Here is a 270,474-nt window from a genome sequence, read left to right as displayed (position 1 = left end):
AAATGCATGCAGAGGGTGAGCAGTTTCAAGTTTTTGGGTGTTTCGTCCTGTACATTTCCCGGTCCATGTTTCCTCTTTATCCTGTGTTGCAGTTCCCTGGGACACCTGCAACTACCCTTCCTTTGCCAGCACCTGCTGGGGACTGCTTAAAAACAAGGTCACTCCCACTCCCATTCTGCAGCCAGCACTACCACAGCACACATCACCCTTTTCCCCTTCGCCTTAAATGTAATTTAATAAATATCTTTTGTTTGTAATTCCTGTTGTGGCCTGACTCCTTTGAGTTACCTCCTGAGAGCCGAGGTTGTAACATAATGGGGGCTTGTCCGGGGTGCTGATGTTTACCAGCCTGACATATTGTGTTTGGCTCCTGATTATTGCCTTGCTGGTCAATCAGGCACTAGGAAAGCTCTAGACCGTGTGCTTAGGCATTTCTTCCGGCCTGGTGTGAAGCCCTGATGTAGCACAATCCTGTAGGTCAGTGTGCTACGTCAGTGTGTCAGGTTGTTGGTAAACCTAATCAAAAGATCCCTGTTCTGTTGCTCCTCTACATCCCATCCCTGCCATTGGAGAACTTTTTGAATGAATCTTAGTTGATTGTGTTGGTCCTCTTCCCCATGCCAAGTCTGGTAACCAGTATTTACTGACCATTATGTGTGCAGCTACTCGATTTCCTGAGGCTGTCCTGTTGCGTAAAATTGCAACCTCCACCATTTGCAAAGCTCTAACTAAACTCTTCACAGTATTTGGCTTACCGAAGGTTGTCCAGTCTGACCAGGGGCCAAATTTTAGGTCTCACCTCTTCTTCCATCCTGCATTGTACCTCACCTGCTTAACATCCAGAGTCTCAGGGGGTGCCTGAAAGATTTCATCAAACCCTCACATCAATGCTGTGAGCCTCATGCAAGGAGATTGAGAAGGATTGTGAAGATGGCATTCCCCTTCTCCTCTTTGCAGTAAGGGAGCTGACTTCGGAATCCCTAAACTTCAGTCCAGCTGAGCTCGTGTTTTACCACACTGTGAGAGGGCCTTTGAAACTATTGAAAGAGAGATGGCTGGCTGATGAACGTTCTCCTACTAACCTGTTAGATTATGTGTCTAACTTCCGCTTTAGGCTTAGTAGGGCACGTGAGCTGGCTAGGGAAAGCTTGAAGGAAGCTCAGGAAAAGATGAAAATTCGGTATGATAGGAAGACTAAACACAGTGTTTTCTCCAGGGGTCCAAGTACTTGTCCTGCTGCCCCGGCCTGTCTCTGCCTGGCAGGCTCAGTACAGTGGGCCGTATGTGATTGATCGCAGAGTGTTTCAGGGTGACTACTTGGCAAAGACTCCAGATCGTAAGCATAAGACGCAACTGTGCCATGTTAACCTTTCGCAAACTTACAATGACCGGAAACACACTCTGTCAAGCTGTGACTGGGCTGAGGCCCAACTGCAAGTGGTGAGGGAAATGTTGGTGTTGTTTCTAAAGAGATTCCTCAGGGTAGGTTGCCAAATTCCAAAATCCTGGCAGATTTGGACACTCACCTATCGTATCGAAACCTTCCTGAGTGCCCTGGCATCATTCAGGTAATCAATTGGAATTCGGCCCTCTTCTCTGGTATTCCATCCTGTGCTAACGTACTTCAGCATGATATTGATGTGGGTAATGTGGCCCCTATTAAGCAACATTCATACAGGGCAAACCCTGTTAAGGACCAGCTTCTGTGGAAGGAAGTAAGGCACATGTTGGAAAGTGGCATGGCTGAACCCAGCTAGTCCCTGGAGTTCCCCTTGTCTTTTGGTTGCAAAATCAGATAGTTCACTATGTCTTTGCACAGACTTAGGCAAGGTAAACTCTATAACTAAGCCTGGCTCCATCCTCTTCCTCGTCTAGACAATTATATTGACCAGATTGGCTCTGCATTCTTTGTAACTAAGTTGGATCTCTTAAAGGGCTATTGGCAAGTGCCACTAACCCAGCAAGCCCGTGAGATTTCTGGTCTTGTGACCCCTGATGCTTCTTGCCAGTATAGGGTCATGGCTTTTGGAATGAGGATTGCCCCAGCAACTTTTCGGTGTCTAGTCCATAAGGGAGTTGTAGTTGTGGGGTTTACATTGATGATTTGGTCATTTACAGCTTGACCTGGTCTCAACATAAAGCACAGCTAGGGGAGGTGTTCAAGAAGTTAGTGGCTGCAAATTTGATCCTGAACCTTTCCAAGTGTGAACTTGGGCAAGCTACGGTTACCTACCTGGGTAAAGTTGTAGGCCATGGTCAAGTCTGCCCTTTTGGAGCTAAAGTCGAGGCCATTGCAAACTTTGCTGTACCAATGTCCCAGAGAGAGCTGAAACAGCTCCTCAGAATGGCAGGTTACTATAGAGGTTTTTGCAAAAATGTTTTCACCATTTCTGCACTGTTAACTGACCTGCTTAGTCCCAAGGTTCTTTATGTTTGGACAGAGACATGTTAGCGTGCCTTTGAGATTTTGAAGGCATTGCTGAGTGGTGCTCCTGTCCTAACAGCTCCTGATTTCAGCAAGCCCTTTAAGCTAGCTGTTGATGCCAGCGATGTTGGTGTTGGGGCTGTGCTTCTCCAAGATGATTCTCTGGGCATGGGGCATCCTGTGTGTTATTTCTCTAAGAAATTTGAGGTCCATCAGAAGCACTACTCCACAATAGAGAAGGGGGATTTCACCCTGATTCTTGCCCCGAATCATTTTGATGGATGTTTCTTCCAATTCTCTGCTCGTTGAGTATACAGACCATAACCCTCTGGTCTTTCTCCACATCATGAGGAAGTCTAACCAGTGCTTAATGTGATGGAGTTTATTCCTGCAGGGATGTGACCTGAAGCTTTGCCACATCTGCGGAAGGGAAAACAAGGCCATTCTCTCTTGCCTATTCTGCAGCTGACACTACCACATCCCACATCACCCTTTTTCCATTTACCCTAACTTTAATTTAGTAAATACCTTTTGTTTGTAATTCCTATTGTGGCCTGACTCCTTTGTGTTACTTCCTGAGAGCCGAGGTTGTAACACTAAGTGTCAAAATCTCCAAAGATCTACCTTTGGTCCAACATATTGATGCAATTACTAAGAAGGCACGGCAGCAGCTCTATTTCATCAGGAGTTTGAGGAGACTTGGTATGTCATCAAAGACCCCAGCAAATTTCTACAGATGTACCTTGGAGAGCTTTCTAACTGGTTGCATCACTGTCTGGTATGGAGGGGGCACTGCACAGGAATGGAAAAAGCTGCAGAAAGTTGCAAACTCAGCCATCTCCATCATTGGCACTAACCTCCCTCGCTCCGAGGATACCTTCCTTGGTGATGTCTCAAAAAGGCAGCATCCATCTTTAAGGACCCATATTACCTAGGACAAGCCCTGTTCTCATAGCTACCATTAAGGAAGGGGTACAGGAGCCCAAAGACATATGCTCAATGTTATAGGGGCAGCTTCATCCCCCCCCCACCCCCACCATCACATTGCATCAGATATACAGTTTTGTGTGTGTGTGTGTGTGTGTGTGTGTGTCTACATATATATACACAATGTTTCATAATTTAGTTTTTTATTATGTATAGTACTGTACTGCCCACTCTGTACAGCCCCAATGTCCTGCCTTCTCCCCGTATCCCTTCATGTCCTGACTAATCAAGAATCTATCAACCTCCACCTTAAATACACCCAATGACTTAGCCTCCACTGCTGTCTATGGCAATGAATTCTGTAGATCCACCACTCTCTGGCTAAAGAAATTCCTCCTTATCTTCATTCCCAATGGATGTCCCTCTATTCTGAGGCTATGTCTTCTAGTCATATTGGCTGCAAACGTGGCCACGAAGCTAATAATTTCATTTTCTGAATCACTGACATAATGTAAAAAGAATCGGTCCCAACACAGACCCCTGTGGAACGCCACTCATCACCGGTTGCCAACCAGAGAAGACTCCCTTTATTCCCACTGTTAGCTCCTGCCAATCAGCGAATGCTTTATCCATGCTAGTATCTTTCCTGTAGCACCATGGGCTTCTAACTTGTTAAGGAGCCTTGTGTGGCATCTTGTCAAGGCCATTCTAAAAATTCAAGCACACAACATCCACTGATTCTTCTTTGTCTATCCTGCTTGTTATTTCTTCACAGAATTCCAACAGATTTGTCAGGCAAGATTTTCCCTTAAGGAAACCAAGCTGACTAGCCTATTTTATCTTGTCCCTCCAAATACCCTGAAACCACATCCTTAACAATTGACTCAAACGATCCCATCAACTGAGGTCTTCTGACCTATAATTCCCTTACTCCTACCTCTCTCACTTCTTGAAGGGTGAAGTAACTTTTTCAATTTTCCTGAACCCTGAAACCACGCCAGAATCAATTGCTTCTTGAAAGATCAGTACTAATGCCTCCACAATCCCTTTACCCACCTCTTTCAGAACTTTGGGACTCAGTCAAACAACCAGCATACAGCTAGTGTCTTCCACAGTGAAGACATGCAAAATACTTGTTCAATTCGCTGTCTACTTCCTTGTTCCTGATGACCTCTCCAGCATTATTTTCCAGTGATCCAATATTTACTCTTGCCTTTCTCTTACTCTTTATATATCTGAAGAAACTTTTGGTATCCTCTTTAATATTATTGGCTGGCTTACCTTCATATTCCATCTTTTCCCTCTTTATGACTTCTTGAGTCGCCTTCTGTTGGTTTTCACAGCTTCCCAATGTTCTAACTAGTCACTACTTTTTATACTATTATATGCCCTCTCTTTGGCTTTTATGTTGGCTTTGATTTTCCTCATCATCCTACCTTTAGAATACTTCTTCCTCTTTGGGATGCAGCTATTCTGTGCCTTCTGAATTGCTCCCAGAATCCAGCTATTGCTGCTCTGCCGTCATCCCTGCTGATGTCCTCTTCCAGTCAACTTTGTCCAGCTCCTCTCCCCGCCTCTGTAATTCCCTTCACTCCGCTGTAATACTGATACATCCGACTTTAGCTTCTCCTTCTCAAATTGCAAGGTGAACTCTGTCATATTATGATCACGTGTCCATAAAGATTATTTTACCTTAAGCTCTCTAATCAATTTTGGTTCATTGCAGAACACCAGATGCAGAACAGCTGATCGATCCCCTAGTGAGTTCAACCCTGAGCTGCTCTAAAAAGCCATCTGGTAAGCATAATAAAAACTCCCCCTCTTGGAATCCAGCACCAACCTGATTTTCCCAATCTACCTGCTTATTGAAATCCCCCATGACTATCGTAACATTGCTCTTCTGACATGCCTTTTGTATTTCCTGTAGTAAGTTTGTAGACCACATCTTTGCTGCTGTTTGGGGGTCTGTATACAACTCCCACCAGGGTCTTTTTACTCTTGCTGTTTCTTAGCTCTGCCCACAACAATTCTACGCCTTCCAATCCTACGTCATCTCTTTCTAAGGATTTAATTTCATTTTTTGCCAACAGAGCCATTCCGCCACTCTGCCTACCTGCCTGTCCTTTCAATGCAATATGTATCCTTGGATGTTAAGCTCCCAGCTATAATCTTCTTTCAGCTACAACGCTAAGATGCCCACGGTGTCGTACATATCAATCTGTAACTATGTTACAGGTTCATCTACCTCATCATTGATATCATCACAACACTAGCCCTATCACAGATGTGCCCATTGCCCCACCTCACTGCAACTTGAAACTGACCAGTTTTTCTCCCTTCCCCACTTTTCAGAAATGATCATTGCCCTGAAACATTTACTCTGTTCCTCTTTCCACATATGCCGCCTGACCTGTTGTGTACTTCCAGTGTTTTCTGCTTTTGGTTGGATTTGCAACATACGCAGTTTTTTTTATATCCAACTCTTACTTACCTAGAGTTTGTCAGGAAGCATCATGGGCATCTACACTTGCAGAGATACCTCTGGTCAGAGTCCAAACAGCGTCAAATGACAAAAGGACAAAATTGAAAGTTCTTCATGTGAATGCAAAAGTCACAACAAAACATCATTGGCCCACGCTGTAATACGTGACCACAATCAAATTGCCATTACAGAGAGCTAAGCGATCAAGATTGGGAATTAAGTATCCAGGCATTCTCTTCTCTGAGGAGAGAGCAAATTGGGAAAGGGGAAGAGGGGGCTGGACATTAAACCATGAGCTGCTGCCTCAAGGAGTCAGGTTCAATTCTGACCAGTGCTGTCAGTGTGGAGTTTGCATGTTCTCCCTTTGACCAAGTGGGTTTTTCATAAATGCCTTGGTTTCATCCCACAGCCCAAAGTCGGCCGGTTAATTGCCCGCTGTACGTTGTCTCCAATGTGCAGATGAGGTGTAGAGTCTAGGGTGAGTTGGTGGGAATGTGGGGAGATTAAAATGAATGTAAATGGCTAGTTGGTGGTCAGGAAGGATTCGATGGGCTGAAAGGACAGTTTCTGTACTTTGAGACACTACGAAAGACACAGCTGGAGCTTACAACTGGCAGTGGGAGTTGTACAAAGGCCCCAAACTGCTGTGGTCATGTCAGTCATGTAACAGAGGAGCCCATAACCAAGGTATTGCTAATATCACAGGAAGGGATTTATAGTCGTGACAAATCAAATCTGCAGTAGCAGTGCATTAGAGGAGTTTTCTATATCATTCAGAGGAGATCAGGAAGGAATAGGGTACATAACATATAGCATTGTGCAACGAGGAAGAGTTAATTATAAGGGGCCTGTGGGAAAGGGTGATCATAATATGACAGAAATCCATGTGAAGCTTGAAGATGATTTAGTGATGGAATCATACCGCACAGAAAAAGATCCTTCAGTCACCCTACTTGTGTCATCTCCCTCCTGTTCTAGAAGGCCCGGGTTAAAGGGAGTAGATGGATATGCTGGAACTTTATTTCCTGGATTACAGGAGAATAAGGGGTTACCTCATAAAAGTGTATAAAATCATGAAGGAAATGGATAAGGGGGATAGTCATAGTCTTTTCCCAGGGATTGAAGAGTCTAAAACTAGAGGGCACAGATACAAGGGGGTGGGGGGGGGGGAGAGATTTAAGAGACCTGAGAGGTAACTTCCTTACACTGAGAGTACCTGGAATAAAGATCAATGGAAGAGGTCACTGTGGCTACAATTTCAACATTTGGATAAGCAGAGAGAGGGAGGGGCTTGGGCATTTATGGACTGATCACAGGGAACTGAAATGAGCTGGGAGGATGCTGTGGTCAGCACAGGCCTGTGCAAAGTTTCAAAGGGCATTTTTCTGAGAAGTACTCTATCCACTTATGCTAATTACATTACCAGCACTTGGCCTATGCTCTATTGCTCGATTCAAGGCATAGTTTGAGCTAATAATTAGATTATGCCTTGCCGATCCAGGTGTTCAAATACTGTGTCTACTTGCTAATTGTTGCCAGACTGCCTGTGCCCATGTGTATTCCAATTTCACCCACCCTCTGGCTGAAATATTCATTTCTATAAATATTCCTTCCTTTTCATATCTGACAATCTTAACATGTTCCCAATTACAAAAATGGGAAAGTACACTACAAGTTATATTAACAACAAACCAAGCAATAATAGTTAAGTAATAAAATCACAGTTAACAAGAGGAGACAATATGTGACCAAAGGTAAAGGCTGTTAAATTATCCAAAGTGTAGTAAACGAAGGATGTGGTGAGGAAATAGAAAGATGAATATCAGAACATAAAAACATAGAGTAAAACATTTATAAATGCATCAAAAGGAAAAAGTTGGTGGTGGTGTTGACAGTCTAAGAATGATATTGATTAGCTGACAAGTTGGGGAGGGCAACTAAAATGGAATTAATCCTGTTACGTTTGCAGTGATTGACTTTGGGGAGATCTAACAAGGGTAGGATATACACCACGAATGATAGGACCTCAGGGAAGATTGAAGAAGAGAGCAACCATGGTGTACAAGGATCCCTGAAGATGGTTGCACAGGTAGAGAAGGTAGTGAAGAAGACTTACAAGAAGCTGGAATGTTTCTTTGCCATATGACACTATGAACTCATTAATGAGTGTCTCTGAAAGACCAAGTCTGGAAAATTTACAGTACATTTGAGAAGAAAGAAGCAGCAGTGTAAGTAAACAAGTGTGTGTGCACATGCGTGTTTATAGAACACAGAAAACATCCCAAACGTTGTGAAGGACAACAGGCATGTTGTGATTGAGAAATTGAAGTAAATTTGCATCAGTTCTAGAATAGTCCTGAAGAAAAAGAATCAAAAGGCAATAAATCCCCAGGAGCTGATGATCTGTATTCCAAGTTCTTGAAAGAGGTGACTATGGAGATCATGTATCCACCAAACCTCACGGATGTCAAGCATTTCCCAGTCTTCACCAGCTAATAGGATTTGCCTGCCATTTGTTCCAATTCGCAGCCTATTTAACCCCAGTTCCCATCCACATTCCTTGTAAACTCATTGAACCAGCTGCCACTCCCTGCTAAAGTGCTGGTTGTGTTAATATCTGCTTTCCCTTGCTTTGTGGCCCCTTGTGGTTTGTTATTTTGTGGACTATTACTAAAAGTTATCATTCACTGCTAAATCATCTCTGCTGCTCTGCTTTTATGTCAAGCCTTCTCTACACTTCCTGGCAGGATGAGTGAACCATTGGTTGACCCAGCAGAATATGCCCACCTAAAGGAAATTGTCCACTGACACAAGCACATGATCCAGAAGCAGCAGGAACCCACTGACCATCAGCCACCACTCTCATCCGATTCTCCGTCTTGGTGCAGCAACGCCATACCAGTCAACCTCCTCCCTCTGAATCCCGGATTCACATATCCAAAATCTATGGCGGATCTTCAACCCAATCGCGTAACTTCCTATCCCAGTACATCTTACACTTCAAGCTCCAGCCAAAACACTACAATACTACTTCATTTGCCCATCCCAGTCGCCAGCCAGTGCAAGGTTCTTTGTCAAAAAGAAAAATGAGGGTCTTCATCACTGCATTGACTACCATGGACTACTTGGTGATGCCTTTCAGACCTTGCAATAGTCCCACTGTTTTCCAAACCTGCGTTAATGAGGTCCTTTGAGACATGCTACACAGATATGTGTTCATCTACCTCAATGACATCCACATCCCAATACCATGTCTGTCATGTCCAGTCCGTACGGATGCCAGACATGGACACTCACCAAGACTAAGCAAAAGTCTCTAGATGGTTGCTATACACGAATGCTCCGGATGGCTCTTGACATGAGTTGACAACAGCACACGACGAACGTTGAGCTCTATGACGACCTCCTGATGCTCACCACTAAAATCGAGCCGAGAAGACTGCAACTAGCGGGGCACTGTCTATGCCACCCTGAGCTATCTGCCAGCCTAGTCATCATATGGGAGCCCAAGCATGGGAGGATGAACGCTGGGCGCCCTCCCAAGACTATGGTCAACACACTCCTAAAAGACAGTGGCGTGGTGAATGTAGATGAACTGAACACACTGATGAGGGAGAGGGAGAAGTGGAGAGTCCGTCATCGTGCCCGATGCTGGCCCCCTAGGCCTGAGTCGATGTAGTAGTAGCATGTCCAATAAGTTCTTCAGCATCTTCTTGAAAACCAACTCCCTGTATACCCATCAAAGTTGCTGGTGAACGCAGCAGGCCAGGCAGCATCTCTAGGAAGAGGTGCAGTCGCCGTTTCAGGCTGAGACCCTTCGTCAGGACTAACTGAAGGAAGAGTGGTGTGTTGCTTGAATTTCCAGCATCTGCAGAATTCCTGCTGTTTCCCTGTATACCCATGACTGTGTCGCTACCCACAGCTCTAATCTGCTAATTAAATTTGCCGACAACACTACATTAATTGACCTTATCTCAAACAATAACGAGGTGGCCTACAGGGAAGAAGTCACCTCTCTGACGCAGTGATGACAAGAAAGCAACCTCTCCCTCAATGTCGCAAAAACAAAGGAGTTAGTTGTGGAAAGGAATGGAGACAGGCTATACCCTATTGACATCAATGGATCTAGGGATGAGAGAGTAAACAGCTTTAAGTTCCTCAGCATCCACGTGGCCTGCACACACCAGCTGTGTGGTGAAAAAGGCACAACAGTGCCTCTTTCACCTCAGACAGTTGAGCAAGTTTGGCATGAGTCCCCAAATCCTAAGAACTTTCTATAGGGGCACAATTGAGAGCATCCTGACTAGCTGCATCACTGACTGGTATGGGAACTGCACCTCCCTTAATTGCAGGACTCTGCAGAGAGTGGTGCAGACAGCCCAGCGCATCTGTAGTTGTGAACTTCCCAGGATTCAGGACATTTACAAAGACAGATGTGTAAAAAGGGCCCGATGGATCACTGGGGTCCCGATTCACCCCAACCACAAACTGTCCCAGCTGCTACCATCCAGGAAACAGTACCACAGCATAAAAGCCAGGACCAACAGGCTCCGGGACAGCTTCTTCCACCAGGCCATCAGAATGATGAACTCACACTGTTTGAGTGTATTCTATGTTACATTGACTGCTCTATTTATTATAAATTACTATGAATGCACATTGCACATTTAGACAGAGGTATAACCTAAAAGATTTTTACTCAAGTATGTGAAGGATGTAAGAAATAAAGTCAATTCAATTCAAAATGTGGGCACTGGAGCCATCCTCTCCCAGCCAGGACTGGATGGGAAGACACAACCTTGTGTTTTCACCTTACACAAGTTCAACCCTACACAGCGCCATTATGGAGTAGGAGATAGGGAGCCTTTGAAGAATGGATTCATTGGCTGATGAGGATCACCAAGCCCTTCCTGATCTGGACTGACGACCAAAACCTCAGATCCACACAACAGACCCACCAGTCAATCCAGGTCAGGCTCGCTGGGCCCTCTTCTTTGAACAATCCAACTTCATCATCTCTTGCCAACCTGGTTCCAAGAACACTAAGGTGTACGCCTTGTCATGACAGTTTGAGCCAGCTGAAATGGAGACTAACCCTCAGCCCATCGTCCCATCCTCTCAGATCCTTGCCCTGATCATCTGGGTTATTGGTAACCCGATCTGCCAAGGCCCTTCAGCACGAGCCTGCTCTGGACAACACACCTGACAACTGTGTGTACGTGCTGGCGGCCATGCATTCTGACACACTCCAGTGAGACCGCTCTTCACCTCCCTATGGCCATCCAGGTGCACAATGAACTCTGGATTTTTGTGCTGCCGGTTCCGGTGGCCCACCTTGATCACAGATGTGCATCAGTTTGTTGTTGCCCGCCCTCAACCAGCCTCCAGCCAGCAGGCCCTCCGGGCTCCTACGGCCCCTAATACTCCCTCAACGCCTGTGGTCCCGCATCGCCATGGATTTCAACCTTCCCATGGGACCATGCTGATCATGACAGTGGTTGACTGGTTCTCCAAGGTGGCCACTTCATTGCCCTCCCTAAACTTCCATCAGCTGCTGAGATGGTGAAACATATAGTTCGTCTCCACGGCAATGCTGCAAGAACTTGAGTTGGACCCAGAGCCCACAAACCATCTCCTGCTTCTAACAAGCCTTCTGCTCCCTCTCCCACACTGGAAGTCCCATCTGCACGGGTCCTGCTTCGTTGCTGCCGGAATGCTTGGAGAAGGGCACAGGGGGCCATCCTATCCGCCAGCTGCACCTACTGCCACCAGGCCAATCGCCTGCAGCCCCCAGCCGGATTATCTCGGCCTGGGGACTGTGTCTGGCTGTCCACTCGAGATCTGCCCCTGCGCACCAACTCCTGCGAGCTCCCGCCCCAGTTCATCGGTCCCTTCAAGATCACCCATCGCATGAATCCAGTCACTTACCATCCCTCAGGATTACACTTACCTTCCACATGTCCTGACTCAAGCCCATTGTGCATGGCCCACTCAATCCACTTAAGCCTGCACCTCTGGAAACGAGGGTGGTCCAGTGTACACAGTTCACCAGTTGCTGAATTCACATGACCATGAATAGGGTGCACAATACCTGGTCAACTGGGAAGCGTACAGCCTGGAGGAGTGATCTTTGGTGTCATCCGGTTATATCTTGGATCCCTTGCTTTCAAGGAGTTCCACCGGACCCAGTTGGATTGTTCTAGGCTGTCGGGGGCCGGCCAAAAGTGGGAAGGCGTGGTACTGTCAGGCCTCCACATTACCTTCACTGCTCTGCTTTTGGATCAAGCCTCCACTACATTTCCTGACAACGGATACTTGACTGGGTTGCACCAGTTGGGAAATAGCAAATGGAATTCCATTGTTTCAGAAAGTGAAGACTTATTGAAAAAGTGGCAAATGACGATTGTAGGAACATCTACAAATGTGCTGCAGTAAGGCCATGCCCAAAGTCTCCTCAGTAGGATCCCTCAAGTCAGTAGCCTGCACCCACTGGACGATGGCTGTGAATATAACCATCACCCTACGTTCCTTCAGTATCACTGGAGCAAAGTCCTGGAGTCTGGCAGGCTATTTCACCACAAGGTGTTCAATTGTTCAAAGGGAGATAAGAATTAAGGTTAGATTATGAGGACACGCAGTCCTCTTTTATTGTCATTTAGTAATGCATGCATTAAGAAATGATACAATGTTTCTCCAGAATGATATCACAGAAACATATAACAAACCGACTGAAAAACTGACAAAAACCACGTAGTTACAACAGTGCAAAGCAATATCGTAATTTGATAAGAACAGACCATGGCACAGTAAAAATCTCAAAGCCTCTCGAAAGTCCCATCATCTCACGCAGACGGAAAGCCTCCAGCGCTGCCAACTTGCCGACGCAGCATCCTGGAAGCATCTGACCACAGTCCGACTCCGAGTCCATCCGAAAACTCCGAGCCTCCGACCAGCTCTCCGACACCGAGCACTGAGCACCATCTCTGCCGAGCGCTTTGACCCCGGCCCCGGCAACAGGCAATAGGCAAAGCCGAGGATTTGGGGTCTTCCCCTCCGGAGATTCTCGATCGCATAGTAGCAGCAGCAGCGAAGCAGGCATTTCAGAAGTTTCTCCAGATGTTCCTCCGTGCTTCTCACAGCTGTCTCAATCAAATCTGGACACATACATACGATATCATTCCGAACGGCTGGGCGCGCTGCGTCACGCCGCCATCTTCTCCTCCCTCCTCCATAAAGATTACTTTATTTGTCACATATACATCAAAACATACAGTTAAGTGTGCCATCTGTATCAACAACCAATACAGTATGAGGATGTGCTGAAAACAGACATGTTTCTGGCTCCAACTTTGCATGCCCACAACTTACTAACCCCAACCCTAACCCAAATGTGTTTGGAAAGTGGGAAGAAACTGGAGCACCCAGAGGAATCCTACACAAAGATGGAGACAACATACAAATCCCTTAGTCTACAGCAGTGGGAATTGAACACAGATCGCTGGCACTGTAAAGAGTTACGCTAGCCACTTTACCACTGTGCCACACCCTACAGCTAACATGTGCTTGGTCAATAAACACTGGTTTTGACATTCCCCTTGACACTGAATAAAGTTGCAATAGAAGATGGGGAGATAATTTTAGATCGATTTCAGGACCAGTAAGGCCAGAATTTACGTATTTCCCATTTCTCACCCCCTAATTGCCCTCTGGGATGGTAATTGTGAGCCACCACACTTCTGAAGATGCCTCTCTCAGTGTTGTGGATGTGGGTTCATGATTTAATCTCAGCAATGATAAAGGAACAGCACTACTCATTGGGGAAGTTTAGGAAAAAATCTTGCACGAGGCAGCAATCAATTGTATCTACCAAAAAAAATATCATGTTGTGGAGCTCAAGAAGGCAGTGTAAATTGTGTGATTAGAAGTTGTGATGAAACGTAATAAAAGTAATTAAATCATTGTCAAGATGGTATGACTAGATAAAAGAACGTAACAAGGGAACCTCTCACAGTGAGAAACTGCAAATTGTACATAGACAGCACTGGGGATCAGGTTTGAGCGGGTCACTGGAGCTGTGAGACAGCAGCACTACCTGCCCGACCACACTAGGATGAAACAGTCCCACCTTCGCAGACATTGAACCCATGGCATTTTCTCCCCATACTGTGCACTGTCCATTATCTGTTAGTGATCTTGTGTGACTTCCAGCCAGGCACACCTGACTGTGGCTCTGGGTGGCTCAAGAATTCTGGGAAGGTCAGATGGAATTTCATGTTCATGACTTTAAGTTCATGCAGTTTGGAGGATTTAATAAGATTAGGACAGGCACTATGAATGGTTGACCAACAGGGATAGCTGAAGAAGAAACGCAGTTTGATATACCGCCACAGGTACCCGAAGGTAGATAAACTGATTGAGAAAGTGCATGGAGGACTTGCCTTCAAAAACCAGGGCACAAAACATAATTACAGGGAGCCTTTGATACAATTACAAAAAGCTTTGGTCCAGTCACAGTGTAATTTAGGCATCCACATTACTGGAAAGACGAGATGGTTTTGGAGAGGAGATTCTCCAGGATGTTGCCTGGGATGGAGCTTCTCAGTTATGAAGAGAGACTGGACGGGCTGGGTTTATGTTCCCTGGAGAAGGGGAGGCTGCGGGGGGGGGGGCCTGAGAGGGTATAGGGAGGGTAGATAATAAGAAATGTTTTCCCATCATACAGCTGTTCAAGGTCAAGGTCTGGTATGGATTTAAGCTAGAGTAAGAGGTTCAGATGAGATGTCTCAGCCAGAGGGTGATTGGAACCTGGAATACACTGCCTGAGAAGACGGTGGAGGCAGAGACTTTTTATAACATCTGAATGATCCCCTGTATGGTCAAGGCATAGTTAGAGCTACATCAAGTAAGGGCTGATGGGATTAGTATAAATAGGTACTGGACCTTATGGAGGTGTATAAAATCTTGTAGGATGCAAATAGGGTGAATGCACACGGTTTTTTTTCCAAGGCAAGATGATCTAAAATCTTGAGGGCACAGGTTAAAGTGTGAATAGGAAAATTTAAAAGGGATCTGAAGGGTGACTTCTCCACACAGAGGATGGTTGAGACTGGTACAATAATAACATTTAAAAGACACATGGGTAGGTACATGGATAGGAAAGGTTTAGAGGGATATGGGTCAAACTTAGGCAAATGGACTAGCTTGGTGGGTTCCATGATTGGCATAGATGAGTTGGGCCAAAGGGCCTGTTTTCATACGCTATGACTCTATTTCCATCCTGACAAGACAAAGAACAAGTTACCAGTAATTAAACATAGCCTTTAATTTACAAACATTTGTAAAAAAAACCCAAGATCTAAATTCAGCAAACGTATCTTACTTTTCCCAATCTGAAACCTAAGTTCATTAAAGATGGTCATTCTTGTGCGCTGAACAATAGGCCTTTGTTTTTAAGTGAAGAGATGATCAATTGAGGACCTTGTTTGAAACTGCAGGTAGATGGGAGTCTCTTTACTGCATGATCATAGCGGCAGTGTTGACCCTGCAGACACTCTTGCACTCTGGTCATGCTTGGTTTGGATTAGCACTGCAGGATGTCCCCCATCAGCCCACCATCTCCAGCGGAAGGCCCATCTTTCTGCTCATGTTCCTTTCCACTAAAGAGCTCGACCCTCTATCGCTGATTTTGTCTCTCCCATTTACCACCACATTTCCTGTAAAAACACCCATGATCAGACCTCCCAGAAATGGGTGAGATGGCTCCAGCACCTCATTTACAAAACAACTTAGTCTCAATTTCCAACACTGCAATGCAATTTACCAAGGAAAATGACATAAGACCATAAGACATAGGAGCAGAATTAGGCCATTCACCCCATTGAGTTTGCTCTGCTGTTCCATCATGACTGATCCCAGATTCCACTCAATCCCATACACCTGCCTTCTCGCCATATCCTTTGATACCCTGGCCAATCAGGAAACTATCAACTTCCGCTTTAAATATACAGATGGATTTGGCCTCCACAACAGTCTGTGGCAGAGATTTCCACTGACTGACTACTCTCTGGTTAAACAAATTCCTCCTTACTTCTGTTCTCAATTTTGAGGCTGGCTCTCTAGTTCTGGATACCCCCACCATAGGAAATATCCTCTCCATATCCACCCTATCTAGCCCTTTCAACATTTGGTAGGTTTCAATGAGATCCCTCTGCATTCTTCTAAATTCCAGTGTGAATAGTCCCAAAGCAGCCAAACGCTCCTCATATATTAATTCCTTCATTCCCGGAATCATCCTTGTGAACCTTCTCAGACTCTCTCCAATGGCAACACATCCATTCTGAGATATAGGCCCAAAACTGTTCATTTGCAAACTTTGCCACAGAACCATCAATTCCATTATCTAAAATTCTAAATCATTGACAAACAATGTGAAAAGTAGTGGTTCCAATACTGACCCCTGAAGAACACCACTCATCACTAGCAGTCATCTCTTTATTCCTACTCACTGCCTCCTGGCTGGCAGCCATTCCTCTATTCAAGCCAGTATCTTTCTTGTAACGCCATAGGACTTTATCTTGTTAAACTGCCTCATGTGTGGCACCTTATCAAATACCTTCTGAATATCCAAGTAAGTGACATCCACTACCTCTCCTTTGTCCACCCTGCTTGTTACTTCCTTGAAGAACTCTAACAGATCTGGCAGGCAAAATTTCCCTTGACAGAAACCATGCTGACTTTGACTTATTTTATCATTAGTCTCCAAGTGCCCTGAAACCTCATCCTTAATAATAGACTCCAACACTTTCCAAACCACTGAGGTTAGGCTAATTGGCCTATAATTTCCTTTCTTTTGCTTTCCTCCCTTCTTAAAGAGTGGAGTGACATATGCAATCTTACAGTCCTCCAGGACCATGCCAGAATCAAGTGATTCTTGAAAGATCATGACCAATGCATTTGCATAGGGAGATCAGTGAGGAGTCTGCAAATTTGCACGGGCATTTTGAGAAAAAGAAGGAAGTAGTGTTGTGTGTCTTCAAGAACTTTAAGATGGTTAAGTTCCAGGGCCTGATGAAATGTAAGACCATAAGACAACACAGTGGAATTAAGCCATTTGGCCCATTAAATCTGCTCCAGTTTCATGTCTGATCTATTTTCCCTCTCAGCCTCAATCACCTGCCTTCTCTCCATATCCCTTCATGCTCTGACCAGTCAAGAATCTGTCAAATTCTGCTTTAAATATTCATAAAGACTGAGCCTCCACAGATATATCACTCACTGGATAAAGATATTCCTCCTCATCTCCATTCTAAAAGGACACCACTCTAATCTGAGACTATGTCCTCTGGTCCTGGACTCTCCCACCATTGGAGACATCCTCTCCACATCCACTCTATCAAGACTTTTCACCATTTGGTAGGTTTCAATTTGGTCATCCCTCATTCTTCTGAATTCTAGTGAATACAAGCCCAGAGCATCAAATGCTCTTCATATGACAAGCCACTCAATCCTCAAATAATTTTCATGAACCTCCTTTGAAACCTCTCCAGTATCAGCACATGCTTTCGAAGATAAGGAGCCCAAACCTGCTCACAATACTCCAATTGAGGCCTCACCAAAGCTCTATAATGTCTCAACATTATATCCTTGATTTCACATTCTAGTCCTCTTGAAATAAATGCTAATATCACATTTGCCTTCCTCACCACAGACTCAACCTGCAAATTAACCTTTAGCAAATCCTGCACAAGGCTTTCCAAATCCTTTTGCACCTCAGATTTTTGATTTTTCTCTTCATTTATAAAAGAGTCTACCCTTTTATTTCTTCTACCAAAGTGTATGACCAACACTTCCCGACATTGTATTCCATCTGCCACTTCTAATCTGTTTCCTTATCCGTCTATGTACTTCTGCAGCTGCTCTGCTTTCTCAAAATTACTTGCACCTCCACATATCTTCCTATCACCCACAAACTTTGCAACAAAGCCATCAATTCCACCATCCAAGTCATTGACATATAACGTAAAAAAAGTGGTTCCGACATAGATCCCTGTGGAACACCACTAGTCACTAGCAGCCAACCAGAAAAGGTTCCCTTTCTTCCCATTCTTTGCCTCCTGCCAATCAGCCACTGCTTTATCCATGCTAATATCTTTCCTGTAATACCATGGGCTCTTAACTTATTAAGCAGCCTCATACGTGGCACCTTGTCAAAGGCTTCTGAAAATCCAAGTACAGAACATCTACCATTTCTCCTTTGTCTGTCCTGCTGTTATTTCTTCAAAGAATTCCAACAAATTTGTCAGGCAAGATTTTCCCTTGAGGAAACCATGCAATTTTATCATGTGCCTCAAAGTACCCCAAAACCACATCCTTAACAATTGACTCCAACATCTTCCCATCTACTGAGGTCAGACTAACTGGCCTACAGTTTCCTGCCTCTCTCTCTTCTTGGAGTGACATTTGCAATTTTCCATTCCACTGGAACCATTCCAGAATCTAATGATTTTTGGAAGATCATTACTAATGTCTTCACAATCTCTCCAGTCACCTCTTTCAGAACCCTGGGGTGTAGACATCTGGTCCAGGTGTCTTATCTACCTTCAGACCTTTCAGTTTCCCAAGTACTTCCTCCTTAGTAACGGCAACTTCGCTCACATCTGGTCACTGACACTCTCGAATGTCCGTCATACTGCCAGTGTCTCGCACAGTGAAGACTGATGCAAAATATTTATTCAGTTCAGCCACCATTTCTTTGTCCCCATTACTACGTCTTCAGCGTCACTTTCCAGTGGTCTGATATCCACTTTTGCCACTCTTTTACACTTTAACCAGAATTCCCCCTCTTGGGATTCACCACCAACCTGATTTTCCCAATGTACCTCCATATTGAAACACCCCATGACTATTGGAACATTGCCCTTTTGGCATGCATTTTCAATCTCCCATTGTAATTTCTAGACCCCATCTTTGCTACTGTTTGGAGATCTGCATACAACTCCCATCAGGATCTTTTTACCCTTGCAATTATATAGCTCTGTCCACAACAATTCAACACCTTCTGACCCTATGTCACTTCTTTCTAATGATTTGATTTCATTTCTTACCAACAGAGCCGTGCATCTCCTTCTGCCTTCCTGCATGTCCTTTCAATACAATGTGTATCCTCAGATATTAAATTCCCAGCCATAATCTTCTTTCAGCAGTGATCCAGTGATGCCTACAACATCATACATGCCAATCTGTAATTGTGCTACAAGTGTATCTAGCTTATTCACTATACAGCACACATTCAAATATACCACCTTCAATCCTGTATTCACCCATTTTGATTGTGTCTGCCTTTTACATTGCAACTCATCCTGTTGAATGTAATCGTGACCTGTCATCAGCCTCTCCTTGCTAGGAGTCTCATTATAGATTGTCTTTTTTTTGTAATCCAACTACCTTATCCTCAGCACTATCAAATTAGTTTAAACCCTCCTGAGCAACTCTAGCAAACATGCTAACAAGGATATTGGACCCCTTGGGTTCAGGTGTAACCCGTCCCTTTTGTACAGGTCGTACCTTCTCCAAAAGAGATCCCAGTGATTCATAAATCTGAACCCCTGCCCCTGCATCAGTTCCTCAGCCGTGCATTCTCCTGCTAAGTCATCTAATTCTTACCCTCATTGGTACGTGGCATAGGTAGCAAACCAGAGATTTGGAGGTCCTGTTTTTCAGCTTTCTACCTAGTTTCCTAAATTCTCTGCTCAGGTCCTTCTTACCTTGTCTACCCATGTCTTTGGTGCCAAAATGCACAAAGACTTTTGGCTGCTCACTCTTGCCCTTGAGAAGGTCATGGACCCGATCTGAGACATCCCTGACCCTGACTCCAGGAAGGCAACGTGTCATCCAGGTGTCTCTATCGCACTTACAGAATCTCACCTCTGTTCCTCTGACTAAGGAATCTTCTATCTATCAACACTGCAGTCTTCTTCACCTCTGTGCTCTTCTGAGCCACAGAACCAGGTTCACTTCCAGAGTCGTCTAAGGTTGTTGATTGGTCGCTGCCCAACTCTATGTTACTAAGAGAGGCAAGAGATGACATTGCTGAGACTTTGACCAATATCTTCATGTCCTCTCTAGGTGAGGTCCTAAAGAACTGGTGAGTACCTAATGTTGTTCCTTTATTCAAGATGATAAATAGGGATAATCCTGAAAATTATATTCCAGTGAGTCTTATGAAAGTGGTAGGAAAGTTACTGAAACAACAGGAATTCTGCAGATGCTGGAAATTCAAGCAACACACATCAAATTTGCTGGTGAATGCAGCAGGCCAGGCAGCATCTCTAGGAAGAGGTACAGTCGACGTTTCAGGCCGAGACCCTTTGTCGGGACTAACTGAAGGAAGAGTTAGTAAGAGATTTGAAAGTGGGAGGGGGAGGGGGAGGGGGAGATCCAAAATGATAGGAGAAGACAGGAGGGGGAGGGATGGAGCCAAGAGCTGGACAGGTGATTGGCAAAAGGGATATGAGAGGGTCATGGGACAGGAGGTCCAGGAAGAAAGACAAGGGGGGGGGGATCCCAGAGGATGGGCAAGGGGTATAGTCAGAGGGACAGAGGGAGAAAAAGGAGAGTGAGAGAAAGAATGTGTGTATAAAAATAAATAAATGACAGTTACTGAAGATGATTCTTAGAGATAGGGTTTATAAGTATTTGGCCTAATTGGGCACAATCAGCATGCGTGATTTTGTGTGGGGCAAGTTGACTTACTAACTTGAGTTTTTTCATGGAGGTGTCAAAACTGATTGAAGGTAGAGCTGTAGATGTTGTGAACATGGATTTTAGTAAAGCATTTGACAAAGTCACTCATGGGAGGCTCATCCAAAAGATTAAGACGCGTGGCATCCACAAAGAAATGACTATTTGGACTCAGACTTGGCTTGTCCATAGGAGGCAAAAAGTAGTAGCCTATTCTGGCGAGTCTATAACTAGTGGTGCTCTGCAGGAATCACCACTCGGACCTCTGCTGTTTGTGATAAACAACTTATCTGGAGAAAAGCATAGATAGGTGGGTTACAAAGTTTGCAGATGATACAAATATTGGTGGTGTGATGGATAGCGTAGAAGACTGCCAAATGATTTAGCAGGGTATAGATCAGCTGCAGAAATGTGCAGGGAAATGGCAGATGGAGCTTAACCCGGACAAATATGAAGTTACCCTGTGAGTTCAATGTAAAGACAGACTACACTGTTAATGGTAAGATCCTTAAAAGTATTGATGAAAAGAGGGATTTTGAGGCCCAAGCTTTCTGAATGTGGCTACACAGGTTGATATGATATTAAAAAAAGCATGTGGCATGCTTGCATTTATTAGTCAAGGAATTGAGTTCAAGAGTTGAGGAGTTATGTTGCAGTTTTATAGAACTAGTTAGGCCGCATCTGCAGTATTGCATTCATTTCCGGTCTCTCTATTATAGAAAGGATGTGGAGGCTTCAGGGAGAGTACAGAAGATGCTCACTAGGATGCTGCCTAGATTGGAGGATATGAACTATAAGTTGAACAAACATGTTTTTTTTTCCCACTTAAGCGGCAGATGCTGAAGGGAGATCGGATAGAGGTGTATAAGATAATGAGAGGCATAGATAGATGATCAGTATCTTCTTCCCAACTTTGGCTCATTTTGTGGTAACTTTATATCTGAGTGAAAAACTTAGAGAATTTAAGCTTCATTTAAGACACAATCAAATAATAGCCCATGAGAGAATATCGGAAATATAGAGCTAATGTTTCATAAGAGTGAAATTTCACTGATCCAAAATGTTGGCTTTCTTTCTTTCTCTACAGATGCTGCCTGTTCTACTGAGAATTTCTGGCATTTATTATTCTTATTTCAGTTTTCCACCATCTGTTTTTCCAATGATTAGGGCCAACTCTACTGTTGTAGAACTGAGAGAGTGCTGAGGGTGGCGGGGGTGGTGGGGGGGAAGAGTTGAGAGTTGAAGAGGGCTTCTTAGTAAAATGTTGAAAAAATCATTGCTACATTCTAAGGTTGTGAAAGATACTAAATGTAAATCTCCTCTCGGCAATGTGCCTTACGATGGAAGGAATGAAGTATTCTGTTAGTCGTAAACCAGAGGAGTCCTGAATTGAAAAATAAAACTCAGTGTTGGGGGAACCTGCCATTCTGAGAGGTAGCTGAAAAGATTATGGAGGCTTTAGTAATGATCTTTCAAAAATCACTGGATTCTGGAATGGTTCCAAAAGACTAGAAAGTCACAAATGTCATTCCACTCTTTAAGAGAAGGGTGGGAAGCAAAAGACAGGAGATGATAGGCCATTTAGCCCGACTTCAATGGTTGGTGAGATGTTGGAGTCCATTATTAAGGGTGATGTTTCAGGATATTGGAGGCACTTGATAAAATAGGACGAAGTCAACATAGGTTCCTTAAGGGGAAATCTGCCTGAAAAATCTGTTGGAATTCTTTGAGGCAGGATAAACAGTCAGTGGATGTCGTTTACAGATTTTCAGAAGGCCTTTAACAAGGTTCCATGCACGACACTGCTAAACAAGAGCCCATGGTATTACAGGAAAGATATTCACATGGATAGAAGATTGGCTGACTGGCAGGAGGTAAAGAGTGGGAATAAAGTTGGCTGCTGGTCACTAGAGGTGTTCTGCAAGAGTCAGTGTTGGTACGGCTTCTTTTCAAGAGATATGTCAGTGATTTAGATGACAGAACTCATGGTTTGAGGCCAATAAAAAGACAGCTAGAGGGACAGGTAGTGTTGAGGAAGCAGGGATTCTGAAGAGGGACTTGGACAGATTAGGAAAATGGGCAAAGAAGTGGCAGATGGAATACTGTGTAGGGAAGTGTATGGCCATGCACTTTGGTAGAAGGAATAATGGCATTTGACCATTTTCTAAATGGGGAACATATTTAGAAATCAGAGGTGCAAAGCAACTTGGGAGTCCTCGTACAAGATTCCCTAAAGGTTAACCTGCAGGTCGAGTTGGTGGTCAGGAAGGCAAATGCTACGTTAGCATTCATTCCAAGGTGACTAGAATATAAAAGCAATCAATTAATGCTGAGGATTTATAAGGCGTGGTCAGGCCACGCTTGGAGTATTGTGAGCAGTTCTTGGCCCCTTATCTAAGAAAGGATGTGCTGACATTGGAGAGGGTCCAGAAAAGGTTCAGACAATGATCCTGGGAATGAAAGGATTAATATATGAAGAGTGTTTGTTGGCTTTAGGCCTGTTCTTGGAGTTTAACTGAATGAGGGATTTCATTGAAACCTATCAAATATTGAAAGGCCTAGATAGAGCGGACGTGGAGAGGAGGTTTTCTAGAATGAGGGAGTCTAGGACCAGAAGGTACAGCCTCAGAATAGCAGGATATGCCCTACTATTCATAACAGAGATGTGGAGGAATTTCTTTAGCTAGAGGGTGGTGCATCTGTGGAATGCATTGCCTCAGATGCCTGTGGAGTCCAAGTCATTGGGTACACTTAAAGTGGAGGTTGATAGGTTGTTGATTAGTAAGGGTGACAATAGTTAAGGGGAGAAGGGAGGAGAATGGGGTTAAGAGAGGTGATAGATTAGCCATGATGGAATGGCAGTGGAGACTTGTTGGGCTGAATGTTCTAATTCTGCTCCTGACTTATGGTCTTATAATTAACCATATCTAGACAATCTTACCCCATGAGCAAAAGCCACTAAATGATGTTGCAGTATCAGTGCAAGCTACAATCATACTGCTGTTGTTCTTAATAGGGCCATTTGAGGATTCTCAGGGTCTTCTTTATCTGAAGGTGACTCTTTTGCTCCACTAATCTCTGTAGTCTGATTTGTGCCTAATGCATCAGAAAGTAAATCCATGCTAAAGTTTGCTTGCTGCCAGCTTTATTGTACAAAAGGCACAGTAGGTTTGAGGAATAATTGAAAACGGAAAGTGCTTCAAATCCACAGCAGGTCAGGCAGCAGCTGTGGGAAGAGAAATAGACCTAATGTTTCAGCTCAATGTTATTTCATTATACTTGTGCATATTTCTTAGGCATTTTACGACAAGCAACCGGCCCATCAATTCTATGTCAGCTCTGAGTTACTGCATTACCCTGCAACCCATTCACCCTCATGTGTGCATCGCCTCCTCACTACAATTACCACAGGCAATTTCTAGTGGTCGATAATTAACCTGCATGATTATGGGGGTGTGTGAAAAAACTGGGGCACACAGAAGTAACCTATGAGTCCACTGGAAGGAGCCAGTGTCGGTGCAGCTGTGAGGCAGTGGTTCAGGCAGGTGTGCTATTCTTGAAGCTCTGCCAAGCTTAACTATTATTCTATCATTCATAGATGATCCAGCCCTCCAGTCTTCTCAGCATCACGAGTTACCATTGACTAACCAAGAACCTATCAGCCTTAGTTTTGCTAATTTTAATAGGACTCTGCAAAATTCTTGGCATATTTTGAGGGAACATTTTCCAGGTTCCTACGGGCTTCGATGGGAAGAAGTGTTTCTTGACATCATCCTGAACAAGAAGGCAATAGTTCTTGCCTTGCACATACTCCCAGGAACTCTAATGAAGTTTGAATATAACCAACAATATCACAAATGTTGACAGTTTGAGCAACACACATCAAAGTTGCTGGTGAACGCAGCAGGCCAGGCAGCACCTCTAGGAAGAGGTACAGCTGACGTTTCAGGCCGAGACCCTTCGTCAGGACTAACGAAGGGTCTTGGCCTGAATCGTCGACTGTACCTCTTCCTAGAGATGCTGCCTGGCCTGCTGCGTTCACCAGCAACTTTGATGTGTGTTGCTTGAATTTCCAGCATCTGCAGAATTCCTGTTGTTTGTGTTGACAGTTTGAAGTGAGTCCACTGAAATTATCTTCGAGGTTGTATCTGTTATATCACAAAGGTGCCTGCTGCAAGTGGATTCAGGGGCCAGCTTGTGAAAGGATCAGTAGTAAGATGATTACTCCCTCAAAAGCCAACTATACCAACAAACATGATCTTCTTAACAATTTTAAAGATCTTGGTCTTTCTCCAAATCCAGTGCAAACACACACACACACAGACAATTGTGGCATAACATGTCCGGTGCTATCTCAGCATCACATAATTAAAAAATGCACTTTGGACAGAAAATAGCTCCATCATTCCCTGAATGAGTGGGCTTTTCTCAGCATGAATCCTGTTTGTGTGACTGACTTAATTTCAGCATCAGATGTGCAAAGAATTACATAATTTCCCTTTGGAACAGCACAGGTACAGTCGAGTTGTTTCAGGAGTGGAGTTGGACTGAAAGACCGTCTGAACGTCTGTCTGAGGCAGGGATTAACTGAACTGTTATGGCATTATATCAACTTCCTTTTTATTGGAGATTGTGCAGATAAGGTCAACTAAAAGAACTGGCGTTGGGTAAATGGACTTGTTCTGTGCACATAGCCTTGACTTAGAAAGCTATGCAGAGAAAGTTGGGCACTGGATATCAGGCCAGTCCTTGATGGGTAAAAACACTATAATTCCCACGTTCGCACCACCTTATTTGCATGGGGTACAGCAGTTCAAGAGGGTACTCAGTACTGCCTTGCCAAGAGCATTAGACATTTACTTTCCAGCAATATCCACATCCTATGGGACAATTTTAGAACATGGGAATGCTGATATCATTCAATTAGCAAAGGTTGCTTTTTATCGTTTGGTGACTTTGAGCTTACTTTGGTTTGACTTCACCCCAAGATTGTTTCTCCAATTGATTGTGCTCTTAAAGGGGCAGGCTCCCATAGGTTAATCTCAAGAGACGACCCTCTGAGAGCCATTTCAAAGGGCAAGCTCCAACATGGCAGTGGCATTGCATTAATGAATTGACTCTTTCCTAGTCCTGAGATTCGAACATGCTCTTTCCATTATACATGGATCATGTACACACAGTCAATGCATTATCATTACATTGAAATCAGGATGGATGGTAGAAGAGGGATGGGTAGTGCAGATGGCACTCTGCTACTTAGAATGGGGACTAGAAGAAATAACGGGTGGTACAGGTGGTAGAATGTATCAATGGTGTCTGATGGTGCCAGACACACTAGTTCAATCCTGATCTCTGTTCGTGTGGCATTTGCACGTTCTCCCTGTAATGTGCTCTGGGTCCTCTGGTATTTTTTCACATCCCAAAGAGATGGGGTTGACAAGTTAAATGGTGGCTGTATATTGCCCTGTGTGTGTGAGGTAGAACTTGGAGGAGTGGATGGGAAGGTGTGTAAAATAATAGGATTGGTGCAGGTGGATGCTTGATGGTCAGTGGTTGAAAGTCCCATTTCCATGACGTGTGAGTCAATGGTCTAAATCATTCTGCTCAGAGTGTTACAACTCTTTATAGACTTTTTGTCCCAGAGACCTAGATCAGTCTAGGTTGATTGAGTGCTGTAGCAAACTCAGTAGATTGCTTGCTTCATACGTGTTCCTATATCTCATATTAACTCCAACATTACTTTCCCTTTGATAACAGAAGGAAAATGCTACATCAAGCACAACTTGACTGATCAGAGATATCCAGTGAACAGATGGATCCCATCTTGCTCCGGTTCCTACATAAATAAATAAATTATACAGAACTTACCATAATGCGAAAGTTGTGTAAGTGGGCTGGAACGGGGCTGGAAGCACTTGAGTACGCTGGCTGTTCCTAGGTTGAACTCACTTCCCGTGTAACACCACATGGTGCAAATCTGATGCAGCAACAAGTGTGGTTTGAAATGTACCCCAAGGGGAAGTACAAGGCTCCAAGGCATTGTTTAAACCTAAACAACAGGAATCCTGCAGATGCTGGAAATTCAAGCAACACACATCAAAGTTGCTGGTGAACGCAGCAGGCCAGGCAGCATCTCTAGGAAGAGGTACAGTCGACGTTTCAGGCCTCCACTATCAACTCCGCTCTTAAACGCATCTCCCCCATTTCACATACATCTGCACTCACTCCATCCTCCCACCACCCCACTAGGAATAGGGTTCCCCTGGTCCCCATCTACCACCCCACCAGCCTCCGGGTCCAACATATTATTCTCTGTAACTTCCGCCACCTCCAACGGGATCCCACCACTAAGCACATCATTCCCTCCCCCCCCTCTGCTTTCCGCAGGGATCGCTCCCTACGCGACTCCCTTGTCCATTCGTCCCCCCCCCCATCCGTCCCCACCGATCTCCCTCCTGGCACTTATCCTTGTAAGCGGAACAAGTGCTACACATGCCCTTACACTTCCTCCCTTACCACCATTCAGGGCCCCAGACAGTCCTTCCAGGTGAGGCAACACTTCACCTGTGAGTCGGCTGGGGAGATACACTGTGTCCGGTGCTCCCAATGTGGCCTTTTATATATTGGCGAGACCCGACGCAGACTGGGAGACCACTTTGCTGAACACCTACGCTCTGTCCGCCAGAGAAAGCAGGATCTCCCAGTGGCCACACATTTTAATTCCACATCCCATTCCCATTCTGACATGTCTATCTATGGCCTCCTCTACTGTAAAGATGAAGCCACACTCAGGTTGGAGGAACAACGCTTTATATTCCATCTGGGTAGCCTCCAACCTGATGGCATGAACATCGACTTCTCTAACTTCCGCTAATGCCCCACCTCCCCCTCGTACCCCATCTGTTATTTATTTTTATACACACATTCTTTCTCTCACTCTCCTTTTTCTCCCTCTGTCCCTCTGACTATACCCCTTGCCCATCCTCTGGGTTCCCCCCCCCCCGTCTTTCTTCCTGGACCTCCTGTCCCATGATCCTCTCGTATCCCTTTTGCCAATCACCTGTCCAGCTCTTGGCTCCATCCCTCCCCCTCCTGTCTTCTCCTATCATTTTTGATCTCCCCCTCCCCCTCCCACTTTCAAATCTCTTACTAGCTCTTCCTTCAGTTAGTCCTGACGAAGAGTCTCGGCCTGAAACGTCGACTGTACCTCTTCCTAGAGATGCTGCCTGGCCTGCTGCATTCACCAGCAACTTTGATGTGTATTGTTTAAACCTATCTCACTTCAACTTACAGGAGCTCCTTCACCTCCCAAATCTACTCATTAACAAACCCTTGGGTTAAGTGAACTTGGACACAAGTGTGCTTCCAGCAAAGCACAGAGCTCTCTTCTGAACAAGTTGATTGAAGTTCCTGCCAAAAATCCTTCTCACTTTTTTAAGATTATAACTGGATACGATGAGCTCTAAGTTTTAGTAATTGTGCACCTGCACACTGAAGTCTTTAAACCACATTAAAGTACACATTTAGGATTGAAACGGACATGGTAAGCTTTCAAGTTTCATTGTGTAAGTAATTCACTTGGATTTTAAAAATTATTTCCTCTCCATGAACAGTACCTCACTACTTTTTTAAATTTCTATTTTTGAATGACATATTTAACTATTTACTTCCTGCAATTCATGATTTTTTTCTCTGTTATTCAGAATCAGAATTAATATCACTGGCCTATGTTGTGAAATTTGTTAACTTTGTGGCAGCAGTACAATGCAATATGTGATAAGTATAGAAAAAAGAGAATTACAGTAAGTATATATGTATATTGGTTGAATTAAAATAAGTAGAGCAAAAACAGAAATTAAAAAATAGTGAGGTAGTGTTCATGGGTTCAATGTCCATTTAGAAATCAGATGGCAGAGGGGAAGAAGCTGTTCCTGAATCGCTGAGTGTGTGCCTTCAGGCTTCTGTACCTCCTACCTGATGGTAACAATGAGAAGAGGGCATGTCCTAGGTGGCGGGAGTCCTTACTGATGGTCACCACCTTCCTGAGGCACTACTCATTGTCTTGGATACAATGGAGGCTAATGCCCATGATGGAGCTGACTAATTTTACAACTTTCTGCAGTTTACTTTGATCCTGTGTAGTAGTCCCCCTTCCCCCCACCAGTGGTGATGCAGCCAGTCAGTATGCTCTCTGTAGAAGTTTGAGTGGTTTAGGTGACAAACTAAATCTCCTTAAACTCCTTTTAAAATATAGCTGCTGTGTTTGCCTTCTTTTCAGCATCATCGATATGTTGGGACCAGGTTAGGCCCTCAGAAATATTGACACCCAAGCACTTAGAGTTGCTCACTCTCTCCACTTCTGATCCCTCTATGAGGATTGGTTTGTGTTCCCACATCTTACCCTTTCTGAAGTCCACAATCAGCTCTTTGGTCTTACTAACATTGAATGCAAGGTTGTTGCTACGACAGCACTTGACTAGCTGGAATATCTTACTCCTGTATGCTCTCGTCACCATCTCTGAGATTCTGCCAACAATGGCTATATCATCAGCAAATTTATAGATGACAGCCACACAGTCATGGGTGTGGGGAAGATGTGCCAGAGTTGATCATCAGCAAGATGGAGATGGGAGATATGATTACCAATCCGCACAGATAGTGGTTTCCCGGTTAGGAAGTTGTGGATCCAGTTGCAGAGGGAGGTACAGAGGCCCAGGTTCTGTAGCTTTTCAATCAATGACGGAGGAATGATGGTGTTAAATACTGAGCTATAGTCAATAAACAGCATCCTGGCATAAGTAAAACACACAAGATGCTGGAGAAACTCAGCAGGCCAGGCAGCATCTATGGAAAAGAGTAGTCGACGTTTCAGGCAGAGACCCTTTGGCAGGACTGGAGGAAAAAAAGCTGAGGAGTAGATTTAAAAGGTGGGGGTGGGGAGAGAGAAACGTTGGGTGATAGGTGAAACCTGAAAGGGGAGGGATGAAGTAAAGAGCTGAGAAGTTGATTGGTGAAAGAGATACAGGGCTAGAGAAGGGGGAGTCTGATAGAAGAGGACAGAAGACCATGGAAGAAAGAAAGGGGGAGACAGCACCAGAGGGCAAGGAGATAAGGTGAGAGAGGGAAAAGGGGATGGAGAATGGAGAAGGGGGGGGGGGGGTTACCAGAAATTTGAGAAATCAATGTTCATGCCATCAGGTTAGAGGCAACCCAGATGGAATATAAGGTGTTGTTCCTCCAACCTGAGTGTGGCTTCGTCACAACAGTGGAGGAAGCAATGGATAGACATATTGGAATGAATGAGAATTGGAATTAAAATGGGTGGCCACTGGGAGATCCCACTTTTTCTGGCAAACGGAGCATAGGTGCTCAGTGAAATGGTCTCCCAATCTACATCGGGTCTCACTGACATACAGAAAGCCACATAGTACATGACCCCCAACAGTCTCACAGATGAAGTGTCGCCTCACCTCGATGGACTGTTTGGGGCCCTGAATGGTAGCGAAGGAGGTGGTGTAGGGCCAGGTGTAGCACTTGTTCTGCTTGCAAGGATAAGTGCCAGGAGGGAGATCAGTGGGGAGGGATGAATGGACAAGGGAGTCACATAGGGAGTGATCCCTCCAGAAAGCAGAAAGTGGGGGGAGGAGGGAAAGATGTGCTTGGTGGATGGCGGACATTGCAGAAAATTATGTGCTGGACAAGGAAGCTAGTGGGGGGTAGGTGAGGATAAGAGGAACCCTATCCCTGGTGGGGCGGCAAGAGGATAGGGTGAGAACAAACATGTGAAATGGAAGAGATGCAATTGAGGACGGCGTTGATGCTGGAGGACGGGAAGCCCCTGTCTTTGAAGGAGAACATCTCCTTCATTCTGGGATAAAAAGCCTCATCCTGAGAGCAGATGTGGCAGAGATGGAGAAGGGGATAGTGTTTTTACACTTAACAGGGTGGGAGGAGGTATAGTCCAAGTAGCTGTGAGAGTCTGTGGATTTCTAATAGATACCAGTAGATAACCTGTCTTCAGAGATAGAGACAGAGAGATCAAGAAAGGGGAGGGAGGTGTTGGAAACAGACCAGGTAAATTTGAGAGCAGGGTGGAAGTTGGAGGCAAAATGGATAAAGTCGATGAGTTCAGTATGGGTGCAGGAAGCAACACCAATGCAGTCGTTGATGTAGCGTAAGCAAAGTGTGGGATGGTCACCAGTACAGGCTTAGAGAACATAGATTGTTCCACATAGCCGACAAACAGGCAGGCACAGCTGGGACCCATGCGAGTGCCCATAGCTACACCTTTTGTTTGAAGAAAGTGAGAGGAGCCAAAGGAGAAATTACTTAGAGTGAGGATGTTCCATGAGGCAGAGGAGAGTGGTGGTGGAGGGGAACTGATTGGGTCTGGTATCCAGAAAGAAATGGAAAGCTTTGAGGCCTTCCTGGTGGGGGATGGAGGTGTACAGGGACTGGACATTCATAGTAAAAATAAGATGAGGGCCAGGGAACCTGAAATCCTTGAAAAGATCCAGAGCATGGTAAGTGTGAAGATCCTGACATAGGTATTTGTATTGTCCAGGTGATCCAAGGCCACGTGGAGAGCCACTGAGATCACGTCCGCCATAGACCTATCGTGGAACAGGCAAATTGCAGTTGGTTCAGGCCCTTGTTGAGGCAGGAGTTGATTCTATCCATGACTCGCCTCTCAAAGCACTTCATCACTGTAGATGTCAGTGCCACTGGACAATAGTCATTAAGGCAGTTTACAATGCTCTTTTTGGGCACTGGCATAATTGTTGCCCTTTGGAGCAGGTGGGAATTTCCGACCATAGCAGTGAGAGATTGAAAATGTCTTTGAGTACTCCTGCCAGCTGGTTGCCACAAGTTTTCAGAACTTTACCAGGTACTCCATCAGGGCCTGCCACCTTGCAAAGGTTGACCCTCCTGAAAGACAGCCTGACGTCAGCCTCTGAGACAGAGATCACAGGGTATATTATGTATTGCATTGTACAGCTGCTGCAAGGACAACAAACTTCACGACATTTGCTGGTGATATTAAACCTGATTCTGATTCATCTCACACTTTCAGGTGCCAATGTTGTGAAGCAGGATTTCATCAGTCTTCTTTGGGAGAGGTGCCAATCTCTCAAGTGGCTCTGTTCTGCTTGGCTAACAATAAGAAACCTACATGAAAAGCTGCAGTGAGATTCAACACCTTTTACTCCGTAAAGCAATATATTAAACAAATCACAATCTGGGCCAAGTTAAAGTCCACATTATTTTTTAGCCTTTTTCTCTGGCTGTCAAGGTACTAGATCTGAAGGACAGGTACTAGCAGCTGCAATTGCTTTAAATCCTGACCCATATTTCAGCCCAATTACACATCTGGAGCACATCTGTAACTCTCTTCTGTAACTGGCAGGAAATAACCACAAAATAACAAGGCTCCGCATTTTTAAAAATTAAGTCACAAGAGATAAATGAATTGAGGAATAGGAAAGATATGGCCCAGGGCATAGAGCTCGTGTGGTGATCCATCCAACAGTCAGTACCTTCCAACACTCGTGTGATGCACAAAACAACAGTGAGTTTAACCAAGCAAATCTCCTTTCAGGAACTTCTGATTCAGATAAAGTATATATTGATCTGTGAGATCAAGGTACAGCTAGCTAGCCCAGCTGGCTTTCTGGTTTTAAACCCAGTCATCTGTCCACATAAGCAAGGGTGATTAAAACAGAGACTGTATCTGCGATTATAATGGGAACAAAAAGAAAGTGAGTTCTCCTTTCAACAAGAGTTGTTTCTCCATGACCCAGGCATTGCATTGTGCTTTTTTTGGAAATGTGGTTTATTTGGAAATCAAGTTTGCAATGACAAAACTCATTGTAACTTGAGTCCCAAGAATTTTTCCATGCAAAATGACGGCCTGATAATGAAAACTCAAATTTCCCATCACAGAGAGAGTTGGATTTAGATTACATTGTAGGAAGCACAGAATTCCTCAGAAGATCCTACAAACAGTAATGAGACAAGAACCAGACAATCTGCTCTTGTGCTTTAAGTTGTGTACCTCCATCTTTCTGAATTGCATCAGCATTTGGACATGAAGTTCCAATGAATAACCATGCCGTTTGTAATTAATTTTCTGTTTCAATCAGATGTTGGAGCTCCAGGAGTATTTTCCTGATGATACGAAGGTAGCAATGCAACAGACATAACTAGCAAATATCACCATATTACCAGACCACAGAAGGTAAAGCATTGAGACTTTTTTTTCTCCAGACAGCATTTTCTGAAAGAGCATCAAGTTGCAGGGCATGGCTGGGACAAAAAGATCTCCAGTGACATTATTTATTGGATTAATTCCACCCCGTCTAGTCCAGTAAGAATTTGGAATGGTTCAATGAGATCACCTGTCATTTTTCTAAACTCCAGAGTATAGGTCCAGTTTGCATAGCCTGTTCTCTCATGAATGACAACAGCCCTTTATCCCAGGTTGACCTAGTTATGTTAACTCTCTGTCAGCCAATCGTCAACATGCCCAGATGGAAGATAAGATGTCGTTCGTCAAGCTTGCATTGGCCCTTACTGCAACAATGTAGAAGGCCACAGACCAACAGGTCGGAGTGGAAGTGAGATGGGGAAGTAAAATGACAGCAATGGGAAGCTCAGGGTTACCCCTGCAGAACGCAAAATAATCTGCACTTTACTTTTCTTTTGCAGTGTAAAGAAAATTACATTGTACTCTGAATTAGAAATACAAATGAACCATGCTTCACTGGGAAAGACAACATCCCTGGATGGTGGGAAGACAAGTGTTGCAATGCCTACAAATGCATGGATGTGCTATAATTGGGATGGTTGGTGGGACCATAGAGTTGCAAACCTTTTTCCATTATTGTGCGTTCTAATTGTTTAATAGTCTCTCATGTGGCAACTTATTGAAGGCCTTCTCAAAATCCAAATGTACAGAAACTAATCCTCCCGATCCATTCTGCTAGCAGTCTTGGCTTGGGTTCAAGGTGGGAAGGTTACATAATATCTGACACTTTCATTCCTTCCTACTTTAGTTCTTCTATTGTTTAAACTATTTGGATTGGAATCTTATGGTTTGTCTAACTTCCCTACTTGTCCCTCAAGCTTCAGACTTGTAACACCAGTTGAGATGGATTTTCTCAATTGTTACATGAATGTGATGTAGAAAGATGACATCTCTTAACTCAGGAAATCAGTCCTGTTTTATCATCTCTTTTCTCTCACACATTTGAGTAACATCACTATTTATAGTAGGTGTCCTTCCTTGGGTGCTATTTCCTGTTCTGACCATAAATTCTCAAGGGGTGGAGACTTAGCCTCACTGTTGCACAACTCTTAGCAGGCTTGTGAATCCCAGGCATTATCTGGTTCTGGATCAATTGGTCCAAGGCTTATTCTAAAGCCTTCGATTTGGAATGAGGTTTTCTTTTGAGGCTGTATCATCAGAATGTTGGGAAAATCATTTTAGCCCTTGGGAGCTTTGAAGTCTCTTCATTGTACAAAAGATAACTCTCTCACCAGTCTATTCCCTTTTCTCCCATGGGTGATAACTTCATTCTGGGGTCATCACATTCCGGATTTTCGAGATCTGTTGCCAACCAAAGATTCTTTGATGTCTGATGGAAAGGTCATTAACTTGAAACATTAACTTTGGTTCTCTCTTCACAGATGCTGCCTAATCTGCTGAGTATCTCCAAATTTATTTTGGATTTCCAGCATCTGAAAGTTTTGACTTTTAATGAATATTCCTTAAGATTCAATAGTTGCATGAATATTTGTTAAGGTCTTCAAACATACTTGTAAGTGATACTGTGCAGGAAGGCAGTGCAAACAAATATGATCAAGCTTCAGTTGTATGGTAACAACACAGGAGAAGGCCATGGCTGTTCCCAGAGGCACCCCACCAGACTCATTCCCCAGTACTCTACCATTTACCTTTCTTCACACATGTCTATCAACTCTGCTTTTGTTCCTTTGCCATTAACCTTCATTAAGGGATTATTATAGCAGCCAATTAACCTATCAGCATGTCTTCGGAGTGTGGGAGAAAAATGGAGACTAGGGGGAAATCAACACATTGAAGGGTCGATTCACTCAACTAGAAATATTGCTGTCACCATAAAGCAGAAACTGAAAATTCACCGTTAGAAAACTAACTGATGCAAGATCAGCAGATAAAGAGGTCTCAGACTTGAGAGGTTAACTCTGTTTCCCTCTCCTCAGGTGCTACCTGAGCTGCTGAGTGTTTGCAGCATTTCCAGGTTTTATTTCAGCAGGATGAAGTACTTGCGGTTCTAAACTGGTAATACTTTCCAAAGCACATGAGAAGCTAACAATGCATAAAATACAACTTTTAACCATTTCCCCTCTCTGCTAAGGAACGACTGGCACTCTGAGCAGCATAGTTTTCAGCAAAGGTGTGCAGAAAGAATCCTTTGGAATGAGGTTGGAGAAACAGCACGTTGCAGAGAGCCATCAGGATGTTTGACAATTTAAAGGATCAGCTGGCTCCTTTTCCCTTGCTTACGACCATCATGGAGACTCACAATTTGAATTTCAATACTGAGTTCTCAGTGCAGAGATTTATTATTTCTGGATGTTCCTGAGAAATTGCACTTTCAGATCTTCCTATTTCTCATTTACACCTTTGCTTCTTCAGCAGGGAAAACAGCACAGCTTTGAAAGTGAGATTTATGTGGGGAGGAAATGGTGCCAATTTCCTTCTGAAGCACATCTAATGCTTGGGCCCATAGATGTTGGAGGAAGATGAAAATAATCAGAATGGAAAGGCATGGATTGGGCCAAATTATTGCTCTGGGCATTATGTTCTTTGTTGATGCACGCACCTTAATAAGAGTTGTATTCCCTTATAAAGAAATAATTTGTATTTATATAGCATTCCAAGAAGTTTCAAATGCCTTACAGATAATGCAGTTCTTTTATAAGTGTGGTTACTGATGAAGTGTTTAAAATTGGCTGTCCATTCCTTACACCCAAGGGCTCATAATCAGCAAGGTGATGATGATCAGATAATCTGTTCAGCGATGTTGGTTAAATGAAAATTAACAAGCATTCAGAAGACAATGCCACTCTATGAAACATCACCATGAAATTATCTACTACGCAGAGAATCTGTACTCATCCAAAGAGGTACTTTAACCACACTGCTAAATTCTACATTAAGTTTGCACAGTGTGAAAGTACTATATTACCGCATTTTCTGACCAATTTTGAATCCAGAATCCAACAGTATTAAATGCAGACTCCTTTACTTTGCTATTCTTGAGTAAATGTGTGGGAAAAATCAATATCAGAGACCAATACTTCCATGTTTTATCAGCTCCAAAGTCCAGATACGTTGATCAAGTTTGTAGGAAGTTCCAAGTTCCCAGTTCAGATATGACAGGTCAGAAATGGAAAAGCATTCCCTTTACTCAAGATACATTTTAGAAAAAAAAAATTAAAGGGCTTTAATAATGTATAGGTAAAATATCTTTTAAAACACAGAACTTACAGTATATAACATACAGACAGATTCAGATATAAATGGTTATCGAAGGTTGGCAAAAAAAAAGAGAGCAGTTTAGTTGTCATTGGTAGTAGTGACTATCTGGAGAACCTCAGGGTTTGCAGGAGGAGTCTGTAAATGGGAAAGAGGGCTAGGCCCTTCCAAGTCATGGCAAGATAGTACTCCACCTGGTGGAATGAACAAACTTAACATAAAACGCTTTCAGTAAATACAAGTGTTGGGCTCCCATCCAAACAGTGCTTCCGTTTCCGTCCCAGCTGAGTATTAATTTCCCAGTCACTTCATTATTTCATCTCGTTTCATACACTAGAACTCAGCAAACTCTTTAGAATATTTCTCTGTGAAAGATATACGGAGAGACTCCTCGTCGTAGTCATCGAAGTTGCTGGTGTCCCCTGGGCCTTTCATCTTGGGTTTAAAGGGAGGCTCCTCCTGAAGAAAGCAGAAACTGATTAACTGAAACTCTGTACACTTCCCCAGAAATATAGAAACCTATCTACTGAAACCCTCAGATGTATTACAGTGCGCCCAGGCAATGCACAGCAACTGCCACTCATTAAATGTCCTAGGTAATTAATGAGTACGAGTCAGCCCCCTGACATGCCACACACAATCAGCTCCAACATTCTGACAAATACAACAGGATTAATAACTTAAGCATACCTATCTGCCATGATTTGAACCTCACAATCCAAAGAGATGACAGGGCACACAATCTTCACTAATTTTAACAATTAATGCTCAGGGGATGCAGGTATTATCTTTTGCCCCTTGGTAATACTGAAGCACATTTACATCTTATTCATATATCTTGAGCAGAACGGTACCCAACAAAACACTAGTCCTAAGCAACACACATAAAATGCTGGAGGAGATTAACAGGCCAGGCAGCATCTATGGAAAAGTGTAAGCAGTTGTCATTTTGCCCGAGACCCTTCATCGGGACTGGAAAGATAAAGGAGAAGTTAGAGCAAGAAGGTGGGGGGAGGGGAGGAAGAAGTACAAGGTGATAGGTGAAACCGCAGAGGGGGAGGTGCTGAAGTAAAGAGCGGGGAAGTTGATTGGTAAAAGAGATAAAGGGCTGGAGAGGGGGGAGTCTGACAGGACAGAATGGAAAGCCAAGGAGGAAGGAGGAGGGGGAGGTGATGGGTGGGTAATGAGATAAGGTGAGAGAGGGAAACAGGAATGGGGAATGGTAAGGGGGGGTGGGCGGGTCAATTAACAAAAAAGTTCAAGAAGTCGATGTTCATATCATCAGGTTGGAGGCTACCCTGACGGAATACAATGTTGCTCCTCCAGCCTGAGTGTGGCCTCATCTTGGCAGTAGAGGAAGCCTTGGATTGACATGTCAGAATGAAAATGAGAAGTAGAATTGAAATGTGTGGCTGCTGCGAGATCCTGCTTTTTCTATGGATGTAGATGCTCGGCGAAATGGTCTCCAATCTACATCGGGTCTCACTGATATAGAAGAGGCCACAGCGGGTGCACTGCATACAACAGATGACCCTAGTCATTCAGTCACAAAGCACAAGAGTAACTCTGGATGCCTGAATATTAAATTCAGCGTGAAATTCAACACAGCAGTGAGACTGGATTCTACATTGAAAGAAACTTGTACTATTTTGGGGAAGCCAATGGATGGTGCAATTTGAACTTGGTAAATGAGCTTGTATATGTGGGAGAACCTGCAGATTCTCTTCCAAAAAAAAAGTCCCTAATTGTCTTGGAAACTCTTAAACGTGGAAGTAGATGAATAAGATACCAAACTAGAAGATAATATTGAAGGTGATCTGCATAAATACAGAGAAAGAAGGTGGAAACCACAAAAAGTAGCAAAGTTATATCGAAGCGAAACAAGATGCACGAGGAATACTTATCCATGTGTATATGTGCAAGAGGCCATCTATGTGAGTGCGCATGTGCCCATCAGTGGGTGTCAAAGTCAAAGTACACTTATTATCAAAGTATATATACTTTAAACAACTTCAGATTCGCCTTTTGACAGGCAGCTACAAAACAAAGAAACCCAATAGAAGCCATTAAAACAAAAGAAGATGTCAAACACCCAATGCGGAGAAAAAAAAAGAAAAAACGTGCAAAGAATATATGTGTGTGTGTGTGTGTCTTTGTCCTGTGTTTGTGTGTGGGTGCATATGTGTCAGTATGTGTCTGTCCATGCCTGAGTGTGCTTGTGTGTGTCTCTCTGGATGAATCTGAACGTACAAAGGAAGTGAGGGAAGTTTGTATTTTCCGCTGGCATACACCAACCACCCTGTATGTAGTAAATGGCAGCAGAAGGTACTGTTGCTGGACACCGCATTATCTGGTGAAATAGATCTTGACTGGTTAGTCACAGTACCGTTCTTCTGTAGATGGCGATCCAGTCTGTGTTGCTGAACCACTTGTGGTTTTTTATGTCGTTGACACCATTTCGGAGATTACCAAACCGTTTGGTCAGGTCCACCTGCAGCAGGTTCCGGAGCAGATCCTTTAAGTCTACACTGAAATGTGATGGAAACCGCACCTGAGGAGAAAGATAGTTTTGGTATAGAGGCTCCAATGAGAGGAGAAGCAATGAACCTTCTCACTTAGCACTTTCTCGTTCACAAATTAAATGGATAACAAATTTAATGGAAGTTACTGTCATGTTAATTCTTTGAGAGGGACCAGTTAGTGACACTCACCCACTCTTTCCATAGAACATTGAAAGTTTCCCCTCATAAATACCTATCCAATTTCCTTTTGAAAGCTACTAAATTTGCTTCCACCATTTTTTTCAGGGGTTCATTACAGTTCAATTAGTCATTCAGATAACTAAGCAATGCACTAAAGCGTAAATTCTCAAATAAATTAAGGCAAATGGGATTTATAGTGACAGGATTTGAGTATAGGGTCAGGGATGCTTGTTGCACTTTGTGAGACCATTCCTTGAGTGCTGTGTATGGTGTTGGGTCTCTTTTTCTGAGGAAGGATGCATTCACTACAGAGGAAATTTGGCAGGGGTGCGATGAAGAGAGATTGGGTCATTATTCTTATATTTCTAGAGGTCAGAAGAATGAGAGGAAATCTCATTGAAACCTACAAAATTCAAAAAGACAAGACATCAGATGGAGGAAGAACATTTCTGATGTTGGGGAGACAAGGGGCACAGGACACACTCCAAGGAAGAGGGGCAATTACTTCAGGTCAAAATGTGGAGAAAGTTCTCCTAGAGAATGGTGAACCTGTGGAATTTTCTGTCACAGAAAATAGCTGAAGCTAAATTGTTATATATATTCAAGGTGTTAGATATTGTTCAATGAGCTAGAGATTAAGGAATAATGGAGAGAGCAGGAACAGAAGGCTGAATCAAAATGATCAACCACCATCATACTGAAAGGAGGAGAATTCTTGAATCGCTGAACGGCCTAGTCTTGCTATGTTTCTAGATCCTGTTGCCCTACCATATCACCAAATCATAAGGTTTCCTCACGGCCCGGTAGCACTTGCTTTGCGGCCCAGTACCGGTCCGCGGCCCGGTGGTTGGGGATCACTGCCCTACCTGAGCAACAACACAGCAATGATGGAAGCAATAATGTGAAAGCTCACCAGATTGCTTCCGTGGATAGCAGGTTGGTTATACATGGACAGATTAAGCGGACTGGGCCTGGATTTCCCAAGTTTAGGAAAATGAGAGGTGGTATCATGGAAGAAAATCCTCAAGTTTCACTGGTAGATACAGAGTTGAAAGTTAACTGGCTAGGTGTCTACCTCCATGACACCATCTGAAAGTAAGGGATGTCATGCAGGACACAGATGAGGAAACATTTCTTTACTCTGAGGTAGAGGAATTCCCCACTCAACAGGCTTAGTTGCTGGGCATATTGACAAGAGAGATAATTAATTTGTGAGATATTCAGGGAATTAAAACTTGTGAGGTTAGCACAGATCAGTCATGACCACGTTCTTACCACATTCAATGTGCTTGACTTTTAAATGCCTTTGAACAGCACTCAGTGCAGGGTCAGTTAGGAATGTGCAATGAATGCTGGCCCTGCCAATGGCACCCAGCACTCAGAAACAACCTTTATTGTGAAACTGAATATCACCAACTTCCTTCTCTGCACATAGTCTGTAATTAGGGCCAGACTGCTGTTATCAAAGACTCCAGCTAAGTCCTATCAGAAACAGTGTGACATTCTTCAGTGCCCAGTGTCCAGTCTAGCATGGGGCAGCTGACTGAGTTGCTGCCTCACAGCTCCAGAGACCCAGGGTCAATCCTGACCTCCGGCACTGTGTGTGGAGTTTGTACGTTTTCTCTGTGAGCGTGTAGCTTTTCCCTAAATTCCTCCGACATCCCAATAGCGTGCTGTAATTGTCCCTTGTGAAGTGATTGACAGAGAAGATTTCAGAGAAATAAATGGAAGGCATCTAACCTTTTCTCTCTGGTCCACCGTCTTCCCAACTAGGTGACAGCTCTGATTCTCTCAGCCACTTAAATAGTTTCCAATCCGATGGTCCCATCAGCTCATCTTTACCATGAAGGGACAATCCCTCCACACCTCCATCTCCATGTGGATGGTCTAAGAGGCCTCTGGTTTTTCCTCAAACAAAGACCCTTCTAGACAGTGGTTGCCTACTTAAGGAAAGAGAATTCCCACAGGCTCAAGTCTACCTGAAGCTTTTGTTGAACTATACAAAATAGTCTTTTTTCCTCAGGTCTTTTTCCATTATATTATTGACTATACTAACGTTGCTTTCTATGCTCATATAGAACTTTATGATTTCATTGCTTTTGCTGCCAATTTCCACCCTATTCTAACCTATGTGGAAAATGTCTATTGGAGTGACTGAGTCCCTGTTGCTTGCCACTGTAATTCTCCATCCAGCTTTCTCTTTGACCTATCTGTCTATGACCTTCTCCATTGTTATAACGTAACCTTGAGTCAGCATGTCATATTCCATCCAAGCACAGTGCAGCCTCATAGACCCAATAATGAAGCCTGCAACTTCAGACTACTTACATTCCCTGTCTGCATGGGATCTAGCCATTTCTGCTATTATTGCCCATCGTTAACACTGGGTCAGTTTTTCTCTTTCCAACTTATTAGAATCATCCCTGCATTTCGCACCTTTCTCTGTTCTACTTTCTGCATTTTCTCTCTAATTACTCTCACTTCACAGTCTTTATTCCCTTAATGTTTCTCTTTTTAACTGCCCCCCATTAACCCACAGACCAGATCACCTCTCCAATTTAGCCCTGCGGTTGGCATGGACACGATGGTCAAAACTAGTTTGTGTGCTGCATTACTCCTGGCCTCACTCTTTGTGTTATCCACCAACCCTACATGCCCACCTTCTCTGCAACTTTAAACTGGCTTTCTCTTTATTCTAGTCTGCCAAAGAAAGGTAAATCTGACAAGTTAACTCTGTTTCTATCTGCACAGATGCTGAGTGACTTGTTGGGAGTTTCAAGTATTCTCCGCTTTTATTTCCGATTTCCAACATCTACTGTTTCTTATCTGTAACGCTGGAGATTGCGCTGGTGGTTTGGCAATGTCATTGGAGGAACAAAAGAGCTATCAGACTAATAGATTGAAATACCTTCTCGTCTGAGAGAAAGTATGAGAGAAATAAACATGATCAATGACTCAGAAACAGCTTCTTCCTCTCTGCCATCAAGTTTCTGAACAGTCCATGAACACAGCCTATTAGTCCTTTTTTACTGCACTATTTATTTCTTTTGGAATTTATATTAAGTCTATAATTCTGTCACAAAATAACATTTTTCTGATCATATAAGAAGTGATAAACCTGATTCTAATTTAGCCAGATACTCCACTGTAATTCTAAAGAACAGTTGCATTGTAAGGAAAGGAATATAAAAGTAGTTCCAATGGTTTTGCATTGGGACTTCTGCCAAAGTACCACCCAACCCTATCTCAACAACACTGCAAACAGACTTGACAACTGGCTCTCTCCGTGGAATGGTAGTTTGCATAAATCAGATACCATCTGTGCTTCTATATAATAAATATTTCACACTAATTCATTGTAGGGATGTTTATGGATGTCAAATTGTGTACATGTACTGATGTGTACTGTATAAATTCCAAACTCCTTATTTTCATTCCACAGGAATACTATCACTTGTCCTTGAACAAGCTGCTTACCTTCCCAGCGACTATTTTCTCATAAATCTGAATGGGCTGGTCTGCAAAAAATGGGGGGTATCCAGCAGACATTTCATAGATTAGGACCCCAAGTGCCCACCAATCCACAGCTTTGTTATAACCCTGAAAAAAAGAGATTCCATGAATGAATTCTCATAACTAGTTAATTAGCTAACAACAGCCTGAGCTATAGTTGGGTTCTACAATTGACTTGGAAGGGACTTTCCAAAGTGTGGGCATGGGATGGCATGGTAAACGATCTTTTGAATTGAATTGAATTGAATGATTTTTATTGTCATTGTACATAGGTACAATGAAACTGTTTTGCTTCCTCTCAGGCAATTAAATAAGGCAGTAGATAAAAACAAGACAGTAATAGAAAAACAGTATTAAATAGATAAGTAGCAGAAAATAAGTTGCAGCAGCACCAGAATATCACAGTACTTGATGGCATTATAACAGTGGTCTAGTGTGTTGACTCCTCTGGTCCCACACGTGATATGGTGGTGATAATTACTTAGAGAGTTTTCCAAGCTGGCCTGGTTAAAATATCCCACAATGATGGGGAAGGAATCAGGATATGCTGTTTCATGCCTGTTAATTACATTGTTCAGTTTGTCTAGAGTAGTGTTTCCCAACCTTTTTTTAGCCTAAAGCACTTTCATTCTTGTCAACGCCTCTCTTAGGCGCAATATATTTCCCGGCATCCTCATAGTGTAAAAACATGCATACCATATGCTAACATGAGAAAAACAATTCTGCTTTACATTTTTGTCTTGAAACTTAGCTTACACAGTACCTGTGTGCTGTACAGGAGCTTCAATATCAATGTGATCCTTGGGCTTGATGGTTTTTAGCTAGAGTTGAAATATCTGGTTCAAGTTGTGACAGCAAAAGCCTTAAGTATCCACGTGTAACAATGTCCCTGCAGTTTCTGATTTTTGTGAGTATGTGGTTCACTGCACTGAAGCCTCTTTCAACAAAGTAGGAGCATGGAAATGCAATGAAGAGCAGTTTGGCTCTTCTCCAGAGACCAGGAAACTTCGTATGACAGTGTAGCCACAAGCCACAAAAGCTGACACTTTTGCTTCTTCATCATTCTGAACTTCGATAACTTCTTCTTGCAAGCTCTCTTCCTGTTCTTCCATATTGCAAAGAAATGGGTTAATTACCCAGTCCGAAATTTCTAGATCGTTCAAATCCTTGAATCAATTCTGAACATCTTTCTTCAGTAACCGCAGGTATAAGCAGTACTCTTGCAAGTCACCATCTGTGAGAGAGAGTGCCATACTTTCCATATAGAGAAACTGTGAGAACATTCTTCTCCGAATGTTCTGCTTATATATTAACAATTTTCTGATAAAAGTGGACTCTGCACTTTTTGCCTGGATTAAATTGAAATTCTCACCCTGCAGTTTCATATTTAGAATGTTCATTTTGACATACAGATCAGTTAGGAATGCCACATCTCCATGTAGAAGTTCAATCTTATTTCCCAAGCTCTTGTTGACTTTGAGCAAAAATTCAACCAGCGTCAAAAAGATCAAAGAAACCTTTTAAGCAGCAGTCTTTTGAGAACCAATGCACTTCAGTGTGAAGAAGCAAGCAATAAACTCTTCATCATTATCTTGGCATAACTGGCGAAATATTCTGCTATTTAATGGATGAGCTTTAACTTTGTTGATAGCAGATATTACAAGAGTCATGTTTGAAAAGAGTTACAGGCTGAGATTTTCGGCTATGAGATGTTGACGATGAACTACACAATACATTGCAAACAGACTTGGATTTTTTTTTTCATAAATGCCACTAAACCAGCATGGCGACCTGTGATATATGATGCTCCACCTGTTGCACAAGAAATCATGTTCCTAAATTGGAATACTTTCATCCTGAATATACATTTTGAGCTTGTTGTAGATTGATTCTCTGATGATATTTGCTTTTAACATTTTACAAAGGAGAATCTTTTCATAAACTTTTCCATCATTGATTAACTATACATATGTCATTATCAACATCTCATTGTCTCGCACAGTTGACTCATCCAGTTGTATCCCAAATTCTGTTTTTTGTATCTCTGTGCATAGTTGATACTCAATGTCTTTACTCATTTCGTCAACACGATGATCTACAGAGTTATTACTCAGAGGAATTAATTTTAGAAGACTGGTATCCATTTTGAGAACAGTGGTGAGCACTTCTGATACAGCAGGCGTTATTAAACTTTCACCCATTGATTTTCCACACTCTGCTATCATTTTGGAAATGTTATAAGAAGCAATGAGATCATTATCAAGACAATTTTTAGCTTTCTTGGCAAATGACTTGGCAAAATGTCATTAAGAAGATAATGATGTTATGTGAAAGTAAGCTAGCCAATAATATTAAAGAGGATACCAAAAGTTTCTTCAGATACATAAAGTGTAAAAGAGAGGCAAGATTAGCTATCGCAACACTGGAAAATGATACTAGAGAGGGAGTAATGGGGGATTACGAAATAGTGGATGAACTAAAAAAGTAATTTGCATCAGTCTTCACTGTGGAAGACACTAGCAGGATGGTGGAAGTTCCAGGTGTCAGGGGGCGTGAAGTGTGTGAAGTTTCCAAAACTAGAGAGAAGGTTCTTGAAACTGAAAGATCTGAAGGTAGTTAAGTCACCTGGACCAGATGGTGTACATCCCAGAGTTCTGAAAGAGGTGGCTGAGGAGATTACGGAGGCATTAGTAATGATTTTTCAAGAATCACTAAATTCTGCATTGCCTCCGGAAGACTGGAAAATTACAAATGTCATTCTATTCTTCAAGAAGTGAGAGAGGCAGAAGGAAGGAAACTATAGGCCAGTTAGTCTGACCTCAGTGATAGAACCATAGAACATTACAGCACAGAAACAAGCCTTTTGGCCCTTCTTGGCTGTGCTGAACCATTTTTCTGCCTAGTCCCACTGACCTGCACCTGGACCACATCCCTCCATGCACCTCTCATCCGTGTACCCGTCCAAGTTTTTCTTAAATGTTAAAAGTGAGCCCGCATTTACCACTTCATCTGGCAGCTCATTCCACACTCCCACCACTCTCTGTGTGAAGAAGCGCCCCCCCAATGTTCCCTTTAAACTTTTCCCCCTTCACCCTTAACCCATGTCCTCTGGTTTATTTCTCCCCTAGCCTCAGTGGAAAAAGCCTGCTTGCATTCACTCTATCAGTACCCATCATAATTTTATATAATTTTATATTCCTCTATCAAATATTCCCTCATTCTTCTATGCTCCAGGGAATAAAGTCCTATCTTATTCAACCTTTCTCTGTAACTCAGTTTCTCAAGTCCCGGCAACATCCTTGTAAACCTTCTCTGCACTCTTTCAACCTTATTAATATCCTTCCTGTAACTTGGTGACCAAAACTGCACACAATACTCCAAATTCAGCCTCACCAATGCCTTACATAACCTCGCCATAACAGTCCAACTCTTAAACTCAATACTTTGATTTATAAAGGCCAATGTACCAAAAGCTCTCTTTACGACCCTGCCTACCTGTGACACCATTTTTAGGGAATTTTGTATCTGTATTCCCAGATCCCTCTTTTCTACTGCACTCCTCAGTGCCCTACCATTTACCTTGTATGTTCTACCTTGATTTGTCCTTCCAAAGTGCAATACCTCACACTTGTCTGTATTAAACTCCTTCTTCCATTTTTCAGCCCATTTTTCCAGCTGGTCCAAATCCCTCTGCAATCTTTGAAAACCTTCCTCACTGTCCACTGCACCTCCAATCTTTGTATCATCAGCAAATTTGCTGATCCAATTTACCACATTATCATCCAGATCATTGATAGATGACAAATAACAATGGACCCGGCACTGATCCCTGTGGCACACCACTAGTCACAGGCCTCCACTCAGAGAAGCAATCCTCCACTACCCCTCTCTGGCTTATTCCATTGAGCCATTGTCTAATCCAATTTACTACCTCTCCATGTATATATAGCGGACTGAATCTTTCTAACTAACCTCCCATGCGGGACCTTGTCAAAGGCCTTACTGAAGTCCATGTAGATAACATCCACTGCCTTCCCTCCATCCACTTTCCCGGTAACCTCCTTGAAAAAAACTCTAATAGATTGGTTAAACATGACCTACCACGCACAAAGCCATGTTGACTCTCCCTAATAAGTCCCTGTCTATCCAAATACATGTAGATCTTACCATTTAGTACTCCTTCCAATAATTTCCCGGATTACTTTTAGAGCCTTTTTTAAACAACGGAACAACATGAGCTATCCTCCAATCCTCCGGCACCTCACCTGTAAGATACCGACATTTTAAATATATCTGCCAGGGCCCCTGCAATTTCAACACTCGTCTCCTTCAAGGTCCGAAGGAATACCCTGTCAGGTCCTGGGGATTTATCTACTCTGATTTGCCTCAAGATAGCAAGCACCTCCTCCTCTTCAATCTGTATAGGTTCCATGACCTCACCACTTGTTTGCCTTATTTCCATAGACTGTATGCCAGTTTCCTTAGTAACTACAGATGGAAAAAAACCATTTAAGATCTCCCCCATTTCTTTTGGTTCCATACATAGCCGACCACTCTGATCTTCAAGAGGACCAATTTTATCCCTTACTATCCTTTTGCTCTTAATATACCTGTAGAAGCTCTTTGGATTATCCTTCACCTTGACTGCCAAAGCAACCTCGTCTTCTTTTAGCCCTCCTGATTTTAAGTTTTTTTTGCACTTTTTCTACTCCTCAAGCACCTTATTTGCTCTCTGCTTCCTATACATGTCATACATCTCTCTCTTCTTCTTTATCAGAGTTCCAATATCCCTTGAGAACCAAGGTTCCTTATTCTTATTCACTTTGCCTTTAATCCTGACAAAAACATACAAATTCTGCACTCTCAAAATTTCTCCTTTGAAGGCCTCCCACTTACCAATCACATCCTTGCCAGAGAACAACCTGTCCCAATCCACGCTTTTTGGATCCTTTCTCATTTCTTCAAATTTGGCTTTTTTCCAGTTTAGAACCTTAACCCGAGGACCAGATCTATCTTTATCCATGATCAAGTTGAAACTAATGGTGTTATGATCACTAGAACCAGTGTTCGCCTACACACACTCCCGTCACCTGTCCTAACTCGTTTCCTAATAGGAGATCTAATATTGCATCCTCCCTAGTTGGTACCTCTATATATTGATTTAGAAAGCTTTCTTGAACACATTTTACAAACTCTAACCCATCTAGACCTTTAACAGTATGGGAGTCCCAATCAATATGTGGAAAATTAAAATCCCCTACTATCACAACTTTATGTTTCCTACAGTTGTCTGCTATCTCTCTGCAGATTTGCACCTCCAGTTCTTGCTGAATATTGGGTGGTCTATAATACAACCCCATTAATGTGGTCATACCTTCCCTGTTTCTCAGCTCCACCCATATGGCCTCGGTGGACAAGCCCTCTAATCTGTCCTGCCTGAGCACTGCTGTAACATTTTCCCTGATTAGCAATGCCACCCCCACCCCCACCCTTCATTCCTCTGTCTCTATCACATCAGAAACATTGGAACCCTGGAACATTAAGCTGCCAGTCCTGCCACTCCTGTAGCCAAGTTTCACTAATGGCTATAATGTCGTAATTCCATTTGCCAATCCACGCCCTCAGCTCGTCTGCCTTCCCCACAACACTCATTGCATTGAAATAGATTGGGAAGGGGTTGCAGTCAATTACTAAGGATGAGGTCTCAGGGTACTTGAAGGCGCATGATGAAACAAGTCAAAGTCAGCATGGTTTGCTCAAGGGAAAATCTTGCCTGACAAATCTGTTGGAATTACCTGAAGAAGTAAAAGCAGGACAGATAAAGGAGAATCGGTTGATGTTATGTACTTAGATGTTCAGAAGGCCTTTGACAAGGTGCCACATACGAGGCTCCTTAACAAGCTACGAGCCCATGAACTTATGGTAAAGATTCTAGCATGGATAAAGCAATGGCTGATTGGCAGGAAGCAAAGAGTGGGAATAAAGGGAACCTTTACTGACCGGCTGCGGGTGACTATTGGTGTTCCACTAGGGTCTGTGATGGGACCTGTTCTTTTTACGTTATATGTCAACGATTTGGATGATGGACTGATGGCTTTGTTGCAAAGCTTGCAGACGATATGAAGATAGGTAGATGGGCAGGTAGTTTTGAGGAAGTAGAGAGGCTACAGAAGGACTTCGACAGATTAGGAGAATGAGCAAAGAAAGGGCAGGTGGAATACAGTGTTGGGAAGTGCATAGCCATGCACTTTGGTAGGAGAATGAAAGGGTTGACTATTTTCTAAATGGAGAGAAAATACAAAAAACTAAGGCGCAAAAGGACATGGGAGTCCTCGTGCAGGAATCCCTAAAGGTTAATTTGCAAGTTGAGTCTGTGGCGAGGAAGGCAAATGCAATGTTAGCATTCATTTCAAAAGGACTAGAATATAAAAGCAAGGATGTAATGTTGAAGCTTTATAAAGCACTGGTGAGGACTCACTTGGAGTATTGTGGGTAGGTTTGGGCCCCTTATCTTAGAAAGGACGTGTTGAAACTGGAGCGGGTTCAAAGGAGGTTCATAAAAATGATTTCAGGATTAAATAGCTTGTCATATGAAGAGCATTTTTGATGGCTCAGGGCCTGTATTCACTGGAATTCAGAAGAATAAGGGATCCCCTCATTGAAACCAAACGAATGGTGAAAGACCTTGATAGAGTGGATGTGGAACGGATGTTTCCTCTGGTGGGAGAGTCTAAGACCAGAAGACACTGCTTCAGAATAGAGGGGCATCCTTTTAGAATGGAGATGAGGAGGAGTTTCTTTAGCCAGAGCATGATGAATCTGTGTAACTCTTTGCCACAGGCAGCTGTGGAGGCTCAGTCTTTATGTATACCTAAGGCAAACGAATACAGAGATTGATAGATTATTGATTGGTCAGGGCATGAGGGGATACTGGGACAAGAGAAGTGATTGGGGCTGAGAGAAAAATTGGATCAGCCATGATGAAATGGCAGAGCAGACTCAATGGGCCAAATGGCTTAACTCTGCTCCTATATCTTATGGCTTATGGAGTTGAGTGTGCAACACTTTTCAAATGCTTTTTTCATCTTCTGGAACTGAGTAATATCATAAGTAGCTTTTTCAGGGTGTCCTTTACGGAATTGTCCTGCGATCTTGATGGTTTCATGGCTTCATTATACAGTACACATGGGGCGTCACTGATCAGACGGGAATGGAATAAAACCACACTTCAGGTACATAACATTGTATTGATGCACTTTCTGTAGTTTCTATTTCTCAGCAGGGCTAGAATTCAAGGCTTCTCCACCTTCAGACTCACAGAGATCATGCTGCATGTATTTATCCATTATTAACAGGGCTAAATTAAAATAAAAAAATAAAAACTCAAACTGGGAATGCCTATTTGATGTTGATGGCGGCAGCAAGTTGATGTGGATGGAACGATGGTAGTGAAACTCAAAGAAACGGTGAGGAGAAGATGAAGAATGATTCAGATTAGAATCTGAACGTTAATCGGGATAGAGCTGGTGTTCGGCGAACTATCTTTATATTATTCCAGTTAGCACGATTGACTAATCTCACAGGTCTCATAATTCTCAAAGATGATTCGTGACCATACATATGAACCTGAGGTCGCTTTGAACACCTCAACAGGAAACCTCAAAGTTAGCAGGTTCACTGATTGGCTCTATCTCACCGCTTGCAGAGCAATGGTTCTTCCTGTGTTCCAGTGTCTCATCTTTTCTTTGTAAGTGCCTGCTCTACTAATGGTCAGTCAGGTCTTGTGCCTCAAGTTAGGGTGCTGCTTATTGCACCTCCCCCCTCAAGAATCTTGAATGCCCCCCAATGACTTCTAATTCCCCTAACGCCCCCTTAGGATACGTAGTCACCCCCGTTGGGAATCACTGGTCTACAGCCATGGCTTAAAGCTTCCGTGGCAGATAAAATGGATGCAACTTAATCACTAGATGTTCCAGGTCGGGTGAGCAGGACTGGGGCAGAATCACCACATTTGTGCACCACAAGGAGTTAATCATAAAGCATACTCCACCTCCTCTGCCTTTGAAAGGCAGCTGAATTGTGAAGCCAACGAGCAGTATGACTGCATCTGGAATGGCAGGCGACAGCTAAGTCTCTGTGAAATGAAAAACACAATAGTCCCTAATGTCCCTTTGGGTACAGCAATCTTGCTCTGAGGTCTTTGATTTTATTTTCCAGAGACTGTATGTTTGCCAGCAGAACAGTCGGTAGTGGAAGTTGGAACCCTCTTCTCTTGAAACAAAGTTTTAATCCGGTGCAGCATCCTCTCTTCTGATGTCTTAAAGGAGACTTGCGACTGGAGACGGCCATCCGAAATTTGTCGACTTTGAGTAGTGATAGATTTCTTAAGTATCTAAACACGATGTTGCTTACTGTACTGTCCATGGCTGTAGCTGTGGATTTCACCTGCAGCAGTCTAAAACAGGAATAATTGATGATTTCCATCAGAGCTCCTCACACGAGTAACCTTGTTAGCAGTACCATTGGAAGCAGGACATCTAAAACTTTAACAAACATCTATAGATGTGTAATGGAGAGTTTATTGACTGGTTGCATTATGGCTTGGTAGGGAAATACCAACACCCCTGAATGGAAAATCTTACAAAAAGTAGTGGATACGGCCCAGTTCATCACAGATAAAGCCCTCCCCACCATTGAGTACATTTACATAGAGCACTGTTGCAGGATCTATCATCAATGATCCCACCACAAAGGCCATGCTCTCTTCTCGCTGCTGCCATCAGGAAAAAAGTACAGGGGCCTCAGGATCCACTCTACCGGGTTCAGGAACAGTTATTACCACTCAACCATCAGACTCTTGAACCAGAGGGGATAACTTCACTCAAGTTCACTGAACTGTTCCCACAAAACAGACTCACTTCTAAGGACTCTTCATCTCATGTTGTCGATATTTATTGCTTAATAATTAATTCTCTCTCTTTTGTACTTGTAGTTTGTTGTCCTGTGCACATCGTTTGTCCACTCTGATGGGTCTGGTCTTTCACGGATTCTATTGTGTTTCTTGTATTTATTACTGTGAATGCCCGCAAGAAAATGGATCTAATGTTTGTATATGGTGACATATATGCATGTAGCCTCCTGGTAAGCCCTGGGCCTCGGACTCCCTCTCGGGTCCGATCCTTGCCCAGCTTACAGCATTTCTCTCATTGCGTCTCCTTTCTCTGTCCCCATCGCGCCCTCTGCCCAAAGCCCGCGAAAACAATAGCTTACAGACACACAAGAAAGAATAACATCTATCCCAATTGGTTAGCAAATGAATACAATTCCCATTATCTGTAATTATAACCCAAACAAGCTACTATCGTTAACTCAGCAGTTAACATTACAGAGAAGCCATTTTATTAGCCTTAGCAGTAACATAAAACAAGAAACCCTCACATGTATTTTGACAATAAATTTACTTTAAAATTATGTTAGATAGCAAAGTAAGTGATGCTGTTGTCTGTCAGTGTATATGTTTGCTTACAGCAAAAGAAGTGATATCCTATACTTGTACGCTGTATTGCAATTATAAAGTAAATAGGTACTCATGAATTGGTCACTATATGCGTAAAGCTATCACAATATTGACTTTGCACATTTCCAAGAAAAAAATTGGAAATTATCAACTATAACTATAATGCTGCATTAGTAGCACTGAATTTCTGAGAAATAAATATATCAGAAACAGCAAACTTTGCAGAGTAATTTAGTGGAAATTTTATGGTGAACTGGAAGGACTTAGATGATGCTGCTCCTTACCTTGCTAAGGATGATCTCAGGAGCTAGATATTCAGGAGTTCCACACAGTGTCCAAGTTCTGCCCTTTACCCTCTTAGCAAAGCCAAAATCCGTCACCTGCAGACAAAACAGATTCTAAGATTTGTTCAGACAAAATATTCTGAAGCAGTTGCATGCATCTCTCTTTACTCCTTGTTTATAATTATCAACCACTAGATCCATTAAAAAAATCCACCTGATCTTGTTTTTAGTGGGATTACCACAAAGTTTGTGCTGCCTGGCTATACAACCCTGTTGGCCTAAGGCTCACTTTATGTTTACATTCCCATGTTCCAATTTGCTACCTTACTCATTTCACATTAAAATCCCTAATGCTTCTCTAATTCTTTACTATTTATTTAGAGATACAGCACAGAAACAGGCCTTTCCAGCCCAACAAGCTCAATTACATCCACTAACTCACGAAGCTGCACTTCTTTTAGAATGTGGGAGAAAACCAGAACACCTGGAGGAAACGCAGTCACTGGGAAAACGTACAGACTCATTACAAACAGCATTAACATGTCAGGTTAATTTGGCAGATGGAAAAAAGTTGAACCTTGCCCGCTGGCATTGTCATAGTGTTTTGCTAGCTGCTATGCTACTGGATCAATTTTCTGCAATCAACAAATCTGATGAATAAAACCCACCCTGTTTCTTCCATCCCAATGCAGGTGACAGAGTATGTCCAGGCCAGTCTTTCTACAAATATTTGAAGAAAGAGAAGTACAACCTATCTAACTCATAACACAAATAAAATTATCTTCAGAGGACTGCAATTTTCTTTGTTGAGTTCCAGTGCAGTCTAAAAGGCCTTGGATCAAGGACTTACTGCTATTCTGATCATCTCCATTGGTGTATGGGAGAGAGGGAGTGGAGTAGTGAGTCTTCACCGGCTTACATGTGTGCTCGTGTGGTGGTGCAAAGGGGGAAATGGATTGTGTCTTGAAGGGTGTTTGTGTGGTGGTGGGAAGGGGAGAGCTTGGGTTGGTACTTGTCTGGGGATGGATAGGGGAGGGGTAGTGGAGGGACTAGGGGCCTCAATCAAGTTGTGCTTGTTAGGTCAGTGCAGTGTACACTTAATGGGGTGGCAGGAATGAGGTATAGGCATCACTTACTTCCACATCAGCACTACAGCAGTAAAGTCTAATTGTGATGCAACTTGCAGAGAGTGCGAAACGCAACCCAGTTCATCCTAGGCTCATCATTTCCTTCTATCCAGTCTATAGAACAGAGAACACCTACAGCCAAGCAACAGATCCTTCAGCTGTTAAGACCATAAGACCATAAGATATAGGAGCAGAAGTAGGCCATTCGGTCCATCGGGTCTGCTCCGACATTCAATCATGGGTGGATCCAATTCTTCCAGTTATCCCCACTCCCCTGCTTGCACCCCATACCCTTTGATGCCCTGGCTAATCAAGAACCTATTTATCTCTGCCCTAAATACACCCAATGACTTGGCCTCCACATCCGCTCATGGTAACAAATTCCACAGATTTACCACCCTCTGGCTAAAGTAATTTCTCCACATCTCAGTTCTAAAAGGACGTCCTTCAATCCTGAAGTGGTGCCCTCTTGTCCTAGAATCCCCTACCATGGGATATAACTTTGCCATGTCTAATCTCTTCGGATCTTTTAACATTCGGAATGTTTCTATGAGAACACCCCCTCCTCACTCTCCTAAACTCCAGGGAATACAGCCCAAGAGCTGCCAGACGTTCCTCATATGGTAACCATTTCATTCCTGGAATCATTCTCATGAATCTTCTCTGAACCCTCTCCAATGTCAGTATTTCCTTCCTAAAATAAGGAGCCCAAAACTGCACACAATGCTCCAAGTGCGGTCTCACGAGTGCCTTATAGAGCCTCAACATCACATCCCTGCTCTTATATTCTATACCTCTAAAAATGAATGCCAACATTGCATTTGCCTTCTTCATAACTGACTTAACCTGGAGGTTAACCTTTAGATATCTTGCACAAGGACTCCCAAGTCCCTTTGCATCTCTGTATTTTGAATTCTCTCCCCATCTAAATAATAGTCTGCCCATTTATTTCTTCCACCAAAGTGCATGACCATACACTTTCCAACATTGTATTTCATTTGCCACTTCTTTGCCCATTCTCTAAACTATCTAAGTCTCTCTGCAGGCTCTCTGTTTCCTCAACACTATCCACTCCTCCACCTATCTTTGCATCATCAGCAAATTTAGCCACAAATCCATTAATACTATAGTCCAAATCATTGACATACATTGTAAAAAGCAGCAGTCCCAACACCGACCCCTGTAGAACTCCACTGGTAACTGGTAGCCGGCCAGAGTAGGATCCCTTTATTCCCACTCTCTGTTTTCTGCTGACCAGCCAATGTTCCACCCACGCTAGTAACTTCCCTGTAATTCCATGGGCTCCTGTCTGCTAAGCAGCCTCATGTGCAGCACCTTGTCAAAGGTCTTCTGAAAATCCAAGTACTGTACACCATGTCTACTGCATCTCCTTTGTTTACCCTGCTTGTAATTTCCTCAAAGAATTGCAGTCGGTTTGTCAGACAGGATTTTTCTTTCAGGAAACCATGCTGGCTTTGACCTGTCTTGTCATGTGCCTCCAGGTACTCCATAATCTCATCCCTAACAATCAATTCCAACAACTTCCCAACCACTGATGTTAGGCTAACAGGTCTGTAGTTTCCTTTCTGCTGCCTCCCACCTTCTTAAACAGCGGTGTGACATTTGCGATTTTCCGGTCATTCGGTACAATGCCAGAATCTATTGATTCTTGAAAGATCATCATTAATCCCCCTCAATCTCTCCAGCTACTTCCTTCAGAACCCAAGGGTGCATTCCATCAGGTCCAGGAGATTTATCCACCCTTAGACCATTAAGCTTCCTGAGCACCTTCTCAGTTGTAATTTTCACTGCATAAACTTCACTTCCCTGACACTCTTCAATGTCTGGTATACTGCAGATGTCTTCCACTGTGAAGACTGATGCAAATTATGCATTCAGTTCCTCTGCAATCTCTGCATCTCTCATTACAATATCTCTAGCATCATTTTGTGTTGGTCCTATATCTACCCTCGACTCTCTTTTACCCCTTAATTACTTAAAAAAGCTTTTAATATCTTCTTTGATATTAGTCGCCAGCTTCATCTCATAATTCAACTTTTCCTTTTGAATGACCTTCTTAGTTTCCTTCTGCAAGTTTTTTAAAGCTCCCCAATCCTCTATCTTCCCACTAGCTCTGGTTTCTTTGTATGCCCTTCTCATTTGCTTTTACTTTGGCTCTGACTTCACTTGTCAGCCACGGTAGTGACCTTCTTCCTTTTGAAAATTTCTTCTTATTTGGAATATATCTGTCTTGCACTTCCCTCGTTTTTTGCAGAAACTCCAGCCATTGCTGCTCTGCTGTCTTTCTGCAAATGGCCCTTTCCAGTCAAGTTTGGCCAGTTCCCCTCTCATGCTATTGTAATTTCCTTTATTCCACTGAAATACTGACACATTGGATTTTATTTTTTCCCTCTCAAATTTCAATGTGAACTCGATCATATTGTGATCACTGTTTATCAGGGTTCCTTAACATTAAGCTCTCTTATCACGTCCGGATCATTGCACAACACCCAATCCAGCACAGCCGATCCCCAAGTGGGCTCAACAACAAGCTGTTCTAAATAACCATCCCTTAGACATTCTACCAATTCTCTCTTGAGGTCCAGTACTGACCTGGTTTTCCCAATCCACTTTCATGTTAAAATCCCCAATGATTATCTGACACGCCTTTTCTATCTCCTGCTGTAATTTGTAATCCACATCCTGGCTGCTGTTTGGAGGCCTGTATACAACTGCCATTAGGGTCCTTTTACCCTTGCCATTTCTTAGCTCAACCCATAGAGACTCTACACCTTCCAATCCTAAGTCATCTCTTTCCAATGATTTAATATTATTTCTTATACACAGAGCCACACCACCCCCTCTGTCTACTCACTTATCTCTCCAATATACCATATATCATAAGACCATAAGACAAAGGAGCAGAAGTAGGCCATTCGGCCCATCGAGTCTGCTCCACCATTTTATCATGAGCTGATCCATTTTATCCTATTTAGTCCCACTGCCCTGCCTTCTCACCATAACCTTTGATGCCCTGGCTACTCAGATACCTATCAATCTCTGCCTTAAATACACCCAATGACTTGGCCTCCACTGATGCCCGTGGCAACAAATTCCATAGATTCACCACCCTCTGACTAAAAAAATTATTTCGTATTTCTGTTCTGAAAGGGCACCCTTCAATCCTGAAATCATGCCCTCTCGTACTAGACTCCCCCATCATGGGAAACAACTTTGCCACATCCACTCTGTCCATGCCTCTTAACATTCGAAATGTTTCTATGAGATCTCCCCTCATTCTTCTAAACTCCAAGGAATACAGTCCAAGAGCGGACAAATGTTCCTCATATGTTAACCCTCTCATTCCCGGAATCATTCTAGTACCCTCTCCAACATCAGCACATCCTTTCTTAAATAAGGAGACCAAAACTGCCCACAGTACTCCAAGTGAGGTCTCACCAGCGCCTTATAGAGCCTCAACATCACATCCCTGCTCCTATACTCTATTCCTCTAGAAATGAATGCCAACATTGCATTCGCCTTCTTCACTACCGACTCAACCTGGAGGTTAACTTTAAGGGAATCCTGTACGAGGACTCCCAAGTCCCGTTCCATCTCAGAACTTCAAATTCTTTCCCCATTTAAATAATAGTCTGCCCATTTATTTTTTCTGCCAAAGTGCATAACCATACACTTTCCAACATTGTACTTCATTTGCCACTTCTCTGCCCATTCTTCCAATCTATCCAAGTCTCTCTGCAGACTCTCCGTTTCCTCAGCACTACAGGCCCCTCCACCTATCTTCGTATCGTCAGCAAACTTAGCCACAAATCCACCTATTCCATAATCCAAATCGTTGATGTACAATGTAAAAAGAAGCGGCCCCAACACTGATCCCTGTGGAACACTACTGGTAACCGGCAGCCAACCAGAATAGGATCCCTTTATTCCCACTCTCTGTTTCCTGCCAATCAGCCAACGCTCTATCCACGTATGTAACTTTCCTGTAATTCCTTGGGCTCTTATCTTGTTAAGCAGCCTCATGTGTGGCACCTTGTCAAAGGCCTTCTGAAAATCCAAATATACAACATCCACTGCATCTCCCTTGTCTAGCCTACTGGTAATTTCCTCAAAAAATTGTAATAGGTTTGTCAGGCAGGATTTTCCTTTAAGGAATCCATGCTGAGTTCTGCCTATCTTGTCAAATGCCTCCGGGTACTCTGTAACCTCATCCTTGACAATTGACTCCAACAACTTCCCAACCACCAACGTCAAGCTAACAGGTCTATAATTTCCTTTTTGCTTCCTTGCCCCCTTCTTAAATAGTGGAGTGACATTTGCAATCTTCCAGTCTTCTGGAACCATGCCAGAATCTATCGACTTTTGAAAGATCATCGCTAATGCCTCCGCAATCTCCACGGCTACTTCCTTCAGAACACGAGGGTGCATTCCATCTGGTCCAGGAGATTTATCGACCTTTAGCCTATTCAGCTTCCTGAGTACTTTCTCTGTCGTAATTGTGACTGCGCACACTTCTCTTCCCTGCCACCCTTGAGTGTCCGGTATCCTGCTGTCTTCCTCAGTGAAGACTGATGCAAAATACTTGTTCAGTTCCTCTGCCATCTCCTCATCTCCCATTACAATTTCTCCAGTATCATTTTCTATCGGTCCTATATCTACTCACACCTGTCTTTTACTCTTTATATACTTGAAAAAGCTTTTAGTATCCTCTTTGATATTATTTGCTGGTTTCCTTTCATAGTTAATCTTTTCTCTCTTAATGACCTTCTTGGTTTCCTTTTGTAAGGTTTTAAAGACATCCCAATCCTCTGTCTTCCCACTAATTTTTGCTCCCTTGTATGCCCTCTCCTTAGCTTTAACTTTGGCTTTGACTTCTCTTGTCAACCACGGTTGCATTCTTTTTCCACTCGAAAATTTCTCCTTTTTTGGAATATACCTGTCTTGCACCTTCCTCATTTCTCGCATAAACTCCAGCCACTGCTGCTCTGCCGTCTTTCCCGCCAGTGTCTCTTTCCAGTCAACTTTGGCCAGTTCCTCTCTCACGCCACTGTAGTTTCCTTTACTCTACTGAAACACCGACACATCAGATTTCGGCTTCTCTTTTTCTAATTTCACAGTGAACTCAATCATGTTATGATCACTGCCTCCTAAGGGTTCTTTCACCTCAATCTCTCCAATCACCTCCGGTTCATTACACAATACCCAATCCAGTACAGCCGATCCCCTAGTGGGCTCAACAACAAGCTGTTCTAAAAAGCCATCTCGCAGACATTCTACAAATTCTCTCTCTTGAGATCCAGTGCCGACCTGATTTTTCCAATCTACTCGCATGTTAAAATCCCCCACAATTATCATAACACTGCCCTTCTGACAAGCCTTTTCTATTTCCAGTTGTAATTTGTAGTCCACATCCTTGCAGCTGTTTGGAGGCCTATAAATAACTGCCATCAGGGTCCTTTTACCCCTGCTATTCCTTAGCTCAACCCATAAAGATTCTGCACCTTCCGATCCTATATCACCTGTCTCTAATGATTTAATATCATTTCTTACCAATAAAGCCACGCCTCCCCCTCTGTCTACCTTCCTATCCTTCCGATACACCGTGTATCCTTGGACGTTCAGCTCCCAGAGACATGCATCCTTTAGCCAGGTCTCAGTGATGGCCACAATATTATATCTGCCAATCTGTAGCTGTACGACAAGATCATCCACCTTATTTCTTATGCTGTGTGCATTTAAGTACAACACCTTAAGACCAGTATTTGATACTTTTTGCTTTGATTTCACTGCAACTTTATTGCACTGCAACTCATCCCAATGGCTACACATTTGCCCCATCACCTGCCTGTCTTTCCTGACATCTTTACTGCTCACTATCTTAGATTTATTTCTGTTTTCCCCTTCCTCCGCTCTATCATTCCGGTTCCCATCCCCCTGCCAAATTAGTTTAAACCCTCCCTAACAGCTCTATTAAACTTTCCCGCCAGGATATTGGTCCCCTTCGGGTTCAGGTGTAACCTGTCCTTTTTGAACAGGTTCTTCCCCCAGAAGAGATCCCAATTATCCAAGAATCTGAAGCCCTGCCCCCTACACCAGTGTCTCAGCCAGGCATTCATCTGCCTGATCTGACTACTCTTGCCCTCGCTAGCACGTGGCACAGGTAGCAATCCCGAGATTACTACCCTGGAGGTCCTGCTTCTCAGCTTCCTTCCTAACTCCTGGAAATCTCTCTTCAGGACCTCCTCCTTTGTCCTATCTATGTCATTGGTACCAACATGTACCAAGACAACAAGCTGCTCACCCTCCCCCTTCAGAATATTCAGGACCCGATCCGAGACATCCCGTGGAGACATATCCTTGGACGTTAAGCTCCCAATGGCAGCCATCCTTTAGCCAAGTTTCAGAGACGGCCAGAACGTTATTATTTGCCAATTTGTAGCTGAATTTCAAGATCGTTCATTTTATTCCTTATGCTGCATGCATTCAAATACAATACTCTCAGTCCAGTATTTGTTGCTTTCTGTTTTAACTGCACCACACCTCTATTGCCCTGTAACTCATCCCATTGGCTATGATTAAGCCTCATCTCCTGCCTGTTCTTTCTATAATCTCTGTTGTACACTTTCTTTGATTTATTTCTGTTTTCCCCTTCCTCAGCCCTATCACTCCGGTTCCCATCCCCATGCCAAATTAGTTTAAACCCTCCCTAACAGCTCTGTTAAATGTGCCTGCTAGGATATTGCACCCCTTTGGGGTCAGGTGTACCCGGCCTTTTTGTACAGGTCGTACCTCCCCCAGAAGAGGTCCCAGTGATCCAGGAATCTGAATCCTTGCCCCCTAAACCAGTCTCTCAGCCACACATTAATATGCCTGATCATGCTATTCTTACACTTGCTAGCCCATGGCATAGGCAGCAATCCTGAGATTACTACCCTAGAGGTCCTGCCTTTCAGCTTCCTAACTCCCTGAATTCTCTCTTCAGCATCTCCTCCCTTTTTCTACCTACGTCATCGGTACCAATGTGTACCAAGACTTCTGGCTGTTTGCCTTCTCCCTCCAGAATAGTCTGCACTCGATCCGAGATATCCTGTACCCTGGCACCTGGGAGGCAACACACCATGCGGGTATCTCTATCGGGCTGACAGAACCTCCTGTTTGTTCCCCTCACTATGGAATCCCTTATGACTACTGCACTCCTCATCTTCCTCTTTCCCTTCTGCACCATGGAACCAGGCTCAGTGCCAGAGGTCTGATCACCGTGGTCGTCCTCTATCAGGTCATCTCCCTCAACTGCATCCAAAATGAGATAACAATTACTGAGGAGAATGGCCACAGGGGTGCTCTCTACTATCTGAGCTCTTTCCCTCACTTCCCTGACCATCACCCACTTATCTAACTCCTGCAGCCTCGGGGTGACTAACCCCCTGTAGCTCCTATCTGTCTCCTGGTCATTCTCCCTAATAAGCTGTAGGTCATCGAGCCGCAGCTCCAGATCCCTAGCTGTTAGATTAGTAATTAAATGCCCATCTAAACTAATTACTCTTGCCTACACAATGTCCACATCTCTTTGGTCTCTGCATATTCATGTGCCTGTTTAAGAGCCTCTTAAACACCTCTGCCATATTTGTCTCCACTGCCAATCCTGGCAGCAAATTCTAATTACCTTGCCCCAGCCATTTCCGTTAAACTAAAACCCACCCCACCCCAAACTTAAATTCACATCATCCGGTGTCAGTTTGACCTTGGGAAACATACTGCTGTCATTGACCTGTTTCACATTCCCTTCCCAGTGACGTTGCCACATTCTACCGATCTCAGTTACATTGTTATTGACACCTGAGCATTGCTTTTTCCACTCTCTCAGATTGTACTACGTTTAGAAATTGCATCACGGGTTGACTGATTGATTTGGTTGTCCGTTGTATCCAATGATGACAGGAAACCTGTGCGAGAGAGCTTTTAAAGTGGAAAAGCAGTTCTACTCTCTTGACTCTTGGAAGGCCAGGTCCAGTAGTCATCACGTCTGGGGTCTTCCCTGAATGCAGTGGATGACCATGATTTATTCTGTGTCTTATCATGCTCTTCGTTCTCCATGAAGTGTTGCAGAAAGACCTTCCTGGCCATTGAACCTCACTGTTGATCTCATCTGCTCAGTGTGCCAAAACTGACTTGGCATGCTAGGACAGGGATGTCCCTATCTCACCGGTATATGAGGCCTACCAGCTACCCTCACCGGGTTTAGCCCACCTGTCAAGGCAGTGTACTGGGGTGTGGCCAGCGTCACAGGTACTTTGAGTGTTTGGTGTAGACCAAAGGTGAGTGAGCTGCCCCAGCAAGCCCCTTCACCAGAGGAGCTACCCCCTCCCTGGGCACCCTATACACCAATCAGGAACTGCATAATGCTTAACAAAAGCATTGTGAAATATACTTTCTAGGCCATACAAATACACCACTTCCTCCTTTATCATCTGAGGCAATACTTTATCATCTGAGGTTACTTCATCAAAGTTTGCTGCTGGTTCATGATATGAAATTAAATGGTTCATTTTGTCGGCTTTACATTTGCCGTTGTACTAACTGACACTGGTCATTTCCGGTTTTGGAGATCAAGTGCAATACTAAACAAAAATTGTCTATTGAGGAACAGAAAGCAACGTGTAGAGAAAGCAATTTAGAAATGAACTAGTCTTAGGTCCAATGGTGATCACTGTATTTGTAAACATGACTGGGCATAGTTTGATTTCAAAGGTCTGAAACTGTCTACATGTGTAGTCACTGCCTTTTGGTGGCATTCACTACTGTTGCTATGTCGGTTGAGTCAAGATCGCACAACAGAGTTCTTCAAACCTCCAGTGAGAGTTGGATGAGCTACAAAGCTAATAAAACTATCTTTTTGCATTCATAATCACACACATACAGGTACCACTTGTACCAGATGGTAATGCAGCCAGTGATGCAGTGATTCTTTTGTATTTGCAAAGTCTGTTGTTTTTTGCACACTGGTTGTCCACAATGTTGGGTGTGATCTTTCATTGATTCTCTTAGGGTTATTGGATTTATAAAGTATGCCCATAAGAAAATGAATTTTTGGGTTGTATATGGTGCCATATACAGTACTGTGCAAAAGTCTTAGGCACATATATATAGCTAGGGCACCTAGGACTTTTGCACAGTCCTGTATTTATCAACATGAAGTGGACAGCAAGTCTGTAAATTTGGTGGAAAATTGTAAACTCTGCCAGCTCCATCATGGGCACTAGCCTCCACAGCATCCAGGACACTTTCAAAAAAGGCAATGCCTCAGAAAGGCGGCATTCATCATTAAGGACCCCCATCACCCTGGTCATGCCCTCTTTTCATTACTACCATCAAGGAGGAGATACAGGAGCCTGAAGATACACACTTAGCACTTTAGGAACAGCTTCTTCCCCTCTGCCATCAGATTCCTGAATGGACAGTGAACCCAGGAACACTAGCTTGGTATTTTTTCTCTCTTTTTGGGCTACATATTCTATTTAATTTACTTTTTTATACATATCTACTTCTTATTCTAAGTTATAGTCTCTATTATTATGTATTGCAATGTACTGCTGCCTCAAAACAACAAATTTCAGCACATACGCCAGTGATATTAAACCTGACTCTGATTCTTTCCTGTCATTGCTCCTTGACACGGAGCTTCTCGGAGTGATTCCCTCGTGTTCAAATTCTTGGGAGCACACTGAGCCCAGGCCTCTGCACTGTACCTAGGCTGAGTATATCGCAGACATTTCATTTTCAAGATTTTCTCTGTACAAACAGGGCATCACACCGTACCTGGATATAGCCGGAATTGTCAATCAGTATATTTTCAGGTTTCAGGTCTCTGTACAGAAGATCTAGTGAGTGAAGGTATTCGAAGGCGAGTACAATCTGTGCTGCATAAAATCGTGAGTGAGGTTCACTGGAAATAAGAAAAGGGTTATCAGACTCACTCTCAACAGCAGTGAGGTAAGAAACATTTTGTTCAATATGGCGAGTTCCAGACAGACACAAAAATCTCAGTGCAGACTGGTGTCCTGCTTAGCCAACTGAAGGAAACTTCTGGAAGAAAAGAATGTAAAACTGAAGGGAGAGAAGAAAGAAAAATGGCTACATTAAGGGTTATCGTTTGGCCAGTAGAATTTGTTCAGAGATAGCTATGTAACGGACTGTACAGATAATGAGTGTCAAGACACACCGGACATTTGAAAAGGCCGTATTATTCTCATTTATTGAGCATGCTATCTGTCAAAGCAGCCTTTGTTAGTAATCCCTGATTGACAGTGTTGTTTGGTTTTTGCAGCTGTAGATAAATGCATCGCCTCCATTTCAAATTGCATGAGAACTCAGACCTATTTTTATCTCGTCTATTTCCTCTCTCTTACTCATTATCATCCAGCTTGCTGTACACCTTGGGCTTTAATGGAGTAACACATTTAGAGCATTTTACAATTAGGTACTCTTTGGAGAGGAACAAACATCAGTGTTGTACAGAGTCATTCAAAGATATACAGGGTTGGGAGAACAGAATCGAAGAGGGGTGATGACAGTGAAAGAGAGAGAGAGGGTGGAAGAGGGGTTCATGGGAGGGGGCCAGTGGGGAGCAAGGGGACCGGGAGGGAGGGCAAGGGTTAGAAACTACAGAGGGAGGGTTGGGAGACAGCGAAGTGAGATAGGGCCAATGGGGAGGAGAGGCTGCAAAAGCAAAGGGGCCCGGGGAGAGGGAGGGAGGGAGGGGGTACAAGTGAGCTGAGGGAGAGGGTGGGAGAGAGTGGAGTGAGGGAAAGGGTGTGAGTGGTGTAATATTGATGTGACTCGGACACCGCTGTAGATTGAACAACGACGTTTATTCACCAGACTTTCATTTTTACTTCTCCACGTCCTGATGTCATACGCACTCTGACGCTATGAATACTCGCACAATACATTACATCCCCCTTCTCAAGACTTTTTTTTAACAACACTGTGAATTACCGAAACAATCCCTCTAGGTACGCCCTTCTTACAGTGCAACAACCATGACATAAACTAAAAAAAACTTACCTTCTTGTACTGTATTCTGCATTGTATCTTACAATACTAACAGCAGTGTATTTTCTTCTACTAACATAGACTAATAAACCTTTTATTTCACACCTTGGAACTTATAACATGTGTGACTTTGCCTCAAACTGTGTGAGACTGTATGTATGTCTAGTCTCTGTATCTAGCTGGAAGTTTGACGTCTCCCAGACCGTGTGTGATACAACTGTGACTGTGCTTGTCCTTCATCAATGTCAGTCTCTCGAGTGGCCTCTGTGTCTTTGCGGTCTGCATCACTCTTGGTGTTGTTTGTTTCCATGTCTGTATCTGTGGAAATGCCCTGTGCATCTGTACGTGGAAACTCCCTCTCGCCTGTCTTCAGCAGATGCTTCCTGTTCCTCCTGTAGACTCTTCCATCCAGGGTGCGAACTATGAAGGATCTTGGTTGCTGATGTCTGTTCACAACCACAGCTGGTTGCCAAGTGTCTCCTCTCTGTATTCTGACATTTTCACCTGTATGCAGATCTGGCAACTGTCTTGTATGTCTGTCTTAGTAGCTCTTTTGCTTTATTTGCTTGTACTTTTGCTTGTCATATACTTGAGCATTACCTTCAGGAGTCAGTAGAGTTGTGGATGTTGGCAGTTTGGACTTCAGACGACGTCCCATCAACAGCTGCGCAGGAGAGAACCCCTCACCCTCAATCGGTGTGTTGCGGTATTCAAGCAGAGCAATATAAGGGTCACCGTTGCTGCTATGTGCCTTCTTGAGCATGTTCTTGACAGTTTGTACAGTTCTCTCTGCTTGTCCATTAGACTGAGCGTGCCCTGGACTGGAAGTAACATGTTGAAATTCCCAGCTTCCTGAGAACCCTCTGAACTCACCACTGGCATATTGTGGACCATTGTCACTAACGACAATATCTGGAATACCATGTCTTGCGAATGTCGACTTCATTGTGGTAATGACACTTCAACTGGACGTGTCACTTAACTTGGCGATCTCTGGATATTTTGAATAGTAGCCCACACAAAGCAGATATTCTGCACCATTGTAGTGAAAGAAATCTGTGCCAATCTTCTCCCAAGGTCTTCCTGGTAGTGGTAGCTGTACCACAGCTCTGACCTTTTCATCATCTGGTTTTAGCCCATCAGCACTGAGTACATGACCTATGTATTTGATCTCTGTAATTCTGATCTTACATTTACTTTTGTTCAGTTTTAGGTTGTACTCACGTGCTCTCTCCAGGAGCTTCCTCAGTCTCCGATCATGTTCCTCAATTGTGTCACCCCATATCAGCAAATCATCAATGATGTTGACCACCCCATCCAGGTCTTCAATCATTTGCACCACGGATCTCTGGAATACCTCTGATGCAGAAGAAATCCCAAAGGGTAGACGCAGGAAACGATATCTCCCTATGGACGTGTTGAAAGTACATAATTTGGAACTTTCTTCATCCAGCTTGATCTGCCAGAAACCTTGATTTGTGTCTAATACTGAAAAGTATTTCGCATTAGGCATGCGAGAGACAACCTCTTCAACTGTGAGCAGCGGATAGTGCACTCTTTTGATGGCTTAGTTGAGATCTTGTGGATCCATGAAAATCCTCGTCTTTATTTCTGTGACCACTGTCACCATACTATTCACCCAGTCGGTCGGTTCTACTTGTCTTGTTATGACTCCCATCTGTTCCATTCTGTGTAGCTCCTCCACTGCTCGATCCCTGAGAGCTACTGGATTCTTTCTCGGGGCATGCACGACTGGTGCAATAGTTAGATCAATCTGGATATTGTGTTTCCCTGGTAAACATCCTAAACCAGAAAACAAGTCATCAAAGTCTTTAAGAATGTCATTTTCTTTTTCAACACCATAGATTCACTTCACCAGGCCTAGCTTTGTGCATGTTGCTTTGCCCAGTATTGCTGGAACGTGTTGCTGTACTATTTCAAACTCGATCTTGTATTGTTGACCTTTGTACACACAGGTGAGTGGTTTTTTTGCCCAGTGGCGCCATCTTGTGGCTGAAATATGCAACAAGCTTGCAGGTGGATTTTCTCAGTCTTCCTCAGATGTCCAGTGAGTTGAATGTTTCTGCTGACATTACATTGCACTTTGCCCCAGTGTCAAGCTTAAATGTCACATTCCTCCTGTATATTATCCGATCTTGAGTCCAATCATCTTCATCTTCCATCTCTGCACTGTCAATATTCTTGATGCATACCTCCTGTTCCACTTCAACTGTGCCAATGAACATGTCACTGTTGCTCTCAATCTGTTCCACAGCATGCATTTTCCTTGCGTGCTCCTTCGATTTGCACATCTTTGCAAAGTGATTTCTTTTCTGGCCCTTTGGTGAGGTAACTTGACAGGGTTGCCCCGGTGAGGAAAGGTGACTTACTGGCACTCGCTTCGGGGGGAGACTAGGCTTGCTCCGGCCAGATGACATTGGCTCACAGTACTTTTGGTGACTTTGCGAACACTCCCGTGCCGAGCGGCTGAAAGCCGGAGACAATAAACTGCTGGTTCAGCCGAGAGTAAATTGCCTCCAATCACCAAGCCCAAGGGACACAGGAAAACAGGGAACCAAAGAGAAACAAGGAGTCAACGGTCCGGATTGTAACAGAAACAAAGTAAATTTAAAAGGACCCCGATCAGACCATGACAAAAAGTTTAGGGGTAACATGAGGGGGAACTTCCTCACTCAGAGAGTGGTAGCTGCGTGTAACGAGCTTCCAGCAGAAGTGGTTGAGGCAGGTTCGATGTTGTCGTTTAAAGTTAAATTGGACAGCTATATGGACAGGAAAGGAATGGGCAGGTTGGTGGAACTAGGTGAGAGTAAGAGTTTCGGCATGGACTAGAAGGGCTGAGATGGCCTGCTTCCGTGCTGTAACTGTTGTATGGTTATATAACTTGCATGTCTGACCAACGGCTGGATACTTTCTGTATCCATGTTTATAACCACATCTGTGGCAGTTAACTTCCTTTTGCTCATCCTGTGGAGCTGGCTTTGTCCTACTCTTGTCAGTTTTCACAGTTTCTTCTGTTTTTGATTTCTTCCCCCGCAGCGAGTTTCACAGTTTTTATTTTGTGCACTTCAATCTCTTCATTGAGCACTTTAACCTGACTTGACGTAATCTCGCTGGCACGGCAAACATCAATCGCCTTTTCTAATGTAAGATCTGCCTCTCTCAATAGCCTGCCTCTCACTTGATCATCCTGTATGCCGCATACAATCCTGTCACGTATTAAAGAGTCATGCAGTTGTCCAAATTCACAGTTTTTTCCCTTGTTCTTCAAATCTGTTACATAGGTGTCTATGGTCTCTATTGGTCCTTGAGCCCTCGTGAAAAATCTGTATCGGATGTACAGTAGGTTCTTTTTTGGTTCGCAGTAATCTTGAAACTTTTTCTTCAACACTTCAATTTTATCTTGCTCATCATCTTGGAAGACAAACGTGTTGTAAACCTTTATTACCTCTTCTCCTGCCACATGCAGAAACGTAGCACATTACACTTTCTCCGTCTTTTCAGCTACGCCGGTAGCGGCGCAAAACAGCTCAAATGTGACTCGGACACCAGACACCATGTTTATTCACCAGACTTCCATTTTTACTTCTCCATGTCCTGACGTCATACGCCCTCTGACGCTACGAATACTCACACAATACATTACAAGAGGGAGGGCGGGGGAGCGAGCAGAAAGTCAGGCGAGCCGGAGTCTGGGCGGGTGAGCAGGACTGGAGGGCGGGGGTGCGGAGGAGCAAGTGGGAGGGCAGGGGTGTGAGGGAAAGAGAAGTCGGGGAAAGGGAGGGCGGCAGGGCAGGGGAGTGAGAGAGAAGGATGGCTATGGGCAGCAGAGGAAGGGGAAGGGTGGGGGAGTGAGAGGGAAAGAGAGCGGGAGGGTGGGGGAGTGTGGCGAGAGGGCGGGCGGGGAGAGAGTGGCGAGAGGGCGGGGTGAATGGAGAGCAGGCAGGGTGAACGGAGAGTGGGTGGGGAGAGAATGCAGAGAGGGAGGGATAGAGTGGAGAGAGGGAGGGATAGAGTGGAGAGAGAGTGTAGAGAGGGAGGGATAGAGTGGAGAGAGAACCAGACAGACAAACAAACAAAGGGAGGGAGAGTGATCAAACAAAAGACCAGAAGACCATGACAAAGAAATTGGACCCTCGAGTTGGCTCCAATTTTCCATCATGGCTGATCCATTTCCCTCTCAACTCCATCCTCCTATCTTCTCCCCATAACCTTTCTTCCCTTGACTAACTCCACCTGTCAAACTCCACCTTAAATACACCCAATGACCTGGCCTCCACATCTGTCTGTGGCAATGAGTTCCACTGACCAAAGGAATTCCTCATCTCCATTCTAAAGAAATGTCCCTCTACTCTGAGGCCATGCCCTCTGATCCTAGACTCACACACTTTAGGAAAGATCCACTCTATCTAGGCCTTTCAAAATTCGATAGGTTTCAATGCATCCCCTGTCATTCTAAATTCCAGCAAGTAAAAGGCCCAAAGCCATTAATTGCTCCTCATATGATAAGCCTTTCATTCCTGGAATCATTCTTGTGAACCTCCTCTGAACACTCCCCAATGTCAGCACATCCCTTCTTAAATAAGGAGCCCAAAAACTGCTCAAAATTCTTCAAGTGAGGACTCTCCAGTGTCTTATAAAGCCTCTGCATTACATCCTTGCATTTATAGTCAGTATTATTGCACATTATTTATATATTTAATATACTATATGAAATATTATAATATTTTATATTATTTACCTCTTGAAATGTATGCTAACATTGCATTTCCTTTCCTCACCTCCAATTCAACCTGTAAATTAACCTTTAGGGAATCCTGCACAAAGTTCCTTTGCGCCTCAGATTTTTGAATTTTCTCCCCATTTAGAAAATAATCTATGCTTTTATTCCTTCTGTAAATGTGCATGACAATACACTTCCTGACACTTGCTATATCTTTGCCCATTCTCCTAAACTGCCCAAGTCCTTCTGCAGCTTCCCTGCTTCCTCAACACTAACTGTGACTCCACCTATCTTTGTATTGTCCACAAACCTGACCGCAAAGTTCTCAATTCCGCCATTCAAATCCTTGACATACAGCACATTAAGAAGCAATCCCAACACCAACCCCTATGGAATACCAGTAGTCACAAGCAGCCAATCAGAAAAGTCTCCCTTTATTCCCACTCTTTACCTTCTACTAATCAGCCAATCTTCTATCCATGCTAGTATCTTTCCTGTAATACTATGGGCTGTTAGCTTGTTAAGCAAGTTCATGTGAGGGACCTTCAAAACCCAAGTACACAATATCCACCAATATTGCTAATGTCTCCACAATCTCTTCAGCTACCTCCTTTAGAACCCAAGGGTGCAGTCCATCTCATCCCGGTGATTTACCTACCTTGAAACCTTTCAGCTTTGTAAACACTTTCTTCCTAGTAATGGCAACTTCACCCACTTCTTCCCTTGACACTCTTGAACTTCCAGCATACTGCTAGTGTATTCCACAGTGAAGGTTGATGCAAAATGTTTATTCAATTCGTCCGCCATGTCCTTGTCCCCATTACTATCTCTCCAGCGTCACTCTCAAGCAGTCTTTCACTCTTTTATATATCTGAAAAAACTTTCTGTATTCCTTTGATATTGTTGGCTAGCTTACCTTAATATTTTATCTCCTCCCCTCCCCCATGGCTTATTTTAGTTGCCTGCTGTGGGTTTAAAGTTAACAAATCCTTTAACTTCCCACTACTTTCTGCTCTATTATATGTTCTCTCTATTGCTTTTATGTTGACTTTGACTTCCCTTGTCAGCTACGGTTGCGTCATCCTGCCTTTAGAATACCACTACTCCTTTGAAATGCATTTATCCTGCACTTTACAAATTGCTCCCAGAAACTCCAGTCATCACTGCTCTGCTGTCATCCCTGCTTGTGTCTCCTTCCAGTCAGCTTTGGCCAGCTCCTTTGTAATTCCCTTCACTATAAAATACTGATGCATTTGACTTTAGCTTCTCCATCTTAAATTGCATAGTGAATTCAATCATATTATGATCACTGCCTCCTAAGGGTTCCATTACCTTAAGCTCCCTAATCAAATCTGGTACATTACACAACACACAAACCAGAATAGCTGATCCTCTAGTGGGCTTAACCACAAGCTGCTCTAAAAAGCCACCTTATTGGCGTTCTACAAATTCTCTCTCTCGGAATTCAGCACCAACCTAACTTTCCCCAAGCTACCTGCATATTGAAATCACCCCCCCCCCCACAGGGCTATCATAGCAGTCCTTATGATTTCATTTTTAGCAACAGGGCTACACCACCCTCCTCTGCCTACCTGCCTCTCTTTTTGATACGATGTCTATCCTTGGATGTTAAGCACCCAACTATAATCTTCTTTCAGTCACGACTCAGTAATGCCCACAACATCATATCTGCCAATCTCTAATTGTGCTACAAGATCCTCTACTTTATTCTGTATACTGTGTGCATTCAAATATAAAACCTTCAATCCTGTATCCAACACCCTTTTCAATTTTGTCCCCCTTCTACACCTCAACTCATCCCACTGACTGAAATTTTACCCTATCATCTGCCTGTCCTTCCTAACAGACACTGCTTCTGTTTGTAAACCAACTATCCCATCTTCAGTACTATCATTCCGTTTCTCATCTCCCCCGCCAATTTAGTTTAAACCCTACCCAACTGCTCTAGCAAACCTGCCACGAGGATATAGGTTCCCCTCAGGGTCGGATGTAACCAGTTCCTTTTATACCTTCATACCTTCCCCAAAAGAGATCCCAATGATCCAGAAATCTAAAACCATGCCCACTGCATCAGCTTCTCAGCCATGCATTCATCTGCCAAATCACCCTATTCTTACCCTCACTGGTGTGTGGCACAGGCAGCAATCCAGAAATTGCTACCATGTAGGTTCTGCTTTTCAGCTTACTTCCTCTCCTTCTTCAGGACCTCCTCATTTTTCCTACCTATGTTGGTGGTACCAATGTGTACCAAGACTTCTGGCTGCTCACACTCCCCCTTTAGAAGGTAAAGAACGACTTATAGAAAGAGTGACATGGAGAAAAAGAATGGAACCTCATGAAGGAGGATTTGAGATAAATAAAATTACGAGGGACGTACATAAGGTAGATAATAGGAAACTTTTCTTCACAGTTGAAGCAGCAAAAACTAAGGGTCAAAGTTTTAAGAGAATGGGTAAGAGGTTTAGAGTGGACATAAGAAGGAATTTTCTCAACGCGAAGGTGGTTGGAATCCAGAAATCTCCCTGAGTAGGTGGTGAAGCAGAGACTCTCACAGCATTTCATAAGTATCTAGCCAAGTACTTGGATTCTCAAAGCGTACAAGGCTTTGGGCCAAGTGCTGGCAAATGAGATGAGCATATCTGGACACTAGTATACAATGGTCAGTATGATATGATGGGTCAAAGGGCATGTTTCTGTCCAGTATGACTTGATAACTAACATAACTCTCATGGAGACAGGAGTCCTGATGCAGAGTCTTTGCTCAAACACTTGACCGTTCCTCTGACATCACAGATGCTACCTGACTCATCTAGTAGTTTGATTCATCATATCGTTTCTTTTTAAATCTTTTTATTAAATTAGTACACACAGGGTAAAACATATAGCAACCAATACATTGTTACGATATAGATATACAAGAAATATTAACACAAAAAAAATGAAAACAACATAGGTTAGTTAAAAAATAACACAGTAATATAATTGTATACTAGTTTTCCATATAACCCCAAAAAAACTACCGTGCCACTAAGCTATAAAGCAAAGCAATGGGCTAGCTAGGTAAATAGTAAACATAACCAGATTAAACAATCATGTCCTCAAACCCGACCTCCATTAATAGCAGATAAAATCCACGAAGGGAGTATATATATGATCAGAGAGAAAAAAAAAGTTACATTAAATGAAAATATTGAATAAAAGATCTCCAGGTCTGTTCAAATTTAACTGAAGTATCATAAAGATTACTTCTGATTTTTTTCCAAATTTAGACACAGAATCGTTTGAGAGAACCAAAAAAATGTAGTTGGGGCATTAATCTCCTTCCAATGTTGTAAAATACACCTTTTCGCCATTAAAGTAAGAAATGCAATCATTCTACGCGCTGAGGGGGATAAATTACTAGAAGTTTTAGGTAATCCAAAGATAGCAGTAATAGGGTGGGGAGAAATATCACTATTCAAAACCTTTGAGATAATATTAAAAATGTCTTTCCAAAAAGTTTCCAGAGCAGGACAAGACCAAAACATATGGGTCAAGGAGGCTATCTCGCCATGACATCTATCACAAAGAGGGTTAATATGAGAATAAAAACAAGCTAATTTATCTTTAGACATGTGTGCTCTATGGACAACTTTAAACTGAATTAAGGAGTGTTTGGAACAGATAGAGGAAGTGTTAACTAGTTGTAAAATATGAGCCCAGTCATCTGCCGAGATAGTAAGGCCCAATTCCTATTCCCAGTCGGTCCTAATCTTATCGAATGGAACTATCCTGAAGTTTCATGATAATATTATAAATAATAGCCGTTACACCTTTCTGACACGGGTTGAGGTTAATGATAGCGTCTAAAATATTTGTGGGGGTAACGCCGAAGGGGAAGAAAGTATGGTATTTAGAACACTTCTAACTTGCAAATATCTGAAAAAATGTGTTCTTGGTAAATTGTCTTTGTTAGATAACTGTTTAAAAGACATAAGGGAACCATCTGAAAATAAGTCCAAAAACCGTGATATACCATTAGTCTTCCAAATTTGAAAGGCACGGTCCGTAGAGGAGGGGAGAAAGAATATATTGCCAATAATAGGAATCGCTAGCACAAATTGATTAAGATCAAAAAATTTTCGGAATTGAAACCAAATGCATAAGATATGTTTAACTATCGGGATACAAACTTGTTTATAGCATTTCAAATCGGAAGGATGACTCATCATATCATGCAGACCATTAAGTGCCCAGGTATACTCACCCTATTTTTCATCTCATCTTTCTCTGACTTTTGCTCTTTGGAACACATGCTTTAACTTCCAAAGCCTAAAATGTCAAACTGATATAATGAAACTAACTCAGTGTCTGGTCAACCAAGAAATACAGCTGTGGCTTGTTACAGTTTCCTGATTAGTGTTCAATCAGTTTGTTAACTGGATGTGTTTTAATGCTGAGGTGTTGTGCAATATTAAACAAATCAGAATCCTTCATGATGAATTTATCACATAATTTCTTACAGGTTCATGACACTAACCTGAACCTCCCGCTTCTCCTTAAATGTGAAAACATCTCACCGCCCTGAATATATTCCATCACCATATACAAATTAGTGTTATCCTGAAAAGGAAAATTATACAGGTTAGAAACAAGTCCTACAAAACACAAATTGTAGATGAATTCATCCTCTTCTAGTGTATAGGTGAGCAGTAGAATCAATGGGAATGTAGAGAGAATAAAATACGAGCAAATGAGTGATTGTCGGCTAGCATAGACTTACAGAGCTGAAGTGCGATTTCATTCTATCAAGTCAAGTCAAGTCACTTTTTATTGTCATTTCAACTATAACTGCTGGTACAGAACATGGTAAAAGTGAAACGATGTTTTCCAGGACCATGGTGCTACATGAAACGATACAAAAACTACACTGAACTAGTAAGAAAAAACACAAAAACTACACTAGACTACAGTCCTATCCAGGACTGCCTGAAGTGCACAAAACAGTGCAGGCACTACAATAAATAATAAACAAGACAGCAGGCACAGTAGAGGGTATAGTAGGTTGGTGTCAAGCCAGACTCTGGGTATTGAGGAGTCTGATGGCTGGGGTAAGAAACTGGTACATAGTAACATGACATTCATGTTGCCTTTTCCTTGCTAACAGCATGAGAATAGGGTAGGAATGACATGTCAGAAGATCTACAACTACAATTGTTAGATATTTGAAACCATCACACACTTGGATTATAAGAAATACGACAAGCAAATAAATTTCTGGTCATAGAAGTGAGAATTGCTGATAGGAGTGGACAAATGTGGAATTAACTCATGGTCTTCCAGAGTTGAGTTTGAACACTGTTGCAGGGCAAAGAACAGTGACGACTAATAGCCAGTAAATCAGAATGTGGATTGTGCTAATGTACTAACAGGGAAGTGAAGACAAAAGTACAGATATGGAATGCAAGTCTCTGGAACTTAACTGATTATGTTAGAGCATACACACATTATTGTAATAGGAAATTGGATTTACTGCTAGGGCTGTCAGTAATCATTTTATTCTGTAATCAGAACCTAATCCGCTACTTAATTCAAGTAGCCACAATTCAGTCATTGAGATGTTGTTTTACTGGTAATCTTGTCAACTAAGAATAAAAACAGTTCCAAACTTATGCTCAGGCAGATCAGCTTTGACTGGTCTCCTGGTGCGTATCAGTCTTTAATATTTCACCCGTTATTTCAAGCACCAACTCTGTTACCTTTCAGTTTGCTGCTACATGCACACTTTGGGATTAAAGGGTGGGGTAAACTGATAAATATGTAGATTTATTATTTTTATATAGAACAGTATCATCACAGTACAGGCCCTTCAGTCCAATATATTGTGCTGACCTTTCAACTTACTCCAAGATCAGTCTAACACTTCCCTCCCACATAACCCTCCAGTTTTCTTTCATCCGCGTGCCTATCTAAGAACCTCTTAAATGTCTGTAATGTATTTGCCTCTACCACCACTCTATCAGCACATTCTATGCACCCACCACTCTCTGTGTGGAGGGAAAATACTACCTCTTTCATCACCCCTGTACTTTCCTCCAATCATCTTAAAATTATGCCTTCTTGTATTGCCATTTTCACATGGGAAAAAGACACTGGCTGTCCACTCTATCTATTCCGCCTATTATCTTTGTAACACCCTGGTTAAGATTTTTTACTGGCATGCTGTATGTATTTCATTTTAGCAGTTCTGGAAGAGCAATCCATTCTGCTTTCAGCCTGTTTGGGTTTGTGCTGAGATAAAGGGCTTTGTTGTTCAATTTAGGAATGTGGTGTCGGCCAATCAGGATGGTGGAATTGGGAGAAGGTTCTAGAGAACGCTGGAGAGGTTTTTTGTGAGGGACAGTGGTGTAGGTGGAGGTCTTTATGGTGGGAGCTGGGAGAAGACAGGAGGGAAGATGGCTGAGGATGCCTTCCCTGTGGCACAAGGTGCTTCATGTAGATGAATGGCTTCAAGGAGGAAGGACCAGTACTCCGTGGGAGAGCCTGTTTGTTCGTGATGGATTTCGAGTGACATTCAGGAGGTGGTGTGTGTTTTCATGCAGACTTAGGGTCCAGTGCGAGTTACAGACAACCTCAAGATGAGCTCCAATTTAGGTGCACATTTGATTGCTTAATTATAATGAGCCCTTTTTGTGTTTTTTTTTCTTTTCTTTATTAACTCTTTGGTTAGCATTCATAAATATACTTTCTTTATAATTGTGTGCATTATTATTTTTTTCCAACAGCCCATCACAGGAGGCAGTAAACAGTAAATCACACAGCATTCACACAAAGCGGGCTGTGGGTGGGTGAGACATCCCAACCTCATGGGCTTGGCGGGACCAAAGTCGTATACACCCTAGATGTATGGAGCCTGTAAAAGGGTGGTTTCCTTACCGCAGAGCCCAGTGGCAGTTAGCGAGGGGCTAACGAGCTGACGAGCTGCATTTCCTGAGGTGCCCAGTAAAAAGGGGTTTCATCTTCAACACCTCCATCAAGTCAAGGTGCCATTATAGCACAGCAGTTGCTTAGGGCATTGGATTTCAGAGTACAATTCCAGGGCCGCCTGTGAGGAGTTTGGGTGTTCTCCCTGTTACTGCCTGGGTTTCCTTCGGGGGCTCTGATTTCCTCCCACAGTTCAAAGACTTACCAGTTAGTAAAGTTAACTGGTGATTGTAAATTATCATGCCATTAGGCTAGGGTTAAATAGGTGGGTTGCTGGGCTGTGCAGCTCAGCTCACTGGGCCCTTTGAGCCTGCTACAAACTGTATCTTTAAGTAATAAATAATTAAGCTCTCATCCTCCTTCGCTCCAAAGAGAAGCAAACTAGCTTGCTCAACCTTTCCTCATAGGCAGAATCCTGATAAATTTCAGTATACTCTCTCTAAAGCTTCCACATCCTTATAATGAAGCAAACAGAACTGAAGACAATACTCCAAGTCACAAACAGGAGAAGATCTGCAGATGCTGGAAATCGAAGTAATACACACAAAATGCTGCAGGAATTCAGCAGGCCAGTCAGTATCTATGGAAAGGAGTAAAATGGCAACTGTTTACTCTTTTCTGTAAATGCTGCCTGGCCTGCTGAGTTCCTCCAGCATTTTGTGTGTATTACAATACTCCAAAGTATACAGATTATTTGATCAAATCATCGCACAAGGCAGTGCAAGAGAAAGTCAATAACAGAAGACAATATATACACGCTGGCTACTTTTAGTACCTCCTATACATAAGAAAGTGGTCCCCTGAGTGTGTGTTTGTGTCTTCTGCTGTTGTACCCCATCCACTGCATCGTATCATATAAGTAGTCTGTTTAATAGTCTTATAACAGTGGGGCTGAAGCTGTGGTACATGCGTACAGGCTTTTGTACCCTCTGCCCAATGGGAGGGGTCTCTGATTATACTGACTATTTTACTGAGGTAGAAAGATGTAAAGACATGGTCCACAGGGAGTAAGCTGGCTTTCCATGATGTGATGAGCTGTGCCCACATCTCTCTGCAGTTTCTTATAATCTCAAGCAATACGGTTGTCATACCAACCTGTGATGTATCCGTCCAGGATGCTTTCTGTGGTGCATTGATAAAAATTGGTGAGAGTCAACAGGGACTTTGCTTTTGAGGAAGTAGAGGTTCTGATGAACTTTCTTGGCCATGGTGTTTATGTGGTTGGACCAGTCAGCTATTAGTGATGTTTATTCCCGGGAACATGAACCCCAAACCATCTCCAAGTCAGCACCATGAATGTAAACAGTAGTTTGTGCATTGTCCCAATACTTAAAATCAATGACCGGCTCTGTCATATTGTTGACACTGAGGCAAAGGTTGTTATCATGACAGGTTTCCTTTCACTTTCCTGTAATCTGACTCAATTATTCAAGATATGTCCGACTGGAGTGGTGTCATCTGTAAACTTGTGGATGGAGTGAGAGCAGAATCTGGCCATGCAGTTATGAGTGTATAGGGTGGAAAGTAGGGAGCTGAGAATGCAGCCCAGTGGGGCACCGGTGTCGAGAATGATTATGGTGGAGGTATTGCTGTCTATCCTTACTAATTGTGGTCTGTTGGTCAGGATGTGTCAAGGATACAGAGAAGTATTGAGTCCCAGGCTTGGCAGAGGAGTTTATTTGGAAATACGGTATTGAAGCCAAGGATAGAGTCAATAAAGAGTAGTCTGACAGTGTCCACATAATCTAAATGCTCCGGAGATTTATATGTAGGGCCAGGGAGATAGTCCCACCATGGACCTGTTTCAGCAATAGTTGAATTTCCACAACTATCTTCACAGAGCATTTCATGATGGTGGATGACAGTAACACTAGGCGGTAGTCATTAAGACATTAAAACCTTATGTTTTTAGGGATACTGAGATGGTGGTGGTGTTCTTAAAGCAGGTAGGAACCTCAAATTGAAGTACAGAGTAGTTAAAAATGTCTACAAATACCCCTGTCAGTTGATCTGTAGAGGATCTAAGGACATGGGCAGGGACACATTTAGCCAGATGCTTTAATTGTTTGGACATAGTTTTTATAGATTCATAAAATATATTCAATTCATTTAATCTGAGTACTTGTCAGCAAGATGGTGCCAGTGACCAACAGTGAAATTTTGCAGACAGCTCAGAAAACTGCTAGATACTTGATGTACTTCTTCTGAACTTTCCCTTTTAAGGATATACTTTTGACCCTAGGTAAGAAACTGGCACTTTTATAATCTCCTGGGGGAATTGGAGAACTAGACTCTTCAAAAGTGCAGGTACGGCCAGGGTGGTCATTGCTGGGGCTGGACGATGCGTTGAGGCCTGATAGCGGAAAACAAACCTGTGGTCGGCTCCATTACTCCGTGCTGATTAAAATCATCAAGAATGAGAGTGGAAAACAAACAGACGTTCAGTGATATCTACCTGTGTTTGACCAGTCTCCCTCTCTTCTCGCTACTACTGTTGAGTGGGAGGTGCAGAATTCTTTGGTCCCACACTACCAGGTTCAGGAGCAGTTGCTGCCTTGCCACCATCAGCTCCTGGACGGGCTTCACTCACTTCAGCGACTTACTTTCTGGGTCTCTGCAGTTCACAGTCCAAGTGCTATTTGCTTTTTCTTACCATTTGTGTGATTTGGGACTCTCTTTGTGGACCAGTTCAGAGCACTAGTTGCTTGCGGTTACTATTTGCATGGTGTTTTCTTCCTCTGCACATAGGATGTCCAGTGTTTTGTTTTTAAATGGGTTCCTTTTTGATGGGCATGATGTTTTTCTTTTCTGCAGACTGGGTGTTTGATGGCCTTCTTCTTCATATAGGTTCTTTAGGGTTTCTTTGTTTCGTGGTTGTCTGTGAGGAGACGAACCTCAAGGCTGTATAATATATACATACTTAAAGTGTACTTTGAACTTTTAACTTTAATTTGTCCCCTTTTGCAAGTTGGATATGTGGTGCAGCATCACTTCAGACTTAGTACCACATGGACTGAACAGATCATATCAGAGGGATGAGAGGGGATCTTATAGAAACATATATAATTATGAAAGGGATAGGTAAGACAGAGGCAGGAAAACTTGTTCCCACTAGTGAGTGAGACTAGAAATAGGGAGCATAGCCTCAACATCTGAAGCAATAGATTCTAGCTAGAAATGAGGAGAAACTGTTTATCCTAGAGAGTAATGAATCTGTGGAATTCTCTGCTACAGAAGCAGTATGTATCAGAAAGTTACAGTTAGATTGATTTTTGCATAGCAGGGGAATTAGAGTTTTGGCAAAAAGTCAAGTATGTGTATCTAAATCCATGGCCAGATCAGGCATGATATTATTAAAGAGCCGAACAAGTTTGATGGGCCAGATGGCTGACTCCTGCTCCTATTTCTTACCAGGCATAGTGCACGGCAGACTGACATCAAGAATAGGGAACCAAATCTGGGAGTTTGCCAGAGCAAACATCATCATATCTATACTGTCCTAGAGGACTCAGGTGAGTGACAGGATAGGGATGTTTTCTCAACAAGGCTGATTCAAAGGCATGAAACCGTGAGCACTATGGCTGCCATATTATACTGGCAAATGACAAGAGCCCACAAATCTACTTGCTCTTCAGTGAAGTCAAGATGAACCAGATCTTTCCCCACAGTCCAATGACTAGATGACTTCTCTGATGCAGCACTAAGCAGCAAATTGGGAGAGTCAGGAGATCCTGGGGTGTGGGCGTTGCGAGCCAAAGTGATTGCTAGCTCCATGAAGAGGACAGTCCATACATGAAATGACAATTCAGTGGAAATAGGCTCTGTGTTGGAGGGCATGGCTGTACTTCTTGACCTGAGATATGGGACCTGCCTCCAACATTGGATTTGTGCAATCAGTATCACCACTCTTACACATCCATGGAATGAAAGCCTCAGCAGCTACTGGAAGAGCTGGAAAAAGACACATAATCCATTGGAGCACACCCTTTACACTTCTGAAGATGTTTTACAGGTCTGTAGTTGATTGGGATGTTGCCTATTCATATTTCCCAACATCAGCAAAATGTCCTTTTTAATTAACAAGAAAAGCAACAAACTAATGCAGTGTGCTCCTTCTTGAAGTGAGACAGTTCCACAACTACCATAATTTGGAGTCCAAAGCTCCATACGACATGGGGAGAAATGGACATTCCACAATGGTGAAAAATTTTGTATGATAAGATCCAAGGAGGAAGATTTGTATGCAATGGGAATCAACCATAAATGCGTACTCCAACTTTACAAATAGCTTGATTTCACCCATAGTTGATTGTTAGTGTGATTCATCCAATGTAAAGTAGAAAGTAAATAAAACAATATTACTGGATTAAATTTTATGGCCAGGTATTTATAGAATATCTTTGCTGTAAAGTACCCACAAACATGCTTTACTGCATGAGATCTAACCAAGTTCTTAATATCATACTTAGCTACAGTATGATTTGAGGCAATTTAAAAATTATTATTCTTGCTTTCAAGTGTATTTTTCCCTCTACCTCTTTCTATTTATTCTCAAAAGAGTTGCAACCTAGCAACTCTTTTAAGTAGTTATGCAATTCCAATTGCTCTTTATTTGTAAATCACCTATGCTTAACCACACAACAAAAGAGATCCTTGTCTTAAGTAGCTTAGATTCTAAATTCTCATCTCTCTCATCCCTCCTCCCTTAAGATACCACTGAAAATCAATCCCCCTCATCAAGTTCCTTCCCAATAACCTAAGTGGCTTTGAGTCAAACTCAGTTTGGCAACACTTCAGATTTCTGGTATCTAATTTTTATCTCCTTAAATTACTGTTATAGATTCTGCAGGACAGAAGAGATATTAAACCAATGCACTCTGATAGTGCAACATGATCATGATCACTTCTGCTAGGCCTGTTTCCGTGCTGTAATTGTTGTATGGTTATACGGTTATAATCACTTGAAGAAAAACATAGAAAAACAAGTGGCTGGTCAATATTCTGTAACCAACCAATAAATCTATTTATTATTGCTTGTGGAATACAACAGGCTTATAATTGGTGTTAGTGTAAAAGCATGACAATTAATGTTCCCTCTAAGGTGTGCGCGCACACATCTTTTGCTACTAGTGCACAAAGGAATTTAAACTGTGTACAAAAGGTTGTCATCCTCGGCTTCATTGATGTGTTAAGTATGCTTCACGATCATACATAATCACATTTCCTTTTCTGGTTTCTGATGCGGACGGTGGTGACAACGTAGAGTTTGCAATGATTTGTCTGCAAATTTTAGAACTGGCTTATTTATACTGTTTTTATAGAAGAAATTATTTAGTGTGTACATGTTGTTGTCACTGGGCAAAAAAATTGCACAGCACAAGATTTTTGCGCATACTGGTCATTACAAATTAAAGGGAGCATTAATATCAATCACTGTAATTGAAAAAATATTTAAATCATTGTAGTAAATGATTGAAACGATTTCAGTGTGAATGGGACTCTATTTCTTCTTATCACATGGTAATTTCTCTATTCCTTTCTTCAGTACCATGGAAACCTGAGCATGTCTGAAGGCCTTGTAGCAGTCCTCCATTGTAATTGTTCTCGTCCCTTTGCTTATTCCAACTGTCATCCCACAGAAGCCTAAATTTATCAGCACAAAAGAGAATTAGGAAAGCAGTGTGGTTCACACGTAACACTCAACACCCACCTTGAATGAAAATACCAGTTGCACCAGAAAAGGGAACTTGACAGCCTGTAGAATCCTTTTCTCATTGAGCGTGTGCTCGATCTGTTTCAGTTTTACCACCTTGGTGACAAAGAAAAGCAAAGACCGGATTAGCTATAAAACAGAACTGTTTCTGTTATATTTAGATGTGATAAGTTTATGAGGGGAAAAATGCACTCCCTACCTCACTTACCAGATCAGAAGACAGCGTAGCTGGGCAGACGAGCATATCCATTTGGCAGATAACCTTTTGAGCTATTTTATTCCAATTCTATTAAAACTCAGCTCTAGGCATGAATGACAAACTATTGTCATCCGACTGCACGTATATCACAAGCAGGTTTAATATCACAGGCGTATGTTGTGAATTTTGCAGCAGAGGTACACTACAATATATAGCAATAAAAACTATAAATTACATCGTTTATATAAAATAATAAATTAAATGCTGAATTGGACTCTTAAGAACACAACTACCAACACCATGGGTTTCTTAAATCTTCCTTTTTTTATATAGAAAATTTACATTATTGGGGCAAATCACTTTGGCTTCCTGTCATGTTAAAAAAAAATCTATACCTGTTCATGGCCTTTAGGATGTCTGTGTTTATATAACATACATTCGAAACAGCTTTAGGTATGTATGCCCCATATTTAGATCATGAATAAGTCGTATGTGAATTTATGCTGTGTTTTGAACCTTGGATCTGTTTGAGAATTCATTACAATTTGCTATGAGAAGTAGGAATTCCTACTTCAGCCAAAAGAGATGGAGACAGGCCTGGAGATGTATATACTGTATCAGTCAGTGTGTTTCCTGTATACTGCACAGTCAATCCTCATAAAACCTCACACATTCCTCCCCAAATGCAATTTCCCATCTTGTTGTGATGAATCTACTTGCTACTGAAGTGCTTTAATGAAAATTACACGCAGTTATATAGCTCAAACCTAGGTCATGCGCTTTCATTTTCAGTACAGCATGAAGTAAATACAACTATTTTCCAATAATTTTAAAATGCAAAGCACAATGCTCCATTGTGTACACAGAATCAACTCAATTCTGCACAATCTTAGAGGCTTGCTTTGCAATTCATCATCTAGCTCACTGGAATTCAGAAGAATGAGGAGATCTCATTGAAACCTATGGAATGCCGAAAGGCCTCGATAAAGTAGATTTGAGAGGATGGAGGGGGAGTCTAAGACCAGCGGACACAGCCTCAAAATAAAGGGATTTTTTTTTTAGTCAGAGGGTGGTGAATCTTTGGAATTCATTGCCACAGTTGGCTGTGGAAGCCAAGTCATTGGGTATATTTAAGGCAGAGGTTGATATATTCTTGATTAGTCAGGGCATGGAGGGACACAGGGAGAAGGTAGGAGATGGGGCTGAGAAGGAAATGAATCAGCCATGATGAAACGGCAGAGCAGACTCGAATTGAATTGACTTTATTTCTTACATCCTTCACATAATGAGGGGTAAAAATCTTTACGTTACATCTCCATCTAAATGTGTAACGTGCAATCATAGTAATTTATAATAATTTATAATAAATAGAACAGTCAATGTAATATACAGTACACTCAAATCAGCGTGAGTTAATCAGTCTGATGGCCTGGTGGAAGAAGCTGTCCCGGAGCCTGTTGGTTGTGCCTTTTATGCTGCGGTACCGTTTCCTGGATGGTAGCAGCTGGCATAGATTGTGGTCGGGGTGACTCGAATCCCCAGTGATCCTACGGGCCCTTTTTACTTTGTAAGTGTCGTGAATCATGGGAAGTTCACAACTACAGATGCACTGGGCTGTCCGCACCACTCTCTGCAGAGTCCTGCGATTAAGGGAGGTGGAGTTCCCACAACAGGCAGTGATGCAGCCAGTCAGAATGCTCTCAATTGTGCCCCTGTAGAAAGTTCTTAGGATTTGGGGGCCCGTACCAAACTTCACTGTCTGAGATGAAACAGGCGCTGCTGTGCCTTTTTCACCAGACAGCTGGTGTACAGACCATGTGAGGTTTTCGGTGATGTGGATGCCGAGGAAGTTAAAGCTGTTTACCCTCTCAACCCCAGATCCACTGATGGGCCAAACAGCCTAATTCCACTCCTATGTCTTATGGTCTAGCACAATCCCTCAGTACTTCAGCATTCTTTTTTCCTTTATACTTTCCTCATTTTGTCTTACTGATCCTCTCACCTGCCTATCCGTCAATTATGAACATGTTCTTTTTCTGTTATGCCTTTCTCAGTGTTGGTATTCAGTTTTATACTGGACAAGGAGCGTGAGAAAGTACAGAAACTGCTCTGCTCCTCAATTTCATGCTAATATCAATACTTATCATGTACACTGCCAATTACATGATATATATATCAAAAGAACAACTTAACAATAGACTCAATGTCATTTCTCTGAGAAGTGTAGCAGAGGAAATCTTCTAAAGCTCTGATTTCTCACCAGGCAGACAACTTAACAAATAAGCATGTCTCTTACACCTTTTCTAACTAAACCAGACCAATGATAGGATACTGAGCTAACTTTGAGACCTTCATGCACTTACGCTGCTGCAATGCAATGGTCCCAGTAAATAAACAAGTATGTAATAATTGCTCCCAATATGAAGCTGGATAAAAAGAATTATTTGAAGAACACAATAACTGGTATTTGTGGATGAATGGTAGGTTATGGTCTATTCTTAGGAGTTATCTTTAACTCCTTGAAGAGTAAAATAAAATTATTGGCCCATGAGCGTGTAGAGCACTTGTAGTTTCTAACGTCTGTGAATCCAATTCACAAAAGACTGATTATTCTACTTTGTCTCCACAATTTATTTGGAGATTCTTTTGATATGAATTGTGCCTGCGTTACTAATGACCTCAACCTAACAATAGAGTTTGTTTGTTAGTGGAGACACTGGATGAACATACAGACCATTAAACTGAAATCTCCCTGGCTATAAATGCTCCAGTTCTTTGAGATAATGAAACAAAGTAAATTCAATCAATTCACCTTATGTTTCTCCAGTATCTTCATTGCATAATACTGCTTTGTAGCTTTGTGTTTCACCAGCATCACTCTGCCAAAGGACCCTGTACCAAGTGTTTTTGTTCTTTCAAAGTCATCCAAACTTGCAGTGTTCTGCAACATAAGCAAAGTCCATCAGTGACACTATGAAGTCTATTGCTCATTGTTACACTTCAGCATTCCACTCATGCTCTGTTCATGATCCTCTGTATAATGGGCCCACTAGTTGGGTGTTATGACTTAGAAACAATGCTGACAATGTTAGAAGTGAAACATTTTACTGAAACATTTAACACATATACAACACAACCATTTATCAACCTTGAGAATACCAGACACTTTCAGTCTGGAAATTACACCTTTTGTTAAAAAAAAATGTGCAGTAAATTTGAAAATGTAGCTGTAGGGATTCTCGGGATTTCGTTTCCAGAGCCAGAAGTAGTGTTGAGAAAGGGACTAATCATGTAAAGCATTAAAAGAAAAAGATAAAAGATTGCCCATCAGTGATATTGATTACGAGAGCAGCAAATTCATGTGGATCAGCAAGACCTGGTGGCCTCAAATACATTGTCAGCATATGGTGGCTGCAAATATGGGTGCGAGTTTGCATGTCGAGAGATATTTAGAGAGAAAAGGCAAGTCTACACTCAGATGGAAGCATATTCACTGAGTTTGAGTAAATGCTGAGAATAGAGGCTGAGGGAGGAAAGCAAATATCACATTGGGAACAATTTAAAAAATTAATGAAGTGTGTGTAAAAATATATTGACAAAATCTGCAGGAACAAGCTGTCTTATTCTTATTGGTTGTGCGTTGTTTTTTTATTAATCCTGTTCATTAATCGAATCATTTGTTCTCTAGATGCACCAGCAGATGGCGCTGCTCTGCATCAATACGTAGTTTACTGTTTTCATGTCCTCAATTTTTTTAGACTTTAATTAAAGAAAAATGGGTTTGAAATGGTTTTGCTTACTGAAATAACATCTAAAGGAACCAATTTTCCTTTCATATATGCCTCACTAAATCTCTTCACTGATACAAAGAGCTGAGCACCAGCTCATGGAATCAGATTTTCAAAGCACAGAAAAAGGCCATTCAGCCACCATGTTTGAACCAAGCATTTTGACCATCTACACTAATCTCACTTGCCCACATTAGAACTGCATCCTTCAATTGCTCTGAAATTATTCAGGATTCCCCTACAGCAACATACTAAAAGCCCAACCATTTGCCTAAACCCTTTTGTTACCAATGGAGCCTTTACTTCCTCTTTCGGTCATTTTGCATTGAAGAATAGGGACAAAAAGACAGTCAGAATACAAGGACATCAAGGAGTACGGGAAGAGAAGGAGAATGTAGTGATGAGGACAAAGTTGGATTAGCCAAGATCATATCGAAAGGGAGAGCAGGCTTCATGGGACTACTGGCCTACTCTTGCTTCTGAAGTTCCTAGTTAGTGAAACCTGGCCAGCCTTGTTCCTCCCTAGTGAATCTTATAGTGGACATTATATGGCCTGCATAAGAGACATTCATTTAATGAGTTCACTGTTTACAGGGTCTTAAACCCAATCTTAAGACCCATCATGAGAATGGCAAACCACCATCCTCCTTTGAACTGCTTGAAGTGAATCCCAGCCTCAGTAACGGCATTCACCCCAAATCCTCTTGCACATTTTTGTCATACACTCCTCAAACCTCTCCCTCAGAAGAACATTTATTCTGAAATTTTTGTTCCTCATTTTGTAGTCTCCATAAATCTATGATTATAATCAAGGAAGTTTTATCTGACTGTTTCCCTAATTCTTTCATCCTCTCACCCTCAAATACACTTCTCAGCTCATATCCTAAGTCTGCCCTGAGGGAGGAAGTGGCTGAGGTGGGTAAATGGTTCTCACTTAATTAGACCTGCACTTCTCTACTCTAGCTAGCTTCCTTATTCAATGCAGCATCCCTACAATTGTCTATCCCCCCAGCAATTTGATTCTGCCTCCTGGGCCTGAAATAATGCATTACCTTTTATCACTTTAAGGACCACTAATAATTCACCTGCTTTTGGCTGTTAAAAAAACTGATGTCTGTCATCCTAATGCCATTTGAGAAAACTTCAAAACTATTGCAAAATTTAACAGTACCATTTGAAAAAAAGGGGTATTAGGTTTTCTTATGTAATACCATGCCGCTTCAGAAACAGTGGGTCATACTAAAAAGCTCTAATTGAATTTCACACAGGTTCCAGCACCCAGGCATACAGTTGTGACATCGCCAGCCAGCTCTCAAAGGCATTTGCGCATATGTTACTAGCTCTCTCCCAGCTGTTGGGGTTTACTTTCAATCAACGTAGCCTGAGTATTCCTGACAACACACATAAAAGTTGCTGGTGAACGCAGCAGGCCAGGCAGCATCTCTAGGAAGAGGTGCAATTGACGTTTCAGGCCAAGACCCTTCGTCAGGACTAACTGAAGGAAGAGTGAGTAAGGGATTTGAAAGTTGGAGCTCTTTCAAATCCCTTACTCACTCTTCCTATCCCAATCCATGCTTTTTAGATCCTTTCTCATTTCTTCAAATTTGGCCTTCTTCCAGTTAAGAACCTCAACCCTAGGACCAGATCTATCCTTGTCCATGATCAAGTTGAAACTAATGGTGTTATGATCACTGGAACCAAAGTGCTCCCCTACACAGACTTCCGTCACTTGTCCTAACTCGTTTCCTAACAGGAGATCCAATATTGCATCCCCTCTAGTTGGTCCCTCTATATATTGATTTAGAAAACTTTCCTGAACACATTTTACAAACTCTAAACCATCTAGACCCCTAACAGTATGGGAGTCCCAATCAATATATGGAAAATTAAAATCCCCTACCACCACAACTTTATGTTTCCTGCAGTTGCCTGCTATCTCTCTGCAGATTTGCTCTTCCAATTCTCGTTGACTATTGGGTGGTCTGTAATACAATCCCACTAATGTGGCCATACCTTTCCTGTTTCTCAGCTCCACCCATAAGGACTCAGTAGACAAGCCCTCTAATCTGTCCTGCCTGAGCACTGCTGTAATATTTTCCCTAACAAGCAATGCTACTCCCCCATCTTTCATTCCTCTGCCTCGATCACATCTGAAATATCGGAACCCTGGAATATTAAGCTGCCAGTCCTGCCCCTCCTGTAGCCAAGTTTCACTAATTGCTGTAACGTCATAATTCCACGTGTCAATCCACGCCCTCAACTCATCCGCCTTCCATGCAATACTCCTAGCATTGAAATATATACACCTCAGAAGATTTTTACCACACTCACAACCTTTCTATTAGCCGATTTGCTTGAACTTTTAACATCATTTATTTTCACCCCAGCCACACTGTCAGCTCTGGCACTCTGGTTCCCATCCCCCTGCAGATCTAGTTTAAAGCCTCCCCAATAGCACTAACAAACCTCCCTGAAAGGATATTGGTCCCCCTGTAGTTCAAGTGTAACCCGTCTCTCTTGTACAGGTCCAATTACCAGTTAAATATGGTGTTGGAGGGGAGGGTAATTTTAAAGCTTTCCATCTTCCCCTCTGCTGAATCAGAGCTCTGAGTTAATGAATCTCGGGTGGGTTTAGTCTTATGATTGTTCTTCCCCCCAAAAAAACATGCCTTCTTCGAAATGCAACCAAAAACTGAGGTAGGTTTGCAGAAAGGCTTTGGTAGAAAGAGAGACAGAATGACTTAAGGAGAGAATTTGAGATACCTTTACTGCTAAAGATGAACAAAGGAAGTAAAGACTGGAGGAAAAAAGCGTCATCCATCATCATCTCAGAGAAGAGTTGCTGATGAGCAAAGATTTGGGCTAACTGTCTGGCTACAAAACAAGTGGGAAGGACTAGCTTCAGTTACAGCTTTGTGATGAAAGTGGTTATTAATCATCCAAATTAAGCACCATCTACTCCTTTGTCACTCCTCTAATAAATAATGTAACATATTCTTAGCAGTTCTGTGGCCCTGTAGTCAGTGCTTGCCAGCCAAAGCCTATCAAGGTTTACAGACATGACTAATAGGAAGCTTTGTTGATGCTGTAGCACGACTCAGTCTCAGGCACTGTATAATTAATAAACCATTTAAGATAGTCTATTGGTTAATCACAGGCAGAGAATAAACATCAGGCCACTTATCTACAGTGCCAAGAGGTTGAGCCAGGTAACAGAAATATTATTGTTATAAACTTATTCATGTCTATCATTTTCTTCTCGTTTTGCTTGACTTTCTTTAGCAGCTACCATTCCACAAATACAGGCTCATGTTCACCATTAATCTGTAACGCCGATAGTCACTGGGCCTGGCCACAAGGCATCTTTTTTCTGAAAATAACACTTGCATTGCTGTAACTACAATGTTATGATCACTGACTAACTTCAGACCAAAACTATTGAGAACAGCATTTATTTGCACATATGGGCCCCTCTTACTGCCCACTGCCTATTTTTTGCTGACATTTTTTGAATATCTACTTTAGTCATTATGTTGCCTTTGCTGTAAATCAACTCCTCTGGTTTATCTTAAAATACTTTTGCTCAGGGTATTTTCCTACCTGCTTATTAACTCACCATACACTATATCCTGCTGGGTTCCTTCAACAAAATATTCTATTCTTATCCTCTGTAATAGGCTTAACTGTGTTAGTTTCTATTTCCATCTCATTTCCAAATTTTCTTAATACTCTCAGCTCCATGTTTTTAGTGATTTGACATTAAGTCAGAAATAACTTGTATTTGAACAGAACCATTTGCATTTATAGAAAGTACCAAAGCACATTACAGCTGATGAAGCACTGCACATAGTAAGAAAACAGGAAAGCAATATGAAGTTAATCAAAGAAAAATATTAACAAACCTCTACCCACAAACAGAACAAATCTCGCAAACCCCAAACCCCCAACACTCTCTCTTGCGCTAAAAAACTAACAGATCACTCCACACAGAAAACGGCAACAAGAACAGAAAACCCCAAGCCCCTAACGGCCTCCCTCGCACACAAAAAACTCACAAATCACTCCAATCGGCAACAAGAGCCGGTGAAAACACTGAATGCAAAATAAAACATAGAATTGTGAGAGACCAATTTGAAATACAGTAGGTTTGAGCTCCAGTCCACAGTCAAATCCATAAATCGCAGAACTTTGGTAACATCCTCCAACAGCATCGAGGAGAGCAACCACTCAAACACGGAGGCCTTCCGCGATCCATCGCACACGGACACCTTATCCGGCAGCAGCAAGAGATCATCACAGTGGCAAGAGGCTGGCAGTCAGCACCGAACACTTGCTCTCCTCCACATTTGCCTCCATGTTTCAATCTTCCTTGACGCTTTAATCACAGAGAAATGGAGTCAATCATGGGCTCTGAGCTTTTTCGCCTCAAGGCCACTTGCACTCATGCTCGCTCTCCCCTCCTGGAACTTTCTTGGAGACAACAGAGCATTAGATCACTCAATCAATCTCCACACTGTGAGTCACAGGCTCAAGCAGTTCCAGAAACATATTTAAGATAAAAAGAAGATGTAGAAGATGTGAAATAAGCAGATCCCTGGACTATCTGAAAGACGTCACCTGGGGAAGAATTATTTGCTGGTACCATCTTAACTTCACTTGCCCCATCACTGAACTGTTCCACAACCTTTGGACTCACTTTCAAAGACTCTTCATCTCATGTTCTAAATATTTATTGCTTATTATTATTATTCTTTTGCATTTGCACAGTTCGTTGACTTTTGCATGCTGGTTGAATAGCCAGGTTGGTGTAATCTTTTGCTGATTCTATTGTGGTTGAAGTCACCCACAAACCGGATTGGCAATGCTCATAACCCGTTTTAACATCGCAATATGACCAGAAGCAATTTCCAGGTCCTCCTACACTACCCTCAATCATTGCTAGAACATCTCAGGCACCTCTCTTTCACCATGCAGTTACAAAGAATGTGAGTGCTCTACATAGGGTTCAGCAGTTAACATAACTGATGCATTTATAGCCTGGGGAGAGAAAGTAGATGGAAGACGGTCATAGCTACTGTTTGGAAAAGTGGAGGCAGAGGAGATAATAATTGGCTAAGGCGAATAGGTATGATCTATATTTCCTCGGACTAGAGATTAAAACAGGCACATGGAATTCACAAGTTGAGGCAGAATCCCTGTTGCATTTGAAGTACCCCAGTGAGTATTTAACTATAAAGAGAGAAATACAAAGTGGAAATTTATTTATAGCTTCCTGGACTATAAATTTCCATGATTTTTGATTGTTCCAGTACTGTACCAATACTGTACCTCTTTCAGAGGTATTAACCTCGGTTGAGAAGCTGCAGCAGAAGCTTATTTACCTACTTCCTTGAATTCGGGTGAATGGTAAATGCCCCGTGGTAATCACCAATTTGGGAGTTCTCAGGAGCACCAGCAAACATTCCTCTCTCAATCAACACCTTCTGATGATTCATTTTGTTTTGTATGGGAAATGACACAATTGCACCAGCATTCTGCAACTAAAGTGTTTGCATAAAGTATTTTATGGCTTGATGTGACTGTTACTAAATACAAGTCTTAACATGCACAAAGTAGAAACTTTCCAGTTGGCCATAAAACTGGGTGTAACTTGTGGAAAATGGGTGGTGAATAATTCCATTAGATTTCCAATTTGACTAGTGTGTATTGAAAACAGGTAACAATTCATCAAACTGAAAATTCAGGTAGTAATGATATTTATGGATGCTATTTTTAAAAAAATCACATTTATGTGTTCAGTTCATTAAGAACCTATAACATGTGTGCATGTATTTGGTAAAGAATTTATTTCAAAGAAATATATTTATGAAGGTTTTTCCATACGATTTGTGGTGATAAGGTTTCTTCTGATCCCATTACCTTTCTGCTTCAACTTGTTTAGTCTAGTGTTTCAAGATTGCCACCTTTAATATTAGAGTTATAAAGTAATACAGGACGGAAACTGGTCCTGTGGCCCTGCTGGTCCAGGGGAACTATACTATTTATTTATTGATTGACATACAGTGTGATATAGGCCCTTCGAGCCACACTGCCCGGCAATCCCCCAATTTAAACCTATCCTAAGTTAACCTACCAACCTGTATGTCTGGACCATGGGAGGAAACCAGAGCAGACAGAGGGAACTCACGGGATCACGGGGAGAAAATACAAACTCCTTACAGGTGGCAGCGGGAACAGAACCCAGACCAAGTGTACAGTAAAGTGTTGTGCTAACCACTATGCTACCACGCTACCCCATGATTTATTGATTGCAATTATATCTCCCTCGACTGCTTACTGTAGACATTCATTCCTGTTACTCACTACACTCTGATCTCTCAGGTCACTTCTAAATCTCTCTCCTAACTTGAATTATGTGCCCTCACTCTTAGATCCCCTAAACCTGGGGAAAAGGCTACGACCTTATTCTTCACCCTTCACGATTGTACAAATTTTTGTCAGGTCACCCCTGATTCTCTTACTCTCCAAGGGGTAATGTTCCAGAGTGGCCAACCTCTCCCTATAACTCAGACCCTCTCGTCAATGTAGCATCTTCATAAGTCTCTTCTGCACTCTCTCCAGCTTGACACTATCATTCCTATAACAGGATGACCAAAACTGTACATAATTATCCAAGTGCAGCTTCCCGATGACTTATCCAAGTACAACATAATGTCCCTACTTCTGAATGCGATGCTGTGAGTGATTAATACTGAGTCAGTAGGCTTTCATTTCCAATACAAACAACAGGCATATCTGGGTGCAGCAAAAGCTGGTAATAATCACATGTCAGCACCTCTGAAGGAAGAGCCAATCTAGAATTTATAAGGTTAGCAGGAAGGAGCTTAAGAATGAAATTAGGAGAGCCAGAAGGGGCCATGAGAAGGCCTTGACGGGCAGGATAAAAGAAAACCCCAAGGCATTCTAGAAGTAAGTGAAGAGCAAGAGGATAAGACATGAGAGAATAGGACCAATCAAGTGTGACAGTGGAAAAGTGTGTATGGAACCGGAGGAAATAGCAGAGGTACTTAATGAATACTTTGCTTCAGTATTCACTATGGAAAAGGATCTTGGTGATTGTAGTGCAGATTTGCAGCAGACTGAAAAGCTTGAGCATGTAGATATTAAGAAAGTGGATGTGCTGGAGCTTTTGGAAAGCATCAAGTTGGATAAGTTGTCGGGACCGGATGAGGTATACCCAAGGCTAATGTGGGAGGTGAGGGAGGAGATTGCTGAGTCTCTGGCAATGATCTTTGCATCATGAATGGGAACGGGGGAGGTTCCGGAGGATTGGAGGGTGGCAGATATTGTTCCCTTATTCAAGAAAGGGAGTAGAGATAGCCCAGGAAATTATAGACCAGTAAGTCTTACTTCAGTGGTTGGTAAGTTGATGAAAAGGATCCTGAGAGGCAGGATTTATGAATATTTGGAGAGTCATAATATGATTAGGAATAGTCAGCACAGCTTTGTCAAAGGCAGGTCATGCCTTACGAGCCTGATTGAATTTATTAAGGATGTGACTAAACAAGTTGATGAAGGTAGAGCATTAGATCTGTTCTGGGACCCCCTTCTCTTCATGATTTTTATAAATGACCTGGGTGAGGAAGTGGAGGGATGGGTCAGTAAATTTGCTGATGGCACAAAGGCTGGGGGGTGTTGTGGATAGTGTGGAGGGCTGTCAGAGGTTACCGCAGGATATCGATAGGATATAAAACTGGGCCGAGAAGTGGCAGATGGAGTTCAACCCAGATAAGTGTGAGTTGGTTCATTTTGGTAGGTCAACTATGATGGCAGAATATAGTATTAATAGTAAGACTCTTGGCAGTGTGGAGGATCGGAGGGATCTTGGGGTCTGAGTCCATAGGACACTCAAAGCTCTTGCGCAGGTTGACTCTGTGGTTAAGAAGGCATATGGTGCATTGGCCTTCATCAACCATGGGATTGAGTTTAAGAACTGAAAGGTAATGTTACAGCTATATAGGAACTTGGTCAGACCCCACTTGGAGTATTGTGCTCAGTTCTGATGACTTCACTACAGGAAGGATGTGGAAACTATGGACAGGGTGCAGAGGAGATTTACAAGGATGTTGCCCGGATTGGGGAGCATGCCTTATGAGAATAGGTGGAATAAACTCGGCTCTTTTTCCTTGGAGCGGCAGAGGATGAGAGGTGACCTGATAGAGGTGTATAAGATGATGAGAGGCATTGATCATGTGGATTGTCAGAGGTTGTTACCCTGGGCTGAAATAGCTGACATGACAGGGCACAGTTTTAAGATGCTTGGAAGTAGGTACAGAGGAGATGTCAGGGGTAAGTTGTTTTTTTTCCACACAGAGTGGTGAGCGCGTGGAATGGGATGCCAACGACGGTGGTGGAGGGGGATATGATAGGCTCCTTTAAGAGACTCCTAGATAGGTACATGGAGCTTAGAAAAATAGAGGGCTGTGGGTAACCCTAGGTAATTTCTAAAGTAAGTACATGTTCGGCACAGCATTTTGGGCCAAAGGTCCTGCATTGTACTGTAGGTTTTCTATGTTCTACGTTTCTGATTCTGCTTAAATTCGTTAGTATATTACTTTAACATACTTTACTACTTTGTCTTTCTTGGATCAGTCTAATCAACATAACAAGAAAGCAGGCTCCTAGAGATGTATTCAATAATATTTTAATTGGCCCTCTACATCAAGTCCACATTCCCACCCAAATGGATAGCTCTTGATTCCCTTAGGTCCAAAAATTCATCAACCTAGGCCTTTACTCTTCATAAATCCACAGGTTCTGGAATAGAAAATTCAGAATGGCAACTTTCATCTCAGTCCGAAGTAGCTGAACATCCTTCCTGAACCAACCGCTGCCCCTAGCTTCAGATGGTTCACTAGGAGGACACAGATACTCAGCATTCAACATGTCAGTCTCTTTCAGAATTTTATTTTGCTTCTTACAAGTGAAATTTGGAGCCAACCCTCATTATAGATTTCAATTTATTAAATGCACCTTTGCCAAGGCAAGTTTATCCCCCAGTATGGAAACCATGAAGAAGAAGAGGAAGAAGAAAGCCCTTAACTCCGAGTGGAGTCATCAGGATGCCGTCATGACGACGTTTTTTTAGCAGGCTTTCTTATTTTTATGAGACTGAGTTGCTAGCCCGACACTCAACGCAGCATGGATGGAAAGCGTGCAAGGGAGCCGGCTGCATTCGTACCCGAGAGCCTTCGCTCCGAAGTCTGGCGCTGATGCCACTACGCCACCAGCCGGCTTAGTATGGAAACCATGACAGTGCACAATACCCCAGGAGTGGACATGTCACAGTCTATATGTTTATTTGACGATACTTTATACTTTATTGTCGCCAAACAATTGATACTAGAACGTAGAATTATCACAGCAATATTTGATTCTGCACTTCCCGCTCCCTGGATTACAAATATTAAATATTAAAAATAGTAAAAATTGGTAAATATTAAAAATTTAAATTATAAATCATAAATAGAAAATAGAAAAATGGAAAGTGAGGTAGTGCAAAAAACAGAGAGGTAGGTCCGGATATTTGGAGGGTATGGCCCAGATCTGGGTCAGGATCCGTTCAGCAGTCTTATCACAGTTGGAAAGAAGCTGTTCCCAAATCTGGCTGTACGAGTCTTCAAGCTCCTAAGCCTTCTCCTGGAGGGAAGAGGGACGAAAAGTCTGTTGGCTGGGTGGGTCGTGTCCTTGATTATCCTGGCAGCACTGCTCCGACAGCATGCAGTGTAAAGTGAGTCCAAGGACGGAAGATTGGTTTGTGTGATGTGCTGCACCGTGTTCACGATCTTCTGCAGCTTCTTTCGGTCTTGGACAGGACAGCTTCCATACCAGGTTGTGATACACCCTAGAAAAATGCTTTCTACGGTGCATCTATAAAAATTAGTGAGGGTTTTAAGGGACAGGCCAAATTTCTTTAGCTTTCTCAGGAAGTAAAGGCGCTGGTGGGCCTTCTTGGCAGTGAACTCTGCTTGGTTGGACCAAGTCAGGTCATTTGTGATAGTGTCCCCAAGGAACTTAAAGCTTTTGACCTGTTCCACTTGCGCACCACTGATGTAAATGGGGTCGTGCGGTCCTCTACTCCTTCTGAAGTCAACAACCAATTCCTTCATCTTGCTGATGTTGAGGGACAGGTTATTGTCTTTGCACCATGCCACCAGGTTCTTAATTTCCTCTCTGTACTCAAACTCATCATTACCCGAGATACGGCCTACAGTTGTTGAGTCATCAGCAAATACATATATTGAGTTTGATGGAAACTTGGCTACACAATCATGGGTGTACAGTGCATACAGCAGGGGCTGAGTACACAGCCTTGTGGGGCACCGGTGCTCAGAGTGATTGTAGAGGAGAGCTTCTCCCCTATTTTTACAGCCTGGGTCCTGTCTGTGAGGAAGTTGAAGATCCAGCTGCAGATCTGAGTGCTAAGGCCCAGGTTCCGGAGCTTAGAAATCAGTTTATTTGGAATGATGGTATTAAAGGCAGAGCCGTAGTCAATGAAAAGGAGCCTTATGTATGCGTCTTTATTTTCCAGGTGTTCTAAGGAGGAATGTAGGGCCAGAGAGATGGCATCTGCCATTGACCTGTTGCTTCGAGGTTGACTGGTAGGCTGTGGTTGATGTGTGCCATAACCAATCTCTCGAAGCACTTCATAGCAATTGATGTCAGAGCCACAGGTCGATAGTCATTCAGGCATGCCACCTTGCTCTTCTTCGGCACTGCGATTATCGTTGCCTTCTTAAAACACGAGGGGATCTTAGACTGAAGCAAGGAGCAGTTGAAGATGTCAGCAAACACTCCAGCTAGCTCACTTGCACAGGCCCGGAGAACCTGTCCTGGGACGCCATCTGGGCCCGTCGCCTTCCTTGGATTTATCTTCAGGAAGGCCCTTCTAACATCTTCCTCGGTGACGATGAATCTCGAGCCACCAGGTTCGGTTCATCCGGAGGGAGCAGGACGCTCTTCTGTTCAAATACCCTAGACTAGATTGTAAACTAAAGGAACCTCCAGAACTGATCCTCGTGGAATGCTCATCTTATATCAAACTACAAAGTTGAAAATGGTTTCTTTGTTTTTTCACTCTTGTATGTTCTACTTTTGCTCATATGTTACTCCCAAACTTTAAATACTTAATTTGCATTTCATTTCAGCAAATCTCTTTCAAAGATCTGGACACATTATATCCACTGCTTTCCCCTTTCTAACCTACAGGTTATATCTGCTAGAACCATATTGGATTTCTCAAACATTGGCTGACCTTTCATAATAACATGTTGATTCTGCCAGATTATATTTGATTCTCAATGTTCTGTCACCAGGCCTTAGGAGATTGTGGATTCTTCCCAATAACTAATACAAGAATGGCTAGCTTCTCCTTCATTCCCTTTGTGTTTTGAAAAGATGTGCAATAATTGCTTCCTGTTTGGAAAGCAGCAATCATCCTGAAGCTATCTCTCTGGATTACAGGACACAGGTCGCGCAGGGATTTTTTAAAAACCTTTTATTTCTCTTAATTTTTTTTCAGCAATTTCTCTTTTTTAATTATTAGTTTTTTCTTCACCCTCATTTGACTTCTAGCTTTCCACAATTCTTATTATATTTTTTGTATCTTCTACTGTGACAATAGGTACAAACTATTTGGTTAATATCTCATCCAGAATGCTAAAATTTATTGGTTAGTGATTAGCAATGTTCCATCAACCTCCATGTTCAGTCAAAGATGAGATATTATGTTAATAGTCTACAGTAATTATTTATTAATAATCTTAGGTGTTCTCACAATGTTGGGAAGAACTTGATCTTTCTCATTTTCGAAAGAATATGTTGTTGTTCAAACACGATATATGGGGAAGCACCATATATATATCATTCTGTAGTAATTTCCTGTTTGGCATGCTGAACTGAAATAATTAAACGGCACCATCCTTTTTCAAAGAAACAAACAGGTTAAAGATATCAGTATCTATGGGAAGATTGAAAACGCAATTACCCACTTTTATGCAAAACCCAGTAAAAAGCAGATGCATGACCCATTAGTTGGTATAAATATTAAATATTCCTATTAGTATATATGAAATATGCATAGGTCTGCTTGGACTTTTCATCCACTTCCTCGTACCATAATCGTCAATTGGAGACAGATTATACGTTCATTTTATAATGCTAACAGGAAATCTGGTGTTTTCAGTAGTGGAGTGGACATTAGTGACTGTCTTATTTACTGAAACACAACTCACTGCTGCAAAACAATGATCCTCAAAAAGACCTCATCAATGTGACAAACACATCACCAAAGCAATTCTACACATAGCCACTAAATATATAATGCAGTGCAGTGATGATTAGTGTAAGATTTCTGAAACAGCTAATGTAGTTTTTCAGCAGGCAATGGAAACTATCAAACAATAACGCACAGCATACTAAAACACTATCTGTGGATGTGTGTTTAATTATTGCATGGTCCAGAATCTGGAGTGTGGACTTTGATCTTTACTGCAATCCCACTGCAGTCTAAATGCATTAGTAATGCAGCAAGTATTGTGAACAGTGTATCACATCACTGATTAAATACTGTGTCATTTACAAAAACTGTACAAAGAAGCAGGAAAATCAAATGAGCAAAAATTGGGCAGGCTCCTCTCGCCAATTAATTTATAGTGTTCCTACTATTTTATTCTGTTGGTTAGTCTTATTAACAAAATATTAGTAGATCTTTGAGAATGCACTTATCTAATATGCAGTCTGGAGTCAGCCGTTAATCTGATTTGTGTGCACTTTAAGCCTATTGCTTTTATGCTGCTAGTGGGAATTCAGGTCCTGGGAGTATTATCTGTTTATAATTTTGTCTGATATGCTTGTTTGATAGGTAAGTTTTAGGAATGTAATCATATTTTTGCAGCAACATCTGACATATAAACTGTAACGAACCTACATTATTTACTCTTAGAAAAAAAATCTGCTTGGGCTGTTTAAAAGATTTATACTGGTGATTAGACCCAGCAGGTCGGGCAGCATCACTGGAGAGGGAAATACCTGTAGTACTAACGTTTTAGGTCGATGAACTATTGAACCAGAATTGTTTTAAGAGAGATGGGGGAGGGGCATGATAAGGTGGAGAACAAGGAGGAAGTGGATGAAGTACTGTGAGTGGGTGGTCAAGGCTTATTTGTGGCAGTTTCTGACTAGAGAAGAGGAAACAGATTAAAAAATTAAATTTGGGAACTTTAAGATATGGAACACAGCAGAACAGAGGAAAATGCAGGGAAAGTCCAGATCGTGCAATGTCATTGCAAAGATGGAAAAAGAACACCTGAAATTGGCAGAAACTGGAAAGCAAAATACTGGAGATTCTATAAATCTGAAACAAAGACAAAAAACAATTGAAACACTCCGCAGCATGAAGCCTGCTAAGTCTGATGGGCAGCTCTTGGAAGATAGGACCATTGGCATATGAACCTCCCAGGAAATCCTGTCTGTTCAAGAGTGTGCTATCAAGAAACAGCATTACTTACAGGGGAAACCTTGAAGTTGAAGCATCCTTACCTTGAAGTTGGGGGAGGGGTTCACACGCCATAAGGTACATGCAGTGATTGAGAGAGTTCTGCATTGTCAGAGGCTCTATATTTTGATGAGATGTCAAGCTTTGTTTTATGCCTTCTCAAGAAAGCATAAAAATCTAGACGCACAACTTGCAGAACAAGGGAGGCTCCCTCCTGGTGTTTCAGCTAATAATTATTTCACAATGAAATCATAAAGAAAATTACCTGGGCATGTACATTACTGCTGTGCATAAATTGGCTGCCAAATGTCCCTATTATACAATGGAGTTATTTGGAGGTCATGAAAACTCAATGTAAATCCAAGCATTTCTCTTTTACGAAGGGACACAGTCTTATCCCAATGACTTTCAACATCAAAGAAAATGACCATCATCACTGAAGTATTGTAAATAACCAAGCAGCAGAAAGCACTTAATTATCCCTTCACTATTTAGGCCAAATACATTGGATGGAATACCAAGATTGCAGTGCCCTTTCAGAGAGGCACCCAGTGGTAAAATGCTCTCCCCTATTACACAAAAAGACTTGTACCAATATGTTCTCCTTGACCCAGGCAGTTAAATGAATGAAAAGCCTGGAAGCAGAACAGGGAACCAGAAATCTCCAGGCTGGGGCTATTACCAATTATAATTGATAGCAATGTAACTCTGCTGTGTACATACAGTCCCAAGACCAGCTGCAGAAGGAGGAGGGTTGGGCATAGGGCTGGTAACCGCATCCTGTAAAAAACCCAGAGGGACAGAAATGCCAACAGAAGCTCCAAAGACTACATTCCTGGGAGAGGAAGGATCTTCACTTAGAAGACACCAAGATGGGATACACCTAGGGATAATTTGGAAGACTGACCCGGGACAGAGGACTCTGGCGAGCTGCTGTTGGCAGCCTTTGCCCAGTAAGGGTGATGGGGCTTAATATGTGGATACCTTCCTTGGATACAGGTGAACCTGTGGCAAGAGCCTTCTGACTTACGTTAGGATAATTCCCCGAGAATAACAACACTATCTAACAAGCAGCCAGAGAAGTTGAGAATTGTACTTGGTGCCATGAATCACATATAAATATTGCCTCCATCTCCCAACTTTATTCTGCATTACAACAGAAAATGTATTACTCCAATTTAATTTGCTGCTCTGTGACTCAGTGAACAAATGGCTTATTGTGAAGTACATGACCTGTCCATGATAATCTCTCTTGAAATAGATCTGTGACTTACCTGTGCCGGGGACTCCCATTTCTGTAAGAATTCCTCTCTTGCTTTTTCTAAGTAATCTTTCACTGCAATAAAAGAACAAAAATAATTCACTTTGCTCAAATGTCATAGCTAGCAGCCTTCAGGACCAATAATTAATAAATCACAATGATAATTTACAAGAATTGTCTGAATATTTTTTAAGAATCCACACAGTTTCAATCACTATTTTGTTTGACTGTATTCATGGGTATTCATGTATGGCTGAATAACAATTAAATGTGAACTAATGAACTAAATCCCATGAATGACTTTTAACAGTCAATGTAGATTACTGTTGTTGGGTCACAAAAAATGATCGAACGTGGTATAATTTCAATGCACTGGCATTACCAAGTGATAATAAAAAAATTCCCAGAGTGTGCTGTAGCAGTGATTAAAGCAACAGATTTGAATGCAAATAAGCCAGCCTATCCTTTGTGCCATTCTGGAACACAGCCAATTACAGAGAAGTGCGAGAACCTGCAGAATTGAAGAGTACTTGATCAATTCCACTGAGAAACCAGTCATGACCTGATTTTAGAACAGATTAAAATAACTGCACCAAACCATGCAATGCAGTTCACAGTCAGGGAGAAAAAAATACTGACTAATCCAACACCAAAGGTAAGAGCCTTCAAGATTCAAGAACATTACCACAAGCTGTGTAGTTTTTTGAAATAATCTTATTTACTTCTACAAAAAGAATTCCCAGAACTCTTCACTCAGAAGTAAAATCATGAAAAGCACCAAATCGTACCAACAGACCTTTAGTAATATCAAAGACAAAGTCAAAGTAAATTGATTATCAAAGTACATATATGTTACCATATACTACTTTGAGACTCACTTTCTTGCAGGCATTTACAGGAAAATAAACCACAGTAGAATTTATGAAAAACTATACAAACCAAAGACTGACAAACAACTAAAGTGCAAAAGAAGACAAATTATGCAAATAAGAAAATAAATAATACTGAATTGCAGAGTCCTGGAAAGAGCCCTTGAATTTCACTGAAGCTATGGATTGAGGATGTGCACTAAAGGTAAAATCCATACTACAGCCACTCTTGAACTGATCAGCCAGAGGTTCACCATCCGGGGCAAGGGGTCACCTTGTGGCTTATATGGACATCAATCCTCCCTACCAACTCACCACCACATAGAAGAAGCAGACTTCCAGCATCTATATGAATAGAATCATGAAACCAACATGAAAGGTGGCAAAAACGGAAAGCACTAGTGTTTAAAATATACGATGAATTACACAATAAGTATAATTTCTTCGTATTGTTGTCGATGAATAGTCTTCATCAGTAATTTACTAGTGATTATCATGTGCAATTCTATTTCATTTTTGTGATGAAGAAAGCACTTTTGTTGAACATTTACATTTAACTTGCAGAAAAATATTGCAGAACAGTAGGGATTCACAGTAAAGATAAAAATAGTTACCTAATGTCTGTATTCATGCAAATATGGAGATTATATGCATGCAGATGAAAATCAATGTAACAATTGTTAAGATGCTTTCTTTCATCATAATGAAAGACCATTTCAGTTCTGGGGAGACATTATGGTGAGTGTGTTCCCAGTGCCCACTATGAGTGAAGGAATAATCATCTCTTATTAAGGGTACAAAGGATTAGCCACATACATAAAATTGCAATGTACATTGACTGCCCTGCCTCCATTGCCCAGAAGTTTCCATTTCAGTTTGAACATTCATGATTGACATATGAATGTAATAAGGAACTCTTATAACAGAAGTTAGAAAGCCTAAAGTTAGACCTTAACATACTATTCAGGTAGTGAGGGAATCCATGTCATGGCATCTCACATCTTATCTGCAGAACCTATTACATCTAGAACAACTGGGTTACTGTAATGAGACCCACAACTCAAGGTCTATCGGTCATCAAACGGGTGTCATTTCCAATGCTGTTCCATTCCTTTTTCCTTCAGTAATATTCAGGGACTTGGAAATTAGTGCCAGCAGTGCCTACACACCAGTGAACCTTGGATGTATCAGTTCAAAAAAAAGTACCCCAGATGTACACAAGATTCAATCTTTCCTTTTCCTTGCCTTGGATCACTTTACTTCTGCAGTTGCCTCCCAAGAACAAGTATAAATCACAATTGTTCAAAAGCTTGGGAACTCACCTCTGAATTTTGAATTATCCCATGTCATCATTGAGGTTAAGTATTCCTCAACTGAACCAGTCCAGAATCCAGTGATTCTTGAAAGATCACTACTAATGCCTCCACAATCTCTTCAGCTTTCTCTTTCAGAACCCTGGGGTATAGACCATCTGGTCCAGATGACTTATCTACCTTTAGAACTTTCAGCTGCACAAGCACCTTCTGCTTAGTATAGCAACTACACTCACTTTGACCCCGACATTCTTGAATTTTTAGTATGCTGTTGCTGTCTTCCACAGTGAAAACTGATGTAAAGTAGTTATTCATTTCATCTACATTTCTTTGTTCCCCTTTACTACCTCTCCAACATCATTTTCCAGCAGTCCAGTCTTCATTTTTGCCTCTCTTTTACTCTTTATATGTCTGAGAAAACTTCTGGCTACCTTCAAAGTTCAGAGTAAGTTTATTATCGAAGTACATGTACGTCACCATATACTATACTGTGATTCATTTTCTTGCAGGTAATCACAGAATAAACAAATACAATAGAATCAATGAAAAATTACAATGAAAAATGAAAGCTGATCTTCACTTTCAATTTTCCTCTCCTTGTTTTTTTTTCCTACCTTCTGCTGGTTTTAAAAAGTGTTCCAATCCTCTAGTTTGCCCCTAATTTGTGCTATACTATGCCCTCTCTTCTGCTTTTATACTGCCAATGACTTCTCTGGTTGGCTATGGTTGCTTCATCTTCCCTTTAGAATGCTGCTTCTTTTTTGGGAGGAACCAATCCTGCATCTTCTGAATTCCCAGAGACTGCAGCCATTACTCCTCTACAGTCATCAATTTTAGCAACTTTGGCCAGCTTCTCTCTCTTCCCTCTGAAGTTTCTTTTACTCAACTGTAACACCAGTACATCCAATTTTATCTTCTCTTGCTTAACTGCAGGGTGAATTTGATCATATTCTGATCTCTGCCTCCTGAGGGATACTTCACCTTAGGCTCGCTAACTAAATTTGGTTCATTACATAACACCCAGTCCAAAATTGCCTCTCCCTTAGTGGGGTCAACCATAGCTGCTGTAAAAAAGCCATCTCATAGGCATGCTATGAATTCATTGTCTTGGAATCCAGCACCAGCCTGTTTTTCTCAATCTACCTGCATATTGTGTTGGCGTGTGGCCAAGTGGTTAAGGTATCGGTCTAGTGATCTGAAGGTCACTAGTTCAAGCCTCAGCTGAGGCAGCATGTTGTGTCCTTGAGCAAGGCACTTAACCACACATTGCTCTGTGACGACACTAGTGCCAAGCTGTATCGGCCTTAGTGCCCTTCCCTTGGACAACATCGATGGTGTGGAGAGGAGAGACTTGCAGTATGGGCAACTGCCGGTCTTCCATACAACCTTGCCCAGGCCTGCGCCCTGGAAACCTTCCAAAGGTGCAAGTCCATGGTCTCATGAGACTAACGGGTGCCTATTACTATTACCTGCATATTGAAATCCCCTTATGTTACCATCATAACATCTTACCTTTTCTATGTCTTTTCCATCCCTGTTGTGATTTCTACCTCACACCCTGGCTACTGTTTGGAGGCCTGCATGCAAATCCCAGCAGGGTCTTTAATCCTTGCAGTTTATCTCTATCCAAAAGAATTCTACATCTTCTGACCCTATGTCATTTCTTTATAAACATCTGATTTCATTTTTTACTGACAGAGTCATCCCACTCCCTCTGCCTACCTGCCTGTCTTTTTAATATGATGTGTATCCTTGGATGTGAAGCTCCCAACTGTGATCTTCTTTCAACCATGACTCAGTGATGTCCACAATGCCAACTCCTGTGTTACAAAATCATCTACCTTATTTCACACACTGCATGCATTCAAATATAACATCTTCAGTCCTGTATTCAGTACCCCTCTTTTCACAGCTGTGTTGCCTGAAGTTCAATTCTTATCCCTTTCTAAACATTTCGTCTTATTCTTTACTCTGGAGAATCTAATAACCTCTCCTCAATCTCTTTCCCTTTTATTTATTGAAACTTCTTAGCTTAAAGTTCTTTCTTTCTCTCCTTCTTTCTTTATTTAGTGATACAACCCCTCTGACCTTTCAAGCTGCACGGCCCCAGCAACTCCTGACAGCCCCGATTTAACCCTAATCTAACCCAATTAACCTACGTAGAATGTCTTTGGACTATTGGAAGAAACTGGAGCGTCTGGGGGAAACCCATGCATCCCACGTACAGGCTCCTTCCAAAGGATGCCAGAATTGAACTCCAAACTCCAATGCCCTGAACTGTAATAGTGCCAAGTTAACCACTACGCTACTGTGGCACACTTCTTCCGCACCATTTTCTGAGCCACACATTTAGCTCTCTGATTTGGTTAACCCTTTGCTGATTTGAACACGTCTCAGGAAACAAGTCAAAGACTATTACCCTTGTGGTTCTGATTTTAGTTTCCACTCATCTACGCAGTAGGTATAACTTACATAAATAAATTAACCTACCAACCTACATATTTTGAGATGTGGGAGGCAACCAGAGTACAGAGGGGAAACAGACATATCATAGGGAGAACATGGAAGCTCCACACAGACAACACCTGAAGTCAGGATTGAACCCACGTCACTGGTGCTGTCAGGCTGTGGCCTTACTAGCTGTGCTACCCATTTAATGGAAAAGCAAAACTGCTGCAGATACCAGAAACCTGAAATAAAACTCAGGAGGTCAGGAAAGACTGATGAGAAAGGTACCATCATAAAAATCATTAACCTCAAAGGCTACTGCAGTTTCTCCTGCTACTGATGCTGTCTGAACTGCTATTTTGAGCACTCAGTGATTCATTTGTTTAACGGTAGAGGTGTATGCCATGAAGGGGCTGACTCATCTGAAGAATGATTAAAACAGCAGGAGAAGTGTGCCCAGGCTGTTGTCCATATAGCCTGAAATATTAAGCAGCCACCACTGAGATGACCATATAGAAATGGCAGAATGTTGAGACAAAAAAACATGAACACATGCTGTAGATTCTTATAATAGTAGATATTTGGATCTAATACATGGTTACACATTAGAAAAAAAGTCATGTGTCAGATAATGAGCACTTCTATAATTTCAGGAATATCTTTCACAGACTCGTGCTATTGTAGTCACTTGGTGGAGCTGATTCTTTCAGATACGGCTAAGACAACTTATCCAGTAACAAAAGTGCTTGTTGCAGTAGCAGGTTACCCATGATTAGGGTGTAATGTTATGTCAGGATGGTGAGCAAGGCGTGCCTGTGATGATGTTGCAAGTACGTTTTTCATTGCATATGTGCATACATGTACCGCTGGATATGACGACAAACTCAACTTTGACTTTGGAGGGGAAACCTACAGGTTGTAGTCTTCCCTTAATCCTCTTGGAAGTAGAGATCATGGATTTTATAAATGTGGTCTGCATACCCTAGGTGAGTAATAGCAATGTATTTTGTAGACAGTACACTCTGCAGTTACTGTGTGCTATTGCTGGAGGGTATGATTGTTTAGGATGGTGAATATGGTGTCAATCAAGTGGGCTGCTTTGTCTTGGATGATGTTGAGCTTCTTTGTGTGTTGTCACAGCTGCCATTACAGAACAAATACAGAATATTCTATTATGTTCCTGATGCGTCCTATAAACAGTAGAAAGGTTCCGAGGCTTCTGGAGATAAGTTGCTCACCACAGGATACCCAGCCTCTGACCTGCTGTGGTTGCAGTATTGATATGGATGGTGGAGTTGAATGGTAAAGTTAGTTGGATAGAATCTGTGAGAGATGGTCACTGATCAGCATTTGTGCAGTGAATATTACCACTTTACAGCCCTTGTCAGAATGTTTTTGAGATCTTGCTGCATTCAGTTTCGTGCTCTAAAGAACTGAGAACAGAATTAAGCTGTGTATGATTATAATCAAACACCTCATTTCTGAACCTCATGATGTAAAAAAATATAATTGCTGAAGCAGCTAAAGATGCTTGGGTCCAAGACTCCATTCTGAGCAACTCCACCAGCAATATCCTGAAGCTGAGCAGATTCATTTTCCACAACCACAAGCATCTTTCTTTGTGACCAGAAGGAGTTTAACCTTGGAAACGTTTTCCCTTTTCTGCCCATTGGCCTCAGTCTAACCAGTGGACTTTGATGCCACACTCAGTAATATACTGCCCCTTGTTTAGGGCAGTACCTCTCACCTCACTTCTGGAATTCAATTTTATTTCTATTTATTTATTTATTTGGAGATATAGTGTGAAACAGATCCTCCTGGCCCAACAAATTGCACCGCCCAGCAACCCACCTATTTAATCCTAGCCTAATCACAGGACAATTTACAATGACCAATTAACCTATTAACTGGTCTTTGAACTGTGGCAGGAAACCCACTGGAAGAACGTACAAAGTTTCCTACAAAGGACACTGGAATTGAACTCTGAATCTGATGCCCTGGGCTGTAATAACTTCGTACTAACCACTACACTACAATGGTGTCTTTAGTTCCAATTTGGAATGCCTGCCTGCAATGAAGTCCAGACCGTGATCCTGGCAAAACCTGAAGTGAACATCAATAAGCAGGTTATTAGTCTTAAGTGTACCTTGATAACACTGTTGACATTTTCCAACAGTATGCTGGTGATTAGCCTGATTAGATTCTGCTTGTACTTTTGCACAGAGGACAGATCTGACTAACTTATCACATTGCCAAGGGAATGTCAGTGTTCTGCCTGTAATAACCCAGCAAGACTAGAGGCATGGCTTATTCTGGATCGAAAGGCACCTTTTGGTTATAAAACCAAAATACTGACTGGTACCGCAGCCTTTGCTGTTGCAAAGCTCTTAGCTGCTGCTTTACTATTACATGGAAAGCATCACATTGACTGAAGACAGGCTGTGGTGGTGATAGAAATCTCAGGAGAAACCCAAGATGGATAAAGCACTCAGTCCCCTTCCGCTGAACATAGTTGCAACTCCGTCACCTTTGACACCAATATGAAGGGCCCTACCATCACAATGTTATGGGGATGTTCCTGGATCTGGCTTCTCCTGTTAGCTGTTTAATTGTCTATCATGGAGACAAGAGATCCTGCAGATGCTGGAAATACTGAGCAACACACATGCACAAAATGCTGGAGGAACTCAGCAGATCAGGCAGCATCAGTGGAGAGAAACAAACAGTTGATATTTCGGGCTGAGATCCTTCATTGGGACTTCCCTCCATAGATGCTACCTGACCTGCGGAGTTCTTCCTGCATTTTGTGTGTGTAATTGCCCACCATCATTCTTGGCTTGATCTGGCGGTAGTGTAGAACTCTGAATTAATGCTGGTTGTGGGAACTCTTGGCTGTGTTTTGCATGGCACTTAGCACACATAGAAGCCTTTGCTGCAGCTTCTGTTATAAGGGTGAGAAGCCAAACAGTCAAAAGACAGCCCTTATCCTTCCATAGCCATCCGTTTAGCGGTGTAGGTATTGAAAGCTGATTGGTTATAGTAATTCCCTCAGAATGACAGAATGGTGTGAGCTTCCAGGTTACGCTGTTAATTAAGAGCCAGTTGCTCTTAGATTCAATGACAGTCTCTCAGCCTGGAAAGGGTCCCGACTGTGTGGAAAACATTGTGTGTGGTCCCAGTACCCAAGAAGGGCCGACCGAAAGTCTTGAATGACTATCATCCGGTGGCCCTGACCTCACACATCATGAAGACCTTAGAAAGGCTGGTCCTAGCTCACCTCCAACCCCTGGTCAGATCAGCCCTTGATCCTCTGCAGTTTGCCTACCAGGAGCATACTGGAGTCGATAATGCTGTCATCTACCTGCTGAACAAAGCCTGCTCCCATTTGGATAAGCAGCAGCACTATGAGGATCATGTTTTTTGATTTCTCAAGTGCCTTCTATACCATGCAGCTCTCATTGCTGGGGGGAAAGCTCCATTCAATGCAGGCTGGCACTTCCATTGGATCCTGGATAATGGCATACCACAGTTCGTGCAGCTTCAGAGCTATGTGTCAGACATGGCTATAAGCAGCACTGGTCTCCACAGGGAACTGTATTGGCTCCCTTCTTGTTTACACTGCATATCTTGGCCTTTTGATACAACACTGAGTCATGTCATCTGCAGAAATTATGATGACAACAATAGCTTGGTGTATAAAAGGAGGATGGGAAGATGAATACAGGGGCTTGCTGGAGGACTTTGGCACACAGTGCAAGCTGAGTCATTTGCAGCTCAACATCACTAAGACAAAGGATATGGTGATGGACTTTAGGAAGGCTCAGCCTGCACTGCTCCCTGTTACTATTGATGGTGAGGACATGGATGTTGTGAGGATCTACAAGTACCTGGGGGTGCACCTGGATGACAGACTTGAATGGAGCATTAACACAGAGATAGTGTACAAGAACAGTCATCACTCCTATGTGGTCGTGTGCTGGGGCAATGGCATAAACACAGATGATGCCAACAGGCTTAATAATCTGATTAGAAAGACTGGCTCTGTTATAGAAGTGAAAATGGACACACTGGAGGCTGTGGAAGAACAAAGGACCCTATGGAAAATCCTGGTAATTCTGGACAATGTTTCTCACCCTCTGCACGCCACCTTGGCTGAACAGAGGAGCACTTTTAGTCATAGACTAAGACAACTGCGCTGTTCCAAAGTGCACTATATGAGGTCATTCTTGCCCTTGGTCATTAGGTTCTATAATGAATTAACTTATAGCCAGGGAAGTGATGACCCCTTCCTGTTAGACTGTTTGAGGTAACATTTTTTATTCTTTCTTACTTCTAATATTTGTATATTTGTATATCTGTGCACTTGTAATGCTACTGTGACACCGTAATTTCCTTTGGGATCAATAAAGTATCTATCTATCTGTCTATCTAATCAGAGTGCTGTGGATCTGTATCCAGAAGTTATGAGTGAATGTGTGCGGCTCTTCAAATCATTCCATGGTACAGCAAATTGCATTTTGAAAACTCAAAATTAGCTTGTGGGGGATTGATGACAAAGCTTTAAAACTGATATGTCTGAATTTCAACCAGCAATGCTAAAATATGGTACTAGCTAGCACTTGACACCTTTTGGTGTATGTTCAACACCAGAAATGCGTCACTCATGCAAAACATGAATCACTCTAGGAAGTGACTAGCTTATTTTCTAGAGAGAAACAACCAGAAAAGAATATTTCTAGTTGTATTATGCTGGGAAAAAAGGTTTTACAAAATTGAATTTCTGGGTTATCATAGCATATCCGCTAATGATATGAAGAAGTTGCCTGAGTAATCTTGAATAACGTGAACAAACATTTTATCATGACTGTAGGAAAAACCTCCAACATCTATTGTTCAGCTGATAATGCTGTTGTCCCCAGTCAGATTATGATTAATTCAAGTCCCATTCTAGAAACTGGGTACATGGCCTAGAAGGTGTAATAGTGAGAGATAGGTAACTTGTCAGATACCTGGATGAGATCAAGTTTCCGAACCTTTGATTCAGTGAGGTGCTACTGTTCTTTATAGAAAAATAGAATCAAATATTTACATTTTGGTGAGTATCGGAGAAAGTGATGAGCATCCACAAAGCAGGCACAATCTTTGAAATACACAGTCAAAACATCCAGCAGAATTAATAATGATTCAGGTCAGGCAACACCTATAATGCCTGGCCTGCTGCGTTTCACCAGCATTTTGTGTGTGTTGCTTGAATTTCCAGCATCTGCAGATTTCCTCGTGTTTGCGTTAGTAATGACTCATTCACTTCCACCACAAGCTTTAGTTTTCAGAGTTGACAAATACCAGAAGATTCAAATTCTTAGGGCCCAAAACTTCAGGAAGCTTTTAGAAAATACCACTACTCAGCCACTGTTACTGAGAAAGGATCTTAAATGGAAGATGCTGTTTCGTCTAACTGAGTAGTTCTCAAGTTAGAGATATGTGTTTCAGTATTACAGGTCAGCTGTTAGGACCAGGAGGAAATTGTTTTTAACAGGTAGGTTTGTACAAATTTCAGTCTATATGTTAGGTTGCTTTTAAATATCAGTGATTGAGTAACTGGCTGAGACTGATAAACACAAAGGAAATCAGAGGGTCTGGAAATTTGGGAACTATGTGGACCCTACGCATCCATGGTTTTATGAATGGAGGAAAGAGGTTCAGGAGGATTTATGGCCCAGAGCTGCATCAATTCTTTGATCTACTCTACCCAGTAGTTAACATTAACTTTCTTCCAACAGCCATTGTTACTACTAGGTTAGAGCCATAACAGATGAGGTAAAATAACAACAACTTCCTTGATAATTCCCTGGGGTGGCAGGTAAGTGTAGCGGTTAGCCTGACCTGGGTTCAATTCCCGCCACTGTCTGTAAGGAGATTGTATGTTCTCCCCATGACTGCATAGGTTTCCTCCAGGTGCTCCGGTTTCCTCTCACAGTCCAAAGACATACTGCTTGGTAGGTTAACTGGTTATTGTAAATTGTTCTGGGACTAGGGTAGGATTAAATCTGGTGATTGTTGGGCAGTGTGGCTCGAAAGGCTGGAAGAGCCTATTCTGTGCTGTATCCCAATAAATAAATAATACATATCCATTAATTATTAAATAGAAATATCATTTATATAGGACTTTTAAAGTAGGAAGTATCACTGTGTCACACAATTAATCCACACCCCCCTCCACCCCCACGGACATTGCTGTACAACTATGCTGTAGTCATAAGGAGGATTGAATATGCAGGAAAAGGAAGAGAAAGGATTTGTATCTTTCCTCTTTTGCAGGTGGCCTCCTAGAGCAGCAGCTTCTGAGCAATGTGCAGTGTGTATTCAGTAAAGCAGCAGGGATCACAGTGATAACTACAGCAAATCACTAGAGAGGTCACTGCACATCTAAAATTAGAACATTTGAACTGAAATCCATCCAAAAGCTTTGACTCAGTAAACAGTTCCCAGTGCACAGCGACAGAAGACATTAAAAATCTACAGATCTCACACCACCCACGTGGGAATTAACACAAACCTGGGAAAGCAGCCACCATACTGATTGCAAACAGCATTGTGTTCATTAAGTAGGCCAATAATGTACTTTCAGTGAAAAGCATGTGGATCAGAAATTTTTAAAGCTCCTACATGATTAAAAAAAAAGTTTAAATTTAAAAATGAATTCTTTCCATTATTCATCTCAGAAGTACACATCCAGTCAGACTGTAGAAGTTGGGAGTAACCCAGGAAGCAAGTTCTTCAAATCAGGCAGTGCTGGTGCTTACCCTGAACAATATTTCCAAACAACTACATCCAGGTATATGTGACAATAATAAACCAATTAGTTTATTACTATCACATACACCAAGATATAGTGAAAAGCTTTTGTTTGTATGTCATCTGGACAGATTACTGCATACATCAGTATACTGAGATAGCCAAAAGTAGTATTACAGCTAAGATAAGTGCAGTGTAGATAGACAAATAAAGTGCAAAATCTATGACAAGATAGTCTGAGCAATTAAGAGTTCATCTTTATCGTACAAGAGGTACAGTACATTCAAGAGTCATAACAGTGGGATAGAAGCTGTCGTTGAGCCTGACAATACGTGCCTCTGAGGTTTTGTATCTTCTGCCTAATGGGAAAGAGGAGAGAAGAGAGTGACTGGGTGAGAGCTGTCCTTGATTACGCTGGACTCTTTCCCAAGGCTATGGGAAGTGAGACAATGCAAATGGGTGGATGGTTGGTTTCCTTGATGGGCTCTCTGCAACTTCTTGTTGCCTTGGGTTGAACAGTTGTTGTATCAAGTTGTGATGCACTACATAACCGATTTCGTGTTTTGAGTTTTTGGTAAAATACGAAGTGCAACAGCTCGAGCAGGAAAATAGGACGGGAACCAAAAGGGAGAAGGCTCCAAAGAGGATGGGTGATTTTTCAAGATGGAAGGACCTGGGTAGAGTGTCTCAGGATACAGAGCAGTGATTGAAAGGGACATCACTGATGATAGGATTGAATGAAGTAAAGATGCAGAGGGAGATAGCACTGCGCTCCATGGACCAAAACAAGACCAAGTTTTGAGGTATCCATTGTTCAGGTTTAGGAAAAATCTAGGAAAAAAAAGGTGAATTAAATTTGAGGGTGGGTATGAACTGGGGTTGTTTATTGTCTGAGCATTCAGTTGAGATTTACAATTTGCTTGTCTATGAAACTGGAAGTTTACAACTGCAAACACTTCAAAGCTCAAAAGCTCAAAGTAATTTTATTATCAAAGTACATACATGTCACCATATACTACCTTGAGGTTCATTTTCTTGCAGGCATTTACAGGAAAATGGAGAAATACAATAGAATTGAATAAAATCCATACATAAATAAAGAGTGACAAACAACTAATATGCAATAGTGCAAATAAACAAAATAATATTCAGTACGAGTTGTAGAGTCCTTGAAAGTAGGTCATTCAGAGTTGAGGTGAGTGAAGTTATCCATACTGGTTCAAGACCCTGATAGTTATAGGGTATTGAACTGTTCCTGAACCTGGTAACGTGGCACCTAAAGCTCCTGTATCTTCTTCCCAATAGCAGCAGAGAAGAGAACAAGGCTTGAATTGTAGGTGTCCTTGATAGTGGATGCTGCTTTCTTGCGCAAGGACAAAGTAATGTTTGGGTCAAATGAAAACTAGATTGGAAGACTGAGGTTTGTTGACAAACAGTCACAGGTGATCCACTGAGTGACAGATTCATCTCTATATTTAATTATGGAATACTTCATTCTGTGGTCAACACCACAACATCACTCTAACTGCAGCTTAGTTTGTGCGACTAGATTTTTTAAACATTGTTGCAAACAGGATTGCACCAGTGTTTAAAAAAGAACTGACTATTTCCCTTGAATCCCCTTGGTAAATCTTAATTAGCTCAAGCAAGGTGATTAATGTCATCTTTTGCTCAAGGTAATTTTATTTAACAATACAGTGCGGAGTAGGCTTTTCTGGCCCTTTGAGCCACGTCACCCTAGCAACCCCTGAAAAACCCTATTAACCCTAACCTAATCATGGGACAATTTACAATGACTAATTAGCCTATCTGGTATGTGTTTGACTGTGGGAGGAAACTGGAGCACCTAGGAAAAACCCACACATTCTACAGGGAGGAGGAGGTACAGACAATGGCGGAATTGAACTCTGAACTCTGGAACGCCCCAAGCTGCAACAGCATCACACTAACAGTAATTCTACTGTGGCGTCTGGTATAATATAGTATATAATTCTCATATCTGCCCATCCCAGGAGCAACATAGCAAGTTCTGCTACTCCATATCCACCTTATCAGCTGCCAACTTATTATTTTATTCACAGAAAGAAGCTCACCCAAATATGAATATAATTCTGTCCATCCAATAGTAGGGGTTGTGATTCCCCACCCCACCAACATGTAGTGGATATAAGCCGTTCACAGCTTAATCAGTGATGGATATATGACTTGGATAGGACATGGATCATGTTATTTCATCTTGTACTTTCTTTGATTCCACTTTCCACTGTCAGACCTCTTTTGTTTCCACACTCACAATTCTATTCAACGGGAAGGTGCTGCCATTCATAATGGAGCAATGTTGCTACATTCTGCTCTACAAACATAGTAACATTTATCTATTATGAAAAAGTAAAGTCTCCAGTGAGGTACATAACCGAGCTACAGAGAACAAGATATCCACAAAGTACAGCAAGGAGCAGCAATTAGGGAGATAAATTCGCAATTGATCTTCTTTGCTTTGTTTCAAAGCTTTGCTCCTGAGACAATTCCCAGGAGCAAACCTTAGCCCCGTTTTGATGTTTCTACAAGGTGCTTCACTAAATTACTTAGCCCTCCTATTTTCAACTACAACTATTCATGAAATGGATGGTTCAGCTGTTGTTATAAAGACTCAGCGCACATCACAAGAGGGTTCTGACATAACTGCCAGCTAGAAGTCTGTAGCATCAGCTCCCTGTAAAGTGAAGAGGCCTATACCACTTACTTGTTAATAACGTGGTCATCAGTGCCTATGTTTTACAAGGCGCTCTCAAGTCCAAATGTTACCACGGCCTTAGTCTAAACCTAAACTAAAGGGCTGAATTTCAGAGAGGAAGCAAGAAAAACTGCCCTTGATATCAAGGGAGCATTTGACCCTGTGTGGCTTCAAGGATGCCTGGTAAAACCAAAGTTAACTGTCATCAAGAGAACATATCTCAAAGGTTGAACACATACCTTACGCAAATAAAAATATTTGTTGTCAGAATTCATAATTACAGAATTGTTATGGCACAGAGGATGCTGTTCACTCCTTTGCCACGTTCCAGTAGAGCCTATCTACTCACCATTCTGAACATTATTTTCCTTTATTGTCAATCAGATTCTCCTTTAAAAAAAAAGACTGACTGTTCCCATAACTCTGCATGGTAAATTCAAAGTTCACAGAAAATGTATTATTAAAGTACATATATAGGCATCCGTTAGTCTCGTGAGACCATGGATTTGCGCCTTGGAAGATTTCCGGGGCGCAGGCCTGGGCAAGGTTGTATGGAAGACTGGTAGTTGCCCATGCTGCAAGTCTCCCCTCTCCACGTCACCGATGTTGTCCAAGGGAGGGGCACTAGGGCTGATACAGCTTGGCACCGGTGTCGTCGCAGAGCAATGTGTGGTTAAGTGCCTTGTTCAAGGACACAACACGCTGCCTCAGCTGAGGCTCGAACTAGTGACCTTCAGATCACTAGATGAATGCCTTAACTGCCTGGCCACGCGCCAAAGTACATATATGTCACCATATACATCACTGAGATTCATTTTCTTGCTGGCATACTCAATAAATCCATAATAGAATAATAACCATAATAGAATCAATGAAAGACAGCACCAACTTGGGTGCACATCTATGTGCAAAAGACAACAAACTATGCAAATATAAAAAATAAATAATAATAATTAATAAGCAATAAATATCAAGAACATGAGATGAAATATCCTTGAAACAAGTCCATTGGTGTAGGAGCTGTTCAGTGATGGTGCAAGTAAAGTTAATTGAAGTTATCCCCTTTGGTTCAAGAATCAGATGGTTGAGGAGTAGTAACTGTTCCTGAACCTGAAGGTGTATGTTCTGAAGCTACTGTATCTTCTTCCTGATGGCAGCAGCGAGAAGAGAGCATGACTTGGGTAGTGGTGGTTGGGGGGGGGGGCGGCGGAGGGGGGGTTGGGTACCTTATGATGATGCTGGGTTTCTGCAACAACACTTCATGTAGACATGCTCAATGGTGGGGAGGGCTTTACCCGTGATGGATTGCGCTGTATCTTCGACTTTTGGTAGGATTTTCCATTCAAGGGCATTAGTGTTTCCATAGCAAGCTGTCACAGCCAGTCAATATACTCTCCATTACACATCTATAGAAGTCTGTCAAAGTTTAAGATTACATGCCAAATTTTTGCAAACTCCTAAGTGTTTTCTTCATCATTGCACTTATATGCTCCTCCAAAATGATAACGCCAAGGAATTTAAAGTTGCTGACTCTCTCCTCTGATGATTACTGGCTCATGGACTTCTGGTTTCCTCCTCCTGAATCGGCTCCTTGATTTTGCTGATATTGAGTAAGAGATTGCTTTGTGTAGCATCACTCAGCCAGATTTTCAATCTTCCTCCCATATGCTGATTTGCCACCATCTTTAATTTGGCCAATGACATTGGTGTCATCAGCAAACCTGAATATGGCATTAGAGCTGTGCTTAGCCACACAGTCATAAGTGAGCAGAGCTGGGGACTACACACAAGGTCTCGTGATGCACCTATGCTGATGGAGATTGTGGAAAAGAATTTCTTGTTGATCCAAACTGAATGTTGTCTGTAATGAGGAAATTGAGGATTCAATTGCATAGGGAGGTACTGTGACCAAGGTCTTGAAGCTTATTGATTAGCTTTGAAGGGATGATGGTATTGAATACTGAGCTGTAGTGGATAAAGAGCATCCTGATGTACAGTAGCTTAGTTCTCCATGTTTCAGGGTTGAGAGAAGAGCCAATGAGATGACATCTGCTGTGGACCTGTTGTGCTGGTAGGCAAACTGAAGCAGATCCAAGAGTTGATATGTTTCATCACCAACTTCCCGAAACACTTCATCACTGTCCATGAACGTGCTACTGAATGATAGTCACTGAGGCAGATTACCACATTCTTCTTTGGCACCAGTATCATTGAAGCCTGCTTGAAACAGGTGGGTACCTCAGGCTGCCGAAGCGAAGGGTGTTAGATCTCAGTGAACACTCCAGCCAGTTGATCAGCCCAGGTCATTAGTATTTGGCCAGGTACTCCATCTGGCCAGATACTTTTCATGGATTCACCCTCCTGAAGGCTGCTTGCATGTCGGCTGCAGACATTGAAATCACACGATAACTGGGGGCTGTGGAAGTTTGTGATGGTCAAAGTGAACATAGAAGGCATTGAGCTCATCTGGAAATGAAGCCCTGTTGTCACCTATGCTGTTTAATTTTATTATGTCATTTGAAATTCCTGGTCATTCCTGGTGTAAACCACTTCCCCAAAAATTTAAATCTGAGCCACCTAATCCAGGTACTGTATTCATGGAAGCTGGAACCTCTCTAATCCAGTCTTGTTCAGGTATATTTCAACTGAATCTCCTCCTCTTTTACTCCAAGCAGAAAACCCCCCGTTTATTCAGTTCAACACTGTGGATGAAATGCCTATGCCTTTAAACTAACCCTGTAAATCTTTTGTGGATTTTTCACAACCTATCTGAAGTGAGAGGACAAGAATTCGATGTGATACTCTATTTGTGTACAGTTTCAACAAAACTTCCTAGCATTTGTAATTTATGCATTATTTATGAATCTCCAGCTCCCATATGCTTTACTCAGCAGTCTCTCAAAATGCCCTGCCATTTTTAAAGATTGATGTGCATATACTCTCAGGTCCACTTGCTCCTGCACTGTCCTTAGGACTGCATCATTTTGGTTAGATTGTCTCCCAATCTTCTCTCTGTGCAGCACTTCATACTCCCCTACATTAGACTTCACCTTCCACCTGCTTGCTAATTCTCTTGCAGTGTATGATTGTCTACTGCTTGCTACACCCTCCAAGCTCCGTGTCATTTGCAAATTTTACCTTGCACGTGACATGCATGTTTCATTAAAAAGGGGTCTGAACATTAATCACCAAGATATGATACTGTTTATCATTATTTCAGATTTCTGCCTTTTAGTCGATTTCCTATGTTGCTTAATTAATTCTGATCATCTCCATTTTGCTAAACAACAAATCAATCTTCAGCAAACATCCTTTTGGAAATTAAGGTATCTATTGAATGGCTTTATCAGCCTTCTCTGATAAACATAGAACATAGAAATCTACATCACATTACAGGCCATTCGGCCCCCAATGTTGTGCTGACCATGTAACAACTATACAAAAAACCAATTACTCAGATTAGTGGAAAATGATTTCCCACTGACAAATACATGCTTGTTTTCCTTTACTAACTCAAATGTTTCTTTATGTCTATTCATTCTTCCCTCAGTACTTCCTCCACGATAACCAAGATTAAAGTAACCAGTCTATAGTTGCCAAGTATATTATCACTGCTGGACTGCTCAAGGATTTGGAAGATTATGGAAAGGCCTTCCCTCAAACTCTACTCTCCATCCTTTAGTGACCTTGGTAGCCCACTACACAGATCCCGTGACCTGCTTATTTTAGGCTTAACCATCCTTTCTAGCACCTGGCCAGTTACTACCTTGTCCATTACAAAGTAAGAGGATACAGGCAAAATCTTAGTGAAGAAAAGGTAATAGTAAGTAAAAACTAGTACATATCCTTAACAGTAATCCAGCTGTGCCTTTTGCCCCAATACATAAATCATTTAACGTATACCAAATTAGCCCATTCTTCCTGCCTACAATTATTTGTTGGGAGGCAATCTTTCCAATGGAAGGACAGAGTCATTATTAATCAGTTGCATTATCAATGACCTTCCTTCAACAAGTCAGAAGGTGGGATGTTTGGTAAGGATGGCACAATCAAATCAAATTTATTGTCATTTAACTATATACATGTATACTGTTAAACGAGACAACATTTCTCCAGACCACGTGTAAACATACAGTAACTTAGGAAAGTTAGACTAAAATCTACAAATGAATTACACATAAATAAACAAAGTAAAGTGCATAAAATAAATATTGTAGGGTACAGAACAAATTAACCGGTGACACTTTTCAACTGTTCACACTTCCTCAAAAATGAAGTTTCCCATGCCTGCATTTAGGATATCATTCAGGCATAAACTGTTAAGCGCAATTATGAAGAAAGCACAGCAATTCCTCTACATCACTGAGCACATCTACACAAAGCATTGTCACAGGAAAGCAGCATCCATCATCAGGGACCCCCACCGCCCAGGCCATGCACTCTTCTCACCGCTGCCATCAGCAAGGTGGTACAACAGCCTCATGACTCATACCTCCAGACTGAGGAACAGTTATTACCCCTGAACCATCATCAGGCTCTTGAACCAGTGGGGATAACTTCATTCAACTTCACTGCCCCATTGCTGGACCATCCCACAACCTATGGACTCACTTTCAAGGATTCTTCATCTCATGTTCTTGATATTTATTGCTTATTTATTTATTTTCTCTCTTTTTTTATTTGCACAGTTTTATTGGATCTTTGCAACACTCACAACACGCTGGAGGAACTCAGCAGGTCGGGCAGCATCCGTGGAAATGATCAGTCAACGTTTCGGGCCGGAACCCTTCATCAGGACTGAAGAGGGAAGGGACAGAGGCCCTATTAAGGTGGGGGGAGGGTGGGAAGGAGAAGGCTGGTAGGTTCCAGGTGAAAAACCAGTAAGGGGAAAGATAAGGGGGGGAGGGGAATAGGCAGGAAAGGTGAAGAAGGAATAGGGGGAAGCACAATGGGTAGTAGAAGGAAGCGGAACCATAGGGGAGGTAGTAGGCAGCTGGGGGAGGGGGCAGAGTGAGACTGGGACGGGGGAACGGAGGGAGAGGGAATTACTGGAAGTTGGAGAATTCAATGTTCGTACCAAGGGGCTGGAGACTACCCAGACGGTATACGAGGTGGTGCTCCTCCAACCTGAGTTTAGCCTCATCATGGCAGTAGAGGAGGCCATGTATGGACATATCCGAATGGGAATGTGAAGCAGAGTTGAAGTGAGTGGCAACCGGGAGATCCTGTCTGTTGTGGCGGACGGAATGGAGGTGCTCGATGAAGTGGTCCCCTAGTCTGTGTCGGGTTTCACCGATGTAGAGGAGGCCGCACCGGGAATGTTGCTTTGACCCCAGCATCTGCAGAATATTTTGTGTTTATTGGATCTTTGTCTGTCCTGTTGGGTATGGTCTTTCATTGATTCTATTATGGATGTTAGATTTACTGGGTATGCCCAAAAGAGAATGGATCTCAGGGTTGTATGTGGTGGTATATATGTACTTTGATAATAAATTTACTTTGAAGTGGGAGGTAACATTCACACCATACAAGCGCCAGGCAATGACCATCTCAACAAGAGAGCCCTTAACTAGTTTATCCTGTATTCAGAGACATCACAATTAGTGAGTCCTCAACCAGAATGAGAATTAGGGTTATTATCACTGTCTAATATGATGTGAAATTTATTGTTTTGCAACAGCAGATCAGTGCAAAGACATAAAATTACTAATATATTACAAAACAAATAGTGCAAAAACAAAATGTAATAATGAGGTAGTGAACACAGGTTCATAGATCATTCAGAAATCTGATGGAGAGGAACAAACTGCTCTTGAATTGTTGAGGGTCTTTACATCCTCCGTGATGACAGGAACGAGAAGAGGGTATATTCTAGATGGTGAGGATCCTGAGTGATGGCTGCTGCCTTCTTGAGACACCACCTCTCGAAGATATTCTTGATGGTGGTGAGGGTTGTGCCCACGATGGAGCGAGCTGAGTCTACAATGCCCAGCAGCCTCTTGCTATTCTGTATACCAGTCTGTGATGCTACCAGTCAGAACACATTTCACTGTACATCTATAGAAATTTGGTAACGTATCAAATCTCCTCAAACCATCAAAATGTTTGTGGTCACCACTGACTAGAAACTCAACCAGCCACCTAAGCACTGCAGCAGTGGGAGCAGGTCAGAGACTTGATATCTGATGGAAGTAATTCACCTCCTGATACCTTAGTAATTCCACCATCTGAAGTGTGATGGAATACTCTCCATTTACCTGGATGATTGTAGCTTTAAAACCATTTAAGTAGTTCAAAACCATCCATGACAAAACATCCTGTATGATCGATATTGCATGAAAAATCTGAAACATTAGTCCCTCTAATTCTGGTGAAATTTGCCACAAGTACTCCCACTCTGTCACTTGCAAGGATGCTATTCCATTTTCTCATTCCTGCAAATGGACCCTTAACTTCCTGATCAATAGACCACAGTCAGGGTGACCACCTTGGATCTGGGTTTCCCAGGTGCCAGCTATTTCAATTCTCCTTCCCATTCTCACCCCAACATCTCCATCCCTGGCCTCTTCCACTGCCAAATTGAAGTTAGATGCATATTTAAGGAACAGCACCTCATCTTCTGTCTGTAGTCTACAACTTCCAATAACCACACTTCCTCTGTCCCTTTTATCTTTCCTCTTGAACAACCTGCTCCCCACCACCCTATCTTTTCTCCTTCATCCTCCATCTGCCCATTTTCCACTGATTCCCCTCCTTATTCCATGCGCCACCTTCCTCTCCTATCATATTCCAACATCTTCAGTGCTTTGTCGCTTTCACCAATCATCTTCCACTTCATTCACACTTTGCCCCCTCTTCAGCTGCCTACCAGCTCTCTCAGCTACAATCTACCAGCTCTTGCTCCAGCCCTTCTCTCCACCTTTTATGTTGACTACCACCCCTCCACCATTCAGTCTTTCTAAAGAAAAAGGGTCTTGACTCGAAACATTGACTGTCCATTCCTTCCTTTGATGCTGTCTGACTTGTGGAGTTCCTCCAATGTTTTGTGTTGCTCCCCACTCCAGCATGTATTTTGTGTTTCCATTTGGCCACTATTTACACCATCTTGAAAAATGCAGGCAGTTAATTGCCTATATTTCTTCAAAAAGTCTATAAACTAGCAACCTCTACCAGCAAGGAGAGCAAATGTAGTTGATCCATGAGAAGTTCCCCTCCAAATCACGCAATGTCCAGAACTGGATCTTATTTCTGGTTCTTCTCATCATTACTGCATTCATATATTAGAATGCCCTACCCATCAGTAATGTTAAAGTACAATGACTAAATGGGTAACTAGCCCTTAGAGGAGAATGTAGGAATGGGCATATCTGTCATGTCAAAACTCAGTTTTTTTTTAAAGAACTGGCTGTTTTAAAATACATCATATGCAGAAAATTTTATAAATAGCTGACATAAATGGGGAAGAGGAGAAATAGAAAGGTGACCAAGGCAATGGTTTTGACAAAAGAGATAAATAGGTAATAGGTTACAGAAGTAATGGAATACAGAGGGGGAATGACGGAGAATAGGATCAGATAACTAAAGACCATATCATAAAGACTTGGGGAAGGGTAATGTGGGAAGAACTGCAAAAGGTGCTGCCCTAAGGAAGATTATGATTTTGATAAACAAAATATTGAGCGAGGAAAAATCTAATTAACTATGAAGCCTGCTTTTTTGAGAGATCATGTACAATTTGTCTTGCTTACTTAAACTGTTGACTCCTAAATTTCATCCTGTAATCTCATGACTCAATGTATATCTTTGAAAGCTCCAGACCATGATACGCCTTAAGATTACTTCAGTGTAGTCAGTAGACCAGAGACCTCCCCGAGCTACACACAATTTAGTTATACCCAACTAATTCTTCAAAATGTTACAACTTTTCACTCTCTAGCCAGATAGCTATCCAGAACTATTTGTAAATGTTAACCAACATTCCAATAAACTGATTTACAAGAACACTGACTTCACTCTTGGCTTCATTCACTGTAGCTCTTGTAATTTACTGATGCTTTCATGAGCTACAATCAATGCAGTGGGTTGCAGAATCATCAACCTTGGTCAACAAAACTCCTTCCACAACCAACTGCAGAGAGTTATAAAATTAGTCAGCTCCATCATGGACACTAGCTTCCAAAGTATCCAGGGCATCTTCAAGGAACAGAGCCTCAGAAAGGCACACACTCAATGATGCAGGAACAACCGCTTCTTCATACATATATATATATATATATATATAATGCAATTCACAGTTTTTTCTCTCTGTTAACAAAGTTAACAAATTTCACAACATATGCTGGTGCTATTGAGCTGATTCTGATCTCATTTATTTGCCTGACATTCTCATTCACCTCCCCCAACTCTACTACTCACCTTCGCACTAGAGACCATCTACAGTGGCTGATTAATGAACACAGAATGCTGAAGGTACTCCTAGGTAGGTAGGATGTTTAAAAGGAATCTGAAGAGTAAAATCCTCACATGAAGATGAGATGGTATCTGAAATGAGCTGCCAGACTAGCTGATGGAGGCAGGAACAGTAATAATACTTAAAAGATATCCAAACAGTTACCAGGAGGACTTGTTTGCCCTATAGTAGGAGAGTCTAGGCCCAGAGGGCAAGGCCTCTGAATAGAAAGATGTCTCTTTACAACAGTGATGAAGAGGAACTTACTTAGCTAGAGAGTGGCAAATCTGTGGAATTCATTGCCATGGATGACTGTAGAGGTCAAGTCATTGGGTATATTTAAAACTGAGTTTGATAAGGTTCTTGATCAGTCAGGGCATCAAGGATTATGGGGAGAAGGCAAGAGAATGGGGGAAATAAATCATCCATGATTGAATGGCAGAACAGACGTGATGAGACCAATAGCCTAATTCTGCTCCTATGCATAGAGGGATATGAAGTCAAGTGGGATTAGAATAGATAGACATCATTGTCAACATGGATATAATGAGCTAAAGAGCCTCTTTCTAAACTGTACAGTTCTACAATCTATGACTACCTGAACTACTGATCAGAGCCTACAGCATTGGTCAATATTACAGTCTGTGCCTGAGGGTGCAAGTGCCACAATATATTAATTGCCCTCCAACTCAAATGACAATTGAAATTCATCCATACGGGGATTCGCTGAACATCTTCCAAGTGTTCATTGGAGACTAATATGCAATGTGTAGATGCAACCACAATGTGACACTGATTATTAAATTATCCTTTAGAAAGGAACATACTATCACTGGAATATGAAGATGTACATGGTTAGTAGTAGACAAATAGTTTGCTTCAGGGATGAGAAGACCAAGGTATCAACTCCATCAGAAACAAATACCGATAATGTCATGTTCACCCTATAGGCTACAAAATCCAATACTTTGTCCAGTTCGGAGCTCTGCTGGAATACTGATGGTTCCTGGATATGCTCTGAACTAAAAGTCCTCTGGAATGTACAGTTCTATGTGTCAACACATACAAACGTTTAACAAAACAGGATACAATACTGCTGCACTGTTTAGTATTTGAAGAGAAAACTTTTATTGATTACAGGGTTCAAAGCAATCCAAGAACAGATGAGGATGTTTGGACTACACCAATGACCTTTACTGTGGTTCTAAAGTGATGCAGTGAGACTGTTACAACTGGTGATACAGAATTATAATGATTTCTGCAGAACTTCTTGATGATTCCAGAAATTAGTTGCTGCAGCTGTTTTGCAAGACGCCCAAAAGTGAAAAATTCACAAGCTTATGGAACTCTCCCACTGTGTAGTTAACAAGTGAAGCTGCGATCCAAAACTCACCCCATTAAACGCAGAATTTCAAACCAAGTCCCATTAGCATCTGAGGAAGTAATGCATGAAAAATGCACAACCTGCCAAATGCCTAGTTCAAAATTGAAAACTCAAAACAAAAACTTCAAACCAGAAACATTAAAATCTACTTTTCTTCCCATAGATACTGCCAGACCAGCTGAACGATTCCAGCGTTTTAGAATGTCTAATTACATGTCAGTCTCTACCCTTTTGCCATATCAGAAAAAATATAATACATTAACTCTAGAGATCACAATACACTCAGTTTATTATGCCCTCCTCACCATTGAGCACATCTACATGAAACACTGTTGCGGGAAAGACGCATCTATTATCAGGCTGGTACAGGAGCCTCAGGACTCACACCAGCAGCTTCATGAATAGTTACTACCCCTCAACCATCAGGATCTTGAACCAAAGAGGATAATTTCACTCAACTTCACTTGCCCCATCATTGAAATACTCCCACAACCAATGCACTCTCAAGAACCCTTCATCTCATGTTCTCAATATTTATTGCTTATTTATTTCTTTCTTTTTGTATCTGCATAGTTTGTTGTCTTTTATACACTGGATGGACATCCAAGTCGGTGTGGTCTTTCACTGATTATATTATGGTTATTATTCTATAGATTTACTGAGTATGCCCACAAGAAAATGAATCTCGGGTTTGCATATGGTGATATATGTACTTTGATAAAAAATTTACTTTGAACTTTGAATACCAAGTGAAATACTGAATAATGCAAACCAACAAAGCAAACAGGCACTGTGGAAAATTAAGGGAAATTAAGAAACAAATTTAGCTTCTCTTTAACTTAATTTTTCATTTAAACCATGTGGTTTGAACCCTGAAGCAGAAAATAATCACAGCACAGGTAGCAACTGATTACTCTCATTCAAAGTCTTGATATTGGCTTCTACAATTAAATGGCAAACTGTCATCCATGCTTTTCGTTCCAATCACGCTGTACTCACTGAACTTGGGAAGAGAAGCAGCAGCAGTTAAACTTTCCTGTTCAGAACGGTATCCAGCGCTCCATCTTAACATAATTGATGCATTTTAATTATTATCCCTGGACCATTTCATCTGAATGTCTCCCAGTGCCAAGATTTTCATTGGAAGTCCAATGGAAGTCCTACCTACTCTATATTACCTCAGCAGAGTATGGAAGGATGGAAGAGAATACTGTTCAACATGGAATATTCAGTCTCACATGTACTTGATTTAGTGCAACATGTTGGAGATTTGACAATGCAGTCCTCCCAATATAACCGGCAGTCCAATCAGCAGCGGGAGCAGCACGCAGTGAGGTTTCTCGCAGGTCAGCGATGCTCATTTAAAAGGAGAGCTTCGTGGTCGCTTGGTGTCATTCCAGCGGCAGGAACAGTGCAGTGAGGAGGTTTCTTGAAGGTTGGCGGCACTGATTTAAAAGAAGAGCTCCATGGGCATTCGGTGTCATTCTGGCAGCCCAATCAGCGGCAGGAACAGCACACGTTGAGGAGGTTTCTCGCAGGTTGGCGTGAACAGCGCAGATAGGAGTAAATGAAAGTACAGAGTGACCATTGTTGGGAGTGCGCCAGTGGTGAGAGTGGGAGTGACAGGCATTGGCTCAAAAGAGGCTTCGGCTTGGAAGAGGCATTGGCTCTGGGTAAGTTTCTGCTAAGTTTCTCTTTTTTCTTTCTGTGTCAGGGGTACATGGTGTAGTTTAAATGGCCGTTGTGTGTTCTTCATGCTGGAAGCTGGAGTCCTGGTGACCCAGAGTCTCCCAGGGAACTACATCTGTGTGAAGTGCATCCAGCTGCAGCTCCTTGAAGACCATGTTAGGAATCTGAAGCAGCAGCTGAATGACCTCGGCTTCTACGGGAGAGTGAGGAGATCATTGACTGGGGCTACAAAAAAATACTCACCCCCAAGTTGCAGGAGGCAGGTAGCTGGATGACTGTCAGAAGAAATGGGAAGGGGAATAGGCAGTTAGTGCAGCGCAGCCCTGTTGCCATTCCCCTCGATAATGAGCATACAGTTGTGGGGGATTTCCTTCCAGGGGAATGCCCTGGCACTGAGCATGGGTCCGTGGTACAGAAGGGAAAGAGGGGAGCGATAGTGATAGGGGACCCAATAGTCAGAAGAACAGTCAGGAAATTCTGTGGACATGAATGGGACACTCGGATGGTATGTTGCCACCCAGGTGCCGGGGTCAGGGACATCTTGGATCGCATCCTCAGCATTTTGGAGAGGAAAGGAGAGCAGCCAGAAGTCTTGGTACATATTGGTACCAATGGCATAGGAAGGAAAACAATGAGGTCCTGAAGAAAGAACTTAGAGAGCTAGACAGAAAGCTGAGAAGCAGGACCTCCAGTAATAATTTCTGGATTTCTACCTGTGCCACACACCAGTGAGAGTTGAAACAGGATACAGGATGACTTGGCAGATAAAAGCATTCATTGGGATCTTCTCTGGGGAGGTATGGCTTGTACAAAAGGGGTGGGTTGCAGCTGAACTGGGGGGGAGTGGAGACAAATATTCTCGTAGGCAGGTTTCTTGGAGCTGTTGGGGAGTGAAGGGACTCAGGATAAGACAGATGGTAAAAAAAAACAAGGATAATGTGCAGTCGGACTGTCAGGAAAGGCAAGCAGATGATAGGGCAAAATTGCTGCCAGCAGGATGAGTATCAGTGCATTAGGGATTCAGAATCAAAATGGGTGACAAATACAGTATTCAAAGTGTTACATCTCAATGCATGGAGTACAAGAAATAAGATGGAGGAGCTTGTTGCACTTTTACAGATTGTCGGGTATGATGTTGTGGCCATCACTAAATTGTGGCTGAAGGGTGGTTATAGTTGGCAGCTGAATGTTCAAGATTACACATTGTATTGGAGGGATAGGAAAGTAGGCAGGAGGGTTGACATGGCTCTGCTGGTAAAGAATGGCATCAAATCATCAGAAAGATGTGCCATAGGATCAGAAGATGACTCCAAACCGTAGCTGAGATGTGCACCACAGATTACAATGGGAAATAGAAAAGGCATGTCAAAAGGGCAATGTTATGATAGTCATAGAAGATTGTAACATGCAGGTACATTGGTAAAAACAGGTTGGTAATGGATCCCAAAAGGGCTGCCTTAATGACTATCGCCAGGTAGCACTCACATCGACAGTGATGAAATGCTTTGACAGGTTGGTCATGACTAGACTGAACTCCTGCCTCAGCAAGGACCTGGACCCATTGCAATTTGCCTATCACCACAGTAGGTCAACGGCCGACACAATCTCAATGGCTCTCCACATGGCTTTAGACCACCTGGGCAACACAAACACCTACGTCAGGATGCTGTTTATCGACTATAGCTCAGCATTTAATACTATCATTCTCATAATCCTGATTGAGAAGTTGCAGAATCTGGGCCTCTGTACCTCCCTCTGCAATTGGATCCTCAACTTCCTAACTGGAAACCACAGTCTGTGCAGATTGGTGATAACATATCCTCCTTGCTGACGATCAACTCTGGTGCACCTCAGGGGTGTGTGCTTAGCCCACTGCTCTACTCTCTATATACATACGACTGGGGATAGCTCAAATACAATCTATAAATTTGCTGACAATACAATCATTGTTGGTAGAATCTTAGGTGGTGACGAGAGGGAGTACAGGAGTGAGATATGCCAACTAGTGGAGTGGTGCCGCAGCAACAACCTGGCACTCAACGTCATTAAAACGAAAAGGCTGATTGTGGACTTCAGGAAGGGTAAGACGAAGGAACACAAACAAATCCTCGTGGAGGGATCATAAGTGGAGAGAGTGAGCTGCTTCAAGTTCCTGGGTGTCAAGATCTCTGAGGATCCAACCTAGTTCCAACATATCGATGTAGTTATAAAGAAGGCAAGATAGCGGCTATAAGTTGCTAGGAGTTTGAAGATGCACTCAAAAACTTCTGTAGTTGTACTGTGGAGAGCATTCTGACAGGCTGCATCACTGTCTGATATGGAGGGGCTACTGCACAGGACCGAAAGAAGCTGCAGAAGGTTGTAAATCTAGTCAGCTCCATCTTGGGCACTAGCCTACAAAGTACCCAGGACATCTTCAGGCAGTGGTGTCTTAGAAAGGCAGCGTCCATTATTAAGGACCTCCAGCACCCAGGGCATGCCCTTTTCTCACTGTTACCATCAGGTAGGAGGTACAGAAGCCTGAAGGCACACACTCAGCGATTCAGGAACAGCTTCTTCCCCTCTGCCATCTGATTCCTAAATGGACATTGAAGCTTTGGACACTAACTCACTTTAAAAAAAAAATACAGAATTTCTGTTTTTGCATATTTTAAAAATCTATTTAAATTGATTTACTTGTTTATTTATTATTATGCTTTATTTTATTATTATTCTTTTTTTCTCTGCTAGATTATGTATTGTATTGTATTGAGATTATGTATTGTATTGTACTTAGCTCCTGCTAAGTTAACAAATTTCACATCACATGCTGGTGGTAATAAAACTGATTTTAATTCTGAATTTGTTGAAGGCCATCGAGGTGGATTTAGAGCAGTTTGTCATTGAGCCTATTAAGGAATCAGCAAAACTGGATTGAGTGTTATGCAATGAACTGTAGGTGATTAAAGAGCTTAAGGTAAAGGAACCGTGAGGAGTCAGTGATCATAATATAATTGAATTCAACTTGAAATTTGATAGGGAGAAAGTAAAGTCTGACATAGCAATATTTCAGTGGAGTAAAGGAAATTACAGTGGTATGAGAGAGGAGTTGGCCAAAGTAAATTGGAAGGAGATGCTGGCAGGGATATCAGCAGAGCAGCAATGGCTTGAGTTTCTGGGAAAAATGAGGAAAGTACAGGATGAGTAAGGTGAAGGTCCAAAAACAAATAAATATTCAAATGGCAAAATAGTACAACTGAACTGTGGCTGACAAGGGAAGTCAAAGCTAATGTAAAAGTGAAAGAGAAGGCATACAACAAAGCAGAAATTAGCAGGGAGATGGAGGATTGGGAAGCTTTTAAAAACCTACAGAAAGCAACTGAAAGAATGATTAAGGGGGAAAAGATGAAATATGAAAGCAACCTAGCAAACAATATCAAGGTAGATTAAAAAAAACATTTTCAAGTATATAAAAAATAAAAGAGAGATGACAGTGGATATAGTTCTGTTGGAAAATGAGGCTGGAGAAATAATAACAGGGAACAAGGAGATGGCAGGTGAACTAAATGAGTATTTTGCATCAGTCATCACTGTGGAAGACACTAGTAGTGTGCCAGGTTTGAAGAGTGTGAGGGAAGAGAAATGAGTTCAGTTACTATTACAAGGGAGAAGGTGTTCAAAAAACGGAAAGACCTAAAGGTACATAAATCACCCGAACTAGTTGAACTGCACCCTAGGGTTCTGAAAGAGGTAGTGGTTGAGATTATGGAGGCATTTAGTAATGACTTTTCAAGAGACATACAGTATACACTTGACTTGCACTTATTCTGCTCATAACATTAAGGAAAAATATATTGTATTGTGCAAAAGTCTTAGGCACATATATATTTAACTCGGGTGCCTAAGACTTTCGCATACGACTGTATTTGTCAACATAGAGTGAAGAGCGAGTTTGTAAATGTGGTGATTGCAAAGGCTGTTGGGATTGGCGAGGGTGGAGTGCTGCAGGAGGGGTGTGGCAGAGAAGGAGTGTCAGGGTTGGGGGTTGGGGGGTTGCAGACACACCCGGCCCTGAGACACCAGACAAGGTCATTTAATTCCAAACAACTGGTTAATTAATCATTACAGAATGTTGATTTCTCATTGAGATCGACACGGGGTGAGTGGGTGGTCTGTCTGACTAGCAGTTGCACTGGTTAGCATCCTCACGATGGTTCTGATGTTTCAATCAGGGTATCGACTTCACCATCATTGCAGCAGACAACCACTCCAGTGATGACGGATCCTCCCAAACAGTACCTCTGGTCTAGGTTTCCCCAGGTTCAAATAGTGAAACTACTGGCAGATGTACAGAATTAAAGTTAAAATTGTACAAGACCAAATTTGGAGTATTGTGTACAGTTCTGGTCACCGAATTATAGGAAAGATGGCAACAAAATAGAGAGAGTACAGAGAAGATTTACTAGAATGTTACCTGGGTTTCAGCACCTGAGTTACAGAGAAAGGTTAAACAAGTTGGGTCTTTATTCTTTGGAGCGTAGAAGGTTGAGGGAGGACTTAATAGAGGTATTTAAAATTATGAGGGGGGTAGATAGAGTTGACATGGATAGGCTTTTTCCATTGAGAGTAGGGGAGATTCAAACAAGAGGACATGAGTTGAGAGTTAGGGTGCAAAAGTTTAGGGGTAACATGAGGGGGAACTTCTTTACTCAGAAAGTGGTAGCTGTGTGGAACGAGCTTCCAGCAGAAGTGGTTGAAACAGATTCGATGTTGTCATTTAAATAAAATTGGATAGCTATATGGACAGGAAAGGAATGGAGGGGTATGGGCTGAGTGCAGGTCGGTGGGACTAGGTGAGAGTAAGCGTTCGGCACAGACTAGAAGGGCCGAGATGGCCTGTTTCCATGCTGTAATTGTTATATGGGTACGGTTATATAATTATTGGACTCTGGCACGGTTCCAGAGGACTGAAAAATTGCAAATGTCACTCTACTCTAAGAAAGGACGGAGGCAGCAGACAGGAAATTATTGGCCAGTTAGCCTGACCTCAATCATTGGGAAATGTTGGAGTCAATTAATAAGGATGAGGTTATGGAGTACTTAGTAACACAGGACAAGATAGGACAAAGTCAGCATGGTTTCCTGGAGGGAAAATCTTGCTTGATGAACCCTATTGAAATTTTTTGATGAGATTACAAGTAGGATAGATAAAGGGGATGTAGTGGATGTTGTATATTTGGACTTTCAGACAGAATGCCACACATGAGGCTATTTACCAAGTTAAGAGCTCATGGTATCACAGGAAAGTTACTAGCATGATTAGAGCACAGGCTGATTGGTAGAAGGCAGCGAGTGGGTATAAAAGGATTCTTTTCTGGTTGGCTGCCAGTGACAAGTGGTGTTCCGCAGGGCTCGTTGTTGGGAAATCTTCTTTTCATGCTGTCTATGAATGATTTAGATGATGGAATAGATGGCTTTGCTGCCAAGTTTGCAGATGATACTAAGATTCGTGGAGGAGCAGGTAGTGTTGAGGAAACAGGAAGGCTACAGAAGGATTTAGACAGATTAGGAGAATGCATAAGGAAATAGCAAATGAAATACAATGTTGTAAAACGCATGGTCATGCACTTTGGTAGAAGAAATAAATGTGCAAACTATTTTCTATATGGGGAGAAAATCCAAAAATCTGAGATGCAAAGGGACTTGGGAGTCCTTGTGCAGAACACTCTAAAGGTTAACTTGCAGGTAGAGTCGGTGGTGAGGAAGGCAAATGCAATGCTAGCATTCATCTCCAGAGGTCTAGAATACAAGAGCAGGGATGTAATGCTGAGGCTTTATAAGGCACAGGTGAGGCCTCACCTTGAGTATTGGGCTCCCTATCTAAGAAAAAGATGTGCTGCCATTGGAGAGGGTTCAGAGGAGGTTCACAAAGATGATTCTGGGAATGAAAGGGCTATCAAATGAGGAACATTTGATGGTTCTGGGCCTGTACTCACTGGAATTTAGAAGGATGAGGGGGGATCTCATTGAAACTTTTCAACAGAGTAGACGTGTAAAGAATGTTTCCCATGGTTGGGGAGTCTCGGACAAGAGGGCACAGCCTCAGGATAGAGCGGCATCCATTTAAAATAGAGATGCAGAGAAATTTCTTTAGCCAGAGGGTAGTGAATTTGTGGAATCTGTTACCACAGGCAGCTGTGGAGGCCAGGTTGTTGGGTGTATTTAAGGTGGTAATTGATAGGTTCTTGACTGGTCACATTATCAAAGGTTATGGGGAGTATAGCTGAGGAGGGAAAAAAAAGGATGATTGAATGGCGGAGCAGACACAATGGGTCAAACAGCCTAATTCTGCTCCTATGTCTTATGGTCTGAGAATCAGAAACTTTACTGTCTCCCTATCAAATTTCAAGTTGAATTCAATGATATTATGATCACTGATTCCTCACGGTTCCATTACCTTAAGCACTTTAATCGCCTACAGTTCATTGCATAACACTCAATCTAGTTTTGCTGATTCCCTAATAGGCTCAATGACAAACTGCTCTAAAAACCACCTCATAGGCATTCAACAAATTCAGAATCAGAATCAGGTTTATTATCACTGGCATGTGACGTGAAATTTGTTAACTTAGCAGCAGCGGTTCAATGTAATACATAATCTAGCAGAGAAAAAAAGAATAATAATAAATAAAATAAAACATAATAAGTAAATAAGTAAATCAATTACTTATATTGAATAGATTTTTTTAAAAATGTGCAAAAACAGAAATACAGTACTATATATATTTTTTAAAAAGCGAGTTAGTGTCCAAAGATTCAATGTCCATTTTGGAATCGGATGGCAGAGGGGAAGAAGCAGTTCCTGAATCGCTGAGTGTGTGCCTTCAGGCTTCTGTACCTCCTACCTGATGGTAACAGTGAGAAAAGGGTGGTGGCAGTCCTTAATGATGAACATCGCCTTTCTGAGGCATCGCTCTTTGAAGATGTCTTGGATACTACTGAGGCTAGTACCCTTTATGGAGCTGACTAATTTTACCACTCTCTGCAGTTTATCTTGATCCTGTGGAACAGTCCCCCCCTACCAGATGGTGTTACAGCCAGTCAGAATGCTCTCCATGGTACATCTGCAGAAGTTTGAGTGTCTTAGGTGATAAACCAAATCTCAAACTCCTAATGAAATATAACCATTACCTTGCCTCTTTGTAGTTGCATTATATGTCAAGACCAGATTAGATCCTCAGAGATCCTGACACCCGGGATCTTGAAATTACTCATTCTCTCCACTTCTGATCCATCTATGAGGATTGGTATGTGTTCCTTCGTCTTGCCCTTCCTGAAGTCAACAATCAGCTCTTTCGTTTTACTGACATTGAGTGCCAGGTTGTTGCTGCGGCACCACTCCACTAGTTGGCATATCTCACTCTTGTACGCCCTCTCGTCACCACCTGAGATTCTACCAACAATGACTATTGTCAGCAAATTTATAGATGGCATTTGAGTTATGCCTAGCCACACAGTCATGGATGTAGAGACAGTAGAGCAGTGGGCTAAGCACACACCCCTGAGGTGTGCCAGTGTTGATACCAAGACTAAAACATTCAAAATTGATTATGGGAATCATTAAAGAAATGAACTAAATAGACAGCACAAATATCTTGCATAGTGGGAAATAAAGACAGAGGCACTCTGGCAATGAAATGTATAGCGGAGCAACAGTAAAGCAAGAGGAGCAAGTATATGATGAGGGAATCAATAAAGAAAACAGTGCGTAGTTATGATATGAATACAGGTAAATAATTCCAAAGTAAAACTACTGACACAAGTCAGACAGAGGTATTTTAAGCTTGATGAAAAGCCCCATAAGTTATTTGCCCATCAGTTAAGACAGATGCAGGCCTCCAGGGCCATACATCATATAAAGGCAAAAGCTGGCTTTTTATTAACGGATCCAGAAAAAATTAATAAGTGTTTTGCCGAGTTCTATGCTAATGTTTACCAACCACAAGGCGGTCCGGACGTTTAAGCTATGGAAGCATTTTTTGATCATCTGAATCTGCCCACGCTATCAACAGATTCGGTAAATACACTTGAAGCTGATATAAGCCTAGATGAGATCAAGAAGGTCATCTCTTCCCTCCCCAGTAATAAGGCAGCGGGTCCAGATGGTTTTAACATGGAATTCTTCAAAGTATTTGGTCCAAAATTGTCACTTCTGCTCTTATGAATGTTGAATCACTCTAGGACAGCTTCCATATTGCCACCACTTTATGTAAAACCAATGTTTCTCTGGTTCCAAAACCAGGCCATGATGCCGAGGTGGTTTCATCATATTGCCCCATTTCGCTGCTGCCTATTGAAACCAAAATTCTTGGGAAAGTCCTGGCCAATAGGTTAAAAGAATGCATTTGTTCTATTATTCATCCAGATCAAACTAGCTTTATGCCAAGTAGACATATGTATTTTAATTTGTGTCGTCTTTTCAATATTTTATATACAAAACATGCAGAAGAGGCTGTAGTCATTTCATTAGATGCAGAACGTGCATTTGACCAAGTGGAATAGCCATATATAATGTTTGCACTTAAGAAATTTGGATTTGGACCATCTTTCATTAAATGGATTGAAATAATTTATTCACACTCATCTGCTTCTATTATCACTAATCAGAATATTTCCTCCCCTTTTGCAATTCATCGTGGGACTCGTCAAGGCTGCCCCCTTCTCTGTTTTTGTTTGCAGTTATCATTGAGCCACTGGCTGTTAGCATCCGACAGGACCCTTTGATAACTTCCATTGATATGCATGGACATAAACATCACCTTTCGTTATACGCTGACGATGTCCTTTTATATATCTCCAGCCCACAAACATCAATACCCGCCCTTCTGACTCTAATTAATAATTTTGGTCGTTTCTCAGGTTTCTTTATTAATTGGGATAAGAGTGAACTAATGCCAGTCACTGCAGTGGTTAATATAGCGTATTTACAGTCCATTCCCTTTAAAATAACTTATGATAATTTTTCCTACCTTGGTGTGACTATTACAAAAAATCCAGATGACCTTTTGTAAGTGAATTGGCAAAACAAAGTTGAGCAGGTTAAACGCAATATTGACTTTTGGAAAACCCTTCCAATTTCTTTGGTGGGGAGGGTTAACGCAATCAAGGTGATTGTACTGCCATGATTTCTTCATCTTTTCTAGTCAATTCCATGTTTTTTTCCTCTTTCGTATTTTAAGCAATTGCATTCAATTATTATACCCTTCATTTGGAATTATAAAGCCATTAGAATTACTAAAAAACACTTGTCAAAGCCCAAGGAAGCAGCTGGTTTTGCCCTACCGAACGTTAAAATGTATTACTGGGCTACCAACCTAGCCATTCTTTCATGGTGGAAAAAGGCCCACCCTCTACCTCAGACTCGTGCCCAGCATGGTTACTCATAGAGCGAATGCTTTGTAAGAAGACTTCCTTACCAGCTCTCCTTAATAGCCCCACTGCAGTTAATAAGTCACATTTAAGTAACAGCTTTGTGGTTGGCAGCACTATAAGAATTTGGAAGCAGATTCAACTACACATTAAGGCCCCAAAAACTTATATTGACACTCCGATTTGTGACAATCATTCCTTTTTGCCTGGCGTGAATAATACTGTTTTTTTCTACCTGGAAACAGAGAGGCATCTTTAGTGTAGGTGACCTATATATTAATGGAAACTTTGCCTCATTTGCGCAGTTACAAGCAGTTTACAATATCCCTGCATCTAGTTTTTTTTTTAGATATTTACAAATTCGAGATTACGTTAGGAAATATATACCTAACTTTGAAGTTTTGGTCAAACATGAGTCCCTGGAGGCAATAAATAAATTTGATCCTGTTACTCGTAGTGCGGTATCCTATTTTCATCAGATCCTACATAATGGAGCTCGGGTGAATACTGCAGGTCTTAAACAGGCATGGGTGGATGAATTGGGTATAGAACTGACAGAGGAGGTCTGGGATGAGTGTTTAAAGAGTATACATGATTGTTCGGTCAACGTCAGACACAGACTTATGCAGTTTAAAACAATACATAGATTCCATTATTCCAAAGAAAAGTTGCACACAGTTTCTACCCTGATGTTTCACCAGTTTGTAATAGATGTACATCTGTGAATAGTAACTTGTCACATTCATTCTGGTCATGTTGTAAGCTTCATGCATACTGGAAAAGTACTTTTCACTGTTTCCCTGAGGCTTTTGGGAAGTGGTGGGAACCAGACCTGCTCATAGCCATCCTTGGAGCAACAAGATCCCTATCTTCAGCCAGTATGTATGAAAAAATGGCTGTATTGTTTGGAATGGTGATTGCAAAGAAGTTAATCCTGCAAATGTGGAAAATGGACTCTGTGCCTACGTATGATCTGTGGCTGAGAGAACTGGCAAATACTTTACATTTGGAGAGACTGAGACTATGTAATGAGGACAGAGGGGACATCTTTGAAAGGATATGGGACCCTGTATTGGACTTTCTCACGGGGTGAGGACTGAGGTTTTTTGGTGCAGTGCACCTCTGCTGTGTATGTTTACTTTTGCCTTTATATTTTTCTCCATTTTGCTGCTCAATATTTAATTTGATTTTGTTAAGGTCGTGGTTTTTGTGGATGTGTTGCTTTTGTTTGCATTTGTTTGTTTGTAATAAAAAAAATTTAAAAAATAATTCCGAAGTAAAACTTCAACGGTCAGTGAAGAAAATTACATCACCTTCATTGTCCTATTGTGTAAGTACATACCAAGTTATCTATAAAAATAATGAGCTTTCCCAAATATTACCGCCTTGTTTTTGTTTTGGCAATGAGACATTTGAGTGAGAACATGGCTGCTGATTTCTTGCTCTTGCTCTTTGACTATTTCCTACTGTCCTGGCCAACAGCTCATTCATTTTCCAATATGTAACATAAAGATGTTAAATGCTTAAAGAAGTGAGTAAATGTGAACAGCTGTAAAAACTCAATTTGAAGTTGAATGAACTGATAAAAAACTCAATTTATCAGTTTCAGAAAAATCTATTTAAAAAGTGTATAACAATCTGCATTTATGATAGGTGTCAGATTAATTCCCTTAGCATTCCTTGAAACAGCTCTCCCCTTGGGTTCAGCAAGCAATCTAGATGGCTAGATTTCACCATAGGAGGATATTATCACAGATGTCAGCTTACAGGGTAAAGATGCTATAAAAACACATTATAGTTGTTACAAGTAGATTGTGAGAAAATTGAAACAGGGTCACGTTACATCATAAGTTGCTATGTATGTCATGTGTTTTGAGCCAACCTGAGAAATGTGATAAGGCACTGTTGAAAGTACGATTTTATTTTCTTCTTTTTCATCTTGGAGCAACACAGCTGCATGCTAAAATCTTGGCCACAGGTTATGTTTTAAACTCTGATGTTCTATTTCCATTGATTTTCCAAAGTCAAGTGCAGAATTGTGCCACTTGAAGTATGCCATAATTGAGCCTCATAAAAATATAAGCATAAGAAAAAGCAGCAATTGGCCAATGGGCTCAAAATGCCTAACTCACCATTGCCGATTGTTCATTCAGCACCATTTCAAAGTTAAAAGTTTAAAGTAAATTTATTACCAAAGTACATTAATGTCACCATATAGATGGATTTTACACTAGAAAAATAAAGTAAATACATCACAACGCTAAATTGTTTCCATGCATCATCAACAAAAGGCTGATTTATACTTGTGCATCAACTTGACGCCGTAACCTACACAAGTGGCCTACACGTGTTGTGAGCACTTGTGCGCTGGTGCGTCTGCATTGCTCTGCAATTCGCGCACGTCGCACATGCGCACACACCTGGCCGCACAAGGCTTCATGGTCATGGTAGTCTTTCTCGGGGTAAAGTTTAAAGCGAGCGTCTTTTTTCGTAAAAGCAATATGTGTCCTCCATAATTTCGGAGGTCTGTAAAGCTTTATGGAAAGCATTGCAGCCAGAGCTCCTTCCCTGCCCTTCAGTCGGCCAATGGGAAGCTATTGCAGCGCAGGATGAAATGCGATGCTACCAAGCGGACCAATCACAGGTGTTGCGTTCTGCATTGCTGCGATGCGCAGTTACATTTTGGGAGAGGTGCGCGTCTGGCTACGGCGTAGGGATCTGCGTAGGCTCTGCGTAGCATTTGTGGCGACGCCATACCTATGGCATCGAGTTGACGCATGAGTATAAATCAGCCCTAAGGGATAAAAAGTTATGATGGCATCTCAGTCTTTTAATTTTGCTTGCAATTTCACAAACGAAGAATGGAACAAGTATGTTTTGAAAGCAAGAACTTCTTAAATATAAAGCTCTAACAATTGAACTGCTGATGGCATTGTAAGATATACTTCCTAAATTCTTACACTAGTGCAATGCAGCAGAGGAATAAATCAAATAACAAGAACCACAAACAGTAAACAACAACTTTAAGATACAACATTTCAGTATTCAGAGAGTGTACACTGTTCTCACTCAACAGGAACATTCAACAAACTGACAAATCAACAGGGAAGGTACAAGTGTGGGAGGAATAACGTTGTTTATTAAAAGGATGAAACCAGCATAGAGGTTATATGAAATAAGAAAGACTGAAGAAGCTGCAGGTCTTCCACAAAGAATACTGGGCTGTTTAAATTTTAAAAAGGATTTTATCATGAATATGGAGAGAATAAGATTCTACTTGCGGGAAAATCCGCTATTTTGTGTTTAAATGTAAGGCAGGCAGTACTGAATCCAAAGTAGCATTCGGGAGAAATTTCTTTACCCAGAGAGATACGAATTGCAACCATACGGAGCTGATCTGAACAGCACAGATGTATTTAAGGTAAAGCTAAGAACATAAGTGATAATGAAATAGAAGACCATTTTGATGCGATGATACTTAAGAGTACAAGAGAAGTTCATACAAACAGAAATGCCAACAGACCAGGTTCACTTGAATGGTTATTTCTGTGCAGTAAGTTATACTGCTTTGTTTGGACCAGTTATTGTTAGCTCAGTCTCCACCATTTCACAACACTGCCCAGAATCACTGCCTGTTGTCTTCTCATACTGAAGGTGAAGCACCCTCCTGCTAGACCAGAACATCCTAGACTCCAGCACTATGGTCTAGACAATGGGAGGGTGTCAGATAGTGAAAAGGGGAAGGCATGAACTGCAACACAGAAGGGAAAGCCTCAAACTTCATTCACCTAAAAATTAAGAGGATTAATTAACAGTCTCTATATGGCTCTGAAGTTCAGAAATATTTAAAAATTTATTGAACTATTTAAAAAATAATATTACATTTTAAAAAAACATGAATAAGCTGGCATAGAATCCAAGAGGCAGTTTTCCAACTGCTGTGGAATCTAAGCATGACTGGACTCTTCTGATGGGCTTCACATGGTTCAAAGCTCAATAAACTGAAAGTTTGGAGTTGCTAATGTTTCCGCCTGGGGCTTCTCCATTTGGCAATGTTTGTGTGCAAATATATTCGCAGCTGTTTGATAGATGCGAGCAGTTATTTCCCTTTTACTATGGCAGAGGTTCTCAATTTTATTTGTTTACTGAGATCCCTTCAAAGTTGTAAGTTCTCTGCACAAACTTAGCAAATTCATTGTATGAGGAACAAAGTATCATTGATTTAAAAAAAATAAAGCTCACATATTGTTCAAGCCCTTTTGCACATTCCAATCATTTTGAAAATGACAGCTTGCATCCAAAATTGCAAAGGCAATCCATTTCACTTTCAATTTATTTGTAAAATGGCCTATTTTATTCCTCAGGAAGCATCACAGGATCTTCCTGCTGATTTAGTTAATTTTATTTTAGTTGATCTTCCTGCAGCCAAGATAGATTTTTTTTCCTAAGGAAATGACTCCATATTTGGATGGAAATATTTGCTTCTACAAGTATGAAACTCTGAGGGAAAATTACCTAAAATCTCAAAGACACATTTCCTCGGAAATTCTACACTTCATAATTTACAACTCGTTGAACAAAACAGTTCTTATAATGATCTTAAAAAATCTAAAAGATCATTGTATAAGCTTTACTCAAATATTTAAAACTAAAAGATTTAAAACTTAAGACAGGAGCAGCAGATTGTTACTCAAATTCTGCCTTCCATTCAATACTGTTATCAGCTAATATTGCACTAATTTTTTGAATAAGCACAAGAGCACCACTCATGCCTGCTCCATCATCCTAGTAGATCGTGTTTAATCTTCTCCCTCAGTGCACTAAACCAATTTCCTTTCTCATATTTTCTTCATGAGTGGTGGACATCTGGCCTACTAAGTCTGTACTAGCTTTCGGAGTAATATCATCAGGTCCCATTTTTCTCTCACAAGCCCAGCGACTCCCCCACTCAATTCCTTTGATTCATCTCTACATTTAATGTACACAGAGAGAGAAACAAATGTTTCTATCCATATATTAAGTTATTTTCTTTGAAAAGAAAATATTCTCTTAGGCACTGAATTCAAAAGTTTCATTACCTTCTGGTGAAGAAAACTTTTCTCATCTCTGTCCTAGATAGCAAGATAATTGCCAAGCTTGGGACCTCTGCTTCAGCCACTACTTTATATATGCCTGCTGCTACAGTGTTTAGAAATTCCATATGTGCTGCTAAGTGAATTTCTTCAGAGACTATGCATTGCCAACAATCAATAGTGATACAGGTTTCCCCTGCTATCCGAAAGTAGAGTGTTCCTATGAAACCTTTTGTAAGCCGAAATGGCGTAAAGCGAAGAAGCAATTACCATTAATTTATATGGGAAAAATTTTTGAGCGTTCCCAGACCCAAAAAAATAACCTACCAAATCATACCAAATAACACATAAAACCTAAAATAACACTAACATATAGTAAAAGCAGGAATGATATGATAAATACACAGCTTATATAAAGCAGAAATAATGTGTGTACAGTGTAGTTTCACTTATCAGAATCGGGAAGATTTAGCCAAAAACGATTTGTAGAAAAAAAAATCGGCACGTACACACATGCGCACACACCTGCCCGTGCAAGGCTTCACAGTCATGGTAGTCTTTCTCGGGGTAAACACAAATTTAAAGCGGGTGCCTTTTTTCGTAAAAGCGAAAATCCTCTTCGGATTTCTTTCGGTTAGCGAAAACAGGTACTAATAACGTAGGTCTTTCGTAAAAGTGAAGTGGCGTAAAGCAAGCTTTCGTAAAGCGGGGGACACCTGTATCTTAAACCCAGATTCGCAAAGAACTAGGACAATACACAGTGGACTCCATATCCAGACAATACAGAAAAATGTCTCCCAGGCTCCTCTTTATTCCTTCAGTGATACGAGTTGCTAAACCATAAAATAGCCCGAAATCAAATTGATTATTTCTTGAGAAAATCAAGTAATTTTGTGCAATATATTGTGATGTCAAGGATGGGTAATTCTTCAAATTGCATCCTTTAGAATTCTGGAAGCTGTGTGATAGCACCTGAAGTTGGGCAAACCAAAGAATCAAAAACAGCAGACTATGCAAGGTTAGATATGTTGTGTGAAAGCAGCAATCTGATTCAAGACTGAATCTGTGGCAAGTTATTTCCACCCACCATTCACTGCCTTCCAAACATCACAGGATTAACCTTGGTAAGGAGGTCACCTTCAGAAGGGCAGCCGTCTTTCATGTGCATATGCAACTTTCCTCAGGATGGATAAACAATCCTAAAGCATGGGTGTGAGCGAGGGGAGGAAGTTCTCCAGGTGTGTAGGCTACACTCATTCTTTAAACAATATCTAAGAGCATCTGTTTTATTACCTCAATGTTTTTGGGCGACTTTGCTAAATGCAAATTGGCTATGTTTACTGCATTACAATAATGACATTTCTTATGCTGTAATGTGCTTCGGAAAGTCTTGATTCACGAAGACCATTATGTAAGTTTTTATGTGAAAGCCAATTGAGTCAACTGTATATACGTATTTCAGAGCTTAAATTCCTAACACTTTGCATAAATAGCGTTACCTGACAGAGACACTAAACTTATTTTATGTTAATAGATTAGTGGGTAAAACTAATTTCAAAGAAATTCTGACACTCCAGGGTCTGAAAATGTTCCAGAGTCAGTCTTGATGCCTAGTGCTAGGTGGCAGAAATGCACGATGAACAGGCCTTGCCTCCTTCCCTTCAACTCTGTTAAGCATCATTGGGAATTGCAGAGAAGACTACATAAAGTCAAAATACTACTACTTGAAGGTAACTATTTTAGACCCAGGAATCAAAATGATCTGAGAAGTGGGAGATCTCTAAAACGATCACTAAACAACACACACACAATGCTGGAGGAACTCAGCAGGCCAGGCAGCATCTATGAAGAAAAGTAAAAAGTACAATTGACGTTTCAAGCCAAGACCCTTTGACAGGACTCAGTTTTTAAAGATCACTAAGTTCAGTTGATGAGATAAACAGGTAAAGGGCTAGCATGATAGTACCGCTGAGTTCAATTCCCGACACTGCCTGCGAGGGGTTTGTACGTTCTCCCCATGACCACGTTGGTTTTCTCTGGGTCCTCTGATTTTCTCCCACAGTCCAAAGATGTACCAGTTGGTAGATCAATTGACCATGGTAAATTGTCTCATGATTAGGCTATGATTAAATTTGGAGATCGCTGGGAAATGCGACTTGAAAGGATGGAAAAGCTTATTCCGCGCTGTTTCTCAATAAATAAATAAGATTTCAGAAGCATGAGGATACAAGTAGCATCAAGTACTTCAAACGTTCTTTGCATGGAATTGAACACCTCTCCATGCTGAGAGAAAATCAATTTTTGAAGCATAGTGAATTAGTCTGAACAGATAAATTCTTCCTGTTGAGTACAAAACACTTCTCCTTAAAACATTTTGCTTTCCATTTACTTTAAGTTTTAACAATGATCAGAACTGAAACTGTAGTTCAGATAGCTTGATAACATTCAGAGAATCTCACTTTGTGACACCCTCATTAACGCCTACCAATTTTTAATCGAGGCACCATAGAAAGCATTCTATCTGGATTAATAACAGCTTGGTATGGCAACTGCTCCACACGTGACTGCAAGAAAATGCAGAGTTGTGAACACAGCTCAGCACATCACAGGAACCAGCCTCTCCTCTGTGGATTGAATCTATGCTTCTCCATCTCAGTAAAGCAGCCAACACAATTAAAGATCTCATCCACCCCAGGCATTCTCTCTTCTGTTAAGATGGTGGTGCGCTCTATCACAGTGGCATCTGCGCTATAACTCAATAAAATAAAGCAAGATTAAAAATTTATAGAAATTGGTTTTTAAACCAATTTTAAGACTAAGGAATATATTGCTGAGCAACACACACAAAATGTTGGAGGAACTCAGAAGGCCAGGCAGCGTCTATGGTAAAAAGTTCAGTCGACGTTTCAGGCCAAGACCTGGCCTGCTGAGTTCCTCCAGCATTTTGTGTGTGTTGTTTGGATTTCCAGTACAGAGGGGCTAGAAAGTTTGTGAACCATGTAGAATTTTCTCTAATTCTGCATAAATATGACCTAAAATGTGATCAGATCTTCACACAAGTCCAAAAAGTAGATAATGAAAACCCAATTAAATAAATAACAAAAAAAACATTATACTTGTTCATTTATTTATTGAGAAAAATAAATATTACATGTATTTGTTAGAAAAGGTATGTGAACTCTACAAAAACTATTTGGAGTCAGGTGTTCCAATTAATGAGATAATGGAGGTGTGGGTTGTAGAGGTCCCCTGCCCTATAAAAAAGACACACGAAGTCAGGTTACTGCCAGAGCCTGCTCTTCTCAAGAAAGATCTCTTTATGTGCACCATGTTTCAATCAAAACATCTTTCAGAAGAACTTGGAAGAATTGTAGAGACGCACGATGCTGGAAAAGGTTACAAAAGCATTTCTAAAGACCTTAGTGTGCATCAGTCCACAGTAAGAGAAATTGTCTACAAATGGAGGAACTCAGTACTGTTGCTACTCTCCCTAGGAGTGGGCATACTGCAGAGATCACATCAAGAGCACAATATGCAATGCTAAAGGAGGTGAAAAATAACCCAAAGGTAACAGGAAAAGACCTGCAGAAATCTCTAGAACTTGCTAAAGTCTCTGTTTATGTGTCCACTATAAGGAAAACACTGAACAAGAATGGTGCTCATGGAAGGACACCGTGGAGAAAACCACTGCTCTCCAAAAAAAATCATTGCTGCGCATTTCAAGTTTGCAAAAGACCACTTGGATGTTCTACAATGCTTCCGTGATAATGTTCTGTGGACAGATAAGACAAAAGTTGAACTTTTTGGAAGAAATGCACATTGCAATGTTTGGAGGAAAATGGGCACTGCACACCAACACCAAAATCTCATCCAACTGTGAAGCATGGTGGAAGGAGCATCATGGTTTGGGGCTGCTTTGTTGCCTCAGAGCCTGGACAGATTGCAATCATTGAGGAAACAAAGAATTTGAAATTGTATCAAGACATTCTACAGGATAGCAGTCTGTCACCTGAAGCTTAATAGGAGTTGGATAATGCAACAAGACAATGATCCGAGAGATAAGAGTAAATCAACAACATAATGGTTTAATGAATAGCGAAATCAAAGGATATGGGGATAAGGCAGGAACGGGATACTGATAGTGGATGATCAGCCATGATCACAGTGAATGGCGGTGCTGGCTCGAAGGGCCGAATGGCCTACTCCTGCACCTATTGTCTATTGTCTATAAAAAGAAGAAAATTCATGTTTTGGAATGGCTCTGTCAAAGTCCTGAGCTTAATCCTATAGAAGTGTTGGGGAAGGACCTGAATCAAACAGTTCATGCGAGGAAGCCCACCAACATCCCAGAGTTGTAACAGTTTTGTAAGGAGGAATGGCCTCAAATTCCTCCAAGCCAATGTAATGTGCAGGACTGATCCACAGTTATGTTTGGTTGAAGTTATTGCTGTACGAGGGGGTCACACCAGTTACTGAAAGTAAAGGTTCACATTCTTTTTCCAACAAATACATGTAATATTGGATCGTTTTTCTCAATAAATAAATGAACAAGCATAATGTTTTGTGTTATTTATTAAATTGGGTTCTCTTTATCTAGTTTTAGGACATGTGAAGATCTGATCACATTTTAGGTCATATTTACACAAAAACAGAGAAAATTCTACAGAGTTCACAAGCACCACTGTAGGTATATTGGCTGGAAGAGGGCACTGTTCAGTTCAGTTGTCCATCCAATGAATTTGGAGCATTGGATAGGTTGTATCTTTCCAATCCCTTAAACTACTTACTACTAAAGTACATAACCAGGTCTCAGTTCTGGTCATCTACTTTCAGGAACAATATTAATAACATTGAAAGAGTATAGGGAAAATTTACTAAGATGTTGCCAGGACTTGAGGACCAGCATTAAAGGGAAAGCTTGAATAGATGAGAACTCTGCCCCCCACCTGAACATAGGAAAGGGGAGATTTGATACAGATATACAAAAGTTATGAGGGGTATAGATAAGATAAATGCAACCAGTGTTTTTCCAACTGAGACTAGAAATAGCAGCCGAAATATTTAAGCGGAACTTCTTCATTCAGGGGGTGGTGTGAGTGTGGAATGAGCTGCTAGCGGAAGTGGTGGATGAGGGTTCAACTGCAAAATTTAAGAAAAGTTTGATTAAGTACAGAACTGGGAGGGGTGCGGAGAGCTATGGTCCAGGTATGGGTTGATGGAATGTGGCAGAATAAGAGTTTGGCACATAGTAGTTGGGCTGAAGGGTCGGTTTCTGTGCTGTAATGATCTTTGACTGAGGTAGGAATGATTTCTACTCCAACGGGATCCCACCACTAAGCATATCTTTCCCTCCCCCCCTCTCTCTGCATTCCGCAGGGATCGCTCCCTACACAACTCCCTTGTCCATTCGTCCCCCCCATCCCTCCCCACTGATCTCCCTCCTGGCACTTATCCGTGTAAGCGGAACAAGTGCTACACATGCCCTTACACTTCCTCCCTTACCACCATTCAGGGCCCCAAACAGTCCTTCCAGGTGAAGCATCACTTCACCTGTGAGTCGACTGGGGTGATATACTGCGTCCGGTGCTCCCGATGTGGCCTTTTATATATTGGTGAGACCCGACGCAGACTGGGAGACCGCTTTGCTGAACATCTACGCTCTGTCCGCCAGAGAAAGCAGGATCTCCCAGTGGCCACACATTTTAATTCCACATCCCATTCCCATTCTGACATGTCTATCCACGGCCTCCTCTACTGTAAAGATGAAGCCACACTCAGGTTGGAGGAACAACACCTTATATTCCGTATGGGTAGCCTCCAACCTGATGGCATGAACATTGACTTCTCTAACTTCCGCTAGGCCCCACCTCCCCCTCGTACCCCATCTGTTACTCTTTTTTATGCACACATTCTTTCTCTCACTCTCCTTTTTCTCCCTCTGTCCCTCTGAATATACCTCTTGCCCATCCTCTGGGTCACCCCCCCCCACCCCCCCCCGTCTTTCTTCCCGGACCTCCTGTCACATGATCCTCTCGTATCCCCTTCTGCCTATCACCTGTCCAGCTCTCGGCTCCATCCCTCCCCCTCCTGTCTTCTCCTATCATTTTGCATCTCCCCCTCCCCCTCCAGCTTTCAAATCCCTTACTCACTCTTCCTTCAGTTAGTCCTGACGAAGGGTCTCGGCCTGAAACGTCGACTGCGCCTCTTCCTATAGATGCTGCCTGGCCTGCTGCGTTCACCAGCAACTTTGATGTATGTTGTTGGAATGATTTCTGCCTGGCAGACATTGCATTTTATGCCTGGACTGAAGACTTGATCTTCAGACACCACTTTCTTCAAACAACTGGTACACTGAAATTGATAATGAATTTCATCACAGATATCTGTCTTTGCTGAGAGGTTGCTCCTGTGATATGACAAATGGTCAACATTTTCCAAAAGTTTGTCGTGGAACTTTATGTCCACAGACAGTGTTGAACAGTGGAGTCAGGTTAATAGAGGATGTTTAATTTGCTGATCTTGAGTATTAGGTACATCCTATACAGTAACTATGCTTCAGCAAATGAGCTAATGATAGCTTGAAGTTCAGCCGTCTTGAATATACATATATGAATGCAGTCTGCTAATAGCGGCTTGACTACTGAGGTTCAGGTGACCTTGGTTTTGAAGAAGGTTTAACATAGGTTTGCATAGGTTTAACAATTTCTCTTTTAATTCTCGGGTCCATTTATGCAGTAGTTGCACACCAGGTGCAATTAACATACAACCATTAGTAATATAAGCTTTAAAGGGCAAACAGATGCTGTGCAAATAACTGAAGTCACCTACCTAATTCTCTCAGATTTTCCCTTTCCCCTTCTTTTATAAATGACCTCACAACCTCTCTCTGATCAATCTCTTGGTCTCTTGTATCAATCTCTCATCTGGTTCAATGTCACATTTTGTTTAACACTACTGTGAAAGATCTTGTGACTCTTTACTGCATTTATCTAATGTAAACTAATTGTTGAAATGTTCCAAAAGGAGCGAAGGAAAAAAATTCCGAATTCTGCTTCTTTCTACACCCAAACTCTCAAATTCCATTCTCAGTAATAAGAACAAGCACAATTGCTAGACCACTTCAAAGTGGAGTTGCAATGCTGTGATATTTCACAAAGCTCTGCAAAAAACAACAGTTGTAGTACTCAAAGTTAAATTAGTTTTATCCCTTGTACATGATGATTCACACTTTTGTGAAAAACAGTCAGAATTCATTATTGCTTCTGACTGGAGCCTTTCTCCATCTGGAATAAAACCCTGTCAGACATTGGTACTCGTGACCCGGTAGCCTGGGACCCGTGGCAAAGCACAATGTTGCATGTAGCTCACGCTATACCCACAGTGAATGTCTTACAAGCAATATTAATTTTTTTGAAAAATAGGGATGCAGAAGGAGTTTACTCTCCTTAATCTCCTGTTCACATGGAAAAATATAATAGTGAACAAAAGACATTGGGAAGGGGTGTTGGGATCACTCTGATAACCTCACATATATTAGATGCTTAAAACAAATGGCCTACACTCCATTTCAGAAAAGGCAGTTGCCTTACTTAAATTAGAATGTTATGATGATACCATTTAGTAACATCAAGAACTGTGCAGGCTCAATTGCACTGACAACTCTATGAAATTGAGACAGTCCATGTCTGCATGTTGTTAAGACTCTAAACATTCGGGCATGCATTGGTAAGTGCCCATATCACTGTCAGGCAACAACTACTTCCTACCAAGTATAACTCCCTGTCTTTCCTATTCAAAGGCATAAGCCTTTACCAAGTCTCTGACCATCAAAATCTTAATTCACCATTGACTAGGAACTCCATGACACCAATCATGAATGGCCATGCCAAGAGCAAAGAGTAAGAGGCCAGGTACTGAATGGCATGTGACTCAACTCTTGACATCCCAAAGCCTTTCCACGTACAAGGTACATCAAGCATATGATGCAACACTTTCCACTTGCCTGCATGACTGCAGCTCCAACAGTATTTAAGCTCAGCACTATCCGGTCTCCTTGATTGGCACGAGTCCACAATCCTAAATATTCATTCCCTGCATAATCAATGGACAGTGGATACAATGTGCACTATGTACAATGAGCATTGCCACTACTCACCTTGGCACTGTGAATGCACTTACAACCTTTAACACCAAAGAGGACAAAGATGGTAGGCATTTGCAGTTGTTGGTTCACTTCCAAATTGCATACCATATTGTTGGGATAATATTAGATTAGATTTGATTATGAAGACACGCAGTCCTCTTTTATTGTCATTTAGTGATGCATGCATTAAGAAATGATACAATATTTCCTCCAGTGTGATATCACAAAACACAGGACAGACCAAGACTGAAAAAACTAACAAAACCACATAATTATAGCATATAGTTACAACAGTGCAACAATAACATAACTTGATGAAGAAGTCCATGAGCACAGTAAAAAGTTCAAAGTCTCTCAAATGTCCCACATCTCACGCAGATGGGAGAAGGAAGAAAAACTCTCCCTGCCATGCCCGACCACAGTCCGACTCTGAGTCATCCCAAAACTTTGAGCTCTGATCAGCTCTCCGACACCGAGTACTGAGCGCCATCTCTGTCCGAACGATTCGACCTCAATCTCGGTTGCCAACAGCAGGCAAAGCCAGGGATTTTGAGGCCTTCCCTCTGGAAGATTCCCGACCGCGCAGTAACGACAGCAGCGGACTGGCGTTTCAGAAATTTCTCCAGATGTTCCTCTGTGCTTTCACGTCTGTCTCCATCAAATCAGAATTGTCCACGGCCCCTATTTAACGGATACAATATCATTTTTCACCGGAGGGCTGCGCACGCACGGCGCGCTGCTCTCTCTCCTCACTGTTTCTTAATCATCTATTAAATCCTACAACTTGTGGCCTAACAGTACTTGGGAAGGTTTTTCAGATGGTTTCATGATCTCCATGGATTGAGTTCAAGAAACTGCCACACAACCACATTCACGTAAAAATATTTGGGTTAGGCAATAAATGCCAGACTTGCCAACGATGACTAAATCCCAAGAAAATGAATTATCAAAAAACTCATTAGGAGTTCTTAAAAGGATTGCTACAGTTTGCTCAGAGAAAGACCTACAGAATCTTGAGGTAACTGGAAGAGCATGAGTAACAATAAAGAGTTGCATCACAGCATATAAGTACAAAGTTCAACTTCCACTACCATAATAATAAGATAAAATAACCAATAGTTTTGTCAAAAAGATAGGCTTTAATAAGTGCCCTAGAGGAAAATGAAGCTGAGAGGTTCACTGTTTCAAAGCTTTTGAAGGCTAAGGGCCTTTGTAGCTGAAGGTAAAGGCATCAATAATAAAAATCAGAGGTGCTTAAAACATCAATAATGGAGAAGTTAAGATTACCTTGGAGACCTCTAGTTACCGATTGCAGAGATAGAGAGGTACAAGATGATGAAGCCGTCTTAAAATGAGTATATTTTACTGAAGAACCAGACACCAACATGGTTCATGAGTTGAAGTGACAGCTGAACTGAACTTGTTCAGAGATACGGTACATACATCAGCCTTCGAGAGGGATGAAACAAGAACGACCAGTCAGCAGAGTACTGAAATGATCCAGGCAAGCAGCACACAGACAATGCCAACCATTCAGCAATTCCATCCCTCAAAATGATTGCATAACCCCATCACCCCCCACCAACCCCAAAAAAACTCACATACACCAACACATTGAAAGCTGCATATTTGTGCTTTAACTTTCAGCTTGGTGCTACAGAAAATGTACTGGATTCACTCACACACAACCTCCGTATGATAAGCCATCTGTTAGCACTTGTTCACCAAACACAGTTGACTGAATAAAAAAAATTCCAAATGAGGCTCCTCCAAGAATCCCGTGCCCCCCCCACCATAGACTGGATGATACAATCATCCCTGTATCTGATGACGCGACACTTAGGCAGTCACGAGTCTGATACTACAGCCACGTTAACAATATTTAAGAATAAGAGAAAGAAAAATGGAAAAGCCAGGCTAGATTCGTAGGGATTGTCAAAGGCTAAGAAATAACAAAATACGCTTAAGAGAATTTTTAGGGTACAGAGAAATGATTACATTCTCTGCGGGGTGAATGAGTGGTGGACTTTAAAGAGGAGGTTATAGAGAGGTTATTTCAGAGGACCTTTTCTGCAGAAGCTACAATAACTCATTAAGGTATGTTGGATAAGATAGTTTTATTAATTCAATGTTATGGTTTAGATAAGGAACATTCAATAGTGGCAGAGGAAAAGATGGAATAGAGGATGTAGCAATCAGAAATGGCAGCACTGGAGTACCGGGGACTGGGGGTTGGATGGTGGTGGTGTGTGGCAGGGAATGGTGACAGAAATTTGAAGTTGAAGATAATGGATTTTAAATCTAACATACTGCACACCATGGACTCATTGGGATCAACAGAGCCAGAGGCCAACTGTAGTCGGACATCTGATTTTATTGTCTGGACAAAGGCCGAAAGATGACTGCCGGATTCTTTGGAAGTGAAGGTAATAAGGGTATGACTGAAACATCAGATGAAGTGACAAATTTTATTATGAAAACCAAGAATGATGGATTCAGTCTGCCTAATGTTTGAGTTAAGGAGATTGTTACGAAAATGATGTAACATGCATAAATTTGTAGATGGATACACTTGTTTCTGATCGATGAATCTTCAGTAAAGGGGTATGATCTTCAAATTAGAGCTGTCAATTAGGCTGAAAAGAGCCAACAACTTTTCACAGTAAGTAGATTAGAACTCTCGACAAGAAGTGTGTATGAAACGTGGTCAATTATAATATAAAATGACACAAAATGCTGGAGGAACTCAAAAGGTCAGGCAGAATCTATGGAGAAGAATAAAGAGTTGATGTTTCAGGCTGAGGCCCTTCATCAAGAATGTTTTGACCTTATCAAAGGATGCAGAACAAGGACAATTATCCACGATTTTACTGAAAGGTCAAGAAGGCTTTATGTGATGAATGTTCCTTGCCTATTTCTTTAAGTTTCAGGACCAAGACAATGAGTGCATCAAGCCCCATGATAAAGGACTCAAATTGTGAGCCATCCCACACATACACAATGATAGAACATAGAACAGTACAGCACAGTATAGGCCTTTCTATCCACAATGTTATGCCAACCTATATAAAACTATTCCACAATCGATCTAATCCTTCCCTTCTACACAGCCCATTAACCTCCATTTTTGTTACATCTTATCTAATAGTCTTTTAAATAGCCTTTTTGTATCAGCCTCCACAACCACCCCTGGCAGTGTGCTCCAGGCATCCAGCATTCTCCATTTTAAAAAAACCTACCTCTGACATTTCCCCTAAATTTTTGTCGATTCACCTTAAAAAAATCCTCTGGATTGGCCAGTAGCCTAGGAAAAGGGAATTGTCTGCTCAATACTTCTCAATCTTACACATCTCTATCAAATCACCTCTCATCCTCCTTTCCTCATAAGGCATTCTCTAATCTAGGCAGCATCCTGGTAAATCTCCTCTGTACCCTCCCCAAAGCCTCCAATTTCTTCCTGTAATGAGGTGACCAGAACTGAAAACAATTCTTCAAAGGTGGTCTAACCATAGTTTTATAGAGCTGCAACATTACCTCATGAGGTCCTGAACTTAATCTCCCAATTTTTTAAACTTCTTAACCAGTCTAGCAACTTGTGTGGCAACTTTGAGAGATCTACGGACGAGGACTCCAAGATCCCTCTGTTCCTTCACATGATTTCCGCAATTTCAGCCGTCATCAGGTTCTTAATCTTGTTTGGGAATATTTGTTGAAGGCAAATCTGGACAACTGAAAACAAAATGGCTAATGGATTCCGAGATTTTTCTATGCTGGACAGTTGAATTTAGATACAGCAAAGGCAAGATTCTCTGCTGTCAATTAAACACTAAGGTAAGGCTACAACCATATGAAACAGAGAATCTGAAGACAGGCACAGTGAGCATAAATCATGAGGGAGTATAGTGGCATCACACCAAAAATTATGTTACCAGCGCCAGATTATTTTATAAACCTTACACAAAGATGTTTCATTTAATAAACAGCTGAACTAGAATAAGGAAGCTGCCACACAATCCCTCTTTTACGAAGAGACTATTATATTCCTAAGTAAATGTAACAGACTGAGTAGTACCATGGCTGATAAATTTTGACCATTAAATACAATAAAAGCCTCAAAATTGCAGGAAAGCTTACAGGTCTTGGTATCAAAAACGTAAGAACTTGTTAAATATTTAAAAGATACAAGGAACTCAGATTATAATTGGTTTGCAATTGGTTGGAAATAGGCAAAACATATCCAGTGATCCTCTACCAATATGAGCTACACTACCAACTCATCTAATGAAAAAATCTTGCTTAAGCATTACATCACCACAATCTTTAGGCTGGAAATTGGAGTAGCAAAAAAACTGTGCCCTTATTTTAGGCATATATAGTGCAGAAGACACAATTTTAGGCATACTTGAATTCCTGCCCATTGGAAATTGGATATTTCCTGTCACAATCCACCCTAACGGTGACATCAATTTCCCATTGTATTTAATGGATGTGATGTCATCAACATAAACCGTCATCATTAATTACTTCTTTATAAAAATCAGATCAAAAGCTCACTTCTTTTGAAGAATTGATTTGCATTAAAAGGGAACATTGGTGAATGATTTCAATTATTGCCCAGATATCATTCCTGTACTGAAAATCTACTCCTATAATTTTTTTTCACATGATATGCTTTTACTAGGGGCTCTTGGCAAAGATCAAACTTCTACAAACCAAGTTGAGTGGGTATGGAATTAGCTACGACATGCAGTGCAACTGGCCTGCTCTGTGCTTGAGAAGAAGTCGTCATAGCTCCCAGGAGTCTACAGTGCTATTATCCCCTCCCACCCAAGTCATTTGCAATTCCTCATTCCCAAGATACACCATCAACCCAACTTCACTGTTTGATGTCATCTCCATGGCAGCCTCAGTAGTCAGTCAAAATTGTGCTGACCTATTTCCCAAAGGTCAGCTATTGCTGCTGACTGCCCAGCAAGCAACAGTGGATGTGAAACATCACAGTCTTTTATAAGGGAGTAAACTATGACAATGGTTAGATAATGATTTCTTAAAACATTTCTCTCTCAAACCTGCATTTTTGGCGAGTTTTGAATTCACACCCACTTAATACAATGAAATTAGTTCAAACTAATTTTTAGGCAATTGCTCATTTGAAATGTTTCACTAACTCAACACACACTAGATGTGATTTCAAAGATTAAAAAAAGTAATTATTGAAAGTAATAAATAACATAAATGATACCCTGGACACAATCAGCACACAAATGCAATATACAATTTATAGACATAGAGTTTATATAATGTATTATTGTATACAAAGAACTGGTAGAACTACAAGTCTACAAAACGTTCAGAAACATTCATATATGAGTCACAACTGTCTTCTTACTTTTGGTATGTTTCATCATTAAGCACATTCTGAGATGTGCAGCAAGATACCACATACAGTTCAGCCTTATCAACATGTGATTTTAATTAGTCATACAATAATGTAAATTGAAAGACACGATTTGAATAGACTGAAAGTTAAAATATCACATTCTAAAGTATCTCAAAAAGCTTCTCTGCAAAATTAGCCCAAAAAGTCTCCACTTGCTTCAGTATTCATGTGAACAATTGCAAATCAGTTGACATAAGACTGCTCAGCTGGACTCTTGCTTACCAAATGAACAATCTTCAGCCATCCTGCTTTTCTGTCTTGTCTTTAAGAATGAGTGATGAGAAATGTACCCTATTGTCAGCTCCTGAATCTTGTCTTGTCGATAGCTTTTCAGCTTGCTCAGGAGCTGAACTGCAAGAGTTTACTTCACAACAATGTCAACATCGATTTGTGCACAGCTCCAGCTTGTGCGAACTAACCCACTCCACGAGTCGCACCTGCAAATCAGTGCAATACAGTCTCAGTCACAGCAGAATTCACTGAGATCAGCTACTTCAAACTTTCTCAATACAAGCAAATCGGAGCAGGAGAGGGAAAGCTGGTAAACAATTAATAACTGCAGCAATTAGCTTTGTGCCATCCTTTTTGCGACTATATCAGGGTCAATGTAAAGTACTCTCCAAAGACAAGGAGCTGTCACAATGTAGGGGCCCTTGGTTCACCAGTAAATGCAGAAAGGGCAGCACAAATTAGCTCACGTGATATAACCACCCAAGGACGTCAACCTTCTACAATCCACAAGCTGTGCTGGATATTCACATGGCAACACTGATAGAGTTACTATATTTACACAGGACTTCCTGGCTCTGTACAGCACTGCAGACTGTCCAAAGCATAAAGGAAGAGCGAGGGTGGTCTTGTAACAGCCAACTCTGTTAAATCTTATATAATATTTGTATTTTTTTCAAATAAGCACATGCACCTAAATGAACTTTTCTCAGGCACTCAAATTTCTTTGTTTCTCTAATACAGAACTGAAAACCTGACATTGTGAGATGTTGAGACAAACACCGCAATGACATTGGAGCAGCAAGTTTCACTCTGGACCTGCCCTGGACGTGATTGATGGGACCAAGGAGGAGCTTTCCTCTGTACCAAACCTATGCTGCAGCTTATCTGGGCAACCTAGACTGAGTTTTACTCAATCTATTGCACAATACATTAATTTGTTCTGCTCAGATTTTAACTCGCGTCAAGTATTGTTCATCCAATATTCTGAATTACATCAGCTCCCTTCTCATCAATTTTAAAACTTTTCCGTTTTCCAATCCATTCATAGCCTTGTCCCTCTCCATCTCCATGATCCCCTCCATTTCTACAATCTTCAGAGTTTGTGGTAACTACAAGTCTGGGTCCTTGTGATGATCCATTTTCATTGCTTCACCCACTAGTTCCAAGCTCCTTCCTTCCTGTATTAAAGTTGGCCCTTAAGGCATTCAGAGTCAGAATCAGGCTTATTACCGCTGACATATGTCATAAAATTTATTGTTTTATGGCAGCAGTATTATGCAAGACATCTTGTCCTGCTGAAGGGTTTCAGCCTGAAACGTCGACTGCACTCTTTTCCGTAGATGCTGCCTCGTCTTCTGAATTCCTCCAGCATTTTGTGTTGATAAAATATTATAAGTTACAAAGTAAATAAATAAATAGTGCAAATGGCAAATAATGAGGTAGTGTTCATGGACCATTCAAAAATCTGATGGGGAAGGAGAAGAAGATGTTTTTAAAATGTTGAGTGTGGGTCTTCACTAGCACTCAACATTTTAAGCACACAGCTATGGGTCTGGCATGTTTCAAAGCAGCAACCGTCATACCAATCCCCAAGGCTTCAGAGGCAACTCATCTTAAAGACTACACACTGGTGGCACTCACTCCCTTAGTTCCCAAGTGCTTGGAAAAACTGGTCATGTCCCACATCAAGGACAAAATCCCAGCTACCTTGGATTAGCACCAGTTTGCCTACAAGATGAATGGATCAACTGAAGACACCATTTCTATAACTCTTCATACTGTCTTGAAACAACTGCTCATTCCAAGTTCATAGCTCCCTGAAAGTGACTACACAGGTCAATAAGATGGTTAAGAAACCTTATGGAATGCTTGCTTTTATTAGTCGAACATTGACTTCAAAAGTCAGGAGGTTATGTTGCACCTTTATTAAACTCTGGTTAGGCCACATCTGGAGTATTACACACAGTTCTGCTTGCCCCACTATAGGAAGGATGTAGAGACTTTGGAGGAAGAGGATATGGACATGGTGTACGTAGGAGGGACTAGCACTTGGGTGTTTTTAAACTTGCCTTTTAGCTGGTTTGGCACTGCATTGTGGGCTGAATGGCCTGTTTCTGCGCTGTACTCTTCTATGTCTTAAACTGGAGCACAAAGACACCTACGTAACGATGCTTTTCATTGATTACAGCTCAGCCTTGAACAAAATACTACTGAACAAGCTGACTGTTAAGCTCCACAATCTAGCTTTCAGCACATCAACCTGTAATTGGACCTTGGACTTCCTTACTAATCACACCCAGATGGTGAAACTAGGCAAGTGTACATCAACCCCACCTCCCACCAACCCCAACACCGGTGCCTAACTGGGGTGTATACTGAGCCCACTTCTCTACTCACTTTTCACCTATGACTACAAACTCAGTCATTAAATTTGCAGACAGCGCAACATCAGAAGACAAAAGAAATGATAATTGACTTCAGAAAGGCAAGAGATCCCGAACAAATCCCACTATTCATAAATGGTGTGGGAAGGGCCTCCAGTTTGAAGTTTTTGGGAATGAACATCACCAAGGAGCCCTCTTGGTCCATAAACACAACATCAATAGAGAATAGAGACAAGAAGAATTTCTTCAGCCAGCGGGTGCTGAATCTGTGGAATTCATTGCCGCAGCTGTGGAAGCCAGCTGATTGAGTATATTTAAAGTGGAGGTTGATAGGTTATTGATTAATAAGGCATCAAAGGTTACCAGGGAGAAGGCAGGAGAATAGGGTTGAGAGGGAAAGTAAATTAGCTATGAGCGAATGGTGGAGCAGACTTGACAGGCTGAATGGACTAATTCTGGGTCTATGTCTTCTGGGTAACTTTGATACCCCTTGCTTTTTGGTCGTATCCTCAGACTGGACTGCCCAGTCCCTTTTTTACCTTTTTTCATATAGTGTAGTGGGTTTTTTTCTCCTCATTTAAAAAAAATTAAAGTTTTTTTTCTCTCTTTATGAATTGATAAGAGAAATAGCTGTCTTCTTTTTTATTATATACTACATATTAGCTTAATACTATGTATGATTTTGATAATATCTATTTCACTTTCTGTTTGTATTGTTATTGATACAAATTAGAGAATTCTCCTCTTGTTTGTACATATGATGCTTTTTTTAAATCAATAAAAAGATTAATAAAGAAACAAAGATACCCCTTGCACACAGCCTTTCAAACTTATATTTTTAATGGTTACTTTAGTATTTTTCCTCACCTTTTCTTGTTCTTTATACCAATATCAGGAACAGTACTAAATACTACATTTTAAGTACTTCTGCTTTTGCTCTTTTCATTATACATAGAGAAGGAAAGCTCTTTTGGTGAAGAAGAGAGATTGCTTACTTCCCTTAGGGACATGACTTATTCCTGTATCACAGAATGGTCTTTTCTGATCATCTCTACCCAGCTTCCCCCAAAAATAGTTAGATTTAGGATAAACAAAGCAAATGAGTTGACTATTATTTCACACTTCCTTCCAACCCACCATAATGAACTCCACCATATGATCATTGCTGTTAAATACATAGCACATTGCTAAATTTACTATGGCTATTCCTTATGGTTCTAGGATATACTGGTACATAAAACTATATTGAATACACTCAAGAAAGTTACCATCTTTCTGATACAAAGTAATTTGCTCATCTTAAATAAAAGTAAAAACTCCCAGCTAAAATACTTTGTCTTTGTTGCGTCCTCAACCATATTGAATATTCAGTAATATTCAGTATACTTGTCAAAGTGCCCCACTTAATTGGACTCCATTCAGAGCTCTAAACATTATTCACTTCCTTCACCACATCATTGCCTTTTCCAGAGTACATTGTAATTACTCGTCAAAGCCCCTCTGACAGCACCTTACAGCTCTCAATGTTTAGCACCAAGGAAAGGGCAGCAGACACATGGGACAGCCAGCATCTACAAACTCCCCTTCAATGAACTTGGCATTTTAGTCTGTGACTGTCACTGGTTCCAGGCCCTGTGACTACACACCCAACAGCTCGACACTAGAATGACTGCAGCAGCTTAAGAGAGTGGTGAATTACCATCACTACTGACTATAAGAGATGGGAAATAAACTTTAGCCTTGCTGGTAATGCGTATACCCTGAAATAAATATCTTGTGATTTTCCTCCTTTTAGCTGCTGGCTTAACAATTTTGCATCATTTAGTTTTTCCTGGAGTGCTTAAATACAATCACAGCTGTTATGTGACAAGCACAGCAGACAATGTGTACAGCACGGCTCACAAAAATACACCTAGATTACTTAATTAGCTGTTGTTGAGGTTGAACCACGAACCAGAATGAACAGTCAATTCTTTTCAAATAGACCCTTGGGATCTTTTACATCCATGCGAACAAATTATAATATCACCAGTGACTATACAGCACTGAATCCGCAAACTAGATCATGTATTTGTATTCTAAGTAATTTACTGATACAGAGGCAATCGAGATGTACTGTGCGAGTCAATCAGCAAAGAAAAGTGACAAGCTGTGATGAAACTTTTGGGTCTGTCTTCCCAACATGAAATACAGTCATGTTCTTACATCGTCATCACTGCAAAATTATTTGACACATGGCTTTTACCAGTTATAGTTCAATCAAATTACTAGATACAAGGAGTTTATGGATTTGACCAAGATTATCCTCTACCAAAGATCCAGAATGAATTGAAGTAATAGCCCATAATATTTACAGGTTAGGGACATTCTTTCAAAACTAACACTTGCCCACACGGAAATACAAGAGACTGCAGGTGCTGGAATCTGAAGCAACTCAGCAGGTCGAGCAGTATCAATGAGAAGGGTGGGGTGGTGGGTTACTGCCTGAACAGCTGAATTCCCCCAGCAGATTATTTGCTATCCAACACACACAAAATGCTGGAGGATGCAGTCGGCCAGGCAACATCAATGGAAAGGAATCAACAGTCAACGTTTCAGGGCGAGACTCTTCTTCAGAAGCAGAAAGGAGGGCGGAAAAGCCAGAATAAGGAGGAGGGAGGAGGAGGAAGAGTACAAGCAAGTAGGTGATCGGTGGTCAGGTGAGGAAGGAATGGAAGTAGGTGGGGGAGGGGGATGAAGTGAGAAACTGGGAGGTGATAGGTGGAAAAGGTAAAGGACTAAAGAGGGAGGAGAGAGGACCATGGGAGAAAGGGAAGGAAGAGGAGCACCAGAGGGAGCTGATAGGCAGGTGAGAAGAGAAGTGGTTAAGAGGGGAGTCAGAATAGAGCATGAAAAATTAGAGAAGGGGGAGGGGGGAGAAATTACCAGAGATACGAGAAATCGATGTTCGTACCGTCAGGATGGAGGATACCCAGATGGAATATGAGCTGTTAGTCCTCCAGTCTCAGAGTGGTCTAATCTATCTAAATAAAAGTTAGCTTAGTTTCTTCAAAAGAATAACACTGCCCATCATCCAGGAATTCTTCACATTATTGGGCTTAGACAAAAGTTTCTTGCATCCGTTTCAATATAGTATATGAATGCCTAGTCCATAGATCAAGTTTTCACTGCATGCTCGATATGAAAGCATTTTGTAGTTTTCATTAGTGGTGATACAGCTGATAGAGGTAGCTCAAAGTTCCCTGAACATGGCTTTCCTGGTGGCTCAGTTGCTCACTACATGGCTCAGTATTGGAATAGACTAACTGTGAAGGTCAGAGGTTCAGTTCAAAGTTAGGTAGTGTTAGCTAGGACTGTAAATGGGACACTATGATTTCCCTTTGCATGCCTGAGTTCTGGAAAGCAGAAAATACACTTAGACCCCTATTACTTTTCACTGTTCAAGGGCTGTAGTTTAACTGGCAGGGGTATTAGTAGGTGAAGGTGATACAGAATGGGAAAAGGAAAGGAAAGATCAAATTGGTTTATAAACTATTTCCTCCATTGTTCAATAGTCTAGAAATCTGCTGATGTCCATGCGGATCAGTGCTTCTGAGGTGACAAAAAACAAAATACAGTAAAGCACAGCATGCAGCTTGGCTATGTTTCCAACCCAGATTACAGGGTAAGGAAACAGTATCCATCCATGAAGATTTATGGCTGAGTTACCACATTATGAAATAGCCAATGGCACAAATGGTCATTATGACCTATTGATCTGAATTGCACTTAAAACATTGTTAGGCATCCAACAAATTAAAACTGTTAAATAATTAAATCAATGCCAGCAAACAGAATGGCTCAGCTGTTCAAAATGCTTCTAATGGGTCACCCTTTCAATTGATAATCTGAAAGAGCTCCATCAGTGTTAAATCACAGCAGAAATACTGCTGCCTGCATGTTTGGAAGGACGATATACAGAAGAGAAATTGTCATACAATTTTCCTGATGTTCCAGGATGGAATTAAAATAATCAGGAATAAAAGGCAAGATGGTAACTTCAGTATCAATGCAGACTTCATATTTTTTGTTTAAAAGACAAATACAAAACTCACAAAGTCTTCAGGATCGGAAAAGTAATGAGCTAGGTTTGGATCTGGTGAGGTATGGTCTTATTTCATCAGAAAATATATTTCAGAAGTCCCAAAGTGAGAGAGAGGAGGACGGCTGACCAGAAAGAAGTTACTTTGTGTTATTTGGCAAAGCTTTTCTAAGTACAAGAAAGTACTCTACTCAACTATAGAAGATACAGGATTGTTTCATGGAGAACAAAGAGCTGTTTACGTGTATGACTCTGATTTGTGGGGCAACAATTAAAATGGAGGTGGGAGATACGGCATGAGAAATATGTTAATTGGTATCTATAACCAACTGTAGCTACTATTTACTGTGCAGAACTGTTAACACAATTTCAAGCTCTTTTGAATTCTATTTTTAGAATTGTATTGAAAAAGAAATGCATACTGCCCAGTGCCTAACTGTAAAAATAAAACAGGCAATAGTTTTCTTTCTGGAAATAGTATTGTGGCCTTTGTCCTTTGCTAATTGGATTGCCAATCTAGGTTTTGTGCCATGTTACTATTAGTAAAGTGGAGACGCTGTAAGCTTGTACCATACAATTTCATTTTGAATCACAAGTTTCATAATCTTTAAATATAAAAATCAAAAGCAATTCTGTTGACTTATTTTATTAAAATGTACTACCTATTAAATACAGAGGAGTCGATTTTCAAAAATTTGAAAAATCATTGTAATTTTTCCCCTTGGAAAGTAAGAAGTTCCTCATGAGCAATGTTCTTCTGCGTGCTTTCTTGAAATAAATTAATAGACGTTGCCCAGGTCCATCCCTTACTCACTTCAGGCTCTCTGACGTGTCACATAGTTCACATAAAATTCCTAAGCTGAGGGATACAGTTAAGAACTATATTTTAAGAGTCACTGTAATGGTTTTCATTTTCTTGTTATTTTGAAATGAGCAAATGTTTTGCCTCTAGAAATGTGCTGACAAATGCTCCTGCGAAATTACGCCTATAAATTCCAGTTACCTTCTTTTAATAGAATTCTCTTCATTTTATAACCACTTACTACAGCAAGTCTCACAAATTGCGTCTCACCCATAGCACTTCTGGCCCATGTGGAATATTGAATATTTTCCACCCGTACACAGTGATTTGGTGAGCAGTGCCAAAAACGTAAGGCCAGCTATGCAAAGAGGTCAAAAGCCAAGTTTTCTCCAGTGTATAATTTCTACCAGTGAGAAGACATGAGTCACAACAGTTTCCATTTGCCTGAATGAATACAATTCTAATAACATGAGAAACTTAAAATCATCCAGGACATTAATCTCCCACTCCACCATCTACAGATCAGGCAGTACCAACAGTGCCAAATATTCAATAGGACCAGATGACTCTCATCTTCACAAAGAGCAAAGAATAGTTGAAGCTTGAGAATACTACAACAGAAAGTTTCCTTCACATCACACGGCATTTTGTTCCTTCTTCACCACTGGTCAAAGTTCTGAAATTGCTCATCTGATGGTACTCTGGGAATACTGTGAACAGCAGTTCCCAAGAGACGAGAAGGATGTCAATCAGTACTAATGATCAAGTTACAGTGTATGCCTCTATGGATGCTTATGCTCCAAGTAACATTCTTCTCTCTCTTTAATGGATAAAATCCAAACAGTAAATATAAATGCCAAGATCCATTCGACAATTTGAAAAGCTACTGAATGAAACTATGGTGCACTGAGTTCAAATCATATGTATAGAATGCCAAAATCCCAAGGAAAAGAATCGGAAACTTAAAGGCATAGTAAGAAAATTATTAGAGCTTACTGATATAACATATCAAATGAAATAAATTAGTTAAACCAAGGGTTTATCATGAGCAGTGCTGCAATTAAAACATGATATATTGTGAAATGTCTCAAACACTTCACAACCTGCTGTCGTAAGTGCAAGCTGTATTTTGTCACTTCAAAAGAAATCCAGCAAAGTGGGATCAGAGAACAAATTTGAAAGTCAAAGTACCTTCCAGTAAAGCAAATAGAAAGACATTGACATTATTCATAATATAATAACATCAAACACATTTTGTACCAAACAAATTCTTATCTCTTCATTTTCCTTGTAGTATGGTTAAGGACTATGATTATTTGGTGCTCCCCTCCATTGAGTACCAGTGACTCTACAACCCATGTTCTCAGTATTATCTACCTATTTATTTATTTGTTTCTGTATTTGCACATTGATTGTCAGTCTGTGTGTGTACATCGTTCATTGAATCTATTGTATTTCTTTGTTCTACTGTGGATCCTGCAATAAAATGAATCTCAGGGTAGCATATAAGCCAGCTGGCAGCTTAGTGGCATCAGCACTGGACTCAAGGTAAAAGGTCCCGGCTTTGAATCTGGCCAGCTCCTAGGCACGCTTTCATCCGTGCTGGGTGGAGAATTGAGCGAGCAACTCGGCTTCATAAAAAGGAGACAAAATGTGAAAGTAATAGCAAGGCTACCGCCCAACGTGCCACAAGCCACAGAGAGGAATAACAACAGGGTAGCAGAATCAGAATCAGGTTTATTATCACCGGCATGCGACATGAAATTTGTTAACTTAGCAGCAGCAGTTCAATGCAATACATAATCTGGCAGAGAGAGAGAGAAATAATAAATAAAATAAAACAATAATAAGTAAATCAATTACATATATTGAATAGATTTTAAAAATGTGCAAAAACAGAAATACTGTATGTTAAAAAAAGCTTCAAAGTCCATTTAGGAATTGGATAGCAGAGGGGAAGAAGCTGTTCCTGAATCACTGAGTGGGTGCCTTCAGGCTTCTGCATCTCCTACCTGATGGTAACAGTGAGAAAAGGGCATGCCCTGGGTGCTGGAGGTCTTTAATAATGGACGCTGCCTTTCTGAGACACCACTCCCTAAAGATGTCCTGGGTACTTTGTGGGCTAGTGCCCAAGATGGAGCTGACTAGATTTACAACCTTCTGTAGCTTGTTTCGGTCCTGTGCAGTAGCCCCTCCATACCAGACAGTGATGCAGCCTGTCAGAATGCTCTCCATGGTACAACTATAAAAATTTTTGAGTATATTTGTTGACATGCCAAATCTCTTCAAACTCCTAATAAAGTAGACAATAACCACTGTCTTGCCTTTTTTATAACTACATCAATATGTGGGACCAGGTTAGATCCTCAGAGATCTTGACACCAAGAAACTTGAAGCTGCTCTCCACTTCTGATCTCTCTATGAGGATTGGTACGTGTTCCTTCGTCTTACCCTTCCTGAAGTCCACAATCAGCTCTTTTGTCTTACTGACGTTGAGTGCCAGATTGTTGCTGCGGCACCTTTCCACTAGTTGGCATATCTCACTCCTGTACGCCCTCTCGTCACCACCTGAGATTCTACCACCAATGGTTGTATCGTCAGCAAATTTATAGATGGTATTTGAGCTACGCTTAGCCACACAGTCATGTGTATACAGAAAGTAGAGCAATGGGCTAAGCACACACCCCTGAGGTGTGCCAGTGTTGATCGTCAGCGAGGAGAATATGTTATCAGCAATCCGCACAGACTGTGGTCTTCCGGTTAGGAAGTCAAGGATCCAATTGCAGAGGAAGGTACAGAGGCCCAGGTCCTACAATGGTGACATATGACATTTAATAATAAATTAACTTTGAACTTTGAATTTATAAACCACCACAAATATGTTTATCAGCTATATTTATAGACACAGGCATTACACCAACAAATTTATTTTTTCCCCATAGAGCAATACATCTACTCGTCCCATCTCCATCCTTTTTCTTTTCTGAGAGGCCTTCAATTATTTTTGAGCCTATGTTCAAATGTTTGTGACACCATTCATTTTTAGTAATTTGTTAGTCACCCACTGAGCATCTGGGCAAAGAAATGCTACCAAACTTTCCTCCTTGTTATTAACCTCTTGGTTGAAGTGGGGTTCATCTTTTACAAGAAACAGTAAAGATTTTTAAAAGGCTATGCATCCCATCACTACAGAAGAAGAAACTAGATCTAAATAGTGCCCCATTACTACAGCTTCATCAGTGCCCAGCGAGAAATACAAACAACTGTGGAATACAAGTTATCCTGTATCAACACTAACTCGTGAGAGATGTGTCGGATAAACACTTCTATGGTCCTAGTGTAAATACACAATAAATACAGATCTTGTGTATTTGTTCTTACAGGTTAGATAATGTGTTGAGAATTTCACTGGGCACCAACTGCAGCCTTCTCTACAATACTTCTCTCATGGTCCTTATTTAAATCCTTGGCACAATATTACTGCATGGATCATCTTCTAACAAATTGCTGCACCACCTTCATGCAACCTTTTGCCAATCAATGCCAAGGAACTCCTGTGCAGCATGCCTCTGCTAATTATTATTCTATTCTCATAGAAAAGGAAGTAGGTATTTTTTTTCTCAGTGAATGGCTTGATGAAAACTTATTGAACCATTTGTGCAAAGTAGCTGGTGTTGCCCAGCAGGCACAGAGTTCAAAACAGCTGTTACCAAGTTACAGATTCACAGAAACAGGCCCTTGAACCTACCACATCCATGCAAACCTTTTTGCCCATCTTCACTGATTCTATTTGCCTACATAGGGTTTAAATCCTTATCTATTTAACTGTCACTCTCAATACCTCTTAAACATAGTAATTGTATCCAATTTGACCACCTCATCTGGCGAGCAGATTCCAGATATTAACATCCCCGTGTACAATAAAATTATCCCTCACACTCCCATAAAACTCTTTCCTCTCATCTTTAACCAAGGCCATCTTGTGTTTGATATTGGTACCATGGGGGGTAAAAAAACTCCTCACTACCTACTCTATCTTGCCTCTTACAGCACGGTAACAGGCCCTCCCGGCTCAGTGAGCCCATGCTGCCATTTACAACCATGTGAACAATTAACCTACTAACCCCAACATCTGTGGAATGTGAGCGGATTCCAGAGCACCCGGAGGAAACCCAAGCGGATCCTGGGAGAACGCACCAAGTTTTAGCTAATAGTAGCGGAATTGAACCTGGGTCACTGGAGTTAACTGCTAGAGTGTCGTCCCATAATCTTATATACAAACATTGTATTTCTATCAAGCCAGTTTTCAGTCTGCTTTGTTTCAGTGACATCAAATCCAACCTGCCCAATCTCTCCCCATAATTAAATTCCTGTGATCCAGGTGAACTTTCTCTGCACCCTCCCAAAGACAACCACCTCCTGCCTATAATGTGGTGACTAGAAATGCACATGATACTCTAAGTGCAGCCTGACCAGTGTTTTGTAAGGTTGCAACATAACATCACAACTCTTGTCCTGACTTACGAGGGGAAACATGCCATATACTTTTACAACCCTATCCACCTGTGTTTCCACTTTCAAAAAAACTATGAACTTGGACCCCTTGGTCTCTCTGTTCATCAACGTTCCTTAGTGTCCTTCTATTCATAGCCCTCTGACTTCCCATCACCTTACGCTTGCCAGGATTAAATTCCATCTGTCAACACGTGCTGCCAAACTTTTCTAGTGATCCTTATCCTGCTATCGACGTAGGCAACCTTCCTTGTTATCCACAACACCACCAGTTTTCATGTCATCCACTGAGTTACTAATCATACCTCCTAGATTCACACCCAAATTGTTAGTATAGTTGTGTCACACTGTTTGTTAAATATGTCTGATCTGCACAGTTTTGAGTTAACCGGTCAAAGTAATTCAAAACCACTGTCAGAAAATGAGATATTGAATTTATGAAGTCAAAAAATTTACCCAATATGAATAGATATTATTGCTTCATCTTAAAAACAATTTAAAAAATTAAACATTGGCAGTGATTTTGTAAGACAATTAATTATTCTTCCAATTAATGCAGACATAAAATGAGTGAGCGTAATTTTATTAAGGATTTGAGAATAGAATTTTAGTTGGAGATGACAAATCAGGAACAACATCACAATATTTTTTTGTGAAATTCAATTATTTAGCATGTGAAAATATAAAGAAAACTGGAAATGCGTGGCATGTTTGGCAGCACCAGCAAAGAAATAAATAGGTCACCACTTAGAAACCAAGAAGAGACAATAGTGAGAGAAAAAAATAAGGGTGAAGGGTCAAGAGAGTCTGAGTAACACAAGTAATGGTGGTGCTAGCCAAGGAGGTGCTTAACCACAAATTAGAAATTTAATAAAGTTTTGTTATCAGCCCACACAATTTGTGCCATACAGTCTCCTGATCTCTGCGGTATCACTGGCATTTGCTTTGACTCTACACCTGCCCTCTCATCAAACTTGAACATGATTGTTTTACAACTTACGCAACACACATCAAAGTTGCTGGTGAACGCAGCAGGCCAAGCAGCATCTCTAGGAAGAGGTACAGTCGACGTTTCGGGCCGAGACCCTTCGTCAGGACTAACTGAAAGAAGAGCTAGTAAGAGATTTGAAAGTGGGAGTAGGAGGGGGAGATCCAAAATGATAGAAGACAGGAGGGGGAGGGATGGAGCCAAGAGCTGGACAGTTGATTGGCAAAAGGGATATGAGAGGATCATGGGACAGGAGGCCCAGGGAGAAAGAAAAGGGGGAGGGGGGGAAAAACCCAGAGGATGGGCAAGGGGTATAGTGAGAGGTACAGGGTCTGTAAAGGTAAGTAAAATATCACACCATGACAATCATATCTAGTGGCTCTCATATCTACCATCATAAAGAGTTTTAAGAGGATGGTCATGGCACACATTAATTTCAGCCTTCCAGACAACCTGGACACACTGCAATTCACCTACCACTGAAGTGGGTCTATGGCAGATGCCATCTCACTGACCCTACACTCATCTCTGAAGCACCTGGAGAGTGAAGACACCCACTTCACACTATTGGTTATTGATCACAGCTCTACCTTGAATACTATAATTCCAAGCAAACTCGTCTACAAATTCCACCGCTTGGAGTCAAATTCCTCAGCAACTGGATCATTGACTTCCTGACCAAAGGAATGCAATCAGTAAAAATAGGGAGCAATACATTCCCCACAATTATTCTAAACACTGGTGCTCCACAAGGTTGCATCCTCAACTCCCTAACTCTACTCCCAGTACATTCATGACTGCATGGCCATAATCTGTTCTAACTTCATTTACAACTTTGCAGATGATACCATCATAGTGTGCTGGATCTGAAACAATGACGAGTCGGAGCACAAGAAGGAGGTAAAGAGCTCAATCTCATGACCTTTCCCTCAGTATCAACAGAACAAAAGAGCTGGTCATTGACTTCAGGAAGTGTGATACACATGTTCCTGGTATTCAGAGGGTTGAGAGCTACTAAGAGCAACTATCACCAATTGCATGTCCCTCTCCAACCACATTTACATCATGGCCAAGAAAGCTTACCAGCGACTCTACTTCCTCAGGAAGCTAAAGAAATTTAGAACGTCTCCATTGACTCATACATGATTTTATCGATGCACTGTATCTAGATGCATAATGGCTTGGTGTAGCAACTGCTCTTTGCATAACCTCAAGTACCTGCAGACAGTTGTGGACTCAGCTCAGCAGCACATCACGGAACTCAGCTTCCCATACATGGATTCTGTCTATACCTCGCTGTCTCAGTAAAGTAGCCAGCAAAATCAAAAACTTCACCCCACTCTGTTCATTCTCTACTCTCTCCTCTCCCATTGCGCAGAAAATGGAAAAGCCTGAAAGCATGTACCACCAAGTCAAGGATGGCTTTTACCCAATTGTTATCAGACTATTGAATGGTTCCCTAATATAAGATGGACTCTTGACCTCATAATTTATCTTATTATAATCTTGCACTTTATTGTTTACCTGCACTGCACTTCTCCGTAGCCATTGCATTTTATTCTGCACAATTATCATTTAACCTTGTTCTCCCCAGTGCATTGTGTAATGATTTGATCTGTATGAAGAGTATGCAAGACAAGCTTCTCACTGTATCTCAGGACATGTGACAATAATAAATTAGCTTGGATACTATGGCAAAAGAATGTATACGGTCCCATTATGAAAACTTCCAGCACACTTTTCCGATAGGGAATTCATTACTGATATAGAAGCAGCTATGTGAACAAGCACAAAGTATACATAGAAACATAGAAAACCTACAGCACAATACAGTCCCTTTGGCCCACAAAGCTGTGCCGAACATGTCCTTACCTTAGAAATCACCTAGGCTTCCCCATAGCCCTCTATTTTTCTGAGCTCCATGTACCTCGCCAAGAGTCTCTTAAAAGACCCTATCGTTTCCACCTACTCCACTGTCACCGGCAGCCCATTCCACACACTCACCACTCTCTGCGTAAAAAACTTACCCCTGACATCTCCTCGGATTTACTTCCCAGCACCTTAAAACTGTACCCTCTTGTGCTAGCCATTTCAGCCCTGGGAAAAAGCCTCTGACTACCCACATGATCAATGCCTCTCATCATCTTATACACCTCTATCAGGTCATCTCTCATCCTCCATCACTCCAAGGAAAAAAGGCCAAGTTCAGTCAACCTATTCTCATAAGGCAGGGGTCCCCAACCTTTTTTGCATTGCGGACCAGTTTCATATTGACAATATTTTTGCGGACTGGCCGACCCGGAGGGGCGGGGTAGGGTTGCCAACAGACAAGAGTAGCAGTGAAATACATTGTTTACCCCGAGAAAGACTACAATGACCATGAAGCCTTGCGCGGGCACCAGTGCGCATGCGTGTCCATGCCGATTTACAAACCGTTTTTGGCGATTCTGTTCGCGGGGGGGGCGGGGGCGGTGTGTGTTAATCACGACCGGAATATAGGTGATGTGGCTAATACACTCAATTTTGTTTCTAAAAGGGTTTATCTGATGAATTTAATATTAAACACACACCGCATATTTTCCTCGCATGAATATAGTGATAACTCAATTATCAGGGGAGGCCAGGGGAGCTTGAAGTAAGTGTTGAACGAACTTCCAGTAGAAGTGGTAGAGGCAGGTTCGATATTATCATTTAAAGAAAAATTGGATAGGTATATGAACAGAAAAGGAATGGAGGGTTATGGGCTGAGTGCAGGTCGATGGGACTAGGTGAGAGTAGCGTTCGGCATGGACTAGAAAGGCAGAGATGGCCTGTTTCCACGCTGTAATTGTTATATGGCTATATAAGTAAGTCAATAGCATCATAACATTTTAAGTAACGTTTGGATATTAAACACACAGCACATATTTTCCCCGTATGAACATATAAAATCATTGCAACACACCAATATCGCTGAATCAGTGGGAGCCCTGAGCTTGTTTCCCTGCAACAAGACGGTCCCATCGAGGGGTGATAGGAGACAGCGATACTTGAAGGGAGTTCCTTATGTCTAGTCTATTCCGCAATTTAGTTTTCGTTGCATTCATTGCAGAGATGTGGTGGAAATGGAAGCAACGTTTTCAGTGCATTCGTGGCTATCGCAGGATATTTAACCTTGACTTTGATCCAGAATGCCGGCAGAAATGTTATGTCAAACATACTTTTCAGCCCGCCGTCATTTGCAAGCTCGAGGAGTTGATCTCCTTCCCGCGCTGACATGGATGACGCGCGGATAATAACCTCACATGCGTAATGGCTCAACAGTGGGTGACAGGGAATGAGGAAAGGTGCAGCTGACTCATATCGCCAAATCATATCGTTTCCTCGCGGCCTGGTAGCGCATGCTTTGCGGCCCGGTGGTTGGGGACCGCTCTCATAAGGCATGCACCCCAATCCAGGTAACATCCTTGTAAATCTCCTCTGCACCCTTTCTATGGTTTCCACATCCTTCCTGTAGTGAGGTGACCAGAACTGAGCATAGTACTCCAAGTGGGGTCTAAGCAGGGTCCTACATAGCTGCAACATTGCCTCTCGGCTCCTAAACTCAATCCCATGATTGATGAAGGCCAATGTACCATATGCTTTCTTAACCACAGTCAACCTGTGCAGCAGCTTTGAGTGTCCTATGGACTCAGACCCCAAGATCCCTCTGATCCTCCACACTGCCAAGAGTTTTACCATTAATACTATATTCTGTCATCATATTTGACCTACCAAAATGAACTACCTCACACTTATCTGGGTTGAACTCCATCTGCCACTTCCCCTGCTGCAACCTCTGACAGCCCTCCACACTATCCACAGTACCTCCAACCTTTCTGTTATCAGCAAATTTACTAACTGATCCTTCCACTTCTTCATCCAGGTCATTTATAAAAATCATGAAGAGCAGGGATCCCAGAACAGATCCCTGAGGCACACCACTGGTCACCGACCTTCATGCAGAATGTGACCCGACTACAACCACTCTTTGTCTTCTGTGGGCAAGCCAGTTCTGGATCCACAAAGCAAGGTCCCCTTGGATCCCATGCCTCCTTACTTTCTCAATAAGCCTTGCATGGGGTACCTTGTCAAATGCCTTGCTGAAATCCATCTACACTACATCTATTGCTCGACCTTCATCAATGTGTTTAGTCACATCCTCAAAAAATTCAGTCAGGCTTGTAAGGCACGACCTACCTTTCACAAAGCTGTACTGACTATTCGTAATCATATTATGCTTCTCCGAATATTCATAAATCCTGGTTCTCAGGATCTTCTCCATCAACTTACCAACTACTAAAGTACGACTCACCGGTCTATAATTTCCTGGGCTATCTCAACTCCCTTTCTTGAATAATGGAACAACATCTGCAATCTTCTAATCCTCTGGAACCTCTCCCATCCCCATTGATGATGCAAAGATCATCGCCAGAGGCTCAGCAATCTCCTCCCTTGCCTCCCACAGTAGCCTGGGGTACATCTCGTCCAGTCCCAGTGACTTATCCAACTTGATGCTTTCCATTAAAATTTCCCACCATGACAACCCTGTTATTATTACACCTTTCCAGAATCTGTCTCCCTATCTGCTCCTTGATGTCTCTGTTACTTTTGGATGGTAGAGTTATTGACTGTCCTGGGTATGACTCTAAACTGCAACCGGTGATGAGGCTCTGAGTGGGGACTTTCAGAGCTTTGGGGAAAGTGGAGTAACCCCTTAGTCATTCATTGCGCCCAGGGCCGCTCTGACCCCGAACAGTAGCACCTGCAAGGGTTCCTGATCAGGATAGGAGCAAAGGCCAACAGTAGATCCAGCAGGTTGAGTAACTGAACTTATGATGGAGAAGGCAGATGAGCTGGGACCTCAAATGTCAATGGTTATAGTACAGGCGGATGAACATTTGGGAAGAGAAATGGTGATTTCTTTAGTTCACCCAACGGTAGGCAATAGCAAACCACCGTTGTTAGATACTAGGTTTTCTAGAATCTAGTTGTGAAGAAAACCATGGTAAAACTCACAAAATGTATCACACAACAACAGTGTCAAGAAGATCTTCAACACAATTCTGAAGATGCTTCGCTCGGTAGGGTTGATTCTGGTCAGCAGGGGATCCCTGACCGTCATCAAGCTACTGCTCATAGAATTCAAATAACACAAAAGAAAATTATTGCCACTTGGAATGTAAGAACCCTACATCAAGCAGGAAGATTGGACAATGTGATAAATGAAATGGAAAGACTAAAGATTAATATCATGGGAATTATCGAAGTTTGTTGGATAGGTGCTGGAACATGTCAGAATAGAAATAAAACACTAATTTATTCTTGTGGAACATCCCATACTAATGGAGTAGGAATTCTTATGGATGAAAACATGGCAAAAAGTGTTTTAGGACATTGGGGAATATCAGAAAGAGTGCTCCTTGTTAGATTAAGAGGACAACCATTTGATTTAGCAATTATACAGGAAAAGATGGCGGCGCGACGCAGCTTGCGCGGCCACTCCAGTGAATGATGTCTGTAATCTGTCAAGTAGGGTGTCGTGCACAATCCTGATTTGATGGAGACAGACATGAGAGAATGGAGGAACATCTGGAGAAACCTCTGAAATGCCTTTTTCGCTTCTGTTGCTACTGTGTGATCCGGAATCTCCAGAGGGGAAGGCCCCGAGTCCTCGGCTTTGCTTGTTGCTCGGCGGCCGGGACGGGGTCGAAGCGCTCGGCAGAGATGGTGCTCGGTGCCAGAGGCTTGAAGTTTTTGGACGGACACAGAGTCGGCTGTGGTCGGGTGCTTCCAATGCATCGATAGTTGTCGGCACCTGGAGGGTTATGTCAGGGAGAGTTTCTCCCTTTTGCCGCCTGCTATCGTGGAGTATCGGGAGTCAATCGGAACTTTGAGACTTTTTTTTTACTGTGCCCATGGTCTGCACTTTATCAAATTATGGTAATGCTTTGCACTGCTGTAACTATATGTTATAATTATGTGGTCTTGTCAGTGTTAGTCTTTGGTTTGTCCTGTTTTTTTTGAGATATCACTCTGGAGGAACATTGAATCATTTCTTAATGCATGCATTTCTAAATGACAATAAACAAGGACTGAGTGTCCTCATAATCTAATCTAATCCTTCTTCCCGATGTCATTGGTACCTACATTTGGGAAGAGAAATGGTGATTTCTTTAGTTCGCCCAACGCAAGGCAATAGCAAACCACCGTTGTTAGATACTAGGTTTCCTAGAATCTACTATTTGCTTAGAAAACCATGGTGAAACTCACAAAATGTATTGCACAACAACAGCGTCAAGAGGATCTTCAAGACAATTCTGAAGATGCTTTGCTCGGTAGGGTTGATTCTGGGCAGCAGGGGATCCCCGACCATCATCAAACTACTGCTCATAAGATTCAAGTAACACAAAAGAAAATTATTGCCACTTGGAATGTCAGAACCCTATATCAAGCAGGAAGATTGGACAATGTGATAAATGAAATGGAAAGACTAAAAATTAACATCATGGGAATTAGCAAAGTTCGTTGGACAGGCGCTGGAACATGTTAGAATAGAAATAAAACACTAATTTGTTCTTGTGGAACATCCCATAGAGTAGGAATTCTTATGGATGAAAACATGGCAAAAAATGTTTTAGGATATTGGGCAATATCAGAAAGAGTACTCCTTGTTAGATTCAGAGGACAACCATTTGATTTAGCAATTATACAGGTATATGCACCAACAACAGATGGAACAAATGAGGATATAGATAAATTCTATGAAGAGCTTGAACAAGCAAAGAATGGATGCAAATCTCAAGATATTGTTATTGTCATGGGAGATCTAAATGCTAAAGTAGGACGAGGGTCTGATGGAAATACCACAGGAAAATTTGGACTAGGGGAAAGAAATGAAAGAGGCAAGAATGGGTAGAATGGTGCAAGATGAATAATCAGGACATTATGAATACCTACTTTAAAAACCATCCAAGATGCTTGTGGACCTGGCAAAGTCCAGGTGATAACACTAAAAATCAAATTGACTTAATTACTATAAACCAAAGATTTAGAAACTCAGTGACTCAATGCAAAACTTATCCAGGTGCAGTCTGTAATAGTGATCATAACCCACTAGTATGTCATGTAAAAGTAAAATTTAAAAAACTAAAGAAGCAAAAACCTGAACAATCCCTTGACTACTTGCAATCAATTAAAGAAGAAAACTTAAGACAAACATTTACAATTGAAATAAGGAATAGATTCCAAAGTCTAGAAATACAAACCCCATTTCCAGAAAAGTTGGGATATTTTCCAAAATGCAATAAAAACAAAAATCTGTGATACGTTAATTCACGTGAACCTTTATTTAACTGACAAAAGTACAAAGAAAAGATTTTCAATAGTTTTACTGACCAACTTAATTGTATTTTGTAAATATACACAAATTTAGAATTTGATGGCTGCAACACACTCAACAGAAGTTGGGACAGAGTTAAAATAAGATTGAAAAGTGTACAGAAAAGTCATGCTACTGTGACAATTATAGCCACCTGGGCTCGGGAGTACTTCCGAAAACTATTGTCACGCAACACAGTCCGTCGCTGCATCCAGAAATGCAACTTGAAACTGTATTACGCAAGGAGGAAGCCATACATCAACTCTATGCAGAAACGCCGGCGAGTTCTCTGGGCCCGAGCTCATCTCAGATGGACAGAAAGACTATGGAACTGGAACTGTGTGCAGTGGTCAGATGAGTCCACATTTCAGCTAGTTTTCAGAAAAAACGGGCGTCGAGTTCTCCGTGCCAAAGATGAAAATGACATCCAGATTATTATCAGCGAAAGGTGCAAAAGCCAGCATCTGTGATGGTATGGGGGTACATCAGTGCCCATGGCATGGGTGAGTTGCATGTATGTGAAGGTACCATTGACTCTGAGGCGTATATTAGGATTTTAGAGAGACATATGTTGCCATCAAGGTAACGTCTCTTCCCGGGACGTCCATGCTTATTTCAGCAGGACAATGCCAGACCACATTCTGCACGGGCTACAACAGCATGGCTTTGTAGACACAGAGTGCGTGTGCTTGACTGGCCTGCTTCCAGTCCAGATCTATCTCCTATTGAAAATGTATGGTGCATCACGAAGAGGAGAATCAGACAATGGTGACCACGGACTATTGAGCGGCTGAAGTCTTATATCAAACAAGAATGGACAAAATTTCCAATTGCAAATCTACTACAATTAGTATCCTCAGTTCCAAAATGATTAAAAAGTGTTATTAAAAGGAAAGGTGATGTAACACAATCGTAAACATGCCTCTGTCCCAACTTTTGTTGAGTGTGTTGCAGCCATCAAATTCTAAATTTGTGTGTATTTACAAAATACTCTTAACTGGTCAGTAAAACTATTGAAAATCTTTTCTTTGTACTTTTATCAGTAAAATAAAGGTTCACGTGAATTAACATATCAGATTTTTGTTTTTATTGCATTTTGGAAAATATCCCAACTTTTCTGGAAATGGGGTTTGTAGAATCTGTTGAAGATGATAGCAATCATGTAAAAATGAAATTTAACTCTCTAAAGGATGCCTTGGTAGAATCAGCAAAGTTAGTGATTTCTAAAAAAGAAAAGAGCACAAAGAATAAATGGATGACAGATGAAATCAAAAATCTAATGGAAGAAAGGAGACGGAAGAAAGCAAATCCTATGGAATATAAGTCCTTAGATAAAAAAGTTAAAAGCTTATGTCAAAAAGCCAAAGAGGAATGGGTAAACCAGGAATGTGAGCAAATAGAAAGACTCCCTATTACTGATCCAAAAAGGTTACATCAACAAATCAAGAATATCACTGGTAAAAAGTTCCTCTGTTCTTCAGGTGGATGTTTGAAAGCAAAGGACGGTACCATTATCATAGAAAGAGATGAAATTATGAACAGATGGACTGAGTATATTCAGGAATTGTTTGAAGACGATCGAGGTGAAAAACCAGAAATTAAGAAAAAACACTGAATGTCCAAGTATTTTAAAATCTGAAGTTCGTAATGCAATAAATAAGATGAAGAAAGGAAAGGAAGCAGGTCCTGATGAATTAGTCTGTCTGTCTCTCTAGGTACCATATCCGATGTGGACTTTGGTGATCATGGTTTTCCATATAGATCTATCCTTTGTTTTTTGGATGACTTCCATTTCCTCGATGTGTAGCTACCTGGCTATGCTTTTGATGTACATAAGCCGAAGTCCTTGTCTAGGTTTGCTCCCCTCAATCTTTCCAGAGAGTATGAGTTTTTCTAGTTCATCTTTCTGCATGATGTGTCCTAGGAATCTGAGTTGTCTTTCTCTTATTGTTGGTATGAGTGATCGAACTGCTTGGGCTCTTCTCAGAACTTCTTCATTTGATGTGTGTGTGTGGTCCATGATATTTTTAACATTCTCCTGTAGAACCATAAATCAGCTGCTTCTAGTCTCTTTTCTATTGCTGGGGAAATGGTTCAGCATTCACTTCCATAAGTCAGGATAGAATAAATGTAGCACTGCAGTATTCTGTTTTTAGTGTACGTGCTCATCTTTCTGTCTGTTAATATGGTCTTCATTTTTTGGAAAGTTTCTTTCACCATTGCTATTCCGTATTTGATATCTGTGTTGCACCTGTCATTACTTGTTATTAGAACAAATTATCACCCTTCAAGATTATGGAATTGAAAAACTTACTGATTTAATCAATGACATTTATGAGACTGGAGTAATACCAGAAGAGATGAAAAAAAAATCAGTATTTATCACTCTTCCTAAGAAACCTGGAGCAATAGAATGTGAATTATATAGGACCACAAGTTAATGAGTCATATCACCAAGATACTTCTAAGAATTTTGATGACAAGAGCTAAAAGTAAGATACAAGCTGAAATAGGTAAAGAACAATGTGGTTTTGTGAAAGACAAAGGAACAAGAAACACAATATTGATTTTAAGGATACTATCAGAACGAGCTATTCGAGTGCAAAAAGATATGCTTGTTTGTTTTATCGACTACACAAAAGCATTTGATAAAGTTAAGCACAATAAGTTATTTGAAATATTACAGAAAACTCTAGATCTAGATTCGAAAGACCTCCGCCTAAACAGAAATATGTACTGGGAACAAACTGCCGCTGTAAGAATAGATGGAAAAGTGAGTCAGTTTATGAAAATCAAGAGAGGCGTTAGACAAGGGTGCGTTTTCTCCCCTGATTTATTTAATGTGTACAGTGAAACAATATTACAAAAATTAAGAGACATCTTGGGAATCAAAGTTGGCGGAGAAAACCTCAATAATTTCAGATATGCAGATGACACTGTGTTAATTGCAAGTACGGAAGAAGAACTACAAAACTTAATTGATATAGTTGTTGAAGAAGGTGCAAAAATAGGTCTATCTATCAATTACAAAAAGACAGAATGTATGGTGATATCCAAAAAGAAGGAGAATCCAATCTCCAGGCTGAGAATGAACAGGGAAGACGTAAAACAAGTACAGAACTTTTGTTACTTAAGAAGCTGGGTGACATCAGATGGCAGGTGCGACATGGATATTGAAAGAAGAATAGGGATGGCAAAAGACACCTTTATGAGAATGAAGAGTATACTGACCAATACTAAACTAGGCATGACAACCCACCTCAGAGTACCGAAATGTTACATTTATCCAGTTATGTTATATGGCTCAGAATGTTGGACAATATCTAGTAACATGAGGAAACAAACTAAAGCAGCAGGGATGTGGTTTTTGATGAGGATGCAAAGAATATCATGGATGAAACGAATATCTAACAGGAATGTCATGAACAGAGCAAACACAAAAAGAGAAATAATGCATGAGATTATGAGAAGGTCATGTAACTTCATTGGTCATGTGAATAGGAAAGAGGAATTAGAATGCAGGGTAATTATGGGAAGGATTGAAGGGAAGAAAACAAGAGGAAGGCAAAGACAAATAACGATGGAGACAGCAGCCAGAGAACTGGAAATGAATACCAATGAATTGATCCACTTGACCCGAAACAGGAGTGTGTGGGCCATGGCAGTCAAAGCTCAAACTGGGCATGGCACCTGATGATGATGAGAGTTATTGACCCCTTCCTGTTCCTAACTTCCACCCACAGAGACTCCGTAGGCAATCCCTGCATGACTTCCTCCTTTTCTGCAGCTGTGACATTATCTCTGATCAACAGTGCCAAACCCCCACCTCTTTTGCCTCCTTCCTTGTCCTTTCTGAAACATCTAAAGCCTGGCACTCGAAGTAACCATTCCTGTCATCCAAGTCTCTGTAATGGCCACAACATCATAGCTCCAAATACTGATCCACACTCTAAGCTCATCTGCTTTGTTCATAATACTCCTTGCATTAAAATAGACTCATCTCAAACCATCAGTCGAAGTTCATCCCTTCTCTATCACCCGCCTATCCTTCCTGGCACACTGTCTCCAAGCTTTCTCTATTTGTGAGCCAACCGCCTCTTCCTCCGTCTCTTCAGTTTGGTTCCCACCCCCCCAGCAATCATAGTTTAAACTCTCCCCAATAGCCTTAGCAAACCTCCCTGCCAGGATATTGGTCCCCCTGGGATTCAAGTGCAACCTGTCCTTTTTGTACAGGTCACTCCTACCCCAAAAGAGGTCCCCATGATCCAGAGATCAGAATCCCTGCTCCCTGCTCCAATCCCTCAGCCACATATTTATCCTCCACCTCACTCTATTCCTATACTCACTGTCACGTGGCACAGGCAGTAATCCCGAGATGACTACCTTTGTGGTCCTGCTTCTCAACTTCCTTCCTAACTCCCTGTAGCCTGCTTTCAGGACTTCCTCCCTTTTCCTGCCTATGTCATTGGTACCGATATGTACCACGACCTCTGGCTGTTCTCCTTCCCACTTCAGGATATCATAGACGCAATCAGAAACATCCCAGACCCTGGCAACTTGACGTGATCAGAAACATCCCGGACCCTGGCACCAGAGACTGTATACCCTATCTCTTCTCATAGTTCCTTACAAAATAGAGGCCATTTGGTCAATGGAGCCTATGCTGGCTCTCAGAGGAATCCTATTGTCTTAGATGGCCCAGTAGAGTAGCGGTTAGCATAATGTTTTATAGTGCCAGCTAATAGGGTTCAATTCCTGCCAATGTCTGTAAGAAGTTTGTACATTCTCCCCATGACCGCATGGGTTTCTTCCAAGCATTCCTGTTTCCACACACATTCCAAAGACGTACAGGTTAGGGTTAGCAAGCTTTGGCCATGCTACGTTGGTACTGGAAGCATGGTGATACTTGTAGGCTGCCACCACCACATATTTGCACTGTGTTTGTCGTCAACACAAAATGACACATTTTGCTTTATGTTTCAGCGTATATGTGATAAATAAAGCTAATCTTTATTTTTATTAATCGCAATCCCCTCTTAACTCTTCTTTCATGTGGCCATCAAATTCCCCGACTCTCCTACTATAATACTGGAGGTAATTTATAGTGGCCAACTAACCCACAACCAACGTATGTATGGGAGTATCTGAGGAAAACTTATAAAGGCCACATAGAGACTACAGAGACAGCAAAAGAGGGTTGGAATTGAATTTGGTCACTGCAGTTTCGAGACTGCTGCATGACCTATAGCAACACCATGCTGATGCTCTGCTAGGCATGGACACATATCTCAGATGCCTCAATGCCCAAGAGGAGCACAACTTATCCAAGACAAATCAGTCTCCAAGCCTGAGGCCTCACAAACACCCTTGCCCAGCTGTCAACCCCCAGCCATTCTGTTCTGACAGACAATGAGCTCTGTGCAACTTTAGCTCGTTAGACCAATTACTGAATTAGTGAGGTGGATCCATGATATAATTACTTCACAAATGCATATTATTGAACAAGATCCAGGATGAGGAAGAGAGAGCTAGTACTCAAGAATTATAGTGTTGGAGCTAAAGATAGGGCAGTCATGTTGGTCTCACCTTCACAGATTACAAACATATTTTATACTGTTTCAATTTATCTTCAGTGGTGATGAGCCTCACTAACACTTGCCAGGTGACCCTGACTAGTGCCCAGAGGGATTCCTCGTCCAACGGCATACAGGACTTCACTCCTCTTGGAGATCTTGGTGAGTCTGGGAGCATACTCTAGCTCCTCTCCTGCCTGCCTATGATTTTTTTGTACAGCCAGTCATCATCAATTGCAACAAATGTGAATAAGTGCAGGGTCATAATCACATTCTTTCCAGTTGCAAAGTACAGCAATGTTTGTTAAGCAAAACAAAAAATAAATTGCTTCTGTGCTTTTGTACAGGGAGCACACAAAAAAAAAATCAGGATCTTTCAGCAATTTCCATGACCTTATGCAACATGCTCAATAAAAACAAAGTGTTACAAATACTCAGCATATCAACAGCTTCTCTGCAATCAGAAATAGACTAGATGTTTCCTATCAATAAATATTTCAAGTAACATTTTTACTTTTGATTTCTTAGAGCAACAGTTGTTTGAATTTTCAGCATGGCACATAAGGTTGTTTTAATACACTTGCTTAGAAATATTCTTGCATCAATAACAAAATATCTTTCATGCTTGCTCATTACAATTTCCTCTCTATTCTCTACAAATTCTATTTTTAACCAGGTTGTTTAACTCTTCAGAGTTTGATTGATACTTTCCATTGACTTCCTTCAGATGCATTGAGCACCTCCTCACTGGGCCCATTAATGAGTTGGGTGGACTCAGTCCTTTCCTCTGCTGGTGTATGGTTCTCCAGGACTTTCTTTCAGATTCCTCCCTCCAATCAGAAAATTCTCTCCAACCCTTTACACCTTTGCTGTGCTCTGTTACAGTCAGATTTTATTTGTACTTTATATTGGCTTTTAATTTTAATTCCCCCACCCCCATTCTTCAGCTATGCTCCTTTATAATTTATTACTGTATGCAAAGCAGAATCACAACTGAGAAATCAGTTACGTACTTGGATCTTTGGTACAAATCATTTGATAAATTGTGGTTAAAAATACTGTTTTCCAGCAGCTCTTGTAATGTGCTGTGTTTTAGATGAAAGAAATTATAAACATTTTAAAAGCCAAAGAATTAAGAATAATTGAGACTGTTACAGGAGAGCATCAAAAATTCATCCAACTTCCAAACAGAATGTTGGCCAATAACTTAATATACATGTTCTAGCTGCTTCACACGCAAGCCAAGCTGCTGAACTTATGAAACAACTAAGCCCTTCTAATTTAAGGTGTCCCCAAAACAAGAGAATTGTTTATTGTAGGTATTATATATACCAGTTAAGTTTATGAAGTTATAAAACACACAACATAACATGTTTGGCTCTGGCTGATGATTTGGACATTTTCAAAGTGCTTTGGCTACAGAGTAGCTGCTTGTTAATATTAAAATGTCAACGTGTGTGAAAAACAATCTTGTTCGAAAAAAAGCTTTGGGCTTTTAGAAGTTGTACTAGATGATTTTGGATAGGGTTAGCTTGTAAAGTAGAAAAACAGCTTTTCTGATGTACTGTTTGAGGCAAGATGAAAAGGGTATTTATTTTGTTAAAAAATAATGCATCATCTTCCTCTAAAATAAACTAGAACTTTTCTTTGTCTTATCTAAAGCAAGAAGGTTAGTTGGAGAAACCACAAACCATTAAATTTTCAGAGTTCTGAGGAAATGCAGATACTTGTGCTGGTGCATCGCACAATGAAATTTTATCTAAAATCTAACAGTTGAATCCGTTGCATACAACCTACTTCAGGAAATTCCATTGCTGTCAGCCTGTACAACACTGGCTTCCCAAGAGCTCATTGAACATATTGAATTGTGGAGCAAATATGAGAGGCTGAATGGCCTAATCTTTTTTTTTTAATTTTTGAAGCCACACAGTTTGCATAAGGTCTGGCGTAACCATTTATCTAAGTCAGCATATTTAAAGGCAAGGTATTAATGCTGATGCAACAGATGTTGCAGAGATATTGACTAGAGATAAAGTTGGCAGAATGAGAATGGAAACCCGCAACTAAAGCTGCAGAGCTGCCAACAGGAACTGTAAGTAGCCCAGAGGGTTGGGCAAAATGAAAAAGAAGAAAACAAAGATTTTCAAGTGATAAACAAGACCAAGAGAGATCAGAATGATGGATTGAATAAGAAATTGAACTTGTGTAAATGAAATATAAATATGGGGGCTCAGAATCTCAAAAAAGCAATTCATCCATTCTTTGTTATTACAGAAATTCTATACATCATTAATGTGAATCTACAACACTTTTTACAAAAGCACTGATAACGTCAAAGAAGATAACTGAACTATCATGAAAGGAAAGTACTATTGTTGCAAAATGGAATTTTTAACCATAGGCCACATTCTTGAGCACACCAGTTTCAAGCAAACAAAATCATCTCTGCTGATATACAAGCTCCATTTCAGATTTCCAACATCTAGAGTCTTAGTTATACAGCATTTCATCCCAACTCAATGCCAAACATGTCTAGTTGATCATGTCCCATATACTTCTAAACCTTTCCTATCCACATACCTGTCCAAATGGTTTTTAAACAGTGTGCTTGCTTCCACTGGCTCCTCTGGCAGCTTGTTCCACATATCCACTACGCTCTGTGTGGAAAAACTTGCCCGAGGTCACCTTTAAAGCTTTTCCCTCTTACCGACCAAGGGGTGGGTGGGGAGACTGGAATGTACTGCCTGAAAAGGTGGTGGGGGTGAAGACTCTTGAGACACTTAAGAAGCGTCCGTATGGTTACTTGAATTATCAATGCACAGAAGACTAAGGACCAAGTGCTGGTAAACTGGAGTGAGCAACACATAGAAAATGCTGCTGGAGAAACTCAGTTCGGGCAGTATCTATGGAGGGAAATGAACAGTAGATATTTTGGGCCAAGAACCTTCAACAGGGCTGATGAAAGGTCTCAGCCCAAAATTGGGATGAGTATAGTTGGGTATTTGATGGTCAGCTTGAATAAAGAGGATGTGTTTCTGTGCAGTATTGTTTATGACAGTTTCTTGCACCTGAATCTTGACACCTGAGGATCTGGTATCATAGGGATTATACAGCACAGAAAAAGATCCTTCAGCCCAACTTGTCCATTCTGGCCAAGTTACCTTCCTAAGGCAGTCCCATTTTTCTGCATTGGACACATATCCTTCAAAACCTTTTCTATCCATGACTGTCCAAATGTCTTTCAAATGTAATTATACCCACCTCCACCAGTTCCTCTGGCAGTTTGTTCCTTATGCCCACTACCCCCTGTGTGATAATAATGTGCCCTCAGGTCCCCTATAATTCTTTTCCTCTCACCTTAAATTTATGCTATCTAGTTTTAGACTCCCCTACCCTGAGAAAAAGGACTGACCATCCACCTTGTTTATGCCCCTCGTGATTTTATATACCTTAACAAGGTCACCCTTCAGCTTCCTTCAGTCCAGTGAAAATAGTCCCAACCTATCCAGTCTCTACTTATAACACAAGCCCCAGCAACACCTTTGTGAATTCTGCACCTTACCTATCTTAATCACGTCCTCCCTATAGTGCAGTTTTTCTCATCCTTTTTGCCCTGGAGGAACCCTTGAAATAATTTTCTGGTCTCGGGGAACTTCTGCATAAAAATTATTATATCTACAGCTCACAGGACGTCAGCATGATCAGTAAGTTGTTGATATAATAATCCAAAAATAATTGTCAATGCTTTTTTGAGTAGAGAATGAATTTTTAGCTAACCTTTCTTGAAAGAAACAGGTAGTTACACTTATCTTGCCTTTCTTGAAATTAATCTCTATTTTTCCTCATTCATAAATTTTAAAAACTCATAAGGCAAACTTAATAAATGTCTGTTAAATAATTGGCTTTAGCCAAAATGGGATTAAATTTTTCTAAAGGTAGCTTGGTAGATCAAATGAAAATAAAGATTGTAAATTGATTTTAATTAATGCTATTTACAACATGAAAATGTATTGATAATATTGAATAATAAAATTACTAAAAACATAAGCCAAAGAAATATGAATGAAAATATACCTTAAGACACAATTTTATACAAGTCTTTGAAAAAACATTTTCTTACTAAGTGACATAACCAGGCTCAAATATAGGCCTAGTATGTGAAATCTGTGCTTGTGTTTTGCTGCAAAAATACTCAATTCTGAGTCGAACTTGAGATAAGCACACACGGATTTCACATTCAACTGAAATAAGACGATTTCTATCCTTGCTCTTGATGCTTGTTAAGAAAAAGCTTGCTCACACATGTAAGAAGTTGAAAACTGCAGCAAAATGTTCATTGCTTTCCTATGAATGGCAGAATACTCTTCTTTCACAGAAATCCAGAAATTGTCCAGGGGCAGGTCAGTAAATCTCATCTTGAGCACACAATCAGACTGCATCTCACGAAGTTCTTCCTCTTCTCTCAGAGTCAAGTTCTCAGGCTGAGCAGAAGATTCAGAGAAAGGGCCCCTCACCCAGTCATACACGTGTTGAAAGGGAAGAAAAATGCTGTTCAATTTTGTTCTGCAGTTCTTCCAAGTGGTTTTCAATAAGACTCAAAACGTTTTGATCCTTCCTCACTCTCAAGCTTAAGCAGCAGTGGAAACATTTCAAGATTTCCTTTTGCAACATGATTTTTCCAAAGATTCAGTTTCCTTGCAAATCCAATTCACTTCAAGTCAAAACATTTTCTCCAGGGCCTTACAGAGACTTGTTCAACTGGTTCATATGTTGAAAATTGTGTGCTAAGTAGGCTTGTTTCCTTGGCCATTCTTCATCTTCAAAGCACTCAGCAAAACCTGCCCTATTATTTTCTTGAAAGTACTCCTGCAATTCATCTTTCAGCTCAGGCTCTGTGTTGAGAACTCTTCCTCTGTTAAGCCATTTGATTTCTATATGGAACAGGAGCCTGGTGTGCTCTTTGTCCAGGTTTTCACAGTTTTTTTTAAAAAGCATCCTCAAGTGAACTGCTCTTTGTTTATAAAGTTAACCATTTTTGTAACATCATCCAGAACTTCTTCCATTTCATATCCAGGAGTTTTTGATATCAGCAGCCCTCTGTAAAGAAAGCAGTGTGTAGTGACAACATCTTTATTTTCTTGTTTTTACAAGAGAAACAAAACCTCTCATGGAGCCAACCACTGATGGGGCACCATCAGTACAGATGCCAACACAGTTCCTCCAAGGCAGACCTTTTGCTTCCAGATTTGAATACAAAAGATTAAAAATATCTTGGCCTTTGCTTGTTTCAGGTAGCTCTTAGCAACAGAAAAAAAATTCTTGAATTTCACCATCATTTACAAATCTTACAAATGCTACAACATGATATTTATTAGTGAAATCTTTTGACTCATCAACCTGGATAGAGAAGCTGTTGTTTTTCAGTTTATCACACAAAACCTCTTCAGCATCTGTGATATGTCATCAAAAGGGCAAAGGTTTAGGGGTAACATGAGGGGGAACTTCTTTACTCAGAGAGTGGTGGCTGTGTGGAATGAGCTTCCAGCAGAAGTGGTTGAGGCAGGTTTGATGTTGAAGTTTAAAGTTAAACTGGACAGCTATATGGACAGGAAAGGAATGGAGGGTTATGGGCTGAGTGTAGGTCGGTGGGACTAGGTGAGAGTAAGAGTTCAGCACAGACTAGAAGGGCCGAGATGGCCTGTTTCCGTGCTGTAGTTGTTATATGGTTAATACGTTGACTTGCATACTGTTTGAGAGTGTCTACCTTCTTGCCCAAAGAAAAAACACACAAGAGCCCATTCTCGAGCTATTATATGCAGACAACTATGCTCTTCTCACACACACAGAGGACACGCTACAAGTTGCAGTCACAGTTTGCCAAGGCTGCAAGGGCTTTTGGGTTAATGGTCAGTCTGAAGGAAACAATGATCCTCCATTAGAAGCCCCCTCATAGCATTTACAACCCACCTTGGATTGATGACCACCCTCTCACCACGGTTGAGCAGTTCACCTACCTGGGCAGCAGTACTCTATGGAGAACTCTCTCAGGGCAAGAGAGATTGTGTTGCCCTGCGCAAGAGGTACAAGGATCAAATTAAGCATCAGCTCTCTCAGGCAAACATCGAGGTCAATGAGTGGCAGCAGCTGGCTTGTGACAGAGACTGTTGGACAATGCTGATCCACAGCACAGCCAAGAACTTTGAGGAATCCAGACGAGCAACTGCTGTTCCTGTGTCTCTACTGCTCCAGAGTCTGCAGATCCAGAATTGGCCTCTACAGTCACCAACGATCGTGCTGACACTCTGAGGACTCTTCTTCCTTCCTGATCTTTGCAACCGAAGAACCAGTCATTATCATCATTGACAGTGAAACCCTTTCAATTTCTCATACTGCATCTTGTCCTAGCGTTTTACCCATTATAATTTTACATGCTGGCATTATTAGGTTCTCACCAGCTATTTAACTTTTCATTTTCTGGGTAATAAGTTCTGCTACTAAATAACCTGACTCTGAACATTTTTACTGACTGTGACTTGATTAACAAAGGCTTTACTGTTTGTTTTGAGATTCTAACAGCAGTTTAAAAATTCAGCACTTTTATATGTCATATGGCTGTGATTCATAGTTAAGTGTCTTTTCAATTTTGCTGGAGCCATTACCGCATTTGTAAGTTGTTTGCTACAGACTAGGTCCAATGGATTAGGACAACCTGGATCACCAGTCTATGTAAAACCCACTGATAAGTAGCCTTCATTGTAATGACGGCCTTTTTTTGTGTGTCTGTTGCCGCACAAATGCAATGAAATGACTGAGAAGATTGTAACTCAAAAATTGCCACATTGGACTGTCAGACATGTCTGTAAAACACAGAGGGTTAATAAAATATAAAAATAGGCATCCATTCAATGCTCAGAAAACACACTTCACACTTATCAGCCTACTGTTCGCCCCTTCATGTAATACAGTGCTCACCAATTATCAACAGCCTCTCCTATCTCGCGTCAAAAACTGAGAATGGACTCAACCAAATAAATGTGGTCCTACTGCACACTGCCGTACTGGGCTGACAGACTGCTAACGAGATTGCTAACAGGGCTGCTTTGTCAAAAACTTGTGTTTTTTAAAAAATCATGATCTCTCTCAGAATCCTGGTTGAGAAACCCTGCTATAGTGTGGCAACCAGAACTGCACAAAATATTATCAAGTGCAGTCTTACTGATATCTTGTACAGGTGTATCATGAAGTCCCAAATCTTGTACTCAATCTATCCTCTTAGTTACCTGTTGAAAAAAAAACTCCAAAATAGTTCATCAAACATGACCTCCCACACACAAACCATGCTCACTATTTCTGATCAGAGAATTCCACAGATTCACCACCCTCTGGGAAAAGCAGTTCCTCTTCATCTCCGCCCCAAATCTTGAGGCTATGTCCCCGAGTTCTAGTCTCACCTACTAGTGGAAACAACTTTCCAGTCTCGATCTTATCTATCCCTTTCATAATTTTATATGTTTCTATAAGATTTCCTCTCATTCTTCTGAGTTCCAGTGAGTACAGCCCCAGACAACTCAATCTTTCCTCATAGTCTAACTCCCTCATCTCTGGAATCTCTGAACCTCCCTTGCACCACCTCCAAAGACAATATATCCTTTCTCAAGTAAGGAGACCAGAACTGCACGCAGTACTCCAGGTGCAGTCTCACCAGTACCCTGTACAGTTGCAGCATAACCTCCCTACTCTTAAATTCATTCCCTCTAGCAATGAAGGCCAACATTCTATTTGCCTTCTTGATTGCCTGCTGCACCTGCAAACTGACCTTTTGTGATTCATGCACAAATACTACCAAGTCCCTTTGCACAGCAGCATGCTGCAATTTTTTACCATTTAAATAATAATCTGCTCTTTCATTTTTCCTTCCAAAGTGGATGACTTCGCATTTACCAACATTGCACTCCATCTGCCAGTCCCTTGCCCACTCACTTAACATCTCTCTGAAGACTCTCTATATCTTCTGCACAATTTGCTTTTCCACTCAATTTAGTATCATCAGCAAACTTAGATACACTACACTCGGTCCCCTCTTCCAGATCGTTAATGTATATCGTGAACAGTTGTGGGCCCAGCACCACCCCCTACAGCACACCACTCACCACTGATGCCAACCAGAGTTACACCCATGTATCCCAACTCTCTGCTTTCTATTAGTTAACCAATCCTCTAACCATGCTAATACAGCATCTCCAGCTCTATACATCATTATCTTATGGTTAAGTCTTTTATGCGGCACCTTATCGATCACCTTCTGGAAATCCAAGTAAATAGCGTCCATCTGTTCCCCTCTATCCACTGTTATATCCTCAAAGAATTCCAGTAAGTTTGACAAACAGGACCTGCCTTTGCTGGATCATGCTGCACCTGCCTGATCGATTCATTTCTTTCCAGATGCCTCACTATTTCTTCTTTAATGATAGCTTCAACTACAGATGTTAACTAACTGGTATATAGTTTCCTGCCTTTTGCCCACATCCTTTTTGGAAGAGTGGCATGACATTTGCCTTCTTCCAAACAGCGGTGACCTGCCCAGAGTCCAGAGAATTTTGGTAAATTATCAAAAAAGCCTCTACTATAACTTCTGCCATTTCTTTCGGTACCCTGGGATGCAGTCCATCAGGACCAGGGGACTTATCTATCTTCAGGCCCACAATTTTGCTCAGCACCACCTCTTTAGCGATAGCTACTGTATCGAGGTCCTTGCCTCCCATCACATCCGTATCATCTCTCTTCGGCATGTTAGACAGTGAAGACCGACACAAAATAGTCATTCAGAGCCTCTGCCATTTCCTCATTACCCAATATCAATACCCACTTCTCGTCCTCCAAGGGACCTACCTTCACTTTAGCCACCCTTTTCCATTTTATATAATTATAAACACTTTTACTATCTGTTTTTATAGTTTGTGCTAGTTTATTTTCACAACCTAACTTCCCTTATTGCTCGCTTAGTGGTTCTTTGTTGCTTTTTAAAGTTTTCCCAATCTTCCGGTTCCCCACTACTCTTGGTGACTTTGTATACACGAGCTTTTAGTTTGAGGCCTTCTTTTATTTCCTCAGTTAACCACAGCTGGCTCTCCCCACCCTTACTGTCCTTGCTTTTAACTGGAATATATTTTTGTTGAGCACCATAAAAAAATTCTTTGAAAGTCTTCCACCATTCCTCAATCGTCCCACCATATAGCCTGTGTTCCCAGTCTACACTCGCCAAATCCTCCCTCATCCCATTGTGGTCTCCATTGTTTAGGCATAATACTCTGGTTTTGGATCAAGCTATTGCACGCTCCATTTGAATGAGGAACTCAATCATACTGTGATCACTCTTTCCAAGAGGATCCCTAACCACAAGATCACTAATTTTACCTGTCTCATTGCACAAGACCAGATCTAAGATAGCACATTCTCTTGTAGGTTCAGTAACATGTTGTTCAAGAAAGCCATCATGGATGCATTCTATGAAGACCTCCTCAAGACTGCATCAAACAATTTGATTCACCCAAACTATGTGTAACTTAAAGACCCCCATGATAACAGCTGTTTGGTTCTTACATGCCTTAGATATTTCTCTGTTTACTGCCTGTGCCACTGTATTGTTATTATTCAGCGGTCAACAGTCAACTCCCACCAGTGATTTTTTTTTCCCCTTTACTATTCCTAATCTCTACCCAGATGGATTCAACATTTTGCTCCTTAGATCTTATATCATCTCTCACTATCGCCCTAATCTCATCTTTAAGAGCACTACCCACCTCCCTTACCTTCCTGCCTATCCTTCCGTATTACCTGATATCCATTGATATTTAATTCTCAATCCTCTCCACCCTACAACCACTTCTCTGTAATGGCCACTAAATCATACCCCTTTGTACTGATTTGTGCCACAAGTTCACTGACCTTCTTTCAAATACTACGGGCATTCAAATAAAGTGTCCTTACACTCATTGTGCTTTTAAAATCTTGTAATCAAGTACTGGTTATGTGACCACTGATGCCAGGCAAACAATCTCTGGAGAGTATCGATAATGGCTGGGGTCACCCAACTTGTAAAGACACTGTCCAGAAGAAAGCAATAGCAAACCACTTCTGAAGAAAAATTTGCCAAGAAAAGTCATTGTCATGGATGGAAGACCATGATCACCCACACCATACAACACATAGAAACATAGAAACCCTACAGCACAATACAGGCCTTTCGGCCTACAAAGCTGTGCCAAACATGTCCCTATCTCAGAACTACCTAGGCTTTACCCATAGCCTTCTATTTTCCTAAGCTCCAGGTCATCATCCAGGAGTCTCTTAAAAGACCCTATCATTTCTGCCTCCACCACCGCCACCTCATTCCACGCACTCACCACTCTCTGCGTAAAAACTTACCCCTGACATCTCCTCCATACCCACCTCCAAGCACCTTAAAACTATGCCCTCTCATGCTAGCCATTTCAGTCCTGGGGAAAAGCCTCTGACTATCCACATGATCAATGCCTCTCATTATCTTGTACACCTCTATCAGGTCATCTCTCATACTCCGTTGCTCCAAAGAGAAGGCCGAGTTCACTCAACCTATTCTCATAAGGCATGCTCCCCAATCCAGGCAACATCCTTGTAAATCTCCTCTGTACCTTTTCTATGCTTTCCATGTCCTTCCTGTAGTGAGGCGACCAGAATTGAGCACAGTACTCCAAGTGGGGTCGGACCAGGGTCCTATATAGCTGCAACATTACCTCTCGGCTCTTAAACTCAATCCCACAATTGATGAAGGCCAATGCACCGTATGCTTTCTTAACCACAGTCAACCTGTGCAACAGCTTTGAGTGTCCTATGGACTCAGACCGCAAGATCCCTCTGATCCTCCACACTGCCAAGAGTCTTACCATTAATACTATATTCTGTCATCATATTTGACCTACCAAAATACTTAGAAATATTGTTCCCTTATTAAGGAAGGGAGTAGAGATAGCGCAGGAAATTATAAACAGTGAGCCTTACATCAGTGGTTGGTAAGTTGATGGAAAAGATTCTGAGAAACAGGATTTATGAATATTTGGAGAGGCATAATATGATTAGGACTAGTCAGTATGGCTTTGTGAAAGGCAGGCCGTGCCTTACAAGCCTGAATTTTTTGAGGATGTGACTAACACACTGATGAAGGTAGAGCAGTAGATGTAGTGTATATGGATTTCAGCAAGGCATTTGACAAGGTACCCCATGCAAGGCTTATTGAGAATGTAGGAGGCATGGGATCCAAGGGGACATTGCTTTGTGGATCCAGAATTGGCTTGCCCACAGATAGCAAAGAGTGGTTGTACATGGGTCATATTCTGCATGAAAATCGGTGACCAGTGGTGTGCCTCAGGGATCTGTTTTGGGACCCCCTTCTCTTCATGATTTTTATAAATGACCTGGACGAGGAAGTAGAGGGATGGGTTGGTAAATTTGCTGATGACACAAAGGTTGAAGGTGTTGTGGATCGTGTGGAGGGCTGTCAGAGGTTACAGTTGGCCATTGATAGGATGCAAAACTGGCTGAGAAGTGGCAGTTGGAGTTCAACCCAGATAATTGTGAGATGGTTCATTTTGGTAGGTCAAATATGATGGCAGAATATAGTATTAATGGTAATAATACTGGCAGTGTGGAGGATCAGAGGGATCTTGGGGTCTGAGTCCATAGGACACTCAAGGCTGCTGTGCAGGTTGACTCTGTGGTTAAGAAGGCATACAGTGCATTAGTCTTCATCAACCATGAGATTGAGTTAAAGAGCTGAGAGGTAATGTTGCAGCTATATAGGGCCCTGGTCAGACTCCACTTGGAGTACGGTGCTCAGTTCTGGTCACCTCACTACAGGAAGGATGTGGAGACTATAGAAAGGATGCAGAGGAGATTTACAAGGATGTTGCCTGGATTGGGGAGCATGCCTTATGAGAATAGGTTGAGTGAACTCGGCCTGTTCTCCTTGGAGCGTCGGAGGATGAGAGGTGACCTCAATTGAACCACCTTGATTGCACACACATTTATATATAGCTAGGACACCTTAACAAATTATGTGACTTCTAAAATCAGTTGGCTACACCAGTGATGATTTGGTGTGTCATATTAAAGGGGATGAATACTTATATAATTATTTGGTGTTTTATATTTGTAATTAATTTAGATTACTTTGTAGAGATCTGTTTTCATTTTGACACGAAAATGTCTTTTCTGTTGATCAGTGTCAAAAAAGCCAAATTAAGTCACTGTTAAGCAATGTTGTAAAACAATAAAACATGAAGACTTCTGTGGGGGATGGGGTGAAGAATACTTTTTTTATATAGGCACTGGAGGTGCCACCAATATAATTGTAACACACAGACAATTGTGGATCTCTCAGACATTCACTTTATTCTTTCTAACCCTCCCACCACCTTTCTCTCACTTTAAGTTTTCCAATTCTGATGAAAAATCATCACACTGAAATGTAATTTCTATTTGTTTCTGTAGATTCTGCCTGACTTGTTGAGCATATTCAACACTTGTTTGTTGTTTGGGATTTGCAACAACTGAAAGTTCCTTTTACTTGTTCCATTTGTTTTACTGAAGTTGCTCAACAAGAAACTGGTTGGATTGGATTAGACACTAATTCTGGATTAAACTAGTCTGGTTTGGATTTTTTAAATGCCAGATAAGGAATGATGAATATTTTGTCACAGTTTACATATGTATATATAGATAGAAAGGAGAATACAGACAGACATTTTAGTAGTAACAGAGTCAGGCAATTGGAGTCTCTTGTGTCTCGTCAGACACTTTAACAGACTAACAGACACCATGCAAAGGGACAGGTTCAAGAAGGGCATAGAAGGAATTGTGTAACTCATGTAATTTATAGCTGGAACAGCTGCGCTGAGCTGAGCCTTCAGAGTGGAGATCCTGAGCATGAAGACGTACAGTGGTCAAAATTTTGCTAGCAATTAACACTGTTTAACAGTTGGAAAGCAACATGATTCTATTATGATTATTAGGTGTATTGAGTATGCCCACAAGAAAATGAACTGCAGGGTTGAATTTTGAACAAGCCCACATACATGCACACAGAAAGTTTCAACCAACATTACTAACACAATTTTGAAGTAGGCACGTAAGGAAAATTTCTGATGACAAATTAGGAAGCACAGCAAACAATGAAGAATTCAGTAGTCTCCAAGATATTTGCTCGTGTAGAAGATAGATGTAATTCAAAGTGAATAATTATTAAATAAGTACAACAAAATCAGTAACAAGTTATTTATTTAAAAGGTGGCAAGGCAAAATTTTAAAAATCATATGGCTATTTGAATTTTGTACTTTATACATAGCATCAAATATCAAAGCAAGTGATGATGAACTTGTATAAGACTGTTATTATGCCACGGTTACAGAATAGAAAGGCATGTGAGCAATGGAAAGAGAACACCAAGGATTAAATGGATTGATAACAAGAGATTATAGTGCATAGGAGGCATTCAAAAAATTTAGACCATCTCTATCAGAACAAGAAAGATTAAGAATGTACATCTAACAGAATAAGTAATGTAGGCCGTCTTTAAGTGATTAAAAATAAGTACTGGCAGCAGACAATATTACCCAAAAAAAAACACAGGAGTATTGAGAAGATTGTTTAGCTGAATGTCAAACAGTACTTTACCATAAAATACTATTGAAGTATCAGCAATACTTAATTGGAAGAGCATTAAAGATGAAAAGTTTGACATCAGAATTTAAGTAAGTAAATAACTCTAGTTGGCTAGCACTGGCAAAGACACAAATAGCACCCTCCTCTGCTTTGGTTTCTGTAACACATCTGTACAGGAAGTGACTATATAAATGCTGTACAATGGGCCTCTTTAGTTTTCAAAGTATCATCTTCTTCTGTATTTTTCCCTTTGGTCTCTTCTATTTACAGGTATCAGTCAAGGTTCCCTTGACTGACAACACCTCCATCTACTGCATGTATTTGCAAACGATATTATTTCTGCCGTATCTTCAGGTCTGCTGGTGCACTGTATTGTAGAGGTTGTAGTAATCGGAAACAAAGCTACATATGCTTTTTAAGAATCTTAAAAACTCCACTGGGCTTTCTTTAACACATACTTTCATAACTTGGTAAATAAACTAACAGCTTAAAGTATCAATGTTGTATCTTCTCCAATTGCACACTGGCTGCAGTGCATTACAGTCACCAACAGAAATCCTCAATGTTAATAATAGCTGAGAAAGCTCTCAAAAATACTAAAACAGCTCCATACACAGTTGCTCTTGGAGCATCCAACTCAAGTAGTTTCCAATCCACTTCTAGGACAACTTCTCTCTCCCAGCTTCTGTTCTAGATTGACAAAAGAGAATGTCAATGCTGGAATCTGGAACAAAAAACAAAATGCTGAAAGAACTCAGCAGTTCAAACAGCATCTGTGGAGGCAAAAGGTTTATGTCGACATTTCAGTTTACGATCCTGGATTAAGGACTTATTCATTTTGGTTCTTCTCCCCTCTTCTACTCCTGTTTGCTCTGATGTACTCCAATTCTATATCTCTTTCCTGGTCACCTGTGTGTGTAACATTTCCTATATCCACTATACTGCTGGACCACAAATAAATAAATAAATAAATAAATAAATAGATAGATAGGAGCCTTCAAACCCGCTCTGCCATCCAATGGCTTCTTAGTTGAACTGATCTTGAGCTCAATTCTATTTTCCTTCAAGTTCTATAACCCCAAGGTTCCCTTTATTTCAAAAACATAAATTCATGGTTGAAATAAACAGATACTCAGCCTCACACCAGTGCAGCAAATTCAAATCACAATTCTCTGAGGGAAGAAATTACTCCTTACCATTACCTTAAATGAGTGAACCATTGTTCTGAACTTGATTCTCAGGAGGGAAGACATCCTCTGAGCAGCTACCTTATTTTTCTTCATGGTTCTGAATTCCAATGAGAACGGGTCCAGCCTACTCAATTGACTCTCAGAGGACAACTCTTCTCGTAGTTAATATTCTCTGAACTACTTCCAATATAATTGTCTTTAAATAAGCCTTTAAATCTCACAGTATTTGTGTGATTTCAACACGACATTTTAACAAAACTTCTCTATTTTCACACCATCCCCCCCTTGCAATAAAGGCTAACATCCAATTTTCCTTCTTGATTATTTCCATATATTGATACTAACTTGTTTTTCATAAAGCAAGACACCCAGATCACTCTCCACAGCAGCATCCTGCAACTCCTCCTCATTTATGCAATACACTAAAAATCCGATAACCTGGAATTGGAGTACTTGGAAATCCCAATGGCTTGGCATTTGGCTTGCCCATGAATACACTCATTCTAGGTATCCATGAAATAGCAGGCGTAAATACTTGTGTGTTGCTGAGAATATGGGCCAGGTATGCCTTTGTCAGTGTTAGGTTAGGGAACATGGAGAAGGCTGGGACCATGATGTGAGCCTATTGGGCAACTAGAGCAAGGGTATGGAGCATGCGGAGGTTGCGGAGGGGGTGACAGAGTAGCATAGCGGTCAGCACAACACTTTACAGTACAGGCAACCTGCGTTCAATTCTCACCACTGAAAGGAGTTTGTACGTTCTCTCCATGACCACTTAGGTTTCCTCTGGGTGCTCCGGTTTCCTCCCACAGTCCAAAGACATATTGGTTGTTAGGTTAATTGGTCATTGTAAATTGTCCCGCGATTAGGATAGGATTAAATTGGGGGATTGCTGGGTGGCATGGCTCAAAGGGCCAGAAAGGCCTATTCCACAGTGAATCCCAATAAAATAAAGCACATGGTTAGAACATGGGCAAGAAACATAGAACTGAAACATACCACTTCCTTTAAAGTCAAAGGGTTCACTGCAAAATGTTTGATAATTAAACTCTTTAATGCTAATAGTATTTGCCTGAATGTTACTGGAGAGTTCAGAACCACCAGTTTCCTGAGGGTGTCAAGATTATCAGGGTTTTAATGCATTTAGCTTTCTCAGGCATGCTTTTCCATTAGGTCTTTCCTCCCTCCCCACTCCCCCGCCCCATTAATTTTAATTTTAACTTTTGTGGAACTGCACAAATATTTAAAATTTCTTCACATACGTTTATGACACAGCATTTATCTCCATTAAATGACAATTCCCATAAGTTAAGGAATCCAACGTAATTCAAATCATTAGTTTAGCCCTGTTAATTTGGTCTGAATGTGTTAACCTTGCATACTTCCATTATCATGTGAACTTTTACATGTTATTTCCATTGTGTCCCTGTACTTTTTATGATTTTCAACTGTCAGACAATGTTATTTACAAAATCTTCCTGTTAATATTGCCTCATTGCAGACCAAACATTCTATTTCTCTGCTGAGAATCCATTGTAATGTTAATTCAGGCAATGTATTTACATTTTGTTGCTTACATTTGTTCTGGGGGTGGGGTGGGGATTTGATTGTAGTCACTGGCTCTCAGTTTTTTTAGCGGCAACTTTGGAGAAGTTAATTGGCTTCAAGACCAACCGCAAAGAACATTAAAATAACAGCAGTGTCATCCTACCGAAGACAATAAAAATGCAAAAGAAGTCACCTGATGTGCCTCCCTAAGAGCCCTTAAAGATCAAGTTGTTTTCTTAACCGCCTTATGAGGTACAAATATATTTTTGGAACTTTTATATTAAGCTTCCTATTTTGTGTTCTTTTAACATTACATACAATTTAATTTAACCTTTCCTGATCAACATCGTTATTTACTTGGCTTTTTAATGTTACAATGACCTGTAGTCCACCTTTAGATTCACTCCTGCGGACAACCTTGCTCCCTGTGTATCCTCATAATTCACCTTCTGAGCACAGCATTCTTCCTTCGTCTGCCACAGTAACTCCCCAATGCAAGCATAGTTACTATGTAAAATCAATAATCTATCCATCCTGTCAAACTTTTTTCCTTTCTCAATTCCTTTTTCACCCCACCAAATGCCATCCATCTCTATTGTCCTCCACCCTGTTTCTAATTGCACAATAGTGATTTTCCTAAGTTTTCCCTTTCATTACACCCTTTATAGTCCCATTCTTGTCAGATGGTACTGTGTAATTGACAAAGACTTGATTTGGCTTCATTTATAAGGGTAGTGACGCAGGCCCACACATTCTGCTGGGGTGGGTGGTTCAGGAATTTGCTATACTACTGTATGTGCTTGGTGCACAGCCACCATTTGTTCCCATCATAGACTCAAGAAAATAAGCTCTTTCTTAACGGCTCTTTCGCAACTTTAAGTCGTCACTGGCAGAGAAACTCACAAATTGGTGTGCATGTTATATGTATCAGAATTAGTATCACTGGCATACATCATGAAATTTATTAACTTTGCAGTAGCAGCACAATGCAACACATGATAATATAGAAAAAAAAGCTGAATTAAAGTACATTAGTTTTAAATAAGTAGTGCAAAAACAGAAATTTAAAAAAAGTAGAGAGGTAGTGTTCATAGGTTCAATGCCCATTCAGAAATCATTTGGCAGATGGGAAGAAGCTGTTCTTGACTCGCTGAATATGTGCCTTCAGGCTTCTGTACCTCCATTCTGATGGGTAACAGTGGGAAGTGGGCATGTCTTAGGTGGTGTAGTCCTCAATGATGGATGCTGTCTTTTTGAGGCACTGCTCCTTGAAGATGTCTTGGGTGCCCATGATGGAGCTGATTAATTTTATAACTCTCTGCAACTTATTTTGATTCAGTGCAGTAGCCTCCCCCCGCCCCAGTACCAGATGGTGATACAGCCAGCTAGAATGCTCTCCAGGGTATATCTGTAGAAATCTGTGAGTGTTTTAGGTGACATACTAAATCTCGTCAAACTCCTAATGAAATATAGCTGCCATCTTGCCTTCTTTACAGCTGCATCAAAATGTTGGAACCAGGTTAGGTGCTCAGCGATATTAACACCCAGGAACTTGAAATTGCTCACTCTTGCCACTTCTGATCCCTCTATGTGAACTGGTGTGTGTTCCCTCGTTTCACCCTTTCTGAAGCCCACAATCAGCTCTTTGGTTTTACTGACGGCGAGTGCAAGCTTGTTGCTGGGACACCACTAAACTAGCTGGTATATCTTGCTGCTGTATGCCCTCTCATTACCATCTGAAATTCTGCCAACAACAGTGGTATCATCAGCAAATTTACAGATGGCATTTGAGTTGTGCCAATCCAGGCAGTCATGGATGTAGAGAGAGTAGTAGAGCACTGGGTTACACATACATCGCTGAGGTGTGCCAGTGTTGACTATCATCAAGGTGGAAATGTTATTTCCAGTCCACACAGATTGTGATCTTCCAGTTAGGAAGTCGAAGATCCAGTTGCAGAGGGATGTACAGAGGCCCAGGTTCTGTAGCTTTTTGATCAGAACTGTAGGAATAATGGTGTTTAACACTTAGCTGTAGTCAATAAACAACATTCTGACACAGACATTATAGTCCAGGTCATCCAAGGCCATACGGAGAGCCAATGGGATTGTGTCCACTGTAGACCTATTGCGGCAATAGGAAAATTGCAGTGGGTCCAGGTCCTTGCCAAGGCAGGAGTTTATTCTAGCCATGACCAATCTTTCAAAGCATGTGAGTGCTACTGGACGATAGTCATTAAGGCAGCTCACATTGCTCTTCTGGGGTACTGGTATAATTGTTGCCCTTTTGATGCAGATGGGTACTTCCAGCTGTAGCAATGAGAGATTGAAAATGTCTTTGAACACCCCCACTAGTTGATTAGCACAAGTTTTCAGAGCTTTACCAGGTACACAATTGGGGCCTGCCATCTTGCTTGGGTTCACTCTCCTGAAAGGCAGCCTGATGTCAGCCTCCGAGATGGTGAACACAGGATCACCATGTGTTGCAGGGATCTTCATAGCTTTAGTTTTATTCTTCCTTTCAAAGCGAGCATAAAAGGTGTTGAGCTCATTTGAGAGTGAAGCATCACTGCCATTCATGATTTGGGTTTCACTTTGTAGGAGGTAACAGCTTGCATACCCTGGCAGAGTTGAATTGCATTCTATGTTGACTCCAACCTCGCTTGGAATTGTTCCTTAGCTCTTGAAGAAGTCCTCTGTGTCATACCTGGGTCATCAGACTTAAATGCCACAGATGTAAACCTCAGATGACTATGGACCTCCTGGTTCATCCACAGCTTTTGATTTGGGTATGTACTATATGTTCTTGAAAGCACATACTCACCCACTCAAGTTTTAATGAAATCAGTGACAGCAGCGGTGTACTCATTCAGACTCAAAGATGAATCCCTGAATACAGGAATACAGTCCAGTCTACTGAATCAAAGCAGTCTTGTGAGGACTCCTGTGTCTCCTTCTTGGTCCTCACTACTGGTGCTGCAGTCTTCAGCCTCTGCCTATATACTCAGGGAGTAGAAATACAGACCAGGTGATCAGACTTTCCAAAGAGTAGGCGTGGGATGGCACAGTAAGCACTCTTAATGGTGGTGTAACAGTGGTCAAGTATGTTGTTTCCTCTGGTACTACAGTGATTTGTTGGTAATTATTTAGAGACTATTTCAAGCTGGCCTGACTAAAACCCACCAAAATGACGGGGAAGGCATCAGGATGTGCTGTTTCATGCCTGTTGTTCATATTGCACAATTCGTCTAGAGCCTGCTTGATATTAGCTTGCGGTGGGATGTGTACCGCTGCCAAAATGATCTTTGAAATCTCAGTGGCCACTTTACTGGGTACCTCCAGTACATAATACAGTAGCCATTGACTGTAGGTACGCTTGAGGTCTCCCGTTCCTTGAACACCAAAGTTTGAAATGTTGTGCATTCAGATATGCTCTTCTGAATACCACTGTAATAATGCGTGCTCCTTTTAATTACTGTCATCTTTTTGTCAGCTTGAACCAATCTGACCATTCTCATTAGCAAGATGTTTAGGTGCTTTCACCCACACAACCGCTGCTCACTGGCTGTTTTTTTTCTGCATCATTCTTTGTAAGCACTAAAGATTTGTGTGTGACAATCACAGATCAGCATTTTCTGAGATACTCAAACCACCCCATCTGGCACCAACAATCATTACCTGGTCAAAATCATTTAGATTACATTTCTTCTGCATTCTGATGTTTGGTTTGAATAACAAGTGAACCACTTGACTATGTCTGCATTGAGTTGCTGCCACATGATTGGTTGATTAGATATTTGCTTTAACGAGATGTACAGGTGTACATAAAATGGCCACTGAGTGCATCTTTAAAAGAAGTTTTGAGAATATCTCTGCAGCATTTCCCCTATCCTCCTGGGAATCTCTTCTTGTGGAAGAAGTGTACAATTCTAATCCTGAGATTCTGATGAGAATCATATGGACAATGTGGCCCACCCACTGCAGCTGGTTGAGTCTGGACAAAACACTGATTCACCCTTTCTGAAAATGGATTTGGAGAGTTTTGTAGCAGCAGTGTTGATATGCTTTCACTGATGTTTTAAGATGTCTATACAAATTACCCACAGCTGCAAGGCGCACAGGATAGTGGAATCATTGTGGCTAAGTAAGCCACATGCCTGGTACAGGAGTTGAGGTCTTGGCTTTGCACATGTTAATCATCAGTTGCTGTAAGGTTGACCTTAATGGTGAATTTTGCCAATGATGTTTGCCTTTGTTGATGTGGGATGTGGGATGACACAGCTTCCATTATTAAGCTGGAGAAGTAGATTATAAGTGGTGGTGCTCTGCAGCTCAATATCTTCCAGAGTTTCATTGTAAACCCTTCTTTTAATGTGCTCCACTGAAGAAGTTGACAACGAATTGGAGCTCAAGTTGTAAGTGATTTCATATTAAATGGCATGATCCAATAAGAGAACTTTGGGTGATCTTGGTTTGAGTGGTGATAATAAAGTAACCTTCCTGTCCTGAAAACACCATTCAAATTGAGGTGCATGATGTAACACGAATTCATAAACAATTCAATATACAGTACTTCATTTATCCTTCTGACACTCCCTTTCCCTGTGGGTTATTTAACTATTTTTAAGACATGTCCCATCTTGAAACATAATTTTAAATGTAGTTTTTATTATTCAAATTACTCCACATAAATTGAATTAATCCAGAATGATTATATGCCCATCACACATTCCATCCTATGAGTAAGCCATTTCAGATTCAATCCATCTTCCTCAGCAGACATCCAGAAAAAAAGCTGGCTCTTTTCCTTGATTCCATCTACTTCATGTACAATCTTTTCAAAGCTTCCAACTCTTAAAGATTTCACGATCTCAATTGTCACATTTCAAGTAGGTAGCCTGACTGCATCTACCATGCATTTCCTAACCCCACAGAATAATTTCTATTCCTGTATCTTCACCCTCCTCCTATAGCCATGCACTTGTAATGCTGTTACTGTAGAGTAGAAGATCTCTAAATTTTTCCCCTCTGGACTATTCAAGACTACTGATGTAAGGAATTCTCAAACAATCAGTTGCTCCCAGCCAACTACTCCTCATCGCTCTAGCCATTAGAGAGAACTGTCCATTTCTCATTTTACTTCTCCTTGTAATCTTAGAGATTATAGTGACAACACATAAATTATCAGTGCTCTGTGCTCCTGATTGGATTGCAGTAAAAACCTACATTGTTAGTAAATGTCTCCTGACAACATTGCCTTGTCTCATCTACATTTAATTCCAAACTGCTTGCTTCTTCAAGTCAAGTCGCTTTTTATTGTCATTTTGACCATAAACTGCTGGTACAGTACACAGTAAAAATGAAACAGCGTTCCTCCAGGACCATGGTGCTACATGAACACACCACAAAACTACACTAGACCAACTGAGACAACACAAGGCTACACTAGACTACGTAAGACGACACAAAAACTGCACTAGGCTACAGACCTACACAGGACTACATAAAGTGCACAAAACAGTGCAGAGCAGTACAATAAACAAGACAATAGGCACAGTAGAGGACAAATTACAATATAATAATAAATGATGTAGATGTCAGTCTAGGCTCTGGGTTTTAAGGAGTCTGATGGCTTGGGGGAAGAAACTGTTGCACAGTCTGGTCGTGAGAGCCCAAATACTTCGGTACCTTTTGCCAGATAATGGGAGGGAGAAGAGTTTGTATGAGGGGTGCGTGGGGTCCTTCACAATGCTGTTGGCTTTACCGGTGCAGGGTGTGGTGTAAATGTCTGTAATGGCGGGAAGAGAGACCCCGATGATCTTCTCAGCTGGCCTCACTATCCGCTGCAGGGTCTTTCAATCCGAGACGGTGCAATTCCTGAACCAGGCAGTGATGCAGCTGCTCAGGATGCTCTCAATACATCCTCTGAAGAATGTGGTGAGGTTGGGATGTGGGAGATGGACTTTTCTCAGCCTTCGCAGAAAGTAGAGACGCTGCTGTGCTTTCTTGGCTATGGAGCTGGTGTTGAGGGACCAGGTGAGATTCCCCGCCAGGTGAACACCAAGAAATTTGGTGCTCTTAACAATCTCTATGGAGGAGCTGTCAATGTGCAGCGGAGAGTGGTCGCTCCGTGCTCTACTGAAGTCAACAACCATCTCTTTTGTTTTGTTCACATGCAGAGACAGGTTGTTGGCTCTGCACCAGTCCGTTAGCTGCTGCACCTCCTCTCTGTATGCTGACTCGTTGTTCTTGCTGATGAGACCCACCACGGTCGTGTCATCGGCGAACGATGATGTGATTCAAGCTGTGTATTGCTGCACAGTCGTGGGTGAGCAGAGTGAACAGCAGTGGACTGAGCACACAGCCCTGGGGGGCCCCCGCACTCAGTGTGATGGTGTTGGAGATGCTGCTCCCAATCTGGACTGACTGAGGTCTCCCAGTCAGGAAGTCTAGGATCCAGTTGCAGAGGGAGGTGTTCAGGCCCAGCAGTTTCAGCTTTCCAGTCAGGTGCTGAGGAATGATTGTGTTGAATGCTGAAATGAGGTCTATGAACAGCATTCGAACGTACGTGTCTTTTTTATCCCGGTGGGTGAGGGCCAGGTGGAGGGTGGTGGCAATGGCGTCGTCTGTTGAGCAGTTGGGATGATACGCGAACTGCAGGGGATCCAGTGAAGGGGGCAGCAGGGTCTTGATGTGCCTCATGACAAGCCTCTCGAAACACTTCATGATGATGGATGTGAGTGCAACAGGACGGTAGTCGTTGAGGCAGGACACTGAAGACTTCTTCAGCACGGGGATGATGGTGGTGGCCTTGAAGCACGTTGGAACGACGGCACTGCTCAGGGAGATGTTGACGATGTCAGTGAAAACATCTGCCAGCTGGTCTGCACATCCTCTGAGCATTCTGCCAGGAATATTGTCTGGTCCAGTAGCCTTCCGTGGGTTCCGTTCTTAATGTAGTCACAGCAATAAAGGCTGTCTTTTCAAAGCTGCCTACATACCAAGGATAAGGAAAGATATGTAAAACACAATGCAATACTATACATTGCGTTATACTTCTGAAAGTACTTCCAGGAGGACCTTGTGTTGTAACCCTGTCATTATCAACACCCTCTTGTGCAGTGATTTTCAGCTTACCTTTCCAATTTGAGCTATTCTCAATGTGCTACAGGGGAAGCGCCCATAGAATTCATTTGTACCCAATTAAAATATGTTTTGCACAAACAGGCCATTCTAGTATGATGATTGAGCCACAGGCAGGCCACAGTTTGAGGACTGCCACCCTAGTGATGAATACACATGCAGACCTCCACGATACTTAATGTTATATTGTGACTGTTCTTTCCAATTCAATGTTTGCAAATGCTAAACGACCTTGTTATAATAATGGATGACAGAGGTGAAAGACTAACTAGAATGTTTCCTGGAATGACTGCTGCGTGCTTTTCATGTAATGTTAGATCCTCTCTCTGGAATTTTGGAGCATTATGTTTACTGATACAAAATTGGCTTTCAATTAGTTGTCTCGCAGTATAGTTAAAGTCAAGATGAGAACACGTTGTACATCAGATTCTTCCAAAATATTCAATATACAAAAATCTGAAGAAAGGACAACTTTTTTTTGCTGCACAATTTAATGCAAAAGGGAAGAAATCTACTTTGCTTGTATCTACAGATTCTAGTTACTAGATGAAAAAAAATCTTGCTGGATAAAGCCAAATCAAGAGGAGATATTTGAAGAGTTGATTAATCACTCCGAACAGTATGAATGCTCCATCATTGTTCTATGGTACACTCAACTGCCAAAACATGCATCCCGTTGAAACTGTTGGAGAAATGATCATAGATTTGACTCAGATTGTTGAACACCAACAAGGGTTTAAATCTGGAGAGGTTACGGGATTTTAGAATCGAGTATTCAGAAGAAGCTGTTTGGTGAAAAGAAACTGAATTTCTAGCAGATATTTGATATTTACCAGGAAATGGAAACAGGAGTCAAATACAGACAGGGTTTGGAACATTACAGAGTCTAATAAATTCAGTCTGAGCCCTATGCCTAACCAGGGAAAAGGGAAAGGAGGACGGAATAGTATGAAGAAAACGTTATCACTAAGGCAACACACACAATTGAGCTAAAGGGGGCAGACACAAAGTTCACCACAACTTTGGCTTCAAGTATATCTGTCAATAGTTTGCTTGAAACACAAGAAAGTTTATCAATTAAGCAGTGTGATAGTTATTGAGAATCGTTAAGGATACTGTAGACATGAATAAATGATGCTGGAAATCTTTATACTTTATTGTCGCCAAACAATTGATACTAGAACGTACAATCATCACAGCGATATTTGATTCTGCACTTCGCGCTACATGACTACATGACTCATCAAGACTAGTGGTTCCCAAAGTAGGCTATATCACTCCTCCTGGAGGCGGTGGAGTTTCCAACAGGGCGATAAAGGTAAAGAATGTGTTGGGGGAGGGATGAGGGTACTCTGTAGCAAGGGAGGCAGGTGAAGGATTTCAAGCTTAAGAAGTGAATTACTTATCATAAGCATTTGATTCCCAGTGCACCTCATCGCTTGCTAACCTGCCATTCTCCGAAGACTTTGCTTGAAACAGATTATGGTTGTTGAAAAGCAATGTGACACTTCTGGGTTTGGCATAGCATGAGAAATCTGGACTGAAGTTGTATTAGTTCTGGGCTCGGTTCGTGCATTATTGCCGTTCACTATGTAGTAGTACAGTGTTAGCGAGTACGACTCCCAAAATCTAATCCCTAAGTGACGTAATTCCTAGGAATTAGGTTATGCCATCTGATGGGGTAAAGTTCAGAATCGCCTTTTTTGAATAGTCTTGACTGCATTTCTCTAACTCACAACCCAAATGAGATATCATTGCAAACAACAGGAATTCTGCAGATGCTGGAAATTCAAGCAACACACATAAAAGTTGCTGGTGAACGCAGCAGGCCAGGCAGCATCTCTAGGAAGAGGTGCAGTCGACGTTTCAGGCCGAGACCCTTCGTCAGGACATCATTGCCTCACTTTATGTAGCTTTTGGCAGAGTTAGGTTCTGCTTGAGTTACGATGATGTCCTAACTTTCCTCTTTATTGGTCATAGTGCTTCAAGCTCAACTTAAAACAATAGTGATTGACTATGGTTGTTAATGCATAATGAAAATGGCAGAAGCAGACCAAACAAGAAAAGTGGACACAGTATAGCATGTAGAATCTGAAATATGGATTTATACCAGCGCAAAGCACTTAACAGCAGACAATGTGTCTGTTGTGTGATAAAGTTTTTTTCAAATGAGGCAAAGTAACCATCCTGACTCCTTGAACACTTGAAGAGAATATACTCTGTAGAACAAACAAGAACTTGGCTTATTTTCAGTCACTTTGTGAAAACTTCCAGAAACAGAAAACACTACAAAATACAAACTTCTCCAGATTCTGGAAATCCAGAGCAATACACACAATGCTGAAGGAACTCAGAGGATCAGGCAGTGTTTAAATTACACAGTTAACATTTCAGGCCGAAACCTTTCATCAGGACTGTAAAGGAAGAGAGGAACACACATCAAAGTTGCTGGTGAACGCAGCAGGCCAGGCAGCATCTCTAGGAAGCGGTACAGTCGACGTTTCAGGCCGAGACCTTTCGTCAGGACCCTTCCTAGAGATGCTGCCTGGCCTGCTGCGTTCACCAGCAACTTTGATGTCTGTTGCTTGAATTTCCAGCATCTGCAGAATTCCTGTTGTTTAGGAAGAGAGGAGATGCCAGAATAAGGTGGGGAAAGAGGAAGGAAGACAAGTGAGAAGGTGATAGATGGGTGGTGGGTGGAGGAGGAGGGGGATAGAGAAATTGAGGTGACAGGTGAAAAAGGCAAAAGTCTGGAGAAGAAGTCTGATAGGAAAGGAGTGTGAACCATGGGAGAAAGGGAAGGAAGGGAGGCACTGGGGAAGGTAATAGGCAGGTGGGGAAAAGAGATAAGAGACCAGAGTGGGTAATTGAAGAGGGAATGGGGAGGGAAAATAAATTACATGTTGGAGAAATTGATCAGATTGGAGGCTACCAAGACATAATATGAGGTCTTGCTCCTCCAACCTGAGAGTGGCCTCATTGTGACAGAAAAAGAGGTCATGGGCCTACATGTCGGATAGGAATTAAAATGGTTGGTAAACAGGAAATTCCATTTTTTGCAGATGGAGGTGCTTGACAAAATTGTCCCCCAATCTACGTCGGGTCTCACCAATTTAGAAGAGGCTGCATCGAGAATATTGGATACAGTAGATGGCCCCAACAGATTCTCAGGTGAACTGTTGCCTAATCTGGAAGGTCTCTTTGGGGCCCTGAATAACGGTACGGGAGAAGGTGAACAGGCTGGTGCAGTACTTTGGCACTTGCAGGGAAAAGCACCAGGAGAGAGCTTAGTAGAAGGTACAAATGGACAAGGGAATCACGGAAGGTGGGATCCCTGTAAAAAATGGTGAGTGGAGGTAAAGCAGAGATGTATTTAGGCGATAGGGTTCCGTCGAAGATGGCGGATGTTGCAGAGAAAGATGTGCTGGATACAGAGCCTCCCAAAATATTGAGCTACCAGTCCTGTCCCTCCTGCACCAAATTTCACTAATGGCGATAATACCATAATTTCCATGTGTTGATTCATGCCTTGAGCTCATCTGCCTTTCCTACAATGCTTCCTGCATTGAAATATACACAACTCAGGACATTAGTTGTACCATGCTCAACCTATTGATTCCTGACTTTATCTGAGGACTTAACAACATTTGTTTCCACTATTTGTTCTGGTACTCTGGTTCCCATCCCCCGTAACTCTAGTTTAAACCCCCACACGCAGCACTAGTAAACCTTCCCGCTAGGATATTAGTCATCCTCCAGTTCAGGTGCACGTCAAGCTCTCTCTTCTTTACAGGTCCCACCTTCCCTGGAAGAGAGCCCAATGATCCAAAAATCTGACGCCCTCACTCCTACAGCAACTCCTTAGCCATGTGCTAATCTTCCTATTCATGGCCTCACTAGCACATGGCACAGGTAGCAATCCAGAGATCCAAACCCTGGAGATGCTGCCCTTTAACTTAGCACCTAACTCCCCAAACTCACTTTGCAAAACCTCGTCACTGGGATGGGAGGAGGAGAAGACGGCGGCCTGATGCAGCTTGCACGGCCACTCCGGTGAATGATATCTGTAATTTGTCAAGCAGGGTGCCGTGCACAATCCTGGTTTGATGGAGGCAGACGTGAGAGAACCGAGGAACATCTGGAGAAACTTCTGAAATGCCTTTTTCACTGCCGCTGCTACTGTGTGATCCGAAATCTCTGGAGGGGAAGGTCCCGAGTCCTCAGCTTTGCTTGTTGCTTGGTGGCTGGGACGGGGTTGAAGCGCTCGGCAGAGATGGTGCTCGGTGTCAAAGGGCTGGTCGGAGGCTCGAAGTTTTCAGATGGACTCAGAGTCGGCTGTGGTCGGGTGCTTCCAATGCATCGACAGTTGTCGGTGCCTGGACGTTTATGGCAGGAAGAGTTTCTCCTTCTGCCACCTGCTATCGGGTGTTGATCGGAACTTTGAGACTTTTTTTTACTGTGCCCATGGTCTGCTCTTTATCAAATTATGGTATTGCTTTGCACTGCTGTAACTATATGTTATAATTATGTGGTCTTGTCAGTGTTAGTCTTTGGTTTGTCCTTTTTTTTGTGATATCACTCTGGAGGAACATTGTATCATTTCTTAATGCATGCATTTCTAAATGACAATAAACCAGGACTAAGTGTTCTCATAATCTAATCTAATCCTTCTTCCCGATGTCATTGGTACCTACATGGACCACAACCCCTGGCTGCACACCCTCCTACTTAAGAATGTTGAGGACTTGATCCAAGATGTCCCAGACCTTGGCACCATTTTTTTTTAAGATTATGAGGACACTCAGACTTTTGGGATTTGTGCTCTCGTGTACAGAATCTCCTTTGTTCCCTTAACTAACAAATCCCCGAATGTTTAGTCATTTCCAAAAATGCTACCTAGCCTGCTGAGCTCCTCCAGCATTGCATGCATGTTGCTTGGATTTCCAGCATCTCGTGTTTATAACAAATCCCCCATCACCACAGCTTGCCTCTTCTTCTGCCCCCCCCTTCCCTTCTAACTCACAGAGCCAGAAACCTGACTGCTGTGACTTCCTCTGCTAGTTCACCCCGCCCCCCAAACAGTATCCAAAGTGGTATACCTGTTGCTGAGGGGAATAGTCACAGAAGTACTCTGCACTGGCTGTTCACCCTCATTTTCCTTCCTGTCACCCAGTCTCCTGTGTCCTGCACCTCGGGTGCAACTACCTCTCTACATATCCTATCTATCAATCCCTCAGCCTCCCAAAAGATCCAAAGTCCATCCAGATCCTGCTTCTTAACACAGAATGTTAGATAGTTTGAATCTTCTTAAATTCAATCCGTTTGTCTCCACATTTCTATCCACATTAGCCCTACTTAAGCGGAATATTGGCTGTTGCTACCTTTTCCAATTTCCGAGCCTCTTTGTGTTGGACAAGAAAGAAAGAATACCAGATGATCTTCAAATACAGTGTGCTCTTCTCTTGATCCAAATTCCAGATTGGGTAACAAAACCCATCTCTGAGCAGTTGTATGTTGAATTAACAAGAACAATGGAGGAATAACTGATCTTGCCACAAAACGACTGTGCAGAAGCTGGGGTTCAATAGAATCATATCAAGACCTTTGAATACAGAAAGAAATCTCTGAACACTATCGTGCACTGTGGAAAAGGTCTAGATTTTTTTAATTGCCTTTCAAACATCATATTTAGAGGAACCCGCTTTCAGTGCAGTCGCTCAACTTCTTTCAAAGCAACGAAACAGACTGCAAATTACTGAACATGGGAATCAGAGACTCCACCTGAGTGATGTTCAGCCAGATGTAGAGAAGCTGATATCACTGCACCAAGCCCTTCCATCCCATTGAAAGGCAAAAAAGCAATGAAGTTGGACTACTAATGTACAATACGCTCTAAAATTGTTGAAAATTGTTTTACTGTAATTAAATTTGTAGATTTAAATACTGTCAGCAACTATTTGTCACTGCCTTGAATTTGCAGTTCCTATGTTCTTTCACCATGCATCATAAATAAAAATTCTTTATGGTTTTTATATAATGGCTGGAAAGGAAGGAGGGTGCTGGGGATGTAGTGTGACAGTCAAGAAGACAGAAGCCCACAAAAATTTGGGAACCACTGATCTGTACTGAGCATGTTCAGTTAGAATTCTACCTTTTCTTCAGTACTTATTGGGAAAAGATGTGTTTATGGAATTTGACACTGGTTCTACAGCGACTGGTGATATGAACACAAGCAAATTTGGTCAGATAGTACACCGAACTTTAAGTTGAATATCATTCACACCTACATAAGGAGAGAAAATCAAGCTGAAAGGGATAATATGAAATTCTGGTGTAAAACGTCTTCTTTCCATTGTTCCTGGAGGAAAAAAAGAATTCTTAATTTGACAGACCAGAACTGGCTTTCAAAAGTGAAGTTATATTGGAGCAAGATAAGGAGCATGAAGAAATTACCCCCAAGAGCTCAGGATGAATTTGGGTTACAAAAACAAGATTCATCCAAAAGAGAATGCCACATTAATGCTCTTCAAAGTATGACCCGTACCTTGCAGCATAAAAGGAAATATTGATGACGAGTTGAAAAGAACACAAACAAATATCATTGAACTGGTTAAGTCTTCTAAGAGATGGCACCATTAGGATCTTCAGTACATTCACAACTCGACGTCATACTCACCAACAGTGCTACCACTTCAGAGTAGGTGATTGTACAAGACTTCACAAGATTATAGGGGGAAATGTCACAGTTGCATTGCACAAGCTGCATTTGTGGTGTGCTTAGATGGTAATCGTGTATGTCATAATCTAGATCTTAGACATTAGTTCAATCATATGAGAATATGGCAGGACCAGAAGCTTCCCCACCCTTTAATAAAGGCTAGATCAACATCTTGTGGTAATTATTCAGCAGCTTCTAATTATTCACATGAAAATGTTGGTTTTAACATTGGATTATTTTATGTATGTAATAAATAGTTGTAAGAGAATTTGAAGAATGTGGGAATGTTGTGCTGTAAACCTCCCTGCTAGATTACACCCATTAAAATAGATTCTTGAATTGAGTTCCATTTATTTAAATATTAAGTCATGGAAGTGGTTTGCAGTTGCTGTTGGGATATATGATAATATGGTGCAGATATTACCTGCCATAAGCATTGTAGGCATTATTCACCATTATTGATGTGAGGCTGCTAAAAGTACATACTGCCTAACATAAACCAATCATGTAAACTTTAAATTCAAAGTGAAACTTATTATCAGAGTACATACAAGTCACCACATACAACCCCGAGATTGCTTTTCAGCGGGCATACTTAGCAAACCTATAAAAGAGTAACTGTAAACTATAAACATCAGGAATTGTTAACTGTAAACAAACTGCAAATGCTGATATAAATAAATAGCTATAAATGTCGAGCATGAAATACTGTAACAGAGTCCTTAAATGAGTGTAGCTATCCCCTTTTGTTCAAGAGACTGATGGCTGAGGGCTAATAACTATTTTTGAATCTAGAGTTGTGAGTCTGGAGACACTTGAACCTTCTACCTGACGGCAGCGGTGAAAAAAAAGAGTACGGCCTTGATGATGGATGCTGCTTTTCTACAGCAACATTTCACATAGATGTGCTCAATGCTTGGGAGGGTTTTACGAATATATAACCATTATAGGAATTTCTGCTCAAAGGCACTGGTGTCTCTATACCAGGCCGTAATGAAGCCAGTCAGCACACTTTTCACCCACATCTATAGAGGTTTGCCAAGGATTTCGATGACATGCCGAACCTCCACAGACTCCTGAGGAAGTAGAGGCGCTGTCATGCTTTCTTCGCAATAATATTTATATGATGGGTCCAGGACAGGTCTTCTGGGAAAGTAATTTAAAGTTACTCCCCTTTCCACCTCTGATGATTACTGGCTCATGGACTTCTGGTTTCCCTCTCCTGAAGCCTACAATCAGTTCTTTGATCTTACTGACATTGAGTGAGAGGTTGTTGTTATTCCATCATTCAGTCAAGTTTTAAATTTCCCTCCAGTATGCTGATTCATCAGCCCCTTTGATACAGCCCACAATAGTGGTGCCATCAGCAAACTTGCATATGGTGTTAGAGGGGCACCTAGCCACACAGTCATAGGCGTAAAGCAAGTTGAACAGGGGGCTAAATACACATCACTGTAGTGCTCCTGTACTGATGGAGATTGTGGAGAGATGGTTTTGCCAATTTGAACAGACTGGGGTCTACAGGTGAGGAACTCCAGGATCTAATTGCACAAGGGGGTTATTGAGGCCTGGGTCTTGGAGTTTACTGATTAGTTTTGAGGGGATGATGGTGTTAAATGCTGAACTATAATCGATAAAGAGCATCCAGATATATGCATCTTTGCTGTCTAGATGTTCCAGGGTTGTGTGAAGAGCCAACGAGATAGCATCTGCTGTAGACCTATTGCTTCCATAGGCAAATTAGAGTGGATTCAAGTCACCATTGAGCTAGGAGCCTCAACATTAGCCTCCCAAAACACTTCATTACTGTGGATACAAGTGCTACAGGGCGATAGTCATTTAGACAGGTTACCACACTCTCATTAAATTACGGTTCAACTTATAGAAGCTTTATTCCCACAATTACGCTCTCTCCAACAAAAAAAAATGTCGTCCTTTACCTTCCATTAGAGTGCTATATTGTGAAAAGGAGATTTGCCTTTCTTTATTTATTCAGTTTTCAGGATGTGGACATCACTGGCATAGCTGGCATTTATTGTCCATTCCTAAGTTCATCAGGAAGTGCTGGTGAGCAGCCTTCTTGGTCCACAGTAGCCCCTGTAATGAAGGTGATGCCACAGTGCTTTTGGGTGGGGAAAGGCTAAGATTCAGACCCAGAGCATTTTAGTGTAAATGAGATAAACATCTGATGGTGGCCTTCCATTGTGCCTCCTGCCTTTGGATTTCATGGTGAAAGAGGTTGAGTTTGGGAGGTTGAGTTAAGGTAGGCTTGGTGAGTAAGTGCCTCAGCAGTTGATGGAATCCCAATCATTTGGAATGCTTTATCCTGGGTGTTGTCAAGCTTCTTGGCAGTTATTAGTGATGTACTCTTCCTGGCAAGCAGAAAGTATTCCATCACACTTGTCTACTTGTTCCTTGTAGGCTTTGGGGTGTTAGGATGCAAATCACATGCACCATGATAACCAGACTCAGACTTGCTCTGTAGCCATTGCTTTGTGGTTGGTCAGTTTGAGTTTCTGGTCAGTGGTGATCCCCAGGTTGATGTTGAAGAATTTATAATGATAATAACAAGATGATTAGACTCTTTCTTGCTGAAAATGGTTATACCTAGTATTCAGCTATGCAAGTCTTAACTGCCATTTATCAGCTCATGTCTAAATGATTACCAAGTCTTGCTGTACATAGTCGTTAGCTGAGTTACAACCAGAATCAAAACTGCAATCATTACTGAACAATCAAAACGTGAATCTTATGTTGGAAAGTTGGATACTGATGAAGCAACTGTTGATGGGTGGACCTAGGACACTGCCCAGAGGAGCTCTTGCAGTGACAGCCGAAGGCCAAGATCATTAGTAAACAACATCCACAACTATGTTTCTCTGTATGACTTCTTGAATGCCCATCAACTTAGTTGATGTCACACTCTGCCAAATGCCAGTCACTGTTCATCTCACCTCTGGAATCCATTTTTTTTTTGAATTTTTTTTGAGAAGGTCTGGGTCTGGACTGAACGGTCACAGTGCAATACAAACTGGGTGTCAATGGGCAGATTTTTGGTGAGGAAGTGCTACAAAATCATATGGGAACAAGCCTTTCAACGTACTGCTGACCATCAAGCATCAATTCACAATGATCTGTTTGATTACTGAAATATCTTCTAACAATTGTTACTGATTAAGGTAGTTTCACTGGGTTGGAACTATCCTGTGTTTTTTGTAAACAGGTCATTATTCAGTTTTCAGGATGTGGACATCACTGGCATAGCCAGCATTTATCGTCCATTCCTAATTTCATCAGGAAGTGCTGGCGAGCAGCATTCCATATTGTCAGGCAGATGCCAGCATTGCAAATGAATTGGAACAACTTAGCTTAAACATAACTAGTTCCAGAGTTCGGGCTTAGCTTGTTTTTTCTTAAAGTGCAAGACACATTCCAGCTATAAACTTAAAATACTTGCTGAGGTATTGCAGCATCACATTTCTCAGCCACATCTCAATCAGTTTCATATCATATTATGCTGTATTAGCTATTACATCGAAGTAAAAAGCTGACGCTGCTGGCTGAAGTGGACTGTTGGTTTCACAATTTATAGAGACTCCTTCATAATGGACTATACGATGAGATTTATTTTGCAGCTGACGAAGTCACGTATGTATATATCATAGCTTAAAAATTTGGTGTGGTAGGTAAAGGAATTCAATTTAAAACCTAACTCAATTTAAAGACTGAGACAAGATGACTAACAGTGGCATTCATAAAACTATTCTTCTTCTCCTTTTAAATATAATTTTATTACTAATGTGTGCATGAATAGATAATGTGCTTTTGGGCCAACTGAGCAACCTGCGCTTTTGCTGTCTCGAAGGGAATTCGGCGGGGTTGAGAACAGAGTGCACGGCCTAATGATAGGGTGTGAACCCTCGATCAGCTCCAATTTTTGACCAACTTGCCAATTAAAGAGGCGAGCAAAATTGCAATCGAAGATGAGAAGGTGTACAGCGTCGTCTGCCTGCATTTGACAAGTCTTGCTCATGCTGCTAGAGATGTGCAGGAATCCTGGGTCTTGGGCAAGGTTTGATCGACGTGGTTTGTGGATTGGACTCTGCAGTTCATGTTGTATGTGTTTCCTGTTACTCCATCTTTTAAACTGATCAGGATGGACTGGCTCTGTGACCTGCAGTCAACGAATGCAACAGCGCTAAATTTAACTGAACTAAACTGAATATTCCGATACTATTTCAACGACTCTGCAGTTTGATGTTTAATATTGCGTGTGTTATTCACTCTTTTTTTGCCACTTGCATGATTTGTTTTTTCGTGCATTGCGTGCTTGATGCTTTCTCTGAATGAGTTCCATGGTGTTTCTTTGTTTTGTGGCGGTTTTCAGGAAGACAAATCTCAGGGTTGTATACTGCATACATACTTTGATAATAAAGGTTCTCTGAACTTTGAATTGCTTCCTTAATGTACTCGTTGTAGAGTTTGGTGAATTTGTTCTGCACCCTCCTCTGTCTGAGACATCTATTCAGAGGTCCTGTATATTTGCAGATATAGCAAATGGTATGTAATGCAAATTTTGACATCAAACACACAAAATGCACTTGCATGCCCTAGGTCTGTAAATGATCCAGATGTTTCACATTCAATCTGACCTTCAAGGAAAGTGAGGCCTGCTTTTCTGTCACATAAAGGAGACCATCTTTATTTGGTCTATGCCATTCAGTATGGCACATTCAACCCCTGAGGATTATGTTCTGCCTATGCTTTGCTCCCACTGTACTCACACTCCCAACCAATTGCTGCTGACATTGCTAAAGCTCCTGACTATTTCTCTATTAAGTTAACTTCAGCCCTGACCCAACTTCCCTAATTTCCCATACTGAACTCAAGTCTTGATTGACCCCATTCTCTCCATTCAAGCTCCCAGCTACTCAAATATTCAAAGTCTTACTCTGCCTGCCTAAGTGCCGATTTCCACATATGCCTTAGGCCTCAGATGCAGATGTTGGCATGCCATTCTATGTGACAAGACGGCTTACATTTTCAGCCAACAACTTACATGCATCTCTAAATAAGTAAATAAATAAATGACTAATGTAAATTCACACCCATAGTCACACAAATACTATTTGGTACAGGCATCTTGCTCAATTTTCTATCAATCCAATGATGGATAATTGTAGTGCTCTCCACCATCGCTCATCTATGGTCAGCCAACACCGCACAGTCCCAAAGCAGTTTAGGAGCTGCTAAATCCACTGGCTAAATTGACCTGAACTATCAGTACTTGTTTGATGTGTATGCTGTTCAAAATACATTAACAAATCCCATGGGATTAAAGAAGCAGTTACTGCAAGAATACAAAAGCCTAAAATAAATGTTGTTTTTCTGCATTTTAAAGTCATTGAAAGTGTGTTTCAGGTCACCTTAATGCCAAATGTAAAAATTGCATACAGTATGAGATCTGCAGGTATCCTTGCGTTATGCAGCAGTGTGTCAGTTTCAGAGTTGTGTACTCTATTGATCATTTGCAAGTTTTTGCAGATGACAGTAGTTATCCATGCAGGTGCACTCTCTGCAGCTGGCTCCAATAGCCAAAGCATAATAATAACAGCATATCTCCAGCTACAAGGGAATGGATGCTGCAGTAGGGGAGTGGTATGCTAGGGGATATAGGAAACACACTTCATGGAAGGAGGCCAGAGACATACTACAAACTTATAGCGAAGCACCCCTGGCAGCAAATTGCTGGAAGATGGGTTCAAGGACTAACATGGCTAGGGTACGGTCATTAAACGGCGGGAGGAGAGAGAGCAGCGCGCCGCGTGTGCGCAGCCCTCCGGTAAAAAATGATATCGTATCCATTAAATAGGGGCCGTGGACAATTGTGATTTAATGGACACAGACATGAAAGCACAGGGGAACATCTGGAGAAATTTCTGAAACGTCAGTTCGCTGCTGTTGTTACTGCACGATTGGGAATCTTTCGGAGGGAAGGCCTCAAAATCCCTGGCTTTGCCTGCTGTTGGCGACCGAGATTGAGGTCGAATCGTTCGGACAGAGATGGCGCTCAGTACTCGGTGTCGGAGAGCTGATTGGAGTTGGACTGTGGTCGGGCATGGCAAGGAGAGTTTTTCTTCCTTCTCCCATCTGCATGAGATGTGGGACATTTGAGAGACTTTGAACTTTTTACTGTACTCATGGACTTCTTCATCAAGTTATGGTATTGTTGCACTGTTGTAAGTATATGTTATAATTATGTAGTTTTGTTAAGTTTTTTCAGTCTTGGTCTGTCCTGTGTTTTGTGATATCATACCGGAGGAAATATTGTATCATTTCTTAATGCATGCATTACTAAATGACAATAAAAGAGGACTGCGTGTCTTCATAATCTAATCTAATCATTAATAACTGTACTGTCCCCTCCGTCTGCATTTATTTGCCCTTTAACTCAATTAAGATTCTTCATATGTTTGAGATTTGGGTGACCTCTTCAATCCAGCAGTGAACAATAAGAAAACATGGAAAAGGTCACCGCTGGAATAGCCAAATACTAGGAAGCATGGAGTAAACATATTCTTGACTTTCATGGACATAGCAATTCAGGGATTTGTGAAAGTCTAATTGATATTGCAGCCGGCACTGATCTCAAAGAATGTAGTTCGAATTTTAACCCTTTAAATAATAGTTTTGAGAGGAAAAAACAGTTATAAATACTTGTTTTGGGGTTTAAAATCATGCTGGAGACAAATTGTATGTGTTCACATTGCTGGTGATGCTGTCTGGGACAGTCACGTTGAAAATATCCTCTGAAAATGGTAGGAAATGAATCTCCCCATGAATGAAAGCTACCTAGAATTGAGCACAATTCCATTTTCAGCCAATTTTCAACTAAGCATTTTTCATTTGACTTGCACAAAGGAATTGAAGTCAAAAACGGCAAGCGACAAGTATGAGGGGAAAAAATTACAAATGATGATCCCAGGTATACAAGGTGGCATTTCATATTCTGAAGACAACAGAAACATTTGTAAATGTATTGATCAGTGAAGAATTAGTAGACTTCACACACATCTGCCCACACTGGTGAAATGGGCAGGTGTGATATTAACAACCCAACACAAAGAACACAGTGAAGCAGCTTGAGAGGAAACAGAGCCATGCAGCATGAAACATGCCCACTGGCACACTGAGTTAGCGCCAATCAATATCCATTTACCTAATTAACTCATTAACCCCACATCCTCCCTACATTCTCTTCAGCTCTACCCAGATTCTGCCACTCACCTGAACTAAGGGCATTTTTACTCCAACCATTTAACCTATCCAATCCACACTCCTGAGATGTGGGAGAAAACCAATACACCCAGAGGAGACACACCCCATCACAGAGGGAATGCACAAATTCCATACTGAAAATACAAGAGGGCAGGATTGAATCTAAGTCACTGGAGCTGGTAAATAGCAGCTCTGTTAGTCGTGCCACAAGCCACTCATGAGAACATGCAATATAAAAAGTGTCACAATTTTACAAAAGCTAGTTGTAAGAGCAGAAGTATGGGGTTTGGAAGAGGAGGAACAAATAAAAATATTTGAAACTGTTGGATAAATTATAAAAAGTGTTAGATATTTAAGGGGGGGGGGTTTGAAAGATTTAAGGAGGAAGAGTTCCACTAAAGGGTAGGAGGCTGCAAATTCAAGATAACCTAAAATATGTACACAGATGTTACCACAAACAAGAGAAAATCTGCAGATGCTGGAAATCAAAGTAATACACGCAAAATGCTGGAGGAACTCAACAGGCCAGACAAGCATCTATAGAAAAAGAGTAAACAGTCAATGTTTCAGATCGAAACCCTTCACTTTATCAGGACTGGAAAGCTTGGGTTATAAGGAGAAGCTGCATAAACTAGGACCTTAACCCCTGGAGCACAGGAAGGTAAGGGGTGGCCTTATAGGAGTATATAAAATCACAAGGGGCAAAGACAAGGTGAACAGCCAAAATTTTTTCTGCAAGTTAGGGAGACCTAACTTAACCTAGAGGATATGGATTTAAAGTGAGAGAGAGAGAGAGAGAGAGAGAGAAGATTAAAACGGACCCACAAGGCAACTTATTCTTTTTTGGTGGGTATATGGAACAAGTGGCTGGAGGAAATAGTTTGGGGGGGGGTAGAATTACAATGTTTAAAAAGGCATTTGGATGATTACATAGATATAAAAAGTCCAGAGTTATATGGGCCAAATGCGGACTGGTTTGGATGGGAACCTTGGTCAGCACGTGCAAGTCAGGCCAAAGGGCCTGTTTCCATGCTCTACAACTCTATAACCAACGAGGATATACTTTGTTTAAATGATTTACGATACACTTTGTGAAACGACGTTGACAGCAGATTCATTGGTAATCTCTTAAAAGTGATTTGGAAATACGATTGAAAAGGAAATCATTGCATGTATGATTAAAGAGCTATCACAGATGAAATGGGCCAAATAGCCTCATGATTTCCAATGGAGACAATGTCAACATCAAACATTCCCAAGGTCAAAGGCATATTCAAGGAGAGTAAAGCACCCACTCTTCTATCCTAACCACAGAAAAACAAACCTATTTGCCTAACGGCAGTTTTGGAGCCAAAATGCAAGACAAACTAGCCTGATACTGGCCACAATCAATTTTTTAGGATCCCAGTTTACAGGAATCACAGAGACTGTATACCAACATTTACATTGAATTAAAACCCAAGTTCCATGGGGCAATAAAACCACAAAGCAATACCCCATTCTAATGCACTTTAAAAAGAAACCTAGAGGACAAGTTATAAGCATCTTGTCTTATTCACAGAGAACAGCTGAGCAAACTGGCAAACCTACTGCTGCACTAAATTCAACACGGCCTTTTCACTGGCAGCACTGAAATATCAAAAGCAGCTTAGTCCTGACAGATATTCAAATGAGAAGATGCTCTGTGTTGAGCCGGTTGGGTTCTCCGCACAAAGAGCTGCAGCACCTGCACTTGGACCTGAAATCCAAGGATACCTGAGCTTCTCCATGAAAGCACTGCACAGTAAATTAAGCAAACAGCTTTTCATCATGCCTATAATTCAGGTATTTCATTACAGCTCAAATCCCCCCAGCTATAAGCAAATATTCAAATACACTGCAATTAAGTGATACCACATTGAGCATTTAATTAACAGTAGCATGGGAATTCAGTCAAGCATTAAATTGGTCAAAAAGAGGAGATAGCTTTTAGTATATAAATAGACACTCACTGTGCAAGTTCCAGGCTAAACAATGTTCCGATTCCTGTCTGGTGTCACTTTCTGAACCTGTCGTTTCAAAGTCCTGTGAAGACCCCCGTGTATTCCTGTTAAAAAGCCTTATGGCCAAGTTCTCAAGTTTTTGAAAAGCAGAGGACATCTTTGACCCTTTGCGATCAGCAGCTCGTTGACAGGTCACCTCTGAACATTGATTCATGATTTTAAAACATAGATCCGCAGGTTTCTTCTTTCTTTGTCTTGTATCATCAACAGTCACAACAGAGAAAAACGGAGCTGATTTTAACAGCAAGACTCAAACAACATGCTGGCTTCACTCAGCAAATGGAACTAATGCACAGGCTAGCCAAGCAGTCTGCAGTAAACTGCACACCTTCCTGGTGATACACATTAAAGAGCAGCAGTCCACAGCAGCGCTGATACTGATATACACTGCTTCCAGCTGGTTGCTTAAAAGACAGTAAGAACACAAAAAAAAACTTCCTTCTGGCTTCAGGCCAATGATGTGGTAAGTTTGGGCATACTGCTCACAGTAAACCTTTGGAAATTCAGGCAGAACACGTTCAGAGCAGTGCTTCTACCGTCTGCTTCGCACAATTACTAAAGCAACTGTGAGGCGGCAGACAGCAAAGCTTGTAATACGAGTCGGAAGGCACACTTTGTAAAGATTAGCAAACATGTCAATCTACATTTGGTACACACCTTTCAAACATACTTAGTCATACTTTGACGCATCTACTAACACTAACAAGCCCTCCCCTTTTCAAACACCAACCTCCTTAAGTATATATTAGTCAGCCAGAGACTGGGTGGTAGTGCAGTAAAGAAAATTAGCAAGGGGATTGAAAAAAACATTTGGAGTTTCTATCACTGTAAACAACCAGAACAAAAGCGACCAACTTTCTCAGTAACAGCAGCTGTTCAATTTCATTATGAAACAAGATCACTTTGATTTAATATTTCACTGATATATGTAATGAAACAGCCACAAGAACCATTTATCACCCCTAATGGGCAGACTAAAATTCAGAAGGCAATGATAATGAGGATGACTAATTTTTAATTTTGTACACAGGCATCTATTTTGGGCAAGCAGTGTAATGTAATGTTACACTAGATACTGTAACAGAAGTTTCATGGATTACTTGCTCTGTTTCATAATTCCTCTGAACCACAGGTTGAGGGCAGCATCTGTGAATAGATCAGACCATGGAGAGGACACAGAGGGAGGGGGTGGGCAATGAGGATTAGGAACAAGTCTTATCACAAAGTACAGCAAAAGCAAAACCAAGAGAGCAGAAACGGGTACAGAACACAGAGAGAATAAAAGTGATTTGCCACAGTTTAATTGTGCATGTCTCAATAGTCTGGAACCCAACACTGACATTATATTTATTTATTCATTCACTTTTTCCTCAGACCTCGGCAGAGCAAGCTCTTATTGTCCAAGCTGAACTATCCTTGAGAGCTTGGGTGTTAATGGCTTGCCTTCAAAGCTGGAGTTGCTTTGGTGAGCTTGGGGAGCTATTGGGCAAAGGAATGCGAGGATTTAGACCCAGCAATAATAAAGGGCCAGCTTTACATTTCCAAATTAGGATGATGTGTAACTTGAAAGGAAACTTACAGGTATTGATATTCCAATGTACCTGCTTCTCTCATCCTTGGTGGTGGAGGTCACAGATTTAGTAAGTGCTATAGGAATAGCTTAACTGGTAATGTATACAATACTTCATGCTACTCAGTCAGGTGATTATTGTTACTATAAATGCTGAAACTGATAACTATTACAGGAATTCTCATTTACATCTGTCTACTATCATGCCTTATTATAGAGTGGTGGGGAAAAAAGGTCTCTTTAAAAAATCTGCACAGCAAATAAGGGCCAAAGGATTCTACAGTCTCATTAATATTTCTCATAACATGACAGAAGGAAATAACTTATTGGATGAGTGAAGGCAACCAGATATTTTAAATGGAATCTGTTTCCCCATATCTTTCTTTCTTACTTATGATGACAGAACATAGTAATTTCTTCTACATGATCCATGCTGGCTTCTAGCAAACTGATTCCTTAAGTCTCAGTTCCTCTCTTATTTCCTTGTCACTCTACAAATTATTCTCACATGCCCGTCAACTCCTCTTTGGTTCATTTTCCACTTACCTACACCAAGGGGAATTTATCCACTTGATTAACAAGGTAGTCTACTTACAAGTACATCCTGGGAAGGAGGAGGATCTCTGCAGCCATGAGGCAGTAGCACTAACTGCTGTCCTGTTGCATCAACCTTATTTTCAGTACAATTTTTAAAATAAAAGTTTATTTGAAAAAAGGTGATGCCCTGGATTCCATTCAGTTGGGACACATTGGGACAGTACATTTTGGTCCAATTAAGCGGCTGTCACAATTAACCAAATTTTCTTGGAAATAACTAAGCAGTATAAAAAGACCAGCTGTTTAATGCAGCAACAATTTATGTATTTTAAATTAAATACAGAACAATTACAACACCAATACCTCTACAGTACTATAAAACTGTATTAGTTCCCAATAGTTATCAATGGAGGAATTCATCTGCCATGTTCTTTTGATTGACTGTAAATGAACAAAATCAGCACAGAATCTGAGTGCAGATAATGGGCTGTCTTCATACAATGGTTTAGACCAGGAGCTCCCAACCTGGGACCCTTAGACACCTTGCTTAATGGTCCATGGCAAAAAAGGTTGGAAACCCCCGTTTTAGATGAATGCACCCTCCAAATAGTTATTTATACTTCAACATTCAAGATGTTATTTGATGCCTTCAAATTCTTTGTAATTCCTAACTTGCTGAAGTAGTGAAATAATTTCATTTTCACTCTCAGCCATTTCTAGCATCTCCAAGCCTGAAGGTTTGAAACTACAATGAACAAAACAGTTCCGACATCTTACTGCTTATTTCGTGTCAACTATCAGTGATAAAAATGCTGCCTGACTTGTTGAGTTCCTCCACCATTTTGTGAGAGATACTTTGGATTTCCAGCATTTGCAGAATTTCTCGTGTTCGTGTCAAAAATCACTGCTTTTTGAACACAAACACATGCAACTGACACAATTTAAAAAGTAATTGCTCCAAGCATGGTGTAGCATCTAACAGCCACACAACTGCATGCGACTGACGCTATTTAGAAACTGATCAGCAACTGTCTCCTGCTTTTAAAAAAAACCCATACAGCAAGTTAGATTAGATTCAACTTTATTGTCATTGTGCCGAGTACAGATACAAAGCCAATGAAATGCATTTAGGATCTGACCAGAATTGCAAAGAATAGTGCTATTTACAAAATAACTGCGAATAGAAAAAGTGCTACAGCACACAAATATAAAAGTACTGAGACAGTACAATATGGATGCAATACTGCTTAGCGCTGTGATGAGAGGTTCAGCAGTGTCACAGCCTCAGGGAAGAAGCTCTTCCTATGCCTGCTGGTGCGGGAGCGGAGGCTCCTGTAGTGCCTACCGGATGGGAGGAGAGTAAAAAGTCCATGGTTAGGGGGAGGTGCATCCCTGATAATGTTTTTCTTCCTGCCCAGGCAGCGTTTATGGTAGATGTTCTCAATGGTGGGCTATTGGGTGCCGATAATCCACTGGGCAGTTTTCACCATACGCTGGAGTGCTTTGCGGTCCGATACGGGACAATTGCCATACCACACTGAGATGCAGTTGGTGAGTATGCTCTCAATGGTACAGTGGTAAAAGTCCGTCAGTATCCTGGGACAGAGGTGAGCTTTCTGACGCTCTGCAGGAAATAAAGGCGCTGTTGCGCCTTTTTGATGTGTACCTATTACTCACAAGGAATAGGATGTGGACAGAAATTATATAAAACTGCATTCAAGAGGCTTTTGAGTAGCATATGAATAGGCCTCAAGACCCCACAGAGATACAAACCACTGAGGATTGCCGGGATCTCACTCTCCACTATTTGCGACATTTACTGACAACGTTGTAGATGAAGCAGTGTTGAGTATTCCTACCACATGTCCCACAACTTCTCTGGCCCATTACTATCAGGAAGGAGATACAGGAGTATCAGGGCTACGACTGCCAGACTGAGTAACAGTTTCTTTCCTCAGGCTGTGAGACTAGTGAATACCCTGCCACCACTGAGGTCTCATCACTAGGACTGCAAGCTGTTTACCTGTGCTATGCATTACATGCATTTTGAATTATATTTCATTAACTTATTTACAGTAATATTTTGCTATACGTGCTTTGTGTGATATATTTTATGGGTGCACTGTGGTCCAGAGGAACGTTGTTTTGTTTAGCTGTATACATGTATAGTCACATTACAAATTTGAACTTGAACATGCACCGAATGGAGAGATATGATCATGTGCAGATAGAACATATTAATTTAATTTGGCATCAAGGTCTGCACAGACATTATAGGCTGAAGGACCTGTTCCTCTGGCATACTATTTTATGTTTCAAGACCCAGTCCTAGTTTTCTTGTCTGGGTTAGTATAAGTGTATTCATCCCATCCTTCTATACAAAGGTTTTTATTTTAGAAAGATGTTTAACAAGAGGGGGGAAAATCACCTCTTAATGTGGAACTTTTCAAGACTGCCAGTTTAGAACATGAGCTGTCGATTCACACTGAATATTGTTTCAACTTCATTTCATATGAACACATGGCATTAAATGAAAAAAAGCTAAGGAACTGAAGCCATTCACAAAGCAGCTTTGGAACTGAAATAATCAAAATTTGTTCCTGACTGACTACTCACAACAACTTCCTCCCCACCCCCACCACTCAACCAAAACTTCAAAAGGTTCAAAGCTTCATTTATTATCAAAGTATGTATGCAGTACACAGCTCAGACTCATCTTCTCCAGAAAGCAATAAAACAAAGAAAACTGTGGAAGTTGTTCAAAGAAAAAGCAACCCCCCCACATACAAAAAAACAAATCACTCAAATACAGACATCCCATCTCTCCTGGAAGTTCCGGAAGTCTTCTCCCCGCATATTGATAGCGGCTCCCTGACGCCCCCAAATTATATACAATATCCCGGAAATCTATTTTTTTGAGAGCAAGAGCATCCTGATTGGTGTCTCTTTGTGTTAAGTAGACCCATCAGTTTTCTCTGCGGGTGGGCTTTACAGTCGACCTCTCTCTCTCCTTCATTGTCCATCAGTTCAGTTTAGTGTCCTGCAGCACCATGGCAGAGTGTTCCAAAAAAAGAAAATATAAAACATACTTCACCCCAGCCTACACTAAAATGTAATCCTGCCTAATTGGGGTCAAAAATAATGACAGTGTTGCTCGCTGCACTGTTTGCAACAGTGGCTTTTCTATTGCCCATGGTGGGATAAATGACTGTAAAAGACCTGTTGAGGTGAGTTTAACAGGTATCATTCATTCATTAGCATAGCTAATGTTATTTAAACTAGCTGGCTAGCTGCTGAGGTGCTACTCTATTGATGTCCTATGTGATGAGGCCAAACTCCCTGTAGACTTGTTTAAAGTTGTAATAGAATAAAAAAAGACTCCATAATATAATAAGTACATATTTTAATGCCACATTTTCTGCATAAGACAATATAATAAGGATACACCTTATGCTTTTATTTCTTTCAGGGACCACAACATATTAGGGAGGCTAATTCATTGACACAGACTGCTATGAGGTTGAGACTTCCGGTTGCGACCTCCCTGAAACAAGGTTGAGACCTCCCTGAAGTGAGTTTTTGCAGGGTGGGACGTCTGCAAATGGCATCATCAAACCCCCTCCCACATCAAAAAAAATCGAGTAAATAGCAAGAACAAATCGTCCCTCCCCCAACACCAAAAAACAAATAGTGCAAATGGCAAGAACATCAAAACCCAAACACGCCCCTCCCGCACAAATTAACAAATTGTGCCAAACTGCAACAAGAATGAGCGAAGACAGTGAACATAAAAAACAAAACTGAAAGAGATCAATTTGAGCTACAGTGCAGAGTCTATAAATCCATAAATTGCAGAACTTCAATAACATTCTCTGACAGCATCAAGGGAAAGAGAGATAGAGATAAGAGAGAGCGAGAGACCACTCGAATGCAGAGGCCTTCTCTCTGGAGCAGCAAGCGACAGGCTGTCACACACAGACACCTTCCCCTGGGAGCAATGAGCAAGAGATCCATCATAGCAGCCAGCATGAGGCAGGTAGTCAGTGCTGAACACTTGCTTGGTTTCTTCATTCGTCTCAATGTTTGAATCTTCCTCTACACTTTAATCAGCGAGAAATGGAGTCCATTATGGGCTCAGGCCCTGTCCCTGTCTCTAAGTTTCTTCACCTTGAGGTCATTCACTTCCTGGAATTTTCTTGGAGACAGCAATATGCTAGATCACTTAATCAATCTCCAAACTGTAAATCGCAGGCTCTAACAGTTCCAGAAACACAGTTAAGATAAAAAGACATTGAAGAAGTGAAATAAACAGTTGTGTGGACTATCTAGAAGATGTCGCTTGAGAAAGCATTGTTCGCTGGTACTATCTTGAACTTCCACATTATATCGGTTATTTTAAATGATCAAGAATTTGATTGTTGAAAATTGTACCTCTCTTAACAACACTACCATACTAGTGAGCACCTGCTTGTTAACAATCCAGCAAGGCTCCTAAATGTTAGGAGTTAATAATGCGTTTAAGCCTCTGAAGAGAAAACACATCAAAAGACTATTAATTCAAAAACTAAACTAACTGATGTACCTGCATCTGAAGTGGCGGATTCATCTTGTGTGGAGCAGGCGAGCAGGTTGGGCCTGTACTCGTTTGGATTTCAAAATATGATGAATTGTCTAACTGAAACATTTTAAGATTCTGAGAGTTCTGAGCTAGTTGTGGAACAAAGGTTCTCAGTTATGCTCTACAAAAACAATGGACAGTCAAGTGCCACCCCCATAAACCTGAACACAATCACTTCCTAAATTCCAACTCACACCAAGTTCCATTTATATGTTACTTACAATGCAGGTCCATACTGACTTTCACCACCTCTTATGCCAGCACCATCCCCAACTTTTAAAATTCTTATGTCATATTCTAATCTTTTTACAGCCCTCTCCCTCCCCTATTATCACCTTTCTCCAAAACCGCTCAAACCTGTTTGGTAGGTTGATTCGCCACTATAAATTGCTTCCGGTGTGAATGGAAGATTCAAGTGTAGATCTGGGGGGAGTTGATGGGAATATGGGGAGAATAAAACAATGGGATTAATGTAGGATTACTGTAAATGATTGGTTGACGTCTGGCAGGAGGGCCTGTTTCTGTGCTGTGTGACTCCATGGCCTCTGATACTTTTCCAGTTCTGGCCTTTTGCATGCTGCCTGTTTCTATGTCCCTGTCACTAGAGCACATCCTTCAGCTCCCAGGCGTACAAAAAAATGAGATTCCTTCCATTTATCGCCAATCGATCGTCCTTTAAGATGGTCCTTAAAATCCCTTCTTTGATAGAACATAAAACAGCTCAGGAACAGGCCTTTAGGCCTGCAATATCTGCACTGAACACAATGTTGAATTAAACTAAATCTCTTCTCCCTGTACATGATCCAGATCCCTCCATTCAAGTACTTACCTGAAAGACTCTAAACGCCACAATAGTATCTGCCTTCAACACCACCCAACAGCTCATTCCAGGTATCTATCACTCTGTGTAAAAGTGTGCCCCACACAATTCCTTTAAACTTTCGCACTCTCACCTTAACCACATGGCAACTAGTATTTGACACTTCCAGTCCAGGAAGCAAATTCTGACTGTCGAGCTTACCTATGCCTCCCATCATTTAAAAAAATTTTAATCAGGTCTTCCCTTAGCTGCTGATGCTCCAGAATAAACAATCTAAGCTTGCCCAAACACTCTAGATCAGACAGCGGTCTGGTAAATCTCTTCTGCAGCCTTTTCAAAAATTTCACATCCTTCTGGTAATAGGGGTGACCAGAACTGCACACAATATATGTGAACTTTGCTTGATAATGATCCATTGGGACAGTTGACTAAATTGAAAGATGCTGCACAAGCAAAACAACAGTTCTGTCAGCTGGCGGTAGAAGATAGGCAACACATTAGTAGTAGTGAAAGGGAAGCAGGAATGTTGACCTACACTGAACTGCAAAGGTAAGCAAGAAATCCTGCACATGTCCACTATGTACTTCATAGACAAGTTTCTTCTGAATCCTGCTGCTCTGAACATATTAATTTATTCCCCAAATTATTCCATCTCATGCAACATAAGGGAGACAAGATCAATGATGAATTCAAACAGCATTTAAGAAAGAGTGAAAAGCAGAATGCTCCATATGCTGCAAGTCTGAAATAGAAGCAGGAAGTATTTGAAATATTCAACAGAATAGACAGCATCCATTAAGAGGACAAACTACTTAACATTTTAAGACATGGATCCTTAAGTCTGCCAGCACCATTTTTCCCCCACAATTAAAAAGGGAGTTCCATATCTCTTTTTACAAAATGCTCCTGAAACAGAAATTTTGCAAATATTCCACAGTCCATTTGACTTAAGTCAGGTTCCCTTGTGTAACACCGTAGTGGATGTTACTAAAAAGCTGTACTTCAGTTTTTTTTGCAGCTGTGACTAATCCATGTCTTTAAAGACACAGGTACACAATAGCAGCTGCACTCTTCCAGCTGCTGGAAAATGTTGCAGATGGCTACACAATTAATGCTTGAGGGTATGCTCCCAGGTTTACTGAATCCTGGATCACATTAACCATTGGAAGGACATCCTCCGTTCCAGGACCTTCCAAGCAGGAGATAAGCCACACAGTTCTTAAGGATTAATAATGCCTCTACTGGGGACAATTGCTGAAAAAGGTGTGATGTAACAGGTGGTGAAGGTAAAACTTTATAACAAGGTTTCTTCAATGCACTTGTAGCTTGCTTAGGGCTATCCAGCAGAGGAATGATTCAGTATTGCTTTCTTACTTCTCCAGTCCAAATTCTCACTAGTATGTACTTGCTGTACTTTATAACATTCTCTTAGACTATGCTGGAAATCTGGCATGAACCTTTGTTCTCCCTCTTGCTAAGCATTATTGTACCTGGAACCTGGCATGAATCCTCATCAGCTTGGGCTCTGGCAGCAATAAATCATCCACAGCTTAGTATAGTGAGGTTGTTTGTGAGGGCTACTGTTCAACAGGGCTGACACAGGCAATGTGGGCACACAGTGCACAGATCAGAGTTCAGGGCTGCACGTAGGCCAGTACAGTGAGTAAAGGCCACCACTGGACACTGGCAGGTCTGATCTGTGTCTTGACAACCTATCCAGATTGCTGACCTGTTTGGCTGCAGAAGCTATACATTAGCAACTATCACAGAAACCACAGGAATCTCTGTGCTGGGGTTGTGGGGGAAGCTGTGCAGTTAAATAAAAAAGTGGGGGACAGCAGCTATCATCACATCTAATAATAGATGAAGACCATAGGGCCCAGGCAGTCTATCACTGCATGGAAAAAGTACAACCAATCCTCACCAATGGCCCTCACCCAGCCAGCAGATCTGGTTGCAGCCCTGAGTCCCCTATTTCAATGCTGAATGGCTAGACAGCTCAAACTAACTTGGCCAACACTATACTTCAGACAGGCTCTTCACACTGAGCCTTTAGCAATGCTTGGCTGGATTCACACCAAGTTCCTGGCACCCAGGCTTCCAGCATAGGAGTGAGTAGGTTTCTGCCAGGTTCCTTCCACAGCAGTGCTATCAGTAAGGCACCTCTACATTAGTTACACTATAACAACCCATTCTAGCAACAATTCCATCATCATTCATATATCCTGCATTTTCATTACAATACTTACACCCAGTGTCTTTTCTTTACATAATTCCTTGTCCAAACTTTCTCACTTCTCAAGCTCTGTCTTCATTCATCACTCTTGCTGTCCTGCTGCCTTATTCCCACTTAATCTGCTTCAACCTTCTACTCTTGTTCAAACCTTAGTGTCTCACGCGTGAACCACGAGGGCAAAATGTTCTGAAGACACAGCCTCAAAATAAAGGGATGTGCCTTTAAAAGTAAGATGAAGAGGAATTTCTTCAGCCGGGGATGAATAAATCTATGGAATATGTTGCCATAGAGAGTGGTAGAGGCCAAGCCACTGGGTGGATTTATAGCAGTAACTGATGTTCTTGATTGATAAAGGGTTATGGGGAGAAGACAGGATAATGGGATTGGAAAATAAAAGCAGCCATAATTGACTAGAAGAGCAGATTCAACCGACTGCAAGAGCAGATTCTGCTCCTATATCTTATGATTCCAGCACTGTACCAGCTCACTCATTCACACACCAACTCAGCTAAACATGTTGTTCCTCATTTCAACACTCCCCCCTCCAATATTCACTTTAATGATCATTCCAAAAACTCATCCATTGCGGCCAAAACATCACATCTATGCCAAACCTTTTTGCAACTTATCTTTCATAGCTGAAAATTCCTAAGAACATGCAGGTCACCTTCCAGACTCAAGGGGAACATCACTACAATACTTTTGGAGGAGAAAATGTCAGGAACTGATAGCATTGGGGTATGTGGAATAAAAGGTACTATAGGAGCTGGGGCTTGTCTGAGATTCACTTAGAAAAACTAAACTTCATCTTATAGCAATCTCAATTATCAGTACAGGTACCCATGCACTTAGAAGGTTCATTTTCAATTACTCTCAACTAATGGATCTTTCACACATCAGTAATTAAGCTGGTTCTAACAGCCTGTAGCACAAATGTCATTGAGGTGCACTTGGACCATAAGACCATAAAATATAGGAGCAGAATTAGGACATTTGGCTCATTGAGCCTGCTCCACCATTTTATCATGGGTGATCCACTTTTCCTCTCAGCCCTGATATCCTGCCTCCCCCCTCCCCCAGACAAGCATTCTCAAGAGGTAAGAGGTTTCTGTATTGCAGAAGTATGCATATCAGTGCATCCCTCACAACCCAATACACACCAAGTGGACACCAGTGCATGCTGGCGGCTTACCCTCAACATACCTTACATCAGAATCAGGTTTAATATTACTGGTATATATCGTGAAATTTGTTGGTATGTGGCAGCAGCACAACAATTAAAAAAACTGAATTACATTAAATATATATAAAAAGTTAAATAAGTATAAAGAGGGAAAAGTATGAGGTAGCATTTATGGGTTCAATGTCTATTCAGAGAAATGATGGTAGAGGGGAAAAAGTTGTTCTTGATGTTGAGTCTGTGTCTTCAGGATCCTATGTGTCTTCGCTGATGATAGCAATGAGAAGAGAGTATGCCCTAAGGTGATGGGGGATTTTAATGATGGATGCTGCCTTTTTGATGTATTATCTTGAAGAAGCTGGGAAGCTAGTGCCCATGACAAAGCTGACTGAGTTTACAACTTTCTGCAACTTCTTTCGATACTGTGTAGTGGCCCCTCCATAACAGACGGTGATGCAGTCAGTTCTTGATGGTACATCTGTAGAAATTTGCAAGTGTGTCTTTGGTGACATACTGTCTTTCCTCAAACTCCTAAGGAAATATAGCCGCTGTCGTATATAGTGCAACAGAACCATGTTTACCAGATCTGATTTTCATACAACGGAGTCATTGCCAAAAATGCTTTTAGCACATCACATAGGAATCAGATAGCACAAAGGTTTTACATTGTGAACTGTTAGCAGTACAGGATCACAGATAAGTGTTCAAAGCTCATCACGTTAATCTTGGATAGCTGAGGCTACAATGAAAACACTTCACTTTCCCAAATGTGTTCTATTGGGGCAGCTATTCCTAGCACACAAGTTTCAACACAAGCTCCTTTCTCTGAATTAGCAAACTGCATCTTTACAAAATGTTTAGAAGCCAATATTTCTGAAAAGAATTGACAACTGTACCTCACAAGCACTTTCACTGAAGTTCTCAGGGATGAAAAGCAATAAGATATATTGCTGGCTTGTCTTGACATTGAGGAACCCCTAAAAATAGTCCCACAGAAAAGAGATGGAAAAGAAAGCCACTGGAGTGGCATGCCAACCTGGAGATGCTAACATCCAGCTGTTTCAATCAAAAAGGCTATTGTTTTTGATAATCTGTCCCTGCTGAGCACTAGCTCAGTAACTGGAACCTCAGGGAGCAGAATAAAGATGTCAGGAAGGAGGGGAAAGAGAGTTGCTGCCCAAGGCCCACACAAGATCAATCCAGTCAGCAGTAGCCACATGAGCTCCATGATCTGGCAGTACTGTATATAAACTGGCAGATCTTGAGTTGGCCCTCAATAATGCTTGGAGCAGGATCTTGGCCTTAGACTAGCTCTGTGAGACAGGGTTTGTAAGAAGACATGTATACATTCTGTCACGTTTAGCCTTATTTCTACACCAGGCAACAGCAAAGTTCTGATAACACTCGGCCATCAGGAGTATTGGTTGCGTAGTGGTTAGCACAACGCTTTACAGTTCAGCAACCTGGGTTCATTTCCTGCAGCTGCCTACAAGGGGTTTGTAGGTCCTCCCTGTTGCTGCGTGGGCTTCCTCCCACAGTTGGTAGGAATTGGTCATTGTAAATTGTCCCAAGACTGGGCTAGAATTAAATCAGTGTTTACTGTTGGCATGGCTCAAAGGGCCTATTCCATGCTGTATGTCAATAATAAATTCTCAAGACATCAGCACTTCCGTCAAACTCTAGGCAGTCATCTTCCAAGGTCTATAATAAGTATTGCAATCATCACTCAGAAGGATGTTAAAGATCTCTGAAACTCCTGGCTCCCAGACATATTCCTTGCCCCACCTCTTCCATCCAGGAACACCAGGCATAGGTGCATTAGCAAGCATAATGCATCACATACTTCACAGTCAAGAATGAGCCATCAAGACCATAAGCTGATTAAACAATTTTGAGAGGACAGCTTTCCAGTGGAGCCCTAAAAACACCAGCAATCAAATATTTTGTTCTATTAATGATTGTGTTGACCCATTTGTACCAATCATGCTGAGTGAAATTACTTAACTGACTCTATACTACACAATACCCTGCCCTTTTACCCTTCCTTATCCAAATCAATTACATGCAAATGACTTAGTTTAGTTGTTATTTCAAAGTACAGATATGTAAATGGTTGCATCATGTGCTGCCTAAGTACAAAGTCCTGTTCTTGTGTGATGTTAATCAATTGATTTAGTTACTACAACACAAAAATTTGGCATATCGGGTAATGCTTGTACCTCATGGCACTAGCAACCCAAGTTCAATCATGACTTTCAGTGCTCAAATTTGCAAATTCTCCTGTGACCATGTGTTTTCTAGATCACAAAGATTTGCTGGCTGGTGGATTAGCTAGTTTTTGAAAATTATGTTTAGTGTGGGTTGGTGGCAAGAGAATCGGGGTGATGATCATGTGAGACACCAGATTACAGGGTAAAAGAGGGGGAATAGATCGACATTGCAACACTGCCTATTGAGTCAGAGTAATAGAGCACAGAAACAGGCCACTCAGCCCAATTTATCCATGCCAATCAAGCCCACCTAAACTAGTCCTACTTGCTCATGTTTGGTCCACCTCTCTCCAAACCTTTCCTATCCATTTGATTGCTAAAAGAGATTAAGGAGAGAAGCCAGGTGAATAGGATTGAAAACAAAAAGAAAACTCAGCTACGAATCAAAATCAGGTTTAATACTATGGACACATGAAATTTGTTTGACGGCAGTAATACATTGCAATACAGCATAATAAAAACTATAAATTATAGTAAGTATATACAATGGCATGCAAAAGTTTGGGCACCCCTGGTCAAAATTTCTGTTACTGAGAATAACTAAGCGAGTAAAAGATGACCTGATTTTTCAAAAGACATAAAGTTAAAGACACATTTCTTTATTATTTTAAGCAAGATTACTTTTTTATTTCCATCTTTTATAGTTCCAAAACAACAAAAAAGGAAAAGGGTTCAAAGCAAAAGTTTGGGCACCCTGCATGGTCAATACTTAGTAACACCCCCTTTGGCAAGTATCACAGCTTGTAAACGCTTTCTGTAGCCAGTTAAGTCTTTCAATTCTTGTTTGGGGGATTTTTGCCCATTCTTCCTTGCAAAAGGCTTTTAGTTCTGTGAGATTCTTGGGCTGTCTTGCATGCACCGCTCTTTTGAGGTCTATCCACAGATTTTTGATGATGTTTAGGTCGGGGGACTGTGAGGGCCATGGCAAAACCTTCAGCTTGTGCCTTGAGGTAATCCATTGTGGATTTTGAGGTGTGCTTAGGATCATTATCCTGTTGTAGAAGCCATCCTCTTTTCATCTTCAGCATTTTTTTTTAAATAGATGGTGTGATGTTTGCTTCCAGAATTTGCTGGTATTTAATTGAATTCATTCTTCCCTCTACCAGTGAAATGTTCCCTATGCCACTGGCTGCAACACAACCCAAAGCATGATCAACCCACCCCCATGTTAAACAGTTGGAGAGGTGTTCTTTCCATCAAATTCTGCACCCTGTTTTCTCCAAACATACCTTTGCTCACTGCGGCCAAAAAGTTCTATTTTAACTTCATTAGTCCACAGGACTTGTTTAGATGTTCCTTTGCAAACTTCTGATGCTGAATTTTGTGGTGAAGATGCAGGAAAGGTTTTCTTCTGATGACTCTTCCATGAAGGTCATATTTGTGCAGGTGTCGCTGCATAGTAGAACAGTGCACCACCACTCCAGAGTCTGCTAAATCTTCTTAAAGGTCTTTTACAGTCAAACAGAGGTTTTAATTTGCCTTTCTAGCAATCCTACGAGCAGTTCTCTCAGAAATTTTTCTTGGTCTTCCAGACCCTAACTTGACCTCAACCATTCCTGTTAATTGCCATTTCTTAATTACATTACGAACTGAGGAAACGGCTACCTGAAAACGCTTTGCTATCTTCTTATAGCCTTCTCCTGCTTTGTGGGCATCATTTATTTTAATTTTCAGAGTGCTAGGCAGCTGCTTAGAGGAGCCCATGGCTGCTGATTATTGGGACAAGGTTTGAGGAGTCAGGGTATTTATAAAGCTTTGAAATTTGCATCACCTGGCCTTTCCAAACGATGACTGTGAACAAGCCATAGCCATAACAAGCTAATTAAGGTCTGAGACCTTGGTAAAAGTTATCTGAGAGCTCAAATCTCTTGAGGTGCCCAAACTTTTGCATGGTGCTCCTTTCCTTTTTTTTCCCCACTCTAAAATTGTACAAAACAAAAATAATACACTAATGTTGCTTAAAATGTTGAAAATAATCTTTCATCTTTAACTTTATGACTTTTGGAGATCAGTTCACCTTCTACTCACTTAACTATTCACAGTAACAGAAATTTTGACAGGGGTGCCCAAACTTTTACATGCCACTGTACAAAAAATTAAATTAGTAGTGCAAAAGGAGAGGAATACTGAGCAAGTATTCATGGGTACATGCCTATTAGAAATCTGATGGTGGGAAAGAAACTGTTCCTGAAACATTAAGTGTGTCTTCAGACTCCTGCACCTCCTTGATAGTAGCAATGAGAAGAGAAAATGTCCTGGGTGATGGGAGTTCTTGATGATGAATGCTGCCTTTTTTCAGGTATTGCCTTTTGAAGGTGTCCTAGATACTGGAGAGGTTAGTGCCTATGGTTCAGTTTACAACTTACTGCAGCTTTTTCAGATCCTGTGCAGTGGCCCCTCCATACCAGACAGTGAAAGGCAAATCAGATTTGATGGGGTGAATGGTCTAGTTCTGGTCCTATATCTTATGATCCATATTTTAATCACCTATTTCTCATAAACTGTGATGCTACTGTTGAAAGAGGAAGACACAGATCCTAGCTAGGACAATTGAAGATATTACAAAATGTGATCAGGTTCATGCTGCCGGTGGCAGCCTGTTATTACTGGGATGCCTTTGCGAACAAATGATTTAATGCTGACAGTAATAGTGAACTCATACAGATGACTCAAAGGCTTATCATGGTACCTTCGAAATGTGGCATCATGGAAACATGTTCTGGATGTCAGTATGCTGAGATACCTTCGGAATTGTGCAGTTGATCTCAAAGTTGAAAATGTTAAATTGTACAAGGCCACCTATGCTTCATAAAGTCAATAGCTGCACAAGTCCACAGAAAATTCGTGGGAAGCATAGGACTCAAAAGTAGCTTGGATGGGCATCTTGAGTGGCATGGATGAGTTGGGTTGAAGAGCCTGTTTCCGTACTGTATTACTCTGACTTAATAGGCAGTGGTGCAGTGTCGCAGCTGCAGCAACCCAGGTTTGATCTTGAGCTCTGGTGCTGTCTATGTTGTGCTTATAGGTAAGCTAGGAAGGTAAATTGCTTACTGTAGATGAGCCCTATGACATTAGATCTAGAATTGTAAGTTACTATGCTAAATACATTGTGTTAAAAACTGGCTGTACGAGTATCATTCACTTGATCATGATATATAATTTGCAGCTGCTGTCCAGGTATTCTATTATAATCAAGCGGTCAATACAAGCTCACTTATTGATAGCCTGTTACCTTCCATTGCTCTGATCCTAAACATTCATCGGTGTATTTGACTAAAAGAACTAATAATGGGACATTTGATGAGCACCTACAAATTTGCAAATGGGAGGAGCTGCTTATCATGAAGACATTTGGCCTCCACAGTGAATTTAAGATTGAAATGGGAGTTAGATTTGAAAAGTGAAGACAGTAGGATGGAAATAAAGCACAGCATTCATATTTTCCCCAAGGACTCATAACAATGATAATTGAATTTCCTCAATTGTTTCTGAATAAGCTTTTGTGGAACGTCACACTAAAACTAAGAACTGAACTGGGAGGTTCAGCCTATTTACAAGAGTCATAGCCTCACCCATGTTAAACTAACTTTGTGAAAATTATTAGTAGGTGTGGTATGGCTGCAATGCATTATACTATTTCTATTGAAGTAATACAGGTGTGACCTGCAAATAGCTTGAGAAGCTATGTATGGGAAGAAGTAAATGTGATACAATTAATGATTATTCTTTTGCAAGTAAAATGCCTCCTCACAGAACATACAGAAATTTGCTGTCTTCAGAGAAATCTGTCATGGGCTTTCTGTTGAACATATAGACCAAGTTGCTCCTCCACATTGGAATATGGTCTCTTGCCATTAACTAATATTAGTGTTGATAATGGGTGGTATAATGGCCATAGAGTGGTAGGGTGGAGATATGTCTCTACCAAAGCTCCTTCCCTCCGGTAGCCTGCAGCTGACCCTTGGGCAAGGTGTGGAGCTGCTTAGCCCACCCTCCCCCCCCCCCAATGAGGGTCATGTGAAGCCATGGGAGCAGGTGGTGGTTGATCGTATAAACAGCTGGTGCACTGCACAAGTCCTGGTTATGCAACCACTGACACCAGGCAGATAATCTCTGAAAGGTATTGATAATAGCTTGGGGGTGGGGGGGGGGGTCACCCATTCTGTAACTGCCCAGAAGGCAATGGCAAACCACTTCTAAAAATTTGCCAAGAACAATCATGGTCATGAGATCAGGATCACCTACATTATATGACACTGCACATAACGATAATAATGGCCAACTCTGCATGCAGTATAAGGAGCGTATGATAACCATTTCTGGTTTCACTGCTTCTGGAAACATAATGAAATCTGGTCTTGGAGCAGAAAGCAACAATGACTTCCGTAATAAAGTAGTGAGTAGCAAATGGTGATGTACAGGACACACCAGTAGCTGCCTGCTGGAATGAACCAAGCCCAAAGCTGAGAATGAGAGTGACCTTGACAGTGAGAATAGTGCGGGCGTATACTTAATGTTTTAGTACGTCAGGTATAAAATGAAAGGCTAGCTAGTGGAAGAACAGCCTGTGTTGAGATTAAGTTTTTACATCCTGAGAAACCTGGGTGGACAGGGTATTGGTTCATGAACTTCTGTACACCTCTGTGGCATTTTTCATCATCCTAAAAAAGATTCAGTCAATGCGAGTAAAAAATATACATGAGTAGTGCTAGCAGCTGGTGTTAAGACAGTAAGAACTGTGTAAAATTATTTCATTCCATTTAATTGCAATTCCTGTCCAAAGGCACCTTGAAGCATAATGAGACACAGCTGCTCCCATGTTCTTGTCAAGAATACCCTCGTTAATAGATGCAAAATTGTTTTTACTTCCAAACTAAATAACACAGATGAAGTTCTACTGTGCAGCCTTTTAGGCCTAAGGGCAACTTGCTGCCCGTCGTTCTGTTGAGTACTGAAGTGACAGATAGGGCTGGTGGTAGGTGATGCATTGTAGGGTGACAGTAGTTGTTACATCTACAACTTGTACTTGGCCTGTGTATCCCCCACCCACAGAGACAGCAAGTACACAATTGCCTTCTGATGCTTCTTAATTTTGAAGATTCATAGACAAGGGATTCCCAGAAGTCATCGTACATTTTCTCTCCCCCGCCCCCCAAGGAATAGAACTGTGAGAATACCCTTGAAACATTTCTGGTCTCACTGCAACTCTTACTATGAGAATGTTCAGGGTTGCTTCAGATGTCAAGTATTAGATATGCATATATAGTGTGGGCAAAATGATCAGCCAATCAAACCTGGTTGGTCTAACAGCCTAGGAGCAGAAACCTATACTTTTGATGCATTGGTTATATTTGAAGAATTGGAAAAGGTGCTTAATGTAGACCATCCACATCTCCACAGTAAGGTCAGAAATTACAATGGTCATGGTGCTAGTTTGAAATAAATTTTTGTTAGGCTACATTCTAAATTGGAATCAAGTCTAACGTGGACCCAGTGGCTAGTTTCAGCTTGCATACATCACGCTACATTAAGACAAGACAGTCAAATATGGATATAACTGAGAATTTTCCCATTTGATAACAGAACTGAAAGCTTCTTTATGATCAAAGGACATGCACAGTGTTGCTTTCAATATGTTTCTTCAATTTTTGCTCAGTGAAGCTTGAGCACATTTTCTTTATTGAACTGAACAAAATACAGTATACATAATAATTCTGGGCAGATTTCTTTAACCACTGAGAGAAGGCAGTTGCAGTGACTTTCCCAGGTGGTAGACAGCAGAGGCACCACTCTAATTACTACAATCAGCCACAACTTCAATGTCTGCGATTCCCCAGTATGTCTTTTTCCATGTGTAAAGAGATGATGGATTTGTTCCAGAATACTTTCCCATCACATTTTAGTATTTTCAGGAAGGGTTTCATCTGCTCCAGAGGTAGTTTTTCGCCTGATTTAATGGCCTTCTCAACCTCTTGTACCACTTAGTTTGTACCAATTTAGCCATGGGATGCTCATACAACAGTTAGAGTTGAGATCAACTTCAAATTATTTTTTCCACAGTTTTAACATTTGATACGCTACTCTCCATAAAGACTATTACATGAATGTTGCCCTTTTTTAAAGAACTCATATAAAAAAAACACAAAAAGTACCAATTGAGATCACTATATAGTTGGGAGACCACATGATCCTCAACCTCTAATGTAATGGTATCAACTGCTCCTGCCTCAAAATCATAATGTCCAGACACTTAATTTGTTTTTTTAAAAACTATATATAGTTACTCCTTTAGACCTTGTAAAAAGTGATTATTTTTCATATACATCTATTATTGTCAGAAATAAAACAAGTGGCATTAAAAACTGCATCACATGCTTCATAAAACTCATACAGCTATGTGTTTTAGTTTTCAATGTCAGCCAGAGAATACACAATGGCTTTAGGCTTTCAGTATCAGTCCATTAAAAGCAGACCCGCATGAGAATAATCAGAAAGACATTAAAGTCATTCAACAAGCTCTCAGTTCCACCCCACAATCATTGGCACATCTTAAGTTCTAAACCTAGACATTACATAAAACACGATTATCAACTCCACTGGAATAATGGTGACATCCACCAGACAGCAGGAGTCCTGCTCCTTTCAGGCTTGAAGCAAGAAACCTCAGCAATCCCATGTAATGAGAGCACCATCCTTAGGCTCTCAGCAGAATTTGTTAAGAGTGCAAGGGCTCCTGCTCCACTCTAATGGCACTCACCAGACAAGGGGAACTTTTTCCCTCTGTTGGACAATGAGAGCACTCTGCACAGGCACCATTTGGAGAACTGAAGTAGTCTGCTATTAAGAGATTATTTCCCTCAGATCCTGATTAAAATATTAGAATATTAATCTTTCAGCAAGCGTGGTACTGATTTTTAAACCTAGCAACTTACAAGTCAGTGTGAGCAATATTCCCAACAGATACTTATCACTGGACTGAGGTTATGTATACTCCAAGGCAGATATGAAGTATGATTATGTTATATTTCAGTTAGAAAAAAACATTAAACAAATATTTATCGTGGGTTGAGGACTCATTTGGCATATATTGCAGGCTACAATAATACAGTTTATCAGCACTCATTTTGGTGTTATACTGACCTGACAAGTTCAAATGTCAAATGAGAATTTAATAAATATGAAGTATATTAAAAATCTGCAACATTTTCATAAACAATTGCAATGGAAGTCAAATTTCAAACTAACAAAATATTCCACATTTTAAAAAAATCACTGATAAATTATAGCAACACAATTAGAAATACTTCTCAAACTACTTTATTTCAAAATTCCTATAAGGGTTCGTCAGACATTTATTATGCCAGACTCCAGACTTGGACTTTAAGGAAGGCAGAGACTTTTGGGGAAAGTAAGCATCAGCTCCATTATGAGCAGCTTTGCTCTAACAGGTCTCCTCCTCTGCCTGACTTAACGCACATCTGCTTACAAATTCAATTACAGCAATTCTGACAGTACCCCACTATAAATAACATGCCAAAGCAAAATGCCACCAATATTTTTGGCTCTGGAAGCAAATATACGGAAAACTTTAAAACCATTTTTCACTTTTGGTAAAGTAAACAGAGGAAAATACTAACACATATGAACACTGTTTTAATGCAATTCTGCATTGTTTATCCAAAAATGACTATCGCCTCTTTAGACAGTGTGTGCACACGAAGAGGTGGAGAGAAATTGAAACTTCAGGACACCGATGTGATATCAGATCTCCCACTAAGACAAACTAAGTACATGTTAATTTGAAGCAGGGAGTGTAAGGACAATATTCTGTTGTAGAGTGAAGGCAAGGATGTCCCAGCAATGTAATTACTTTCAACTCTGGCAGGTAACAGAGAAAACAAACAAAATAACAGGATGGTAGGAAATAAAACATTAGTACTTGGGATATACCCAATTGATCAGGATGTACCTGTGGAAAGATAAATACTTGAGTCATGTTAAAGGTAGATGACCGTGCATCAGAATTGGCCAGTACTGGCTTTTCCTATTTGTGCAATTTACTTGAAATACTGTACAGAGTACTACCTAGACATAAGGTGTAGAACTATTTGGATGCCAGATTTGCTTGCCTCCTAGACAGCAATTGCTATACCAGTTTTGACTCTTCCCCATTCCCACTGTGAAATCAAAGGTTTAACCCCTTTCCCCAATGTGCTTCTTTCTTGATGTTTAGCATCATCCTACCCCTGAAATATTTTACAACTTCAGCTGTTCAACTGATGCATCACTCCCAAAATATTTCTGGCATTTGAAATTTACAGACACTGTAAACAAATGTGCTTTGAACAAAAGAAAGGCAATTATTAAAGAGAACATTTGATTCATAACATGGAAAATTTCATTTCATTTTGTCAAGCCATTTTACTTCTGCCATGCAAAATATTTCTGAAATTTGTGCAATGCTTCCTTCTCTGCCAAATATGTCTATTATTCTATTTATGTTTCTATGTACAAGATCCACATACAACCAAACATATACTAGTTTTCTCCAGATCAAAGCACCAGGTGGGAAGAGTGCTATAAATGCACACATACAGGATGTTGCTTCGGTATCAGGCACCCACAGTGATGTGACTTTAAATTGTTCAAATATGGCATTGTAGCCAAATCGAGTCCAGCACCCCTAAGCAATCACACATTTAGATTACAAGAAAAATCACCAAAAAGAGAAAAAGAGTTCCTCACAGCAATCTACTTTCATCCCAATGCCCTTGGAAGGTAGAGGCAAACAATGGCAAACCTTCAAGGCAATATGCCATTTTCTTAATAAAAATACCTAATCACTTGATGGGAAATTCTTTATTTTTATATAACAAAGCCAGAATTCAGAGACCAGAGTAACTCATGTGCTGAAAGAAGTCTCACCATGCTCACTAATCCACTGGGTTCAGAAACACTCAGTGATTTGTGGTTTATTGCTTGGCTCAGTGAAGGTGCTAACGCAGATAAGTATAACGCCTTCCTCACATATCCTGTCCTGCTTTGCTGCACCAATGCAGTGCAAATAGGATTATAGATACATTTTTGCATCGCCTTCCTTCTTTTCTTCATTAGCTCAAAGTCCAAAGTAAATTTATTGTCAAATACATATACGTCAGCACATACAACCCTGAGATTCGTTTTCTTGTGGATATACTCAACAAATCCAATATGTGCCCAATGAAGGGGTGGGCTTTACTGCGATGGACATATCCACTACTTTTTGGGAGGATTTTCCATTCAAGGGCATTGGCATTTCCATACCAGCCAGTCAATAAACTCTCCACTACAAATCTACAGAAATTTATCAAAGTTTTAGATTTCATGCCGAATCTTCACAAACTCTAAAGGAGAGGCCCTGCTATGCTTTCTTCATAATCGTACTTGTGTGCTGGGCCCAGGACAGATCCTCTGAAATGATAACTCAGAGGAATTTAAAGTTGCTGACCCTCTCCACCTCTGAAACATGCATGGTTCAGACCCATATTTTTACAGTAGAAACTTTCTGATCTATATAAAAACAAATTGTTTTTCCCACCACAGGTGCTGACCAACTTGTGTGTATTCCCAGTAGTTTGTTTTGTTTCAAAGTATTTTAGCTTACAGATCAAGGATTTTTGTAGAAGGACAGAAGACTTTGCTGTTATACAAATTAATCTGACAGCCTATTCATTCCAGGAAGATGTTACTTAGTCTCTCATTGAATACGAATTTACATATCTGCCCAACTACATATCTATAAACCTCAGTACCTATTTGGTACAAATTCTAACCGTCACTTCGCAGTACTGCTCATGAATCTGAAACACCCCAGCTTTGAAAAAGCGGATTGCCCTTTTCTCTATTTTACTCCCCCACTGTCGACAATCATATACCCAAATAAGTGAGACTGCACTTTCCTATTAACATAATTTTTGTTTGTCAAATAATGATAAATGTGGGCAGGGAATGTTATATTCAAAATATCAAGAGTATATTCAAAAAGCTGGGGTAGAGCCAAGGTTAAGATTTCAAATTGGGGAAGAAGTTACTTGGGAGTAAATGTTTGACAGATCCCAGTTGACAAGAATATTATTGAGGCTACTTGGACGTGGATGATGCTCAGAAATTGAATTCCATTTTTCTTCATGCTAAAAATGTTGTGCAGCACTAGAATCAAGTAGAATCTATAGCAAACTTACAATTAAAGGTAAAAATAAGTGCTGGGGTAACTTCCATTCCAAAGGATGTTAGAAACATGATTTTCCATGGGAGAAGTTCCAATACACTTCATTTTGCTTAGCAGCACTCAAAACATAGCAAACCTTGAAAGGCATAATCATCGTGACAGCCAAAGTGTCAGCACACATTGACTGCCACAGGCAAGAGGATGACTAGAGGGAAGATAATTTCAAAAGTTTTGAGAAAACTGGGATTTACCTTCACACCAGTATTAGATTTGCTGTCACAAGGTATTCATGAATCCAAGTACTTAAGTACAGGAGTTGGACTGTTATGTTGAAGTTGTATAAGGTGTTGGGAGTATTGTCTGCAGTTCCGGTCACCTACCTACAAGAAAAATATCATTATGATTGGACGAGAACAGAGGAAATTTACAAGGTACTTGAGGACCTGAGCTACAGGGAAAGGTTGAACAGGTTAGGACTTTATTCCCTGGAGCACAGGAGAATGACAGATTTGATAAAGATATACAAAATTATCAAGGGCAGAGGGTTAATGGGAACTGGCTTTTTTCATTGAGGTTGGGTGAGACTACAGGTAGAGATTGGGTAAGACTAGAGGTATAGGTTACAGGTAAAAGGTAAAATATTTATGAACTTGAGGAGGTACGTTGTCACTCAGCGGGTGGTGCCGAGAGTGGAATAGGCTGCCATTGCAAGAGGTGGACATGGTTTGATCGCAATATTTAAGAGAAGTTTGGATAAGTATATGGATGGGAGGGTATGGAGGGCTATGGTCCAGGTGTGGGTAAATGGGACTAGACTGAAAACACGGCTTAATACGCTGAAGGGCCTGTCTACGCTGTAGTGCTCTGTAACACTATGATGTAAACCAAAAGATACTTTGCTCAGCCCAGCAAGGTGAAATATTTTCCAACCACATTAGTTGAGAAATTGCATGAGTTGCAAAATCATCAATAAAGTTTGAGTATCCATTTAACAAGCAATTACTGAAAAGGAATTAATCAGCATGATAAACAAGTATCACAACAGGATTTCAATGTTACTGCTTCAAACCCATTTGCTTCTTCCATAGGAAACAGTTGACCTATAGCTAGTTCAGGACATCTATTTGCATTTCTGAACACTGCAATAATTACAAGCTGTACTTTCCAACCCAGCAGCAAAGGGCAATGACATCACACACACCCAAGCGTACTTCATAAGCTTGCTTATTATCACATTTGCTCTATTTTGTTTAGCCTGCATTCCAAAGTCCCATGGAGCAGTTTTCCTAGATCTCCACTTAAAAGGTTGGGTACCTGGTCGAGTACCAAAGACCTGTGGTGATCAACTGGCTGGAGTGTTTACTAATATCTTTAACCTCTTGCTTCAGCAGCCCCAGGTACTCCGCTGCTTCAAGCAAGTGCCAAAGAAATATGTGGTAACTTGGGAGGGAGGTTGGTAATGAAATACATCACCTCCTGCTTCAGAAGTGACTTGGATCTGCTCCTATTTGCCTAGGATCACAACAGATGCCACTTTATTGGTTCTTCACTCAATCTTGGACCATCTGGATAGCAAATGTGCATATACCAGGATTCTCTTCATTCACTGCAGCTCAGCATTCAATACTACCATCTCCTCAAGATTAATCAATAAACTTCAAGACTTTTTCTTGATACCTCGTTGCACAACTGGATCAATTTCCTCACTTGCAGACCTCAATCAGTTCGATTTGGCAACATCACTATCACCACAGGTGCACCACAAGGCTGTGTGCTTAGCCCCCTACTCTACTCGCTTTGTACGGCTTTGAGGCCACATTTAAGTTTGCTGATGACACCACTGTTGCTGGCCGAATCAGCATATAGGAGGAAGACTGAAAATCTGCCTGAGTGTGCCACCCCACACTCAATGTCAGCAAGGAGCTGATTACTGACTTTAGGAGGAGGAAACTGGAAGTCCATAAACTATTTCTCTGGGTGAGCAGAGGTGGAAGGGGTTAGCAACTTTAAATTCTTCGGTGTCATCTTTTCAGAGGATCTGTCCTGGGCCCAGCACATGAACGCCATTACAAAGTAAGCATGACAGCACCTCAACTTTCTTAGATATTTGAGAAGAATCTGCATATCACCTAACAATTTGACAAACCTACAGATGTGTGGTGGAGAGTATACTGACTAGCTGTATCACGAACTGGTATAGAAACACCACTGTCGATTAACAGAAAAGCCCACAAAAAGTAGTGAGCTTTTGAGATCTGCTCAATCACCATTGAGCAGATCTACAAGGAGCACTATTGCAGGAAAGCAGCATTCATCATCAAGGACCCTAACTATCCAGGCTATGCTCTCTTCTTGCTGCTACCATGATGGTACAGGAGCCTTAGGACCCACACAAGCAAGTACAGTCACAGTTATTACCCCTCAACTATCAGGGTCTTGAAACAGCGGAATTGACTTCACTCACCCCATCACTGAATGGCTCCCACAAACTATGGACTCACTTTCAAAGACTCTTCATCTCATGTTCTCGATATTTATTGATTTACTTAAGATTTTTTCTTTCTTCTTGTACTTGCACAGTTTGTTGTCTTTTGCACACTGGTGGTTTATCTTGTTGGATGCAGCCTTTCATTGATTCTATGAATGCTTGCAAGAAAATAAATCTTAGGGTTGTATGTGGTGCTATGTGTGTACTTTGATAATAAATTTACATTGAACTTTAAACTAAATTTGACTTTGATGTGCTCCAGTTCCTCATTCACTATTCCCCAGTTTTCTTAAACACTGAGGAATTAGACTACTGTTCCCAACCTGATATCCCAGATGTCCCATTGCCCTTGCCAAATTGTTAGCAGCTCACTTCTAGAAACTTGGAGAAAATAGAAATGAGGAAGAAAATTTTAAGTAGCAATGCACTCTGGCCAAGTTAAGAGAAGGAATAGGGCAAGCAAGCAACAAACAAACAAGCAGCAGGAAGCATTTGGAAGCCATACAAAATACAATCCTCTGACTTCAGTTGCAGACAGACAGCAGTGTCAAGTTTCAAATGAGAGAGAATGCATTGCTTCTCCATTCTAATATCATAGGCCAAGGTACTACGCATTTTCTCATGAGACCATTATTACTATACAACATTTGTTCAATTCAGTACACACAAATGCTAAAGTAAACTGGTAGATTTCATCACGGCTCAAACTGACATCATTCACCTTCCCATTTTGCAGATAATTATTAACTCTCCAGCGACAAACAACACTTGAGGTGGTATCACAAATGCAATCAGGGTATCCTGGACGCATGAACTATAATAAATGGGTGTTGTGGTGCAGTACCAAGTGATCTGGAAGAGTTTGATGTCCAGGTGGAACTCACAAAACAACTGAAAATATTGGAAATGTTATTTTAAAAAAATAAAATCTGTAAAAGCTCTGTTCCAGCAGCAACTGTAGAAAAAGACAGCCAAACCTTTGGGTCCGAGATCCTTCGCAGAAACTATCATTCTTTCTAGTAAAAGCATTTTACATGAAGTGTGGTAATTTAAGTGTAGAAGCTTCATGAAATTAAAAACATCTTCAGAACATCAAAAGAAATCACAGATAAATTAAGAAAACAAAAAGCGTAATTCCAAAAATAAATTTAATTCACAAAAATCTTATATTTCACTGTTTGTTAAAATAAACAGCTCACAAACATTATTCTATTGACTCCACATAGCACATAAATAGCATAAGTTGCATATTATATTTATCAGTTTTCTGCTCTTTTTGAAATGGAAAATGGAATGGATATTTGGGAAAAGGACTTAAAATGGGGCAACTTAAATAAATAAAAACATTTAAAATTATGATGCACCATCTACATAGAAAAAATTTAATCCCCAGTCTTAGAAAACTGTGAAACATGATAGGTTTGAAAGAAAAATAGAAATTTTAAAACAAGAACACCACCTACAGGACATTACATATTAAAACAAACTATCTCCTGTTAGCACAAGCTTACTTTTTAAAAAATTACTTGTAGTCAACCCATTTTGTCAAACAGACCCAAACAATTTCCCAAATCAACAAATGTTACATCATCGACAGGCAAAGTAACAGTGATATACGAGTAAAAGATGCAACATCTTAGCTGTAAGCTAAGGTAGCAGGATTTTTTTAATACTGTGATTCTGCACGTTGTGATTTCAAATTTCAAACAAAAGACTTGCACTATTCAGACTGTCTCTACAATACAGAACCAAGTCAGCAGAGACATTGGTGAATTTGAGGTACACAAAATAGGCCACGAGTGCTGGTCACAGAATGACAATAATTAAAAAAAACACCTTTAGCCATGAAAATAGAATCTGTGTATTTAAATAATGATAGGTCATTTGTTCACAATATGCCAAGACTGGCCAAAATGAAATCCAAGTGCAAAATTAAACATGAGCACATATGAAAACACTAGATCGGTTACAGAGACAAGGGAATATGGTGAATCGTATGAGCGTAGGCATTTACAAAGAGTTTGTGTCACTTTACAATCTAAGTCACAGAGCTTGACAATATCAGCAAGTTGATCATTTGCACAGACAGCAGAGATAATATTGTTCTTTAGTAGGCATTCACAATTATTAAATATTTAAACAAATCCCAAAGTTCTCACGGTGACTAGTTCATTATGGATATGCTTAAGTGGAATTTAATAAAAACAACACAGAACCCAGCTGTTTAGGACAAACAAACCTTTTTTTAAAAAACACTTTTAACATGAAATATAACATGTCATACAAACCAGACAAATAAAAATGTCAACGATTAAGAACTGGTTAGTATAATGAACGAAGTGAAATCAGCTGTAGAGACTGGAATTGAGGATTGCAGGGCTGGAGCAGAATATAGAAATAAGACCAAAAGATATAGGAGCAGAATTAGGTTATTATCAAGTCTGCTCCTCCATTCCATCAGAGTTGAGTTATAATCCCTCTCAACACCATTCTCCTATCTTTTCCCTGTAACCTTTGATGCCTTGATTAATCAAGAAATTCTCAATCTCCACTTTAAATATACCCAGTGACTTGACCTGCACAGCTGTCTGAGGCAATGAATTCCACAGATTCACCACTCTGTGGCTAAAGAAATTTTTCCTCATCTCTGATCTAAATGGGTATTCCTCTATTCCAAGGTTATGGCCAAGAAACAGCAACACTAAAAGCTACAGGCAGTGAAATTCTGCTGGACTCAACCATTGTAAATCAAGACTGGGACAATGAGGGGTTAACAGGGGTCATGCATGTAAGAATACAAGAACCAGTGTGTATAAAGGCTGTATCAATATACATGAGGGTTTCTGCTGCAGACAGACTGAAGGCTTTACAATGGAGATGGACAGAGACAAGGAGAATTTAAGTGATGGAACGAGCATGGGGTTAGATGGGCAGTTATACAATTTGCCTTGGTGTTGGACTTTCTAGGAGAGAAGGATAGACCCATTGTGAGGAAATAAGTTGGTGGCACAAACTGAAGACAATAATCCAGCTTTCAATATATAATTGAATGAAAGTTCCAGTCAACTGGCAATGAATGCCCACAAGTACCCGGACAAACCAAACAGCATCAGGGAACTGCCCACAATAGATGAATGTTACATTTGCTCCAAGTTCTGGAGAACAATGATCTCTACGCAACTCCAGTCTTATTTATAAAAGATCAAACCAGGAACTTTTTGATCCTTATAGCAGTATTTGCAGCTACAAGTAATGCTAGTATTAAGGACACATGCACTTAAAAACCATTATGGAAGTAATGTTCACAATTATTGTTCTTCCAGATCCAACTTGAATATTTAACCTTAACAGGAATTTTATGAAATAACAAGACTCATATTTCAATTTGCTTCACATCTACTTTGATTACCTATTGGTTCATCCTGTTAAGTTATAAGGAGCCACAGTTGACTAAAGAAAATATTGATTAATTGTTGAACTGAAACTTGCTTACAATAAAAGGTGCAATTGAAGTTGATAAGGAGACAGTGTAAATACTACCAAGCATACTAGGAAAGGCACGTGTGATTGTTGGTATATAGACTAAATTGAGCAAAAACATCTAGTCGCGTGGTCACTTGTCCTATAGTTTATCATGGACTAGATTCACACATGAAGAATGGACAGATGGATAAGATATCAAAGTATGACAAGCACCATTGAAACCACACCCTAATAAGCAACAACTGAGTAGATATGAAAGTCCTCATTCAACTCTTCACACTATTGTGCAAAACTAAACAAAACTTGCAGTGAAGCAAAGGCAACCAACATTGGCCACTAAGAACAAATTAGCTTCCAGAAGACAAAATATTCAGTTCAATCTTTAAAGAAGATTCTCCTACCTGCCCCCATCCACCAACTCCTATCAATAATGCTGTATTCTTTCAAAAGCAGTTTTATGGTTAAGAAATTTAAAGCCAGGACAAATAACATGCTTAAAGATAGAGACGAGCCTTTGTGACCATTTTTTGGTCGATATACAAAAACAGTGATATTGTAGACTTTCTAGTGAACAATTGCAGAGGTTAACAGTTTCTCAAAAGACACTGCAATTTTTTTTGAATCATTTTAATTATTGAGATACAGCACGGAATAGGCCCTTTGGGTTTCTCAAGCCGCACCATCCAGCAATCCCCCAATTTGAGCCTAGTCTAATTGCAGGACAATTTGCAATGACTAATTAACCTACCAACCAGTACATCTTTGGACTGTGGGAGGAAACCCACATGGTTAGAGAGAACATACAAACTCCTTACAGGCAGTGGCAGGAATTGAACCTGGATCTCTGGTACTGTAAAGCATTGTGCTAACCATTACACTACCAATAGTGCAAGGTTTTGGAAACAGTTTTTCTGCAATGGATACTTGGTTTATTTATGGCGGGAGAGCTGCATAGTTCTGACCCTCATTCGGTGGTTACACCTGTTACAGCCACCCAAGGGAGGAGGCGCCGGAAGCAGTGTGGGAGAGAAGAGAGAAACTGCATGCACACTGGAATCCATGCCAGGTTGGGGGCTGGCCCCTCCCATTGGTGCCGCTCTCCAGTGTTCTCTCCCTGCAAGACAAGCTGAATTGCCTTTGCTTGTGGCTGTCACAACGTGAGACAAGTAACTACAGCATACTTGATCTTGCAGATATATGGCTCCAAGACAACATCCCACGCACCCCAATCTTTCAGGTCATGTCGCTCCATGTCTTGTGCTAATGGTATTGTTTTGTGACTGTATGTTTTATCATAACTATAGGTGCTGTGTTTGACCCTATGCACTGTGTTTTGCACCTTGGCCCCACTGTTTCGTTTAGCTGTATGGTTGAAGACATTAATCTTGAACTTATGGCACACAAGTTTTGGTACCATCTTTCAATCTGCAATATCAAAAATGTCTTCAGTAGCTGCTGAAAAAGCTGGGAGGGTTTACTGGTTTTATCATTTGCAGAGTTCCGGTGTCAGTGGGGTAGTCAGACATATTACCATTAAAAGCTCCCTCACCAGCACACAAAAGCCAGGGACCAGTTCAGCCTGCATCAATGCAATCTACACAAAATTATGAACAACTAAAACATTTGCAGCCATTTTAACAAAATGCATTTTGTAGCATCATTGGACACTTTCCCTGCACATACGATGAATGCAACAACAAAAAGGCTGCAGAATAAAAATTAAATACAAACAAAGAATCACTGTGAATACTCAGTTGGTCAGGCAGCAATTGTGAATTGAACACATTTTGAATCAATTCTGCTGGCTTCCAAAGATCTGTTCTTAGATCTCATCTAGACGAGAACAACATGGTGGTATCATCTGAAGAAATGGCATTAGGTTCCAGATCAACATTCAGCTTTCAACATCAACATTACCAGCACTCACTACTGCATCTGATTTATCACACAAATCACCAAGTATCTATTCTTATCAGGTATGAGAACACAACATTTGCATTAGTCATCCATTGCCATTTTTTCTTCGTTAACTTCATAGAAGTTATTTTGAGACTTTCTCCCAATGTGAACTTTGTGATTCTCCCCATATGAAATGAGAAATGTTCATTTCAAAAGTATTATTCCTTTTTCTTTCACCATTCTTCTTCAGTCTGGCTGACAAGAGGTTCCAGTCCAAGCCATCGACAGCTTTCATGCTGTTCCACCTTCAAAAGGAGAAACAAAAAAAAAATCCACAGGGCTAGAAACAAGGGGAGCCCTGTAGGTGTCGGATTAAGAAAACATAAACACACAATACACACAAACTCTAAAGTACTCACTGCAGAGTGTTGATACAAGTACTGCACACAATTTAAACCCTACTGAAGTCAACTACAGAAGAGAGCCAGAAGCTAAGAATGTAAATAGTAAAGAAAGTCATCTAAAAGCAGCCAGAACCACTCAGCAAGAAAAATACCATAGTTAGAAGAAAATTTCACACTGAACATGCACAATTAAATTAAAACCAGAAATCAACGAAAAGTAGCAGCAGTTGGACTCTTTCCAGACAGGTTGCATACACAAATTAACACCCACCTCAGACAGAACCTGTAGGCATTCCTGCAGAGTACAATGGTGTCCAACACATAGCTTAAAAGTCACCTAGACAGGATGACATGGAGTATCCCCAAATGTGGGCCAAGGATCACATTGTCCTCAGATCAAAGATAAATGGAATTACATTTTCACCAGTTTGTCCAGGTGAAACTTTTAGGGCAACAGCTTTGGAAAGAACCACCCTTAACTTTGCTGATGTCTGCATGTCTGTAATCAGAAGTCAAAAATCTGTGAATATCAGTCAATAAAATAACTGAGAATATGAATTTTAAATTTATGCACAATTGTTCACCTAACCTTACCTCCCTAGTGAGAATGTACATTACCATTAAAAATAAATCAGTTGTTACATGGTTAAACATTCTTTCATTGCTGGAATTGTATTTCAGCTCTAACTTAATGGAATAAAAAATATGCCTGAATTCTATGCAAGACAAGTTTGAATAGCTTCGATCGTATGGGCTCAGATCAAGGTATTTACATCTGTAATGTCTGTTTGGCCCTTAAGCGCTGTACTTTGCTATTACCCGAGATTTGACTAGTTGAGAAAAAGAAACAGAATGAATGACACTGATTAATATTAGACAACACAAATATAAGAGTAATACAATTGGAGAATAAAGCGTATCACAGATATTGACCATACTGTAATAGTGGATATAAAGACTACAGTTCCAGGGAAATAACATTTTGATGTATTTGGTAAAAAAAAAAGATTGAGCATGCAAAAAGTAACCATGTTGTTTGATTGTGAGAAATGGAAAGACCTTTCAATCCCTCATACCTGATCCACCTTCAGACAGATCTTTACCACCAAACCCTTATCCACCAGATAGCTAAACATCCAAAAACAGAATTATTTCTATCCAAACAGTCAATGACTGAATACTTTCTTGATTAAATCTGTTCTAAATGACCATTTTATTACAGACACTCCAGCCCAGGGAACATAATCGTCAAAGATTTTCAATGAAATTGCATTCTTCTAAACTTGAGAGTCTCTAGCTCCCTCTGCTTAATCTGCGATAAACCTTCATTGCTCTCCCTTTACTGCAAGAATATTTTCCAACACCTTAATGAGATGGAGTCAAATTCTCTTGCAGCAAAGGCTAACAAATACCTTGCCTTCCAAATAGCTTGCTGTACCTGGACATTAATGCTCAATAATCCACCTGCAAGGAAATCAATGTCCTCTTGGTCACCAACACCATTCAGTTTTTCACTATTGAAGAAATACTCTCCATTTCCACTTTTCTACTTAAATAGATGACCACTTTCCTCATCTGCTTAGTCTGTTTGTATAATTCTGAAGCCTCTCTACATCCTTTCAAACTACTAAAGCTACCAGCTTTGACTCTTAGATTTATGGCACTTGATCCTTCATCCTATTCTCTGTTTAGCCTGAAGACTAGCAAGGTCCTAGCAGTAATTCATGCAGCATACTGCTAGACACAACTAAATCAAAAATTGAAACTTATTTTCCAGTTCTGATTATTAAGCAGTTCTCCATCTGCACCATTATCACCAGTCCTATGTGTTCCAATTTTCTTAAGCAATGCTGAAAGTCTTTGACCGTTCCCCTTTCACTAGTTACAATCTCAAAGAAATAACAATCACAGTATTTCTCCCTCATAAATTCATATTGACACTACACAACCTTGATCTTTTTTCTGCCTTATAGTCACACCCTGAGCAAAAGATGCAAGTATTTTCCTTACCATTGACATCAGAATATCTGATCTGTAGTTCTCCGAGTATCTCCTTCAAGAATGTTCTTACAATTGTATGTTCCAATCAGTGGGAACCATTCTAGAATCCACGAAATTCTGGAAGATGGCAACTGGAAGATCCATTATCCCTACCTCTTTCTAAGTCATTGAATGTAGATTATCAATTCACTACTGCCACACTCACTAAATTTTCCAAGACATATCATAAAAAACTTCCTTGCAAAAAAGATTAATACTACTGCCTCCTTCCTCTAAAGATTCTTTTCCACATAATCACGTGGATTGTGAAGTGATGGTATAAAATCCAAAAAACTTGAAAGCATCAAACCTGAAAGCTTTTCCAGCTCCATCTCTATCCCCAATTACAGAGTAGGCTTAAAAGCCGGCTGTCTGTCGTTTGCTACAGAGACCTAGTAAACATCAAAATAATTTCACCAGAATTCTTGCTCGCTGCTAGTCTGTTCATGGGAACCAGCAGTCAGCCATCGCCAATTTGGAAACTGTCTCCAGGTTCTACTCCCACACTAATCACTATTTTGTAAGAGATGCAGCGTTCACTAAGGAACGTCAATCTCCAGTCTCTGCCCACGCTCTCAGATAGGGGCACTCAATGGGAAAGCCAAGTTATGACTGGGACAGTGTCCACTACGGGATCTCTCTCTGCACAGATCGGCAGCCTCCCAATATGTGTTGACGGTTCAGTGACGAAGGAGACCACGGTGGGGACAGAGGCCTCTCCTCCAGCATGAGCCCACCCTCCCACATCCCACATCCCACATCCCACCACATAACCCCTTGCCCAGCACGCACCGCTTTCAAAATCCTGACTCCTCATCATGTGGTCCTTGTAGGCGACGGTGCTGGTGTTGCTACCGCTCTCCTTGCCCCACTCGCGACTCGTAAGCCGCCAGAGCTTCATTTCACCGCCACCCCGTGTCCCCTCCACCTCAGCGCGATACCGAACAACAGCCGGCAACAGCCCGCCTCCCCGCGCTCACCAATTGGCTACGGTTGATGGATTGATAGGCGGGTCGGACCACGGATTGGCGAGCGGCGCGCTCGGAGCGAAGATGCCGGTCCCATTTTCCCCTACGGCGTCGATCCCTCCCAGGCACCCAACGACCAACCCCCTGCTCGCAGGCCCCACGATGGGAGTCGTTAAACTGACGGCTACCTCAGCCGCTTATAGGCTGAAGTAAATCTGCGTCACAGGAGCTCCCGGATCCCTTTCCTGGATTGGCTGAACACCTTTCAATGACAAATATCCCACCCCTCCCGGGCGATCACGTGATCATATCGTCCCGCCTCCGTTGAGCGACGGGATAGGCTGTGATTGACGTGCAATCAGGATAGATTAACAATCTATTTTGATATTTTTATTGTTTAAAATTTGTTTCTGGGCTGTGAACAAAAAACTGGTAAGGCCAGCCTTTATTACCATCCCCAGTTTTCCTTCATTTGAGGGGGTTTGGAGAGCAGTTTAGAGGTTAGCCCTGTTGCATTGGCTCTGGGGTCACTTACAGACAGGTCGAGGTGAGGGCAGATTTCCCTAACAGCACAAGTCTGAACCAGGTGGATTTTCAGTCACAGGCTGGTGCATTTATGGCCACTATCAAGCACACTAGTTGTGTTAATCCAGTTTAATGAATTAACAATTTAAATTTCCTTGCTACTATGTTGGAATTCAGTCACCCCAAGAAATTGTTGGTCCCAGTTTCTGGATGGCAAGAGCAGTGATGTATCCAGCACACCCTTTACAGTGACATGATGCCTGTCCTGCAGTGATTGATGTACAAACACCACTGTTTTCAGCTGGTGATTGAATTATTGACTTTCTGCCTTGTCAATGATTGGCACCATGCTTCGAACTTAAGCAGGCCAACTGGCCCACCAAGCGTGCTCCACAATTCAACAAGATCCCAGTTGATCTAGCTGTGGACTCAGCTCCACCTGTCAGTCTTTTCCCCATAACCAGTAATTTCATTGTTAAGCAAACATCTAATTAATGGTGCCTTAAATATATTTGACAAGGTAACCTCTACTGCTTTTCTGCACAGAGAATTCCACAGGTTCACTGCTCCCTGCAAGAAGCAGTTTCTCCTCATCTCCATCCTAAATCTATTCCCTAAATCTTGAAGCTATGTCCACTAGTTTATAGCCTCACTTACCAGTGGATACAACTTTACTGATTCCTTTCAAAATTTCATATGTTTCTTTAAGATTCATCTAATTCTTCTGAACTCTAGTAACTGTAGTCCCAGGTGACTCAATCTCTCCTCATAGGCTAAAACCCTATCTCCAAAATTAACCTGGTGAACTGCCTCCAAAGTCAGTACCTTACCTCTATTAAGGAGACCAGTACTGTAGAGTTGCAGCATAACTACACTGTTCTTAAATTCAATCCCTCTAGCAATGAAGGCCATCATTCCATTTCATAGTCATAGTCATACTTTATTGATCCCAGGGGGAAATTGGTTTTCATTACAGTTGCACCATAAATAATAGTCACAGAACCATAAATAGTTAAATAGTAATATGTAAATTATGCCAGTAAATTATGAAATAAGTCCAGAACCAGCCTATTGGCTCAGGGTGTCTGACCCTCCAAGGGAGGAGTTGTAAAGTTTGATGGCCACAGGCAGGAATGACTTCCTATGATGCTCTGTACTGCATCTCGGTGGAATGGGTCTCTGGCTGAATGTACTCCTGTGCCTACCCAGTACATTATGTAGTGGATGGGAGACGTTCACCAAGATGGCATGCAGATGCCTTGTTGATAACCTGCAGCACCTGCAAATCAGCATTTTTCAATTCATGCATGAGCAGTCCCAAGGCCCTCTGCACAACATGTTGCAATCTTTTGTCATTTAAAGAATAATTCAATGTACTTACCTTCTAAAGTAAATGACTTCATATTTACTATGTTGTATTCCATCTGCCAGTCCCTTGCCCATTTAACCTATCAATATCTCTCTGCTGACTCTCCACATCCTCTGCACAATGTTTTTCTTGACTCAGTTTAATGTGATCAGCAAACTTAGATAAACTGCACTCAGCTCCCCCCCCCCCCCCAAATTGCTAGTGTGTTTCATGAACAGTTGTAGGCTCAGCACCATTTCCTGGGCATTCCGCTCACCACTGACTGCCAATCAGAAGCATCCGTTTATCCCAACTCTGCCTTCTTTTGGTTAACTAGTCCTCTGTCTATGCATTATCATGGATAAGTATTTTATGCAGCACATTATCTAATGTTTCCTGTTATGAGGGAGTCTGAGACCAGATGACACCATGTCAGGATAGAGGGGCACCCTTTCAGAATGGAGATGAGAAGGAATTTTTCACCAGAAAGTGGTAAATCTGTGGAATTTTTTTGCATCAGGTGACTGTGGAAGCCAAGTCATTGGGTATATTTAAAGTAGAGGTTGATAAATTCTTTATTGGTCAAGGTATGAACCAATACAGGGAGAAGGCAGGAGATTGGGGCTGAGAGGAAAAATGGATCAGCCATGATGAAATGGCAGAGCAGACTCAATGGGCCAAATGGCCTAATTCTGTTCCTATACCTTATGATTTTACAGAATGCTTTTGGAAGTCCAAGTATACATCCACCTGTTCCCCTCTATCCATTGTGCTCATTATCTCCTCAAAGAACTCCAGTAAGGTTGCCAATTGGACCCACCCTTCATTAATCCATAGTGTATGCCTGATGAAACCACTTTTATCCAGCTGTCTCAATGTTTCTTCCTTAATTATAACTTAAAGCAATTTCCTGACTAGAGGTTAAGCTAACTGGCCTAGTTACTTGACTTTTGTTTACATGCTTTTGTAAACAGTGATATGCCATTTGCTGTCTTGTAGTCTGCTGGGACCTGCCCAGAGTCCAGAGAATTTTAATTATCACAAACATATCTACTATAACATGCCCCATTTCTTTCAGTACCCTGGAATGCATCCCATCAGGTCCTGGGGGCTTGTCTACCTTTAGGCCATCTAGTGGCTCATTACTGCAGTGATAGTGATTATAGTGAGCAGCTCACTTCCCTTCACATCCATGACATCACATTCTCTCTCCGGTATGTTAGATTTGAAGAGTGATAGAAGTCCATTCTCTTTTTCTCTCCACCCCTTGAAAACACAGAACTCCACTTAAACTTGTGTTCAGGAAGTGGCATAATCAATCAGGAGATGGCCCTATGCTTCTGGGTTAGCCTGGAATCTATGGGCAGAGTGATCCATATGAAGAATTCCCCCCCCCCATGAGTAATTTGATAACCATAATTTACCTGCTGCTTCGTAATCAGATACATCCATCAGAAGAATGGACAACCAATGGAAAAGGCACAGGTAGTCTGTACCTTTTTTAGCCGGTTAAACTCTAGTAGCAGTTCAAGGTGTCTATCTTGTACAAGCTTGTATTTAAGCCTTCTGAAAACTGAGGAGAGAGACTGCATACTCTATATTGACCAGGAAAAAAACTTTACAGTTGGATGCAGATTTCTCCATTGGAGACTTGAAAATGATGCTAGCTTCCATGAATGTCAGACAGCATTTGCCTGTCTTTCTATTACATCATAAAAAGCCAAATGGAATGTTGGTCTTTATCTCTAGAGGCCTGGAATGCAAAGGCTGAAGGCAATGTTACAGATAGGAAAAGCTGTAGGACCCTACTTACAATATGCTGTTCAGTTCACATCAGGTGAAGGATATTATGGCTTTGTGGCAGATTCATCAAGGTAACATTGGGACTGCATCTTTTAAATTATGTAAGAGTTTATATTGCCTTGAGAATAGAAAATTGCATGGTAATCTAACTTTGGTGTTTAAGATTCAAGTTCAAAAGTTCATAGAATTTATTTTCCCTCTGGTTGATGGTCAGATACAAATAGAACCTCTTTACGAATAACACTATATGGTGGTGGGGAGAGTGCGATGGTGGAGTTTCAGAGCTTAAGGCACAGCCAGCTGGACTGAATAGATAGGGAATGGGTGAGAAGCCAGAATTGGAAGAGACCAGTTGACACAGTAATGCTGGAAGAGGTTCAGAGATGACAAGGGCTTTGAAAATAAAAGATACTTGAAAACCAGATTGGGAGTCATTATAGGCAAGAGTGGTAGATGAAATAGGCAAGTTTTAGATGAACCTCTTATGCAAGATGGAAACTGGGTGAAGAATGCAGCAGAACAGTATTGAAGGCACAGATGATTTCAGCAACAAATTAACTGAGACATGATCAAATCTGGTATTAAAGAATCTGAATTGGGTCCAAAGGCATGGATATAGTGATTGGTTTGGGTTTTGAATGCAAATTCCTCAACTCAAAACATTGACTGTCCATTTCCTTCTAGATGCTGACTATCCCACTAAGTAGTCTGGTGTTAGTAGTCCAAATCTCCCTGAATATACAGGAGGGTAGCGATCACTGCTACCTGATACACTGGGATTTGTGTTGCTCCACTTCACACCTCCAGTGACCTGGATTAATTCCTCACTCCAGAGGCTGTCTGTTGAGGTGACAAAATGTGCAAGCTTCGAGGATTTCCCCAGGTGCTCTGTTTCCTCACATGCTAAAGATATGTGGATTCCCAGGATAATTTGCTGCTGTAATTTACCCGTAGAGAGTCAATGAGTGCAGAAATTCTGGAACATCAAAAATTAAAGATACAAAAGTTGAAAGAAAAATTGTTGCTGATGGTGTCATGATGACTAGTTAAGATTAGAACCAGGTGATTGTTGTCCACCTAAAACTGGTTTCAGGAAGATAGTCAGTATATTAAAGGCGTTCGTGAATGTGTTCCCATAGATAGTGTCTGGAGAACCATGGCGAAGACAGGAGAAAAATGCAAGGAGAGGGAGAACAAAAGTTTGGCAAGGTAGGCTCAGGGAAGGGAAGCAGCAGACTATGATCACAGTGAGACAAAGTTCAGATTGTTACAACTGATTTGAAGGTGTGGAGGGTAAAGGACAGGAATTTCTTGATGTGGTATATGAATCTTCAGAATTCTGTGCAAAGAAACAGGTGTTTAGCACATTAATCCAATACTAATCTGATTATCAAATTTATCACTTAAGTGATGTGAAATCTTGTTTTGCAGCAGCACAAGAAAAATAACAATTCCAAATTAAATAGTGCAAAAAAGTAACAAAGTACAATAGATTACACCAATTCATTCTGAAGAAAGGGAAGCTACTCCTAAATCAGAGGATAGTTCTACTCACTGTCCCATCATGTCCCCCCCAAATCTACTTGTGGAAATCCAGTATACCCTAGACTCTGGCTCATCTTCACTGTTACCTTGAAATAACCTTTTAAGTGATTTGTCAAACACGACTTTCCTTTCATCGAATAGTGTTTCTGGGAGTAGGTGGGAAGGGGACTTCCTTTAGCTGTTGGTGCTTGTTCCACAGAATAGTGGGTATGCTATGCCGGTGTAACACAAGTCATGACACTTGCAGGCTGCCACTAGCACACAGGTGTTGATGTTAATGAAAACACCACATTTCACTGTTTCAATGTACAAGTGATAAGCAAATCCAAATCTAATCTTCTAGATTTGATTACCACTTAAGATTGCAAGACTCCTTACTGGTGTTTTTTCCCCCCATCTTTCACTAATTACTAAATTGTACTTGCTGGAGCTCCAGACAACTCTGGAATGTCAGATTGCCAAGCTGCCACAATTATGCCTACTATCCAAGACACCTGTTTTGGAACACTGGCTTTGGGTGTTCAGGAATGTGAAATTAAGTTCTAGTACATTCGCCAGCACTTTTTACTGAAGTTCAATTTAGATTTGGTACACTCCTACATGGTGCAGTTGAAACCAACACCAGTCCATTTCAATATTCTCACCATAATTAGTCTTCCATGTGATGACTAACTACTAAGTTTATTTGGCTTTTGCTGAATCTAACATCCATGTAAAGATCTGTTCCAACTAGCTGGGTTTGTAAACCAGCTCTTCCAGCAAATTCTAGTAGTTTTAGGCACTAGTGTTGTAAAGTTGCACAGGTGTCTCAAAAAGACTAGGAAAAAACTAGTCAGTTCACTCAAATTACAGAATCCAATTAAAAACACTAACTGCACCATGAAGCAACAGTTCCCAACCAGTAACCTGCTCAGATACTCAAGTTGTACTAGCACCATCTAGCTTCAAGCTTCATTGAGGGCAATGCATACATACCAAACAAGGTTATGTGTTACTGTAAATCAACAACCCAAAGCACACTGTACATCAGTCACACTCAGTTAAGCCTTGAGGGATAACATCTAGCATGGCACATTATAGCCTTCAGAACTTACTGATTTCAATTGCTTCAGATGATCAGTTATTCCAGCAATGTTTTCACTTCATCTTCTTTGTCATTTCATTTCACATCCTCCACACAGCTTGTTATTCACCATGTTGTTGCCCTCTAAAGAAATCACTTAAATCTGATTGCCACCCCAGATCTTTCCTTTTGCAGTCCTTTTTCACTTCTATTTTTAAAGTTCTGCCTTAAAGGTCAACATAGCAATTCAGGCAGCATCTGAGTATATTCACTGTTTTAGAACCAGCAGAATTTCTTTTGCACATTAAATGTTACTTGTTTCAGCATTAACCAGCAATGTCCATTCCACAAGACCATAAGATATAGGAGCAGAAGTAAGCCATTTGACCCATTGAGTCTGCTCCACCATTCAATCATGGGCTGTTCCAATTTTTCCAGTCATCCCCACTGCCCTTTGATACCCTGGCTAATCAAGAACCTATCAATTTTTCTATGAAATGCATCCAATGACTTAGCCTCCACAGCCACTTATGGCAACAAATTCCAGATTTACCGCCCTCTGACTGAAGTAATTTCTCCGCATCTGTTCTAAATGGACGTCCTTCAATCCTGAAATTGTGCCCTTTTGTCCTAGACTCCTCTACTGTAGGAAATAACTTTGCCAAATCTAATCTGTTCAGGCCTCTTAACATTTGGAATGTTTCAATGAGATAACCCCACCCCCAACATTCTCCTGAACTCCAGGGAATACAGCCCTGGAGCTGCTAGACATTCCTCATACAGTAGCCCTCAACTTGCCACAACCCCTCTACATCTTGGTAGAAGAGTTAGGTCAGTCACCACTATTAACTAGAAACTTCTGCATCTGGCAAAATGATGTGGTTACAAGAGGGATTTTTTTTTTTGGAAAAAAAAACTGTCCTGTATTTCACCATAGATGGCCGTTAGAAAGAACTACAAGGTTGCTATTACACATCCTGTAAAAGTAGTTTACAATTTCACCTATTCCTTATTCCACATTTCCCCTTTCAAGAATTTATACAAATCCTATTGAATATTGCAAATTCTTTGTGGAACTATTCAACAAACAAGACTTAACTTCTGATCACTCAGTACACATTCAAATCAGTAATACTTCCAAAAACGTATACTGATCAAAAAACTTAATTTGACCCAGGTGGCTTGTTACTTTTTTACAATTCAGAAAGCCAGTTATATTCTAAAAGCATGCAATGGCTGTTACACACTACTGCAATTCAGGATCCCTGTACCCATTTCTACAGAACTGGCTGCCATCCTGACCAGACAGGCTGTAGATACTGGAATCTGGAACAAAAGACTATTACAGGAACTCAACAGCTCAAGCAACATTTTGTGGACACAAAAGATAGTCAATGTTTCCGGTCGAGAACCTGCATCAGGATTAATGCAAAGGTGCGTCTGAACATCGACTCTTTCGCCACCACAGATGCTGCTTGACTTGCTGAGTTTCTCCTGCAGCTCCTTAAAGGCCCAAGCAGGTTTTTTAAAGAATGTTTTAATGCCAATTGCCAAGTATTTCAGTTTAGTAATGCCATTTCATAGAAAAATTTTGCACAAGAATACTTACCAGACAATAAAAAATATGCTCACATCTGGATAACAAGGGGTTAGATTCTATCAGCATCACTTGTTAAGGAAATCACAAAAACCTTTCACACCAGGATTACCCAAAATTATCTGATGATCAACCAAATAGAATGCTCCCTTAAAAGAACGCTAAAAAACAAACAGCACCAAAGTATTAGATCTAGAAGGCCTACTCCACATTACCTCTGAATAAAAATTTTAGAAATGGAAGATTGTAAAAATATCACAGGCAACTGCATTTACAAGTGCTTTTATTCAGGCAAAGCAATACAATACATTTTTACATCACTAACATTTGTAAAAAATGGTGTTTTCAAAACCAATGTTTATAAAGCTTATATTTTTTTTTGAATTTAAACATTTCATTATCCTGTCCTACAGCCACAGGCAGGTTTGGATCACGATTTACAAAGTACAATATTAAAAGTTACAAAATAGTTTTCGTGTTGAGATTCTGAAAACATTTATGCTGGACAATGACATTCATACAGTTAATTTCAACTCCCAGCTTGGATTAGGTAGAGATGCTTTGCTGGATACCAGTAACTCCACTTCCTTATAAAGTTCCAGAAGTCATTGGTGAAACAAGTGGCAATAGCACATCTAGTCAATTGTTAACTGAAGCTCTGGAAATGGCCAGCTTGTGGACAATTTCAGAAAAGGCATTGAACATATTTAACAAACTATAGACTTTTCCCATCCCCCCATCCCCAACCTTTTCAGACCTACACAGCAAAAACAAAACTAAGTTCTGTAGTTATACATTTCTGGCTAATTTACAACAGACATCACCTGCATTTTACCAATAACCATTACCACTGGGCAGAAGCCAGCTTACTATAGATCACCTTTGGCAGTTACAATTACTGCAATTGCTATGGAACCAGAATGGGAATTAGTAAACTTTGGCCCCTACCTTCGTCACGCCCTCTCCTGTAGATTTAACGTCTTCTTTTGGGACACTGAAGTCTGACAAACCCTCTTTTCAATTAACTCCAAAAGCTAACAAACCTGGGTAAAAAAATAATCTTGTCCACTTCAATGTGTATTCACTAGATCGTTTTACATGCAGTCCATGGAGTTCTCTGGAACTATACTTAGTCCACTTCCTGCCCCAAGTCCCTTCAGGGGTGTACAGCTGGGTGGAAGCATTGCATTCGAACTTGGGTCAACATTTTCAATATCTTCCATTTTCTCACTGACACCTTCCCAGTTGATGTGGAATCTCGTAACTCTTGGGTTTGAAGCCAAAATATTTCGCTGGAGCTAGAGGGCAAAGGGAAAAGGTAAAACTTCAGTTGTCATACCAAAATAACAATTAACCAGACTATTCACACGATTAAAGAATTTGATCAGAAAGTTATAGGGGCCTTGATTCAAATGCACCTATAATGAATAACATAACAAGGTGGTAGTAGGGTGGCAAAAGCTATTCTTTTTTAATTAAGAGTAATAGACGTAATCCTCAGAATTATAGACCCAGAAGTCTTATATCAGTGGTGGGCAAGCTATTGGAGAGAATTCTTGGACAGAATTTACAAGCATTTGGAGAAGCAAAGTCTTATTAATGATGGTCAGCATGGCTGTAAGGAGCAGGTTGTGCTTCATAAGCTGGATTGGTTTTATTGAAGAGGTAAAGTGGATGTGGTGTATTTAAATTTCAGCAAAGTGCCCAAGAAGGTTCCAGTGATGGGCTCAAAGTTAGGTGGCATGGGATAGAGGGAAACTTGGCTGATTGGATTCATAACTGGCTTCACACAAAATGCTGAAGGAACTCAGCAGGTCAGGCAGCATCTATAGAAATGATGAAACAGTTGACATTTCAGTCTGAGACCCTTCTTCAGGACTGAGAAGGGGGAAGATACCAGAATAAAAAGGGAAAGAGGGAAAGGAGCAGATCTGGGTGAGTACATGGTCGAAGAATTGGTGGGCGGGGGGAGGGGGCACCAGAGAGTGGGCTTCACTGAACTCCCAAAGAGATTTAAGCTTCTTCAGGGTAGGCATCACTGAGTTTTCACAATGGAGCAGCAAATCATAAACAAAAGTCTGCAGATGCTGGAAATATGAAGCAACACACAATATCAAAGGCATCACCAGCAGTAGTGGCAGAACTAATACAGCTACTAATTTGCCAGACCAGAGACCTGGATTCAATCCCAAACTCTGCAAATTACACACGAACACCACCAGTGAACATGGATTCCCTCTAGGTGCTCTGGTTTTCTCCCACATCCCAAAGAAGTTTATTAATTGACCACTGCAAATTGTCCCTAGTGTGTACAGAAGTCATGAATCCTGAAGGAGTTGATGGGAATGTAGCACGAAACTTGGGGGTTAATGTAGGGTTCCGCATAAATGTGTAGTCATTTTGTGCTGCTCTTCTGACCACATTTCAAAAGTATTCATTGGCAATAAGGGACTTGGCTAAAAGTACACTTTAAAAAAAAATGCAAGGCTTCATTTTGAAAAGCTGTTCCAACTAAAGTTTCAGCGCTGTGCCAAAAGCAGAGGTCATTACTGAAAAGGGCACATCTCTTTGGCAAGACTAAATCTGAAGGACTATAACACAAACATCCTACTGCAGCTGTATGACAGAGGAGGCATAAGTGGACCCGCAGTGGTGCAAGGGTACAAATACAATAACACTAACAAAACCTATTGTTCCACTGAAGCAAACATCAAGAAATAAATCACACTAAAGGTTAATGCAGATTTATCCTTCGTGTTACATGGGAGTAAGTTTAAGGCGACTGTCATTAATGTACTCAACATTGTGGCAACTTCAGAACCACAGGAACACAATGGTACTGACAGGAACAATGTCCATTTGCAATGAAAGACATCATATAAATAGGGCGATTAAAACTAAAGAACACAAGTGACTGAAAAAAAAAAACAAAATCTGAGATGGCAAAAGGTTTGATCATAGGACCTGGGTAGTATGAAGGCAAGACTGGATATGATATACCCGTTCCCCTAAAGAAAAGGAAACAGTTGATTTTGAGTTTTATTTTACCCAAAACAGGAAACTCATTTTACTATTCAACATCTAACGTTATTGGGAAACAAGCCTGGGAGGTGATGCTTTGATTACTCCAGAAGGAATTGACAGACTCAATGGCCATCTCTTACAGTTTATCATCCTATGAATGAGGGAGGGAATAAACACTCACAGAAAGGTGGGGCATGAAATTTACAGTATAGCACATCAGGATACATTTATATCAAGACTTGTTCCTAATCAATAAAAAATTCAGCACTGCCATTTGTCTAACTAAAAATATAACTGTTCCAAGCTCTGCTCACTTATTTTGTAGTCTGCAAGGCCAATCCTATAGGCAATATCATAGCAAGCCAATGCATACTATCAAATTCATTTAATGATTTTAAAGCAGTGACTTACAATTTTGCTTTTAATCTTAAAAACAAAACAATGAAATTATGTCATTCTTACTTTGGCATAGTCTGGTTTCATTGGTGGGTTCTCCTTTAATTCAGGATCAGTGTATTCATTATTTACATAATACCCAACACGAATAAACTCTTGATCTCTATACGTGCATGTGATGAGCACCACAGTCACACCAACTGCATCAGCATCTGGGATAAGACTTGCATTTGGAGCATCAGCCTGGAAAAGCAGAGGGGAACAGTGAGTTTTATTCAATTCAGAATGTCATAGTCATACTTCATTGATCCTGGGGGAAACTGGTTTTCGTTACAGCTACACCATGAATAATAAATAGTAATAGAACCATAAATAGTTAAATAGTAGTATGTAAATTATGAAACAAGTCCAGGACCAGCCTATTGGCTCAGGGTGTCTGACCCTCCAAGGGAGGAGTTGTAAAGTTTGATGGCCACAGGCAGGAATGACTTCTTATAACGCTCCGTGCTGCATCTCGGTGGAATGAGTCTCTGGCTGAATGTACTCCTGTGCCCACCCAGTACATTATGTAGTGGATGGACAACATTGACCAAGATGGCATGCAACTTGGACAGCATCCTCTTTTCAGACACCACCGTCAGAGAGTCCAGTTCCATCCCCACAACATCACTGGCCTTATGAATGAGTTTGTTGATTCTGTTGGTGTCTGCTACCCTCAGCCTGCTGCCCCAGCACACAACAGCAAACATGATCGCACTGGCCACCACAGACTCGTAGAACATCCTCAGCATCGTCCGGCAGATGTTAAAGGACCTCAGTCTCCTCAGGAAATGGAGACGGCTCTGACCCTTCTTGTAGACAGCCTCAGTGTTCTTTGACCAGTCCAGTTTATTCTCAATTCGTATCCCCAGGTATTTGTAAACCTCCACCATGTCCACACTGACCCCCCCTAGATGGAAACAGGGGTCACCGGTACCTTAGCTCTCCTTAGGTCTACCACCAGCTCCTTAGTCTTTTTCACATTAAGCTGCAGATAATTCTGCTCACACCATGTGACAAAGTTTCCTACTGTAGCCCTGTACTCAGCCTCATCTCCCTTGCTGATGCATCCAACTATGGCAGAGTCATCAGAAAACTTCTGAAGATGACAAGACTCTGTGCAGTAGTTGAAGTCTGAGGTGTAAATGGTGAAGAGAAAGGGAGACAAGACAGTCCCCTGTGGAGCCCCAGTGCTGCTGATCACTCTGTGACAATGCAGTACAACCCAAGCTCCATGGTGACTCTTAAGCTAAGCCCATAATGTTGCCAGAACATCCCAGATCACAATATTCCTCCAACCCAAACTCAAATATCACAACACCTTGCCATATCTAGTGAAAGACAGGAACCAAGAATCCATTGATCCACCAAAACGATTCTGAATTTTCTATTTGAGTGAAGTCCCCAAATACTCAACCACAAACCCTCATATTCTGGCACAAATAGACTAAATATTCACGGTTACATTCCCTACTTGCAGTTATTACCTTAGTGAAACAAAACCCCTACTTTCTGGCAGAAAATACAACACAAAGCATTCTGGGCCTAAGTGTGACATGGACATGGCTTCTGTCTAAGTTGCTTGGCTTACATTAAAAAACAGAAAAGTGAGAAAATTCTGTATTTAACAACCACAGTACAACCAATAACTACCCATCATCTGCTCTAGCTGGTCACCTGTAAGGGGAAAGCATGGTTGCCCAAAGCTCCTCACTTGAACCACTATTCTGCAATCTAAACTTTGCACATTAACAGCACAAAGTCAGAATCCCCCCATGCATTCATTCACTGCCTCTATTAGCAATCGAGCTCAAGTTGAAATGGGGCTGCCCATCTCCAGATAAGGTACTCTAGGGACTAGAATTAGTATTTATACTGGAAAGGGTGCATAGGGCAGCTATTGAATAATGTAGGACACCATCAAAATTGAAAATATAAAAACATTGGAAGTCACTCAGAATTAAAGTTGATACTAATTGATCAGTAGAATAATTTTTTTCTCTGTAAACTATACAAAATCCCATTATCTCTTAAGTTTAACCAAGATTTCTAACAGATTACAACTCCAAAGCCTCCGGTGCCGGAGAAAAACACTAAAAGGTACAGATGAAGCAATCTGCATATCCAGCTTGTGCAATGGGAATTCTGAGTCAAATATCCATTACTGACATTACTTATACTGAATAGGTTGCATTGAATAGCAAGATTCAACCTGCTGTGTAAAGTGCTGCACAAATTTTACCTAACCATGCAAAGTGACATAAGGCTAGTCATTACTTTTCAGATATAAAGAACCCAAGGATAATATTAACATCTGCATTTGAAATACTGAGTCCCTAGTTTATGCACTGACTCCCTTCCCAGGTGCCTGCATTTTCTCTGCAAATCAAACACTTTTCTATGGTAATCACATCATAGCCCCCTTACACACACTTGCTATTCTTCTTCTCCATTAAAAGCTACCCATATTAATGAAATACACTAAATCCAGCCACTGACTTGAGACATTACCAGCTGGAAAATGGGTTTAAAAATTGAGGGATTTGTGCAAAGTCAATTTACACAAATCAAACCATTCAGAACCCAAGGAGCCCATGTATTTTGGATACCTTGTGAGGTACAGAGATAAGTCACTAAGTGTACAAAGAGACATGGGCAGATGTTTCTATTAGTGGGGAAATCTCATACAAGGAGATAGTTACAATGCCAAAGCAGTTATGAAAATTGAACATGTTGCAGAGATTTTGAAATGTTCCACTCTAGTAGATTGTGAAGGTTAGATTATTGGGGTTATTAAAAGAGGAATCAGTTTACTCCACTAAGCAGTACAACTGGAGTAAAGGAACAAAGACACTATCTACTATTTAAAAAAAAGTAAAGTTCAAATTTTATAATTTTACTTTAACTTTCAATTAACCACAAGGCAAATAATTTGATTCTCACAGCAACAGATCAAAGTATATCAAACATAGAAAACCACTAAATTGGAGATTGACAACACTGGAAACATGCTTTAGATGTAGCACACAAATAAATGCTCCATCTGAAATCATTTGAATTGATACTAGTTAAAGGAAGTACCAAATCTGCAAAATCTTCAGTGCTATCTGCAACTCCTAATACAACTACTGCTGGCTATTGCAGAAGATAGAAGCAGAGCAATAGAAATCATGTCAGATAATTTGTGGAACAGAACAATTGAATTAATGTCCCCCAATAACAATGGGAAAAAAGTTCAAATGTAGAAAAATATGTTGGAACTACTTGGGCCCTCAACAGCATTCGGGGGGGGGGGGAGAAACAGTTAATAATTCGCATCATTCCTTTCATTTGACGTTACCACAATGTTATTGTTCTAGCAGTCCTAGAAATACCAAGAATTATCCATCAGTTTAAATAACATATCTGCAGTAAGCAACACCAGTAATCGCAATAAAACTTCGGTAAGTGCATCTAAACCAAAATCAATCCTAACAGGCCAAGCAGATCACAATTGCCACACCACTAATGTAAATAAAGGAATATTTTAGACGCAAACTCTATACGAAATAGTTAGGCGCTACGAACACCGAAAATTGCTCAAACACACAGGGTATGCTGATGCAGTCAGCGTTTTGTGCTGACTGGCCTGATCACACAGTACCTGAAACACAAACATATGACGCCCGGCCGGGACGGGTCCCACCAACACCGAGTCCAGCACCTGGTCGTGCTCCTCGCTCTCCGCAGAGCCCACGTATATGATTTTCCACTCCAGATCTAAACAGAAAAGTATTGACAATAAAGTGAGCGCCGGGGCCGAGAGCGCGCCAGAGCAGCTGACGGCTCCATTGACAAAACGGAATGCGCCAATCAGCGACGGAGGGGCGGCCGGGCGGCGCGCGCCTGTCCTCACCGTCCGGCAGGTCCTCGATGCACTCGAAGGTGATCTCGAACTGGAAGGGGTTGTTGAAGGGAGATGGGTTGTCCAGCACCACCACGTTCAGCACCTGCACTTTGGCCATAGCGAACGCGGGGGGCGGGGGGAAAGAAGAAAAGAACTGAGAAGTGTGGCTACCCGGGGTCCCCGCGATCCGCCGCCTGGTTTCCCCCTCCTCTTCCAGAGGCCGATCTCCGCCTTCCCTTTGCCCGCCGCCGCTCTCACATTGCGCGCCTCCCGCCAACCTCATCTATTTATACCGCAGCCACTCTCGCGAGAATACAACAGCAACGATTTCCCCTTTCGATAAACTTTATGCATAAACCGTTCTCAGTGCCGCCAGCTTGTCCAATCAGCGGCGGGGCCGCTGGCGGGAAAACCCCGTTTGGACAGCGGAGCGAATGAACAACTGGTGACTGAGGGGCTTCGTGGGGAGCTGGATGTTCTGACCGCGGTTTGAGGGCAGGGAGGGTGATGGATCGGGGGATGAGGGAACACCAGAGCCAATGGATGACAGAGGGACACGGGATCTGGGAGTTCAGAGCATGGTCTGAGGACGAGGTGGGTGATGGATGAGGGGAAAGGGGGGTGGATGAGGGGGAAGGGGATGGATGAG

General features: G+C 41.4%; 2 protein-coding genes across 5 annotated transcripts; both read right to left on the bottom strand.

The window, feature by feature from the left end:
• Positions 1–35,051: 35,051 nt before the first annotated feature.
• LOC134339491 (cAMP-dependent protein kinase catalytic subunit alpha-like) lies at positions 35,052–254,587 on the bottom strand. 4 transcript variants are annotated; one of them, XM_063036047.1, is made up of 10 exons: positions 254,424–254,587; positions 100,567–100,628; positions 84,762–84,890; positions 81,748–81,846; positions 73,594–73,676; positions 63,077–63,203; positions 52,113–52,208; positions 42,276–42,398; positions 38,483–38,647; positions 35,052–36,555 (listed from the first exon to the last, which is right to left on the bottom strand). In XM_063036047.1, the coding sequence occupies exons 1-10, from the start codon at positions 254,530–254,532 to the stop codon at positions 36,430–36,432; spliced, it is 1,119 nt and encodes a 372-aa protein (XP_062892117.1). In that variant the 5' UTR covers positions 254,533–254,587; the 3' UTR covers positions 35,052–36,429. The 4 variants fall into 4 exon arrangements, with proteins under 4 accessions (XP_062892117.1, XP_062892119.1, XP_062892116.1 ...); XM_063036049.1 differs by lacking the exon at positions 254,424–254,587 and adding an exon at positions 226,826–226,860; XM_063036046.1 differs by lacking the exon at positions 254,424–254,587 and adding an exon at positions 219,829–220,423.
• Positions 254,588–262,752: 8,165 nt separating this feature from the next.
• Positions 262,753–270,108, bottom strand: LOC134339482 (histone chaperone asf1b-like). The gene is made up of 4 exons (XM_063036033.1): positions 269,835–270,108; positions 269,583–269,698; positions 265,967–266,143; positions 262,753–263,778 (listed from the first exon to the last, which is right to left on the bottom strand). Exons 1-4 carry the CDS (start codon positions 270,106–270,108, stop codon positions 263,575–263,577), a joined length of 771 nt encoding a protein of 256 aa, XP_062892103.1. The 3' UTR covers positions 262,753–263,574.
• Between the last annotated feature and the right edge of the window lie 366 nt (positions 270,109–270,474).

This window comes from Mobula hypostoma, chromosome 29 (assembly GCF_963921235.1).
Source record: "Mobula hypostoma chromosome 29, sMobHyp1.1, whole genome shotgun sequence".
Taxonomy (NCBI): Eukaryota; Metazoa; Chordata; class Chondrichthyes; order Myliobatiformes; family Myliobatidae; genus Mobula; species Mobula hypostoma.
This window is presented reverse-complemented; position numbering and strand designations above follow the sequence as displayed.

Excerpts from the sequence above, each read along its gene's own strand:
- LOC134339482 (XM_063036033.1), bottom strand. The coding sequence starts at position 270,108 with ATGAGGTTGGCGGGAGGCGCGCAATGTGAGAGCGGCGGCGGGCAAAGG. Across the intron at positions 269,699-269,834 it reads CATCGAGGACCTGCCGGACG|ATCTGGAGTGGAAAATCATA; the intron begins GTGAGGACAGGC and ends TTTTCTGTTTAG. Across the intron at positions 263,779-265,966 it reads TGAAACCAGACTATGCCAAA|CTCCAGCGAAATATTTTGGC; the intron begins GTAAGAATGACA and ends TTTGCCCTCTAG.
- LOC134339491 (XM_063036046.1), bottom strand. The coding sequence starts at position 220,033 with ATGAATCAATGTTCAGAGGTGACCTGTCAACGAGCTGCTGATCGCAAA. Across the intron at positions 81,847-84,761 it reads AGATACTGGAGAAACATAAG|GTGGTAAAACTGAAACAGAT; the intron begins GTGAATTGATTG and ends TTTGTCACCAAG. Across the intron at positions 63,204-73,593 it reads AGGAGAAGCGGGAGGTTCAG|TGAACCTCACTCACGATTTT; the intron begins GTTAGTGTCATG and ends TCTTATTTCCAG.